Source organism: Pithys albifrons, chromosome 5, assembly GCF_047495875.1.
Source record: "Pithys albifrons albifrons isolate INPA30051 chromosome 5, PitAlb_v1, whole genome shotgun sequence".
Classification (NCBI taxonomy): Eukaryota; Metazoa; Chordata; class Aves; order Passeriformes; family Thamnophilidae; genus Pithys; species Pithys albifrons.
The window spans coordinates 48,730,252-49,005,022 of NC_092462.1; the positions used below are offsets into that span (position 1 = coordinate 48,730,252).

The 274,771-nt window shown below is 39.1% G+C and overlaps 5 protein-coding genes across 17 annotated transcripts; 1 reads left to right on the forward strand and 4 right to left on the reverse strand.

The window, feature by feature from the left end:
• Positions 1 to 8,904: 8,904 nt before the first annotated feature.
• On the reverse strand, positions 8,905 to 27,682 carry OCIAD1 (OCIA domain containing 1). The gene is made up of 8 exons (XM_071556525.1): positions 27,582 to 27,682; positions 26,126 to 26,210; positions 22,329 to 22,382; positions 21,834 to 21,881; positions 17,889 to 18,018; positions 15,540 to 15,748; positions 14,021 to 14,170; positions 8,905 to 9,325 (listed from the first exon to the last, which is right to left on the reverse strand). Exons 1-8 carry the CDS (start codon positions 27,624 to 27,626, stop codon positions 9,288 to 9,290), a joined length of 759 nt encoding a protein of 252 aa, XP_071412626.1. The 5' UTR covers positions 27,627 to 27,682; the 3' UTR covers positions 8,905 to 9,287.
• An 8-nt stretch (positions 27,683 to 27,690) lies between these two features.
• Positions 27,691 to 200,288, forward strand: FRYL (FRY like transcription coactivator). 12 transcript variants are annotated; one of them, XM_071556514.1, is made up of 65 exons: positions 27,691 to 27,765; positions 47,050 to 47,246; positions 59,519 to 59,647; positions 99,681 to 99,880; positions 106,209 to 106,262; positions 112,186 to 112,325; positions 112,771 to 112,867; positions 115,051 to 115,130; positions 115,608 to 115,688; positions 116,147 to 116,315; positions 117,195 to 117,287; positions 120,535 to 120,633; positions 122,019 to 122,120; positions 124,908 to 124,952; positions 127,306 to 127,409; positions 128,012 to 128,120; positions 129,053 to 129,139; positions 129,778 to 129,949; positions 130,675 to 130,807; positions 131,056 to 131,163; positions 132,316 to 132,553; positions 133,170 to 133,355; positions 133,446 to 133,532; positions 134,296 to 134,564; positions 134,992 to 135,187; positions 136,159 to 136,283; positions 138,076 to 138,133; positions 139,414 to 139,505; positions 141,014 to 141,186; positions 141,585 to 141,745; positions 142,276 to 142,386; positions 143,289 to 143,443; positions 143,681 to 143,780; positions 144,891 to 145,059; positions 146,380 to 146,639; positions 147,853 to 147,993; positions 149,523 to 149,691; positions 150,978 to 151,062; positions 152,832 to 152,944; positions 154,171 to 154,321; positions 154,661 to 154,764; positions 155,335 to 155,520; positions 157,157 to 157,361; positions 158,567 to 158,688; positions 159,158 to 159,348; positions 160,046 to 160,140; positions 161,154 to 161,761; positions 162,338 to 162,435; positions 163,408 to 163,578; positions 164,553 to 164,693; positions 166,829 to 167,026; positions 168,246 to 168,407; positions 168,684 to 168,758; positions 170,238 to 170,414; positions 173,037 to 173,240; positions 174,098 to 174,268; positions 178,741 to 178,994; positions 180,801 to 181,008; positions 184,636 to 184,785; positions 187,137 to 187,235; positions 191,785 to 191,853; positions 195,248 to 195,265; positions 196,210 to 196,320; positions 197,687 to 197,883; positions 198,228 to 200,288. In XM_071556514.1, exons 3-65 carry the CDS (start codon positions 59,569 to 59,571, stop codon positions 198,484 to 198,486), a joined length of 9,264 nt encoding a protein of 3,087 aa, XP_071412615.1. In that variant the 5' UTR covers positions 27,691 to 27,765; positions 47,050 to 47,246; positions 59,519 to 59,568; the 3' UTR covers positions 198,487 to 200,288. The 12 variants fall into 12 exon arrangements, with proteins under 12 accessions (XP_071412615.1, XP_071412613.1, XP_071412617.1 ...); XM_071556512.1 differs by lacking the exon at positions 27,691 to 27,765 and adding an exon at positions 33,274 to 33,463; XM_071556516.1 differs by lacking the exon at positions 27,691 to 27,765 and adding an exon at positions 33,274 to 33,463 and having other exon boundaries at positions 157,160 to 157,361.
• A 2,960-nt stretch (positions 200,289 to 203,248) lies between these two features.
• Positions 203,249 to 204,758, reverse strand: ZAR1 (zygote arrest 1). Its single transcript, XM_071556528.1, has 4 exons — positions 203,970 to 204,758; positions 203,798 to 203,890; positions 203,654 to 203,728; positions 203,249 to 203,574 (listed from the first exon to the last, which is right to left on the reverse strand). The coding sequence occupies exons 1-4, from the start codon at positions 204,756 to 204,758 to the stop codon at positions 203,431 to 203,433; spliced, it is 1,101 nt and encodes a 366-aa protein (XP_071412629.1). The 3' UTR covers positions 203,249 to 203,430.
• A 212-nt stretch (positions 204,759 to 204,970) lies between these two features.
• SLC10A4 (solute carrier family 10 member 4) lies at positions 204,971 to 207,713 on the reverse strand. The gene is made up of 3 exons (XM_071555197.1): positions 207,112 to 207,713; positions 206,557 to 206,767; positions 204,971 to 205,930 (listed from the first exon to the last, which is right to left on the reverse strand). The coding sequence occupies exons 1-3, from the start codon at positions 207,495 to 207,497 to the stop codon at positions 205,415 to 205,417; spliced, it is 1,113 nt and encodes a 370-aa protein (XP_071411298.1). The 5' UTR covers positions 207,498 to 207,713; the 3' UTR covers positions 204,971 to 205,414.
• A 17,091-nt stretch (positions 207,714 to 224,804) lies between these two features.
• Positions 224,805 to 259,804, reverse strand: SLAIN2 (SLAIN motif family member 2). Of its 2 annotated transcripts, XM_071556526.1 has the most exons (9): positions 259,394 to 259,804; positions 249,948 to 250,096; positions 244,615 to 244,779; positions 242,986 to 243,147; positions 241,401 to 241,760; positions 239,247 to 239,384; positions 234,268 to 234,345; positions 229,044 to 229,353; positions 224,805 to 227,448 (listed from the first exon to the last, which is right to left on the reverse strand). In XM_071556526.1, exons 1-9 carry the CDS (start codon positions 259,738 to 259,740, stop codon positions 227,382 to 227,384), a joined length of 1,776 nt encoding a protein of 591 aa, XP_071412627.1. In that variant the 5' UTR covers positions 259,741 to 259,804; the 3' UTR covers positions 224,805 to 227,381. The 2 variants fall into 2 exon arrangements, with proteins under 2 accessions (XP_071412627.1, XP_071412628.1); XM_071556527.1 differs by lacking the exon at positions 234,268 to 234,345.
• Positions 259,805 to 274,771: the final 14,967 nt, after the last annotated feature.

Sequence of the window (274,771 nt, forward strand, 5' to 3'; positions counted from 1 at the left end):
GGGCATCCTTACCTGGACACCAAATGATTCTGCAAGCAGAATATATAGTATGGAAAGTACAAAGTAACTATTAATTGGTCACTATGCACAAAGACATTCTGGGTTTAACAAAACAGTTTGACTGAATACTCAACTCCCTGATAAAGCACTTGGATAGTCTTTCCTGGACAAACAGCCACCAGGCAGGAGAAGGATTAGACTGACTAGATTCCCTGTTATTTTTTTCCTATAAGATTTTATACTTTTCTACTTGGTGTCTGGTCTCTTGAATTCTTGAGCTACTAAGAACCCCTCTCTCAACAGGGGCTTTAATTTTACACTTTTTACCTTTGTACAGAATTTTTCCACAGCTCTTTCTCAGCCATCAGTCAGGGATACACAGTGGTGCTGTGTCACAGCTGATGCTGTGTACAGGCAGGTAATCCTTGGAGAGCCTTCCACAGGGGCTCCAGGGAGAAGGGGGTTACACAACCACAGAGAAGCCAACCTCCTTTTTGAAAATAATGTAAGTGTCATGGGTGTTCTGTGATAGCCAGCAAAACTTGTGTGGTGACATGTCTTAGCTACTTTCCCTTCATCTGACATCTGCTGACAAGATAACAGCAAGAAGCTGCACTGAGGTTACTCATGCCTGGGTCATCTGAGGGAAGCCATTCCTCCATCCAGGTGATGCTGAGGAGTGTGATGCACGTGACAGAGGACCTTTCATGTCAGATTCTTGGAGCTTGTTCTTGTGGTCGCTGTTACCTCCTGGGGTTACAAATGAGCTACTTAACTTTGCTTTAATTGTAATCTTGTTTACTTTTTAATTACTTTGCTGTAATAAATATACTGTTGTATAAAATTTTTGTCTCTTATTCTCTAAATTTATTTCCATACTTTGCAAAAGGCAATACTCTGATTAGCTAATTGTATGGATCTAAGTTCATGAGTTACTCTGATACAGGTATGAAAATAGGCAGTTCATGAATCTAAGATATATTAGCACTAAATTTATGTATATCAAAGGAAGAAATGAGCACAGCTAATGGGCAAACTATTCTTTAGAAGGTCTTTAAAGCATTTTTCTGTACCTCAGAGGACTTACAGCAAAATAATTTTTTAAGCCTGCCAGGTGCTTTGCATGATCAACAGTCTAGTCAGGTGTGCAGATGGGCTGTAAGTCTTTATGATGAAGTAGTAATAGTGTTGCATTATTTCTTAAAGATAGCTTAATGTTTTAAAAATAATGTAAAATTTAAGTTAACTGACTGTTCCAAAAGCATGAGCTATAAAAAGACAGGTGAGACTCACAACACATTCTGTACAATATTACTTAATTTCATATAATGGAAGCCAATTGGCTTTCCTCCTCTGACTTTCAGGTGTGTGGGAATTTTCCTAGTGGCTGTATGTGTGTGCTAGGGGTGGAATAAGACTGATGGTGGACTTTTTAGCATTGGATGGTTTATAGGATCTAGTTAAACTTTTAAGCTCCTTAAGATTTGAGAGAAATGTAAAAAAGCGCCTGGTACTTCAGGAGAACCACTATAAGAAGGCAGGTGTTGGGTTGGTAGTCATGCTGCAGGATGCAGAAAGGACCTCTGAGCTGCACACTTGTTACTGTATGCAAAAGGGAGAGAGGTCCCCAGCACAGGAAGGACATCACCCTGCTGGAGTGAGTCCACCAAGATGATTAGAAGGATGAAGCACTTCTCCTACCAGGAAAGGCTGAGAGAATTGGGATTGTTCAGCCTGGAGAAGGGAAGGCTTCGGGGTGACCTAATTGCTGCTGTCCAGTACCGAAAGGGAGACTACAAGAAAGATCGAGAAGGACTTTTTACAAGGGCATATAGTGACAGGATAAGGGGAAATGGATTCAAACTGAAAGAGGGCAGGTTGAAATACTAGAAAAAATTCTTTACTGTGAGGGTGGTGAGGCACTGGTGCAGGTGGCCCAGAGAAGCTGGGGATGCCCTATCCCTGGAAATGCTCAAGGCCAGGTTGGATGGGGCTCTGAGCAACCTGGTCTAGTATAAGGTGTCCTTGCCCATCGCAGAGGGGTTCAAACTAGATCATCTTTAAAGTTCATTCCAACCCAAACTATGATTCTAGAAGCTGGAGAAAACCTTGTGCTCTCATGGCCAGACCCCCGTGATTTTTTTCACTTGGGCGAGAAGCTGATGATGATTAACAAAGAGTGGTTTAAGAATTGTACATTAATACGGCCATTTGGTAGCAATTATGCACAATTTAATGAGTTAACCTTGTTGACTATTACTATTGTGAATTCTGTAGAAGTTGATTAAATAATTTTTTTTAATTGAACAAGAAGTTGAATACAATGAATTTAGAGGTGAGCTATTAAAAAATAGTTAAAGATTTGAGGGAATCAGTTGCTTCTTTAATAAGAAGGGAAGAGATCTCCAGGAGGAAAAACAGCTGACAGTGCAAAGGATCAAGCATTGTTTATGCAGTGCTAAAACTTTTCTTAGTATTTTCTTATAATAAGATGTACATTTCCTTTTGGCAGGAAGATATTACAAGGAAGCTAAAAAATCCAGTGAACTTACACAGCTTCCTATGAATCATTTGTATCTGGAAAGTAGAACTCGCTTTCTTCACCTAGAGAAGAGGGAGTTTAACTGTGTAGGCATATCACAGCTTAGCTGAAGTCCATGTACTTGTTAAAATTGGGAAACAAAATGCATCTTAAGCTGTAATACAGACAAAGTGAGTAGCTGTATGGAAGCCTCAAATGAGCTTTAAGAAATTACGGCTAGAAAAAAGGTCAGAAAGGAAAGCTATGGTTACATTAGCCTCAAACAACTGCAATAGACTTCGTATCTTTGAGAACTTTTGTATTAACTTTTGAAATCATTTTACAAATACGGTATTCACTCCAAATTAAAAAAAAAAAGGTGGTCCTTTAGAAGACAAAGCAATTGTAGGTTGACAACATCACATTCCTGTTTAAATCCTTACTAACTGGACTCCAGGCAAGCTAGCTGGTCTATAAGTCTCTCTTAGAACTGGGAAGGGGAAATGAAAGCTCAGTATCTGAGTTTTTACAAATCCCTGTCAAAAACAAGATCTGGCACTTATTACACTTTGAGAGAAGAAAGAGAATAGGACAGGCTATGCAATGACAGGCAATGGGAGGGGAGAGCACTGGGATGGACTGGTAAGAAGAGAGCAGGCTCTGGGGCAGGATTTCCAACAGGAGCATGCTGGACCAGCCCAAGTGGGAGGTAGGGAGTGGCAGCTGGCTCAGGTGCCACGCTGGTACCTCTGACAGCAATGCTAATTTGGGAGCAGCAGCCTCTTCCTCATAACCATTTCTACTAGTGAAAGAACTGCTGGTAATTTGTCCCACTTGCCCACCTTGTTCTTGGCATCACACACAGAAACTCCATTTGAGAGAGCCAAAAAATGGGATCCAACTTCTGTATTGCAATTCTGGAAACACTAAGGCACTTGTACTTTGGTATGGGTTTGGAGTCTTGGTTTTGTTTTTTTTTCTAGTAATGCCCTCAAGAAAATGAGGTTCTCAGGAAATAAATGAGACTTCTCAAAGGCAGTTTAAAAGGCTTGAGAAGGCTTCTGGGGACAGGCTATAGTCAACATATTAACAGATAATCTGACAGAAGAAAACACAAGTGTTTCTTCTTAACAAAATTACAGTGCTAGGAAAAAAATCTCCATACTGGAAGGCTGACTAATAAGTGCCATAGTCATGGGGAAAAATACTAACTGCATCACACAGATGGTTTTAAATTACTCTGACATTCTCAGTACAGAGAGCTGGAGTTGTTTTGCATAGTTGCAAGACGTAAGATCAGTGGTCTATGACAGCCAAAAGGCAAGTAGAACATTAACAATTCCTGGGGAAAAAAAAATGAGGAAGAGGTAGACTTACAGTACAGAGCAATCTGTGGCATGGCCTCATCTTGACTATTGTGGTGCTTCCAATGTACCTCAGAAAGTGTACAGCAGAGCTGAGATACAGAAAAAGGAGAAATAGAATGATCAGAAAGACAAAGTGGTTTCTTCACAAGGGATGAGCTAAGTCCCTTTCCAGGCTGAAAACATCTCAAGATGAGGATTACAATATCTGTAACAGTGAAAAAGATGAATAGGAACAAGTAATTGCTGGTTTTGTAAAATCAAAACTAGTCATCACTCAGAGAAGTCAGATTTAAAGCAAACAGAAAAGAAACTCTACACAGCACAATTACATTGGGGGGATTCTTGCCACAGGATATGGTAAAAGCAAACAAAGCAGCTCCAAAAGGCACGACCTACACAGAGACTTGGTGGCTGTGAAACATCTGCATTTGCACAGTCCAAACCTTTGTGTAAGGAAACTTAGCTCTGATCAGAGCAAGGCAGGAGGGTGCACTGGTGCAGGATCTCCTTCTAGAAGGATCACTAGCCAGTGTGGGAGATAGAGGTGACTATTATGGTGATTCTCACATTCATACAACTATTGAAAAAACATGTCAAGAGCCTTGCCAATTGAACTAAACAGCTCATATCTAGAAATGGAAACTGAAACGTGCAGAGAGCACAAGCTTCAAGATTCCTGAGAAAACACATCTTTAAATTATTTTAATTACAGTATAGTGACTTTCTTTGCAGATGAAGGGTAAAACAGTTCTAAAGGTGGGAATGGATGCTTTCCCCATTGTCTTTGTCATGCAGACTGAGAACAATGGCACTTCCAACTTGTTTTGTAGAAAAACCCCACTAACCTTTTAAGTGTTGCTTCTCAATTATGTGCATTTTGAGCATTCTGCAGCATTGCTCTGTTGCTCAGGCACATTGGCAAACTCAGGTATTTCAGAGCAAGACACACCTTTCATATTTGCCCCCAGAGGCACATTTTAAACCTGCCTTTCCCTCAATCAGCTGCAGGCTGAGGTTGGACGTGGCTGGACCAGACATGCCCAAACTATGCCGTCCCATCTGTAGTACTTCAAAACACAAATAGGAAACCTTTCCCAGCAGCAAATGCTTGCCATTTACTCACTCCCATTCCCCTAATTAGCTCCACTGACCCAGTAGATCTATTAGTAACCTCAGGAGCTGCCTCTGCCTGCTGTCAGGCACAGGTGGGTTTCACACCACGTTGCTCACAGCTGGCAGCTCCAGTGGGCAGCCGCCACTTGGTCAGACAGCTGCTGCACCAGCTCAGCCTCCTCCCGTTCCACACTCTCCTGGCTCCTGCTGGCACAGTGGGAGCTTGGCAGGCTGAAGGGGTTCCTGGCTCCCTGGCGTGGCGCGTGACCCGTGTCCGCAGCGCAGCCTCAAAGGGGAGGACAGCTGCTCGTTCTTGGCATGCAGAGGGTGAGTGAGGGAACATGAATGCAGCCCTTCATCAAATCCTCAGGGGACCCTGAAAAACACACTGAGCTCTTCAACGCAAACACACAGCCATATACATTGAGTGCATGACACTACACCAGAAACAGTGGTTTCTCCTTAGCATGGCTTATTTAGAAAATTATTTCGACATTGTTAATAATCCACTGATGCTCAGGCATTTGCTGCTGCAACCAATTTCACCCTTACCTGTATCACTTGCACTGTTTTAAAATGCTAATTATCATAAAGTAGTGAAGGTTAGCAATGGTATTAAACTACAGAATTAAGCCAAACAAAATGATTTATGTTGGCATTAGATTTTTACAGAAACTTATTTTAGATTCATAATTAAAAACAAAAATCTAATGCACTGGAAACATGCTTCCTCTATAGGTTAGAGGGGGGAGAAAAGAATGTATAGCATTCCATGTACAGAATTAATTTAAAATATTGGTGTTTAGAAGCTAGTAATGGCAAGATTGCATATCCTGCAAACGGAGTCCTACATCACCACTGAGCAACTGGAAAAAACAGAACATAAAGGTTATACACTATAGATTTTTAAACCTGAATAATTTACTTCCAGCTTTGGCAAAGGAAATCTATCAAACTCTCAATTTCTTCTTCAATTTCAGGTTTTTTTCGCCTTTCAAGGCTAAGTGAAATTTGTATTTGATTATGTTTTATGTGCAGTGTCTGTCTTTGTCATACCTCCTTGTTTTGTTTACTGTGGCATCACATTATGAAAGTAGCTCATACCAGACTCCTGCTTTTTAGCTCTGCAAAGTTATGCTTCTGCTAAACAGAGGACATGACCTTATGTTCAAACTCTGTCTTGCCATTCTGCCATGTATCTTACAATCTCAAGGAACTGAGCTGGATGTGCCTCTTGCGGCCGGACAAGGTGCTCCCGCAGGGCCACACGCTGAAGGGTCCAGCATGAGGAGAACAAACAGGTCTTTTAGCTTCCAGCAAATAGTGGACAAGTCGGGATTTCTTCTTGAATCTCAAGGAGGCAAGAAAGTTGTGGGTTCAGTCTGGAATATTAATGGTTTGTCCAGGATTCTGCAAATCGGCTTAACTTTCATTAAGCAAATCAAATCACTTTCTATTTACACTTTTTTCTTTCATGTAGATGTGTTCCAAACAACTTTAGTAGGAACAAACCTCTGGAAGGGTCATATTGATACTTGCTTGGGGCTTTAAACATGCTTGTTAATATAGGGAAACACAAAAACATTCAGGACCAGGATTTTTAGTAGAGCTTTACCAGCTATAAAAGAGCTGAGACACATTTTTGCAGCCCTCTTTTCTCTCTGCGTGCACATTAGTAAAAACTGACTTGTGGACAAGGCAACCTGCTCCTTTAAACTGGCCTCCTCACTTTGAAGAGTTTTAAGAAATTGTTAAAACTGTTATTTTACGGGGTTTTTTTGTTTTGTTTTTAAGAAGTGTTCATAGTGCAGCATTTGGACTCATTTCCTGGTGTTTGATTTAAGGTAGCTAATTTTTTTATGTAGTTAAAATTTGAGGAAGAAAATTTGCTCAGCTTTACAATAAACATTGAGTTAATTCAGATTTATTGACAAACATACAGGTATGATGGCCCATTGGACAACTTCACGTTTTTTTAATGCCATTGTCTTTATGGCTAGGCCAGATTGTAAAAATATATGATTGGAAATACAAGTTATAATGTAAAGTGAATTCTTACTGTGTTTTTGCAGGGTAGTGAGGGATCTTTATTTGAGTAAAACAGCTGGCCTGTTAAATGAATTAAGAAAAATATGGCATGCATTAGCTGGAAATACATGTAAACAGAAAATGAGAGGATCTGTCATGCTTTCTTCACACATTCTCCCTTCCTGCTAGTTCTTTACATCTTCCAGCAACAATAATCCTGCTATCAGCTCCAAGACACTGGGATTCAGTTAAAAATTCCCCAAAGTCATGGAAATGCAGTATAAGCAAGCTCCTCATTTGTGACTGGGTTGCTGCTATGAAGTCACTGAGACTGTAAAAAACCACTTTGAAACAAGATGGAACTCATGGAATATGTGCAGGAAAAGGGAAGGAAGACTGAATTCCCAAGGCTGTTTAGTTAATCAGGGGCTCAACACACACGTCACAGCAAATGGAACGTGATCCAACTTGGACAGAACAGTAGTTCCCAAAACCCTGTTAAATTACCAGCTACGATTGTGAACTCTCCTGCATTTAATATTAAGGATTTGATGGAGAGTCAAAGCATTTTAAATTGTTTGATGACAAACCAAACTTGTTCCCAAGTATTAAAAAAGCATGTCCTCTGAGAGATATTAACTAAATGCAACAGAATGAAAGCTTTACATTCAATTTAGAAGTCCTATACACAGTGTTACCTCAACATTAATTAGCATGCCTTTTATTTTCTCCTCTAAGGGAAGAAAAAGTCTAATAAAATTTATATAAAATGGTGTGCTTGTCCACCCAAAAATATTAATTTGAGGCAAGATGTTTTGCAGGAAGGCACCATCATAGGAATCTGTTTCACTATGATCATCTAAATCTTCTGCTTCTTGCTACTTGCAGGGTAACTCACAACTAAGAAACTCTAAATATCTTCCTGATAAAGCTAATCAGCTTTGGAATAGCACACTGAAAACCACAGCAATGCAATTCTAGCAGAGTGTGTGTTTTCAGAGTCCACTCATCACAGCCATGAGAAGCATTCTCTACACAGTAAATTTCTGATACAACTTCATTATCCAATTAGCACATTCATTTTTTTAGATCAGCTTTTCTGAAAGCAATCTCCCTGTTTTGATTATTATAAGTAGTATTTGGTTCTTTAAGCATCCTCCTCTTCCCCCCTTTTTTCCTCCTCACTTCAGCCAACTGCTCTGTACACCCCCTGCAATCAATTTATGTTATTAACTTCATCATGGTTTTTGCTCCCTTATAGCCAAAACTCCCAAATAAACACAATGATATGGGATGAAAATGCACAGGTGAGAATACGAGAATTCCTAAGTAAAGGCAACATTTTGACTGAGGCAGGGCAGGTGATGCAAGCGCATCAGGAAATATCCCTCACAGATTTACTAGTGTAGCTCTTTCCTTACAGATCATAGTAACACAGTATTTCATTAGTTGGGATGTTTTTCTCCATAAACATGGGAGTTCTGTCACTACATGCACAAGTTGAGAAATAAGGCTAAAGACACAGAGACTAGTATTAACAGTCAAGATATTGTTCAAACTTTACCAAAGTTTGTCAGGTTCAGCCTTTTGCACTTAAATGTAGCTCTTTTAAATACCGCCATTTTCATTCAATCACTTTCTGTGGAAACGAGTACCTGTAGAAACCCGTTGTGGGCAAGTCAGTGTATTGGTCTGAAAATACAGCTGGCACTATGGAGCAGTTTGGAGAAAACTCACATGGTTACTTCTGTGCCTGGCTCAGCTGCTCGGCCCTTTCCCCCCGAATAGCTCAGTATATTCCTGACATTACAAACCAAGCATGACAACAATTTGAAGTTTCCAGCACATCACTTTCACACAAAACAAAGTCAGAGATGAGTTCTACAGGAGACTTTTAATGCAAGTCTTGAAAATTTGAGAAGATTCTGATATTCTTCCCTTCTCAATACATGTGATTGGATTTATTTACATGTATTTTTACATTCTGCTATACATTCATCCTTTTCATTCTTAAACAACAGCACAAATTCTTTATAGTCATGACACGTCACAATAGCCTCATTTGCCATTTATGCAAAATTAAAAAAAATTAAGCATAAATACTTTTTTTTAATCTTCTGAAAAGTCAGGATTTTCTTCTCATTTATTAATAGCTGTGCCTGGCAGAGCACACCATAGGTGCTGATACTTGTGACTAATCTAGATGAAGTTCAAGTTAGCAGATAGGAGGTAATTTTCTTCGTTTCTTCATTTGTCTCTTACTCATCCCAGGTATCTCCATATTTATTTACTTTAACTATAAAAAGAAAAGAAAAAAAAAGTAGTCACATACAATAGTTTAACTGCAAAGAAGTGCACTGTCATTTGAAGTGGGGAGTGGGGAGAGTGTCACTCAGCATAATAGACATATAATTAAAGCTACTTTTGAATAAATAGGGAGACGAGTTTGTCAATCATTATTCCTTAATTAATTAATTTTCAGTCAGGAGGCCTACTGTGTTAATTCCTGCTCTACAGAATTTGTAATTACTTTTAAACAAATGTAACATGTGGATAAAACAAAGACAATTGGAGGAAACAGGCAAGGAATGTTACAATAAATAATGAGGCTACATAATCTTGTTACGTGTACAGTTGGATGGATTCAGGATAGTTAAAAACATGTTCAAAGACAAACACAGAAATCAGTAATCCCTACTAGGAAACTACTCAGCCATTATTACTTGGCAGCTTCCTTTAGCACAGGAGTGAGTCAGAGAGCGAAAAAATAGGCTTTGTTCAGAAATATGTCACCTGTAACTGAGCGACCAGAAAGTGAAAATGGACTCTCTTAAAAGTGAGCTGCAAAGCAGACTGTAATTGACTGCCATCACTGAAAAGGTTAAGGATGGATCTACAAGATCCAGCAGGAATGCTGACACCAGTCAGGCACCCCTGTATAAATCTACTTGCAAGTTAATGACTAAGCTCACTGTTTATTACTGACTACCAGCAGCAGAACCGGTGGAATAGAATAGAATGCCTGGTCCTTGGCTCAGTGAGCTATCAGCAAACTGATCATAATGTCCTGACAAACCTCTTTGGAGTGACTGATAGTGCAGTGAGGCATAAGGAGCAGCTCTCTCCAAGTATGATTTGACTTCCATTTCTCTTGATCATGGCAGCTGAACAGGCTGCACTCATTCCCTGGAAAATGGGCCAACCTAGCTCAGTGTGCACATGCATGTCTTTGTGCAGCTACAGTGAATGGAGAAGCATCAGCAGACGGAAGTTAGGGATTCTTAAAGCTGGTTTAAACATGGTTTGGTTTCCTTTCTGTCCTTGCAAAGGAGGGCAGAAATCACTGTCTCCTGTTTGCCAGGGACCAGAGAGAAGAGGATGAACCAAGGGGTAGTGACAGGCACACAGCAAGTAACATGTCTAGTGTGACACAAGAAGCTAAATCAGATCTTAGCCCACAGTATCAGTGTGCTCTCCAAACAGTAGATTTAAATGTACTTCCACAAGTAAAGCATTTCTGAATTTCTGTATTCCCTCCTTACTCTTTTACCCTAAAATACAAAGAGGTAATTTAAAAAGTTGATTTAAAAACCTCATGCACTGCTCAGTGTAGTTTTTATTCTCAAAGCCCAAGTACAGCATTCAAATGGAACACAGCAATAAAATAGACAGCATGCATTATTTGATCAACATTTTATAGAGGTGTTATGGGTTTGGCCACATGGGCCTAAATTTAGGTTTTAAAGTTCAGCTAGGCCTGGGATTGTCAGCTGATTTGAGCTGGGCTGAGTTAGCTAACAGCTGACTTCTTCTAGCCAGTAATATTGTATTCCATACCATACTACATCATCTCAAAGGGTGTAAAATCCAGTGTATGGGAGTGGCTTGGTCAGTTCCTTCATGGCTGAAGTAGAAGAAGGACCGCTGCAGCTCTCCTACTATTGCTAGGCCCCTGCTCCTGCTGCCGCTACTTGCCTTTTGTTTGAATTCAGGGAAGTAGAAATATTTTGTTGTTATACCTTCCCTTTCTTGCAGGGTGTCTTTTAGAGTACTTACAGATTTAGAGTAATGGGTTTGTATTAACTGGGGAGTGGGAAGTTATTTCTTGTTATATATAACTTGTGTAAGTGTGTGTTATATTGAAGTTTTAATTTTCTCTTTTCTGTATAAATACATATAGTTAGTTTCAGCATAAACCTGGTTTGAGGGTTTTTTTTCCTCTCCCACTTCTTTTTCCCTTAGCTGGTTGGGGGGAGGAGGAACCCTTTTCACTCTGTCCTGGACAGTTGGCGTTTTGCCAGCTCAAGACAAGAGGCCACAGAATCAACTAGGTTGGAAAAGACCCCTGAGTTCAAATCCAGCCTTTGACTAAACACCACACTGCCTACTAGACCATGGCACTAAGTGCCACATCCAAATCTCTTCTTAAATACCATCTTCTTAAATATGTCCCCTCCAGATACAGTGACTCCACCACCTCCCTGGGCAGCCCATTCCAATGTCTGATCACACACTCTGTAAAGAATTTCTTCCTAATGTCAAACCTAAACCTCCCCTGGCACAGCTTAAGAATGTATCCTCTTGTCCTAAGGCTTGTTGCTTGGGAGAAGAGACCAAGCCCCACCTGGCTACAACCTCCTTTCAGGTGGTTGTAGAGAGAGGTAAGATCCCCCCTGAGCCTCCTCCTCTCCAGGTTGAACAACCTCAGCTCCTTCAGCTGCTCCTCACAGGACTTGTGCTCCAGTCCCTTCATCAGCCTCATTGCCCTTCTCTGAACCCACTCCAGCACCTCAATATCCTTCCTAAATTAAGGGCCCCAGAACTGGACACAGCACTCAAGGTGTGGCCTCACCAGTGCCAAGTATAAAGGAAGAATTTACTTCCCTGGTCCTCCTAGACTGGTATTCCCAGGTCCTCCTGGACACGATTCCTGATACAGGCCAGGATCCCATTGGCTTGCTTGGCCACCTGGGCACACTGCTGGCTCATGTTCAGCTTCCTTTTGATCAGAACCCCCAGGTCCCTTTCTGCCTGGCCTCTGTTCAGCCACTCTGTCCCCAGACTGTAGCGCTGCAGGGGGTTATTGTGGCCAAAGTGCAGAACTTGGCACTCGGTTTTTTTAAACATCATACCACTGGATTCAGCCCATCCATCCATCCATCCAGACTGTCCAGGTCCCTCTGCAGAGCCCTACTGCCTTCCAGCAGATTGACACACCCCCCCAACTTGGTGTCATCTGCAAATTCGCTAAGGGTAGACTCCATCCCCTCATCCTGATCATCAGTAAAGATGTTAAACAGGACTGGACCCAACACAGACCCCTGGGGAACACCACTGGTGACTGGCCGCCAGCTGCATGCAGCTCCGTTCACCAGCACTCTCTGGGCTCGACCCTCCAGCCAGCTCCTAATCCAGCAGAAGGTACACTTGTCCAAGCTGTGGGCTACCAGCTTTTCCAGGAGCATGTTAGGGGAGACAGTGTCAAAGGTCTTGCTGAAGTCCGGATAGACCACATCCACAGCCTTCCCCTCATCCACCAGGTGGTCATAAAAGGAGATCAGGCAGGTCAGGCAGGACCTGCCCCTCCCAAATTTGTGCTGGCTGGGTCTGATCCTCCGTCCGTCCTGTAGGTGCCTTTTACAGGCCTCGAATAACTAAAAATAACAAATTCATATTCTTATTTCACAGCCACAAGATTTGCCATGGAATATGGCAAGGTTTGTAGAATGCTGTTTAACATTTCTGTGTGTAGTTTTCAAGTGACATTTCTAGGCCTTGTGTTTATGGAGAAGTATCTTGAAAAAGAAACATTGTGTAAATCCATGAAGTGCCAGCTGATGGAATTAAAAAGCAATCTGAAACCACAGATTCAGTAATTTTTTCATGTCTCATTTGGCATAGCCCTGTGATAAGACAAAAAGCTTTTTATCCTTGAAATAACAGATTGAAATCATTCCACAGTAATTGTTTATAGGTTTTCTTTCAAAACTGCACATGTCCAAAGACAGATGACCTGGACAAAGTAATTCACAAGCATCAAACGGACACTTCAGCAGCTCTGTTCCAAATCTTAGTATTATTGCTTCAGAACTTTTTACTTTAATGCACTCTTCTGTACTTATCACTCATTATGCCTAATAGGAGATGATGGCTGTTCCTACAAGTCTTGTTTTACCATGGCTGCCAAGACTGGGCACTGCATACAAACCCAAACAATTCAAGGTGACTAGTCCAGCAGTGTGCTCAGTGGGAAAACATTCATCTTGCTAAAATTGTTTTCACAGATGCCACATTAAATTCGAAAAAGTTCTAGAGCAAGCAATTATGAATTGCTTCTGTGTCTCCTTTTCAAAAAATTGAGTAACAAAGTTGTCTGAATGGCATCTTATTCTTCAGGACATTGCATTCTTATTTTGCTCTATAAAGTTTTCTTTTTCCCTGTGAAAACAAATCTCAATATTGCTGCCAAATACAGTTTCCTTCCTTTGGGTTTTAATGTAGAAAACGAGCCTCTAACAAACAATGCCTCTATAGAAATCCAGTAATTCCACATGAAACAATTCATAAAAATAAATACCCTCCCCTTCAAAACCATCAACCATGTGCTCTATTTTGAGAGAACAATGCTATCTAACATACACCCCCCCTCTCATAGCTAAAACTTCAGTACAGCCCTGAGCTCAGAGAATTCTTTGTTGAAAGAGGGTGCTCGATATACTCAATCAAGCAAAAGTTATGAGCTTTTCAGTCTGGCACCAAGCAACATGGCTAGAGAAAGGAATTACGATTTGCTACGGATGTTCAGTATTTCTGAAAAAATATGATTAATTTGAAATAAACTACAGACCAAATCACATATGAGATACCTGAAGATACTGCAGAAATAAATTACTTAAAAGGTATGCAGAATGAAGTCTTGTGTTTGCAACCATTTTTAACATTATGGCTAATATTTGAATTTACTAAGTATTTCTGTAAATCAGTTTATTACCTTCCTTAGCTGGTTTTGCCTCTGAAAACTTGTTTGGAGTTTCTGCCTTTGGTGGTAGCATTACATCATATGTCTCTCTGTGTTTATTCCTTAATTCCTCATATGTGATGCCTTTTTTTTTACGTCCTTCTTCTGGAATTGGAGCAGGTTCTGAAAAGAAAACAAACTTATAGAAATACTAAATATGGCGTCAAACACCACAATTTGGCTACAACATGTTCTAGAATGCCAGTGAATTACTGCTCAATCCCAAATGAAAAGGAGCATGACAGCTGCAATTCTAAATACAACAGAGAATGTATACGGTCTTCAATAAATCCATTCCTTCTATCCTTTAAATTTTGTCAAACTGCTTTGAAGGACTGGCAGTTAATTAATTTCTTAATTTTGTCCAGTGGAAATTCTAACATCCATGTGGTAGTTGATGGATAAAATAGTTCTGGTCACTTTATGTAAAATTTACGATAACCATGTTTGGTATATATATAATTTCTGACCTCGGTGAAGCTCAAGGGTCTGCATTAAAAATTTAAATTGTGCTTTCAAAGAACTAGTATCCATCATCTGTCACCTGATAAACATTTGATCTTTCTGTCTACATTTATAATGCAGAATCTTGGTTCTATAATTAAGGTTTTTCCAACTACTGATATTTGTGATGAAGTGCAATTACAATTTCCTCGACACATTTACATCTAATACTTTCCTATTATTGTAATAAAGTGGCACGAAGGTGCTTTTTTTGTGAAATAAAACATTTTTCGTAAAGGAGTTGACAAAATCCAAACTAATTCAAAGTAACAAACTCTGCATTTGACAGTAACTTCAAGCTTTGTGTATCAGAGACAGTTGAATTCAGGATCCCGTGTTTCCCCTGCAACAGCTGAGCACAGTCCATGCTGGCAGGGAACAGCTGTGCAGGACAGTACCCTAAAACCACCGTGGTTCTCTGTGAGAAAATGAGACTGTTGCTGCACAGAACACAGTATCTATTCAGTTCCCAGGAGACTGAAATATTTGTCACACTATAAAAACAAACAAAAAGTTCAATGTCACAGGGCTATAGCTCTATCCAGTTACAGCACCATGGCTGGTGAAACTGCAATCACCTCAGAAGGGCCAGCAGGCAATTGGTAGGCTGAGGTTTATCCAGTACAGTGAAAGGGTGGTGTGTTCACCCTTCTTGCAATCAAAAAGAACTTCCAGTCAGGCTGAGTTTTTTGCAGGTTTAGTTCTAAAACTGATTACACCTTGTCAGTTAATCAGGATCTTTACTTACAATTAGAGCTACAAAACATGAAAAACTGCTGAATTTAGTTTACAGTTACATAAAATAACACATTTATCTTCTGTGTAAAAACAATTCTGCTAACTTCAAGCTCTTTCATTCACAACCACTGTATTGTACCATGTATATTTGCATGGGATGAAAATACAGAGTTTAATAAGTGCAGTACCTTTTAAAAAGCCAAGAATCTACAAAGTAGTACAAACTGCTGCATGTTAAGATGAAACTCACCTTCAACAGTGTAATCAGTAATTCCTGTAGGTGAAGATTCATTCAGGGAAGCACTGAATGGAACGGGTTCATAACTTGAGAGGGCTCTGTCTGTTGAGCTATAATCATCTGAATAGCTGGAAGAAGGTGGGAATTCAGCTCTTGGAGAAGAAGATTCAGTAAATGACTGAAAAGGTGTGTCTGAAAATTCAGATTTCCGACTGGAACGGCTGGAAAAGAATACAATTAAATACAAAAATACTAAAGTTAAAAATGGAACTGTAAGAGTAACAATATGTGCAATTCAAGAAAATATTCTTTTATTTTAAATGGTTTTGTTTCCAACTGAAAAAGTCTTAAAAAAATGGGATGTTTTGGGTGTTTTTCTTTACATTGCAAAGATCTCCATAGTCCTTTCCCCAATACTCTTCCCTTCCTCACAGAATCTTAACTCATACCTGAAGATCTCTAGAACAGGAGAGAAAAGAGACTAAGCATGTTGCACTTTACAAGACTAAAATGACAACCCCCTCCCCCAAGGAATCTTCAGGAAAAAACCCTGCATCAGACACAAATAGTACAGGGTGTGCCCATGTAACCAGTGGTAGTAGGAACTGGACTTAAAGACCCTTTAGGAAGAATTTGCAATTTAAACCCCTTCATCACCAGAAGCTGCTGTAATTGATCAGTATCGACCAGCAGGAGGAGAATGAACAGCTGTCTTAGGGAAATTAAATTATGAAAGTTTATCAAGTTGCTGAATTCTGCAGAAACATTAATGAATTTTCTCTTGGGATAGAAAGGTAAAATCATATCAAGAATATTCTGGAAACTGGTGCTGGATATTTTAAAGCATTCGCTATTCTCATAGAATGGCTCTGCAAACCAGTACACAACATGTCCCTCTACCAAGAATGCCACCACTTGGTGCCACTAGAACATCTCTAGAGTATTTATCTTTTACTTCTAATTTCTGCTTAGCTTCCTATGAAAAACATTTGCAATTAGTCTTTGTTTTATTCTCAGGACAAACATAAGAAGCAAAGCCATTTTAATGCCTCAATTAGGCTTTTTAAATACATGGAAATACAACTTTAAAGAACTATCTAATCTTTTAGCTCCCTACTAATTTTATCTGCAAATCAAACTACTAAAATACATTACTTAATAGACACATAATAACATGAAAGTGTAATGGTTTCTGTAGCCACCTTAAAAGGGTAGCACATATGGATAATGCAATTGGAATGAATTTGAATTAATCATTCAACCAAGAAAAGGGAATTTATCACTTAAAAAATAAAACTTTACAGATACAAAAGAATAGGCCCTTAAAGTTTAAAGGGACTTATTGGTGCTGCAGATGATGGCACTTAAGTTCTCACACAGAGTAAACACAGTTAATGAATATGACAATTTCATATTAGAAACTGCAGGCGGTAAAGGGACAAGTCCAGCTCCAATTCAGCTGATTCTATACAGTCAGTGTATGAAGAAGTAATTCCTGCAACTATTTTTGGTGCCACAAAACCATAAACATTTCAGAATAAAGGTAAAACTTGCAGACAAAATAAAAATCTGTCATCAATCTGAATTTATAAAGGTTTTAGGAATGTAATCAAATCCTTTTTAAACATTTAACAAATCTTAGCACATACATAGGAGGACTGCTGCTCACTATCCAAACTATCCTCCCAGTTTTCAATCAAGGGTTTAAGTGAGATATTCTGAAAGCAGCTTGCAATTAAAAATCAGTTGAGGGAGAAAACATTCTGGAAGAAAACAGGAAATAGTTTTAAGAACCTGATGAGTTTCTCACATGTACAGCATAATGCTGTTACAGATGTAAAGGATTTGAACAAACAGCAGTAAGTTTGACCGCCATGCTTCTTCCTGCACTGATATTGTTTACTGAGCTCTTTCCTTTGATAAACACTGAAATCATTTCCACCCTTTTCCTACTTGAATCAAACTGAACTATGGGAAAAACTTCCAGAATGTAACACTATTTCTTTTCAGTTAGTTTACTTCTAAACTAAGGAGGCAACTTGTGCTGTCACACTGCTGTGAGGAAATTCCATGGGAAAAACTCTTAATTTACAAGGAATACAGTTTGCTAAGTAACATGTTTCGTTTCCTACTCCTCAAAGCCATTAGTTGCATGCAGAGAGCTCAAAATGCTTGTTTTATGGCTCACCAGCTGATACAGGTACAGCTTCCTGAAAGTGGTAGATTTGGGGTAATGGGGAATGAGGGAAGGTACAGCTCTGGAAGCCTTTGAAAGCTGCAAAACTAGTCTTGATCTGCTAATGTTCAAAATGTCCTATTCAAGAACAAGTTTTAAATTTTAAGAGAGAATTAAATTCTTACTTAGGTGAGCTATGTCTCTGAGCTTGTCGTAGAACATCTCCTATTGGGGAATCCTTCAGTTTCTTAAATTTCTCACTACAGATTGGCAAGTAGGATATCTTTCCAGCCAGGTATCCACACATTCCAGCAACTTTTTAAAAAGAAAAAAATATGGATTTATAAGCCATATCATAATATTCAACATAATTTTAAAACAGTAACTTCAAAGAAATTATACAGTATCTTGAATGAAAGACAATACCCCAACAGTTCAGAACTAAACCGAAAGCATGCAGTAATCATCCCTGCTTCTTCTAGAGACAAAGGGCACTAAACCCAAATGCAACAGCTGAACAGACAGAAAGCAATGATTTAAACATGGCATGAACATCAGATGATTGTAGCTAGTACTTGATGAATAAAAGGTGACAGAAAAAGAAAAGTAGTTGCATCGGGGGTTTTTCCCAAGAACCAGAAATCACAATTAAATATCAAACATGATAAACACAGGAGTAAATAAAGGTAGTCTATTCTGCTAATTTAATCCATCAGAACAGTCAGATCTTGAGAAGGCTTTCACTAGTATGAAGACAGGTCTAAACTTAGCATCAGGTTCAGTATCTTCTGAAGAGGATTCTATGGTTTGGTTGCCAGAGGGTAAACAACTGAATTAATTAAACCCTTGCAATCACTGGGCAAACACCTGCAATTTAGTGCTTGAGCTATTTCCATCTGCGGCTCAGACATGAGACTAAATTATCAAGACAATTGTTTCTGGGCTTAAAACATGATTTCCATCAGCTGGCTCCTTCAAGTTCTGTGAGTGGGTCAAATGGAGTATGAAGGATTCCATGGCAATTAACAGTTTTGTTGTTGACTCTTCTTTCATATGCAATGAGTATTCCCTAAATATAAAGACTAAAGAGTCTCAATCATCTTTAAGGCAAGAAAGAGTTAATTAACACAGAATCTGCAATTCTGACACTGTAGATGACATTGTCTGGGAATCAATGTAAAAGGGGATTTGTCCCTAGCCTGCTGTGCTGGTACTGAAATTGTGATTTATGTTCTAAAGTCTGTATTTTCAAAAGGAGGTTAAAAATGTTTCCAAGGAAAAAGACAACAGCCACAATTATGAGTGACATTTACAAATGAGAAATGTAAGAGTTTAGCTTTTTATCAGGTAAAAAAAAAATAAGAGAAGACACCTTAAATACTATAAATATGGGCAAAGAGAAAAATTACAAGCCCTTAAATGAGCCTAAAAAGAATTCAAACTAAATATTTAGCAAGATAAAGCTAAGCAGAAAAGGTGATTAAACTTTTGCATAAATTACAATGAGAGTCTTTTCTTGAGGCCTTCCAGTCAAAAAAAGTAGAAGCACCTTTGTGGAGGATGTTTCACTCAAAGTAATTATCGGCTAAAATATTTGGTTTCTGTTATTACAGAACAGTCAGATGATTCTATTTTTGAAGTTAGCACAGTAAATTAGGTATTATTTTTCTCTGCTTTTTCCATATTCACTGTGACAAGATCTTAGAGAAGCTGATTAGAGATGGATAAAACAGGCCAGGTCCCACTGCAGACTAACATGAGGTACATGTGGATGTTGCCCTTTTTAGACAAAGATAGATAGAGGGCCAATAGCTCCGTGCCACGTTGAAGATGATGTTGTCAATGTAGCGCATGAGCCATGACTACGTAGAGGTTTCAGTAAATTTTTAAGAGTGCCTAGATTACTGAGGAAAGTGCAGTAATTCCTACAGGCAGAACATCTTGGCCAGTCCATCTGCACCTTATTTTTTTCTGATTTCAAAAAAATTAGTTCTATTAAATAGAGGGACTGTGGCCCGTAACAAGAAATATGTAGGAGTGATCAGGGAAATTACCATTCTATTATTTATTAGAAATGTTTGTGTTATACCATTGTTTGGTGTTCAGAGAAAATAAGCAGAACAGCATAAACAACTGGGAGCCCCAGTCTCTCACATTCATTTATCTGCTTAAACAACACTTCCTTCACCACGAATCATGGGGTTTACCCTCTTCCCACTGAAGTAAACCGGCTGTATCTGGGCAGATTGGCAAGAGGGCAACTTCCTGTTTTACTGTCCTGTATTACATTGAGAAGCTTAATTTATTAATTTATTTTTGATTATACCTAATCCAAAAATCATTCACATGAAATTGCTGTTTTCCTACAATTGTGCATACATAATGTCCAGGGGAAAAAAAGTAATTAAAATAGCTTGAATGGGACATGTGAGATACATGAAAAAAGGCCTCGGAATTAGGAAGGGAGGGGTGGGTGTATTCTGGCAATGGAATTTAAAGTAAGCTGTATTTACAGTGTTTTTATCTTAAAGGATTACATTACATTTATCAAGCAAATTTATGCAAAGCTTATAAACAAAAGTTGTACAAAAGATACAGCAGAAATTCAAAGACTGTGCATAAATCACTGAATCATGAAATGGCTTGGGCTGCAGAGGGACCTTAAAGATCATCCTAGTTCCAAACCTGATGCCATGAGCAGGGATGCCCTTCAGTACACCAAGTAGCTCAGGGCCCATCCAACCTGGCCTTGAACACTTCCAGGGATGGGGCATCCACAGCTTCTCTGAGCAACCTGTCCAGTGCCTCACTCACCACCCTCAGTAAAGAATTTCTTCGTAACATCTAATCTAAATCTCTACTCTTTTAGTTTAAAACCATTGACCCTTGTCCATGTAAAATGTTGCTGTCCCTCTTTTTTATAAGCCTGGTACTGGAAGGCCTCAATGAGATCTCCCTGAAGCCCTCCCTTCTCCTTAGCTCTCTCAGCCTGTCTTCACTGGTGTTCCAGCCCTCTGGTCATCTTCATGGCCTCCTCTGGACCAGCTCTAACAAGTCCATGTCATTCTTGTGCTGAGGACCCCACATCTGGATGCAGCACTCCAGAGCAGAGTAGAGGAGTAGAATCACCTCCCCTTGACCTTCTGGTCCTTCCTCTTTTGATGTAGCCCAGGATGCCATTGGCCTTCTGGGCTGTGAGCACACTGTTGGCTCACACCCACACTTTCACCCATGAGAACCCCGAAGTCCTTCTCTGCAGGCCTACTCTCAATGAGTTCTTCTCCCAGTTGTGTACACAGGTGAGGAATTGCCCTGATCCAGATGCAGCACCTTGGACTTGGACTTGCTGAACCTGATGACTTTCCCAGGAACCCATTTCTGGAGAGCAGCCCTTTGGAAAGAGTCCTGGGTGTTTGGGTTGAGGGAAAGTTGAGCAGCGAGGAGGGCAAACCGTGTCCTGGGGGGCATCAGGCACAGCATCGCCAACCGCCTGAGGGAGGGGATTGTCCTGCTCTGCTCTGCAGTGGGGCGGCTCCACCTCGAGTACTGTGTGCAGTATTGGACGCCTCAATATAAGAACAACATCAAACTCCTGGAATGTGTCCACAGGACAATCACCAACATGGTGAAAGGTCTCAATGACTGGATTTATGAAGAGCAGCTGAGTTCACTTGGTTTGTTTGGCTTGGAGAAGGATGAAGGGTGACCTCATCAGAGTCTACATCTACAACTTCCTCAAGATGGGCAGGAGAGGGGGAGGTGCTTATCTCCTCTGCTGGGTGACCAGCCATAGGTAAGAAGCTGCATCAGGGGAAGTGCAGTTCTTCACTGAGAGGGTTGTCAGTTACTCGAACAGGCTCCCCAGGGAGGTGGTCACAGCACCATGTCTGACAGTTCAAGGAGATCTGGACAACACTCTTAGTCATGTGGTTTAGTTTTAGGTAGTTCTGTGAAGAGCAAGGCATTGGATTCTATGGTTCTCATGGGTCCTCAACAACTTGAGATATTCTAAGATTACTAGAATGGAGCCAGAGTCAGCAGCTGGCGAGTTTCATGGGATTTACATCTGTGTAAGACTCCAGAACATGAGGCATGAATACAAACTGAATTTATATGTAGCTTTTACTTACACGCAACTTTCATAAAAGAGCCAAATCTTGAGCTATCTCTTAGAACACCTGAAAATGAAGATCAAAGCAGTTAATCAGATGTTAAGAATTAAGCTGAAAACCTTCAACTGTAGTTATGTTTGTAGGTTACTTTGTAGCTGTGTTTGTAGGTAGCAGGTTACTCTTTTATACTAACATCTGAATTCCCCATAAATTAAAAAAAATCTAAGAATTATCTCTTTAATCATATTTAATCACAGTATTACTACACACTGTAGAACATATTGTTTCATTATCAGTGAGATATTGCATTTGTCACACAACATAAAAGGCACATGAACTTGATTTTAAGCTCAGCTCCTTCTTTATTTTAAGGAACTGCAAATCACATAGCTGCAGAGTCTGAACTTCCTTAGGTACAAGTAGATTAGACGTTATCACAGTAACTTTACTAACAGCAGAAATATATTTCATCTGAGCAAATCCAACTGAAACCACAGTATTTTTCCACTTTACCTTTTCTAATTAAGAAACTAGTTCCAAGCATGCTTACTGCAGCCAAAGGAAAAGCTGTGAAAAAGAAAAGAAGTTGCTTAAAATACGATTGTCAGTATTTTCAATTACACTTAACAAAATAAGCTATAAAATGCCAGCTGCTGTGCCTTACTAAGCTCACTTGCATAAGAATATAAGGAGATATAGAATAAACAAATTGTATATAAATTATAAAACATTCTCAATTCTAGTTTTTAAGACCTACTATAAATTATGCAGTACTGGTAACCATTGAGTCATAGAATCGATTGGGTTGGAAAAGACCTCCGAGATCATCAAGTCCAACCCTTGGTCCAACTCCAATCATGAATCATCTTGTCTGCATTAGACTTCATGCTTCCTAAAATACAAAAGCCAGTATGAGATGGTATGAAGCTCCACAGACAGGGCTCCAGGTCTGTAGCTGTAGCTACAAATGCTGCAGCATCAAGGTGCAGAACTTTAGAGAGACATAGAGAGTTCTTTAGGACAGAAGGCACTCACATAGTGGCCAGTGCCTTTAAAATTTTTTGATAAGCAGAAGTCTTGACACTGTTTTAACATAAGAATTTTGAAAAAAGTTTAACTCTTCTAGAGCTATAAATCAAATTGTTTAAAAATAGGTAACATGTTTTATTCACCAGCAAACTAAAGAATGGAGCAGCTTTTCTGGAAGCTTGTGGGTCAGCTTGGGGCTGGGGTCAGGAATGCAGAGAAGGCGACAAACACTGAAGATCATCAATGCATTTGCAATCAGCTTAACATATCACATCAATCTCTACCATAGTGAAAGACTTCAGGTGGCAACCAGTATTTGCAGATGGCAAGAAACAACAGGATGCTTATTTCAAGCACTGATAATTAGTATATTGGGAAAATTAACTCTGCAATTATTCATAAAGACCACCATCCCTACACAAGATACAGAGACAATGAAATAACAAATATGACAGAAAACTAAAGTTAATTACATAAAAGATTTAGATATGCCATAATGAAATTTAATTTTATGCAAGTCTGAAAATGTGAAGTTACAAAAAGGCTCAATGACTGTAATTGCCTAGAAGAGAAATTTTTGCAACAGCACTACGTTTTACTAATTAAGTTCATACCTGAAGACAAATGGTATTTGTCACAGTAATAAGGTATACTTTGCAAATTAACAGTTTATTCCCTCACAAATTCGGACAATTCTAAACTAGGTAAGGGGTCCAACCAGCATGTTGAAGTAAATGCGACTAGATGTCACTTTTAAGAAAAAGGTCTTAGTTCCTTGGCTGAAGGCAAGATTAGAGCAACACTTCAAAATAGAAAATAAAATCTTCCAACCTATTAAAAATATCATGCTTTTAAAGATTTCAGACCTAGATTTTCCAAAATCTAGAGTCTAGATTATCTGAGATATAAAATGACAGTGTATTTGAAGCTGAATTGTAAAAGAAAAAAACAAAGAGAGGGAGGGTGTGTTAAGAAAAATGCATTCAAAAGAAAGTATTACAGAGGACCTCAGTCTAACTCTTAAAAGTTTGAAATTATTTATAGGCCCAACACAAATATTCCAGACACCAAAGACAGGTTACACACTTGGAAACAGCCGCTCGCATGTGAGCATTTAAGTGACCTGAAATGAAACTAAGTGAAAATTTCATTCATACATAAAAATTAAGATGAATAATTATGCAATTAGAGGGGAAAAAAATCCAGAACAAACCTAATAAATAAAAAAAATCAGTGCTTTTCACTGCTATGGGCAAAGAGTACTTTTACTGCTTCAGGAACAAAATAGATCTACAGGAAATAATGGGAGGCTGATATATCAATAGTACATAAGGATGGGAATATCAAAATGGTTTTATGGGAAAAAAGTTGTCAGTGTAATTTGATTTTGTTACCAAGATTAAATAAAGTAAACTAAAAATAAACGGCGGAGGAACTGGACTCCACACAATCTATGAGATTCATAGTGAAGAACATTTATTACGCAGAGCACACAGTTTATATAGGGTTAGGACTACAGCTTATTGGCTAAAACACTTACACACCACCACGCTAGAAACTTCAATTGGTCAAAACCTATCTCTCACAAGTCCCATGTTTATATTATTTCATCCTGGCTATTTTCGTGCACCTGCAGAGTCCTGTGAATTCCTACTCTGTGAATTCTTGGGGAGTAAACCTCCTCCCTGTCAGCCAGCAGCAGCTGAGCTCTTTGCTGCTTCTGTCTGATAGCTAAGTCTCACAGGGTCTTCTATAGATCTGAATTGCTCACTTTTGATTTTACTGCAACAACAATTAAAAGTACAAAGGATTGTAGTGTGAATTTTCAACAGTGCTAAAAGTTATATTGCATGACAATATGATTAAAACCTAGTAACTTCAGTATAGCAAATATTAAACTGAATTATGAAATGACTGCCAACAGCAGCTGCCAATAGGAACTATGTCAATACACAGAGGGTTTGTAAGATTGGGTAAAAATTTGCTTCAGCTTGGAATTTGAATAAACAAACTGAAAATACACAAACTGACAGTAACATCAGTGAATAACAAAAACCAATACCATACAAAGTGAGGATTTCAGGGCACACACAGGCAGCCCACAGCTCTTGCAAAGGGAAGTTCAAGCAATATGCATTTAATACAGTCAATACAACAACCTAGAACCTGTACACAGAACTTGGAAACAAAGACAGGAGATCTAGAAAATAGTGATGGGCTTTAGGCAATCACAGCGAGAGAACAGCACAGTACAGTCCCCTCTACCCCCCAAAATATATCTCAGTTGCTCTTGCAGCTCCCTAAAGAGAAACAACTCAAGAAACTAGTCTGTCAAGCAGCAAAACACCCCGGGAACAGCAAACAAATCCCTCCCCTCTTTGTCCCCCAGAACAGATTATCAATAAGCCATAACCAATCATTATCATACCACTAATGGACCTGGCTCTTTTCACTCATAAAAACATAAAGAAAATGGCTATGTTTTAGTAAACATGCTGAAGGTTTCCAAATATTTTGTAAAAAAGCAGGAGAATGCCAAAGCAATGGAGAAAGACTAAGCAGAACTGTAATTCAGAATCACAATTCCTTAGAAGCTGCATCTGAAAGTACTGAATTCCAGGAGAAATCAGAGCCCTAGTGTGCTAAATTTAGCAAATCAGCTGCTAAATTCTTCATCTGACCTGGTTTCTATCAAGCCACCTATCAGGAGTAGCTCACTAATATCAATAAAACAGCAGGTACCAATCACCCCACAAGGTTTGTTCAAACGTCGTGACCAGGTGTACAAGAACAAAGAATGCCTTGAACCCTCTGACTACAGAAACTGTGCCTAAACATCTGGCTATGCAGAGACACAGAAATTTTGTCCAAAAGTTGAGCTGAGGGACTACTTATACACTGTTCTCTTGACAATTCTTCATAAGGATACCAATTAAAAAAAAAAAGTAGAAATAACAAAAAAAAATCAGAAACATAAACAAGAGACTCATTAATTAGATCTATTTTCAGACTTTTTATAAGCACATTAACTTAAAATATGAAAGGATCTTGTTATAAAGCACAAAACGTAGAAATTATGTTGTGCTTTTTATGAAACTCTGCCCTGCAAACTCTTAATAAAGGTAAATACTACATGGATGAGCATTTACTGGGATGCAATTTTAGACCACATGAATGCACCATTGTGATATATTGACTCAGGCCTTCCTTAATGCCTCAGGTAACAGCAAAAGCTGAGGGTGGAAGAAAAGCAAACACGTTTACCAGCAAGTTGAACTTACCTCTATACCGGGCACTTTCTTCAGCACATTCCTTGAGGAGTCTTCTTTCCTCCTCTGTTGGCACATAAGGCTTAGGTACTTCCCTCTTTCATTAGAGAAATAAAGGAGAAAAGAATGAGCAAGAGAAAGATTTGGGGGGGATTTTTCAATCAAAAATTTAATGTCTAACTTTCATACCTTGTAGTTGCTGTGCTTTCACACAGCTACACTTAAACTGGTGGCTTTTGTCCATAAATGTCTCATGAAATACATAATTAAAAAAATCCAATGCTTCTATAAATCACATGAGAGAGCAGAAAACACTTTGTACATAGTCAGATCCCAACTCAGCTCACTCCTCTTCCTCTAGAAAAGCCTGTCTTCCCTGCAGCCAGCCTTCCAAACAGATTAAATCGGAAAGGTGCCTTTTTAAAGTATTTCTCAGGGTTTCAACAAGACAACACATGTTGTTGGTTCATACACGTGTTCACTGAGAGCCGACCAGCTGTTTCACCCCCATATAAGAGGTTTGTGCTGGGGTGTGTGACCCCCTCCCACCGAGAGAGCCTTGTGGTCCTTCCAGACCACCAGCCAGCTGGGAGAGCTGTGAGAAGGCTGCCAGCACTGGGGAAACACAGCCACAGAATCAGTTAGGTTCAAAAAGGCCTCTGAGATCATCGAGTCCAATCTATGGCTCAGCATCAAGTTGTTAACTAGACCATGGCATTAAGTGCCATATCCAGTCTTTCCTTATGCACCTCCAGGGACAGTGACTCCATCACCTCCCTGGGTAGCTCATTCCAATTTCTAATCACCTTTTCCATGAAAAAAATCTTCCTGATGTCCAGCCTAAACCTCCCCTGGCACACCTTGAGTACATTCCTCTTGTCTTGTCACTGGATGCCTGGGAGAAGAGGCTGAGCCCCACTGCCACAACCTCCTTTCGGGCAATTGTAGGGAGTGAAAAGGTCTCCCCTGAGCCTTTTCTCCAGCTTAAACAATCCCAGCTCCCTCAACCCCTCAGCCGCTCCTCACAGGCCTTGTGCTCCAGACCCCTCTCCGGGCACGCTCCAGCACCTTAATGTCCTCCCTGAACTGAGGGATCCAGAACTGGACGCAACATTGGAGGTGCGGCCTCCCCAGTACACTGGGTGGTTACCTCCCTGGTCCTGCTGGCCACACTATCTCTGACCTAGGCACAGCTTTCTCGGCCACCTGGCCACACTGCTGGCTCACGTTCCGACACGAACACCTCCTCACCTACTGCCGCGACCCCCCACCCGGCCCCCGAGGGCCTCAAGGGCACCGTCCCCGCGGACAGCGCAGGGCAGGGGCGCCCGAGCGGCTGCCAGGAGCGCCCTTCCCCGAGCCCGCCGCGCCCCCCCCGCAGGAGCAGGAGCAGCCGCAGCCCCACCGCCCAGCGGGGTACCTGCACCTGTGCTTGTGCCTGTACCTGTACCTATGTCTGTGCCTGTACCTGTGCCGCGTCGCCGCCGGGCCCGGGGCCCTGCCCGGCCTCCATGGCCGCCCCGACCCGGAACTGCGCGCGCCGCGGGCGGGGCGCATGCGCGGGGCGGCGGGGCCGGGCAGGGACGGCGCGGGCGCGGCCTGGGGACGCTCCGGGTGCTCAGACAGACGGCGGTGCCCAGCGCCAACTGTAGGTATGTCATCCACAGGGTTGTTAACTGGGTGCTTAAGATGCAAGGAGGGCGGTCCCGTGGTGTAATGGAGAGCACTCCAGATTCTGCATCCCAAGGTCCTGAGCTCGAGTCTCAGTGGGGACCGTCCCACGCAGTTCAATGCCTCCCTGCCATCTGATCCCGTCAGATCTCAGATGCTCAGCAGGGTCAGCCCCGGTTAGTACCGGGTGCTGTGACAGTCCCGAGGACTTCACTGTCACTGTCCAAGCTCGCTCGGCCGTGGCAGATTGACCTTAGGACTGAAACGGTGGGGCCAGTTCTGTGCACGCTGTGCCTCACCTAAAAGACCCACTGCACAGCTGGAAGGGCACACCCACGTGGGGAAAGCCCTGCCCAAATCTTCCTTCGCGAAGTCTGGCCATACAAAGATGCGTGGCCAGGAGTTCCTAAAAAGAAAGGATCTCTGTTCCTTAAAAAAAAGAGCTTATCTGAGCGGGACCAAGCAACGGCCTGGTGGGCAACTCTGAGCTCGAAAGTGTGGGACACATTGCAGGTCAGGATTGTACTGAAGTGGAAGACCAGGAGGGTGTGTGTTTGCCTCCAGCTGATGCTGGGGAAATGGCAGCTTTGGGGTGCTTGTCTTTATCATAAATCAGGAAAAGCTGAGGGAAAAAATAAAAATATGTTTTTGATAGTGCAGTGTATACACTGGCATTTTCTTGTAATCTTGCTGTACGATGGCTTGAATTCACCGTATCCTGATCTGCCTGTACTTGCCCATGGAATGCACCACTCCCTTTCAGCCTTTCCTAGAGCAAGCCATTGTCTCCTCCCGGTAATTAATTCGATGTTGTCTAATGGCCATACAAAAAAGAGCCCATGTCTGGAGACAGGAGAGAGGAGGTTTTTGAGATTGAAGGTGTCTGAAATTTAAATAGAGAATGCAACTATAAAAGAAACACTGTGGACATGTGAGGAGCTTAGGACAAATGGACTAATGAAAGCTGTAGAGATTGGTTTCTGAGGTTGGATTCTTGAAATAAGCTGGGAGGATAGAACTAGAAACTGTGTAGTGGGGCTCTTAATTGATAGCTCTAATCATATCTAACTACACTTCCAATTTGCATGAGATTGGAAGTAATTGGTGTTATCAGGCAATCTCTGTCTCTGCCTGTCACCTGGGCCCATGCTAATGAAGCACTGTGCAATATGTGACCATCATTATGCACATTATTAATTTGAAGGCAAAAGATTTTGGCCTCATGAGCTCCTGCCTCTTTTATTTATGGGACCACAGCACAGTTATTAAGGCAGTTTATTTCATGATTTTCCCCTTATGTTTCAGTACATTCTGGGTAAAGAGTACAATGGGTTTTTAGAGCTTGCACTTTGGTGGGGTAGGGCACGTTTATGAACTGCACATCCTCTAAACATGGAGCTTCACTGAGGAGGAAATGCCAGTCAGTTTCTTTCACTGAAGAAAATAATGAGTTGCTGTTCTGCTTCTCCACAGTAAAATTAATTGTTTCCATTCGGTTTTTTCACTTCACTATCTTCAAGTCCCTTACACTTCTAATGGGAAAAAATAATTAAAATCATGCAGCAAACTGGTGAGTTTACCAACCTTTCAAAAATCTTACTTAGTATAGCCTGTTTGTGAGATACTTTCACCTGGCTACATGATCCCTTTGTTCACTTAGAACTGCAGCTGCAGGGCCATAACGCAGCATAGATGGTAAAGCATATCCACATCCTTGGCACTTTGCTCTCTATACTCAAACCATTTTTTGGAAGTTCATCCACAGAAAAAAGTGTTAACAAGGACACCCTTTCTGACATCTGCTCTACTTCTACTACTTCCTTTATTCTCCTGCCATCTTTCATGCAGCTATGAGAACATTTAAAATTGGTTGTGGTATTGCCAAGTCCTTCTGATAAACATAAAATGTTCTCTGCCAAAGCTTAAGGCTGGATCTACAAAACAGATGATTTGTTAAAAGCATGAAGCTGTGTGGTTTTTTGACTGCTTTAGGAGTCGAAATTACCTTTTGAAGTATTAAAATTCCTTTATCTATCTCTCTAAGCTTTTTATCTGTTATCACTTAGTATCACCTAAGAATGAAAACTGTATTTGAGATTCAGAATACTGTAATACAGAAACTTGATAGTTCACCTTTGGAAATTGGAGGTTATTTCTTGTGAAGGAGATGCCTAAAAGAAGGAAAAAGGAAAACTTAAGATTTTTTTAAAACAAACTGATTACTTATGATAAATTTTTTTCATCCCCTTGTTAACAGTTAGTGTAAGACTTTATACAGATCCACTGCAAAACCAAGAGGTGGCCTAATATGTTAGTTTAAATGTAAATGAACCCAGCCCAAAAGAGATTATAAGTCAGCGTTACAGTTTAATAAAAATATTACAATAAATACAATGATACAAAAAGAAATTGGTTTTAACCCACAAAACCCAGAAGTGTAACCCAGCACCCTGGGGCACAAATAGAATGGTGTTCCTTAGCCCCTGTGCTGAGCCCCACATGGTTACTCTGAGTCCAAAATAAAAGGAAGGGAAAAACCCTGTTGGTGCAGATGACAGTCACAGTCCTGTCAAGGTTTTGGTCCTCTTCTGGATCCGACAAGCGGTAACAGAAGTCTCCAAACCCCAAGATTATATGCCCTCAGGGTCAGGTGGGAATGTCCAATACTTATCCCAAGGTGGGGAGTTCCACAATGGGTGATGTAGCTCTGTGAGTCATGGGGTATTTTGGAATCGTTGATAGCCCATTAGCAGACACGCCCCCTCAGGCTGGGTGTGAAGGTGCAAACGACTACCCAGAGGAGAGTTATCACAGCTCTTATCTACAGGGTCCTTCAACACCCAGCTCACAGCCTGAGGGGTCAGGTGTGCCCTGGGCAGTCACTGCAAATGGTCCATTGTTAACAGGTCATGAGAAATTACTTAGAGGGTGTAGGGGCTTTGGTTGCACCCACACAGTGATAAACTGGTCCTGGCTGCTGAACTAGGACACCTAACAAATAGTGTGTAAGACATAACTAAAACAAGTAGATGTGTAAAAGAGTTGGGGCAAATGCTGATCTGGTAAGAAAAGCCCCAGAACAAGAACTGAAGATTATATGCTCAAGTACATGGCTGGAATGGTGTTATTTTTTTGTTTTGGTTTGGTTTTGTTGCTTGTTTTTTGCTTGGTGCTCTGGACAATACAGTAAAATGTAACAGCTGAGAGGTTCTGGTTCTTCAGTGGTCGCCAGGAGTTAACAGGACTTTATTTGGAACAATCACTCTCCCCAGTGAGAAAATAACAGCGCCTCATACTAAAAGAAGAGCATTGTTGTAACTACTACAACTGGTGGCAAACAAAGAATCAGTTATTTGCCTGGAGCGTTATGGCACATCAGCTAGAACCAAGAGTGGGTGTCTTTGTGGAGCTGATAGTCAAAGCCTCAATTAGTAAGGACTTTACCCACGTAGATAATAATTGCTATTAATACTAACTGGTACTGTAATGTATTTTGAAAAGTACTTTACATGTTAACTAATCCTTAGGTCTATTTTGTAAAGGCAGTAACAAGAGATTTTGGGTTCTGAAAGCAGCGTGATTAAATGCATCCTGTAAAGTTCAGGTGCTCAGGGTTAAGTATCAGTGGTCTCATTGTCATTGGTGGTGGTGAGGTTCTGCTGCTCATCTCAGTTCTGTGGAGGTATATGCATTTATTGGGAAGATCAGGTTGAGCTTCTAACTCAGGATAATTTCAAAATCAGAAGCATCTTGTGATGTAATTTGCTTCAACCAATTGTCTGAAGTGATGCACAACACCAGTAGCAATGAATCCTATTTTTCATTTTAGGTGCTCTATCATCCAGCATTTAGTCTGTGGTACAATTGTTAAAATACAATAAAAAATACTCCACAAATTTCTTAAATCTATAGGAAAGAGTTAACCTCTTCTCAGCTACCCGTATATCACTATTTTTTTCCTCTTCTGCTTTCCTTTCCTACTGGTTTCTGCAAGTTGATGTACATCATCTGTCTTAAGGATGTGCAGCACATGGACGTAACTACTGGGGCATAAAGGGACCTTTTACTTCAAATAAACTAGAATCATACACAGTGTGTAACAGAACTTTGAACTCCTACCAGAAATTGTTACAGCTGTTGTGCTGGTGCATGTGTTGGTTATAAAAAGCATACTTCTCACTCAGTTCTGGTTTTGTTGGATATAATACAGTACTTGCAAGACAGGCTTATGTGTAACAGTGGGAAAATGGTGACTTCAGGACTCTTTCTGATACTGTTTTGCAGATCTTCTGTTATTTTATCAAGCTTGGCATGTATTTATTTTTCCTTCTTCCCCTGCTTTGTTTTCTTTTCAAGCCTGAAAGCTTTGAGGCAATTCAACAGCAAATATAGTTACTTTTTAACTACTTAAAATGTTAATATTAGTACTGTTTTCCTTAACATTGGCTCCCAAACCCTTTGCATTGTTTAGAAATACATTGTTACATCCAGCCACCAGATTAGTTGTATTCCTGAAATCCTGGCAAGTCCCAGCGCCAGCTGACTTCAGAGGATGATGTGAATTATCTCATTACTGCGCCTTGCTGCCAGTGTCACTCGCGTCCCGATAAGCCGTGCAGCCTGGCTCCTGTGGCAAGTGCGTGGAATCAAAGCGAAGTTCCGATGGCCAGAGCAGCCCCAGCGTTGTCTGTGCTGTGCAGGGGTGGCGGCAGCTTTCCCTTCGCTGCCCCGCAGGCTTCCTGGGAGCCAGGCTGCTCCTGCGGGGGAGCGCGGCGTTCGCGTTGGTGCAACAACGCGAGTAATTCCTGGCAAAAAGGCGGTATCTGAGCATTTGTGGAGCTGGCCGAGACACAAATATTTGCCCTTTTTCGCTTGGGGGAAGGGCGGATTTTCCGACCGCTTCCTGCGGGAGAAAGGAGCGCCCTGACGGCACCTCAGGGCCCCTCCTGCGGGGCCTCAACATCCAGGAAACTTCCCTGATGCTCCCCAGCCACGCCGCTGCTGCGTGCTCGGATGGTGGCTTTATTCCCGGTACCTTGATGATACCGGCCTTCTTAACGGCAGCGGTCGGTGCTGCTCTCGCCGGGGGCGCAGAGGCGTTCTCGGGCCGCCCGCCTGCCACAGGAGCCCGGGGCGCTGCCCGGGCTGGAGCGGGAGCGCGGTCCCGATCCCAGTCCCAATACCGGTCCCGACGGGGCGGCTCGGGGGGGGCGGTGCCCGGAGCGCTCCCGGGGGCGGGACCCGCCGCCGCCTCGGCCTATCGCGGCCACGGGAAGGGGGCGGGCGCGGCCAATGGGAGGCTGGGCTGGGCCGCCGCGGGCTGACGATTGGGCGGGACGGGGGCGGTGCCGCGGGGGCGGGCCGGATCGCGGCAGCCAACGGGGCGGGGGTGCGGGGGCGGGGCCGCGTGAGTGCCGCGCGCCGGCCCCAGTGAGCGGCGCGCCCGGGCGGGGCGGGGCGGTGCGTGCCGATGGGCGGGGCGGGGGGCGGGAGCGCCGCGCCGGGACGTGGGGGCGCCGGACGGGAGCGGCGGCGGCGGGATAAAGCCGGCGGGGGATGCCGGCGGCCAGAGTCGCTCACCCGCTCCCACCAGGGTCGCTCTGAGCGCGGGGGACCACCGTAGCCGCGCTGAGGAGGCGGTGGCGCCCGGGGCTACGGCAGCTTCTACCGGCGGGAGAGGTGAGGAGGCGGCGGCACAGCCGGGACCCGGTCGTGGTTGATCGGGGGGAGGAGAGGGGGGCTCTGCCCCGACGAGAAGGGCGCCTGCGGGCCGTGCTCTGCGGCTCCCGCCGCTGGCCTGGCCCCGGCCCGCGCCGCTTTGTTTACGGAGGGGAGGGAGGGAGGGGAGGGGAAGGGAAGGGAAGGAAGGGAGGGAGGGATGGAGGGAAGGCAGCATGTGGCCGGGCGGCCCAGCCCGCCGCCGCCGCGGGGGACGCGTAGGGCGGAGTGCCCGGCGGTGCTCGCGGCCGCCCCCACCGGGGCTCCGGCCCTTCCGCCCCGGGGCGCGGAGCCTCCCGGGGCCCCTCCGCCGCCCGCGCCCCGTCTCCTCTCGCCCTCTTCCGCCCCTGACTCCCCGGCTGCGGCCCCGCCCGTGCGTGCCCAGCCCGCTCCGCTGCTCCGCCGGCGGCCCCCGCAGCCCCGGGGTGGGCGCGGCGCTCGCACAGCCCCGCGGCCCGAGCGGAAAGCGCCGCCGCCGCAGGGCTCGTCCCGCCCCGCACTCGTCCGGCCGGCCCCGGTATTGGGGCCGCGCAGCCGCCGGGCAGCACCGCCGCGGGGGATGGCGGCGCTGGGAGCCGGCCAGGCCGGCCGGGAATGGCGGGACGGAGCGGGGAGGGTGGCACGGAGCCGGGCTTTGTTCCCGGCCCCGCCCCGCCGGGGGGTGCCGGGGGCTCCGGCGGAGAAACGCGCGTCCCGGCTCCGGGTGGGAAGGGAAGGGCGGTGCGGGCGCACAGCGACGCCCCGGGCGCTGTCCCGCCCCCCGCGCAGCTGGCCCGCTCCTCGCCTTTGGGGGAAACTTGGGAGTTCCGAGCGCGAAGTGAGATACTACGTGTGTGCCCTTCGCTTAGTGTGTAGCGCCTCGCTGAAGGAGTGACTGTAAATTTGGCTTGTATAGCCTCACGTGGACGTACTAGTGTGGCTGTAAGTGTTGTAGGGGCTTAATAGGTTTTTCCCTCTCCATTTCAATATATATGTTTGTAGTATTTTGATTATGTGATAATTTTTCTCACTTAGTGAGCAGTTTAGTTTTTGTTTTGACCAGAAATCACTGGTTTGGCAATCAAGGTAGTTTCACATAAAACATCATGAGGAATCAGGTGGAAAACATAAACCCCAAAAACCAACCAAACCCCATATATTTTGGTCATCACGCGTACTAAGTGACTTGCAAAAGCAATTTGCTGATACAGTTTTAAGGAGTCATAAGACAGTCTGAAGATGAGGTAGCAAGAGTGTAGCCTGGACTTCCTTAAAAATTCCAACTCTGAAATGAACAATAGGAAAGAAATACTTTAAACCAGAAGGCAAGTTCTTTACTCCTGTGTGCACTGCCTATCTCCTAGCTGCAGGCTTCATGGAGTGAGAAACCTTGGATGGGAAGCCACCTTTGTGTAAATGCAGACCTGAAAGAGCAAGGTGTTTGTGTTATTGAGGCAGTAGGTGAAGAGCCACTCACGGGGGCAGAAACAAGCAATATGAAGCACATAGAGAAGGTGATGTGCTCATTGAGTGTTGAGCAGAGTGAAATGAACTGTAGCTTCTTAGGAAGTATTTCCTCAATGTGTTGTTTCCTCAGCAGGGTGTTTCAGTTGCTTTGCTTCTGTGTTGTTGCTGTCATGCTGAGGATATGTGCTGAATACTTCAGAATCTCTATGGAAGATTGTTGACCAAGTGCTATGAAACCACACAGTGATTCTTATCTTGTGACAGTGCTGCCGGAAGGAAACAAACCCCTTGGTAAAAATTGTGTTGCAGGTTTAGTAAGTCACGTATTTGAAGGTGAGAACGACGCTGTGTCAAAAACTTCCTTTATCTGTGGTTTGTAGAGATCCTTAGTGGTATTTGATGGTGGTTGTCAGTAGACAACTGACTTTCTTGGGCAAATTGCTGCTGTGAATGTCTCCTTATTTATATTCCAAAATTGATTTGGTTAAAACCTGTGCTGACTTCTCTGTAAGTGGTTTCCTTGGAGCAGAGGAGCAGTATGTTGCTTTGGGATGTTGTGGAAAACTTGCTGAACTTCATTTCAAAAGAAAAGTTGTTTAATTCTTCTGTGGGGTTAGTTAAGGTAAAATTGGAATATTCAACTAATTCTGTTTTTGTTTGGCTGGCCAAAGTGAACCAAAGCATGGTGATAGCTGGTTCTTGTGTAACAGCATAGTCCCTTTGAGGAGGGAAGCTGAAGGGTTGGAGGGCTCCAAGGCAAAAGGTAGAACTGCTCACTTTTCATGTCACTGTATTAAGGCTTTGTAGAGTGATTCTGCAAGGCTTCAACAGCTCGAGAGTGGTCCTCATATATTTATTTCATTGTGGATGTTTGTCTTTTTAATTTAGGGGGATAAAAAAATTGGTATGCTGAAAGTTTTTGCTAATACAATTGAGAACATGTTGTCTGTATTTACTTTTTCTAAGAAGTTAAGAAGATTATAATTCCCTCCAGTGGCTATGCATCAGGGAAAATAACTTGGAAAAAAGTTCATTCCATATTAAGCAGGAGTTACCTATTTTATATCAAGCTTTGTATTTCCGAGGGCTTTGTCTTTGTCAGCTCACCTAGTGATGACCACGTCATTACTGGACCAAATTATTAAAGGACCAAAAGACAATTCTACTTTTTTATCCTAGTTCTTCAAGAGGCACGTAGGCAAACTTTCAGCTTCAGTGCACTTCCATAATACAGATTATGGGTGTGTAATATGCTCCCTCTAGCTTAGAGTGCCATGAGCTTTTAGCAGGTTTTTCTATATTTAAGCTTTAGTTTAACAGAAGCTATAGATGTCATGTGCAAATAAGGTCAGAGGAAGGAGCACTGTGCACATGTGGGTTATGTGAGTTACTGTGAGAAAAATGAGGATAACAGTTCAGGGTTTGTGCCCCTGTGTATGTAGCCACTGGCCAACCTTACCAGTAGGAAATGCAGCGTAGCTTATCCGTCAGTGGGAGGGCAGCTGGCCTAGCACACAGCCTGGCTGTTGTTTACTGCTTTGTGCTGCTTTGGTGTGCTCGCACCCAAACAACTCTGAACCTTTAGGACTTCTGTATCTGTAATAATCCTCCCAGGAATGACAGCAGGCTGGAGAAGTGTTGCAATGTTAGGAGGTTTTAGGATTCAGCGTTATTCTTGTCTGGTCTTGCTCTAAATCCTGGTACACTTCAGTAACAGATGTTAGCCAGACTGACTCAGCTAGAGTTGCTTCTGCCTTTTTATATTGACTAAAAGAGCAGTTCTTTCTAGTATTTCACTTGCTTATCCTCAGTGTTTGTTAGTTAATTGTCTAAGTATCTGTGTACTGCCATATAGCTCTGTCTCTTCTAAGACTTGTGTTGTCCTTCCTTCCCTCCCCTCCCCCAAATCTATTATAATCCCTAATTCCCTCTGACATGAACACCTCCCAGGAAGAATGACAGAATACAGTCTCAGATAGCAAGTGTCCAATACAGTCACTGGAAGATATCAGAAAGGAAAAATTCCTCTCATGCTGAAGGAACAACAGTGTGTGCTCTGCACATGGCTTTAGTTTTGAGGGATTTTTGTGTTTATCCCTAGTTCTTCCTAGTGATTTATGTTTGCATGCAAAAATAGAAGAGGGATAAATATTAAAAAACAAAACCAAACTTCTAAAGTTGAGTTTGAGGTTCTCTGAAATGTCTCAATGTTTGGTCTGATATAATGGCCCAGTGCCCAAAAGCTGTTGCTGTAAGCTTTGGAGTTTTATTGGTTTATTCTTTACATGGCTGTTCTATGGGTATTCTTGCCCTTGTCGCCAGGTCCGGTGTGAATTGTTTCTTGCAGTTAGTGATGGTCGTCCAAGCTGAGCTGTGTGGAGTTTGCACAGACTGTGATGCAGGAGGACCCACTTTTACCATGGCAGGTGGTCCATACAGGTGTAAGAGAATTGTCCTTTTCAAGAGCTGGGGCTGGGTTGGCCTGAAATAGCTGACTTTGCAGCAGAGTGTGTAGCAGTAGGTTTGAGACTATTGACGTGAGTGGTGCAGTTGGTCACTTCGGAGTTAGTGTGGTGACTTATTTTCTTTGGACCTGTTTTCTAGAGAATGGTAGAAGACTCCTGATTTGGATGTTTTTCTCCCTTCTTTTCTTTATTTTTTTTTAGTTGAAGTTACATGAGATGGTGATGATAATAAAACAAGCTGTATATTTTGTCATTTAACTACTGTAAGGGTGCTTCAAAATTAAGTAGCTGGTACTTGGGGGGGTATTTGTAATTTTCCGGTTGTATGTTAAAGCAGTTTGTCAGTGGCAGTTGTCAACATTGTTTTTCATCTTAGGTAACAATTCTTCCTTTTTATTGTTTGTTTCCCTTCAGTGTGTTTCTAGAGAGAATAGTATAATTTTGCTAAACCAGCTAAACCAGCCTCTCTTATTTGGATGAGATATTTCCTGTTCCCCTAATCCTAAAATCCCATCATTGCTGTTTTTCATATGTGAAAGGTGCATGTTTTTTTGCATGCATTGACTAGATTTGTAAGGAGTGGGATTTTATAAAGGTCTTTTAATACTCTGATGGATATATCTTCCTGGTAAACCTTAGGATTTTGTTTTCTTTCCTTAGTCCTCTCAAGGTTTCTTTGCTTTGTCTTCATAAACTGCAATTTATGACAAAAAATATTGCTGCTCAAGCGTGTTGTGTTAAATGGGAAGAGGCACTGTAGGTTAAATGCAGCATTAGTTAAGTATCCCTGTTTCCAACAGTGCTTGGGTTTACTGTAGTTCTGGTCACAGTAAATGATGTTAGTCAAACTTGTGCAGAAAGTATTCAAGGAGCTCAGAGATGCCCCAGCAGTGTGCAAATAAGCAAGGGAGAAGAGCAGAAAGAAAACCTGGGTGTGCTAAAAAAATCCTTGTGAGATTATGGCTTAGACCTGCAACCCCATTTGTTTAGCCTTTCACAGAAGTTTTACTGCTGTTGATCTTTGACTGCTTGGTTTTTTTTGTGGTAGTCTCATAGACAACAATTATGTAGGTTTTGCCAGCCCTGTGAAGATAGGTTTGTTTGTTTGGAGTAACTGAATATAATGTTGGATATGTTTATAAAACAAGAGCTGGGGAGAGTGGTGAAAACTACAAATACAGATAATTTTGTTGTTCTTGATCCAGAAGATAAGGCTCTAGTAATTCAGTGTGGGAGACTTTAAAGAGAATAAAAAAAGCATAATGAATTAAAAAAGTAAAGGAATATCTATACCATAAGCCTTGAGAATGTTATGATAAAACAAGGGCTCTGGAAATTCACATTTGAAGTTGATATTCCAAATATTGACTTTGTTTCTCCACAGATGTTGTCCAGTTTTGCAAAATGAAGAAGCATCTTCTTTTGCAAACACCATATCCTAAAGAGGACTTGGGAGTTGACAACAGACCTGGGCAAAGGCTGATTCTCTGTCGGGGTGTTAGCATGGAAGATAGGTTGCAGTGTTCCTAGTTGTTTTTATCTGTCTTCGTTATCAACACCACTTCTGTTCTTGTGCTAAATCGGAAGGAACTGTTAGGGTTATGCTTGTGGCAGCTGAACATTTTGACATTGACAGAATTTTCATGATCTTGAACTAATCTAATCTGCCAGTCATACTGATTATGTTAATAAACAGATTGCTGTAAGCAAAAATGCTTAGATTTCTGCCTCTGTAGATATCACAAAATGATGTTGTCCAAAAAGCTGAAGAACTACTGCCTTATACACTGGCTGGCCTGTTTTTAACCTGGGATAAGGTGATGAGGAGTTGCTGGTCCTGTGATAGCAGTTGCAGTGACTTGGGGAGCTCCTGAGGATACCCCACATCAGCTCATAAAGGGAAAGGAGCTGGGAGTGAGTGCACTGACTCTTATGAGGAGTGGCAGTACATGTGGGGCTCCCTGACACCTTCACTTGGATATGGCAAACCTGCTTCTCTTTCTTGACACAGAGGTTATGGAGATCCTGCCCCATTCTCTCTGTTCCTTCAGTTTAGACTTCACCTCTGCCTCCCCATTTGAAACTACCTGGTGGTAGGTGTTGCAGATAAAATTGGGAGATCAGAGAAGTTTCTCGAGATGGGGTTATGTGTGTATATATATTGACATGTACCTACCTGCAGAATTGATAGATGAACAGCTATGCAATAGCTGCTGAGGGTGAGAATTGGTAGATAGCAAGCATGGGAACAGAAAGCTGGGTAAACAGAAGCACAAAATAAGTAGAACAAGCTTTTGGGGCAGGAATCTGCGAGTTTTTATCTACACATTTCTTCAGTGCTTTTGTGTACTTTTGGGCCTTTGCTGTACTAGGGAAAAATTAACCTTATTTAAAAGCATTTAAGTACACTTCTCTTCCTGTATGTCGTGATCAGGCTTTGATGTTATAGTCTGTTACTCAGAAATCTGTAAAGAAACTATAAGTTAGGCAGAGATTATACTTGGCTTTTTGTGGTAGTGAGGTAAATTGTGTGCAACTGATTTGATCCAATTTGAAGCCCAACCTTCTTTCTCCTGGGAGGATATCTAAAGAAGCTACTGGATAGTGCATTCCATGTTATGCTGTAGTGCAAGTTGTTGTTTTCTTGTCTTGCCTTTTTACAATAAGAAAAAATAGTTCTGTTTTCAAGTATTTCCTGGTTTCCATAATTTTCAAGTAGCTTTTATTGCCTGCTCCCATCAAACCATATCTAGCATATAAAACTCTTACCTATAACTATATCGTTTAAAGGCATAAAATCTGTGTGACTAGTGAAGTGATGTAGGTGGTCCCAGTGTATGAATTGGCTTATGTTAGGGAGACAAGTAATTTTGAGTTTAGCAGATGGCTGTTTGAAAATTACTATGCAATTGTTATGGGAAGAGTAGAATGCATAGGAGAGAGAGAGAGAAAACACTGGGGCTTTCATAAGGTTTTGTGCCTAGAAACAAGAAGAATGTTTCAACTGCTTTTCTTTTTATCTTATTGTTATGCTGGAGAATGAAGACTGGCCTTGTTTGAGCTTCTGTTAAAGTAAAACAACAAGTTCCCATCTCTGAGCTTGTGTAAGTTCAGACTCTATGAACTCAGGTTAAATGCTGTTTAAGAAAAAGGAGCGGGTAGAGATGGTCTGCAAGTACGACAACAAGCCCCCATTCTGATTGTTGTATTTAAAAAGCAATTAGCATTACTGTCTTTTATATAGCTTTGGTATTCTGTGTCCAGAGGCCAGAGGTTTTTGCATTAGATTGGGTTTTATTTAAATATGTTTTTCTGCAATTGCTTGAGTAGGTAAGAAATCTAACTGGTGTTATACTTGCTATGTTATACTTTATCAGTGTTCTACTTCTTCATTATCTGGCCAGCATATTTGAAGAACTACTAGTGTTGTATATAAAGGACCTGAGTTTAACCTCTATTGATGATGCTTTGAGGGGGAGGAAGTGGGGAAAACAGCTTCTTGCTTTGTTCAAGGGAGTAAAGTGGTGTGGCTTTTTTTTTGTGTGGGGGAGGGGAGGTGGTTTTTATTTTTATAATCTATATAGACTTTGGTACTGAATATGCATAAAGTTCATGTTGGTTCCTCCTAAGATTATATAATTTTGCCACATTTTTAAGACATTTTTGCTACATTGGTAAGAACAATTTTGCCACATTTTTCTTTGTAGAGACACAGTAACAAAACTGTCAGTGGTTTAGAGGTTTTGGCACTTTTTAAGAAAGAAAGTGAATTTTGAGCTTTAATGGTCTGTTACGGAAGGAAAAATTGTACATAACCTGTTGATTTTTTTTTCATTTAGTAGTTTCAAGTGCTTGAACCCTGCTACATGCTGATCTCCAAAAGCTGATTGAATAAAAAGGGATGTTTGGCTTTGGTTTGAGGTACTTTCAAAAACAGGAAGTTGCCAAAAGCAGATTGAAGGTGTGATACAAGATCCCGTTCTTTGGATTTAACTTGCTTAGTTTCACCCTTATAGGCTGATTTTTAGTTTAGCTGTGCTTGCAATTTATTTTGTAAAAGGGGGAAAAAATGAGTTCAGTTTCTTAAGCCATTTGACATTTTTTTGCATTTTCTCAGTTTTTTACTGTGGTCGTGGGGCAGAGGTCAGAGTGTGAGGCTACCTACCTACCCTGCTCACTCATGGAAGTTCTCACTTTTCCTGTTGCTGCAGTCTTGTTACTGCAGGTGTGGTGAACGGTGGTGTTCAGATCACTGCAAACTCTTTAGGTGCACTGTGGTGTTGTTCTGCTCCAGGCAGCAGTGCATCTGAGGGAGGTGATGGTTGTTCCTCTCCGTTAGGGTTTGCTATTTTCCCTTCCTAGGCACTGGTGATGATAAATGTCTACAGGATGTAAGATTAGGCAAGCTGGAGTCATACGCAATTTTTCCCTTGTGTGCCAGCACAATTTTTTAAATACTATACAGACTTAGTTTTAGCTGTTTTCCTGGTGGGAGCAACATCCCTTTGAGGTAGTCTGAACATCTTGTTTGCTTACACCCTTTGGTGCTAACAGGAGAGAGCTGTAATTTCTTGGTTCTCTGCAGATCACTTGCAGATTGGACACTCCTATTTTGCAGTTTCTTGAAAAGGAGAGAGAAGTACTTTCAGATTGGTGCTTCCAGTTTATAGTTGGTATAATACGAAATGGCTAAGGTCACTTTTTAGTGGGCCCAAAATAATTGGTTTTGTATTACAGCTGAGAAACCATTCCTAAATCAACAGTCAGAAAATAGCAGGGATAAAGGAGTGATCAGAGGGCAGTAGCACTATAAGGGAAGGTGTAACTGCATCACTGGTTTCTAAAGGCAGCGAGTTCCTTGACCTGAGCACTAGTAAAGGCAATTTTTCTTAAGAGACTAATCTGAGAAACTGAAAAGGTCTTAGGCCTAGATGGAAATACCCACTTCTCTCTGGTAAAAATACAGGGTTTTTTGCATATATTTCTAATACTCTGAAATGAGAGTCTAAAAGATAAAAAGTGATAGTACAGATTTAAAGAACAGGCAGGTTTTGTGGCCCTGCCCAATGGACACGATTTGGGATTCACTTACTTTTGTAATTCCTGGGAGCAGAAAGTGTTGAATTAGTAAAACAAAAGTAGTTCTCATGTGCAGGTGGTTGGCTGTATTCTAGAGTTTTGGTGTGACAGAGAAACGCAGTTGCTTCTTTTTTCCCATGGATTCCCCTAGGTCATCTTGATCTGCCTTGTGAGTGTTATCTCATTTCCATATCAGTTATGTAAAAACTGAACCTATATCAATTTGATGCTCATGATCTGTGCATCTTCCAGTTGCAATGTTTGTGTTTAATGAAGTTCTTCCTGCCCAAGCCCCCCCAAAGGCTTGCTTTTTGCATTAGTGACCCCTGTGTCTCTCCTGTTTGACTTCTGTGGTTCCCCATATTTAACTGATCAGCAGCCACCCAGCCTCGCTTGGTTGTGTGGATTGTGGAGCGGAAAACAGGCTGTGTTTCAGTAAGGAGATGGTTGGTGGAATGGGGAGAACACTGCATGACTACTGTGTTCTTGATAGCATCCAGTAACACTCAGTTCATCATGTACCACTTTTAGTTTGTGATGTTGATTATTGTTATATTATTAATATACCTAAAACTGTTATGGAAAGCAAAAGAACCAAATTGTTACTAAAAATCTTGTGTTCAGACAGTGTGCCAAGTTTCAGTAAGGCCAGGGGGGCAGATTTCTTTGTATCAGCAACCTGGAAAGCTTCATCCCCCCTTTTTCTTCTTATGAAATACAGTTTTTGAGAGAATTAGCTTAAAAGCAGCTTCCATAACATTCGGGTGGCCTCAAGCTGTTCTTTTGCTGTTTCTGGTACAGCCACTAATATCCCTTACTTGGGATGACAGCAAGCTGTAATCTCAGTATAGTTTAGTTGTTTAGGCTGTTGCTGAAGATCAGATTTGGAGAATGGAGGAACTGGGCAGCCACTGGAAATCTTTCGGCCTGCTAGTATCATTTCCCAGTGCTGCAGTGGGAAAAATATGCATACTTGGCCTGTAACAGGGAAGTCTTGTATATGGTCACTATGTTGTGTAATAAGTCTAGTTTATAGTTAGTGTTCTTTTTTTTCTTCCACCCCTTGCATGAGGGGTGGTGTAAGTTGTGAGCCCTGGGCTGAAACCTGGTGTTACCCTGCCTTGTTGCCCGATACGTGTCTCTGGTGTATGGGCTCTTGCTGCATCTGCCATCAATTTAGGGAGAGGATGTGGGAGGACAGTGACAGAGGATCAGACCTTACAAGGCGGCGGTGTTATCTTAGGAGTGCTTATGACAGCAGGCTGTATAGCCAGGCTCTGTGAAATGCTGAAGTTACAGGGCAGCCACATGTTTGAGTGACTGTGGTGCCATCTGTAGATGTTTGCCCATAAACTTAAAACTTTTTGTTGTATTTTTAAAATGTCTTAAAAACGAATATAGTTCATCTCTGTCTTTATTCTACCCATGCAGAAGCAAACAGTATATTGAAGCCTGGATAAGGTTTGTAGTATGGAAATACCACTTTAGCAGTTGGCTAAAACTATTAGTATTTTTTTCTTTCTTGTGAAGTATCTTATTAGGTCTTTTGGGCCACTAATTATGAAAAAGGCCCTAATTTAGTGTATTGTACATATCTTAAATGCAGGTGCCTTTGATTTCCTGCAACTTAACGTTTTTGGAAGTGATCTGCTGTACCATCTCTCCTACCCTACCAGTGGCATAAAGTGTTCTGAATTGGAGCATCTAATTGCTGCTCAAAAGGTAGAGTTAAGTTCAGTTTTGAATAGTAGCCAACATTATAGCAGCTACTCTGTGAATATAATGCATCAACTTGAAAGTTAATGACATAAAATTGCTCTTTTAAACACTCACACCCAAAAGTTTATGTCATAGAAGTTATATATGCTGTTGCTTGATCAGGCTGGATTTTTAATTGTGTTTTCCAATTTGGGATGTTAGAGGAGTTCTGAATTTTTTTCAGTATGAAATCTTAGAGGTAGCAACACTGTTTTTTGAACTATTCTTTGAACCTTATGATAGCAGACCTCTTGTACTTTGAACTTTATGTATTTTTTATATTCTGCTTCTTAACTTTTCATAAATCTTACGTAGGAGTGAACCCCAAACACCAAACCTCCATCTGTGTGATACCTTTGACTTCAAGTCTGATAAAGTGTCGTTACATTTTAACATGTTGTCAGCTACAGTTGGGAAATGAAGCCCAATGAGCCAGCAATATGCTGTAATTACTGTAAGCTTCATTCGGGTCTGTTGGAGACTTTTGACCTTATTGCTACCTTTACTGATACCTTATTTTTCCAGTAGATAGAGTTAATCTGATCAAATTGATTCAGTCAGAGAATCATAGAATCGATTGGGTTAGAAAAGACCTCTGAGATCAAGTCCAACTCCAGTCCATTTACTAGATCATGGCACTCAGTGCCACGTCCAGTCTCAGTTTAAAAACCTCCAGGGATGGTGAATCCACCACCTCTCTGGGCAGGCCATTCCAATGCCTGATAACTCTCTCTGGAAAGAATTTTTTTCTGATATCCAACTTAAATTTCCCCTGGCAGAGCCCCCTTGTCCTATTGCTGAGTGCATGGGATACCTCTGTAGGATACCTCTGGTTGTATACAAATACAACTCTAATTGTATTTGGAAGTTCTGGGATGCAGCTGCATTTTAAAATTCATTATTGTTCAGTATATACCACCAAAAATCTTGAGTGCCTCGAAGGGATTCTCATGTGCCTCCCACCCTCTGGACTCTTTCCAAACACTCTGCCAGCTGAACTGAAGCCACAGTGTCTCCCTGAAGCTTGGGCAGCCAAGTCAGTTTTCAGCTGAAGTTTATTCCCTCCCTGCTATTAAGCAGCTGGGCTATTGGGTGGTGTGTTGAGGCAGGAAGGGGAGTCTGAATCTGGTGTGGTGAAGAAGGAAGATCCGTTTGTATATGTTTGCTCTGAAGGCAGCAAGCAGGGAAGCCTCTAAACAGAATGGACTGTGTATCTGGGAATGTTTGTTTTGCTTGAGGTACTGAGCAGCTAAAATGTCAGCAAATGGCAGGGTGGATTTCTGTCTCGGTATTCTTTCAATTTTGTGGAGGGTAATATGGCATGAGTTTGATTTTTTGTTGAAGTGCTGTTCCCAGTGAGTGTAATGGGGAAGGAGGTAAGAGGACAGCTGACCCCACTCTTTCAAACTGGGGTGGATGTAAGGAAGGGTTAACATGAGTTGATTTAAACTACTGCTTACCTTTGGTAAAAAAGCAGCAAAGAGAAGAGAAAAAAAGTGACCGGTACATTTTATTGATGTGGGTGGGATCAAAGGCCATATGTTTCTGCTGCTCAGAAAACTGTTGACTTGCTTGCCCTAATTGTCTGAAGAGGTACAAGTGATGCTGATTTGATGCACTGCACTGTCAGTTGCACAAACTACAGAAAACAGTAGATACTTTTATGAGGGTTGGGAAATTTAACAGGTAAAATTCAGAGTCAGGATTTTATGTCTTGAAATGCTTCTGCTTGTAACTGGTCAAGTCTTTAAAACAAGGTGACTTGCTTTTTAAAGGAATTACATAATGTGTTCCCAATTTATATATAAACATCAGCTTTGTATCCTATTTGCAAAAGTTTGTCTAATTTTTTTGCTTCTCTCAAAGTCCCACTTTTAAGCTTTCTTTTATATCTTAAAATCTTCAGGATGTGGCTTTTTACTTTTAGATTGCACTTATATGGGTCTCTCTTTTGTATTTTTGGAAACACTAATTAAGAAGTAGAACAAACTGTACATAAAAGAATTGATGATGATTGGATGGTTCACATATCCTTAAAGGAAACCAGTACATTTGTGTTGCATCAGAGCACTGATAGTCATGTTGGATGTACAGGCTTTTTTACATACCTGGAATTTTTCAGGCTATGAATTTTCAAAAGAAAACAACAATTTCCCTATACAAACTAGATGATCTGGTGTGGTGGATTGCTGCTGCACGTTGAGGCTTGAGTAGTTAAAAGTGCTTGATCTGCCTTCAGGGTGGAATTAAAAATACTAAAGTGCTTTTGCTGTATAGAATAGCAAAACCAAACTGCTACTTTGGCAAGTTGTGGCAAGTGTGTCAGTTGCATGCAAACTTCTCTTGTGAAGGAAACTCCAGAAGTTTTCAAGGCTTTATTAAGGAGACACAGCTGAAGTATTTGGTTCTTTTTGACACCACATCCTTGTGCTAACTGAGCAGAGGAATAAAACAAATCAGAAAAGAAATAAATAAAAGGACTAACATGAAAAATGAAGAATGACTAGCACTTGAGAGCAATTATAAATATGATTAATAAAAATGTTTGTAATTAAAATGCAACTGAAACTAAAATAAAGAATGGATACATGCAGAATATGCTGATTGTGGGAAACAATGTTATTTTGGTGTCAATTTTAATTTTTCTGTCTTCTTAGCAAAACAGTAATTCTGAGGACACATGTAACAGATTTATATTGTTTGTAACTTCAGTGAAAAATTCAGAGTTCTAAAGCATTTGGAAAATGTTGACTCCTCTGTTAAGTGTCTCAGGTTTGACTGGTTTTTCTTACTTTTCAGAGTTCTGTACTTCATTGTCTCTCCTGTGTTTTGGGACTCTTCTCCAGAATTTGGCTCCATACCTGTCAACTCGTAGCTGTTTACATCTTTGTCTGCTCTCACATCTCCAAGCACACGTGGGGAAATGTCTTGATGGATCCATCCTAAGTGTGATATGCTAACAGCTCTCATCAGTGGTTAACAATGGCTTCGAAGTGGTAAGATCTTTTTCACAATACTGTCATAAATAATTTTTCCCTTTTTGCTTAGGTCTTTGTTATCTTTATTGTACTGTTAACCCAGTTGGAGCTGCTACTACTACAAATACTGATTATCTGAATAGTCCATACTTTAAATCGAGTAAGAACTGATCATGGCCAAAAGTGAGTGTCTTAAGGAAGAGGTTAAGAAGAGGTCAAACAGCTTCCCAGGCACCTGCAGCTCAGAAACTTCCAAAGCCAGATGGCTTCTGTGCATTTAATATTTCTCGAATTGCACATTTAGTAACTATTTTGTATCATTTATGTATATTGAACAGTTCTCTCGAGTTTTCTTTGACAATTCAGTGCTCAGTGCAAATGGAGTTGGTGGGAATACAGCCCTCCCTCGCTGGGAGGTGGCCGCGCTCTGCCCCCCTGTGGGGGACGCCGCGACTGCAGGTCGACAGTGAGGGCAGCCATGGACTCGTGGGGAGGTTTGGGTTGGAAGGGACCTTAAACATCATCCAGTTCCTGAGTCAGTGCCTTATACAGATGCTCTTTTCTTTGCTGCTCTTCACAAAAGGATTTTAGCAGTAGGAAATAGATACACATTGATGTCAAGCACAGGGCAACTATTGTCGATAAAGCACTTTGAGCTGAAATGAGGACTTAAACTGTCCTTCAAAAGTAATGCAATGCACTGCTTTTCTATAGTCTAATAGTAAAGCTGATAGACTGTACTTCCTTTTGGTCTTTGAGAACAGAGAGTATGTTGGTGTGACAGGAGGAAAATTATCAAAGTGCAGTTGGTTATATGGTATTTGCTATGTGGACTTCAGTATTCTAGACACTTTTAAATTAATTATGTATTTTATATTATTATTTTACAGACTGCAATAGAATATTTAATGTTCTATTATTACCTACTTGCCATTAATTATTACACTATTGTATATTCTATAATATTTTCCTATAGCTCTCACTTTTCGTTTTGAATCATTCTATGTATTCTTTAGAGGAGAAGTGTATAATAAAATAGAATTTGAATGTGTGTTAAAATCTGCCATTGGATCATCTCAAATGTATCATATATCCCTATTGTTTGCCTCTGTCACTGATTTTTATTTCTAACTACATAATATGCTGAATTGCGTCACTGTTCTTTGTTATAATTTCATACCATAATTATTTTTATTATGATGTATGCATTCTTTCTCTCACAAGTTAATAAATATGTTCCTGCAGAAGTTTACCTTGGATATCCATATATTTCTATTGCTCAAGGAAGGCCAATACATTTTTTTAGCATTAGATCAGGAACTCCAAATCTGTCTTTTAAATGAAACAGAAAAATGGAGGCAGAGGTTTTGAGGACAGTATAATTTTTTACTTTAACTTGTTCTCTTGTGGGTGCTTATCATGCTTTGAACAACTCTAGTTCTACCTCACTTTAAAAGTTTTGAATGATTATTTATGTTTCTCCATTTCTATATGTTTATATAGAAAATGTGCTCCAATTACAAACATCACCTTTTTCAAGGTTGAGTTGTGTAGGTTTTCCATATTGGGAACAAGGCTGTTCAGTGCTAAATCAAGGTTTTGGAATACTTCTCAGTAATCGTTGTGTTTTCTGACTTACTGCTGGATATTTAAAAGGCAGTGGGTAGTAGGTTTAAAACAAGTATTATTAGCTTTGGGTCCTTAGCTTTCCTATCTATTATCTGTCTTCTGTATTAAAAACCTACTGTGTTCTATGTAGGTAATAAACATGTTTGGGGGGTTTTTGTGTGTGTTTTTTCCCCTCACACTTCAGCGAGAAGTAAAGGCAAATCATCTGTCAGGATGTATTTTCCTGTTGGAGAATGCAGAGTGAGTTTTATCTCAAGTGCTTTCCTTCAAAAGTATGTGTGATAAGGAAAAACAATGGATAGCTGGAAAAATGTGCCAGCTGCCATTCTCCTTCTGTGTTGCTCATTTACTCCCCGGAATCAGTTCCCTGACCAGCCTGGTTGCTCAGGACTTTATCCAACCAGGTCACATGCCTTCTCTGAAAAATTGTCTGGAGCTTCAGTTATGCTGAAAAGCCTGTTTCTGTCTGTAAATGGAATTTCTGAACAGTGTTCAAAACAATTAATGTGGCTGTTAATACTTGACAAGCATTTTGCAAGTGCAGTGCATAAGTTTGGTAATTTATTTCCAGCATAACTGAGCGAATAAAAGACCATCAAGTGGAGAAAAATGTGGTGGTTTTTTTAAGGTATTATAAAAATTTTCTTTTTTTCTTATTGTTTCTTTTTTTTTTTAATTCTCCTTAAATAATAATTTGGGATTAAAGCAGTATTTGGTATAGTCATTGCCCTGTTCAGCGGTTTCAGTAACTATCTGTGCCTGTATAAATTGGAAAATGGATATTGCAAAAATAAATGGAAACATTTAAGTTGTTCTTTTATTGCAAAGTTTCTGTCAGGATGTAGCTCAGTGGGATTCACTGACTTTTACTGAAGCTTTTTGTGGTCTTTTTTCCCCCACCTTCTGCTTGGTTTGAACATGGCTTCTCACTCTGAAGCCTGAGTAGAGAGGGATGTTTCTGCTGAAGAGCTTTGAAGACCATCCCTCATTGTAGTGACAAATGACTTGCAGAATGCCTCAGTCTCAATGCCTCCTTGTTCAAATAGTGTGGAACATCTGAAACACATCTACCAAAAATCCTGCAGAAGATGAAAAAGCTAATAGGGACAGAGAAGAGCTGCTTAATATGTTAAGTGGGAAAGCTGCCAGACTAGAGGAAAAAAAGTGTCATCTTGTAGGATTTACCTTCGCCAGGATTCTGGGGACTTTGTGCTACTTGTGTCCAGAAGGCCAGGCATTTTGTTTTTATTGTTTGTTTGGGGTTTTTCTAGGCAAAATTCAACATCTATAAAATTTCTATTTTCAATGTTTTGTAAAGCTTTTCCTTTTTGAGTTAATTTTTTGGTATTGAAAACAGCTGTGTATCTTGATAATGAAAAATTTTAATCTGACCGATATTTCTTTATGACCATTTTTTTAATGTATTGCACCTGTATATTGAACATAACATACAAAGCACTACCAGTGGTGTTTTTTAACCCCTAAAATGAAATACATTTAGCCTTCAGAGGTGCTAGACCTGTTGTGAATTTCTTTTAGAAGTCTCTATGTGCCTTAGCAGGACGCTGGTGGAGAAATAAACTCTGTATGCTCTAAAATTTTGCTTTTGATTAACATTGCACTGCACAGCTCTTCAGAGACATATTCGTAAATATATATATTTACACACACACAGAGCTATCTGCATGTATCTTCAAGTCTTATTTTTAATGCTCCTTTTGGTCAGACAGCTCTTCCATTGGTTGTGGAGTGGCTGCCGTTCTCCATTTGCAGCCAGCAACTGTTTACCTGAAAGGAATTCACTTGGAGAGGTGCTTAATTCAAAAGAAATAGTGACTTCTTCGTCAAGGTGTAGAGTAACTGCACAAGTTACAAGACTCTATTACAGTTTAAATCTATGATATATAATGGAATGAAACCCAGAACTCTTTAGGGAACTGGACAGTGTTTATCCCTTGGCTGGTAACTAATAAAAACACTGTATGTCTTTAAACAAATATTTCAAAGAGGAGGAGGCAAGAATAGGCATTTTTTTTTCAAAGGTTTGCGTACAGCACAAGCAATGCAGCTACTTCTGATATCTCCTGTGTAGCTGCAGAGCTTTCCTGTGGAAACTGTGAATTCCCCTCCCTTGTGCCTCTGCCCGGCATATCCTGTCTTGATTAGCCCCTCAGGGCACTTTCCACACAGAGTGCACCACTGGTCATGAAGTTCTTGCCTCTGCCTTCCTTAGCTCCTCCTCATTAATGCTCTGGCTCAGAAATGCCTTGTGAAGTGCAGCAAGGCTCTCTTCTGATGCAGACCTGATCCTTCTTTGATTTGAGCCACAGAGTAAAGAATATAAGGATTGAGTCTTAAAATGTACATCAGAGTCAAGGAAGGGATAACAGTGTTGTGCAAAGAAAGGAGCCCTCTTTCTTTAGGTGTACTTAGCTACTTTTCTTAATTTTAACCACATTTCATTGGCTCTTAGTGTGGGTGATGAAAGCTAATCTTGGCATGGACAAAATGACAGTCTTCACACCACTATGTATTTACACTTGTAGACAGTCTCCTGTCTTGAAAGAATTTTACTAGAAGCTGATGTGTGTGTTAAAATGTGCATGTAACTTCAGAGACTTTTTTCCTCTTTAATGCATCATTAACTTGAAAAGAATTGATTTTTTTTAAATTAGTGATTAAGCAATTGAAAGTAGTAGAGTTGACTTTGTGGCCTTTTTCTAAAAGTGGAAGTAATTCCAGATTTTTGAAACATTTTCTGAAAAAGAATTCTCCTGCCTTTCACTACTACAATTATTAGTCTTTTAATAATAAAAGTCACAAGTGAAGAAAGCAATCAGGTCTTTCTATTCTCGTCACATAACTGTAGCATCAAATTTCCTTTAAACAAAGGAATTTTTGCCTTCCTTGGTGAGCATGTTCAGCTAGATCATTAAATTTCAGCGGCTTCTTTCTGCTCTTCAGTGGCAAGTTATTTTTTTCCTTCTTGCTTCTAGTTAGGAACAGGCTTAACCTCTCTTTCAGATTGGTGTAATACAGCAGTTCTCTTCCAAATCTTAATAAGAAATTTTTTCACAAATCTTTTATGATACATGCTAATCTCACATGTGCTTCTTCTGGCATTAGAAATTAGAATAATGCTTTAAATCTGATGATCTGTATAATCATAGAATCAATTGGGTTGAAAGACCTCTGAGATCACCAAGTCCAACCCTTGGTCCAGCTCCAGTCCATTTACTAGATCATGGCACTCAGTGCTACATCCAATCTGCATTTAAAAGCCTCCAGGGATGGTGAATCCACTACCTCTCTGGGCAGCCCATTCCAATGCCTGATTACTCTCTCTGGAAAGAATTTTTTTCTGATATCCAACTTAAGTTTCCTCTGGCAGAGCTTGAGCCCGTGCCCCCTTGTCCTATTGCTGAGTGCCTGGGAGAAGAGACCAATGTACGCCACCACTATTTTGTCTTAATCTGTACTTTTCAAGTTATCATTGGTGTCTGGCTGTTCTGTAGATCCACCTTAATTTGTGGTACTTGGAAGAGCTACTAATACATCAAGATGCTATTTGAGCTTTTGTGTTGCCCGCAGATTGCTCAGAATGCCTGAGCAGTGGAGCTTGTGTGTAGAAGCAATACCTTTGCCTTGATTGCTGTTTTTTAAGGAAAGTGCTTACCTTCTGAAGCTGCACAGTTAGTGTGCTGTGATTTGCTTCTGTTTCTTTTTTAAATTTTATTTCTTTATGGTGGTATTATTTATCTTTCTGCCATTTCATAACCTTTGCTGTGATAATATGGCTGTATTTAGGAAGCAAACCTGCATGGGTGTGCATAAGAACATAAACATTTCATGTAGGATAAAAACAGAAGTTTTTTCTTGGTGGCTCAACAATTTGTTGGGTTAGATTCATTCCTCTTTCTATGTATTTGTTTATTTAATGTCTTTAAACTACTGAGAACTAGTTATTTTAGCAGTGCATTTAGCATTGGTGTTTATTTATTTGCTAATAATCAAAAATTGTTGGGTTTTACACTTTTTTTTTCTCCTGCTTACTAGAAATATTTTGTAGCTTAATTTAATATCTAACTTAGTTGGCCCTGTTTCATCTCAAGTATGCTGTAGCTTTCCAAATAAGAATGGTGAACAAGATTTCATCCAACATCTTACACTGGAAGTTAGTTTCCTCTATTGTGCTCAAAACTCTGTAACCAAAACCTTGCCAAAACCTAAATTGCATCTGTATTCTTTCCTTTATAGAAATTATAAAAGTGCAAATTCCCTGCCTTTTTTTCTCAAGTGTTTGTTTTTTTAACTAGGTTGAGTTTTAATTTTTACTTTCTGTTTTGCCATGTAGATAAAACCTTCTGTAGCCGTGTTTCAAACATTCTGTTAATTTTGGAAGGAAGTAACTAAAATAGCTGAGTGAATGAATGCTATGTAAGCCTAGACAGAACCTGTATAGGTTTTTCATTGGTATTAAAAACTGAGCTTGTGCTATGAACTCGGTAAGCATGGGGTTTTTTTAAATCATAGAAACTGTGGAGAATAGTCACAATGGAACGAGGATAAGGGTAGTTTCCACAGGTCAGTAACATTTTAAACGTGCTTGTCTTGTATAAAATTTTAAGCACTAAACTAAGATTAGGTCAGGCTTGGTAGGAGAAGAAAGATAAAATGTGCTGTATGCACTTTTAGAATTGAAACTAAGGTTGTTTTGAACAGGGCTTTTCTTGGCCATTTGACTTTATGCTTTGGACATGATTTTAAAAGCTGGCCATTCAAATGCGAAGAAATTCTTCTACAGAGTTGTACTTTCAGGTGGCACTAGAGAAACTCTTGACAGAAACAGTGACAGTGGCTGTGAAAACCATCAACTAAATAGCCCAAATGTTTAAGAAATGTTTGCTGAACCGTTGTCCTTGAGTAATTTTGGAAATGTATGTGTGTGCTTGGTCTCTTGTTGTCACTTATTGTCTGTGTTCTGGCGGTTCTTTTTCTGTAAACTAATTAAAAAGCTTTTGAAAAAGGTTTTCAGGTCTCAGTTCCTTAGAGATCCATTTTCATAGCAGTGTTGCCATTGCTGTTCTGCCTTACTGGTACCTGTTTCACAGAACGTTTGATTTTGAAATGTTGTTTATTTTAATGTCCTTTGCATGGAGATAGCAACATCTTGATTGTCATCGTTCACTTTAATAATTTTTTTAGGGGAAAAATCTGTCCGTGTATGTTGTTACAGGATTGTGCAATGATGTCTTTTCTCAGTGTTTCTACTTGGGTTTGGTTCAGGTTACGTACTGCTGCAATTTCTTATTTGCAGAAAAATCTGCCAGTGGAAGAAATTCATAGCTTTGAAAGATCTTGTGCGATACATCAGTGCTTGGAACAATCAGGAGGTTGGGAACAGGAAGCCCAGATCCTTATCCCAACCGAGGATTGTAGAAGCTGTAGGATAGACAATACCTTGATCTTCTCAGGAACTCCTAATGAGTTCAGGAAAGAATTATATTCTTTCATGTGAGTTCAAGATAAGAACAGTTAAAATTTAATACGTAAATGGTAAAAATTTGGGGGCTTTTTTATTAAACAATAATATTGTACTTAGTGAACATAATAGTTGTCTCATGTTCAACTGCTGGTGCATACACTTTGATAGATATTTTATTTCTATTTGTATTTCACTTCTACTAATGCTAAATAATTAAAGCCAAGCTCTAAAAAACTCCAATCACTCCAAAAATCCTCAGTCTTCCAAGGAAAAAGCCCCCACGACTGGCTCAGAAAGGATCTCCAGCCCCCCATACAGAGCAAACACAGCTTAAGTGATTGAAAAAAAAAGTGAAAATTCTTCCCAAGAGCTGACAGTTGTTACTTTCTCAGGAAACAGCTGGGCTTCCTCTAAGATAAGCATGGGGACAACTGAAATTATTTGCACGTTTACCTTAAGAAAAGCAATAAAACAAAACTATAGAAAGATTAAATGGCTTAGTTTTAAGGTATTTTGTGTGCAAAATAGTAGCCATAAGAAGTTTACACTAATATAGAGAGTTTATTGCAAAACTGAATGTTTCTTTGTCCCTGCTTATACTGCTTCTTAGGTTTTTTCTGTGAAATTACATTAATTGGACTGAACCAAGGAAGCCATTAATGCCAGGTAGCTTGGGAATTAACTGTAATGTACAAGTTTAAGTTACATGAAGGATAGCCTCTTACCTTAAATACGTTTTAAAAGTTTGAAACTTTCTGACGTGCAAAGTTAATTCCTTTAAATATGTTAGGTCCTTCCAAGTGGTTAGTGTGTGCTGCTAAAAGGTGAGATGCCTGTGCTTTTTCTGGGTTATGTTGTTTGTTCAATTTTCTGTATTTCAAAGGAAAAGATGTATGTGACTCTTACAGTTAAAAAGCAAAAAGGCTTCTCATTTTAAAAAATGCAGCATTATACAGAAAAAGAAATTGGATCCGTCTTTCCTACCCCAGCAGTGTTTTGTGTGAAACTGTGGTGATGTCCTGCTGATTGGCAAGCAGATATACATGGATGCCCAGTACTCACTACCTTTGATGAGTTTATTGCAGGTGTGTGAATTTATACTTGCAGCCTGGATTGAAGGTTCAGTTTCTAACTTTACTGCTGGCAGAGGAATAGTTTTGGTGCGTTGCTTTCTCCTACCAATGTGGCCCAGTTGCTGAGAACCAGGAAGAAAGCACAGGTTCTGTGTGCCAACAGATGTGCCACACCATAGCAGTGTTTACCTAGAGGGGAGGTGGTAGAGCCCTTCAGGTTAGAAAAGACCTTTACATCATCAGGTTCAGGAGGTTTGCAGCATGAACTTTCCACCTTGCTGGCACAGGAGCATCTCCAGCTGCCTTCTCAGCCAGCGTGTTCATACCAGTGGCTGGTGAGGAACACATTAGGCACAGGCAGCTCAGTGTGCAGCTGCAGGTTCAGCTCAGGGGAGGGGGCAGGAGCCCGAGGCATGAGGTCCTGAACTGCCAACCCTTTGGAGAACAAAGGGCACAGAGACCTGTGGGCCAGCCATGGGACTGGACACTCAGAGACAGCCAGAGCTGAGTGTTCAGCTGGATGACCCCAGACTCTCATGCACTGAGACTGTGATGGTGTAAAATTTCAGGGTTCCTTTGTTCAGGGTCACTCCTCAGAAGCACCCAACTCGAGCTGCTATTTTGTGATTTAGTTATTGCACCATGATTAAATTCTTTTAAGGATCTAGACTCCATAGTCTGAGACTCTGCTATGGAAAACCTGGGGTTGAGCCGGTAAGGAAGCCCGGTCTCTGTGAGTGTGGGATGCGAAGGGGCCTCTGTCCCAGTTTGGGTTGTGTGACGGTCTCAGCCAGAGTAGCTCCTGGATGGTCGAACAGGGAAGTTTCCCTCATGGGCCTGTGTTTTGGAGCACATGTTCACACTGTGCCAGGCTAGCTTGATCTTGGTTTCTGTCCGTGCTGCAGGGGTCTGTGAAGTTGGGCGCGGTTCCCTTCTCTCCTGTGCCAGGGCCATCTGTGCGGCACTGACTGGCACATCCGTGTTGAGTGCAGCTCTGGGGAGCCGCCGGAGGGTGTGGGGTTCCTCCTCAAACATCGTCCTTCCCTTCTGCACAGTGATTCCAGGGAGGGAGGCCAGAGGGCACCACGCTTCCTGCTGGCTGCCAAACCCCCAGGATCTGTCTCGCCATCATACCCATTGGGTGTAAGGGAAGGCTCTGCCCTGTCTCGGGCCCCAGGCAAGTGGGTGGGTGGGTGCGGTACTTCCAGAAACAACCTGGTACAGAACTGTGGGTTGGCAGCGAGGACTTGATCGGGAAGAGATCTGTCAAACTATGCATTGTTTATGGTAGGCTATAGGGAATATAGGTTGTCTTCTGAAATCATACATTCCATTATGTCATCAGGTTTATAATTGTCTTTTGTTACTGCTAATTTTGCGTTTTTTTAAGAATTTGCTAGACATGTGAATTCAAGTAATTTGCAAGTAGTTCTCTCTCATGTGGATCTTTTTTCATTGTCTTCTGTTTTTCATTCTTGGGTTGTTCCTCCATCAGCAGGTTCACCTGCTTCAATGAATTCCCATGGAGGTGCTCTTCCCATGCTCTCCTGTCAAATAGTTTGGTTGTTTGTGTCCTGAATGATCTAACCCAAAGAGAACAGTGAGAAGTGCTGATACCCTGTGATCACTCCTCGGTCTCCCGGTGTGGTATTTCTGCATGTTTCATGATCTTTGTGTCATCTCTTCTGATAACAAGGTCCTAATAATATGGATTCCTTTTAGTGAGAAATGTGGAGCTGAGACATTATGTTGCACAGTAGGTGATATAAACATCAAGAACTGTGGCAAGGGAAGCCTGAATGACCTCAGCAGGCACTTCAGTGCAAAATCAGAGTCATCCTTTGAGTGTAACAGAAGTGGAACACACATGGAAAGACCAAAGGACTTACTGTAATGCGAATAATAATTCTATGTAAGAACAGGTCTCCCATTACTTTTTTTTGTATTTAGAGGTATTTTTAATTCATGTATGTTACATATTGCATAAAAAGTCATACCTTAAGCATTTAATGCAAGTGATGCATTAGGTACTTGCGCTTCACTTGTCAACTCCATCCTGTGTCTGCATGCATAATAAAGCCTCCATAGTATAGTTAAGAGCCCTTTGATATCTAGTTTGAACCTCTGAGAGGGTATTTAAGTTAGGTACAAAGTGAACTATCTGATTACCCCTATCTTGCAAACTGTATTTTGGCAGGTGGGTGGTTGGAAGAATTCTCTGTCTCACAGAAGCATCTGAATTTCTCTCTTGTTCTCAAACATTAGAAACTGAAAATTAGGTTTGTGGCAAGATTTCAAGGCCAAGAAAAGAAATTCCATAGAAAAAATAATGCTATTATGAATAAATGATTGCTTGAGTTTGTAATGACTCATGATCTATTATAATCACAAAATTGTGATATCTTTGTTATTTATTCAGAAAACTCATAAAGCACTTTTCTTCTGTGTAACTTTTTTTGTATTAGAGAAAAATGCTGTGAATGAAATCATTATAGGGAGAATTTTCTGCTTGATCTCTCTGTAGAAAGTAATATTCTAGTAATGTCCTTTTTATGATAAGGTCAGAATTTTGTATCCACGTACAGTTTATTCATTTGCAAGGGGACTGTGGACTCACTTGAACGTTGGGGGTGTTTTAATGCAGGTTTGAATAGAAAAGATACATGTTATCAGTCTAAGTAGAATTCAGAAAATGGCAACTTTAATGAACTTCCAGCTTTTTCAAGTTGTGGCATTCTGAACCATAGACATGTAACAGTACAGTGAGACTGATGATCCAGTTGAGCAGCTCCTTGAGAGCACTGAACTGCTGAAACACTCAGGTCTCAAACAGGTTATTCTGCGTACTGTTCATAGAATTATTTTGTCCTTTTAAGACCTAGAAAACAGTAGCGAATTTCAGATTGAATATCTTCTTTTAAGGACTGTGCAGTACTGTACATGCTTCATGCCTAGCTTGAATGATTATGTTGAATGCTTTCAGCAATGTCTGGGACGCTGAGCTGCTTTCATAAAAATAACAGACAGAAGCATGCAGGTGGCTGCCACTGAGTTGTTCAAAGTGAGTATTGGTGGATTTCCTCTGAGCACTGTGTACAATCTTTCATGACAAATGAAATGGGAATACTGCCTAGTATTGTGTCTCTGGATCTCTGTTCCGAATCTGGTAAATAGAAGAATAGTTTAAATCGAACAATGATACATATTTCTAGTTGCACAAATCCTTAAGAAATACTCTTCTATGCTAATGTACCTTTGCTTTTCTCCTTGAACTTTCTGCTCCATATGCAAGGCATCTTTCTTAGTGGCTTCTTTAAGCTAAACAGAAAACAATGCTTTAACTTCCCCAAATAAAACCAAAAAACTCAGCCAAATCAGGTACATAGGGAGAAGTAGCCCTCAGGGATAAAGTGGATGTTTGGATAAAAAGTGACACGTTATTTCTGTACTTGTAGTTTTCTAGAAGATGGTGTGAGTATTTTAAATGGTAAAAATAGCATCAGAGTCTCTACAAAAGAGAACTTAATGGAAGACAGAGTATCTTTGCAGTTAGTAGTTAAAACTGTGCAAGAATACAAATGGTGATGTTAGATGCTTTGTTTGTAAAGCTGGTGAATAGACGTTCTGAAAGATAAGTGTTATCTTTCAAATACAGATGAACACTCTCTGTGCACTTTGTGAAAATTAAGAGCTATTGAACTCTGTCAGGTAGGAATGTGAAAATGCGTTGTGGATTTTCTGAGTCCTTAAAGTTGTTGCCGTGCTAAATACAGTGTCTTCTGGGCATGCAGAGTTTAGCATACATTGGTTAATGTATAGGCTTGTTGTTGTTTGGTTTTCTTATCAGTCCACACAGTTAAGACGTCTTTAAAATCTGACTGGGAGCAGCTGGCTGGCAGCTGACGTGCTGGGGTTGGCACCACCCAGGTTTAGTGTGACATCATTGGGAGAAGTCCACCTCTGTGCTCAAGGAAGTTGATGTGGGAGCCACGCTCCAACGTGCAGCTGAACTGCTGAATTTAGTAAATGCTAAGAAAGCAGAGGGCATGTAAAAATGGAATTCCTGAAAAAAATTGTTCCCAATGTTGTTTCTGGCGATGCAGTTCCGGATGCTGGGAGTACTGCCCATGAAAGCTCTCCAAGGCTACTGAAGATGAGACGTGTCAGACTGTTTTCGCTGGGACAGACAATAGATGAAGATGAGGAGACACATGTTTTACATCCTGATTACAGTATGTACCCATGGCATCAACCTGGTAAAAACTGATCAATACACTTTTTCTTCTTCAGGTCATGATTATTTTCCTAAATTGACAAACTTGATTAAAGAAGGCCTTTTTTATTAGAGTTCCTCTGATAAAGACGTTTTTGGCTTTAGAATTGTTTTATCATTGTCATGCTGTCATTTGTTAGTGACTTATTTGGAAGCAATTTTACAGGATTTCTAATGTTCCTCATGTCTTTGCATGCCTGTGTGACTTTTTGATTCCTTTTGGGTTTAGAATCTCCGTTTAAGTTTTTCAGCTTTAGTGTAGCTAAGATTAGGCACTAAGAGTTGTCTAGACTGAAGTGTTACACAGATCTGGCTGCAGTGCAGGGTGCAATTTTTGTGTCATCTTTTCTCTCCGTGTTTTTCAAACCCCTAAGTTTTCAAAGGCCTTCCTTTTAAGTGCTTTTTTCATCTGAGAACTGTATATGTTTTCCTTTTTTAGAGTTTTGAAGATAGCATGTTTTGGATAAACATAATACATAAATATGTCCAGTAAAAATATGGACATTGTGTAGAGAATTTTTAACTTAAGTACATGGGTAAGGTTGTTTGTATGAAGTTTTCTATTTTAGTACCTGTTAATGCCTAAATACTATGGTATATTGTGCTAATGAAAAGTAGAATTAGTTCATATTCCTTTTAGTACAACTGGGTGGCAATGGAAAATTCAGTTTTTCTTTCTTTTTTCTTTTTGATTTCAGCTAATATAATGCACTCTTGAACCTTTATGTCTTGGATCATGTTGGCTGTCAGATGCAGTTTTCACCCTTTGCTGTGTAGTTGGCTATTTTCAGGAATTAGTGTGACACTAGATTTTTTTTTCCTTTATGTGTCTACCTGCAAAGGTGGGAGGTGTTAACATTCATCCATCTTACTGGGTGGTGAACTTACAGCCGAAATTATGGAATTACACCTGTGGTGGTGGTGGGAGAAAGGGGTTTCCTTGGAAAGACTTCTCTCAGCCTTTCAGATTGTATTATAAACCACTTTTTTGCAGTATGGCAGGTTGAGTAACATGAGCAGCTGGAGAAGGCAGGGACAGTTCTGTTTTGTTAAACAAGTTGTTCCTGTGCACAGCTAATTAGAACAAGTTAATGTTGTAATGGTGTGGGCTGCTGAACGCTGCTTGCAGAATAGGGTCTAATCAGAAGCTCATGATGTCTGATGGTGAAGGTCTTTTAACCTCATGTCACTGTGATGTCCACAACTTAAATATCTCCACAGGTGTATCTCATCAATTCTGCTTTTATGCTCTCTTGTGGTTTCTTTGTAGCTTTTAATTTTAAATATTTTTCAAATGTTGTAAGTTCAGAAGAAATAGAATAGTCTTTGTGCCAAGTTAAAAGAAAATGCTATAGACTGATTAAAGTTTGTAGACAAAACAGATACCTTCATCTAACTTTGTTCAATGTTTTGTGGATAGTTTGAGCATATGAGGGTAATGAACATAGAATACACCAGTCCTGCTGCTGAAGATGAGTTTTACTGTCTTGGTCATTAAGTATGTGCCAAATGGTGATTATTAGAAATGATTTTGTGGAAATCAGCTATGCCTGACTAGTGTGGCTTAATATTGTGATGTCATCATTTGCAAAATACAGACTTATAGTCTGTTCTGGGATCATGCTTTTACAATAGCAGATAGTAGCTGAATCCTCTTTAAATTATCTGCTTATTTCTATTTTTGTATCTTGGTAATGGAATGAACTGCTCTGCTGGAATAGAGCAAAAGAACTGCTGTGTTTACTGGTTGGGTGTGCTGCAGGAGGCAGGCGCTGACCAAACAGGTAATAAAACAAGAGAATTATTTGAAAAAAAATTTAAACACTTACTTAATGTCAGCAGAAGTGGTATTAATGCACTACAGAATTTAATATAATGAAACTGTTGAAGAACTCAATAGACTTTTAAAGCTAAGGTGGTTTGTGCTGTAAATATGTTTGAATATGAAAGTGGGTGGGGTTCAGTTTTTTCTTTTTTCTCTTCCTTATTGCTGCTGTTTAGGAATGCCTTTGCATTAGCAAAAATTTAGGTGAAATAATGAGTCTGACAAATATTTTTAAAAGTATTTTAGAATGTCTCAAACCAACCAACCGACCAAAAAACCCTGCTCCTGCAACTGAAAGCATAAAACTATTATTTTTATACCACCACCTAGTTGGTTAGGTATATCTGACCTAAAAATGTTGTGTGGAATTCAAGTAATGAGAGGTTTTTTGTTTGCTTGGTTGAGTTTTTTGCTTATTAAAACATTTATTTGATCACCTTTCAAAATGTTAACTCAATTAGTATATACTTTGTTTTAGAGATGAAAATAGGACCTTAGAAATAATGCTCCATAATGTGTCCCTTAAAATACCTAGTTTCTGTCAGAGTGGTTTCAAGTGTATTCTAGAAATCTTTCATAACTGTCTTTTTAGATGTGTAAGATTGTTAGAACTGTAGAAGAAACCCACAACTCACTTGTTGAAGTATTTGCATATTGATTGTATGCATCACAATGCTTAAGTGATGTTAGTGAAAGAACAGGCAATTTTTTTAAAATCCGCAGTAGCATTTAAGAGTTGACATGATTTCTGTTTTAAAAATTTCTGTCTCAAAAAAGCCACAATTCAGATAAACCATGCAAAACTGAGCTTGGAAGATTTGGATTGTAGCATTGAAGAAGGGGAAGGCCGTGGCTGCCCTGTGTGACCTAGCAAATGGCAGCTGTACCTGTGGTGTGTGAAATGTGCACCCCTGTTGCAGTTCTGTGTTTTGCTTGTGTTGTAAGGCAGGGTAGCTAATAATGTGGAACTGAGTGGCCAACTGTAAGTCAAATCTCCAAGAACTGCACAAGAGATGTTAATTTTATCAGTGCTGTGAGTGTTCTCATTGCTCACAGTGTCCACGTTACTTCTGTGTGTGGAAAATGTGCTTCCCTTCAAGTGCTTCTGCTGGGAGAGCAGAACTGAGCCAACAGGAATGTATTCCTTGGTGGTGAAGAAATGAGTACCAGAGCTGTCACTGCCTCGGGCTTAGCAGCAGGGGCTGGATGCACGTTTAATGCCTGTGAGCCCTGTCCCTGTAATACCAGCAGCTCTGCAGGGCATGTTCAACTCTGGGTTGCATCTCTGATCAGCCTTGTACAGCAAAGGATGGCTGGGGGCAGTCTCTATGTGGAATAGAAGTCAATTTCTGTACCCAAATTCAGAGTTTGTTAGAGAAGACTGGGGGGTTGGTGGGCAGCCAAGTACCGTGGCTTCACCCCTTGGTCTCTGCTGCTCACCTGTGTTCAGAGACTGCTCCATAATACTGTTTGGGAGTCAAAATACTATTTACATAAAAATCTCTAACCCTCTCTGCTTGTTTTCTTATCGCTGCAGATAGCATTGTTTTACTTGAGTAATGCCCTAGGAAATTGTTCTGCCTATATTTTCCATAACAAGTAATAAGCAAACCTCTCTTAAGGGCCTTTAGAACCTGCTCTTGAAGCACTTTGAAACAGAAGGGAGGGAAAGAACATTTTGGGTTGATTTGAGTGCAGTTTTACAAGCGGATCAGGCTGATCTAACAGTTTGCTGTCAGTGAAAAGGGCAATCTCACTCCCAGCTGTGCAGCCCTTCCCTATCTCCTGTTGTGTGGCTTGTGTGGCTTTTCCTTGAGCTGATTAATTTCACAAAGCCAGCAGAAAATGTTCTAATGTTTTTGGGGCAGTTTCTTTGAGATGCATTGGCAAGGGGAATTAACTCACTGAGAGGCCCTTTTTTGGGTCAGTAGTGGGGGCAGCATTCGATGACTTACCATCAGCAAAAGTAGCAGTCACCTTCTAGATACCCTCTGCTTTAATTGATTTGTGGAAAATGAACTCTTTAATATTTTAGGTAAATGGAAACACAAGCATCTCTCCTGAGTTTTAAGTGCAGTGATGATGGTTTATTATTAGTGCTTATAGGCAGATAAAATGACTGTTGGGTAAATGTTTTTTAAGTAAGGCATTAGCTTCAAATGGAGTCAATAAAGAACTGAAATAAGGTCCAGCAAGTCTTTCTAAAAGTAAGGCCAAGTGCAAAGAGAGTATGCCTCTGGCTTGTTTATTTTACCATTAATATGGAAAATGGACTGTAGTTATATTTAACTGTTTTTAAAAAAGTTATGGCATGGCTTAGTTCTAAGAGACATCTCAAATATTATTTTTGACCTTATTTTTTTGAGATTGATTTTTTAAAAATTGTATTCTGTACTTGACTGTACGCCTAATATGCTTTTGCTGTTGCTGTCTCAGGGTTTCAACAGAAGAATAAGCAATCAGGAATTTATAATATAGATACTTTGGTCAAGTGGCAAAGTAATTGTAATTTAGTGCTTCTTTCAAGTTGGGTGTCAATACAAATCAAAGGTGGATCTAAAAGGGCCTTTTCTTTATACTTAACAGCTACTCATGTGAAGTGTATGTGTATGAATGTGGGAGGTAGGTCACTTGTTTTCCTCTGAGATATGGTGAAGAGAGCTTACTTTTTTTTTTACTGTTATTGTTCACTTTAATAGATTACCTTTGTATCACAATTGCAGGGTCTCTTTTTATGCATCCTCTGGACTTCAAGCACTTAAAAGGTGTTCTCGTCATAAGTATGTTGGTATAAAGTTTCATATGACAGCTGAGTCGGTGTAATGGCTCGGTGCTGTGAGCAGGAGATTGTGCCCATCCACCTGTACAGTTGTCTTGCATATTGATTTTTGGTGTTCTTGTTGCGTGTCTATTTTTGGTGAGATTATTTATCTTGCTAGAGCAGTAGGAAACCCCTATTCCCATCCAATACCAGTGGATAGGCAGCAAACCGGAACACTGTGAGAAAGAACCAACAGCAAAATTAGGAAGTGAATGTTAATAATCCTGTGGTTTGGCCTTGGTTTTTCTGTTCTCTTTGTCTTTCTACAGTGCAGATTGTAAGATGAAAAGTAAGAAGCAGTGAAAACTCCAGTTTATTAAGGAGAAAAAGAATTAAAGACAAAATGGACCAATATTTAGCTCCAAATGTTCTTTAAAACCTTAGGCTAATTTTTTGAAACAATGTAGATAAAACTTAGTGGGGGATTATAAAACAAATATCTTTTGTCCTTTCCATCCACAGTTACTTTAAGGTAGTTGTGAGAGGGACAAAATAAAGCTTTTATCTTCAAGGAGAGGGGGAGACCAGGAGAAACTTGCTGTGAAAATAATGATAACTGTTACTGTAAAACTTCTTTCAGTGATAAACTGGTAATACAAGGGCATAAAAATATTCTTTTGAATTCCGTGTGTCTAAATTGTCCACAGACCTTTAAAACAACGTTTTGAGAAGGAGAGAAGTTTAGCATGTTGTTACTTTGTGAATACTGTAAATATCTTGCATGTAGAACGGATTTTAAAACTTAATCTGATTTTGAGAACATATGTTAGTGATCCCAAGGTAGAGTATAAGATGCTGGATGGCATGTAAGATAAAAATAGCAGCTTATTTTTAAGGAGTCATTTTGAAGTACAAAATTAATATCTATTAAAACTCATTAAAATTGATCACTATGCTAACAAATCCAAAATAATATCCCCCTAATGCTTACAAAGTATTTGTAAGATCAATATACTGTTTAATGGCAGGCTTAATTCAGCAGTTGCATATGAAAATTCCATGCTAGTGATATCAGCAATTCAGGTTTAAAATACAGAAAGATTATAAGTGGAACACTTTCTTAAACAGTTTTTCACTTTTCAGTTGAAAAGGGAAGAAGTCTGTGTTTCCAATGCCTAAGTTCTAGTTTGTAGGTGATCTGGCTAGTCTTAATCTCCTTTAGGGGTGGTTTTTCTGTTTCTAATGAAAATGTGACTAATACCTGGAAAAGTCAGATATTATGAAATTTGTCAGTAATTTATTATATTTTTGATGACTCTTGGTAGTTTCTGTTGGCTGCATTTGTTAACTGTTTTATGTCTTGATTTATAAACTTTTGTGTTTCTAGCTGCTTTTGTTCTAAGCTCTTCAGTAACAGAATGATTCTTACCATGAGTGCTTAACTTTATATGTGTTCCTTCTAAGAAGTGTTACATGAATCCAAACCAGGGGAAAAAGTAATTTCAACTGCTTCCTCTTAATCAAGGGCTGCTTTGGAAAGCTTTTCCACTTTCAGTAAATGTCATTCTTTGTGTCTCTCTGATTTATCACTGAATAGCCTTTAGTTGCTCTTTGAGTAAAAAAAAAACGTCATGAGTGTTGTCTTCATTTGCAAATATATTCTCTCAGTAAATGCGATTGAAGAACACCTGGGATTTGGGAAGTAATGGCGGTTGTTTTACTTGACATGCATCTTCTTGCTCTTCAGCCAAGTTCTAAAAGGTCCCCTTACGCAAAACCAGGAGGATTCTTGGCTCATGCTTGAAGGTTGTTGATGTTTGTATTTACTTATAAGAGAAGAACTTTGTTATGAGAAATCCAAATGCACTACTGACTTCAAAAAATAGGCAAAACGTTCAGAAAGCCATGTCACTTCAGCAGTGCTACCTTCTGAAGACATTGTTTCTATCAGCAGCAATTTTTCATGAGATGCTCTGGATGTTCAGGACTTGGTGCATCCTCACTTTATAAGCTGTGCAATGCCCTTTAAATAGAATAGAATAGAATCATAGAATTGATTGGTTTGGAAAAGACCTCCGAGATCATCAAGTCCAACCCTTGGTCCAACTCCAGTCCATTTACCAGATCATGGCACTCAGTGCCACGTCCAAGCTCAGTTTAAAAACCTCCAGGGATGGTGAATCCACCACCTCTCTGGGCAGCCCATTCCAGTGCTTGATCACTGTCTCTGTAAAGAATTTCTTTCTGATCTCCAACTTCAATTTCCCCTGGCAGAGCTTAAGCCCATGCCCTCTTTTCCTATTGCTGACTGCCTGGGAGAAGAGACCAACCCCCACCTGGCTATAACTTCCCTTCAGGTAGTTATAGACAGTGATGAGGTCACCTCTGAGCCTCCTCTTCTCCAGGCTGAACACCCCCAGCTCCCTCAGCCTCTCCCCATAGGATTTGTGCTCCAGTCCCTTCACCAGCCTTGTTGTTCTTCTCTGGACCCGCTCCAGCACCTCAATATCCTTTCTGAACTGAGGGGCGCAGAACTGTATTTATTTATTATGCAGTTTTCAGTTACAGTCAGTTTAAAAGTGTTTTTTCTTTATTAGTTGGAGTTTCCATAATCTCCGTTTCATGGAAGAAGCCATGTAGAAGAGAATAGTTTAATTTACCCACATGTTGATGAAGATACACCATATGTGTTTATAGGTACATTGTATGTTTGGACAAATAACATGTTCATGTCAGCTACTGACAGAAATGAAAAGTATGTAAGTGGTCTATCAATAGTTAATGACTGACAAATAGAGAGCAGCCAGTTGCATGAATGGAAAAAGCCAAAGCATGTTCTTCATTTTATGTGACCATGTGTTTACCACCTTCATTAACTAGTCGGGATTGTGTTGGAGTGATGGTGTCCCTTTCTGTTGATCTGCTCTGCCAGGTGCAGGTGTGGTGCCGTGTGTCAGGGGGAAGTGTTGCACTTTGTAGCTGCTGCCCCATGTGCATCTGCTGGCAGAGGCTGTTTTCTAGTCCACCAGATAAGAAACTTCAAAAATTTTATGTTGTGAACTATTTGCACAGCTTCCAGACAAATGCAGCCTTGTTTTGAAGTTTTGGTGTGTTAGGTGTTTGGTATCTTAATTGTTGCATTTAGTTGCCCTTGGGTTTGTTACTACTTCTGGTTCCCTCCCTTTCTGATTTTTCTATCTTGTTTCTTGCTTTTCTTCAATGTAACAGCACACTTGCTCAAGATAAAGGTTCAGGAATTACACTCATATGAATTCTTTTATTTCTGGCTTGCAAAGCAAATGTGTATTTTACTTTTTAATTATCTTTTTTAAGCTTAAAAGTATCTCTATTTTGTACTTACGCCGCAGGTTCCTGAAAGAGTATCTGTTGTTTTACAGAGATGGGAAAGTTGTAAAATTCAGCATTAAAAGCACTTAATGGCTTTAATCCTGGTAACTAAAGCATTAAAAAATGCACTGTAAATATTTGCTGGCTTTAGACTGAAGAAATATGCCAGTTTAGTTCAACTGTGAAGAATGCCATATTAATGTAATTATTCAATGTATTTGTGATAGTAGATGGAAGAGCTCCATATGCTGCTGCCCCTTGTAACTGAAACATCAGGAAAGGCCATTTCAGGAGTTGAGACCTCAAGAGAAAATTGCCTGTCCATGCCTTGCCACTTCTTGCTTTCTTTTTCCTGACTGTAACCACATCTTTCAGAGTGCTTATACCATGTGTGCAGAGCTTGTAAAGCTGCTGCCTACATAGGGATTTAAGCCATGGGGGAATAAGTTGGTAGGCTTGTGATTGTGAGGAGTTTTTGCAGAGACACTTGAAGTAGTTCACACTAGAAAGTGTGCAGGTCCCCATCCCTCTGCCTGCTATTAGCGCTCAGTGGCAGACGTGGCCGAACCAGACATACATTTGCATTGTGTGGGTCTGTGCACCCATTGAATGTATGAACAGGAATGGACTGCAGAGGCTCAGGGGCAAACATTCAACTTTGCTTGTGGTGGAGGGAGGAAAGCAGGAATTCTTCTACTGGCATGGGGCAGCAAATATGCAGGTACCTTGAGCTGCTGTGTGAGTCTGGTGGGAGTCTGCACCCGAGAACATTTCCTACCCAAGTACTACTGCACTCATGAGGCTGAACAGACTGGGACTTCTGTGCTGAGTTTACCCCTACAGGTGATTTTTTAAACTGTTTTTCTTTAAAGTTTTCCTGGATGAATCCTAAACTCTCCGAGGCTGGGGTTTTTTTCCCCCTCAATGATTTTGATAGAGACAGAGTAACTGATTGTCACATAATGCAAATATGATGCTTCCTGTAAAAGCGGCACAGACATTCAGCAGCTTGGGAGGAGCAACAAAAATAGAACCATAACTGATTTGTAGCAGTTGTCTTAAGACCTTGTAGGGTAACAGAGTTAAGCCTTTCCTTACTCTATCCATTTAAACACCCAGCAACTAAGCAGGGATTTTCTGTGTAGCTCTGTAACTATTTCCAGGTTCCATTTAAAAGGCTGGTGAAAACCCAAGAGCTGGTTTCCCAAACCCAGTGCACTGATGTGTTAATGCTGAAGCACAGTGAGGAGACTGCACAGTACAGAATTGGACAGACCTGATCCTCAGAGAGTTATTTCAGGTTGTCTGTCATAGACAGAACCATGCTAATCGGGCTTCATACATATAAGGTTTATTTGTGGTCATTGGAGATTGAAAATGGAGCATTTGAGAGAGAATTACCTGAAATTTAATTACAGGGATGCTTATGAAAGTTGAGAAACTCGGATTTGTCGGGCTTATGACATGTGGTAACAGCTTTAGGTTTGTGTATTGCTTTACCTGTCTCATTTCCTCTTGGCGGGAGGTTGGTTAAATATAATCTCAAAAGTGCTTGTTGCTGTGTTCAATATGTTTCACCTTCTTATTACCTCCTTGTTTCCTTGTTATCTTATGATGTTTGCTGATCTGGAAGGCTAGATTTTCAGGAAGGGCCAGATATCTGATTAGTATAAATCCTTGCCAAGATGGTAAGGTCTTTGTTAAACTACCTTGAAAATGGTTTGATTTTTCAGGATTTAGTTACTTTTTCTTGAAAGTTATGGGCAATTCTTTTTTATTTTTTTCCTTTTAATGTAGGCTTACTGTTTAGTCAAGGAGATGTTAACTTACCGAAAAGTTAAAGATTAACTGTATATCCTCTTTGATCTTATGGAAGTCTGTGTTCTGCCCGAAAGCTGTGCATCTTCAGTGTCCTTCTAGAATTGGCTGGAAAACTCATAATTACTTTAAGTGGGAAATATTATTTCTAGTTCTTTCCCTGAATGCATTTGCTGACAGTCTATATCATCCTGAAGATGAATGTAGTAAAACTGCAAAGAAACTTCTGGAAGCAACAGTGACTCCATGGTTTTTATGTAACTTAAAAGAATGTCTTTAGCTGTGGTTTTTAAATTGAGTGTTTATGCTAGAATGGTTAATGTAAATTGTTTTGTAGAGGGATAAGTGGACAAATCATAATCTGTTATCTTGGCCATCCCAGTAGAAAAGGGCAAAAGCTGCTTTGGGGGTTTGGAAGGGAGGTAATATGATATGTATATACTCCTGGAGAAACAAAACTGTGGTAGAACTGGGGAATAGCACCTCAAATGAAGGGGGAGGGAAGGGAGGGAATGAAGCTAAAAATCTATGATGTTCCCTGTGAAACACAAGTGAATGACCTACAAAATGTTACTTCTCTGTCATTTAAAAGTAAACTTTAAAAAGTTAAATATTGTTCTTGTAAGATAACATATACAGTAATATCTTCAGCCATGAACCCACCCTACCTTTTCAGCCTGTGGAGGTGAAGCTAAAAGAACACTATGGGAACCATATTAAGTTGGTTTGGGGTTTTTTTGGTTTTGTTTTTTGTGGGGGGGTTTGTTTGTTTGTTTTAGTTTTGTCTTGCCTATCAGTGTTTGCCACAGGCCAGAGCTCTGGCAGGTACCAAAGCAGCATTTATTATGCAAATGACACTTACTTTATGTACATTGTTCAGGGTAGTTGTCTGCAATGTCTCTGTGCAGCTCCAGGAAAATGGCGTGATGTTACTTGGATTAAAGAAAAGCTTTACAAACAGCCTTTGCATACACATTTGTAGTAAATGTATTAATCCTACTATGTACAGTGATACTTTTAGAAATATTTTTGTTAAAGACCTAATTCCAGAAATAAAGAAAAGTTCTGTTATCTGTACTATCTACAGCATGATAGTTTCAGGTTTCTTACATTGCTTGAGTCCTCTAACTTGTTAAAACACTCAGGGTGAATCTTACCTGTTGTGTGACTGGGCTTACTGTACATGGTGCTGAATATTCCATCTACAAAGTATGTGTTGAAGTGCTGAGTGGACTCTACTTGTACAGGTCAAGCAGGCTATGGATGAATTGGTACCATGAATGGACAGTCTTACAACTTCCTGAAGCAGCTGGGCTTACGACACTTGAATCTTGTCATGTGTCGGTCTATTTGCAGCCTGAAGTCTGCAGACTTAGATTGCTGAAGCAGCCTGAACAATTTGCTTCTAGCCATCTTCTTTATTAAGAGTTTTTCATTATCTGAGCAAAAGGCATGGTGTGGGCTGGACACTTGCATTAATCGTTTTAGTAGAGTGCAAACAGCTTGTCTGCAGATCCAGCACTTGAGCTTTACTGCACCTACAGTCCTGTTCTTGGCATTTTCTTTTAAGAGCTTACTGGTACTGTTGTGCTCATTCATGCATGCCTCACCTTGCCTTTTGAGAAAGTATCAGAGAGATACATATGTATGGCCAGACCTCGGAAAACAAAGATTTGGGCAGGGCTCTCCCCACGTGGGTGTGCCCTTCCAGCCTGGGCAGTGGATGTTTTAGGTGAGGCACAGTGTGCGCAGAACTGGCCCCACCCTTTAAGTCCTGAGGTCCATCTGCCACGACCGAGCGAGCTTCGACAGTGACAGTGAAGTCCTCCGGACTGTCACAGCACCCGGTACTGACCGGGGCTGACCCTGCTGAGCATCCGAGATCTGACAGTATGGGATGGCAGGGAGGCTTTAACTGCCTGGGGGTGGTCCCCACTGAGACTCGAACTCAGGTCCTTGGGATTCAGAGTCCAGAGTGCTCTCCATTACACCACGGAACCACCCTCAGAGAGATACATTAAGTAGTCAAACTGATAACTTGTCCAGAATGAAGTGTACAAATACTGGAATCAGTATATAAACTACATATTTATTTGAATTGTGTAATGTCCAGCTTACTAATAAAAGTATGCACAAATAATCAACTTCAGAGTTTCTTTTTGGATTTTTTTCTTACATAAACCAGCCCCCAATCAAACCTATTAACTTATATTTAAATGCAAGTGCTTTCTTTTGCATTTTATCTAAAATAGTAAATCTTATGGCAGCCTCCTCTTATAGGTACTCAAAAGTGATAGCCGTTTTTAGTGGTTGTACTTGTTGCTCTCAATGTTAAACACAGTGTACTTTCCAGAACTGAGTTTTGTTTTCCTCTCTGAGAATGAGAAACTGGAAAAGAATCCATACTGTAGATAACATTGTCTAACACAGTTGTAGAAATACATGATGATGGTGTCTTCTAACTCTGCATGATGAGTTTTATTGGGCTCTTCTCAGTGAATTAGCCTTGGTTGTGCGTGGCAAGATTCAGAGGTTTGTAATCCATAGTTTTTCTTTCTTGCTTCTGCTTTTCTATTTTTGATTAAAAATAAAACAGAAGGTTGCATTTATCCTGAAATCTTCTGCTTATTTTAGCATCTGGTAGGTTATTTCATTTACTCATCTAAAAACCAAACCAAACAACAGACCCCAAAAAGTCTGCTATGGCAGTTGTTGTCATCTATACATCTTTGGTTATAAAACAAGTTAAATTGGGCTGTGAGAAGGAAGAAATGTTGGAAAGCTTGTGCACAGTTGTACAATAAGTTAATGTTTATGACTCTGATACTTCTGTGATAGGTCTAAGATAATGACAGATCCATTACTCCACTTGCTAAGTGCACTTGCACTGGGAACTTGGTTTTGCCTTTTTAGGGAGGAGGGGAGGGATGTTGGGTGTATCTGGTTTAAGCCATTCTTAAATCTTGTAAATTAATACCCACTTGTTATGTCTGTGCATGTGTGTATGTAAGCATATGTATTTTGTGTAGTATTAAAAGAACATATTTCTTCTCAGAAATTTGTTGTTCCTATTATTAAATATTCCTGGTCTTCAATACACTACTGAAATTTTTGGAAGGAGAAGCTTATGTCTTTGGTACATACAGTTCACACTTCTTAGAAATTGTTAACGGGCTAATACTTTGTGTTGATCTAAGAGCATTTAAAATTAGTTGCCAGTATCCTTGAGGAAGCCCAATTGATGGTGATCATTAGTTGGTATTATGAATCAATAACAGTGCTACAAAATTCAGATGCCATGGCAGAAGTCCATGTAACTTACTTGGCCAAACACCTCAATATCATAAATAAATGCAAATTTTGCAAAAGATTTCCTAACATTTGTTTAATTTTGAAACACTACTTTACAGAAATACTTACAACTTCTCTGTTGAAAGTTATCTTAACAGGATTCCAGAAGGTGAAACATGGATATTAGTATTTCTGGGAGTTGTTTTAGTGTATCTCCTGGGGTCCCTGGGATGATTGTCTTTTAATAAGTTTCTGGTGCTAATAACTTAAAGAATAAAAGCTGAGGAGGGGGCAAAAGGGCAGCTACCCAAAGTGTATTTTAAAATGTCATTATTTTAGAGGTGCTGAGAGAGTTGGCTCATGGTTTTGGAATGCACACTGTTAACAACGATGCCTTTGAAGAACTCTCTATAGCCCAGTGTTAAAGGCAGCCAGAGACAACCATAGTTAATACAGTCTTTCAAAATAGTGGTGAAATTCATCAGCCAGTTCTAAAATCTGACATTTATATCCTACTCATAGCAAAATACAACCTCTGTTATTTCTTTCTTAGTAAGAGGAAAAAGAAATGTTTGAAGTGCAACTTTGGAGGTATTCATAGAATCATTGATGAAAAGGAATATGAGGTAATACTGCCTACTGCATAAACAGTGCTACCTGAAACAGACTTATCAAAGGAAGTTTGATGCAGTGTCCCAAAGAGTTGCTCTGTGTGGATACACATGCTGTGGCCTGTCTGGGAAGGAAAAAGGACTATTTGAATATAGGTAGAAATTCAGTATCATTTATAGAAAAATATTTTTGTATGGGGAAATTTGAATTATTTTTAATCTGTGAATGCTGAGTGATATTATGAGTCTCTCTTTTAATTAAACCACTCATCTCCTGAATGCCAGCAGCTGTCTTGGTGGTTGAACCAGGCTAGTACAGTGACAGGCTGCTCCCACTCTTTCTCCAGTATCCTGCTGCTGTATTAGACATGTCATTGAGAACCACTTAGTTGACATCAGCTGGTTTATGTTACCTCCCTGTTAGTGGTAATTATGCTGTCTTTTTGGGGTAGGGGATATAGATTAAAAAAGTGCCAAACACATGAAACCATAACCATAAAAATACCTCCAAACTTTAAAAATATTTGATGTCTGCAGTTCTTAAATATTTTCAACAACTTCAGATAATTCGAGTCTTGCCTGAGGGCACAGATATGATTTCTTCCTCATAGCTTGTTTACTTCTAGTACAGGGTGGGCATCAGTTCTGAATTATGTAGATTTTTTTAAAATCACCTTCAGGCAGATTTAGTTAATCAGTCTATGTTGGATCCACATGATTAATTTTTTGGTTCATCTCTATGGTGTGGGTCAAGTTATAATTTAAGTGGACCTAATGACCCAACAGTCATTAGACTAAAGGTTTACTGTTAGCAGTCACTGCCACAGAAATCTCAGTATCCAGTTCTCTGAATTTCTGTATTTGACCCAAGGGTAGTATTTTATTTGCAGTTTGGTGGCAGTTATGGAAACAAGCATTATTTTCTCCAAATCATTTCTTCCTGTCAGTATGTAGAAATATTTCTGAATTTTTTTTAATACATTTAGATTTGCCCAAAAAAATTTTGAGGCACTTTCAGGTATGTTTTTGACCTTTATAAAGATAACACCTCGAGTTGACAGATACCTATCACTTTTTGATTTTCCCTGGTAGTGCGGGCAGAGTGAACGAGATTTATCTCAAACTGCTTTACTTTGTGCTGGAGTGGGAAAATGCTAATGATGGATGGGGTATCGCGCTTTATCCTGAAAGAATGCCCTTAAAGCCTGAGCACTGTCCTAGGCAGCGTTGGATTGCATCCCCAGGAATACAGAAAATTCACACATAAGAGACTTTGCATGGTGGTGTTTGAGATGATACTGAATAGGGTAAATGATCAGAAATACCAAAAAAAGACACTAAGAACCAAACAACCCCCAAACAGCTCCAGTCCTTTAAAAAACACTAAGAAAAAAACCCCAAACCACAAAGCAACTTCAAACAGCTAGTAGAATCACAGAAGGATTTGGGTTGGAATGTGCCAGCCCCCTGCAATGGCAGGGACACCTTTTCATCGACCAGGTTGCTCTGTGCTCTGTCCAGCCTGGCCTTGAACGCTGGCAGGGATGGGCTGTCCAGAGCTGCTCCTGGCTGTCGGTGTCGGAGCTGAATGGTGGTTCTCTCGCAGGCATCCGCCCTGGGAGTACTGCCTATGGCTTTCCTGTCCTCTACTGTGGGTCCGCTTCTCGTATTTGTGATTTTGTTTTTTCCCCTTAGATTTTGCTGATCTTTTAGCGTAGAAGGTTTATGTGCCTTTGGTACTGTGCACAGCGACGCTGGGCAGTTTCTTTAATTCATCGTGATTTTAACAGATCGGTTAGAAGTTACTTAGAACTCGGTAAAGCACGGGCAGACGGCCTTTTATAGTCCCTGTTGGTTGTAATGCAAGTAGTCGGGTGGTTGGGCTGCCGGGGCGGTCGGCCCCGGGGCGGTCCCATTCCCGGCGGGAGGGATCGCAGTGCGCCCGCAGCGCTCCGACGGGGGCGGCCCCGGGGCGGGGCGGCCCCGGCGGCGAGGAGGGGTCGGTCCCGCCAGGAGCCGCCCCCGTCCCGCCGCCCCGGGCTGCGTCACTCCGGCCCCGCACGGCCCTCCCGCGGGCGCTGGCCGAGGCGGCGGCGCGGACGGAGCTCCGCTCCGCCCTGCCCGCACCATGCTCAGCCTGCAGGATTCCCTCGTCTTCGAGATCAGCATCAAGTCTCTGCTGAAATCCTGGAGCGGCAGCAGCAGTGAGTATGTCGCTGCATCCAGAACCACGGCAGCGTAGCAGATATCTTACTTTATTTATGTATTTATTTATTTGATTATTGCGTGCTGCTTTGTGAAATTGCCCTTTAAAAACCGGGTTTTTAGTAGTCCTGTCTGCTGGTGCAATTTGACGTAGCCAGTGTGAGAGGTGAGCTAAGTGCGCTATCTGCTTCTTAGTTCTCATGTAAGATCATATATGTATACATGTATTTTTTGTTTTATTCTCTTAAACTGCAGTTGTTAGAGCGTAATAAAGTTCTTGGCACCCTTTGCTGTCCAGGAGAGCTGACGTGAAGTAGATGCTTGTCTCTGCAGAGTTATCAGATGCTGACACTGTCTTAGTTCAATCAGGCTCCAAATGCTGCTTTGAAGCAAGTCAGTCACCCTCAGACGTGTATTTTACAGGGGGGCAGTGTTTTTGTACCTCAGACCTATGGTTAAAGCTGCAAGAAGTACCCACTTCGATCTTCTAAATGGCTTGAAGCTAGAGTTTATAGGAGGATTCCTTGCTCTAATTGAACCAGCGAAGCAAGGATGCTGCTCTTGGTTCAGACAACCCATCTGTCCTCAGATCACCCGTTCACACACGCCTCAATGCAGGATCTCGTCCCAGGAGCTGCCTTGCACTGTGTAGCTGGCTTTGCTAATGTAAGCACAGCAACTTCATGACAGGTCGCCAGGAGGTGATAAGATGACGTATTCAAACATCAGCTGAGTATTTTATTTTTCTTTTTGGAAAATACAAGAAAATTATGAAATAAGTCAAAAGCTAGAGGTGTCTCAGCTTTATGTTTCATTAATTGCTGCTTGAGGTGTACTGGGATGGAGTTCCCACTCAGCAAAAACTTCATCAAAATACCTCTCGTAGGATTTTTACCCTGTTACTGCAGTGTTTGTTACACGTGTCATGCTTGAAGGAATTAGTAGCAAGTTAGTTATTGTACAGTGTGTCAATCAGTTCTAGGAGAGTATGCAGATACTTAGTTTGTCATAGTAGCTCATTTGGACCTGATATACTGTTTGCACTGCCTGCTGTAATTCATGTTTTGGACTAATAACTTCTAGACTGTTGTCTTAAAAAGCAATTAATATTTCAAAATGGGTATCCTTAAAGGTTTTACTTTTTACTTTTAGTTTGTGTCTTGCAGATTAACTGTATCTGTTAGAAATTATACCTTGTAATTGTAGTTGGTAGTTTCTAATACTCTTGGTGAAGTAAAGATAACCAGAAGGATTTTTCTAATATTTTTACAATAGAAGTTGAAGATGTCTTATGAACATGATTAAAAATCCTTAAAGTTAATTCATGTATGTTGTTCCAAACTAAAGTAAATCATAGGATGAATCAGTTACTATAAATTTTTTACGCAACTGGATAAATAATTCCTGTGTAGGTAAGGAGATAAATTGCAGAATCTAGACTAGATAATTTTCAGCTGTAATAAGATAGAAAGTAATAATAATAAAAAGGGTGTCTGAGGAGAGGTTATACACAATGCTATGTTTTCTCCTTTATGTCCTCTGTTATGTAAGTACAACTGAGTCAGATCTTCCTGTCTCTTTCATCAGAAAGTGATACTTGGATCATCTACCAACAAACCAATTTCTGTGCACACTGATTAGATAGCTGGGGTTTATTTCACTTTTTTCCATGACTGTCACTCCTTTTGTGAAAATAGCCATGATTATGACATAACTACATGTCTGCTTTGTAAGCAAGTGAGAGTCGCGTACTGATGGCTCATTATGCAGACTGGACAGGGCAGACCATTCTGTGCAGCCTGTACCAACTCCAAGTGTTGTGATTCACATGGATACCTTAGTGGGCTGGACTGAAGTGGGCACGTCGCTTGCTTTTTTCCTGAAATGTTTTCTAATCAAGTGATGCAGTGTGTGCAGAGCAAGGAATTATGCAGTATTTATGCTGAGGATATATTTGGAAATTCAGTAAACATTCATATGCTAAGAAATTACTTGAGAAAAGTTTGCTGTGTTTTCATAACATTTTTAGGTGCAAATCCTACTTTTTATGGTTTACATGATAACTGTAGATCTTTGTGTACTAAAGGATGTCAAAAGAGCAGTGTGTATGCTTGCATGCATTTCCATATACATAAAAGGAAGCAACCGCAGAGTTTTTTTAAGTGTGTAAAGACAGCAAAGCTCCATGGCTCTGGTTAAGGTCTTGCAAAGCTGGCATAATGTTGCAGTGCTGGCTGAAGTTTTATTGTAGTTGATCTTTTTTCTTTCAGTAACAACAATGAAGTGACATTCATACGGCCTAGTTTCAGAATGCTATCTCTGTGCCAACAATTTTAGGCATTACTTCTTTTTAAATGGAGTCAGGAATGTTCCTTTAATCCTGCAGTGAAGTGAGGCTGTTCCTGCTTAAGAATCACTTACCTACTGAAGTTGTGGATGCAATGGAGGTTTTATACTGGCTTGTCTTTGGGTTGCTTGGTTCCACAGTATTTAAGGAATCACTGTTGTGATAATGTATCTCAGTGTTCTTGAATTCTGTTGTTTAGTCCATTACAGTTTCAATATGGGGTCTGTTTATTCTGTTGAGGTTTTGATTTTGTAGGGAAAACACTCATTTTTATTGTTTTTTTATATTGAATGTTGTAAGAAAGCTCTTATATTTTGTCCACAAAAACCTTTGTTTAAGGTTAAGGAGATCTGACTGCCATGAGGATTACTTTTAGTAATGTAATATAAGGGTTCAAAAACCAAATGTGCTGCTGCTTACAGTGGAAAACATTATGTAATAAATACCTTTCAGTAAGACTGACACCACTTTTATGAAAACTAGGCATGTGTTTCTGAGGCTTAGAGGCTGGGCAAGAACAACTACTTTCCAGTGAGCACAAGTACAACCCGTTACTACTTCATTCAACGCTCTTCTGTGTTTCCAGCATATACTGTATGAATAGTCATGTCCTGTTTGGAAATAAATAATTATTTATGGATTCTTTTGAAAAAATAAAATTTTCTATTGCTGTGCTGCAGTTGTGCTCTGTCTTCTGGTAAATCAGTTTTGGAAGTGATTCATGAAATTTTTCATACTGTCTTGCTCTGCTCGATTCAGAAATCAGGAATACATTTCAAGAACTCATGCTGTTTAAGGAACAGGGCTGCACTTTGCATCGTGCCTGCCAAAGCCACAGCGAGGTCATTGCCCTTGGCCTTTTTGGTAAGGGTTGAGACAGTGATTTTCAAAGTTACTTAGACTTCTGAGCCTGGGAACAGAGTCCTGCTAGGAAAGTGAGCTGTATCTGCCTGTATTGCAGTTGGTTTTGAAACTGTGTTATAAAATCAGAAAGAAATGGAGCAACTTTAAAAACAAGTGAATTATTGGAGCTGTGTCTGCCAGGTGCTGACAAGCATGTGAAAAATGGGGAGCTGCCTGGCAGATAGTTCTGAATCATTCTTTCTGTGAATGAAAAAAACACTCAGGGTTGAAGACTCACCTTCCCATAGGATTAGTTTGACTGAAGATTACTTCCTCCTTTACCAACCAAAAATGAATTCTTGGCTCTCAAGAGAGATTCTGCTCTGATAATGCAGTATTTAACAAAGTAGATTTAATGGATTCATCTTTATCCTTTGACTTTCATTTTATGACAGCAATGAAGCAATAATTTAGGTAAGAAAGGTGAGATCACTTTGCAGTGCCATAATAGGAATGTATGTGAGAAAGGTCCATATGAAAAATTGTGGAACAAATGTTTTCTGGACAGTTTTGTTCTTTGTGAGGAGATGGGGTGAGGTGAAGTGTGTATAGGGGTGTGCATGGCTTTTTAGCAAAAGCACATTTCGTGCTTCTGTTGGTATTTGCTAGTGGATTATACTTTTTTAAAGTGATAAAAGCACAATTTGTTATTATTTTGGAAATAATTATTGTATGATAAATTTCAACTTGTTTTCTCAGCAACTGTTAAACTGCAAAGGAAAATAAAACTTGAGGAAAAAAATTCATCTGAGATGGGTGATTGCTTTTCCTCCAGATGGTCCTTTGGGCTAAGAGTCAGTGCAGTGTTATAGAGGCTTTTCATATATTTTTTCTATTCCAGTGGAAAAATTAGTATTATTTCACTATCTAGGGAAATGTTATTTTCGTTATATGATTTTTGATGCTTTCTTAAACAATAATAGTAATTAAATAAATTAAATAAGAACAATATCAAGTAGGGTGTTAACTTTATTTCTCTAATGTTAAGCATCCCAAATAATATATTCAGTCTTTTTTGTAGAAAACTTTTCTTGATTGTAACCTTGACTTCAAAGAATCACGTCAGTCAGTAGCCATATGCTGAAACTTGATAGGCTGTTTCCAGAGAATGTAACAGTTTTTCCTTATGATTATGTCTTCCAAAATTGTTTTGACATATTGAAAAGTCAACTTTTTAAATGAAAGATTAATTCAAATTTATGTTAAGTTTTGAAAAAGCTACTAAATTCCACTTTTTTTAAAAAAGGTGCATCTAAGTGTACTTTTTGTAAGTAAATATACTGGCAGGTCCCTGTACTGCTGGAGCAGCAAATTCTGTAGAAGGGACATATGATGACTTCCACAGTCTTTGAGTTGTCATGGGAAAAGCAAGTTTTTGTCAGGAGTTAATCACCCAATAAAATGTGAATGTATCTGTGCATTAATTTATTATGGAGAGTATCCTGAGGCAAGTAAGGCGTCATTGCATTTCCTGACACATGGTGTGCTGCCATATATTCCATTTAATGAAGTGCCAGTAACATTCTGTGTAATAAAATTTGCTCTGGAAGGAGAAGATAGTTTGGGGTTTTTTTCCTTTCCTTCTTTTGTTGTTTCTGGATAGGCTTGGAATGGCAAGATCTATAAATGGATGTAGGCTGGAAGGAGACAAGAAGGCTCTAAATGTATCATCCAAACTAATCAAACCAAAGTGTCACCCCAAAGCTGAATACCCAGGTATACACAAGCAAAAGCTCTCAATTTTTTTGGGTCCTACTCCATTAGTTGTGGGTCGAGCGAGCAAGATTAAGATGAGGGGAGCTTCATAAGATGTCCAAGCTCCTTGTGTTTGCAGGAAGTGGTGGCTTTGTCCCCAGCTGGGCAGCCTTGTCACCTTTTCTCCAGGGAAGGAGGTTGGATGTTGAGGCTGGTGTAAAAGCACCTTTGGGACCACCTGCCCCTTTTGGTGGGTGGGTGTGGGTGTCTCAGCCCAGCTGGGACATTGAATTTTGCTCTTCTTTATATTTGCTCATTTTTCTTCCCTGTGACTGAGGCTCTGTGATTATTTTTTGGGGTGTTTTGGAGTTAGTTGGGGTAGCTTTCAGTACTGCTAAGCGGTCATACCTACATGTATACTTTTTGTCTACCTTACCTGTTTGATGCCTGCAGTCTGTATTATAGCACTTTCTGTGTAGGTTGGGCATTAGGTCGTGGATGCTCATTAGGGAAGTGAATGTATCCAGATTTTTATCAGTCATAATTACCTAAGGATATATGAAGTTTTAAATGTTACTTTGAACTTCTTTGCAAAGAAACATGGAAAATACTGAACTGTGATTTAAAAAAAAATTTTTTTTGAAAGATTGTCATGTGTGAGGTTCTTTGTATTAATTTTTTAATAAGATGCCTGTATTGTTGGAACATTATGTGTTGGGATATACATTGTTGGAACATTATGTGTTGGGATATACATTATTTATCTTCCTCAGGGATAGATGCACTAAAATGAGCTTTCCCTTAGGACATTCTCTCCGTTAAAGTAATGCACTTTTTGCTAAACCCATAGCTAGGTTCTGTAATGATTCAAATTGTAGAAGAGAATGCTTTTGAAAAGAAAAAGTGCACTAAATGCAAACTACTCTGTCAGCTACTGTTGCTGGAATAAACTGCATGCTCTGCATGGGCTTCAGGAAAGCTCCAGATAAACCAATTGCAACAACCCATATCAAATACCCCATTTCTGCTGACTTTTTTTTTTTAAACTCTAGCTCTGGTGCTTTTGTATTTGAAGGGGAAAGGGTTAGACATTAGGGGTTTAATAGCATTCAAGAGATCACTGACACAACAACATTTATTTATTTAGAAAGGTGACTGAAACTGTTGTTTTCTGTACTATATCCTGTGTGCATGAGGGTTTTCTGCTGCAGAGAAAGAAATATTCTTCCTCATTCCTATACACAAAGAGTAATGCTGCTAGTCAAAGGGAGCTGTTAAATTCTGTTAGATACAGTGCTAAATAAAGAGTGAATTTAAACTTAAAGAGGAAAAGGCCATTCTAAATCAAAAAGGACACGTGCAACCTAAAAGAAGCCAGGCCATGCTACTGTAAATATGAATTAAGTGTTTGAACCCTGACATTCCCAGTTGTCTGTGTGAATGCCACAAGCAAAGATTTATATTAGTAGTTCTGGTAGAAACTACATGCTGTGAGAGATTTCAGGGCAGTTAAATATGATTTGTATGATAGACTACCACGCTGCAATAAGAGAAGAAAATAAAATGTTGAGGCGTAGAATTGCTTTGTTTTAATGACTTTCAGTATTAGAGTAGTAATTATTGGAAGATTGAGGTACAGAAAGACACAAACTTTTTGTCATTGAGTTTGCACTGTAACTCTCATTAGACAAATCCAGGAGTTTTTATAAACTGATCTGAAAGCTTTTAAAATATAGTGATGGTCAAAAAGCCAGAGATGGAAAATGTTTCAATACAGTTACAGAATTACTTATTTTATGCTTCTTTGAGTAATTTTCATTTCATTTTAAACTTGATGTCCTAAGTAGGCATAGTTAGAATGAAGAGGAAACACATTATGTGTAGGACAGATTTTACTCAGTTCAGAACAAATTCTACTAATGAATATATAGTGTTTTCAAAGTAGTAGTAGAAAACAACAGGCATTTAAAACATTTTCCTCATTCTTTGCCTTTACTCATTCTTCTAACAATCAAGAATTTGAAAATCCAAAAAAAGAATACTTTTCATATTTACATAGCCTCAGAAATAGACTGCTAAGAGTTTAAAAACCAACCATTTAAAACTTCTGAAATAAAAATTTTAATTTAAAACATTAATATTTTATAGGTTTCCTGCCCAAGAATTGGTTCAAGTTCTAGAAGCAATTAATTTCCTAAAGAGATCTGAGGAAAGCACAGCATAGGAGGTATAAATAACTCCTCTGCTTCAGCCCAGGAGGCAGAGCTGGCATGTGATTGGCGGATATTTTCAACTTTGTTTTTTGAAGTTTGCTTTGCAGACAATTGGTATAGACAAGAATGGTAGTCTAGAAAGATGTATGAATGCCTTAAGCCCTTGCAAGTCAATGCTAACTAATTAATGGATTTTGGAAAGGGTTGTTACATTCATGGAGCTATCAAAGCAGTGTAAGTAGCCTTAGGAGTTGTTGATTTTCTTCCTTTTGCTTCTTTTATCACCCCTCTTTGCTTCCTTTGTTTATGCTGCTGAGCCAGAACTGAAGATCTCCAGGTTGGGAGCAGTGGTGTTTGTGCCAGTGCACCGGGATCACTGCTCAGGAATAGCAGCTCCTAATGCAGCCGCTGTCAGGCTTAGGTAACTGCTTGTCTGACATCTCAGTGGAAACCTGCCTCCTTTTTCTCTCTTAACATCTTGTCTGCTGGCTGTCAGCAGGACACAGCAGTTGGGCCAAGTATCACCAGATTTTTACTGTTCTTTCAGCTACAAATGAGGTCTTGTTCTGGAAAAAGAGCAGCTGGCAACTGGCACTTGATTTTCGTGAGAGCAGAGTGAAGAAGGAAGGAAGCTAACCCAGGTGTACTGAGAAGTTCAAAGGTTTTTTGATAGCTTCTTGAACAGTGTGTCCAGAAACCTGTGACAGACTGATCTGGGAGTCATACATTGTTCTGCTTGTAAGGGTATTCTTATCTTTGAACATCCCTCTCCTCCAGAAATTATTTGGATAGGAAAAGAAGAAGGAGGAATCCAAAACCTAGAAATTACCTAGCAGAAGTGAATGGATAAGAAATTTCTGATTATTTTTCTCTTATTTTTTCTCTTCTTAAATAGTAATTTAAAAAAACTTGAAAAAGTACTTCAAACTATAATTTTCCTCCACAGAAAAAAAACCAACCAGTGTATCAGTAATTCTGCAAGAACTACATTAAGCAAAACAAAACTTGGCAAGCCCGAGTTTCACAAATAGGGCAAAAGGTGACCAAAAGGAAAGTGATTTTGCTTTTAGAAGTTTTCCTAGGATCTGTCACTGTAGTACTGTTCAAAGAATTGTTTGAATAATTTTTGCTTATGTATTTATTTTGAATTTATATTTGTGCCTATCGTTTACATCCCCATCATCCCTAAAGAGGATACTGTAACTGGAAAATTAGAGTGCTTATATTGGAGAGGACAAGGAAAACAAGAAAAATCTTTAATCAAGTAGGGGAGAGAATGGTAGACTAGGGCCTAAGTGGTCCCTAGGAAGGACACAGACATTGGTTCTGTATTTTTGGAAGCAAACATGTGGGATTTCAGTATCTAAAATGTGGTAAAGGATGACAGTGAGGCTGCCACTGGGCATGACAACTTTCTGAAGCATATTAAGGTGAAGTTCAGCGTCACTGAAATTGAATCTCAGTGTGCCAAACTGATGTCTTCCTGAAGATGCAAGTTTTCAGAATAAAAAAATTGTATGCACTGCTTGTTTTTAAGACCTGAAGTGAGGAAGTACTGTTTCCTCAGGTAATTTTAGTTTAGGTACTGTTTTTAGATACATTCTTGCACTTTTGTTGTTCTTTTTATCTCTTCTGTGCTTCCTTACTTCTGCTGAGACCTTAATGTGTTGAGTAAAATGGTCTCAAGTCCTTGAGAATTATTGGCAGTTATGAGACTGAGATTATGAAGACTGCCAGAAAGCAATCGTGAATATTGGATAGCTTTAGCTATTTGGAGACTGGGAGAAGTGACAGGGACCCATGAGGTGCAGAAGAGCAGCTGTGCCATCTTGACAGGATTGTCTCTGCAGGGTTGTGATTCTCAGGAGCCTCAGTGGCACTGGAATGTGTGTGTGCTTTGTGTGTGTCTTTCCTAGAAAAGTCTTGTGACAAGGGGGATGGGATATTTCTAACCATTAAATGTCTCGTTAACTTGCCTGCTACCCTGCAGTCTGTACTGTGACTCCAGTGAGGTGGCAGATCCTCATGAAGGATCACAAGTTTTCATCAGCATTGACAGTTAGGGAAAAACCTGATAGATTTCTCTTGAGTTTTCTTTATTTTCTTCTCTTTGCTTCTTCCCAAGCACAGCTGCTTTAGCACAGCATTGGTAACGTGTTTGTGGAGATTAAACACTGCTCCTCCCCTTGAGTTGTGGCTGTGGAATAGCAGTGCATTCCATCTGAAGAGGAAGGAAACTTGTAATCTCGTTCTTGTATGGGTCTAGCAAATTTATAGTCAGCTCAAAAGGAAAGTGGGCATTTTACAGCATGATTAAAACAGCTTGGTGTTTTAGATTGGTGTTAATATGTGACCATGCAAACTTGAATGCCACATCCTCAAGGAAAAAGATGAGTGATGAGCTCTGGATGTGCAACTCACATTTCTAGGTCACTGGCTGAGAGTGTAACTTGGCAGAGGCCAGAGCCTGTTATCGTTTTGTGGTTTGCATTTGGTCTCCGTCCAGGTGTCAGGACCAGAGCGCTCCCTGCTCGGAGACCCAAACCCCTGACTGAGCTGCACAGTCACTGCACAGTCCCACCGTGGCCAAAGTGCTTCTGTGCTTCTGCCCCTCGCCGAAGTTGTTCAGTTGTTCATCTCACCTGCATTTCATGACTGTAGAATGATTAATGAGATATGTTTTCTTAGGATACATACAGAATTTGCCTGTGCAACTTTGATATCCTGAGGCAGCTTGAGGTCCAAAACCTTGGCCACAGAGGCTGAGATTTCCAGGGTGGGAATAACTGGGCAGCACATAAAATCACTTTTGGTAATAGTCTAACTGACCAAAAATGAAACAAGTATTGCTCCATTCTCAAAATAGTGCTGCTGCTATATTTTTATATTGCACCTTGAAAGGTGGCAGCATTAACCAGCTGTCTGTGCTAGTTCTGTTCAGTAACCTAAGTGACTTTTTTCCTCATGTAGCAGTAGTAGGGAGTGCTATAGATTATTGGACCATTATTTTGTGATATTCTCTACCAGGAAATTCTACCCGCTCTTCCTGAAGAGGGCTGAACATTGGAGAATTTTCAAAGTAGAATCTAAATAGTTTCTTAGATCCTGGTACATTTCTTCTTTTTATATTTGTGATGAACTGTGGAGTCTTCTAAATGTCATGCAAATGGTGCTGTCATTAGTGGACAAGCCATAGTTGGTGCCAGTGCATGTGGTTAGATGCTTAGTTACTTTTCGAGGCTCAAAACCTGGTATTTGAATGATTGCAGTTCTAAATGTAGTTGTTACACTGTTGTCTCACCTCCTTACAGGCTGCTCTCTGTAAAATATCATCTTATGTATAAAGATGTTTTTATTCCTGTCCATCAGCATGGAGTTCAGAATAGATTTTACCATACTTCATTTTGTAGGTGAGCATTTCTATTACTTTGCTGATAGACTGTGGATATTTTCCATGTCTGTCTACCAAAATATGAAACCTACTATTTAATTTTTACCAGAAAACAGTGTAGGACATGCTGTGGCAATATTGTGTAAATCACACTGAGTGTAAATGTGAGACCTTATAAGAAGGAAAGCAGATGTTATTTAAAATAAGAACTGAGAGGAGAAAGGTTGTGTGTCCAAGGTCTATCCAGCAGCCTTGCACCAGGTCAGGGGTGTTCAAGGGATCTGTCCAGCAAAAAGGCACCACAATGCTTGGGTTAAGTTTTCACATCTGGAATCCATGGCCATGGTATGGGAGCCAAGAATGCCGGGTGGTGCCACATTCTCCTCATGTCCCAGTTGCCTCTTCAGTTGCCAGCAGATTTTGGAGATGTGTTTTTGGAGCTGTCAGTGTTCAGTGTCTCCATCCTGTTCTTTGAGTCCTTACATGGTTCTCCGTCTCCGGATCTTGGTGTGTCGTGGAGCTGCAGGTCATTGCAGCAGGATGTCTGCAGGCCCTGCTCACACGGGGGTTGTTCACGCAGGCCATGCTGAGAGCCCCATTCCCCTGGTACCTCCACAGCCAGACCTGCCATTCATACCAGCCTGAAGTCCTCGGTTACAGCTCTCTGTAATGCTTTTCAGAACTTACAACAATGTATTGAAACCAGGTAAAGGTTCTTACTGTAGAGACACCAAACTACTTTTTGAAGTAAATTAGAATCAGATAAAAAATTCAAATGAAAGTTGAGGAAGATAGGAGAGATTTCCTACCTATATTTCCTTATAATACCAAGATATACAACTCAAATATTTTAAATAACCAACTTATCTTTGTATTTCAGAGTTCCATGGACAAGCATATGACAACCTATTTTTATTTCAGATATGCCTAGTCTCCTCCCTTGGAGCTGAGAAAGAAGCTGTTAGCTCTGAAACTTTGGTGTGTTTGTGGTGGCTGAGAATATCTCTGCATGGCACTTAGTATTGTCTTCTTACAGAAGCCCAGTTCGAGCGCTGGCTATGTCTGCATGCCGTGTGGGATTTTTTTGGACAGGTTTGTGCTGTGCCCTTGTGCTTCATCCGAAGACTTAAAGCTCCGAAGGCTGTCATCGTTGTCCTAAGGAGTTGCACAGCTTCGAATCCTTGCTAATTAAGTTTACTTTTGTTTGCAGTAAGCATAGATACATTCATTCAGAAGTCTGGTTAGAAATACAAGTGTCTCATGCTTGTTATGAAAAAAATATTGCTAACTAGGGTTTCACATGAACCTTTTACTGTTAAAGACTTAAAGAGTGCTGAGAAGCCTCAAAATACAATATCCGCACTAACCATAGAAACAAAACACATCTGGATAAGTGAGTTAGTGAAGAATCTCAAATTTTCTACGTATCTGTTAAATTTTATATTCATCAAACTTTTTTCTCCAAGAAAAATTGAAGATACGACGTCCAAGACCATCAATAAATTAAACAGCTGACATTGCTGTTTTTCTTTAGAATCTGATGAATGAAAGGACTTGGGTCAGAAGAGTACATTTGATAGACAGAAAAACACAGACAACTAACTACACCTGATTTAAAAACAGAATTTATAACCATATTTTAAGATATGTGTATGTCAATACAAGAACATTTATGCTTTAGTTGAAAAATAATTGGCCTCTTCTATGTGCTTATAACACTTTGGTTGCTTCTACTGGGAACTGAAACCCAGCGGAGTTGAATTTTCGGAGAACTGATGCCCTCAGTGCAGGGCAGAAACCTTCACTCAGGGAAATGTTCAGATAAGTTTTTTTCTTATAGTTAAAATTACTTAGTTACCTAGATTTGCAAAAAATTTGAGTTTTGTTTCTTTTTCTTGTTCGTTTGCTTTATTCCTCAGCAAAATTACTGTAAGAATATGCTTTTCAAAATAATGATTTTTTCTGGTTTTCCCTCCTTGACATGTTTGTGTTAAATATGACAGATTGAGTTAGTCTAGTTTATTATCTTTTTCAGCTCATATGTTCATATGGAGGATTACTAGGCAAAACTGACAGAATCTGAGCATAGAACAGTTGTTCTTTTCTGAAATTGATATTTAATGCATGGACATGTTCTCTCCCTGATCTGTGTATGCTTGAGCATATTCCAATGCTGAGTTGTATCTGTTTGTTTCTTTTTTTTCTTTTTTTTAATCTTTGTGTCTATCCTTATTCTAACACTTCAATTTTCAAACCATACCTTGATATCAGAAATATTGTTATAATATTTCTGAGTACTTCACTAGGCAGTTATTTACAAAGATGTGAAAATGCTCTGTAGATGGACCCAGCCTGAGCTTTAACTTGTAGAAGTATTTCCCATCTGAAATACTGGTGGAGCATATTGAAGTAAATTCTGTTGGTTTCATTAAAGGTTTTTTTAAAACAAGTTATTTTGTTTTGGTTTGTTTGGGGGTTTTTTTGTGTTTTTTAATAATACATAGTTTGGAGTTCTTGGTTACTTTATAACTGATGTTCCAGAGTCCTTTTCTAAAATACACTTTTACAGCAAAACTGCCAGCATTCATTACTTTTGTGCATTTGCTCAGGAAAGGTATCAGTTTGACATTAATGAAGATAATTGAGGATAATGAGCATAATGAGGATAATGAGGAAAAGTATTTTCCTCTTTCAGCTGGAAGCTGGAATTGCCCTCTTCTCACAAGGAAAGAATAAGCAGACAGCGAGGGGAGGGAAGGTTAAACAAACTCCCTTGGGTTGTGCTCTCCAAAAGAAATTTTTGCAAAACCTGTTGCCTTCTGACACAATCTTTTTGGAAATAATACCAAACATAAATTTGTTCAGCATTTTGACATTGTTTTTTCTTTCAATACAGTGCATAAATAGGGGGGTTTGTATCCTCAAGTCTTCAAACTGAGGATGTGGTGTTTTGTTTTTCCAGAGAAATGTGATGTAGGGAAGATGAGATAAGGTGTTTAAATTTCTTCTGTTTGCTGGTTAACAAAGCCTGTGGTCATTTTGACCTTGTTACATGATGCATTTTTCATTGAAAGGAAGTAAAACATCATCACAGATTATATGTTTGCAGTGACAAATGTTAAAATGAAATCGTCTGTGGAGCCTGTAAGTGTATTCCTTTGCTGTTATGTTCTTGCCTTAGTTTTAGTTTTTAAATACTACTTAAAACTTCAGGTTTAGAGTTTAGTTTGTGTTGTTCTTTCTCTTTGCATAATTAGCATACCATGGAAATGGAAGTCTTTAATCAGAGTAAGTTCTCTTCATTGCTGTGGAAATAACATACAGAACAGTGTATATGGAAATCTGGAAGAAACACTAGAAGATACAATTCTCTTTCTACTCTTTTACTTCCCAGGCCTCGTTGGTGTATCTTTCCATTGCTGCCTTTGCCTCCCTTCTGCTTTTTAGTTTAACATCACTTAGCATTGATATAATTTTATTGCCTTTGTTAGTTCATGCTTCTCACAGAATTTGGAGCATCAGTGTGTTTCCAGACTGGTGCAGTCTTCAATTTGATAGCCTTGGAAGGCAAAAATGGATTTATCTCTCAGCAGGAAATGTCCTGTGCTGTGCTTCCTCCCCCCACTATGGGCTGAGCAGTAACCTTCCGACAGGAGTCAGAAAGGCTGTGGGGGAGAAAGTGTAAATGCAACCAGGACACTTACCTGTTGCTTGGGAAGTTGTTCTGTGGCTCTCAAACTGGAGTCCATTAGCCAGGAGAGGGAATGAAGAGAAAACAAATGCCCCCAGAAAGCTTGAATTTGCTCAGTAGGAATCTGCATCCCCGTTGGAAATTTCTCCTAAAAAAATAGAGAACTCCAGGAGTTGGACCTGAAGGAAAGCTGTGTAGTGCTCTCATGGATTCTGGCCTTTTGGCTGTTACATGAATGCACAGCACCATTTGAAAACACAACTCTGACTATATGGTGATGACCCTGATGGGTTGTGTTCTAGATGGTGGACAGATGAGGCTTATCCTTTACATTCTTTTAAGCTCATCTTGCATGAGAAGAGCTTTCTGACAGTGAAGCAAAGTATGTTAAGTATATTAGTAGTTTGGAAGCATGCTATTAAATAAATCTCACTTCTAAGTAAAGGTTTCTGTGAAATGCAAAATACGATTTTTAATTAAATATTATATCTGAAGAGGCTTTTTAGTCTGCCAATTGTTCTAGAAAAGGAATTATATAAACTACATTTTTAATGGTCTGACACTTTAATGGTCAGGATTTCCTGGTGGCATGCCGTAATCAAGAGTGACTGGGCAGGACTTGAGACAACTGAGTTCAAGCTGATTTCCTTTTCCCCCTCCAATTTTTGTGCTGTATCACATTGTTTTCCAGTGTTTATGGTTTGGTCTTTTGGCATGTTGTGCTATCAAAATTATGTCTTAATATTTCTTTTTTTCCTGTCTGATAATAATCTACATACATGGTCTACCATAGAAGGCTCTGTAAAGTGAGTCACGTAATGAGTTGTACTTCTTGCTCATAACAATTTCTGCCATATTTCCATATATGTCCAAGCTGTTTAGTTGTTAAGGATTTTTTAAAATCTGACTATGTAAAATTTGTCTTAACTTGATCTTCATGGGGTTTGGTTTGGTTTGGTTTGGGTTGAGTTTTTTGTGGTTTTTGGTTGGTTGGTTGGTTGTTTTTTTTTTACTTTTAAATTTCTTGTTTGCCATGGTAGTTGCTTGCCCCATAGCTGGGACATTCTGCCCTGCCATCACATATTAAGTTAGAATTACATAGCACTAGAGGTCAGATGAGCTTTGGCACTATCTTTGCGACTGTAGCTTCTAACAGCCTTTGCTGCTGTCAAATCCAGCATTCTCAGTAGACAGAAGGAGCCCAGTAATGACTAATAATCTTTTTCTGACTGACTGCCCTGCATATCCTGACACTATCCTGAATGTCAGAGCTGAGTTCTTTTCCAACCATTAAATTTCTTAATAACGGTATTTGTGTGTTCTGCCTCTGTAAACATAAGATACTCACCCATCTGATTTAGATGATTGTACATTATGGATGTGACTGTTGTTTCTCTGGTTCAGTGCCAGTTCTGTACAGAAGCAGGTTCTCTATGTAGAGTATGAGGATGGAAGTTTAGAAAGAACATTTTGTGGCATTGCTACTTCCTATCTATGAATAAAGATAAGAGAAATGACTACCATATCCATAGTGGCAAAGCCAGTATGACTTACTTGGAGAAATTCATAGCTCAGTTTCTCTCTTCTCATATGTCTTGAGTTCAGGCAAAATAAGTATTTTAAATATTTTCCATATTTTAGCTCTGTGATTTATTTTATTTTTCTGTCTTTTCTGGAGTTTCAGGAAGGAAATTATATACCTATTTTATTTTTAGACTTTTCAAAGAAGGGAAGGGAGTACAAGAGATGAAGTCCCATACAGGAACTGGAGTACTTGCTGGTTAGACTTTGCTCAGCCACTGAAGCAGCTAGACTAGAAAGTCGTGTTCTTTTCACAATACTTCCTCAAAGAGCATCTGAACATTAGTATGAAAAAAGGGAAAAGATGCAGTGTGGCAGTGAATATAGCAAAAAGTCTCCAGAAGATTATGGTGATGGGGACTTTAGAAGGGAAATATCTTTCAAGGACTTTTTGCTTTTGGCACAAAGGAAACTCAATTCATACATCTCTGGCAACGTTCACAGATACGGAAAAGATGGAGGAGAAAAATTTTTCTAAAGTTAAATGTTTGGGATTTGTAGGTTTGTTTTTGTTTTGTCAGTAATAAAAACATGACTTGTGGGTTTGATGCAATATTACTGAACATACTTCTCTTTGGTTTTTCCCTTGTCGGAGACTGGTTACATTTCTAGAAAACATTATCCCATGTGAAAATATAAAAATTACAGTTTAAAAGTGAAATTATCAGAGTTATTAACAGCAGTGGAAAAAAAAGACTACTGATTATTTGGAAGGACATAAGTCCCTAGTTAGAAGGCAGAGCTTTAAATTTGAGGATCATCTTAGCAGCGGGACTGCTGAGGGATTGTAATCTGGCCCAGATACCAAGAAAACTGGATAATGGTAGGTAAGATTTTATGCCTTGAAATTTCTGCTATATCTTTTTGGCAGAAGGAAATGTTTCTATTACTGTTCTTGCCTGTGTTTCCAGAAGCTTTGAAAGCATAAAAAAGCTTCATGTGAGTGCCTGTACTAGACGATTTAGCAGCTGCTTTCTGGGTTGAGTCAACTTTCCATAAAGAAAGGATATTCATGTTTGTTGGTGCAGAAAAATAATCTTTATGATAAAACTTAGAAGATTCTGTGAAGTTTTTGGGTTTGTTTAGTCCAAATGAAAGCTCAGACGTTGTAGTACCGGTTGCTGCAATAAACCCAAAAAGACTTTCTGTACTCTTACAGGGTGTCCTTCATGTTACAGCCATGTGATTAATTAGCTACTTGTTGAAATAAATGTCTTCTGTTTATTGATGCAGCATTCATTTATGTTTCTTTGTTCCAGAGTTCAGCTAAAATGAATATAAACATATCTGAAGCTCCTTAGATAAATCTTCAATAGGGAAATGTCTCTACTGCAGAAGTAAAAGTTAAGTTCCGATTCAGACATGGAGGGGAAGATATCAATACACATATAACTTCCTCTCACTGAAAGGTTTGAGTTGACTTTACAAACATCACACTGAACCATACCACTGAACTAAGGCAGTTGTAAGCCTGTTTCTGCTTCACAGGTAGGCTATCCATTCATCTAACTAACATGTAGCATATCATAAATGCATGGCAGTAGTACCAGCTACTATTGCTGGTTATTTAGTTATTTTCAATAAAATCAGTAGAGAGACGTGAGTAAGGATTTGCAGTCTGGGCTTAGTCCATGTGGCCTGTTAATGACATAATAGTTCTTTGCCTGTTCATGTCGTGTAATTGGACACATGTGAAGCCATAATCTTTATTAAATGTCTTGCAAAGAAAATTCACTGTATACAGCAGAGAGAAGGAAGAGAGAATTCCATTGCTCATGTAGTTGGATAAATGAGTCATGTAGTCTGTATAGGATGTTTGTTCATCAGAAACTATGTATCCACACTGAGGTATGAGAAACAGGGAAGAAAGAACAGGTTTGTTTTCTTGGTCATGTTTATTCTAATATGTTTGGACTGATCTCAGTTTCTACTGCTGTGTTTGTATTTGTGGTGTTAACAATCAGTAGGTTTGTACTATGTAAAGCAAAGGAATATCTAGGTATCACACTCTATGAAAATGTGTCATCAGTGGCCCTTAGTAGGTACTTAATTCCACTGGCAGTGGCTGTGGATTTTATTCACATTATTTGGGTTATCTTGTAAAGTGACATGGCTGTGGTGTCAGGAGGCTGCTGTGCATGTCCCTTAACTTTTGTTTTTTCATAGCAATATCAAGATTAAAATTCTTATCAAGTATATCTTTTTTCTTTAAGCGCCTCCTAAGAACGTCTCAAAAAATTATATTGAGCAGAAACTCATTATCCTGGTCCATCTAAGTACATTATTGAGGATATTTTACAAAACTGAAAAAAAATCAGAATGGCATTTGGATATAACTCGATATGCTTAAAATGAGTATATGTTTTACAAGTTCACAATTTCTTCTCTTTTACTGTAATCTATTAGCACAGTTTCAGATTAGTAACATCTTGCTGGTAAATGAGTGTTAATGAAATAAAGGGGAAAAATCCAGACAAATGGAGTGTAATGCAGAAATGTCCACCATCTCTGCAACACTTGATGACTCCAGCACTTGTGTAATGTTGGCAAATGAAGAAATCAGCCAGAGCCACGTGTGCCACAGTGCTGCATGTGCATGGGATCACAGGGATTCGGTACAGCCAGAGCTAGTGGGGCAGCCATGGATCCAGCTGTGCATGGGATCACAGGGATTCTGTACAGCCAGAGCTAGTGGGGCAGCCATGGATCCAGCTGTGCATGGGATCACAGGGATTCAGTACAGCCGGGGCTAGTGGGGCAGCCACGGATCCATCTTATGGACAGGCTTCATGCAATGTCAGTAGTGTGTCAGAGTTCAGACAAAACCAGCAAAGCGGACCTGGCTGGTCTCCTGTGCTGTCTCCTGCTTCAGCAACCCAGTAAACTGGTTGGATCAGTGAATAGCAGCTGCATCATCCCATCGCTTCTCTGAAAGCAAATCCAAAGATCTAAGTGAAGAATGGCTCTTTTATTATATTTGTCGTTAGGTTGGAGGTTAAGATCTGCAATGTGCACCCATTACTAGAGTAGTATATGTTGGAGTTCATTGTGGTCATAAAGCCGTTCACCATTTCTTTCATTCAAGGCATAAGATTTGTTTTCACTGGTAGGAGTAGGGGGGCTTTAGAAACGGAAAATCTGATGATTGACAGGAATTTTAGAACAGTGAAATAATGATAAAGTTATTGAAGAAGTTGTCTGCTCTAGAAAACAGACTGCTGATCAGAACACAGGAAACCGAGACTTAACATTTGTGCTCTACTCGTAATTTGTTGGGATGATTCTGAATAGGTTGCCATCTCTTTTGAGCACTGACATCCTTGTTAGCAAAAAAATATTCTTTTGGTAAAATAACTGAAGGTTTGTTGTTATGAAACACTAACAATCGCTACAGATATGTTTCCATGTACATTAATATCACTTCTGTGAGGCAGGATAAAATTTTCTAGATGTTATCAGAGTAGAAGACAAGGACCTTAATTAAAACTCCTTTAAGTAATAACACATAATATTTTTAGTCTTTGGAAATTTGTTGTATTGTCAGTTGGATGTGCAAACCCTAATCTGCAACACGTATCTCAGGAAATATAAAGTACCTGTGAAAATACTTGTGTTGCAAAAATAATAGTAGAAAGCTTAATCATTAAAGGTGAGTTGTGTAAAGTTATCTATTACTTTTTTAGTGAACTAAAAATAGCAACCAAGAAAATAATCAGTTTGATGAAAACTGTGGAGGTCCATGCAAAGTGTTTTGAGTTTGCTTATTTTAGAGTTGGATACTTTATTTTAAAAAATCCATAAAGTAATTCCAGATGTATTTTCACATATTGAAAGAAGGAGGGGAGATACCTGGTAAAAGTTTTGCTTCAGTCTGATCATTTAAACTTCCTGAGAAGCAACAGCAGCAACTGAAAGCAATTTTCATTTGAAGCAAAAAAAACCATTAAAAACTTAGAAAGTACTATTTTAAGCACATGTGAAGTGCCAACACTCAACTAAGTGCAAAGTAGTACCCAAAAAATGTACGAATGCTAAAAAACATTGTTTTGTGTTAGCTGTGAAGTAAAATGGACTCATCAGTTGTCACAGGCTGGGGCGTGTTTGTTACCTTTTGGTACCTGCTTTGTGTGTTTGCATCCTGAAAAGTCTCCTTGATAAATAGGAGGCTACTTATTATCTCAAATACTTTATGCATTTGGGCTGTGCAGAGTGAACCTAAATAACATTCTTTAATATCAACTTGGGTATCAAATAACTTTTCCTGATTCTGGACACTTGTGTTTAACATGAAATAACTTTGTTTCTCATTTAGCATACAGCAGGGTGTGTTGCCTTTTGACCTAGGAGTGTGTTGTCTGTCTAATTATCCTTTGTATTGTTTTACTGTTCCATGCAACTATCCAAACAATTTGGTGTGGCCCTGGCAACTGAACAATACTGTTTAACAAAGATTTCCTTGCTGCACTTGCTCCCAGATTTCCCACGTAGCAGTAGCTCACATCAGAGCAAACAAACAGGATATTGTTTCAACTGAGTAATGTTCACTGTTTTCAAGAGATTCATGAAAATAGTTTTTCAGTTTTGAACTGTTGCAAGTGGTATGGGTTCTGGTTCCAGATTTCATCTGAAGTTCTGTAGAATGGTCCATGTTGTGAAGTTTCAAAGCAATATTTGAGACTTACATTTTCTCTGGCAGTGAAGAGTAAAGAATGGCTTATGCTTTGATGGCAAAGAACAGCAGAAAGAAATTATTTAATCCTGTCTTGTAATGAGATTTTTCCCCCCATTAAACATACTTAAAATCCACATAAACCCTTTCTACGATGTTATCAATTGCAACTTCATGAGTAAATAAATCCCACTGAACATAATTATACAAGATAATAATGTTGTTTGACCTAGTTAAGAAATCTGATAATAGATTTTGGCTTTTCTTTAAGGAACTGTTGTATATCTTCTTAAACACAGTCAAGCTTCCTCTCCTTTTCCCCTCCTACGTATTTGTTTTCTATGTGTGCTTAACTAACTTGCTAGTTTTACGAAGCAAATAAAATCATGAACATTGTCATATGCAAGGCAAGAGTCACTAATGTGAACCATTGGTGCTGTCATGAATTAGAGTCCACAGCAAGTTCATAGATGGAAATAAATCCCAGAAATTTTTTCTGCCTTTTGCATACTCTGACATTTTAGCAGAACTATATTTATAGTGCTCTCATGGCAGTGTTTATAATTGCTTCAGTTTGGGAGTTTTCTGGTTTTCTCTTGGGTTTTTTTGTGGGTGGGGAGGTTTGTTACCACCTGAAGAGTTTGTGCATGTGAACACAGAGATTGGTAACACATAGGACTGTAGGATAGCCTTTACTCTGCTTTGCTTCTGGAAGAATAAAGAAGGCAAGTCGTGTCCCTGCACTGGCCCTCCTCTCTGCTGGCATACACGTATGTGCAGTGTGTGCATCGTACGACTGTGTCAAAATTACAGTGGGAAAAAGAAGAATGTGCCTGCTGCTTTTCCAGTTCAGTCCATTGCACAGCTGCACTCCTGTGTTTGCTTGTGCAGGAGGAGGTGGTACAGGGAAGCAGCTGGTTGGGAGGGTACTGAAGGTATCTGTGAAACCATAGCCAAGGAGTGGGGTCTGTGGCATTGCTGGTGGATGTGAGGCTGTCCTGGCACCACATCTGCTTGGCTTCATGGTCATGCCCTCTGCCTTGCAATGAAATTTCTGCAGCACTTACAGGAGCTGGTTGAGTTGTAGTCCAGTTGCTTCCTTTTTTCTTGCCGGCATTAAATTTTTGCCGAGTTTACCCCTTTCTTATGATGTCTCCTGAGCCTGGGGAGAGGATTTGCCTGGGTTTAGATCAGTCTAGACAGCCTTGGGGTTTCATTCTTACTGAGAGAAGCTGTTTATAGCTTTGAAAGTTAACACACTAAGATGGTCCCTCACTGAAGATTTTTTTACTAACATGAAGATAGTACCTCAAAGATCATCAGCTCTCAGTGTTTTCCTAATTCTTAAATGACAGCAGTTTTTTGAAGGTGGTATTTTGAAAACTGCTGATAGAATTGTATTGTGTAAATACACTATTAAGACTTACCTACATAATGTAAATCTAAATATAGTTTTGGATTAGGAAGCACAATAGTCTTTCTTAGTATTTCTGTAGAAAGAAAAGAACTGGTTGAGCACCAGATTTTCACTCTTCAGGAGCGGGAATTGTACTGGAGCTCTGGCATATTCCCTTCAGTACAGGTTTTGTGAGGATTGTGGTGTACTCCAGTAGGTAGTCTAGAACAAGCTCAAGCAGCTGCTTTGCTCAATTTCTTCTGACCAGACATAGCTAATGATGTTCAGAAGGAGATTTAAACCCTCTAATTTCTTTCCAGTCTGTTTGCTTCAATTTGTCATTTAAAATCAGAGAATCCAGTTTGTTGAGCAGAACAAAGCTTTTACCTTTTTTAGAAACTCTCACATTTGGGATAGAAGCAACTTCTACCATAGGGATCTAGATCATAGCAGTGTCTGTGATGCCCCATTGCCTGGGCTGTGTGGGATGTGCTTTTCTATGTCTTTTAGGGCCTCTGGTAATGAGATCAAAGTGCCAGATTGAAGTGTTAGAGGGTGTTCAGAAATGTTTTATGACATACATGGTGTGTGCACGTTGTTTTGGTGTTACCTCTGGTTCCTGGGACCTTGGCAAGTCCTTCCAGCCTCGAAAAAGGCATACTGCAGTTTATGTGCAGCAAAAAATAGACATTGCTCCAGCTAAGCAGCACATTTGAACATTAACACAGAGCAAAAAACAGGTCATGTATAGTGCTCACAACATTATACAAGGTAACCTTCCGTTTTGATTAGAAGTGAAGGTGTTTGGGGCCATTCAGTTTGTCACTCCTGTGGAATTGCTCCATATCACATCATTGATAAATGGTACATCTCAGTGGAAGCTGAGGAAGTCTGTGTTATGTAACATAAAATGTGACTTTCTGAATTGAGAGAAGAAGTGAATGGCAGAGACTCCAACTTGAGCAGATGTGAAGTACCAAAGGTTGGGTCTCCATGGCAACCAGTATGTTCATAAATGAGTTGAACACTGAAATTAATGTTTGAGTAAAAGTTGTGGATAAAATTTAGCTAATAAGGTTTGCACATGTAAAAACTGAGAACACATAAAAAAATGTGTTCAGCAAAAAACCCCCAAGTGCATCTCCTCACACTTCACCTGCCAAAACCCTTAAAAAAGCTTAACTGAACAAATTGGGAGATACGATAAAATAGACTGAACACAGGCTCAGCTATAACTGTCTTAACAAAATAAAATCTTGATATCAATAGATAGGTATTGTTAATATCAATTCCTAATATCAGGTAAAAAATAATCTCTGCCATCATGGAATATGCTGGGGAAGTAACAGACTCTCTGGGTACATCTGGGTGATCCTTAAGAGATGTCAACAATTATTTTCCCTTATAGTGTAGAAGATAAGAATTGTAATTATTTACTCTAATTGTTATGTGTGTTAAATTCATGTGTGAGTTCTGAAACATGGTTTTCAGTACTGCAATTCACATTGCTGGCAGCTTTGATAATAAATGTTTTTAAGTGCTTGAGGAGAAAAATAAAAATAAAAATGTATGTTTTGCATATGACAATTCCAGTATAAAGGTGAAAGCGGTAATTCTTAGTAAATGAGACTAAAATAACTGTAGTTATTTATATAGATTAATTAATTAGTATTTCTTACACAGAGCAAGTATTTAACATTTGTGACTAGTGAGTGTAAGAAGATTAGTTAGCATGACATGGCTGGAAAGGGTTTGTGTTCTTGTTAGGAAAATCACCTTACTGACAAAAAGTACCATGGAAATACTTCTCTAGAAGATATTTGAACACCAAGGAGAAACCTGAACTTCATGAATGATCTGTAAAAATGGAATCAAGCAGATGGCTCTCACAATATAGGGGAATAACCCTTTACATTGAACCTTTTGATTTTTAGTCATCCTTGAACTAGAGTTTAAACCGTATGTTTAAAGCTGTAATCTTTGTCATGGTCATCATAGAGCATTTTGTCAGTAACAAAAATGAGCTATATTGTAAACCCTTATGCAACTTAAGAGTAGAAATTCCCACATAATTAAAACAAACCAAAAATTCTTCTTGTATGTTAGAGCTAGTTATCTCTTCCTCCTGATTTAGAGAATATACTGCGTGAAAATGTGTATGTAATGGACAGGAAGGTAACAAGTACAAGGACTGTGTTGAGAAGCTCTGCTTAATAGCTGTGTTTTTCTTCTCTTTTTTTTCTGCAGCCTCTGCACCACCCAGCAGAGTAAATAAACGTAGAGTTTCTCCTAGTGTTATTTCCACCTGGGAGAAGAGAGGCGGCATCATGTCTAATATTACTATTGATCCAGATGTCAAACCTGGCGAGTATGTCATCAAAAGCCTCTTTGCAGAATTTGCTGTTCAAGCTGAAAAGAAAATTGAACTTGTAATGGCGGAACCTTTGGTGAGTCCTTTTTTTCCTAGTATCCCTTGAAATGGTCCTTATTTTTCTAAAATAGGCTGGTTACTGAAAAAAAATCCCCAGATATTGTTGACTTTTGCAGGGGATTACTTGAAGAATAAAGAGGCTTCTGCAAACATGGTTGCTACCTGCTTGTGCTTTATTGACTTGTGTTAAAGCTGTTATGCAGTAGTTACTGGAAACAAGACCTCTTAGTATTCATAAGTCTTGTGAAGTTATAAAAGGAAACAGCAGCAACAAAAAGTGTTCCTTCACTAATACTGTGAAGTGTGTTTCCTGTCAATGTTTCTTTGAAGTAATACTTGGACAATATACTTTCAAGAGAAGATACATTTGGGTTGTTTCCTGAAGTAATGATATTAACACCTGGAATAATGTAGTAGGTAGCATATATTGCAGATTAGGCAAAAATGGAAAATTCTGTTGGTGATCCAGACTGTATGATCTTGAAATAAATGGATTTCTTTTAATGTGGAAATTTCTGTGGGGAAAAAAGCCACAACAAACAAAACCAACTTCTTTTTTTTTCTTCTTTTTTTAAAACTTGGAAGTCTGCTGAGCACGTGGGATGCTGTGGCTTGCAGAAGGCCAGTGGACAGAAGGCTTCTGTTTGACACTGCTGCCTGCTGAAGTGTTCATGTGCAGAAGGTCACACGTTAGCACTTGAGCCCCTGTTTTGAAACTTCAGGAAAAAATGTTATTAAAAGGCAGTCCAAAAGAACACCAAAATGGGGCTAAACATATTTTGTGAGGTCACTCGTGGAATTATCTTCACCTACAGCCACTGGCAGATAAAAAGCTGAAGGAAGTGAAACATGTCTTTTTACGCACTGACGTAGGTATACGTTACACATATGTTTTCGTGCACCAGGCAAGCCTACAGCTTAAACCTAAACTTGCCTCCCTGCTTAGAGACATCCAAAAGAGTCAGGTCTTCAGGAGAGTTTCATAAAAAAGCGCAGAAACTTTGTAGCAACAGAGGCACACAGGTGGTGAAGGGTGCCTGGCTAAGCAAGGAGAGGAGAGCGGGAAGGGGAGGGAAGGCAGGGAGCTCTGCTGCCCCTCTGTATGCCCAGTGCTGCTCTCTCAGGCCCTTTCCATTCAGCTGCTGAGCATGTGGGCAGTGACACAGACTGTCTGTAACTGAGGTGAGCTGAAGAGGCCTTTCCTGTAGACATAGCTAGTTCGGAGTTAAGTCTCCTAAGCAGAATACTGGTAGCAAGGCAATTATAATACCCCTAGAGTTCACTTGTGCTGCAAACCTTGTCCCCTGACCAGATTAAATAAATCCTCTGACAACAATACCAGGCTGTGTCTCCTTGTCACACTGTTGACTGTTAATTAAACAAATGTTTTTAAATCTGGTAATCATACAAAATCAAAACATCTCAGTGGATTAAAAATTAGAAACCCCATGAAAATACTGAAATAATACTCTTTTCAAAGAAGAGTGATTCCCTGCTCTGTTATCTGGTGAGGTTTTATAGTGATTGCATAAAGTCCACCTTAGTCAGGATCTTATTAGTAAAAGATTCTGAAATTACTATTTTATGTGTATAAAATGTGTATAAAATTCTTTGGGGTAAAATAAGAAATCGTAAATATTTCTAGAATAGTCATTTGTGAAGGTTTTAAACAGTTCTGTCAGGGTTCATTTGCTAAGCTGAATCCTCTAAACAAAATGTATTTTAATGAAATCAAGTGTAATTGACATGCATAGTCAGCTTTCCTTATTTTATATTTGTGGAAAGGAAGGACTATAGAAAACCAGCAAATTAAAAGAGCTGCAAAAAGCTGCGGAAAAGTGAAACAACCTGAGCCTTTGTAACATAAAGAGGTAGAAAGGAATCCTTTGGTGTCTCACTGAAAGGAAATACTGAAACTACTGAAGCAGGTCTATTTTTTATTTAAGTACTGAATATTGAGTTCTAGTGTATGCAATTTAGTAAGAAAGATAAAAGGCTGAAGGGGCACTGGAAAGACACTGTGATTGGAGAAAAAGCTTTAATGGAAGAGAGGAAAGCCCTTTATCATTTAGTGTGATCTAATTGTGTGGAATGACTTGGCTACAAACAAAAATGTGGAGAATATATATAGTGTTACATAAATCCTTAGTATGTTAGATTAGGCAAGGCTGTTGGATGAAGCTGATGGAAAGAATCTGAAGCCAGACCAATTAAAGTTTGGACCTAGACAGTTTTTAAAACTTGAAGATGAACATGCCAGTGGAAGACCAAAAATGAACTAAAAAATAAATGAAGTAAAAAAGTAACTGCAGATCAAGACAGCACCTGGAGGTGGGGGAACAGTATAATTTTGGCTAGCTGTATGGGTTTCCTTTAGAAATAACTGACTTGTGATTTTTAAAAGTAACCAAATGGTTTCTCTGGCTGTAAATTTACTTACATACTTTCCTTTTACTAATTTAATTAAGACTTTTCTCCTTGCAAAATTGTAATACCTCAGAGTTTCCAAAGTTAGAGAGTATTTATCAGCAAATGCTTAAAATAAACTATTCTAGTAGCAAATGTGATGACAGGAAGGAAGATTATCCTTTTAGTGACTTTTTTTAATCAATTATTCTCTATCTTTTGCAGTAGTATATAGTTTTAAAGGAAGAAGGGCTTAAACACAGTTTGTTGTTGCTTGAAAGATACTCTTTCTCATCTGAGAAGGATGACACTGAGGACTGACACCAGCCTTCCCCAAATGTGGCAACAACTACCAGTGAAGATTAGTGATAAACTCAGTTATTTGTATTTTGTCAGCTGTATGTAAATATGGATGGTTAGAATTTAAGCAGAGTTCGACACGGTGCCACCAAGTTTCTAAGGTGCTATCTCACTGAACTGTAGTTGTCTCATGTTTAAGTCAAAACTAGGGAAAGTATGTAAACCTGTTGGCAACACAAGTGATTTTAGTCCATCATGAAAATACTAAACATGACTCTGTACACTTCTGCAAGTCTTCTCTGGGTCCTTTCAAAAGCTTGTCTGAAGCAACTGAGCACAGTGCAGGCTTCAGCGTGGTGCTTCTTGTGCTCTGCCCTGGCCCGGGTCAAGGGGCAGGCACTGCCCAGCCATGGGCTGCAGGAGGCAAGGCAGCATCTCGGGTCTGGTTTCTTTCCTGCAGCTTGGAGGACAGAACAAAGTACTACACTGGTTTGCTGTGCACATCTGAGCCACCCTGCTGAGGTGTGCCAGCCACCCGAGGAGGGTGCCAGGGAATACTGGAGAGGGGCCAACAGGTGGTACCTTTTTTCCATGGGTGCAGCTGTTTGCACAGCACACACACCTCTGTCTACATCCTGATCTTCCTGATCTCTGCTGCCTGCCCATATGTTGACATTTCTCCTTTACACAATGGATGCAAACTGCTCTTTGGTTAATGCAATAGTGGTTTGTTTGGGTTTTTTTTCATTTCACTTGTAAAAGATAAATGTAGACCTATTATTTTCATCTCACTCTGAACTTCAGGAAGCCAGGAAAATAAATCTTAAGTTATTAATTCAGTTACATTTTACAACCTTTACTTTATACTGTTGGATAAATTTTTATAAGTCATGTGAGATGACTGGAGCCATGACAAAGCAGAGGCTGAAGGAGGCATTAAACAAAAATAAATTTTAAAGCCATGCAAATAATTGAAAGGCCTTGATAAACCTGTGACTGGGTTCAATAGTATTATTTGGTTATGTCGCCTTTCTTTGGTTGATGTTACGTTAACTACAATGATATTTACCTTTTAACTGCTAAGATCTTAATGCTGAGGAAACATAATAGGGAGGGTTATGAACTTGTAAGGTCTGAAGGACCTCATTTAGTATAGATTATGGGAGGCAGGCTAAACTTTCAGAACTATCTTAAAAATAGTTTGCTATCTATTGACATGGTTTTCATCTTCTTTGTGTGAAGACTTACAGATTATTAGTTTGCTTCTCTCTGATCAGTTATTCTTTTCTTGAACAATTCTTGAGTTTAGACACATGCAGTGGGTATAATAAACCCACTGTTTCTTCATTCGTATAATAGTTTTGTAGTATTATGGTGGAAACATGGTGTGTCCTAAGGAGATGTAAGGAATTTGACTTTTCCTGGGAAAATCACTTCTCCATCTTCTCAGGAAATAGTTTACTAGTTATTCTCCTTCAGCTCATTTAGCAATGATACAATGTTTGTCTAGAGTGAAACATTTCTTGTGCTTCTGCTTTGTAGATAATTATTTGTGCAGTTTATCTAAAAACACAATACAAATAACAGGAATTCTCCTGCAATAGGTATTCCCTTATTAAAAAAGAGAGGAGTGCTTGTTAAAAGTTGCTTTGCAAGTGGCCTCTAGAGCTTTTACTATCTGCTTTGAAATGTCAGTTCTTATAACAGGATTTTGAACAGATTTTATATGTAAAGTTATGTGAATTTGAAAGAATCAAGAAAGTGAAACCTTTCCCCCCTTGCTTTTGAATACACAGTGAAAGGACATTGACTAACACATGAGTTGATCAACAAATAGAGCTATTTCAGAATATTAAATGCATTTTCCTGAAACCACCTTCTTCTTAAATTTTTTTTTTTATTTAAGCATACTGGAAGCATACATAAATGGTAATGTTTCCCTAAATAATTAAGTGGATTCCCTTGGATTATAGAAAGTGAAGATGGCTTGTGAATTGGTATCTGTATTATTTCAAATTATACTTTCAGAGTAGGCAAATGCTTTTTCCTGGGCAATGTTGAATTCAAGTTTTCAGAGGCTGCAATAGTTGCCAGATACTGTGTCCTTTTGAGGATCGAATACAGCTGCACTCATAGCAGAAAATGTCAGATATTGTGTCATGTTTTCAAGATTACAACTAGGACAAGCAAAAATAAGCTGCCAGTTTGAATCTTTGATCTGGTACATGCAATATGGATTTTTATCTGTTTAACATACAGCCTGTTTCTTGCAGCCTCCAAGTGTTAATCACCAAGCAATGTTGACTTTCTAAGCTTTTGTCAACAATCCGACAGCCTGGGTGTTCTCATACTGAACTACTGAGCAGTTGCTTTGTACTAACAGAGGCACAACCTGCTGAGAGCAGTACAGGCTATCAGTATTGCTGATACCTCCTTTTATATCTCACAGCAGGCAAGTTAACAGCTTTTCCAGCTTACTACTGGATTTACCCTGCTCCATAAAACTTCTTTGTTTGCTTACTGCAATCTCATGTGAGCTTTTAACTTCTTACCCTGAGTATTTTTTCTACTTTCCTTGTCAAAGATAACATTTTGGACTCGTTTATAATATCATAGTAGTTTCAAATTTGTTAAAATAACAAGAGATGCTCATCAGATCTTTATATATCTTGCTGTTTTGTAGTGTGTCCTTAAAGCCCTTACTACAGCTCTTGGCTTACTGTGATTGACTGATACTCAGAGCCAGCGCGTGGGACTCAGTGTTCTTTTGTTTTCCTTTTTTTTCCTTCACTTTGTTGTTGTTTTCTTTTTTTCTTTCTTCTTTTCCTCATCCTTTTTCCCTTTCTGGATTATCTTGGTAAGGTATAGACCTTTAATTTCTTATAAGCGTGTAACTTGGTACTCTACACAGTGATCTGTAAGGATTGCTATTTACTGTTACAGTTCATGAGTATTTTGTTTCTTTAATGCTTTATACCTCACTAAATTATTTTGCCAAGAATATAACTTAATTTTGCTTTTAATAGAGTAGTATGTCTTGTGGTACTGGTAGCAATAAATATTGTCATACTGAAATTCTGGTAATACTGTTTCTTTTCTGTACCATACAAATTCATTTCAAATGTAAAGCAAGTGATTAACATTCCCCTTTTCCTGGACTACGTTTTCTACTTATTTTTCATTGCCGTTCAGAGAAAGAGCAGATTGGAAATGCATTGAACAATTGTCTCTGCCTTTGTGAAGGCATTTTGAAATTTATTATTGTAACTTAGAAGAACTGGCATATATGAACATGAATACACTTGTTAATTCAGGTGGGAAGGGCTTTCACTCTGAGTTTTACACATGGCACCCACCACCAGCTATCCCTATTGAGCAAACTGCTGTAGGCCCTGCTGTTTGGGAGAGGCCTTTAACATACTCTGTTTTTCAGTCTTTAATGTTATTACTGTTCAGTTACCAAATGAATTTTTGTGAGCATACTTCATATCTTCAGAAATAGGTCTAGCTGAAAAATAATGCAAACATTTACATTAAGTGTTACTTCTTTGTTCTGTAATATAACTGAGAAAGAAGGAATCTGTCTTTGGTAACAGTCAATTTAATTGTGAAATTTATGTTTATTTTTCTGTTAACAGGAAAAGCTTTTGTCCAGATCTCTTCAAAGAGGTGAAGATCTTCAGTTTGATCAGGTAGGAGACATATAAGTGAAGGCAACATTTTTGGATTAATGTGGGCTCTGTTTTTGCCGGATAGTGGTTCCACTGTTGTCATAACTTGGAACATCCACCTCTGAATCTGTGTCAGGAGATTTAGACCTTCACTGTCAGACTTTATTTTACATTGAATGTTATGATAGTAGGTAAGAAACAGCTAGAACAGATTACCTATTTGAAGGTGGCAGTGAAAGCTGGTGGAGGAAAGAGACTGAAATCTGGTGGCTGACAAACTGTCTTAATTTATGTCTACTATCACTTATTTTTTTGGTGTTTGGGATTCTGTTTTTATAAACAAATAGTGTTAATTTAATGTCAGTAACCCGGCTTTTACTGAGGGCTTTTTGATTCTATGGCAGAAGGTGTAAATTAGATTCAAAATGATGCTTTGTCCTTGCTGAGAATAGAGACACCCTGTGAGGCAATTCTGTTTCTCTTACTGTAAGTAAAGTGAACTGTATCTGGAGTGACTCTCTGCCCAGTTTCTTGATGTTTGTTCTCTGTATTTCTAATTCTTCAGTAATACAGGCATGATTTTGTCCCTTAAGTACTTCCTTGCAATGGAAAGACAGCATTCAGATGAAGCCACGTTCATTGTCTATTCCTATTCTTCACTGTTACTGAATAACATCTACTGTATGAGGTTTAGTGTTCTGCCCATATCTTCTCTAACTGAATTTTTGTTTCATGCTTTCTCGGGTATAGATATTAGACATTGAAGTGAAACCTGTGGCCCTGCCTCTACTTTTCAATGAATAGCCATCCATGCACCTCTTTTCCCTCCTCCTAAAAGAGAATCAAATAGTAGCATGTGGTATTTAATGTATAATTTTATTTTCAAACTGAAACAAAAATAAATTCATTGTCATAAACCTCACATAGCCTTTTAATATCTTCATCTAACCTGCTGCCATTATTTCCTAATTGCAAGTTTACTCATAAGCAAGGGAAATGGTTAAAGGTGAAGGGTACATTATATTCTTTTTAAAATGACCTAAAGCTAAATAATATGCATGATGGGAATGATTTAAGGAACTACATAAGTCAGCACTGTTTCTAGTTTTACTAGTAGCTCTGGCTCCCCTTCCTACTGTCATGTTTTTCCTCAGTTAATGATGTTGTTTACAAATCACCAGTAGTCATGTATTAAACTGCACAGAGGGTCTAAAAGTATACTTAGTAAAGAGAAGTTAAAAAAGAAATCGTGTAACTTTCAAAATCTTGTATTAATGAAATAAAATAGTTTTCCTGAAAATTGGTTTTGATTGTGTCTGAATACATGTGTGTGTCTATGTGTATAAGTTCTTATTTTATTCTTTGGTTATTTGTAATCTACTTTGCATTTATCAAGATCTGAATTTTAATGCTACTCAATAACTGCTTCAGAGAGTTAGAGCCAAATGGCTGCCCTTTGGTGACAGGGATTGTGAATTTTAATAGGGAATTAAGATTGGCCAAAGGAATTAAGATTGCTTCTCTCTTCATTGCTCAATGTATGAAACCTTTATTAAGAGCAATTGTCTAGCAGTGCATAAGATTACAGAATAAAAAAGAGATTGACAGAGTTTGGGAGTGAAGAGGATCCAGAGTTAATCCAGCAGAGAAGTTTGAGCTGTTGCTGGGCCAACCTTGTTCACCCAGAGGTCTTCCTGGAGCTTGGAATTCAAGTCCAAAAAGTGGCCTTACTGATACAGTGTCTAACTAGTAAGTGTACTTTGTACAAAGAGAGCAAGATTGGAGCACAGGAGTGACTCCGGGACTCTGATCAACACTTACTCTCTCAGCTCAGTAAATGATGAGAAGAGGGATGGAGGAGAAAGGCAAGTAGTCTTGCCTGTTCCTGTAAATAAAATGTAAAATAGCATTTTAATGGGATTATAAGTAATTTTTGTTGGAAACATAACCAGACCAAAAGGGCTGCTATTAAAATCAAGTGTGCATAATCAATAGTTTTTAATTTTCAAACGGTGCAATTCTTCTATTTGTCATTTGAGGTCTTAATTGGACCAAACCAATACATTTAGCTCAAAGAAATGAAATTTTCATAGAGTCATAGAATCACTTGGGTTGGAAAAGACCTCCAAGATCATCAAGTCCAACCCTTGGTCCAACTCCAGTCCCTTTACCAGATCATGACACTCATTGCCACGTCCAATCTCAGTTTAAAAACCTCCAGGGATGGTGAATCCACCACCTCTCTCTGGGCAGGCCATTCCAATGCCTGATTACTCTCTCTGTAAAGAAAATGAGAAGGAAATTTGTATGTTTGTTCACTTGTAAACTGTTAATTTTTTTGCATTTTAGTACCAGAGCTTTCCCTTTATCATTCCTAGCACATCAAGAAGCTACCGGGCAGGAATTTTTTGGTAGAGCATATATTGCAGTTCTTAAAATATTTTTGCTTGTACAGCTTGAAACTGAAATAGCTTGTATTTTTTTTTTGTTTGTTGCAGGAATCATACTTGGCAATTTCCTACCCTTGTCCTAAGACTCTAAAACTTTATGATCAAGCAGAAGCCTGTCTCGGCCATCTTAGTAACTGAAAGCAGATGTGCCTGAGGTTCAGGCTTGTTCATGTCTAGGCACAACTTGAGCAATGTTAGGATCAGAATTTTGGCCGTAGCTGGACTTTGGGCTCTAGCATCTTACTGTAATTTTGCGTCTCTCTCTTATTACCTATCACTGTGCTGTTGGGTATGTTATGTGCAGCAATTAACAATGTGTTGTGGCATTTAAGATTTGAGCAGGATTTGCTGTTTCATTCTGAGGAGTTGAAATGTATGTCATGATGACCAGCGCAGCCCTGTCCTCTTGGGTATTACAGGAGCTCTCTGTCTGGATTGCTGCTTTTAACCTAGGCATAATGTAATGCTAAAATAAAAGGGTTTTCTTATATAAGAAATATCAAAGAAACATGTATTTCTTATATAAGAAATGATTTGTTTTTATAAAAGATGATCTTGAATTTAGTATCCAAGCCATATGGTAATTATTTTAAATAAAAAATAGCTTTTGTTCTGCTTAGCAGCTGTGTAATCTGAGCAAAGATATCGTCTTCCTGATAATTCCAGTGTCTTCATTAGAATGCTAAGAATGCAAAACCTGGCAGAAAATAAGTAATTATTGTGTAAAACTGACTTTTCATTTGAAGAGGAAAATGTATTATAATGTTAGTAGCTTCTGGGCTTAGCACTTTACCAATGACATTTTTTACTGCATGTGATACAGCTTGTTTCTGTGGAAGACAACATTAATTGCTTAACTACTGGAACATCTATGAATGATAATACTATTAGTAAACTGTGTAAACTTGCAGCAAAACCCAAGAGAAGAGTTTAGTAAAGCCTCAAATGCAGCTTACTTCTTTTTCTTCTGCTAGTAAACCCATCAGTTCAGAAGGAGAGCAGGAGAGTTAGAATTGCTTTGGAGAGTCATTTTCCATTGACAGCACAGGGTAACTTAAGTGTTCGTTTAATCTATTCCTGTCCTCTTGTGTGTAGCTGCTGTATGAACGTAGCTTTGTGCAATGTATTGGATGTATCATTATTTTTAGAGAAAGAGAATTCCTTAGTTTTAGAGAAACTGATGTATTACCCAGTGTCTAGGTTATTTGGGAGATGAGAATTGACAGTAAATTCTGAAGGCAAAGCACATTTTGGCTTGCTGTGGTTGCGGCAAAGCAGTTCATCAAATTTAGCTTTCGTTCTAAGAATTACCAGTTACATTTATGGTTTTATGCTGCAACTAATACCAGTTTAGTAACTGATGAGAGGGGTTTGTACTTTTGTTTTCTGAATCAATTTTTCCCTTAAGTATATTAATGCTTGTAACTTGTGATTGCTGCTCATGACTAGAGTGGGGTCAACAGAGATGTTTGAGTACCCCAAGCTGATGTGAACAGCTGCCATTTCTTGCACATGAAGTCTCTGTGAAGATATTTTGAAGATTTATGAGTACAAATGAGTCATTAAAGTTCAGTTTTTCTGATACTCCTCTTCTGAAGTGTAAGGGGTTTAATAGCAGCCCAGAAGTGTCTCAAATTTGGGGTTTTTCCCCTCTTCTCCTTCTTTACACGTTTTTGCTATTGTTTTTCACCAACCGAAGTTTGTCAGACCCCTGCCACATCAAAAAATTCTCTTGAGCAACATTGTAATTTTTCCTCATTCATTATGACCACATGCTGATTTATTTCAGATCACAGTATATTTTTAAGTGGTAACATTGGGCTGGTTTTTACTGTCTACTTCTAGAAGTCTGATGCATATTGATGGATTGACTGGGTATGGATGTCAGTGCAAATGGAACAGGCTTAGGACACAGTTTACAAAGCAGCCATAAAGATTGCAACATGTATTAGTATAGGAATGAAGGTGTTCCTAAAATTTAGCCTTTGTTCTGAGGCATTATAATAATCCTGCAGCGTATTTCTACCTTCTGTTCCTTTTCTATGTTAGAAAGACTTCCTATGGTTTTGTGTTGCCTGCAATAACTGCCTTCATCTTTTTGTACAGTTAGCTCAGCATGTGTTCCCCTCCTCCAGCAGGCATGCCTGGTTTTTCTATTGAATCTTTTTCTAGTGAGTGTCGTGTTGACAAGCAATAATAATAGGGGAAAAAATTCTTAACATTCTAGTAAAAACTTCTTAATGAAACCTGATTCCTGTTCCGATCTTGATCAAATTTAGTTTGTGTTATATACTGGGATTTAAAATTTTGTGAATTTACAGAATAAGACTATAATTTTACTTTTGAGGAAGTTTCTCCATTTATTTATAATTAAAGGATTTTTCAGAGAGTCAAGAGTACTGTTTAATTCTTGTGACTTAACTAGCTGACTGGTTAACAAGCTGAGTAAAGTATTCAGAAGGTTGAAAGAGGTCCTCCTGAGGTTTCTCTGAAGTTAGCTTGTTTCCATCCCTTCCTCAAGCCTGAAGACCCAAGATGTTTTAAATGTGGGCAAAGAAATAATGGCATTGTTGTTATATTGGTTTTCTGGAATAGTGAATAATAGATAAGTTATGGGATGAGGATGGATTCCACTGAAACCTCTTATTTGAAAGATACAATAGGTAATTAATACATGGATTCAGTTAGTAACATGGTAACTCTCCTTTTCCAGCCTGTGTTTTGGGGATGGGGCTGCTCTGCTTCCTCCTGGAACGGAGTTTATAAGTGTGTTATGCTGTCTTCAGTCAGTCTTCTCCTTTCCAAACTTGGCCATATACAAGTGCAGTTAAAGTTGTTAGTTAGAGGAAGCCTAGAGAATTTAAGTTTCACAACATCTTAAAGTCTTCCTTGTATAATGATTTCTATTGCCACATTTGTTTCACAGAAGTTTACTAGTCATATGGGTTTTCTGAAAGAAAGCAAGAAGATAGGGGAGTTATGCTGAAAGTAAATGTAACTTTAGATCTAGATCAGTCAAATGTATTAAGAGTAGTGTAGAATATATGAAAGGTTCTCCTTGCTTTTATAATAACTAAAGAAACAGGCTTTTGAAGGTTACATACTCCTCAGTTTAGAAGGGTTACCTTTTGCCTGTCCTTTGTAATGTGAAGATACACACACCTCAGAGATGCATATGGCAACATTTAGGGGCATCCTAAAACCTCTACTGTGTTCTCAATGGTTTTATACAGGTTATGATTTTATACAGGTTATAATTTGTTGTTCTGTAATCCCTTTGAGCTTCAGAACTCTTTGCCTAAGTTTATTATAATACTGGACTCAGTGTGATTATAATATTTGCAGTAATTGTCCTGGGTGAAAATGAACATAAAGTTGCCACTTTGTAAAGCTACATCATACATGGTTTTTAACATTAAAACCCATTTGAAAGCATAACTCCAGGATTTTTATTGCTTTGTCATGCTAAAGTATTTTTCTTACTTTTTTCCCAGTTGATAAGCTCTATGAGCTCAGTAGCAGAGCACTGTCTCCCCTCCTTACTACGCACCTTGTTTGACTGGTATAGGCGTCAGAATGGAACAGAAGATGAATCTTACGAGTACAGACCTCGATCAAGCACAAAATCAAAGGGGTAAGAGTTTTCTTGCCAAAAGTCTGTTCGATTTTTGTGTGCTTTCTCAAGAAAAAGTGTGGTTTGTATTTTGTGTATGTTGTATTTGGATCTGTCATTATCTAAATCTGTGTAGAAAAAGCACAGACTTCTTTGAAATAGCATATTAGTGTGAATGGTATGCATAAAGTGACTTAATGGTTCTGGTGTGGATTTACAGAAGAAAGTTGGATGCTGGTAATTCCAAGATAGTTTGTGCCTTTTCAAATTGTTTTGGTTGTTGGCAGGTCCTTTCAGGAGAAGGGGGCAAGATGTCACTGCTGCACCAGAACCCAAAGTGTTTCTGGTTATCCATTTTGTATACATGTGCAGCAGTGATTACATGAAAGGCACTGCAGTCATTGTCTCTGCAATATTTGTGTTCAGTCTTGTGTATGATACCTGTGTTTTTGGTTTCTTATTTTAGGGATGAGCAGCAACGTGAAAGAGATTATCTACTTGAAAGGAGGGACTTAGCTGTAGATTTCATTTTTTGTTTAGTTTTAATAGAGGTTCTAAAACAGGTAAGCTCTTTTGCTCTGGCAAATTGATTTTAATATTTTGTTTTTAATGTTGGTGTTTATTATCTCCTTTAAATTTTTGTACTGATGTACTGCAAAAAGAAAAACTGTAAAAAATATGTTCAAGACCTTTTGTCTGCTTAAGCATTTTTGAAATACAATGTGAAATCATTGAATGACAAGATTAAAATATCACATCAAAAAAAATTAGAAAGGGTAGGTAATTTTGCTTGGCTTTATAGTATAGTGTTAGATAATGTCACAAACATTTTCTCTTAATTTATCATTTGCATTGGTGTATGGACAAGAGAATAGGATTTGGCTTCAAGTAGCAGCATAAAGTGGACTTGAGCAAATTCATATTTCAAATATTTAAGTAGTTTATGTCTTCTAAGTATAGGTAAATGAAAGTTAAATGGCTTTTTCTATACTAAGTAAAGCAAGGAATGTTTTAGTTTGCAAATAATTTGTAGGAGATTTATGTTTCTGTGGTTGTGTATGGTATGTTTGTCTTATAGGGGGAAATGAAAACATTGAAACAAAAGAGTTGCCTATCCTTCTCTGAGTCACTGACTAATCATCCAGAATAATGTTCCTATACTGCATGCACAGCTATGCAGAGAACAGGAGTAAAACCATCAAACTCTTATGTGTTAGTGTTTTACAGAAAATCTTTACTTCATGCTCTCTCCCTGCCCAAATTTTTTATCAGTGCAAAAGAAAAGGGGAAATGGAACAGATGTGTAGGATTGCAGGGTTGTATGGGTGGCTTCTGTATTTTGAACAGGTACTAGTGTTTCTTTTGAGTAGAGCACATGTTGCCAGTGATTCAGATATCAGGAGAGGTGCCAAAGTTTTGGTTTGAAGATGTGCTTGGTGACTCTCTCCTGCAGGTACTCCAGGCAGGACAGATGTTTTTCTGATAAGGGTATTTCTGATTAAGGATAAGGACCTGCAATGGGCCATTACACATAGATACACCATTTAAGAGAATCTTTTGGTCGATTTAGTATTGAAAGTTATCTAGAGGAGGGTTTGTATGTTCTTCCTATAATGTGAATCTGCAATCAGGCAGTCAAACAGCACAGAAAAGATGGCTTTTTATCAATAAACACATTGACATTATCTCCATCTTCCACTCCTCATGGAAGTCCTGTTACTCTTTGATACTTAAGAATTGGTTTTAGAGGATGCAAAGAGTATGTTCCAGCCCTTTCTATAATAAGCACAGAGCCGCTGGTAAGAGGGTGACAGACATGATCTATGTAGGAACAAAAATATTTTGTTTAAATTGCATGTTGTTCGTTGTATGAATATGCATGTAAATAGCCAGTTCCAATAAGTAGAAATTCTTGAACAAAAAGTGTTCTTGATGCAGAAGAGTATGAAATTCTCAATCAGTGAGTGCTTAATTTTTTTATAGACAAGATAATATTTTAATATATTTTAGTGAAAATCTTAAAACACTAAAGCAATAATGTGCAGTAGGGTTATCCTAGTCCCTACCTAAATTGCTTTGAAGTTTTCAAGATACTATGACTTGATAATCATGTATAGTGCTTTTTTTACAGACTATATTTGCTTTTAAAAGAAGTGTTTACTTTTGAACCTCAGAAAGGTGGTGATGTCAAAGAGAACCTCAGGAAAAAAAAGGGCCTTCTAATCAGTGCTTGGTTATGGTTCTCACCAAATTGTTATTACTTATTTCTAGGAAGATTTTTATATGTTTTGCCTGCTTTCATCTGCAGGAAATGTAAAATTAAGATGCTCATCAGTTCCATATTCTTTTTTCATTTTATTTTCTTCCTTTATATCAAGATGAATTGCATTTTGATGTTAAATCTACAGTAGTAACACCACACAAAGTAGAAAGTGTGAAAATATGCATGGTTAACCTAGTCTGATAAGTTTTGATGACAAATTAATAGTATTTACTTAACTGTGGTTTATTTTGTTATTTTAATCCCTAAGAATCATGCAAAATAATTTAGGAGAATGCCAATACAGATTGTGTAAACGCTCATGTATTGCAGAATTAACTTTATCATATGTCAGCTAAAGATGTGTCCTTTGACACTGTGGGATAGATTTCTGTAGGGCACCTCTCAGTACTGCTTGTTTGCTTTATACATGCATGTATATACTCATGCATAGCTGCATATATATAAATGATATCTTCATTTCAGATACCTGTTCATCCAGTGCCAGATCCTTTAGTACATGAAGTTCTAAACTTGGCTTTTAAGCACTTTAAACATAAGGAAGGGTAAGTTTCACTTGTGTACTTTAAAATATTTAGTGTGTATTACCAGCCTGTGCTTGATTGTTGTGATTGTTCTCCTTTGCCTCACTTGTAACATGTTGGTGAGAGTACTGTACATGGACACTGGTTCATGTCTTTAAATTGAAAACATACATTGAAAGAACGCAGCTGTGTTCAGTGTAATGCTGAGTTTATTTTACTCAGAATGTACAGAATGATTTACATAGCCAGACAGAGTAAGAAAAGTCTGAATTTGGGTAACTTCCTATCCAGAGTATGTTTCTTATGAAGTGAGAAATGAAACTACATCACTTTATATGTCACCCATTTTAGGTTTGATTTTCATTGTTTTTATGGTAATAATCTACCTTGCTATGGAACAAACTTTTTGTTTGTAATTGAGAACTTGCTTGAGGCTTAGAAGAGCAAAGTTGTATTGAACATTTTTTTCCCCTTTTGTTGTTTTTTTTTTCTCTTTAGGTATTCAGGAACCAACACTGGGAATGTGCATATTATTGCAGACTTATATGCAGAAGTGACAGGGGTTCTTGCTCAATCAAAGTAAGTTCAGTCTCTGACTCTTCTTGTGTTTGGGGAAAAGGCAATCTAGACTTAAAGACTGTTTAATATAGTGGCTTTTATAATGTCCCCTTATCTCCTGTAAGTGTCAAGTGTAGTTGGATGTAGTCTGATTTGTCTGTCTCATGTTCCAGCATAATAAATTTGAACAAATCAAGAAATAATCTTTAATATACTTGCTTTGCAGTCAGCTTGTAGGTGCAGGGAAAGGAGGTCTTGTATCAGTCAATCATTGTTCTTTAGTTAACAGGTATATTCTGATGTGCTGATCATAACAGGCACTCTTTAAATGCCTAGATTTTAGGTATAGGGTTCATTTTGTGTGTCTTTCGCTGTCTGTGCTGCTATTATTACAGACTAAAGGAAATAGTTCAAAATTACGGACCTCATATAAAAGTAACTAAGAATGCAAATAATTGTCATCTATATCCCTTATTCAGGTTTCAAGCTGTTAGGAAGAAATTTGTTACTGAATTAAAGGAACTGCGACAAAAAGAACAGAGTCCTCATATAGTACAAAGTATCATCAGTTTGATTATGGGAATGAAGTTCTTTCGAGTTAAAATGTATCCTGTGGAGGATTTTGAAGCATCATTCCAGTTCATGCAGGTAAGTGAATAGTACAGAAAACTGAAACGAGCATGATTTTGATTGTTTAACTCGTGAAGCTACAATGACACTTGGTGTGATCAGTCCCTCACTCTGCTTGTGGCCATCCTTCATCCCTTTCTGTTCACCTCAGAAGTTTTCAGAGGTGTGAGTCATTGGTTTCTCTGCAGTTCATGAGTACCCAGCACCAGGAGAAACCTTTCACAATTGTCTTAGTAGCGTGGCAAACCTGTAATACATAAACTTATTTAAGACTGAATGAAAATGGGTAGCAATCAAATAATTTTCTTTCTTTGTGAAAGTAATGTCTTAAAGAAAAAAATTACTTGATTTATCTTTTTTTAGCAGCTGAGATGCCAAGACATACTTTTCTTTAAAAGCATTTCAGTAAATTTTCAGAGACTGCATGTTCAAACTTGTGTATGGGTTATTTATGGTGTCTGGAATGCTTAACTCTGTGAACACTGTCTTTTTATCAAAGTCATATTGAAAAAGAAATTAGTATATAAGAATAAAGTTTAATTTTCTAATAATTTTAATAGAGATAAGGTTTGATTTTTTAAAAGCTTCAGAATAATAGAATGAAAAATGTGTATATATTCTACTATATTCTGAATACTCTTTATATTCTGAGTAGAAGGTAAATAGCTATCTGGTATTACAAATATTCTTTCAATTTCTTGAAGTGAATTGCTGGGGAAACAGGTTTTAAAGTTTCTAATGTTTTGTAAAGTTGATATTGTCAGAAAACATAAAACTTAAACAAATTGCTTGTTTTAAATTCAAACAGGCAACTGATGGTATACACCTAGTGATTTTATGGCATAGTTACATTTGTATTCTTTTTTCTAATTATTTTTCTGATGTTTTCTTACAAAGGAGTGTGCTCAATATTTCCTGGAAGTAAAAGATAAAGATATAAAACATGCCCTTGCTGGTTTGTTTGTGGAAATTCTCATTCCTGTCGCTGCTGTAAGTATTTTAATCTCATCCTACCCAACCATTCCTTCCACTTTCAGTTGGGCTGCCATTGTTAAAATCACATCAATTAATCCTCATTAATGCAATTTTATAGATTCCAAAGGACTTAAAGTACCTAAAGAGATGCCCCATCTCTAAAGGTGTTCAAGGCCAGGTTGGATGGGGCCCTGAGCGATCTGTTGTAGTGGAAGGTGTTGTTGGAACTAGATTATCTTTGAGGTCCCTTCCAACCCAAATCATTCGCAGATTCTGTGTCTGTTAAGTATATTACAAGCACCTACACAGTCTTAAAGGGAAATGTGTCTTTTTGTATGTTAGTTGGTTTACAGTCTATTTTCAGAATATTTTAAATGGTCTACCTTTATCACCAGGCCACTGTGTGATTTTATACATACTCTAAAAAATTTGAAATTTCCTTGGTTTAATATTTGTTTGCTTAAGGGTCCTCTTGACTTTTCTTTATTAGCTGAAACCTCTTAAGTTCTTACTAGAATAAACTGAGATCTTTAACATTTTTACAATCTGATAAGGAGTGTGATCTCCTGTGCAAGAAGGAAGAACGTAAGTTTTGGCTAATTAAATAAAAATCTTTCACAGAGGTAAATGTCCACTCTTTCAAGCAGAAGAGCAGTCAGTCATCTCCTAGGAGTGTTTTAAAGCTAAAAATAGGAGTTCCACTCAGCAGCCCAGAACACTCGATATAGCACAGTGTTAGATGTACAGTGTGTGTAATGCTGCTTGTGAAAATGCTTTCAGTCAGGACAGGCTCTTCTTCTTCCTTCTAGCCTGCTTTGCTCAGTTGTGTGAAGCTTTTTCAACAAGTCAGTGAGAAATTATGGTAACTCAGTATACATGCCTCAAGTTGACCATTTACCACAAGCTCTTCATCATAGTAGATTGATACTTGCTGTGATTGTTGTCTAAAATTTTAGTTATATTAGCAAATGGTAGGCCACAGTGTGTTGCGCATGGTGTCCCAAAGAATGGCAGGTCATGGCTCCATGTGGTGACTGATTATAGCGGCATATCTTGCTATATATGGAGAATTGGGACATGTAGGTCTTGTTTTGTAGAATGGGATCTACAAAGACTAGCACACTTTGTGGAGATCCCCTCTGAGCAAGCTCATGGGAAAAGAAAGATAAATCTCTCAACTCCACATCCTCTTTCAAATTGTTTGCCTTGCCCTGTGCTGTAGGAAAGTGCTTTTCCACCTTCCCTGGTCTCAGTATCTGGGGGTTTTCTTGTCATTGTTGTTAGGTTTTTGTTTTGATGGTTGGGGTTTTTTTTGTGTGTGTGCATGTAGTTTTGTTTGGGTTTTTTTATTTATTAGAAAGGAGACAATCTTTCTTCATAAGATAAAACTACAAAGCGTTGCTGTTGGTAGTAGCTGTTTATTGGATGACGTTTTGGTCTTACCAGGACATACTTATGTCTTGTATAGAAGAATTTCTTAGCTCAGTTGGTTAAAACTTGGTTGTAATAAAGCCAAGGTCATAGCTTAAGAGCTGGACTCGGTGATCCTTGTGGATCCCTTCCAACTCAGAATAGTCTGTGATTCTGTGTGATTCTTGTTCTGTCAAAGAGTGAACTCATTTTGTTGTTTTGAACTCCATAGTTGGTGGCAGTTGGAGATGCAGAGTGAAAGTACTTAGCATTTAGATAAATGCAAATACTAGTTTGCAGAATCATAAATACAGTGAAAGCCGTGCATACAGTGATGAGGTGTAGGCAGTATTTGCGGTTGGGGACTGCGGTGCAGGCGCGCAGGGCACACACAGCAGCTGTGCCGGGCGCATGACGGGGGTGTGCTTTGCTTCCAACCACCACAGCCCAAGTCAGCACTTTAACAGTTGGTGAGGGAGGCTTGATCTTTCCTTCTGACTCACTGAGTCTCTAATCATTTCATACAAATGGAGCTTCTTAAACAGAAGGGAGGAGCCCCATCCCAGACTGAGATGGGATTGAGCAGGTTCATCATTCTCTTGGAAGACGTGAGATGCAAGTTGGAATGTTTTTGAAGCAGCAGAAGGAATTGAATGTAGATTTTTCAGTATCTTGGATATAGAAAATTGCTTAAGAGAGGAAGCTGTTTAGGTTGCACCACTGAGACTTCTTTACTGTCATTCTCTTTGAATAGTCATTCAGGCATTTTAAAAAACCTGACCTGATTTGGACCCTGCAGGTGTGACGAGTCACAGCGATTTTTACAGCAGGGAAGTGAGGGCTGACCTGAAAGCCTAAGGTCTAACGGCTGACTGATTTCTCATGGGACTACCAGGGTACCAATCAATTTATAGCTTAAGAATAGCAAAAATTAAATAATTTGATACTTAGGAAGTTATTTATATCATAACTACTTTCTCAGCTCTTTCTTTTTGGATTTGCTCACTTTACAGAGATACACACTATTTTCATGTTTCCCTATCATGAATGTTTTCAGAGTGTTCTTAGCAAGATGGACGGGATACATAATGTTCATACATATAGTTATAATGTTTATATAATATCAGTAACTTTAAATAATAAAAATAACAAAAAATTACCTAATACTGTAGGCAAATTGTAAGTGCAGAGGATCACTCCCAAAAAAAGCCGGTTCCATCTCTAACACCTCACCCCTCAATTTGATAAATAAAGGAGAAATACAGTATAAAACAGTAGGTTTAGAATAAGGTTTAAATGAATCATCATAGTTATCCAGAGAGAAACCTAAGAGACTTGCAGAGGGTTTGATAAAGAAGATAGGTGTCTGGCTTGTGGGAGGAAAACTGTGCAAGGACAGAGTGGGTAAAAAAGATGCAGAGCTCTATGTGTTTGTTTCATTAATCCTGAAAGCTGAGCAAACACTACTTGCATGGTTGGTTGACTGGTAATCGTGTGGGTAATTTTTAAGTTTTCATTTGTCAGCACTGGAGGACATAAAAGAAAAGGGCAGCAGTGAAGAGGGGAACAGTGTAAAAGTTATGGATGTTTATTTTTTAAATATTTGAAATTATGCTTATTATGTTTTGTTGAAGTGAGGTTTATTGTTTAATTGTTATTTTAACTGTGTAGTTGTAGCGTATGGCATGATTTCACTGCTTCTGTTTATATTTCAGATAGATAAACTCAAATACTTACCTAATGTGAGCTTTAACTTCGGAATGGTCTTGAATTCAGGGACATCTTAATGTATATTTAAATTGCCTTCTGTATAAATTCTTAAACCCATTAATGTGTGTATTTTTTTTAATAGGCTGTTAAAAATGAAGTGAATGTGCCATGTTTGAAAAATTTTGTGGAGATGCTTTATCAGACTACCTTTGAACTGAGTTCAAGAAAGAAGCATTCACTGGTATTTTAAAGAAATATTTCAACTTCTCCATTTTGCTCATCTTTGGCTCTTAAGCTTGCACATTTTGTGAGGAAAAGCTAACAGCTGTGTTTATTTAAATCTTAATGTCTCAGTTCAAGTATAATTAAATTCCCATAGTGTATGTGCATTTGTTCTAATTTTGCCTTGTTTCTTCGTGCAGATATGTGCTCTTGTTATCCCACTCACGAGATTTGTCTTGAAATCAGTGCTTGTTCTTGATTATTTTAGTGGGTTCTAGCACAGACTTAGTTAAGCTAATGTCCCTTCTATAACGAACTTGAATTCAGGGAGTCCGTATATTTAAATCATGTTTAATTAAAAGATGGAAGTGTCTGACAAGACCTTCCCAGCAAAATAGCAGCCTCTTAATTGCCTTGCTCTGCCTGTTTTCTCTTCCCACATTTTGTTTTTCTTTTTTCAACTTTTTTATTATCTCTTAATAATGCACTATTGGTAGTTCTTGATGACTATGGCAGCCACTTTTCAAGTCAATTCACTTCACTTTGCTGGAAATGTAGAGCTAAATTTTGCATTCCAGTTGGTATATTCAGCAAATGCAAGTGAATTCAAAATATTTTATTCTCACTTTCATGTTAGGGACAAATACTACTTTCTGGTATTCTGCACATATAAAGCATATATCATTGTATGTGGATAAACTCCTTATGTAGGAGCAACATAAAACACTCGATGTTAGTATTCAAAATGTTCATTTATTTATGAAGACAGAAATGTTGTATGAAGGTTAGTTTATCTATTCATCCTCATTCTATAATTTTGCACCGTAACAAGATGATCTGCAGTCACATTTGGTATGAATCACCACTGTGTATTAAATTATTAAATCTTATGTTACTGAAGCAAAGTAATGCTCTGCATATTCACAGAACTTGATTAAATGAAATTATATTTTGCTTCGTTTTTCACTAAAAGTAGATCTTGAGCAGAATCAACATTTCTGACAACCCAAAATGGGCCTCAGTTTTTACTGAGTTGATACTGTTCCTCAATATTTCTAGAGGCAGTTCACTCACCCAGCATATAGGACTCCATGAATTGAATTTTGTGGTTGCAGGCAAAGAGTGAATGTTGTATAAAGGGTGAGACCTGCTCTCAGTCCTTCCTTAAGATCAGGCCTTGTTAGGGGTGAGCTTCGCCTTGGTCCTACTGCCACAGTCTCTCACCATGAGCTCTTCCAGCACAGGGTTGTGCCCAGGGCACTCTGCCTGGCACACATGCCAGTCCAGGGGAAAAGCTGTGAGAGTGAGAGGCAAGAACCACCTGTGTGTCTCATTCTCAATGTACAAGACTTAGGAGGTCTTCAAAGAGCAATTTGATCAATTCTTTTTCCCCCCTACTCATAGGCTTTGTATCCATTGATCACCTGCCTGTTGTGTGTCAGTCAGAAACAGTTTTTTTTAAATAACTGGCACGTTTTCCTGCAGAACTGTTTGTCACATCTAAAGGTAAGAACCCTTTTCAATTCAGGAATTGTTGCAAATCACTAGTATTTATTCCACTATGTTTCTAACATTCACATGCCAAATAAACAATGAATATTTGGCTGTTTAAAAGGACACTGAAATATTTTTCTAAAAAAAAAAAAGAACCAATTATATGTTTCAAGTCTCCATTTGTATCAAACTGTGTAATAAGTTTTTGTAATGCTGTGTCATGTTGAAAATAGGTGTGGTCCCCTTGGGGTCTATCCTTTTATTGAGTAATATCTACAGAAGTTTCTGCTAATAAGGACTATTCATGCCAGAGAAAGTACAAAATGTAATTCTTCATGTGAAAATTATATGTGAGAAAATAAGTGACTATAGGAAGTACAAAACTTCTCTTGTTCACTAACTGAATGAATAGAAAATGAATTGCAGGACCATAAAAGACATTATTTCTACAGCCTGTGATATATATTAAAAAAACCCCAATTACAGTGTCCCTTTAACTCATGACTTCCATTGATAGTATTCTAAACATCAATTGGTTGATAAAGACATCAAGATACTTAGAAATTTGTGATTTTTTTAAAGTGACTTTCTTGTAGCATTAATTGTTTTACATGCTCTTTCCTTAATTATGTTTAACATAATTCATGATTTTGCCTAATGAGTTGATTTTGAAAATGTTAATAAATTCTTTGATCTTTCTTGACAATACTGATTCTGGTTAGATATGAGAGACAATTCTGAAGCTTTTTAGTAAAATATTTAAACCAGCATGAATTCAGAAGGATACTGGTTTAGCTGCTTGGATTATTTTTAAGGATCATTTTGTTCTCACAGCATCTTTCACACCTTTCTGTTGCTTGTTGGGTTTTGTATATTTTTCATCTAACATTGCAGTTCTTTTCCAATACTTGCCTTGATTTTGGTTTTGTGGTTTACTTTGCTTATGGAGGCTGCTTGTACTTTTATTTTTAAAGCTTTTAAAAAAACTCTTACCGTATAGGAGTCACCTTTTTCTGGCATAATGTCCATTGCTGATAATGGATGTATTAAAACTATAAATGCCAGTGAGTTTAACTGGTAGTTGCTGAGCATGCATTTTATATTTTACCTAATTTTGTTAACCACTAACAGCTTAACACAATTACTGTAAGGCTCTATTCAGCAGAAATTCCACATATGGATTTCTGCAATTCAGAATTTGCAGTGTTATGATGCTTTGCCATCAGTGAGTTATTAAGGGTATTTTATGGCTTGGTTTAATTTGGCACACCAAGTACTATTGATTTTTTGGGGTCCCTTCCTTGTTCAGAAACGTTTTTGAGTTTAATCTGAAAAAATACATCACCACTGTCCTCATGTGTCTTATGAATTAATGTGTTCCTTTGCTTCTGAAGCTAATTAAATGCATGCACTCTGTAATAAGTAATCTCATTAATTTATAAATTTGAATTTCACAGCAGTTTAGTCTTTCAGATTTCCCCTTCCCCATTTTATTTCCTAATTTCCCATCTCCTTATTTTATTTGCAGTTACTTAAATCTGTAAAATTAATTAAGGAATGCCAAATTCATTGTCTCTAGTGTCTTTGTTATTTAATGAAGTAATTTTGAGAGTTCCTGGGCAATACTTAGAGCACTGAAAAGGTTCATCTACCCCTTCTGTATTTGTTGCAATTAACAAATTGGCAGTAGAAATAATGACAAGACTTAGATGCTGTCACAGGGATGTTCTGTGAAGAGCACAGTCACGCTAGCGAGTCACCAAGAGGTACAGTGGTTCATGGATTCATGGTGCTCACTTTATTCCCTGGTGACTGCCCAGTGTAAACTGTGTTCTTACCTAGCCATGAACACAGTGTCGCACTTTGGTGGCAGAAATAGCAGTTTCCCCTTTCTCCTGGTGTGAAAGCTCACATGTTCCCAGATGCTCCATAGTACCTGATGTGTAGTGTGTTCAGACCCTGCCTTACTTTGTGCTGCTGTGCTGTACTTGGTAATGCACCCCAGAGTGCTCTGAATCCTAATCCCAGTGACACTTGTCACCCTTTTAAACGCTTTGTGCTGGGTTTCAGTGCACGTTGCATTTAGTTATCCTCAAAGCAGGCTCAGTGTATGCGGAAAACACCCTAGCCTTGCTGAAAGGAGGAAACCTAGGGGTCTGGGCCGGTGCAAATAAGAGATGAGTTGTAAGAGTCTGTTTAGACCAGGAGGGTACCAAAGGGTGTATTTTGGTATATGTATATCTGGCTCTGTCCCACAGCTGGGATGCTGTTTCAGCATTGAGCGTAGCAGGCATTTTTTTACACACTGTGGTGTAGGCAAAATTGTGAATTTGTTCAGCAGACACTATGTGTTACAGTACTGGAGCAGTATTGTAAAACATTTTGCTTACTTTTTGACCAGTATTTACACAGACTAATCCTAGTAAGTTTGTAAGAAAGTTGATAAATTCTTGGATGAAGCTGAGTTGTTGTGGTAGCTTTACCACCTCTTCTGGGCAGAGGAAGGAACATTTAAGAAAGCTGCTGAAATGAGAGAGAGCAGTGTCTATCATTCTGCACCACTGTTGTGTGGAAAAAGAATATTTTTTTCTCACACTTCAACCATGAAGTCTGTTACCACAAAACCTTAAAAGCTGAAGGAACATTTTGTGCCACTATAAGCACAACCTTTTTTTTTCTACTGAATAGAGTCCTTGCTAGACAGCTGTCTGTTGGTTTTGTGCTTTTTTTCATCTAACATGCATGTGCCTTCCATTCTCATGTTTGTTATGTTTTGCTGTCTCACATTGCTTTATTTAGATGCCATCTAACAACAGTATCAGAAAACAAATAGAAACACTGCAGGTGAGTTAATATGTTGTTGTAACTCAGTGAAATGTTGCTCTGTCTCATATAAATATTTTTGATTTGTTTGGGGTTTTTTAATGCTTTTTGTTGTATTTTGTGCTTTCCTTTGTTTGTAAAATTGCTGCTACTACTGTTAAGAAGCAACAGACTAAGAATAGCTAATGTTTCAAAGATCTGTTTTTCTTGCCAGGGAGTAAAGGAGAAAGATCAGAGAATTATCTAATAACAATTTTTCCTTGGGGGTTAAAATGTGGCTGAGATTGATTATCAGTATCACAGCTGGTGTTCCTGAACAGCAGTGCATGTTTCTGCTGGAAGTAAACTACCTATTAAGATGTATGGGGTTTTCTGTTAATTCATTTCAAAAAGTGTCTTGCATGCAAGCAAACTGAAAACGTTTTCACAATAAAAAAAATGTGAAACTGATTTACTATAACAACTTGCAGTGCACTAACTTGAAAGACTTTTACACTGTTGGTTTTGCAGGTTTTAAAAAGTAGGAATTGTTTAGTTCAGAACAGAAGAAAAGTTTAACATCAGTATTAAAAAGTACTTTCTTCAGTAAGTGACTACATTTGACTAACATGGAAAAAATGCTATTTTGTTTCTTGCCATCATTGAGATTTGTTTCATTGACTCATTTTAATGTGTCATGTAAAACCACTGTAGATTTGCTGTTACTTTTTTGGCTTTGTAACAGAGATACTGTTGTTGACAGCTGATTTCATAGTCTGCTGATATCATAATTTATGTTAAAAGTTTTACAATTTTAAATAAAGCTGTGTTATAAAACCCCAACAGGTAGCATGCTTTAAAATCTGAGACATATCAGCTAAAAAATACTAAAATTCAGCCAGGCTGTTGAATTACATACCCATATATACCTTATTCTAGTTGCTGTAATGTCAAAGAGAAAAGGAAATACTAACATAATTAACTCCCAGTGTACAAGAAGTGTGCCATAGATCATACCAAAAAGCGATTTTCTTCTAGAGTATTTGTTTAGTTCCTCATTATAGGAAGAGATAATGAAAATTTTCAATGCTGCCGATATTAAAATTACTCTTGGATCTATTTTTTAACTCTTTTTAAAAAGTGAATGCCTCCTTGTACCTTCCTCTTTTTTTTTTCATTATTAACAAGTAAGCAAGTTGGGCTTTCTTACTTCAGCGGGAGCATTGAGGTTGTGGAGGAGAGGACCAAGGATGAGACCCTCTCTTTTTTAGCAGTAGGGTCTTATGTCCACTTACACCCTTTGTGAAAGGACAAAGTCATCCTCTAATCTGACTCACTGGCTTCTGGTAGAGTCCACAGACTGTGAAATTAATTAGGTTCAAGTCAACATATAGATATATCTTGAAACAGAGAGACTTCACTGGAGGATATGATGGGGAAGGTGTGGGTTTGGGTTTCTTTTGTTGTTTTTGTTTGGTTTGTTAGTTTGAATTGAGGCAATGCCTAAAAAGTTTACAACTGGGAATCATTATATTCAGGAGTTTATACTTATGACCAAGTCCAGGAATCTTACTTGACACTTCTGAATTAAAAATACACCAAGAATCCCTAGTTGGAAAGGAGATTTCTGGAGCTGGTACAAAGAATATTAGTTAGTTACTGTTTTGCAGTTTAAGAGCTCAGAGGAGCCAAGCCAAACTTCTAGTAGCAGCTTTAAGGCAAAAACTGATTCTCATCCAGTGCATAATTTAAACTGAATTATGCTGCAGGATTTTATATTAATTCGGGGAAAGGAAAGGTAGCTTAATTGTTACAACAAAAATTCATTGGAAGTTGGCAAACACTAACACAGCCTGCAGGAAATGGCTAAGTTGTGTGAATCCACACACAGAGCTGCATCCTTGTGTGCCTGCCCTGTTTTGCATTCTTTTCTTCTGTACCTACTCCTGTCTGCTGTCACAAACTGAGTGATGGAATTACACTTTGTGCCTGATCCAGAGCAGCTACTCCAATATTTTAGGCAAACTATAAATTAGTGTGCTATGAAGTTGGTATTCATTAGCAAGGGCTTTCTGAGAAAGGCTTCTGGAACCAATACACTTGTGGTGTTCCTCAAGAGGAGTATCTGATTTGTAGTTATTCCTCTGCCCTCAAAGTAAGAGATGTGTAAAATGAGCTGGAATTACTAGCCAAAATCTAGGTAGTACTGAAAATATGCAATACAGGGTTGTTTTAATGAAAAAATATTATAAACTTGTACTCACTATTAAACACATTAGATTTCATTCTTTAAAAAAAAAGAAAATATTTTCGAAAGTATAAGAAAGAAGTCAGAATTTTCTCAGTGTCTCACCAACAATGGTAAAACTGTATTTTTTTTTCATTTATTTTGCAGAATAAAGATCCCAAAATGTCCCGAGTTGCACTGGAATCTTTATATAGGTTATTGTGGGTTTATGTTATTAGAATAAAATGTGAAAGCAACACTGTAACTCAGAGGTAAGTTCATTTTGCAAAGGATTTTAAACTACTCATTGTTGCTGACTTTTTTCCACCTAGCGATATCAGCAGAGATCTTGAGGCCAGCTCAGGGATGATTTAGTCAAGTAAACGGGGGACCAAAGATTTTGTCTTAATGGAGAAAACAAAAAGAACTTGATTATTTTGATGAAGAGAAGGAATAGAGTCTAGAATTGTTTTTGCAGGGATAGAAGAAGGACATTTCTTAAAAGGCACTAATTGTAACAGAACCAACAGGGTATGAAGTAGCCATCACTTAGCATGGGCTGGAAATGAAAACGTTTTGTTTTTGAATGTGCATAATGAGACTTGGGAAGAGCCATTAAGAGTTTGCCTCTTCTCCTGCCTATTTAGTAACTAGTTTAGAACAGGATCTTGTTTCAGTATCATGAACTCATGATACTGTTGCCTGTGACAGCTGGGGCTGTACTGCCTATGGTGGTCCTACCTGTCGGAAGCTTCTGTGTTATTCTGTAGTGGCCCAACACACACACCTCTGGATTTGAACTGTAACATATATACTGTTATAAGGGGTTACTTTTAAAAGACTTTTTTTACTTTTTTTTCCTAAATTCTCATAGCCGTCTCATGAGCATCGTATCAGCACTTTTCCCAAAAGGATCGCGTAGTGTGGTCCCACGAGACACACCTCTGAATATATTTGTGAAGATTATTCAGTTCATTGCTCAGGTAAGAATACATCTAGTTAGAGCTATAATAATAGAATAAACATTATTTGGAAGAAATGTAAGTTTAAGGTTAGTTTTAGAATTTTCCCAAATACGTGTAACAACTGAAATGAGTCATGTGTTTTTAATAGTGGCAAAATTATTCTATTTAAACTGCAGTAACTTATGTATGAACATTATGATGGTTAGTATTTACATTTGCATTTTACTGTTATATTTTGATTTTTTTGTAAGGAACAAAGCAATAGAACAGTAACATCCACTTATATTTAACCTGAGGACTGGCCTCTATAGATAGAAAAAGTATACAATGAATGCAGTAGTATCTAGTTAGTATTACATTATGATTTATACTGTTTTAGGTGCATCTTTTATCCTAATATCACAATGCAGGGTACAATCTCACAAGATAAACTCTCATTCATCTATAATCTTATAGATTAGAGACATGTTTCCCTGTCTTAGAAATAGCTTGTCTGTGCTTCAGCTGCCAAAATTATTTGCTTTTGGTCATACAGAGATGAGGCAGGACACACAACACTTCACTGTTTATTTTTTTATATGTATTGTATTTGTATTTTAGGTGGGTTTTTTTGTTTCCCAGGGCTTCTCTTTGTCCCTAATTTTTAGTTTTCTATAACAGTTCAGCTTATTTATAGAAGTGTGTTTGACCTGAGCAGAATTGTCTGGGAAGTTTTTCAGGAGAAATGGTTCAACTGCATCAGGGAAGAAGCTGTTGAATAGTATTGTATTATTAAAAACCCCATAAGGATAAATAGGAATTAATAAGAATAGATACGAAAAAAGGAATATTTTTAAAACTTGTTTATTTTTTTAATTTTTAAGACAGGACACCCAGAATCTGTGCAAAGCCAAGAAATTATGCATATTAACAGAAAAGAAATGATCATACCAATCTATTTTACTTTATAGGAACGTTTGGATTTTGCAATGAAAGAAATAATATTTGATCTTCTTAGTGTTGGAAAATCACCTAAAACCTTCACTATTAATCCAGAGGTAAAAAAAAGCTTATTACTTGCATGCCACAAGAATGGCATTGGGGGAATTTGGGGAGAAAGTAGTTAACTATTTCTGAGCCAAGATAAAGGCAGATTAATGAATATTTGAAGGGGCATTCTGTTTAAAGTCAAGAAGTAATTGTAGTCATGCACAATTGCTGTTTAATTTCTGATGAGTAAGCTGGCAGCAATTCTACAGTTCAGGCTTGTTTCAGAAGTGTGGGGGTTTGTTACAGTGTAACTGTAAAACTTTCCTGCAGGGAACTCATAGCCAGCCCTTATGCTTCAAGACCCAGTCTAACAGATGAGATGTTGAAGCAATGTCAGTCTTCAGTGTGTTACTGTAGCGATTCATCAACTCCTTTAGTGCTCAGTACTATAAAATATTCAGTATCTTAGCATCAGCCAAGTCAGTTTACTTGAATCAGAGTTGTGGCGAGGCGTGGAAAGTTTAAACTTTATTCTTGTTGCTTTCATTACTGTAATACGTAGCATTAAAATAATACTTGTCCTACTGGAACTGTATTGTGTGTAAAAGAGAGGAAAGATGCAATTTGTATTTTGTGTCATGTTACTTCAATGTTATAATTTCTTCTGTTTTATCTTTCATTTTTTGTCCCTTTTTTGCCCTTGAAGAGGATGAATATTGGCCTCCGAGTCTTCCTTGTTATAGCAGATAGCCTGCAGCAGAAAGATGGTGAACCACCAATGCCAACAACAGGAGTTGTTCTTCCTTCAGGAAATACTCTGCGTGTGAAGAAAATTTTTCTTAATAAAACACTGACAGATGAGGAAGCAAAAGTTATAGGTATGTTGTATTCTTTTTTAAGTTGGCATTCCAATATGCTTGTTTGTATTCTCAACTATTTGCAAGCAGTACATTTATATAACTTTATTTACTATTTATTTTAATTGTTAATGAGAATCTAATGAGAGTCTGTTTTAACAGAATTGCTTTTATTCTTTAGGGAGGGCTGCAATACAATATTGACCCTTTAGTGTCTGAGACAAAATGCATGGCTTTTCTTGAAGTGTTTTGTATTGTTGAATTAAGCAGAAAGAAGCCTGAGTGCAATTAGTGTGGTAAATGGCATGGCAAGTTTTGTTCCCTTGATGTCAGTCTGAAACATCTCAGGTGTCTCACTGCTGAGTGGAGTAAGGCAATTTTGATCCCTGTGCTTTACTGATATTCTGTATATGAGGTAGTAATCTCTAAAAGGCTGTTTGAACTTATAAAATTTAAACTAGAACTGAAAAGCTCAGAAATGAGAAAACAGAGAAACAATGGTTGCTTCAGTATTTGTTCTTTCTGAAATAAACTTCTGTTTTCACATAAAACCTCATATTCATATATTTGTATATATGTTTTATACATACATGCATTTCCTTTTACAGTTAAAGTATTTGTTTCCTTTCATCTGTTGTACAATAAGAAATTTGTCCTAAGCTGAATTAGTAACAAATATTTTCATATAAATGTGAAAATTAAATAAGAACAAATGAAAGAGGTGATGGAACTCTTTGACTTTTCAGGAATGTCCATATACTATCCTCAAGTCAGAAAAGCGCTGGATAGCATTCTTAGGCATTTGGACAAAGAAGTTGGGAGGCCCATGTGCATGACTAGTGTGCAGATGTCCAATAAAGAACCAGAAGACATGATTACGTATGTACTGAGTTCCAATATTTTCACTGCCACAGTAGCATCATACTATTTTTATGCTGTAATGTTGCAGATGCCATCATTAATGCATTACAATAGTGGGGTTTTTCTTGACTATTACTTGAATGTTAATTTAATTAAGTAATGAAAAAATGTTATCTCCTTAGATTTAATGTGAAATTGAAAACAAATATATATGGTGCTGAAGTTGATTTTCTTATTGTTCTGTTGGTTATACACTGTTTTTGTAGGGGTGAGAGGAAACCTAAGATAGATTTGTTCAGAACTTGCATTGCTGCTATCCCAAGATTGATTCCAGATGGCATGAGTAGGACTGACCTCATTGAATTGCTTGCAAGGTAAGAGAAACGATGTTCTGCTCTTAGTGGATGTTATTTTTGAATGCTGCATGTGCACATTTGTCGGTGCCCTCACTCCAGTGTGAGTCCACTGCACAGAGTCTGTCCTTCCTGCTCCTGCCTACCTTCTGCAGCTGGGCAAGTTTTACTGGCTGTAGTAGCAGGAGGTAAACTTATCCTGCAGATCTTGAACTTATTTTTAGAGATGATTTTTTGAGAACAAGGAATTTCTGTTGCTTTGGGGTTTTTAACTTGTTTTATCTTTTTGTTACCGCTATCATACATTTTCCTTTTTTTTCTCTTCCTATTGCTAATACTATAAATTTTATAAGTCATTCTTGTTTGATGTTACCAAAATGTGAGACTTAAGGGAAACTTTATTCTTTTTCTATACTAATCCTGCTATACTAATCCAACATGGTCCATACTCTTCCATCTCTTTTCTCAGTTTAAATTGAATGTACCTTATCAGTACTGATAAGTAAAGACAATTCTTTTATTTTTAATGTGAGAATGGTCTTGGCACAGAAATACAGGATAGCTTTTAGCTTTGGTGTCATAAGTTTATTTTCACATAATATATTGAGTTACGTATACAAAAAGTTAGTAATGTTGTGAGAGAATAAGATTTTTCTATCACTTTTTCTTCCGTGTTAAAAGGCATATCAAAGACATGAAGTATTAAGTAATAATACAGTACTGGGATAAGTTTCTTCTACCATTGCAGGCTGAGAACATATTTTAAATATAAATACAAAGTGATTTTTTGTGAGTTTCTTCTAATATCTAAAGTAAAGCTGCTTTACCTGCAAAAATAATCTGTTCAGTTTTAATTTGAAGAAAATAACCTGTACATCACATCTACTGAGCTCTGAGGTGGTTGCTTAGATGCGTGCAAAGGTGTACCTGTGTGAATGACTTGACAGTCTCTCCTGAAAATTGTTTGTATTAAGTTATGTGAAACCTTGCAATCTTTTTGCACCTTCTGTCAGTAGCCAGTTTCAGGTCTGTTCGGTGCTGAAAATATATCTGTGTGAAAGTGTTATACATTGTATGGTAAAGAAGGAAGAGTTAACACTGAACTTTCAATTATAAAACCTGGTTAAGAGTATACCTATCTAGGGTGATGATACCACTGTTTTTTCTAAACAGGCTGACAATTCATATGGATGAAGAACTTCGTGCCTTGGCTTTCAATACTCTCCAAGCATTAATGCTTGATTTTCCAGATTGGCGGGAAGATGTTCTTTCAGGATTTGTATATTTTATTGTGCGTGAAGTGACTGATGTCCATCCAACACTTCTTGACAATGCTGTAAAAATGTTAGTGCAGCTCATCAATCAGTGGAAACAAGCAGCCCAAATGCACAATAAAACACAAGATGCTCAGGTATATCTATATACGGTTCTTTGATGTTAGAACATGGTTTGAGTTTACATTCAATTTTATTAATGAGCTTTATTGTTTAGTATAGTAATCAAAGTTCAGCTATCCTTCTTACAGCACTTGAAGACTTTTAATTCTAGTATTATAAATCAGCATTTTTGAAAAAAAAAATTAGTTTCAAAACCACTAATTCATTACTACGTTTTTACTTACATCAAAACTTATCATGTGTAACTGGAAATAAGTAGGAGTTACAAAAGAGTAGAACTAGGAAAAACCCACCTTTTTATTAGCCAACAGAAAGGGTTCAAGTAATTTAATTTTATACAATCTTTTGCATAAGAGTATTGCTTTTTTTTAGCTTTGCCCTCACTGCATCATTCTTGTGAGAAAGTGAAATAAAGATGTTCTTGTAGTATTTGTTTGGACCAAATTTAGAGAGATAATAGAAAACCAAAGTGGCTGATACTATGTTGTTCTCATGATGCAAATTTGAGTAGTAGCCAAACAAGACCTAAATATTTTATGACTAATTCTGCCATCACCAGTAATGGAACTGTATCTTAGTTGTGTTTACTTTTTTCCTTCCTTTGCTTAACTTCTGTGATTTATTTCTTAGCGTGGTGTATCCAATGGGGCTGCCCATACCCTTCCCCTGGAGAGGACTCTTTATTCCAGTGTATTTCATGTGGTGGAAGGCTTTGCTTTGGTCATCCTTTGCAGCACCAGGCCTGCCACCAGGCGATTAGCTGTCAGCGTTCTCAGAGAAATAAGGGCCTTGTTCATGCTTTTAGAAATTTCCAAGGTAAGAGGTGATGACCCATTCTTATGACTGCTTAATGAAACTGATTTTATTTTGACTTCCTTTGAGCTTTTTATGCTTTGTGTGTTGTAGAGTGATGATGAGTTGGCTATAGATGTAATGGACAGACTAAGTGCTACTATCCTGGAGAGCTTCATACATCTCACTGGGGCTGACCAGGTAGGACAGGTTTTATAATAAGTTGGTTGTAAAATGAGGTAATGCTGCAAAACTGTCCCAAATAAATTGTATATATTTTAAATAATTGTGTCACTATGTTCATGATAACTTTATCAGCAATTTATCACCACAAACAAAGAGGAAAAGGCAAAAATCTTGGGGAATGTTTGAGGCTGACACCACCGTTGTACACTTTCTGACCAAGGGTGTTTTGTTATCACCACCATGTAAACACTGACACCTCTATCCTTATCTGGTTTTTCTCATCTTGCTCACAGATTGCATTTTTTTTTGAAGCAAAGGGCACCGCCTTTTTCTGTGGCAATACAGTTTCATAATGGTCAATGTGTCCTTTATCCATGACAAAAGCTGTGATAACTGTCAATGAATAGCAACTGAATTCCATACTTAACGTAATCTTTGAAGTATCAAGGAAACTTTTCTGATTTTAGGTTTAAGATACAAGTTGGAATCCAGTAGTAAGACTTTTAGAGTAAAAATATTTTGGAAGAATTAAATCTTCTAATGAAAGGGCCTTTTTCTAGATTTTGCTACTTCCTAATATCCGGTTCCATCCCTAACAGCATGTTTATATAACTCTTCATATTAAGACCTTCTGTAAAAAACCCCCATAAATTATGTGTTTTATCTGTTCGAGATATGGTTTTCACTGATATTTTATAAGATATTTAACAATGAAGAGATTGTTACTTAATATACATGGATATTAAGTATTGCCTTGTTCTCTTTTCTATGCACACAGACTACTTTACTGTATTGTCCCAGTTCAATAGATTTACAAACTCTGGCTGACTGGAATTCCTCCCCAATCAGCCACCAGTTTGATGTGGTCAGTCCCTCACATATATGGATATTTGCACATGTGACTCAAGGCCAAGATCCATGGATTATAAGCCTCTCGAGTTTCATGAAACAGGAAAATCTTCCAAAACACTGCCCAACAGCTGTAAGCTATGCTTGGACATTTGCTTATACTAGACTCCAACTGCTGTCTCCACAAGTGGATATCAAGTAAGTTGATTTCTAAAGTAAATACAGTATATTATATGGGATATTCTTTCAAGATTTGTCATCAATGTAATGTCATTATTGTTTCAGTGGGGTAACATGTGGGCTGTTGATATTTTCAGTGGGTTTAATTCAGCTTTATATAACAAAAAGTTAAAGCATATTTATCTGGATAAAAGGTTATCTTCCATTAAAAATTAGTTCATTCATGCCTTTGGCCATATTGTAGTTCAACAGATTTGAATATAAAAGCATACATTATTGATGTACATGTTTGTTCTGAAAAACTTGTTCAGAGTTAAACATGTTAACAATTTTGGAAGCAATGGCATATACATAATTGAAAAACAAATGCAGTAGAAAACCAAAGTGAAATGTGGTAAGCTTCATTTATTCTACTAAGCTCTTCTTTTTTTTTTCCCCCCAATAGCAGCCCTATCAATGCAAAGAAAGTGAATACTACTAGCAGCAGTGACTCCTATATTGGGCTCTGGAGAAACTACCTGATTCTTTGCTGCAGTGCAGCATCTTCTTCAAACTCCTCCACTTCCACAGGCTCTGTCAGATGTTCCCCACCTGAGACGCTGGCGTCTACTCCTGACAGTGGTTATAGCATTGATTCAAGAGTAGGTTCTTCTGATGCTGATGTAAATAAGTCTACAAGTTATTAGAAACAGAAACACCAGAGGCTATAATAACTATCATGACTAGAAACTGGTATAGTTTATCTGAACATATTTTTAGTATGCATTAGTTTTTAATTTGTATAGAATAGTGTTTTAGCTCGCTTTTCCCAGTCCGTGCTATACAGGCTTTTCTGCTTATGTCTTCAAGGCAAGTCTTAGTGTGTAATGAAAACAGTTACCCAATCTCAAAGTCTTATCTAGCAGTAACAAGGAAATGTTTTGTTCACTGTTAAAAGGGGTTTTTTTGCTGTCAGTAGACTTCTGCAATTCTGAGCAAATAGTCTCTCACTTCAGTAACTGAAACAGCAGTCTATTCAGGTGTGATGTACCTTTTTATATTTTCCCAACCACACACAGTTTTCTGTCTGCCTTGCTTCATATCACCTACAGATTATTTATTTTCCCCCTTTTTTGCTGCTTTTTGTTCATCTCTTTTTCGACTTCCTGTGAAAGGTACAGTAGACATGAAGATAATTCATGGACTGTGCAGCAGATTTTTCACAGAAGCAGCCTGTTCCACTTGTTTGTTATCAAGATCCTTTCCCTAAATCTGAAAAACTGTGGATTGAAGGCTGTGTTCTCTTTGAGAGCTAAAGGGAGCCTAAGGAGTTGGACACCAGAAATCTACTTTCTTTCCCCAAGGAGGGCAGATACACTAAACATGCAAAGCATCTGTGTATCATGTTGAGTCATTCATTGTCATCTGACAATGAAAATTCAGTAGCGCAAGAAATAGTTAATTCTACTTTACTATTTTAGAAGATCCTTTTCCATATCAAAGATAAATGTCATTTTTATGGTTTTGAGTCACTGATCCAGCATGAGAAGACTGAGAAGTTACAGCAGGTATTTTCTTGTCACCATCTGTTTGATAACAACTTAATTCTGTCTTATTCTGGTTTCCTTTTTAGATTATTGGCATTCCATCCCCTTCCTCCCTCTTTAAGCACATAGTTCCAATGATGCGCTCTGAGAGCATGGAAATTACAGAATCCCTTGTCCTGGGACTTGGCAGGACCAACCCAGGAGCTTTTAGGTAACTGTAGTGTTTCATCTGTTTTTATGCTAATTGATTAGAAAGTTGGGGAATCACAGCTCATAGAAAAAGGGTCACTTTTTTAAAAATTTATTTTAAGAATTTTTAAAAAGCTGTGACAACTGGTTATCATTGTCTTTTCTAGGATTTAGAGGCATGATACACATTGTTAGAGGTTGAAAGAATTTTATGTGGAGGTCATACCTGCATAAAGAAAAGGAAGTTAGTTGAAACAATAAACAGCTGTCTTTTATTGATATTAAAAACTGCCCTTGTATTAAAGAACATACTGTGTGAAATAATAACATTTGAAATGTTGATTATAATCAAGTCTGTAAGAGTTGATAAACTCTCCTTATTGTTACTGCCAATTGCTCTGTATGGAGGATGGACAGAGAGTGAGAACTTCTGAGGGGAGGAAGACCTGGAAGGCCATCAGATGTTCAGTGACAGCAGCCAACCTCTTACAGTGACAGTTCTGAAGTTGTACTATGCACAGCAACCAGCTCTGCTTCTGCAGAAGGAACCAGGGATTGCTTATACTGTTGGTTTTGAATGAGATGGTGTTTGTCTCCAGTCATTTGTGACCTGTATTATCACAGATAAGGAGCCAATATTGAAACTGTAATACCAAGTCTTCAGTTATCGTATTCTGATTTATATCCCTTGATAATCTTATAATTTTATGTAATATCTGACTTTATCCTCCTACCAGGAGTAAATCAACACTTAGTCTCACGACCCTGAAGATCTGCTTAACACTTTAAATTGTAATTGCCTGAAAGTCTAGAAAATGCTTTCAGAGTTAATTTCACCATAAATCCTAATTTTCTAAATTAAACAAACTCATTCAGCAAATTAAAAACAATCTGTTTCTCATCAGTCTTATCATTTCTGTATATAGAATGTGTTTTGTTTCTGCTGGCCATCTTCTTTCTTTGTCCAGTGTGTGTACTTTCATCAGATGCTGGCTGTAACCCACCCTTCATCCCTGCTGCTCTGCACTCATTTGTTTAGCTTTTGTTTTTTTAGGCACTGTTCCTCCCCACTTTCTGTGTTTACTCAGGAACTTTTTTCATCATAGATTATATGTGTACTCAATCCACTTAAACTTACTAGAAGTGATTTTTGTTTTGTGTAACTGATCACACGAACTGGTCTAGGTATCTCTTGATTTCCTTTATAAGTAAAACCAATATATTTTTACCTTAGTATTTTGGCTGGATAGGTTGTAATTACCGTCCTCCTTCTTTCCCTTCTGGAAATCTTAAGAGAGTCTTAGTTTGGCAGTAGTAATAAAGACTATGGAGCTTCAGAATAAATGAGGAATGGAAGCACAGTGTCAAACCTGTTTCAATTTTCAAAGAGACTGGTCTGATTTCTCTCAGTGTAGTGTTACAGAACTTAAAGGAACAATCTTTCTAAATGCATCATGACAGCTGGAAGAGCATTGTATGATAAGCTGCCAACATTTTTTTTTCCTCCTAATAACATCAGTTTGCACCATATGTCTTTGTTAAACCCTTATTATAAAAGTAAATAAAGATCATTTGTGATAGAAATAAGCCATAATACTTGGAGAATGCAAATTTAGGGGTAATTATTGAGGCATCCATTTAGTAATCCACTTTAAACTAGGAAGATGTCTTTCTAGGAAACTTATCCTTTAAAAGCTACAGGTAAAGAAGGAAAACCGAGGGTGTTCTAGCTTGTGTTGTAACACTACTTGCTGAGAAACACTTTTCAGTTGAGATGTCAACTAATGTTTATCCTTTTAATTATTTTAATTCAGGGAACTAATAGAAGAATTACATCCTATAATTAAGGAAGCACTTGAAAGAAGGCCAGAGGTAATTAGATAATTTCCATTACATTGAATAGAGTTTTAACTGTCTTCTCACAAAGAAGAAATGTTAGTTATGTTCTTAAGTTTTTGCGTGTAAAAACTGTCAATATACCAGATAAAAAGGTGAAATGTTGCTTTTTTAAGTGATTGTGTTTACATTAGAAGAGATTTGTGTTTGTTTTGATCTCTGTATTATTCCTAAATACTAAAAAATTTCCAATGGAGACCTTGTTTTACAGGAAAGTTTAGAAGTATCACAGAAATTGTAATCTCAGTAAAAACAAACTCAGAGATGATTACTCAGTATTTTTTGTGGTAACTGTAATATTCTTGTAAATAATAAGAACATAATTACAGATGATGAGAAGAAACAGAACATCTGTTTCAAAAGGTTACTGAACTGAAGTGTGTTTTGTCAGTCTTACATGCAAATCATAAGATCATAGAATAGTTTGGGTTTGAAGGGACCTTTAAATGTCATATACTCCATCCTCACTGAAATATGCAGGAACATCTTCAACTCCATGAGGTTGCTTAGAGCCCCATCCAACCTGACGTTTCCAGGGATGGGGCAACCACTGCTTCTCTGGACAACCTGCTCAGTATTTCACCACCCTCATTCCAAAAAATTTCTATATCAAGTCTAAATCTATCCTCTTGTAGTTTAAAACCATTGCCCCTTGTAATATCACATGCCCTGCTAAAAAGTTTGTCCCATCTTTCCTAAAAGCCCTTTTTAAACACTAAAAGGCCACAATGAGGTCTCCTCGTAGCCTTCTCGGCTGCAGGCTGAACAGCCCCACAAGAGTGGTGCTCCAGCCCTCTGATAATTTTTTACGACCGTCCTTTGGAGCCACTCCAATATGCGCATGTCTTTCCTGTGCTTGAGGACCCCAGAGCTGAACACAGTGCTCCAGGTGGGGTCTCGCGAGAGTGGAGCTGAAGGACAGAATCACCTCACTCAAAATAATGTAGAAAGACTGCCATTTGTAGTTCATTGTTTTCTATGTTGTGGTTTGTGAGAGGAGACTGACAAAAGCCATTATTTTGATAATATGTGTAATAGCAAACCTAGTGTATCTTAGAATTGCAACAGGGAAAAATTTTGTTCATTGTCTGGTTCATGAAGATTGCTGACAATTTTGGTAACTCATCTTAAAAGGTTGGCACTTCTGATAATTGATGCCAGTTGTAGTAAAGATATATAGCTTTTATATTCCACGCTGGTTTTATACTTAGTTTTTCCTCTGCTTCATTTCATTTCGTGTCTCCTCCTTTGAACAGAACATGAAACGACGCAGGCGTCGAGATATTTTACGAGTACAACTAGTACGAATATTTGAACTGTTGGCAGATGCTGGTGTCATTAGTCACAGGTAGGGGCAGCACTGATGAGAAGTTGTTTATGTTTGTGAATTGTCACTAGTATTCTTATGACCCAGTGTAACAAGCTTTCAAAATTCATCAGTGAGTTTATAAAATTTGGCATTTTGCTGGCTTTCTAATCCCTCCCTCTCCCATGCTCTTTGTCACTGTGTTCTGTGTTTTATTTAAAATGCTACTGTTCTTCAGGACATTACTTTGAACAGACAGTGTGTCATGTACCTTCTAGTTTGTGTGTGCTCAAACATTGCACCAGTTGTGCAAATCATAGCTATTCTGTGATCAGTCAGGTGAGTTCTCCCTCACCAGGAGGGCTGATATTAGTCAGCACATCCTATGCAGAGAAGGCTACTGCTCATTAGTATTGGACCTTTAACTGGGTTATTGAGGTTTTTTTCTTGGTTTAGTTGTGTAGGGACTCTGTGAAAAAAGAGATTCTGGCATATGTTTTACAAGTCTCTCGGAAACTTTGTGTGGGTGGAATGGTGTAAGAGCAAGTAGGCTAGGAGATGATTAGGCTAGCTCCTCCCATTCTGTTAAAGAGTGGTACTTTAACATACATTTGTCAACCTTAATGATATAATCAGTGTGAAATTCTCAATCTTTAGGCAAGCTGCTACACTATATTTCAGAATGTTGCCTCTGAAGCAATGCTAAAATGTCTTCTGGCACAGTCAAATTTAGGAGTCAAGACAATAAAATAACACTTTCCTATCCTATCTTTTAAGGTTCTCTCTGGTGTTTAATCAGGATATATAAAACATGCCCTAACCATGGTCTGCACCCTAAAACTTGATCAGCCTCTCTCTCTTAGGCCAGTCTGACTCTGTGGTGGAAGCTAACAGTTAAGGGATCATCTTGCCTTTGGGGTGCAAGAAAGGCTTTTTACATGTCTTTTGTGCAAATATATAAAGGCAGTGAAGGGAACTGAGGGGAAAGGAATCACCCTTCTAACAGTTGTTTTTCAGAGTAGGGCAGGTTTGAATCCTATATTATTATCCTATGTTATTCTCCTTATTCAGTTTAGTACAAACATCTCATCAAATGCGAAAACCATGAAGATGGGAAATGAATATATAAAATGAATAATTTGCTTTCATCTGCTAGCCATCAATAGCTTGTACAAAGCACTGAGCACCTTGACTGACTTCCAAAAATCCATATGAGACACAGATGTCTATAGTCAAACAGTAGTAATTATTTTTTTTTTAGTTTAAAAATTGTGTGGGTTTGGAGGAGCCAATGGGCTTTTTCTTTGAAGGTTTTTAGTATTAGTTTTAATGTCCCCTGTATAAAAATAGTTCTGTGGAAGGATAAGTGACTTCTCATAGGTTTGATTATTAGTTTGCTTTCACTGGAGTTTTTTTATTTTAACACTGAAATAGAAGCTGGATGAAGAAATTACTTTAAAATAAATATTTGCAGTGATGAGATTGTAAAAAAATATAGTTTTCAAAACTTGTACGTAATTGTCATGCTACTTGGTTTTTTTGCATTTAAGTGCAAGCGGTGGCCTTGATAATGAAACACATTCCCTCAACAACACTTTGCTTGAGTATGTTGATCTAACAAGACAACTCCTAGAAGCAGAAAATGAAAAGGATTCTGATACATTGAAAGATATCCGATGCCATTTTAGTGCCTTAGTGGCAAATATCATACAAAACGTCCCAGGTATGTAAAAATGGTATAGTATCTTCTGATGACTGTATTTAATAGGAAGTACATTAAAAACAAGAAAACCTACCAAACAGAAACTAAGCAAAAAGGCACTTTTTATCTGAAGTTTCAGAATACTTTCATTAAAATAATTTATGACACCAGTTTTTAATGTAACTTGAGCAGCATGATTTTTAAGAGATTTTTGGTACTATTTGAATTCTATAGCCTAATTAATTCTTGTACACTAGTGGCATTAAACAAGACAATAGTAAACCTACATCCAACTAGTATGAGTGTGCCCTTAGGTGGATTTTTCCTTTTATATTCGTTGTTTGGGTCTGTTTCTGTGTTATGTAATTTATTTTAAAGAGTGAAAGAGGACTGTGCCTAACTTTGGGCTTTTCTTGCAGTACACCAGAGAAGAAGTGTCTTTCCACAGCAGAGTCTGCGCCACAGTCTATTTATGTTGTTCAGTCATTGGGCAGGTCCTTTTAGTATCATGTTTACTCCCCTGGACAGATACAGTGATAGAAACATGCGAATAAACAGACACCAATACTGTGCATTAAAGGTATTTTAGCAGTTTCTGAATTTTGGAAATAGGTTGTTATGTTAATCTTTCTAATGCATATTTAACATTTCGGCTTTTTAGATGTGGTTTTCACATCCATGTTGCCGCTCATGACTTAGTGGGTTTTTTTCTCTTCTGCTTATGTGTGTATTTATGACAGTTCAGCTTTTTTGTATGCTGTGATCTACTGCACTTATTATAGGACTTTCTTAATTACTATGTTCGGTTTCTGTGACTTTAGTCCTTAGTTGCCTAAGGTGAAAGGCTTTCATGTAAATGTACATTAACGGTGAAACTGGCGTATTAACTCTTCAGTATGTCAGCATTTCAGTATTGACCCTCTCCTGTATTTGGCAGTTGAGAAAACCATGATTTCGTAATTTCTTGAATATAATGTTAAGTAGATTTTATTAGCTTTGGTCCTCCTCTCTTGACAGATTAGAATTTAGTTTTCTGATATTTTAATGAACTTAGAGCACCTCCTGTACCTGAGTTATTAAAATGTGGTGGTTTTCCCTTGCTTTCCAAAGGCTATGTCTGCTGTACTGTGTTGTGGCCCTGTTGCAGACAATGTCGGGCTCTCATCTGATGGCTATTTGTACAAATGGCTGGATAATATTTTGGATTCTCAAGACAAAAAGGTAACACAGACAATGTCAACATTGTTTTGCAGCTATCAGTGCCTTCAAATACTTAGGCTTTACTGAGCTTGCAGTCAGATTTGCCTAAATGCACTAGCCTGGCGTAAACTCAGAGCTGTTGTAGTAGTGCGTAGTTTTGCACTGCCCTTCATGTGTATTCACCCTTTTGAGGAAGGCAGTTCCTAATCACAGGCTAAGAACGAACAGACGCACAGAATGGAAGAGGAAGGGACACGGGGTGTATCATTCATAAACTAATCAGCTAGTGAAATCATAGTAATAAGCAGGTGTTTCAGAAGCTTAAAGGAGACGATGTTTTGAACCTCAGCTAAGACTGCAGAGTCCATTGGGGTCCTGCAAAGTTAGGAAGACCAAGATTTCATCTAAATAGTAAGGCAAGCTTTAGATTTAAAAGGTATGGCCTCTATTGCCCTATAATGCTCAGATGACATAAAAATACAGCTCCAGTGGGCTACTTGGATTCAAGAGCAGGTTCAAGTCTCCCTGCACATCTATTCCTTGTATCCCACTGGAATTCCTGCATGTGTTTAAGTGCTTTTCTGGACCTAATGCTTTCAGGTCAGTGTTCAGGGTAAGACATGAAAATAGTAAATAACTCAAGCTAGCATGGGAACTGATGGGGGAAAAAGGTCATCAGAGCTCTCTAGTTATTTGTGTCAATAATTTATGACTGTGTGCAAGTTGAACATTAAACAGTGTAATAGAATTATCTGTTCTTACTCTAAACTGTGATGTCATTGTTTTGGGATGGAAAAATTTCATGTTTCAAAAGGTTTTGATTTTATTAAATACATATTTCCCTACTTTTTGTAAGCCATTTTATAAGTTGGTCTCTTTTTATAAAATTTTTAAATACATATTGACTCTTTCCTGGAATGCAGGTTCACCAGCTAGGCTGTGAGGCAGTCATGCTGCTCTTGGAACTCAACCCTGACCAGAGTAACCTCATGTACTGGGCCGTAGACCGGTGTTACACAGGCTCCAAGCGTGTAGCATCTGGCTGTTTTAAAGCCATAGCCAGCGTGTTCCAAAACAGGTACTACAGCATTTTTCAAACCTTTAAAACTTTTATTTAAAAGCATGCTTTCATATAGAGCTATGTTTTTTCCTGAGCTAGAGAGAAAAGATCACTCTGTGTGTGTGTTACTAGAGAAACTTTTCAAAATGCTGTGCTATCCCATACCATATGCCTTGTAAATTAAACTTAAATAAATTCAAATTTTAGAAAGACAAATGTAATTTTACTTTTTTCACACTTGCAATTTATCCCTAGGGATTACCAGTGTGATACAGTGACCCTCCTGAATCTGATACTGTTTAAAGCAGCTGATTCTACTAGGGCTATCTATGAAGTTGCTATGCAACTATTACAGGTTTGTAAGCTAATTCTGATTATTTTTTTTCTTTTAAAATAAGAATTGCCCTGTACAACTAAAAAAAAAATCTTTTATTGTTTTCTTGTCTTTAGTAATGAAATACAATGTATTTTTTTTCCTTCTCTATTTCTGTACATAGTTAGACCAGACCCTTACCTGGCGCAGATAGACTTCAGTGGAAGTGTGTCTGTTCCAGGAACTAGGCACTTAAGACCTGCATTTTCATAATACCTGCTTTTTCATAAAACCAAAACCTAAATCAATACTCTATTCATTTGGCCCTGAAACAGTTATATAGCTCCATTTGTCCAAACCAACTTCAGAGAGAAGCATATTGCTTCTCAAGCCTTCACTCTCTCTGCTGATATAGCAGTCAGTTTTCTGATTTTGGCATTACAACCAAACAATTTTCATCTGTTTGTGTAGAGAGATGACAGTGAGAATCTTGTTAGTCATATAATATACTTTTGTGTATTCCTTTCCAAGGTCATTTAGGGGTAAGCTTAATCTTACAGGCAGCATTAGTGTTTAAAAATAAATAAATCTCTGCTGCTTGTGACTCAGACCATAAGTCTTGGAGGTTTTTTCAGAGGTTTTTGTTGTCAGCTAAATTCGACAGTGAAGACCCCACTGAAGTCACGTCCCTGTTGATATGTCAGCTCCGTCTTTCTTCTCAAGTAGACACCACTGCTTAAGATGAGCCCAAATTGATTTTAAAGTATCAGAGGGGTTTAGCCTCCTGCTGCATCTCTGCCACATGAAAGATTTTGTTGTTCCAATGCATGTCTCATAAATAAGCCAAAATTGGTATTCTCTGGAAACACAAGTGTTAAATAGTATTTCACATTTTGTCATAGATAAATTTATAATTAATATAGTATTTTGTGAAAGCAGATTTTTGAACTTTATTGCTGGAAACTCATTAAGTGGAGTGTATCTTAGCTAAGCTTCATGAAATTACCAGTGTTAGCAATTACTTTAGGTGTATCTGCATAGATAAGAAACATGAAATGAAAGTAGATAGATGAATTTAAGAAGTAATTTTTATATAAAGATTTCCATAGTAGCTCTATATTAAGCTTCAAATTCTGAACATCACTGTTGTAGATCTTGGAACCAAAGATGTTCCGTTATGCTCACAAACTGGAAGTTCAGCAGACGGATGGGGTTTTGGGTCAGCCTTCTCCTTTGCCACATTTGTATTCTATGTCATATTATCAACTGTCAGAAGAACTGGCAAGGACGTATCCGGAACTGACACTTGCTATCTTCTCAGGTACAATTTTAAAACAAAACGAAAAACTTCATCAAGTCAGAAGCACTGTACAAAGTGTGTAATTCTTATTTTTCAATAAAATTTATATGTAATTGACTAAAATCAGGACAACATCATCATAGTGAATGGGACAATAGACCTTACTGAGTTATTGTTTTCATTCATTTGTGTTTGAAGTAGATTCAAGGGGAAAAAAAATGAGTCAAAAATATTTTTACTAATTGCTTTCTAACAACCACGAAAAATCACATTAAAGAAATAATTTGCAGTTGTTTTTTTTAAGTAATTCTTTCATTGTTCTCTCTAGTGCGTTCTTGTTTACTCCTTAAATACATTATTTCATAGCATTTTTAAATGTTGCAGAATAATAACCTCTTGCATCAATTAAAAAACCCCCACTACCAGGACTAATGAAGGAAGAAAAAATTTTAAGTTCTTTTTTGCCAAAGTTGGTATGGTTTTTTTATGCTGTAGGTTTTCAGTTCCCTCCTCCAATGACAGGAATTTGCATAATAGCGTGGCCAGCAGGACCAGGGCAGTGATCCTTCCCCTGTACTCTGCGTTGGTGAGGCCACACCTTGGGTATTGTGGTCAGTTCTGGGCCCCTCAGTTCAGAAAGGATATTGAGGTGCTGGAGCGAGTCCAGAGAAGAGCAGCAAGGCTGGTGAAGGGACTGGAGCACAAGCCCTGTGGGGAGAGGCTGAGGGAGCTGGGGTTGTTTAGCCTGGAGAAGAGGAGGCTCAGAGGTGACCTCATCACTGTCTATAACTACCTGAAGGGAAGCTATAACCAGGTGGGGGCTGGTCTCTTCTCCCCGGCACTCAGCAATAGGACAAGGGGGCACGGGCTTAAGCTCTGCCAGGGGAAATTTAAGTTGGATATCAGAAAAAAATTCTTTGCAGAGAGAGTAATCAGGCATTGGAATGGGCTGCCCAGAGAGGTGGTGGATTCACCATCCCTGGAGATTTTTAAACGCAGATTGGACGTGGCGCTGAGTGCCATGATCCAGTAAATGGACTGGAGTTGGACCAAGGGTTGGACTCAATGATCTTGGAGGTCTTTTCCAACCCGATCGATTCTATGATTCTATGATTCTATATACATGCATACTAATGTGTTTCTTCAACATGCTGTTTGTCAGCAGTGTCTTCAGTTAGCTCATTATGAAATGGCACTAGTCATGTAAGCAAAAAAATCGCATCTGTATCACCATTACATTTTATATCAGTAGGGTATGCTGGGCTCATGGTTGTTGTTATTACCAAACCAATTCTAGTTACTGATTTGCAATTCATGTATGTACCTGATTTTTGATGGCAGAAGTAAGTCAGAGAATCCAGACAGCTCACCCAGCTGGGAGACAGGTGATGCTGCATTATCTGCTGCCATGGATGAACAATATTGAGCTGGTAGACTTGAAACCTTTGCCAACCATACGTCGGCAAGATGAAGATGAAGAAGATTCTTTGAAAGACAGAGAAATGATGGTGAACAGTAGACGATGGCTGCGAGGAGAAGGCTGGGGATCACCACAGGCTACAGCCATGGTTCTGAACAATCTGATGTACATGACTGCAAAGGTAAAATTATTTACTTAAGTGCTTCATCTTGTTCCAGTGGATTGTTTGTTTTAGGATGCAAGAAAATACTTTGCAGAGATGCTTTGTCACCAACCTTTCACGATTTATTGTTCATATTTGTTGAGTTGCTTATATATATCCAAACTACACTATTTAGTTTTGAGGTATTCTGAGAAATATGTAATATATGTGTTATAGTAATTGTTATGTATAGTAACAGTATATAACTGATGTTTTGCAATATGGACATTTAGCTGAGTAGTGAATATCGAGTTGCATGTATACCTGTGATCTCAAAGTGAAATTTTGGAACCAATCTTGTTACCAGAGGCTGACTGATTCTTCTTCCCGTCATAGCTACTTCCAACAGAAAAGTATTGGTCACATGCAATACTGTGGCCAATTTTTATCACACTGTGTTATATTTGAATCCTACTGATGAGAGATCGTGTTTTGAGCTATAAACTAAAAACTCTTGTCAGTCTGTGGTCTGTGGAGTTTTATTCAGGATTGTCAGCAACTGGGAGAATGGCCCTTTGCTAAATTTCACAGAATCACAGAATTGTTAGAGTTGGATGGGAGCTCTGGAGATCCTCTAATTGACCCTCCCTGCCAAGACAAGGTCACGTAAGAGCAAGTTACACAGAAATGTGTCCAGGTGGTTTGGAATGTCTTCAGAGAGGTAGATGCCACAACCTCCCTGGGCAGCCTCTTCAGTGCTCTGCCACCCTCAACATAAAGTTATTCATGGTATTCTGGTGGAACTTCTCGTGTTTTAGTTTATGGACATTGCTCCTTGTCCTATCGCTGCACACACTGAAAAGAGTCTGACACCACCCTCTTGTCACCCGCCTTTGAGATACTTATATGCCTTAGTGAGATCCCCTCTCAGTCTTCTCTTCTCTAGACTAAACATGTCCAGCTCCCACAGTCTGATGTATTGATATCAATAAAATAATATAGTATGTAGACATATCTTTAGATATATTTTTTTACATTTATATCTATAAAAGAAAATGGTTGTTTCCAGAATGTGTTCATAAATTTGAATGAAAATGAAAGCATCATTCTGGAACGTAAAAAAGGCAACAGTTTTGTACATGATTTATGTCCCCTTTTTCTAGAGCCTGTCCCACTTGGTCAGTGCAGATCACTTCTGAGTGCAGTGTTTTCTGATGGTGTTTTCAGGAGATATATTTATTTTGTTTTCTAGTATGGTGATGAAGTGGCTTGGTCAGAGATAGAAAATGTCTGGACTACTTTGGCAGACAGCTGGCCAAAGAATCTGAAAATAATTTTGCACTTCTTGATCAGTATCTGTGGAGTGAACAGTGAACCCAGCCTTTTGCCTTACGTGAGTATGTGATATGTCTCTCCTTGGTGCTTATTGATATTTTAAAAATTAGTTGTGTATCTAGCAGTAAAGATCACCAAACAAAAACGTGAGGTAAGATTTCTAGTGTCAAAATCAACTCTGTATTTTCTGACCAGTAAATACTATGAACAAATCAAATTCAGTTATTTTGTTTGAGTTACCTTGGACATCTGTGTCAAGATTTCAGTATCAATATTTCAGTATCAATTTTAGGTAAACTCAAAAACATCATAAAAACATCATAAAAACATCATAAAAATGGAAAATACTTATTCAATTGTCTACATGTCTTAGATTTTTTTTTCTTTTGTCATAAAAAGGAAACTTGAGAGGTTGATAGCTAAGTTTTGATTATTAAGAGTATACACTGAACAGCTCCTTTCCATTATAAAACACCAATTGACTGCAGCAGTGCGTATCTGTTCCTTAGGAAGAATTTAGTATCACAAGTAATATTTTCATTAGAAGATTATTATTGGTTTTGCTAATAATAAAAAACCCCAATCAGGATCTACAATTCTATTAAGTTCTTACTTAGGACAGCTGAAGTTCTTCATAGGTTGACAGTTGTTTTCATCAGGAAGTCTGGCTTAGTGTTTGGAGCCCAAAATCTTTGCTTCTATGGATTGAACAAGGTGACAAAAGAATCTCTGAGTCAAACATTCTGATCACTTGCTTACCATTGATTTTGAATTTTCACAGAAGGATGGAAATAAATCATTGAGCAGGAATAACTCAAGAAATGCTAGTAGAAGAAATACGATTTCTAGAGTAGTTACTGACTAGTAGCAGTCTGCTGCTGCTTAGCAGCGACCCGGTTTATTTTGCTGAAATAAGATGTAGTGAAGAATCTTTAATTGCTATAAGGTTGATAAAATACTGCTATACTTAGGTGTTTATTCTTATCAGACTATATAAAGGTCTTAAGTGTTTGAGGAATTAAATGTTTTTCCCATGCTATAATTTAGGATATTACTAAAATCGGATAGATAATACAGTAAAGCACCTGTTACGCCATGTAGGGTGTCATTCTCACATGACAAGTATTACACCAAAACCAGCCCGCGACCATCCCAAGCCCCCTGAACACCAATTTTATTTTTTGTCAAAATGTATGAGAGAGCACTTCAGGATAGCCTGAGGAAAAATAGGATAACCGCAAGAAAGGAAATAGTGTAGAACAGAACTGCAAAGTATTGAAAAGAAATTACATCAGAATACATTAATTCATGTGTTGTTCTCAGATGTTGCTAAAACCTTAGTAAGAAAATATTTTGCTTCTTAAATAATTTTCAGAAGACTTACTTTCAGACTTCATTTTCAGACTTTCTTACTCTTGTGATGTTTCCAGTGATTTTGCTGTTGACAGCTGGAAAAGGAATTTTGTTTGCTTTTAGAACTAGAGTAAGTTTCAGGTATCTTTACTTGCAGTGCAAGTAGATACTGATTTTAACAAGTTGTGATATTTAAGTCTCTTTTTATAGATACATATAATTTTCTTTAAACAGGTAAAGAAAGTTATTGTTTATTTGGGTAGAGATAAAACAATGCAGCTTCTAGAAGAGCTGGTGAGTGAACTTCAGCTTACAGATCCTGTCAGTTCAGGAGTCACCCATATGGATAATCCTCCATATTACCGCATTACATCCAGTTACAAAATCCCGTCTGTCACTTCAGGTAAGAATTTACTAACTTAACTAACTGAAACTGGTATTATTGTCAATTATAAACATGCTGCTATCAATCAATTACACTATCAGAGTTCATCTGTAAATAATCAATAGGAGTGCAATGTTCTGTTTCTAAAAATAAATTAAGGTGAAAATTTTGTTTACAAGATCTGAGTTCTTACTAAAGAGTGGCTGATAGGTTGACGTGGAACTGATTTGTCTTAATTTATGTGTCAAACTTTGTCTATATACACATCTTGCACTGTTAACCCTCACTGTATGACTTTTATATCTGTTCAGTCAAACAACTGGGAAAATGTATATATCTTTAAATCCATCTAAGGTGTTACATTTCAAGTTCTTTTACAGACACAAGCTGCACCCATGGGAATTGTTTCAAGGGGATTTAAATATACTTACTTAGGAGAATTTATTTAGAAATAATTGACAATTAACAATAGATCAGTCATCAAACCCCCTGAAAATACCAAAAGTGTCTACTTCATGCTTCAATCCAAGAACATACTGAGAAATAGAGGGAAAAGCTGTTTTGTTTAGGTGCAGAACCTTTCAAAGTGACATGAACAAAAGACATGAATGTGGGGAGGGTATCTATGCAAGGATTTAACTTTTGTGCTTCAAACTGTCAGTATTATGAAGCAGCCTGGACCTATCGCATGGAGATTGTTTGGATCACAAGGTGAATGCATTGGCACTTGTTCTTGAAAGTCTTTACAAAATATGGTAAAAATTCTGAGGCTCTTGCACAATGTAATTTGGAATAGCAAAGGCTGTGAAGGGGGTGCAAAAATTGTTTCCAATTGTGGTCAACAATTCATTGTGATGATTGTAAATTTCTTTTAAAAGAAAATTGATAAAAGCTTTACTGCAGGCTATTAAGTTTTTATCCTTAATCAGTTTGTGGTTTGAATTAACTGCATACCCAAAGTCCAACTACATTTTACAGATTACTATGAGGTGTAGCATACAGGAAAGAAACAGGTCTCTAGATTCTGCTTCAAAAACTGACCTTTCTACTTACTTTAAATTGAAGACTCTGAGAGTCCTGGAATGGATTTTTTTTTTCCAGTTAGTGAGATTATGGTAGCAGCTCACAATCTCTTACTGCACGTGGAAGTAAATGGTACAGCTCAGTTTGTATTTGTGCCAGTCACTGTAGAGTAACCTGATCAGGGCTTTTGGCAAGGACAAGTAAATAAAGGTCATTGTGTAGTGCATAAGACTGCTTTTCCTTTTTATCAACCCACTTCTTTCTTTGTCCATAATTCACAGGTACCACTTCCAGTAGCAATACAATGGTAGCTCCCACAGATGGCAACCCTGACAGTAAACACATAAAGGACAACATCGAAGAGAAGTAAGTGTCTCCTCAAAAAGCAGTTATTAGTTGAATTGCAGGAATTCCTGGGAGGTACAATACTTGCATCTCAGTGGCTCCAGGGATGTCTACATTGCAGGAATTACTTGTTGGTTTTAAAACAGAAATGCAATACTATTCGGGATTAACAGTAGCCACCTCAAATGTAGTTTAAACTCAAAAAGCTGTAGAGGAAACGGAATAAATTATGGGACCCAGTTCAGGTCAGGCATTGTATTGCTACAGCTATGTTGTTGTTGATGCTTAAATTAGCTACTATTACACTGGAGTGTGTGTTTACATAAGATTAATTATACTGTAAGGTGAGCATGGTGAGGCACTGGCACAGATTGCCCAGAGAAGTGGATGCCCCATCTCTGGAAGTTTTCAAAGTCAGGCAGGATAGGGCTCTGACCAGCCTGGTCTGGTTGTCCCTGCCCACAGCAGGGGGTTTGGATCTAGATGATCTTCCAACCCAAGCCATTCTATGAATCTGTGATAATGTCGCAAATTTGCAAATTGGTTTATGCCTCACTAGAAATGAGCAGTGCCCATATGTTTAAAGTTAGTTTATTTCCCTAACTGGGGGATTTGTATCCTTGGTGTCTGTGTCAAGATGCCTTCCAGCTAACTCTAAAACAGATTTCTCCCTCCCTTATTCTTGAACTATTTAAGAAAAATCTTCTGGAGAAATTTGCCAGACTGGTACTGGTGTGAAGGTGGTGGAAAGCAAACACCTGATGTAGACTTAGACAGGGTGAGGACTTGGAGCTCAACAGTAACTGTAGGCATGCTCTCATTTTGTATTAAATGTGAATAGTTAACCTTAAAGCAAAAAGGAAGAGCAGACTCTGTAATGGGAATGAACAAAGTATGTGCACACGTGCCATTACTGTAGAGTAGCTACTATGCAGTAAATTCACAATTATTTTGTGACTGCTTGTTTGGGAGCTTTTAATAATTACATTTCTAATATAATTTCCCAATTGGACAATTTTTTCCTTGTCCGAGGTAATTTTGTCAGTATAATAAGAATAGTGAATATATTGATAGAGTCTTCCCCAATACTTAAATTAAATTGCAGTGAGCTGTGTAAAAGTAAATCACAGAAGACTCAGAGGTGTCATTCAGAATTCAGCCTAGCAAGGCACAGAGAAGAATTTGGCCGCTGGGGGGGCTGGAGCTGAAGAAACTTGTAACAAAGGCAGTTTTGAAAGGCTCTGCAAGTTTGGCATATACTGTGAGGTTGTCTGAAACCTCCCCATGATACATTCTTCTTGATAAGATATACTTTGTACATCTTGAACTGACCAAGAGGAGAGAATTGTAGAAACTTATGTAGAAACAGCTCAGAAGTTGTGCTTTTAGCACTCTCATTTCTTTATAATTTATCAGATTAGTGAGGTACTATCTTGGACACTGTGTGTGCACATATGGATATGTCTGCCAGATCACGTACATATTTCATTGTTTTGGTCAAGGGTGAGAAGAATTTATGTGTAAGGGTAACAAATATTTTAATGTACTTAAATGTTAATAAAAATGATCGAACAGAAATACAATTTACAGTGGATACTCTCCCTGAATCCCCTTATCTAATGTTGCTAGAGGAGGTGTGTCTTACACAGGTGAGATGATTTGCTGACTGTCCTTGTAAGATGAATTATTTCTTGCATAACATTTTTTCTGAAATACAGTTTTACTGCATACCCTGACTGATGTTTGTCACAGAATGTCACTTACTAGAGCTGCTTTATTTGTACCCACAGTTATGTGCATCTGGACATCTACAGCGGGTTGAACAGTAACTTAAACCGCCAGCATCACAGACTGGAATCTCGCTACAGCAGCAGCTCTGGAGGATCATATGAGGAAGAAAAAAGTAATATTTTTTATTTTAAAATACTTCTATGAATAGAAAACAAATTTTTTTTCAAGTTAATACTTACGCTGAAGGTTGTGCAACATTAGGAAATGGTCATTATTAGTGTGTTTTGCATAAGCCTGTTAACAAAGAGGAGTTTTTTACATTCCTCCATTTTCCTAGTGCTGTTGCAGTCTAGCATACATTTGATTCCAGCAAAGTGTACAAGGAAGATAATATGCTTTCCTCCTTCTCTTGTCCTCTGGAATGAGTTGTGAACATCTTCCCAAATGAAATTATTTTACTTCATTTCGTTTGATAGTTAGGCAGGTGAAACCAGGAGAGATTAGCCAGGAGGAGGATGAGATTACAAAAAAGGTGATGGAAAAGAAGTTTAAAAAAAAGAATTTAGAAGCAATTATTCTTTTAAATAATAGTATTCCTTGACCTATTTGAAAAAAAAGGGTACAAAACTTTATTAGAAGCCACAGCAAATGAGAACATAGCAGGGAAAAGGGGTCTCATTATGTACATCTGATTTTCAAGCTTGTTTTGAAAATGTGTTTTGGGTTATTTTTTGTGATCTCTGTTTTGTTTTTTCAGAGATGTAGAGGTAAGGAAGGAGGTAAAATTTTCTCCTGAAACTCCACTGAACTTTTGGAGATATTTCTTTAACAGGCTTATTATTATTATTAACTGCAGCTACTTTTGTACCACTGCCCAAGATACAAAATCATCATGACAATGGTAGGGAAAGCTAAACAGGTCAAAGAGGCAAAAATGAGGACAGTGATCAAGCAGTGGGTTCTGTATACTTTGTCAGAGTAGTTGTTTGACTGAAACTCTGGTTTTGGCTACCAGATTGTTAGTAATTAAAATGTCTTTGTACTTTAACCCTGAATGAGTTTATCAGATCTATTTCAGTGTGATCCAGATCATTATAGTGTTCCCACAGACTGTCTTCTTAGGTTTCATTCAGTTTTTATTGACAGTTGATTTTTCTACCAGTTAAGTTGTTTGGGTGTGTTACAGTACATGGTACAGCACTGCCTTTTCCTTACTTTTCTTGTGCTACTGAACAACAGGATGCAAATTTCTGTTTTGAGCTACTGTTTCCAGCTGATTTCCCTCCTTCTGTCCTAGATGTCAGTTTTTCAATAATTTAAAAATATTTCTTCAGAAGACTATATGATACAGAAATGTATATTTTATATATGTTTCTGGTTTAATTTTTGTTGTGTTAGGTGATTCAATGCCTCTGTATTCAAACTGGCGATTGAAGGTGATGGAGCACAACCAAGGAGAGCCTCTACCTTTCCCACCTTCTGGAGGTTGCTGGTCACCACTGGTGGATTATTTGCCTGAAACTTCTCCTCCGGGCATGTCACTTCACAGGTAACTGTTTTGGCAATACTGATGGCAATTTATTATGTTTTAATTTGTGTTATACAAATACAGTAAGTGAAGAGAGCAGATTAAAAGACAGTAGATGGTACATTTGCTTTTTGTGGGTTTACTCACAGGTTTAACAGTTTAAGATTACTCAACTTTTTAATTTGAATGGCTAAAGTTTTTCCGTCTTAATTATGAGTGTTAATATTTTCCCTTATAACACAACTTCATGAGTATTTATAGAGTTAAGAAAGAACACAGGCTAGAAGCATATGAAGCTCTTTGCAGCTGTTCATAAAGTTCATGTTACATTCACCTAACAAATTATGTTTTTTGTTTTAGATGCAATGTAGCAGTGATTCTTTTGACTGACCTGATAGTTGACCACAGTGTAAAGGTGGAATGGGGAGGATACTTGCATCTTTTGCTTCATGCAATTTTTATAGGTAACTAACTTCTTACAGAAATATGCACAGTAACTTAGGAATTCATAGCTCTTCTTTTTGATATTTAAATGAATGTCTGCCATTGTATTGAAACCCCATTGATTTGATAATATTTACAGTATTTTTAAAAATTCAATTAAATATCTTTCAGTGTGATTAGTATGAATGTAATTAAGATTTTTTTGGAATTGTTTGAAGGCACTTTCTGTTGAATTCACTTTTACTTCTTTCTTCTTGTAGATGCAGTAAAAATCAATTTTTTTCTTTCTGTTTCCATGTGTAGTAATTTTCATACAGAGCACAGATTAAATTCTTACTTAAAATTACTTTGTATTTTAACCCTGCATAGGATTCTCATATATTTTTCAGTCTGATCAGCTTACGGTTTGTTAAATTGAACGCCCTTGTTTCTATATTGAAGCACTGAAAAAACATTGTTTAGTGAATTATATATCCGTTATTTGTAAAGTATAACAGTCCAGTTTGAATACTGCAATTTTTAAAATAATGTAATTCACTGTGTCTTTTCAATATATATGATCAAGCCTTGCCATTTTCCTTTTGTGTTAGGTTTTGACCACTGTCACCCTGAAGTCTATGAGCATTGTAAACGACTACTTTTGCATCTACTGATAGTGATGGGATCTGGCAGTAATGTCCAGTCTGTTGCTTCTGTCCTGCTCCGAAACAGAGAGTTCAATGAGTCCAGGGTGCTTACTGTCAAGCAAACTACCCATTTAGATTATACTTTTACAGGTATGCTTTTGATTTATGTCTTGCTTGTTCAAATGACATGGGAAGTTATCTCTTCTTCCAGGCATTATTAAAATTTCTGTTATTTGTAATATTTTCCTGAGTCCTTGCCATGAATATGTATTTCTTTGGATTTTAATGAAGTCAAAGTGATTACAGTTCACGTTAACACTTTGTGCCCAGTCATCAAAGTAGGGAGCACAGCTGAAGGGTTAAATAGTTGTGGAAACCAAAGAGGGAGCTCTGTGTTTTGAATCTGTAATACAGTGGGTTTTATAATGCCCTTGAAAATAGAAACCAAGAAAATATATTTCTTACTTGGTTATAGTAACTTTTACTGTTTTATTTTTGTTAGCTGTAATTGCATTGTTTATTGGCTATTAGAATACTTTTTTGAGATACTACCTTTAATATTTGCCTTAACATTACAATATTGTAATTATACAGGACACTGTATATCTTCTATGTATCTCTTTAGAAGGTAATATTTTGATGGGGAGACCATATTTTAGTTTCTAAAGGAACTAAAATAGTTCATTTTTTTAAAATGTAGTATTTTATATTATTTCAGTAGGTGGCAGCATATTGCCATACAAGTGTTCATTCCTTTGTTCACATCAGAAGTGGTTTTATTACTAACCAAAAATATTTATCTGATTTCTGAATTTGGTTTTTTAGCAATGAGTAATTAAAAGGTGTGCATAGTAGAAGAACTTTCTTATGTGAATCTATCTGGCCAAAATTTATTGGTGCATGTATACAGTGATGTATACAAACCATTCCCTTCCTAATCTTCATGGGCTTGGGTAAAACTGTCTAAACATGACACAGTATTCTGCTATTATTAAAACAAAAACATTGGGCAGAAACTAGAATAAGGTAAGCATCAAACATTTCCAGCTGGAGATTAAGGTAAGGTGTAACAGTTATGCATGCCTAGCACAAGACAAGCTGAGTTTAAATTTTATTTGAGCTAGCTAATACCACAGTCCAAACTCTGTGGTTCTGTAGAGTGAAATTTGTGGTGCATGTCAGGGAGTCTTAAGCTTATGTACAGTTGTTAACAACTAAAAGCTCTGCTAGTGTTCCTTGCTGGTTGACTTTCTCTCAGCACTTCACAATGGATAGAGGTGTAATGTGAGGAGTCGCTGCAGTTGTATTTTATTGCCACATGATTCTTGACAGGGAAGAGAAAAATCTTAAGTTTCTCTTAAGCTACCTTTAGAGAAACTTTGTGCAGTCAGATGGGCTGTACTTGGAGTCCATTGACTAGCTCATATTTAGTGTGCACTGATTTGAAGTGCTGTCAGTTACACCAAGACTGGGTTTTAACAAAAAAAATTGTCTGCTCATTATTAGGAATTAGGTTTGTATGGTTTGTTTAAACTTACTGAGATGCCCCAAAGCTGATGAACTGTCATATTACTAAAACAAAATTAAACATAATGCAGTGATTTTAAAAGGGATCTAGCAGTTCCCATGTAAAGACTTCACATATGTCAGAGTTGTTGATTTCATTGAAAGTATTGCACCATTAATTTATTCTCTTTAAATTAGTCTCATTACATTTGCTAAGTTCTGGGTTTTTTAATATTAACTGTCAGCTTAAAAGATGGTAATCATCTTGTTTTTATTTCAGCAGGTGTTCATGATTTTATACCTGATTACCAGCCCTCCCCAATGACAGACTCAGGGCTTAGTTCAAGTTCTACCTCTTCTAGCATCAGTTTAGGAAATACAAGTGCTGCCGTTTCTCAACTGCACACCACAATCCTCAATGAGGTTGACATTTCAGTAGAGCAGGATGAAAAAGTTAAAACTCTTATAGAATTTATTACCTCAAGGTAAGATTTCACTTTTCATCTTTTTCAATACGTGTATTTTCTGGAAAAATGGCAAAACCCATAGTATTTAGCATCATTTTCTAGTTCTGTCTCTGTTTTGTTACCAGTAAGTGGTTTTGTGTGATACAGCCTATGAACAGCTCTGACTTTCCATCACTTTCAGCGAATTTTGACCACCTTTCATGTCCTGAGTGTTTAAGTGTTTTGCAATGTTCTGTTCAGGTCTGTTATCTTTGCTTGCCACACAGTGTATAGCATTCACTTTTCCATCTAAAGGACTAGGGCAGGAATACACTGAGATAATGGACAGTTGGCGTTTTGCCAGCTCAACCCAGGACAGAGTACAGGACTACAATATAACACGCACTTACACAAGTTACATATATATAACAAGGAATAATTCCCCACTCCCCAATTAATACAAAGACGATTACTCTAAATTCATAAGCACTCCAAAAGACACACAGCAAGAAAGAGAAAGTATAACAACAAAATATTTCTACTTCCCTGAATGCAAACGAAATGCAAGCACAGGCAACAGGAGCAGGGCCTAGCATAGGAGAGGAGCTGCTAGATGTCCTCCTCTTAGTGCAGCCATGATGGAACTGACTAAGCCACTCCCACACACTGGATTTTACCCCCTTTGAGATGATGTAGTATGGTATGGAATACAATATTATTGGCTGGAAGAAGTCAGCTGTTAGCTAGCTCAGCCCAGCTCACGTCATCTGACAATTTCAGGCCTAATTTGAACTTTAAAGCCTAACTTCTTGGCCTACTTGGCTAAACCCATAACAGGGAGCTACAAGATTTATGTGGAGTTTATGGATTACCCAGTAGTACAGAGCTGATTATTCAAAAATCAGGAATTTGTTGTAAAGAAAATCTCTAAAACCACCAACACTTCTGCAGTTTGTGTGATAGTTTGTATGAAGCTTTCAAGATGGTTGTTAGCTAATAGAAAACATCTCTTCCTAAATTTACCTTCTATTTCAGTTGGATCTGATACATTTCTTTTCACCTTGTCTTAACTTCTTATATATTTGTACAATATTGGGCAGTTGTTAAACTTCTTTCCAATTCATTGTTTCTTTTATGTGGCAGGTAGGACATTCTTTTGCAGTTACTCTTAAGGTTCAAATATAATTTAAATACTGTTGATGACAAAGGTTATGTTTTATACTCTGTTTACTCTCTGTTTTCAGGAGAAGAGGCCCGCTGTGGAATCATGAAGATGTTTCAGCCAAGAATCCTAATATAAAGAGTGCTGAACAGTTAACTGTGTTCTTAAAGCATGTGGTTTCTTTATTTAAACAGTCTATCTCAGGTGTGTTGGAGAACAAGTCAATGCGTGATAAAATGTTCAAGTGTGCAAACTAAATAAATATTTTTAATGCACCTGATTGTACAGGTTATCTATAAAATCACTCTAGGTAATTGCTTACACCTTCTAAATAATGGATTTTTCTTGTATTGCACACTCCAGTTCATGTTTCTGTTATGACAGATTTAAATATAATCTTTAGGAATGACAAAATATTAATTTGTTGTGAATATTTAATATTCAGGGTATAAATGTTTATTCTCTGCAAGTCTCTCCAGCATTAAGTGTACAAGTTTATATTCCTGTAAAGATTTTGAGACTAATACTCATAAAATATATTTTGAGAGAAATGTAGAGGATGTGAGGGTATTTTAACGTTAGGAATGACTTTGGCAATTTATTCCTCAGTAAATTGGAGTGGATTTGTTTTTTTATAAAGCAGTGTTGCTTGAGCATTTATTTGCTTTTATAGGAGGATATCAATTAGAACACCGTCTCAGTGAAGTTGCTTTGCAAACTGCGCTTTCGTGCTCCTCTCGACATTATGCTGGGAGGTCCTTCCAGATTTTCAGGGCTCTAAAGCAGCCTCTCACTCCATCTATGCTGTCTGATGTTCTCTCCAGACTAGTAGAAACTGTTGGTGATGCAGGAGAAGAAGCTCAGGTATTTGAAATTTTCACCCCACTTTATCAGAAACCTAAGTCTGCCTAAATGATGTACTTGCATTATTAGTTTAATGACAGCAAAATCTAAAAGCATTGTTTTATTTAGTTGCTCTTTTTTCTTTAAAATATATCAAATATCAAACCAGTTTTAAGCATGACACTGTCTGAATTTTCACCTAGTTAACTGATGAAAAAATAAGTTGTGCACATACTCTCTTACAGAAAGAGCACCTTTCAGAGAATTTGTTAAATCTCTTTCCTGCAAACACCTTCTCTTTCATTGCTGGAGAATACTGAGATCAGTCATATAGAAAATAATTTAGGTTTTCTTTTATTAAGAACTTAACCTGATAAAGTGTTAGCAATCATTCAGCTTAGTGTTACTGTACGTCTAAAGAGTGGATCTAATCTTCTAGTACTGCATAATGAGTGTCTAAACAACTCCATCCTTCAGGGCATCCTTGAAAATAATGCAAACCAGAATGAATTTGTTGAATACTTGGAAGTTAATTGAAGTTTTTCCTTGTCTTGAAGCTGTACTGCTAATTTGAGTCTCACCAGGATTGTGTTCTAATTGAAGCATAAAATAATTTAGTTACTGATACTGGGTTTTAGTTTTTATATTACTACTCAGATTTTGTGTGATATTTCTTGTGCATATTCCATAATTTATAATGGCCTGTGGCTTTCCCCAGGGTTTTGTCATAGAGCTGCTTTTGACTTTAGAGTCTGCTATTGATACCTTGGCTGAAACCATGAAGCATTATGATCTGCTTTCTGCCCTTTCTCAGTAAGTTCTTTTATTAGTCAAGCTACAATACGCAAATTTATGCATTTGAATTATTGAAAATCTGTATTAAAAACGTAATTAAATGTTTTCTTGTTTTCTTTGCAGACTAGTTGTATCCATATATAGCAAAATTGCTTGCTCTTACATGTTTTTATCATTCTGCCCCAAGCAAAACTTGCAGATTTCCTGAAAAGGATCCTGTGCTACCTTTCCAATCTACCCTCTTGGGTCCAATTTAATTTTATAGAATAGGTGTTCAAGGTGTTCCTTACAGCTCAGTTCTTAAATTCAGTCAATTCATCTTAAACTTCTCAGAAAGGGACTGCAAATGCTAGTCTGTCTTAGACCTTGGGTTTGTTGTCCATATATGAGAAGTGTAATTGAACAGTCTGAGTCATTTGTGTGTCTCATCACAGTTTCGATGGTTAGCTCAATGTCTCTTTAGCAAACTGAAAATAAAATCCCTAAATGTACAGACATCTCTTTGACTTCCTCACAAAGTTTTTGAAAATGTGGAGATTTCTAGGAGTATATTCAGTTTCTCAGTATCAACTGGAACGTGTTGATTTTCCTAGGTCAGATACTTCACACAAATACATGATAATAAGCAAATAATTTTATTAAATCATTCATTTCTCTTCTTTTATCATAAGTAAGTTGGGATGCTAGCTCATCGCTTGCAGATAATTTTTTACATGCTATAGGCTAATTTTTTTGATTTAGCTGAATTTTGCTGTAATTTCTTTTGTATTCTGGTATTGTAACATAGATTTGATAGAAGAGATAACAGGATGCTGCAGTCTTGTCCTTATGCTGTAAGGATATTTTAAGAATAGATCTAGAAGTTTTGTATTTACATATATTTTAATTTTCCTATCGTAATCAAGTGACATATTCACTGCATGTGTGTATGTAGTTATTGTAACATCTTTTTTCTTTCTTCCTTGTTTCTAACCTGTATGTTATTAAAGTGTTTCACATGGAATAATATGTAATATTGATTTTTATTTTAGAACCTCATACCACGATTCCGTAATGGGAAACAAGTATGCAGCTAATAGGAAAAGCACTGGACAGATAAATCTAAGCACAAGTCCCATTAGTAGTGGCAGTTGTTTAGGATACTACAGCAATACAAGGAGTAATTCCTTGAGACTGAATTTAATGAGTGAACGGAGAGGTGACCGGCGACGGAGCAACACACTGGATATAATGGATGGAAGGATAAATCATGGTGGAAGTTTGGCCAGGACTAGAAGCCTTTCCTCCCTGAGAGAGGGAGGGATGTATGATGTGCAGCCCACTACTGACCCTGTCAACTTGATGGCCACTATATTTTGGATTGCAGCTTCGTTGCTGGAGTCAGATTATGAGTATGAATACCTTTTGGCTCTCAAGCTACTCAACAAGCTTCTTATTCACATGCCTCTGGATAAATCAGAGAGTCGGGAAAAGATAGAAAAGGTGCAGAATAAACTGAAATGGAATAACTTTCCAGGCCTTCAACAGCTTTTCCTGAAAGGCTTCACTTCAGCTTCTACACAAGAAATGACAGTTCATCTCCTCAGTAAACTCATCACAATTTCCCGGCATGCTTTGGTGGACCCTTCTCAGTTAGCAGGTATCTTTAGTAAATATGTAATTAAAATGTATTTTATCATCAAATTAAGTGGAATCAAAATCAGCAGTAATTACGCATTTGCCTTAAAGAAAGACTTCTATTAAATGTTTTTGGAGTTGTCAATATTAGCACTGCTAGATAGTGGGAATACATTACAGACTGTGATTATCTGACAAGGAAGATTGCATGTAAACTTTGTGTGTTGACTGTTGCTTACAAGAGAGTTTTAAGTGCAGTGTGTTATTTTTCATGATCTTGTGCTAACTATCTCACTTAGTATTATTTACACGTTTTTAGGGACAATGTACCTGTACTGCCTAAAACTGTCCTGTTTAATGATAGTGTTGCTTAATTAATCCAGTGATGAGTTTATTTTTATCTACACATTTTTATACCTAACACAGACACATTTATATACATTCTTCATGCGTACACACTTAGGTACATGTGTATATAACATATATCTTTGTGAATGTATGTGTTGTGCTGTAAGGGCTTTAAATACCAGATAACTCCACATTAAGTCATATTGAAAATCTTCAGAGCTCATATAATGGTGTTTATGTATGTGTTTAGGATTTCCCCTAAACATCTTGTGCCTGCTGCCTCATCTGATACAACATTTTGATAACCCAACTCAGTTTTGTAAAGAAACAGCTGACAGGATAGCAAAGGTATGTAATATGATGCTTGGAGAGGTATCCAGGAGATTATACCAGCATTGTTTCTGGGTTGGTTTTTTTGGCGTCCTTTTGTAATACTTCTACAGGATTGTAATAGTAATATAAATAAGTATAGACACTTGTATTTTAAAGATGTGATCCATCTTAATTTATATATCTGGACCTCATCTCAATAGCTGAGTTTGTGTTTGTCAATGAAAAATCACATTTAGTTATTCTATGAAATCTAGATTTCAAGAACAAATTTTTTTACTAATGATATCAGTTACTTTTCTCACTTGCCTGATTTTTCCATTTGTAATTTTAAATGTTAACATAATCATATCTTAAGCATTAATTTATTTCCTAATTAACTTATGAGAAGGAAGTGATCTGCCCCTTTCAGATTAGTAAGCAGGAAAGAAAAGGTTGTATGTTCTTTCTGTGACTTATACACAGTGATTAACTCTGAAATATTTCTGAATTGTAGTGGCTGTTAAAGCAGTGCATGGTACACACCAGCACTTGCCAGCCAGGAGGGTGTTGCCCTGGCCTGACAGTCTGCTTTTTGAGGAGGAATGTGGAAAGGGAAATAGGAAGGTGCTGTCTGGCACAGGAGATGCAGCCATGGTCCTCTGGCTGCCCAGACTGTGATATGGGAACCATTAAACTGTGCACAGGCCAGCTCAGAGGAGTATGTGCCTGATGCAAATCCCGACATTGCTGCTGTCCCCGAAATACTTCCATTACTAGTCCTAGGGATACTAGTTGAGATACATTTGGTATGATTCATAGATCAACTTGGAACATGAATGCCACAGTACCAAAATTTAATAGAAGTGGTAGGTCATGCTTGTATGATTAGTTCAATTTCAGTAATTAGAAAATGGATTGAAATGTGGGAGAAGTGCATAGTGATTTGTGAATGCTTGGATTAAAAAAGGTATCATTTCTAATATAATTAAGTACGGTTTTGCTTTTCAGGTTTGTGCAGAGGAGAAGTCACCAACTCTTGCCAATCTGGCTCATATGATGAGTTTATACAGTACACACAGTTATTCCAGAGACTGTTCTAACTGGATTAACGTAGTGTGTAGATATTTGCATGACTCTTTCTCAGATGCCACATTTAACCTCATAACTTACCTTGCAGAGGTAAATTTTTAATAAAAGCAGATCTTATGTTGCCAGTTCCTTGCTAATTCCTTATTTTTCATGATTCTGAATATTGAGGGGAATAAAGAACATCTTCTGTAATGGGAAAATAGTACTGAAATGTTCTAGGATGGAAAAGGGATGACTACTGTTACTTTGGAGTGCAGTAATTTAATTGTACCTTGAAATGATAATCTGTCTAACGAAAGATCTCCTTTTGAGATAGTAATGTTTGGTAGTATTCATGTTCTGTACTACGTGAATATACACTGTCTTGGCTCTAGCAAAGTATGCTTGGTGCAAATTTTAAGAGATCTTTTATAGCCAAGTGCGCATTTAAAGATGTTATCGCAAGTTAAAGGAAAAATTGCAAATTTCAATATTAAGTATTGCATAATATATAAAAGGTAATTTAAATTATTTACATCACTATATGATTCTGCTAGCTATTCATACAGGAAAGCTGTTACTACCTTTAAAAAACTACCTTGTGTGAAAAACTTGTAGAGCTTGTCCTTAAAGTGTATCTCCTCAAACTGATGGAGATATTTTTTAAAATATTTGTTCATTCTAATGAATGACTTTATCTGTACTTATTTTGTTTGTAAAACTGCTTTTGCCAGCCTTCTTTAAGGCATAGCTGTAATTGTTTTTCTTACAGTTTTAAGATTTTGACTTTTTATGAACAGTTTTGATTTAGTGAAAAGTGGTTTATTGTGAGATGCTTTAGATCTGTGCTAACAACTGTCAGAATTCAGCGGAAAAAATTAAGTAGTACAAAAACTATTGTTCTATTGTATTACTGGTTTTTAATGCAAAAACAAATGTTTCAAAAACAGGAAATGGTACATTTAAGTTTTTTGAAGGGGAAAATAAATGTGTGTGACAGTTACGTAGAGTTTAACGTTTGCTTTCACTTTTTACTACCATTAAAGGCCCTAATTAAATTCTGTGTTTTATAAAACTTTTTTTAGCTGTTAGAGAAAGGATTATCCAGTATGCAACAGTCCTTGCTGCAGATCATTTACAGTCTTTTGAGTCATATTGACCTATCCACAGCACCAGTGAAGCAGTTTAATTTGGAAATCATTAAAGTTATTGGTAAATATGTTCAGGTAGGTACTCTGAAGAACTGTAAAAGCCTTTTTGCTTATTGTCCAAGTGCTATCAAAATTAGACTTGAATTTGGAGCAGAATTTATTTCGGATATAAAAGTAGTTGTTTGAAGTCGGGTTCTGTAGGGTTTGCTTTTTCCTATGTAGTTAATTCACTGAATGCTTACGTATTGTCTAATGTGATTTTCATCTTGTGGGACAAAGTTGTGTGGGTGAATGTGCATCTCTTCACAGGTACAGGCAACTCTTCATGTGCAGTCTAAGGAGATGATCCTTCAACTATTAAAAAATAAGGAAATGTTTACTGCTAAGCTGCACAAATGTTTTATTTACATGTATATGTTCTAAAAAGAAAGTTTTCTGGTTAAATGCATATTTAAATCACTTGCAGTAATAAATCTATGAGAAACATTAAAGTGCACCTTAACAAAATTGAGTGCATTTTTATTAAAGAAAGTCCCCAAAAGGAGAACCACAGTGTTTTGCCCAAGGTAATTTGAGCTTTTGTACTTGGAACACAAATTTACTGAAAATCTGTTTCATGGAAGAAAGTCAGTCATCTTGCTGAAAGATTTTATAAAAATGCCTGGAGCATAAAACCATTTCACTGCACAACATTCTCTCTTTTTTTTCCCCCTCCTTTTCTTTTTTCTCTGAATTCCATTATTGCCAAATGTATTTCAGTCAAATGGTTTAATCATAATTAACCAGGAAAAGCAGTAGTTCCCTGGATGTTTTGTTACTGATGGATATGTACTTTAGATATTGTGCTCCTGTCAGAGTGCATTAGGCAAAATGGAATGATTAGCATTAACTATAGTTTTTATGGCCTGGCAGCTGCTTGCTTCACCTCTAACCTTTATCTGAGCTTTCTATACAAGCCCACACTACCATGGAATGTAATCTTAATTAGAAAATGTAAGCTGTCGAAAGAATGGCACTAGCAAAAAAATATTTCAGACAAGTCTAATGTATTTTTGATATGATAAAATGTGTTACTATAAGTGAGAAAAGAAAAAAATTAAATTGGCGTCATGTTCAAATGTGGTGCTACTAAGCTGATTTTTTTTTTACTCCTCTGCAATCACAGTGATCTTAATAAATTTAAGTTGCCACAGGATGATTCCAGTTTGAAGCTCCTTTTTTATATTTATGATGCACAGAAATTCAGGAGATTATTGAAGACTAGTTATCCACAAGGAAATGTAAAGCATATACTACTTAGAGCCTTGACAGTTGTGTTTATTCTTTTAATGCAATAAAAAATATTTTAACAAACGTGGTCTCCTAATTGAAAGGAAAAAAGCAGGCATCCTGCTAATTTAAAAAATTGGCAGATTTAAGTTTCAGGCAGAATCCTTATATTTTTGGGAGTGTAAATCTTAACCTTCACACAAAGCTGCTTTTATTTTAGTTCTCTTCTGATTCACTCTGAGGTATGTGTAGTTGAAACCACTCAATTATTTATATTGCCTTAATCATCTTTTTAAAGAGAATGCACTTAACACAGGTTCTGTCTCCTATATTCTCATGCTTTTCCCCTGTCTTTTTTTAAGCACTCTATTAGTTTGATGCTATATAAAAAAACTTCATTAATGCTTTCACTTCTTTTTTTAAGGTCTTTTATATTTCCTCAAGATTTCAAGCACAAAACTCTTTTGGTTGTTTCAAATTCAGTTTACTCTGTCCATAGCTGTAAAATAATTAATGATATCAAGAAGTGGCAGTTTTTAATTACTATCAGTTACTGTAGTTAATTGATAGTTAAATACTATCAGCTTTTATCTCCTGGTGCATGAAGGGCAGATACTGCAGACAGAGGTAAAAAAACCACAGTGTAACTGAACTACAGGGAATGAGAGTCATGAAAGAGTGTCTGGTGTGGCTGGCACGGTGATCTGGAGCTAGTGAACCTGCCTGGCTAGACCCGACCACCCACCATGGCATGGCCTAACACCTTCCCACTGCTTTCCTGGCCCTTCAGCGTCCAGAGCTTCCCATCTGTGCTACACCTTCAGCCACATGTGACAGATCATAGATTTTGGATTTGGGATTCTCACCAAAATCCTACTGTACATGAAAGTTGCTGTCTTGGTTGAAGTGGTTGTTTTGTGATTTGTGTATGTTCTCTTTAGAGTCCGTATTGGAAGGAAGCCCTTAATATTTTGAAACTGGTGGTGTCTCGATCAGCAAGCCTTGTTGTGCCTAACGATATTCCGAAGTCTTATGGAGGTGACATAGGTTCTCCTGAAATCTCTTTCACGAAAATTTTTAATAATGTCTCCAAGGAGCTACCTGGGAAGACCTTAGATTTTCATTTTGATATATCAGAGGTAATTATTGCATGTAAATAACAATGCAGTAATAACTTGCTGTTGCAAACTCAGGTGTTATTTTCTGTTAGCCTTCTACATTTGTGTTTTAAAATGAGTGTAATTTATAAGAACAGCAGAGATTGAAGTTTTACATACTTGTAATTAGAGTCATACTAGGAGATAAACTTCAAATTCTTTTATGCTGTGTTTTTGCCTTTTCCCCCTTTTGAATGTCTGGAGAGTTAATTACTAGAAGTTGGTAAGATGATTCTCAAGGGTATTTCAGCTGTGTCAGAGAGAGCAGACTAATGCACCTGGCTGCTACTTGGAGCTGAACATTCCAGGCTTTTAAAAGATGAAGGGTTGTTCATTCAAGGGCTGAGAGGATTAAAACCCTGTACTGCAGTTTTGGAATGGGGAGGAAATACAGAGGAGAGAGTAGGATACAAAATACAAGAAATTCAGTGTGGGAGGGACACAACTGGAGAAAAACCTCCTGTGGTTAAAAACATCACCCTTACCCCTCGTTAGGGTTCAGCAGAACTGAGAAAAATACAGCTGATACTTATTCTATTTCTGAAAAGGGGAGTGTCGCCAAGTGGCTGCAGTGTAATGTAGAGATGTGAAAATTGTAGAAACTTTAGAAGTGATTGGAAGTAAGAGCTCCTGGTTGAAACTAACCCTAGATAATGATTGGAGATGTAGATGTCTTAGGAGCATTACTTACATTGGTAAGTGAGGTCACTGCTGGAAGTTTCAGTGTGTACAGATAATTGAGAGACAAGATGAATTCCCACAGAGTTCATTGGATTATCATTTTCTGTCAAAAGAGCTGGATTTGATCTTTGCTTTTTCAGACGTGTGCATGTGTTTGTGATGTTGCTGGTCTGTGAAACAATTTTTTCATGGCAGGGAACGATTGTATAGAGAACCTTTGCATCTTTTAAACTTTGAACACAGTTGATTTTAAACTGTGCTTAAAAATATAATTTGATTGTCAGCATAAAGTGTGCATAATTCAAAAATACACAAGTGGGCAGAATGACAACTTGCTGCTTAGGGTACAAGTATTCAGCTTTGTATTTCCTAGTGTACTGAGGCTCAGTGCATTAGATATGGGCTTTACAAACAGGACAAACCCTGCTACATTTTATATAACGCTAAATTCTAAAATCAAATATGTAGTCTTTACTAATATAGATTGGAATTTTAAGAACATATTTGTTGGCTTTGCTAGACACCAATTATTGGGAATAAGTATGGTGATCAACACAGTGCAGCTGGTAGAAACGGGAAGCCAAAAGTCATTGCTGTCACCCGGAGCACTTCTTCAACTTCTTCAGGCTCCAATTCAAATGCACTAGTTCCTGTCAGCTGGAAGAGACCACAGCTATCTCAGGTACATTGTGTCTCAAACACTTTATTACATATATTAGAGACAGTGTTTATGAATGTATGAAGAAACCTTTTTTTAAGTGTAATATTGTGTCTTAGCAAACCAGTAAATGAATACAGCATAAACTATAAGCTAATACTGGTGAAGGATTGTGAGATTGATTCTTTTTAGAGGATGTGAGCATGCAATATGACTAGTTGAAAATGCAGATGTTTTATATTTTTACCTGGACCTCCAGCAGCCCCCATGCTATGTGATTTCTTTTGGTATATTTTTCAGAGAAGGACTAGGGAGAAGCTAATGAATGTGCTTTCTCTGTGTGGTCCAGAATCTGGTCTTCCCAAGAATCCTTCAGTAAGTGGTGATGGTGGTTTATTTTGGTTTTTAAATTCAAGAAGTGGAATGCTATTTTATCTGTATTGGTGAAGTTATGAACAGCAGGTTTTGATAAAGTAGTTTTGGTTCAGCAATTTACTAACCCAGCTGAAGAATTAAAAAGAGAATCGCAAGTAACAAATTACTGTTATTCCCCAAGAAGTCCAGTAGGCATGGTTTTTTATTAGCCAGGCTTCAAAACAGTATTTAAATTCAGCTAAAACTAATGCTGTTGTCTCAGTGACTTTACATCAGTCTTCTTGGGGAAGGACTGTATGTTTTAAAGCAAAGATGAATGACTGTGACGAATTCTTAATTTTTTAACTTCTGTGGTTATCAAAACAAGATTTTTTTTATAGTCTTTGGCCTTTTTTCTCTTCAGCTTAAATTAGTTGACTACTAAGGAGCTCCACTGATCAGACTAATCCTTAACACTTCTTCACAAAAGAGCAGGACTACACTGCCACTCCAGAATAATGCGTTATATGTTTGAAGCTGTACATACGAATTTCAATTGTCTTGGCTAGAAAAAAGGATTGAACTAGGTCTCCCCTGTTCTGACTAAATCTCTGTCTAGTCCATTTTAAATAATACGGGCTTTTGAGATAAGAGGCAGCAGTGGCTTGAGGGTGTTGATTCTGTATTGAGAATATCAGAGGATCCATTGAAAATAACCAGTGAATCATATACCTTCAAACTAATGTGGATATTGGTGGGAACAGTAGTCCTAACTGTTAAGTAAAAGTAGGTCAATGGTGTTACTTCTGTGTAGAGCAATGTAAAGAACCCCACAGGCATACTATGCTTGATGGTGATGATATTGAGGGCTTTTAAAATAAAGTGAGTAGGCTACATTGGTTATCATCTAGAACACATTTTTTTATTGTGTCATAGAAGTTCTTAGCTGAGGAAAAACATTGGTGGGAGCCGGATCTTTAATCTAGTTGAGGAAGTTAAATAAAATTAGATTAATGAAAGCTGAAACTAAAGAGATTTTAAAACATTGCATGGAAATAAACAGGAAATTTTCACTTGTGAAGATTATGATCACTGGAGGCCAGCACTGGATCCTTCCTAAAGGTGTACAGTCCTTTCACAGAAATTTGTAGGTGTAAACAGTATGATCTGTGTCATGTGGACAATTATTATGATGGATTTTTTTGTTCTTAAATTCGTCTGATATTGTGAGCTGAAGGTTAGGGGATATATTTTTCTCTGTATTTATACTTTGTAACTCTTAACGTTAAGGAGAGAATCATACTAGTAGTTTAAAGATGCAGTTTAAAATCCAGCTGGCCTTGAAGTAAATTGCAGTCTGCACTTGCCCTGGTATTATCAGTATAGTGGTACTCACAGTGGCTGCCAGTAATGCTATGAAGGTACAGGAAGCAGGATAGCTGATTTTAGGAGTTACAGAAACTGGAAGGTTTTATTTCTCTTTTCATCTTATATCTGCAGGTTGTGTTTTCTTCTAATGAAGACTTGGAAGCTGGAGATCAACAAACTAGTCTCATTTCAGCAACAGAAGAAGTGATTCAAGAGGAGGAAATGGCTGTAGAAGACAATACCAGTGAGCAGCAATTTGGAGTTTTTAAAGACTTTGACTTTTTAGATGTTGAATTGGAAGATGCAGAGGTGAGACCTTGGGGTTTCTTCTGTGTATTTCCATTTGAGAACATTTTAAAAATAAGGTTGTGTTGGTGTAATTCTAAGGAATTGGCAAGTCTTCTTACTAGTCCAATTCAGAAGAATTTATGATGTGATTGAGCTTAACCAGATAAAGAACCCCATGTCACAAAGTTTGCAGCATTAAGCAGCTACAAATTGTTGAGCAGTTTTGGGGGGAAGAGGTGAGATTTTTGGGGGGCAGTGAAGTGAAAGAAAGTGAAGTGATGAGAGTATAAGCTGGTTACAGCATGAACACTTGGATATCATGCAGTAGAGAACTTAATTATGGAACAATATGTTAAGAAAATGGCATAATCTTTGTTTCTGATGTGTTTCTGGATTATGAAAACATGAGAAAAGGCTTTCAAAGTGACAAACTGTATGATACACTATCTCATCTTATATGATTGACTTGCTCTCTATAATTGCTTGCATTGAGTTTTAGATTTATCTGGTTTATTGCAGTTCTTACATTTTCTCCATTTCTCCTGTCAAAAAGAGAGAGGGGAAGTAAAACAGAATTAAGTATTGAGAAATAGTAAATACTCTGTTAACAATTGTTACTTGTTTGGGATAAATAAAAGGCTTCAGACCAGAATTTGCTGAAGCTTAAAAATATCACTGTAAAAGGACTGGGGAAGAAAAAGTCAAATGCTTTGTAGCTTCTCCCAGTGGTTTTGTTACAGTCTATGGAAAATACTGAATTAACGGAGACCCTTGCTGGTCATGAGTCCACAAGATACTAAGAATATCTGCCTATCTATTTTCCTCCTCATTTATCTAGCCCTTTTTACAAAATCCCATTTTCCCCCTAATACTTTAGTTTTATCTCGCTTTCCTCCTGCTTCCTGTGTGTTGCTTCACTTTGGCTAATATTTGCACCTTGTAGGAAAAGTACAGGCTCATTATGGTCTATTGCATAACTGTAACCACACACTATACAAACACTTTCCTGTATTTAATACAAGTAGTCAAAACAGTTCAGAATTGATGCTCATTAGTGCTAAAACATTATTTTAACACTAGATGGGACTTTGCAGTAGGAGGCCAAAAGCTGTACTCTTACCAAACCAAGTTGACCTTAAACTTCATTTTCTGTGTTATTTCAATAGTAAATCATAATTAAGAAAAAACAGGTTTTTTCTTGTTACTTACCTGAATGCCACATGTAGTGCTATACTCAAAAAAATTTGAAAGCACAGATTGCACACAACTTAAGGTTTTACATGTAAATTGTGTACTTGATATAAGAGCTTTGCCTAGTTTTGCACCAAAAATATAGAGTGTTCTTTATTGCTAATAATTAAATGTCAACAGTAGTATGAACTCAGGCTTTTGCATTAAAATCTGAGTAATATTCAGACTAAACTTAAGTGTTTCAGCTCACAGTACCTTTATTGTAGCTACAATTCTTTTGCATTGCCAAAACTTTTCATCTTTTTTTTGAGCAAAAGAAATAGTTTAGTTTTTGTTGCTTATTTAATGCATCATGATGATCTCTTAAGTCACCAGGAAATACTCCTAGGGCAGTTTTGGAGCCATGTTTAAGTCTGGATGTGGTGTTTTAGTAACTGAAGTGAACTTCACTGGGTCTTCTGTATTACTTAGATGAATTGTTGAAGATTGACAAAATGAGTGAGAAAATCAAAGATTATTATTTTACTTGTGAATTAAAACAACAGTGTCTTTAAGATACAGATTTCACTTAGAGTGGTGGTTATTTGAAACACAGCTTTAAAAAGTGCAAAGAGAATGAAACCAGCTGTTGGTGTTCAGGGTGCACTTGATAAAACTGATGCAGAGTAGCTGGTAAAACAGTTAATGACAACATTGTCTTTTTTACACCCTGTATATTTAATGTTGGTGGTGCTTTGTCAGTTGGATGTGGTCGGTATAGATTCATGTGTGTTAGTTAAAGAATTTTATCAATGTTTGTTGGAACAGTTGCTTTACATGTTACGCTATAGAAAATGTATCATGAGCATGCTGGTTTTAGTGTTTTGTGTCAGTTTGTTTATTTTTTTAATCAATCTCTCATCAGAAAGAGGCATTATTTTAAATACTAGCTTTTTGACTAAAGCTTTTTTTCAGAGCTTGAATCAGTCTTTTACTGTTGGCAAATCTTATGTAATAAAACATTTTTCCCTGGTTCTAGAGTATCTTTAAGTGTTTGTCCTCGTTCTTTCTAATTATATGTGTTTTCCTTTTTGCTAACCAGGAGCTGCAGGTAAGTTGCAGCCTGGTGCCCTGGCTTGTTCATCTGTTGTTGTCTGTGATGTGTTTGTACTTTCTAGTCAGATTATAAAATCAATACTGATCTAGTTCTAGATTACATATTGAGTTACTTTCCAAGAAGATATTCAAAAGATTTCTACTTTATTTGCCATATATTTTTAATTTATTTACAAATATTTAACAAGGTATTTAAAATTTTAATAAAATTAAAGGGCTGATTGAAACTCTGTTCATAGCGCATTCAGTACTTGTGTTTTCCCTGTTGCATTTGTGTATTAATTTAACTATGTTGAAATTTGTACATATTTATACAAATTTAACTATGTTGAAATTTGTACATATTGTTTATTACAGGGTGAAAGCATGGACAACTTCAACTGGGGCGTTCGTAGGCGCTCTCTTGACAGTATTGACAAAGGAGACACCCCATCCCTTCAGGAGTGTCAGTACTCTGGTAGCACACCGAGCCTGAACTTGACCAACCAGGAAGATACGGATGAGTCTTCAGAAGAAGAAGCAGCACTGACTGCAAGTCAGATCCTGTCTCGTTCGCAGATGGTAAGTTACTTTTCTATGAAAGGCACCTTTTCCTTGCCCCTTTAATGTGTAAGGGTGGCTCACTCTTTCAGCCTAAGTGACATAATGAGGAACTAAATTAATGTGGCTAAGCTGCTTTTTCGTAACATCATCAGTGAAGGAAAGAAGTTACATTACCACACTGGTGGTACACAACAAATTTAAAATTCTAGTACAATATTAATTTTTTTAGTGTCTTTAGACTTATTATTTTTGCTTAAATATAAGCACAAAATTACATGTGTTATATAATGAGTGTGTGTCTTTGTGGATTCCTAGCTCGAAAAGCCCCAAAATGCTAATAAGTTCAAGAGTATTAAGTGGCCACGTGGAGGTCTAAGTTGTGGTTAACCACAGAGATTGCTAATTTAATTATGGATTTTGAACCCTGTGTATGTGTAGCTGAGGAAAATCGAGAATGTTGGATACTCAGAAGTCTCCTGCATTACCTAAATGAATTTAGGAAAAAATTGACTTGATGGAGAGCAGCTTGATGGGTATGTTGCTCTTCAGACTTTAGGCAAAGTTTGTATTAATGTTGCCCCCAATAAAATGTCCTCCTTTTCAGTGGTTTGGGTCTAGCATTTAACCAGTGGCAAAAACGTTTAAGAACAAGCAAGGAAGTAATTTTACTTAGAGGTAAAACTTCATTTCAAAGTTAAATAATACAGAAATGCATGTGATGTTTGTAATGGTTTTAGTGTAAAGCTGTTAAATTCCTAATATGTAAATAAATTCAGAGCTAATGATACTGAAACAGCCTATTTCAAAACTAATGCATTTTCCCCTGTAATTATTATGTTTACTGTAACAAATATTGTGTTTCTTTCTTCTCTTAGTTAATCAGCGATTCCGCTATAGATGAGGCAGCATCAGATCATGCTGGTTTATCACTTCAGTCTCAAGATTCCACTAGCAGTGTGGGAACAGAAGAGGTGCTTCAAATCAGAACTGAGACCCCAAGTTTGGAGGCTTCTTCTCTAGATAACTCTAGCAACCAGCTGCCTGAGGTGGGGAGAAATGTGGGCTGGTGCATGGCTGATTTGGGCTCCTTCTAGTTTTAGTAGCAACTTCGGCTTTCTTTTCAACTGAATTCTCATCTGTTACACTGATTAGTTGATTTGCTTTTAATATTTCTAACCTGTTGGCATATTCCTACAAAATGTTCCCTCAGTATGAGGACTGCTTGGATGGACTGAGGGAACTTACCACAGGTTAAAAATATTCTTGAAGGGCTGATCATGATCATTTTATGGTGCAGAATGAAATAGGCTAATGTTCAAGATGCTTTTACTTGATATGGTTGAAATCCTTCTTGAGCCACATTTTCTTTCAAATACTTTTTATTTCCCTTCCCCCATCCCCGCTTTTTTTTTTTTTGCTTTCTTTGGGTTAATGTGATTGGTGCTATATGGGAATAAAACCTCAGGCCAGCTGTGTTAGCAGTTGGTTCCATTGAATAATCCTTTAAAAAGGACCACAGGTGCTAGTGGTATAGTTTTTTGGAAAGGCCCATGTGGACTGAGACAGTTTTCAAGCTAATGGCGGCCTGCAAATCTGTGAGTACTTCAGTTTATTGTTCTTAAAACTTGTGAATAATTTAAAAAAACACCCCTAATTTAAAACAAAACTCTCATCTGCTACAATTTTTCTTGAAGTGGCTTTGTTTAGATGGACTTCCTATCTCTTCTGTTAAAATTATTTATACTACTGGCAATCATATTTGTATTTGGGTAAGCATTGCTAATCCCATCTTTAACAATACATGCAATTTGATTGAGTTTTCCAGAAAAATTAAGCCATTCCTGTGTGTAGTTGACTAACCAGTCAACCAGTTTACACTTAATAATCAGCCTTCAGCTAACCTGGTGTAAACAGTCTACTGACTAGTTGAGGCGACTGGGGTTTCTAAACAAAGGCTCTTGTTTACCTGTTTGCTACCTAGAAAAATCACTTACTAATATGCAGACAACAGATGCAGCTAATATTTAAAGAAAATTGTAAAAACAGAAAGACGTACTTAGAGTACAATGAAGGGAAAGTGGCAGGTTTCCTGTGATAAAATCCTCAGCTTTTAAAGGTGTAATATTGTGACTTTTTTCCCCTACATATTTTTTCATATTTTTTCTTTATCATCTATATGCTTTTTTTAAAAAAAGGTATTACATTGCAGTTGATAAATTGTCTCAGTTGTTGTAGAACACCTGTGCTTATGTTAAACCAATTGTCACTTCATATACTTGTCTACAACATACATTGTTGATCCAGTAGAATTTGGGGTGCAGAAGAACACTTATTCTGGATGAATTTTTTTCCACATAGAACAGATATTTTAGTTTAACATTTCAAAAGCAAGAAGCAATATATAAGGTGGAATTTTATAGAACAAATTTCACCACAATAGAACTTTTGTCTTCTCCATCATTTGCTTGTGGTATTTTCTCAGCTGTAACTCATTTTTACATTTTCATAGTTCTTTCCAAGACTGCCCTTAGGCTTCATTGTTCTTCTGCAGCTACTTTTATAAAATCACTATATTTCTATAAACCAGGTGAAAATATTCACACAAAAGAAGAACCACTGTCATTAAAAAAATACTGAAAACATTTAAACTGGGCTGTAGGTTAATCCCTTTGTAGCTCAGTTGGTTAAAAACTTGGTTGTAATAATGCCAAGGTCATGAGTTCAATCCCCTGTATGGGCCATTGACTTAAGAGTTGGACTCGATCCTTATGGGTCCCTCCCAACTCAGAATAGTCTGTGATTCTGTGAAAACAAAATAATTTCATGACTAAGCAGCATTCATAAAAAATTGATGTATATGTAAAAACAGAATACTGCAAGTGCATACAAATGTATTCACTAGATGTGATGTGTGATCCAGGTTTATTTTGTGCTTGTTAGAATATGGGATTCAGGAAAAAAAAATAGAGGTTTTCTTGAAGCACCGTTCAAACACTCAAGGTGTTTGCTAACTCTCTACAAGAGTTAGCTGCCTGGTTGGATTTTGTTCCTAAAAGAGTGACCTGACTTTATGCCTCTTAACATAGTGAGTTTGAAAATATGGACACTACCAACTCACTTTGAAATATATTGACACCAGTAAAATGGATTCGGTTGTAAATTCTTATACTGCACAACTCATAGCATAGTGCAGTTGTTTTTTCTTCTGCTCCTATACTTTATATATAAACTCTTTCAACACAAGCCGTATGTATGCCAAGTGTCAGTTATTAAATGGTTTTAATATAAACAATATATATGAAAATTTATCTAAGACAGTATGAGAAAAATTGAAGCCATCATTTAAAAACAAGAATGTGCTGGTTAGATGCAGTTGAATTCCTTGTTTCTCTTGTAGGGATGCTGAAGAGTTAAGGAAATAGTTTACTTAAATGTATTTAACTGATTGCTAGTAATAGTGTGTAACTTTGCAAAAAGATGTTTCACATTCCAGTTGAGAATTTACAGTCTAGCTTAGAAGAATATTTTTAATTTTGGACAGTAAGTTTTACAAGCTTAAGTATATGAAAGTGTTTTACTGAAATGATTCTCTGTTTTAGTCACTTGTGCATTTATGAGGGAATGGTTTACTTGAGGTAATTTTCCTAAGGTTGTGTGGCCTTGTTAACTATGTAACTGGATGAATCACACTTTTTAAGATACTTTAAGAACACTGATGTTGGTCAGTTACTGATCAGGAAAGTCATGTCTGATGATACACAGAAAACTTCAGAAATCAGGCATCTTGAAGACTAACTTGGCAGTAAATTTATTAAATAGGAATTTGCGTATTTTGAAAAAGTGTATCCCTCATATGTACATCTGCCAGTCACAATCAGTGCAGGTCTAGATCATATGTTAACATCTATAAGAGAAATGGACCATTTGTTCAATCCAAATTATTTTACTGTGGGTTTGTAAAATTCTCGTATGCCTTAGCTGCTCAGGAGGCTAAAATGGCTGTTCTGTGCAGTAACATTTCAGATTTAATTTTAACAAAAGAGGCGTTACAGGTGACATCACTGGCTGTGTCAAGTGACAGCAGTGTCACACCTTGGAGTACCACAGTCAAAGTGAGATAGGGTTAGGATCACTGTGCAAGAAAATGATAGGGTTCTGTTTAAAGCTGAATTGTCTTTTCTAATACATGTACAGTTATTTAATCTGTCAGAGGATCTGCTTGGACAGATGAAAGCAACAAAGTGATGTCTATGCTTAGAGGCTGTCCAAGGGCTTGTTGAACAGCCTTGGATGTACCAGTAAAGGAAGACCAGCACACTAAGAATGAAAATATGTGATAATTTGTGCCTTTAGGAAGTAGCAAGTGTTATTTTTATTCCGCAAACAAATTCAATAAAGGGTTTCAGATGAATTAATCATAAATTAACTAAATCTGAATTCCTCTGTTTAACATGGTGATGCTAATGAATATAATAATGCTAATGGAAGAAAAGGGAAGGGAGAAAAGGTTATTCTGATACTACTTACCTAAGTTTAGTCATCCTTTCTCTGTAATTGCTAGTGATTGAAAGCCCACATTTAGAGATTCATGGTTAAACCCTTAAGCTGCCCATATTAGCAGTAATGCAAAAATAATATAAACAGTGGAGTGTCCCTTTTACATTGTTCATCTGTTATGCTGTTTCTCAGTAGTTATGCTTTAGAAACTTGCTAAAAATGGAGAGTGGAAAGGACAAGAAATGTTCTTGACCCCAAAGGCAAGCACAAGGCAGATCCTTACCTAGAAAAGTAAAATACAAAAGGCTTGGTTGTTTGATCTCAGTATGTTTGAGACTGTTTGCATATTTTTCTGTCAGTATTCTCTTAACAGATTTAATTGAGTGTATTTGAGAGATTGTATTTGCTCTAAATAAGTCACAATCTAGGATATTAATGTTTACCAGAAGTTACAAGTATTACAAATAGACTGCCTTTGCTGAACTAAAGCTGTGTGAACAAGGCAACCAACAGTAGGACAAGAGGGCATAGGCTTAAGCTCTGCCAGGGAAGGTTTAGGTTGGATATCAAGAAGAAGTTTTTTACAGAGAGAGTGGTCAGGCATTGGAATGGCCTGCCCAGGGAAGTGATGGATTCTCCAACCATGGAGGTTTTTAATGTGAGACTGGATGTGGCACTGAGTGCCATGATCTAGCAATCCAAAGGGTTAGATTAAGGGTTTGACTTGATGATCTCAGAGTGCTCTTCCAACCCAGCTGATTCTATGATTCTAAGGCAAAGAGCTGAATAATTAAAGTACAAACCCTGAGATGAGCTCAGTTGGTTAGAGCATGGTGCCAGTAACACCAGGGTTATCAGTTTGATCCCTGTATGGGCCATTCACTTCAGAGTTGGACTCAATGATCCTTCTGAGGGTCCCTTCCAACTCAGAATATTCTGTGATAAATGGATATTTGCAAACAATGTTTAAGAGTATATAAGCCCTGACAATAAAAGTAATAAAAGTATGTGTGATTCACAGGAAGGCAGTTCAGCAGTGAGGGATGAACGGGTTAGCAGTGCTAGTGAAGACACTGGGTCGTATCTACTACACGAGCAACAAGACTGTCTGGTCTGTCACGAATCTCTGGAACTGGACGAGCCCCCAGAACTGGTAGAGACAGCAGCTCCTGAAAGTTATTCTGAATCTGTCTGTGAAGAGGATGTCACTCTTGCTTTGAAAGAGCTGGATGAGAGATGTGAAGAAGAAGAAGCTGATTTCTCTGGTTTGTCTAGGTAAGATTAATATTGGTTATAAGTAACAGAAATTACATGTTACTGGTGCATGAATCAAATAAAATAGGCTTTCTTATGGTGTGGAGTTTTTCATTAATCTCGGTAATACAAGAATATAAAATGACGGTTTGTATGTCCAAAATAATTGGTTGATTCTTTTTGCCTGCTGTAACAATTAAACTCAATTCTTTGCTCAACAGTTGTTTCTGGTACAGGTAGAACAGCTGTGCAGGAAAATACAAGAATCCGTGAATAAAAAAAAGTAGCAATTTCATCATGATCAAGAGGATAGAAATGTGAAAAGAGGTCCAAGGGTGTTTTGAAGTATTTTCTGTGCAGGCAGTAGCTGCAAGCATTATAACATGGAAAAGCCCTTGAACTGCTCTGAATTATAACACCACCCAAACCCAAGAAAAAACAGGGAAAAATGTAAATTTTCCTTTTTTTTTTTTCTTTTTAATCAAAGCGCCTGTTGAAGTCAGGTCACTTTGAATTTGCCCAAGGTTTATTTTTATTGTTAAGATTAATTGGTCTCTTGTATATTTCTAAAACATGTTAAAGTAAAGTAACATTTTTTCATTTTATTATGGAGACGTAAAGTTAAAATTAGTCCTAGCTGATTGAGTCATGGTGAAACTCTAAGTCCCTTGAAGGTAACAGTCTAAGAAGGAAGGAAAACAAATAAGAAATCCCAGGCAAACAAAAACCACAAACAAAAACTGCAAACCAAAATAAAAAACATCCAATTTGTTCTTAGGCTTGTTCATACTTAAAATTTGTTCAGAAGTTCAGATTGAATAATACAGAGGCTTGGTGTATATAGGAACATAGACTTAGCAAATATTCTGTGAGAGATTTGTGCTACTAAAATGAATGGATCTAAAAACAGCACCCACACTTCTTAAGACATGTTTAAGTCTTGTTCAAATCATGTTGTATCTTGTTCACTACTTACTGCAGTGAATGAGGCAGTTGTTACAGAGAAAAACTATGTGTTGAAAAAAACATTTTTAATGAACTATAGAATAGTTATATACTTAGTATACTTAGAATACTCCTACACATTTTTGCTGCAAGAGTTCAATTATATAAGAAGAAATGTCAAAATATATCATACCTTGTAATACCGAAAATTTTAAGTTAATCACTAGGTTAATCATTGTAAGTATTAGCATTGATTAATTTATAATTGAATTGGATGTTTGATGCCTGATGGAAAGTATGACAGCAGAATGCTCCTTGAACAAAGGCCCATTAAATTGATTGACCATAAAAATGAAAGTGTTTCAATATATCCCCATTTGCTTATGTTACTTAAGGAAGTTATAAAATAATATTACATTGCTAAATGAGCTCTTGTGTTTCCCTTAAGGAAGGCTAAAATTTGTTACAGATATTGGTGGACCATCTGTTCAGATGAATAAAAATTTGAAGAATTCAATGTTAATTCAGTTATTTGGGGCAAGGAAAAAAATGCCAGTTTCTGAGTGGTGTGTATATATAGTGCTATATATAGCTATATATAACCTACAGATACCCCTTGGTCTGTAGATATGCTTAGAACGGGCATTTTTTAATAAACTTCAGAGATATTAGAGAGTATGTGCAATTTTTTTATATTGCAGCAGCAAAATATTTTGACCATTACCCCTTTTCGTGGTTCATAGTTACCTTAGTTGATCCATTATTTATTTTACAAAATGCCAATCTGAATCCAAAATTCTTATATTTCTTCTTACCTAAATGAAGGGTTTTTTCTCCTAAAAACTTGCTGAGGAGTTAATTTATGCTGTTCATTATTTGTAGCCAAGATGAAGAGGAACAGGATGGTTTCCCAGAAGTACAAACGTCCCCACCTCCTTCACCATTTCTTTCTGCCATATTGGCAGCTTTCCAGCCAGTGCCATATGATGATGAAGAGCAAGCCTGGCGCTGCCACGTCAATCAAATGCTGTCAGATACAGATGGATCTTGTGCTGTCTATACATTTCATGTCTTCTCAAGATTATTTCAGGTCAGTGAATTGCCACTGCATGATTGCTTAGCTGAAATCCTTTCCTCCTACCTTTAAAACTTTCTTCCCTCTGTAACTGCAAAAGCCACAAGATTATGGTATCAAGAAGCCTTAGAAAAGAAATGAAAAGCAAACCAAAAACCACAGTGCTAGAGGAATGTTATATTGTCAAACGCTATTTTTCCATGTGATATCAAATGTATTCATTGTCTAGGAGTGATTCTGCTCAGGAAATAAAAAAACAGGCTCAAAAAACCAGTTCAGTGTTTCTTGTAATCTCTTAGTTCAGGTTGTGTCCCTTCTTTTATTTTCTGAATGTCACTCACGTTCTGTGCTTTTTACAGAATTAATGTCTTCCTCCTGTTTTTTTTTGTGGGAGTCATTATTATGGGATCACAGCATGACAAACATTAATGAATTTGTCTTGCGTCTGTCTTGTGAGAAAAGATTTTTTCTGCACAGAAGAAACACCAGGAGATCCACTAAAGCTGGATGTTTCAAATGCCTCTCTAACTATAGAAAGTGCCTAGGGCTTAATTTTTCTGGTTCCCTCCTCTTGAGGGTGGGTTTTTTACATTTATAAAGTAATGATTCTTTGCAAATTCCTATGGGATAGGAAAAGCATAATCAATCCATTTTATTTACAGGCAATGTTTCAAATGGGCTATAAGCATATTCAGGACTATAAACCAAGACCTTATGACTCTAACCCTTCAATCTCTAGAATAAATTTTGGCTGCTGTTTGGTATATCATAATAAATGAAAGTCCCACATGAGCACATATTTTATCTTATATGTATGGACAGAGTACTGTCGCAGGTTTGGCCTAGCTGTTGCCAACCCTGGACTGGCCCCCCTTTCCCCTCCCAGAACCTTCCCAGCAAAGGAAAGAAAAACAACTGAAAAGAAACGCACTCTAGAGAAACTGAACTGAATAAAAAGAATAAATTATATTTTCTAACATTCACAAACCACACTGTATACACAATACATAGGATCCCACCCCCCAGGGGAGAGGGGAAGGGAGAAAAGGGGATTGATTAGCCGGAAAATAGGGAAGACACCAACCCAACCTAAAGAAACCGAATGAATCAAAACAAACACAATTAAAAACCTCAAGGAAGGGGAACAAGAATGAAACAATCTCACCCAGGACAGGAGAACCACCAGGGACTGGAGGGACCAGACTCCAACCACCTCCCACCAGCTCCTCGGCAAAGGAAGGGAAGGGCGGAACCAAACACTCCCCCCCCCCCCCCCCTCCCCCCCCCCCCCCCCGCTACGTGGAAGACACGTGTGGAATACTTGTAACTTCCTTAGATACAATGGTTACTGAGGAAGCCATGGGTCAAACTATTACATTCTCCACCCCTTATTCCACACTGGTCTTTCCACGCAATCCTTGTATTCTTGCATTTGCTTGTATCCCGCACACACACACACACACACACACACACACATATATATATATATATATATATATATATATATATAGTCCATATGCAGTCCTTCGAGGCAGATGTCTTGACATCAAGGATCAATGCCAGCATCAGTTCAGCTTTGGTCCTTTGCCTTTTGGTTGAAGTCACAGTTCCAAGTTCAGGACTGGTTCATGGGTTAGGGCTGCCATATTGTTGGACATCATGGGATACCAGTACCGGCTTTGTTTGGGTCTTTCTCATCTAGTGTCTGGTTTCCTGCAAAACACAACTCAAAGCACATAATTAGTTTTTCCCCAAGGCTAGATTGCCTTGGGACACACACTGGATCTCACCATCTTTCCTCATTACCCACCAGGTGTTTCCGGACCCTTGGGCAAAAACAATCCCACGAATGGGTTTGTCTTGGCCTGAGGGAGGAGTAATCCAAACAGATTTCCCTAGCATGCCTCTCAAATGAATCACTGGAACTTTGTCTCCATCTACCGTGTGGAGGGATTCTGCTTGGGCAGGACCAGCTCGATTGACAGAGCCTCTGGTGTTAACCAACCAGGTGGCCTTGGCTAAATGCTTATCCCAGTTCTTGAAGGTTCCTCCACCTAGTGCCTTCAGAGTTGTTTTTAACAGTCCATTGCACCTTTCAACCTTTCCAGCAGCAGGTGCATGATATGGGATGTGATATACCCATTCAATACCATGCTCCCGTGCCCAGGTGGCCAATAGATTGTTCTTGAAATGAGTCCTGAAACAATCTCACCCCCAATTAATACAAAGCAAAGTCTATTACACTAGATCTGTAAGCACTCTAAGAGACACATAGCAAGAAACAGAAAGAGTAACAACAAAAATGTTTCTACTTCCCTGAATGCAAACAAAATGCATGCAGAGGTAGCAGGAGCAAGGCCTGCTCCGAGACAAAAATTGGATCACGTCCGGCTTGTACCTCGGCCATGGCAGAACTAACTAAGCCACTCCCACACACTGGATCTTACACCCTTTGAGATGTTGTAGTATGGTATGGAATACAATACTATTGGCTAGAAGAAGTCAGCTGACAATTTCAGGCCTGGTTTGAACTTTAAAGCCTAACTTCTTGGCCTACTTGGTTAAACCCATAACAAGTACCATGAAGTAACTTAAATGTGAAGAATTCATAGTCTACCATATCCATGGAATAACTTGTTTGTGCATCTATACCCCTTTTTTAGTTGAACTAAGTATTTTGCCACAGCACGATGAAATTCCTGTTGCTGATTGTACATTGTCTTTTTGCTTCATCTAGACACCAGGGATTTGGTTTCGCTGTATTATACGAAAGCTTAGCTGGAGTTGCTTTTCATACAGTAATTACTTTCCTGAAATTAGTAAAACCAGAGTTGTTATTCTCTTGTGTTCATTGAAGAGGGAGCCAGGAAGAAAGGGGTGAAACATTCCGTGTCTTGATGGGATAGCCCCCAGTCAGCTGGAAAGGTGAATACTCTGGAAAAAGGTGCAATAGCAATCCAGGGTTCAAGCATGGGCCAAGAAGCATCCCTGAGGAGTTTTTCCTGGGTACAAAGGAGGGTTAAAATGATTCAGTGACAATCTGGAGGCCTTGTTTGAATGGACCTTTCCATTTTGCCTTCTGGCTCCTACACTGTATTAAACTTTGCATCTGTAAATATAACCTTTGTGTAGTTTTATTTATAGTATGTAACTTCTGGAATTTATGAAATATTTAGCAGTGCATAGTGTTACCTTAGGCCAAGCTGACAGTCTGCAAAATCAAGGACTGATTTTTGAAGAGGGTAGAAACCCTGCAGTGGCAGTTGTGAACACAGATTGTGCTACACAGGTCATATGTTGACTCATAAAACTGTATAATTTTCATAAACACGTTAAAATTAATTGAACTATCTGTATTGCATAAAGACAAATAGTCATCCTGAGGCTCCAGTCATACTGAGGCTAAAGGCCTAGATGTGAAAGGAGAAATTGTCTTTAGAGATACAGGATGGTTTTATTGATTGGTAGCATTTTCTGGAGCTAGTTGTCATAAATATTCGGAGCAAATGACGTATTTTTTTGTTATTTAATGATAAAACCACGTGCTGTCATGATGGAAATTTGCTCTGAAATTTTTCATCTAAAAAGTTAGAGGAGTTGTAAAATACAATGTAAAATAACTTTTTCTGATTTGATTTCTAGACCATTCAAAGGAAGTTTGTATCTATAACAAATGATTCAGTCAGCTTTCTTGGGCAAAGTCTACAGCGCATTGGAACAAAATTTAAAAGTTCTCTGGAAGTGATGATGTTATGTTCCGAATGTCCAACAGTCTTTGTGGATGCAGAAACGGTAAGGATCTCAAACCTACATGATGGAATAAATGTGCATGAACATTTTTATGTAACATACAAAATGATTTTTTAACATTGGAAAAAAGAGAAATTTTATAATTGAAATCAGAAAGTAATTAAAATGTTAACTAGCCATAATGTATCATGAACATAGTGAAAACACAAGTGAGAAATGCATTTGTTCAAAAAATAACCTTCAGCTGTAACAGTGAACAGTGAGGGAACTTAGTGAAAGTAGATATCACTGAAATTCCCTTCCTATTCTTCTTTACCTTCCCTGCTTGTTCATATTTATTCTATATTCTCTGCACAGATAAGAAGAATGAAGGCTACTTATCTAGCAGCAATTTGCCTTTTTGTATTGTGTTGTTTATGTATATATTCAGTGATGCATGAGAAACATTCTTGCTACAAATATCCAATGAAGACATGGAATTGTTTGTTGTCATGCCAGTTGAAATCTTGGTTATAATAAATATTAATGCAAGAAGTCAGCTCAGTGTTCAGTAGCAGTAAAAAAAAAAGCTATGCTAGAATTATTAAGAAAACAGACAGCAAAAAAGGAAACATCATTGAGTAATGTACATATTTCCAATATGTACATCCCAAACGTACATCCTGAATTTCAGGGCAAGTTCTGGTCCCCTGATCTCAGATGAAATGCAATTGCACTGGGAAAAATACAAGAAAGATCACAAGAATTTCAAAATATTTGGAATGGCTTCCATCTAATATGAGTATGCAGGATAGGATTTTTCAGCCCTTCAGAAATCTGTCCATAGATGTCTTGGTTATCTTGGATGAGAGATAGAAATTATTTTATTATTGTCTTAATTCATGTTAAGCGTGATCAAATTAGCTAGCAATGACTTACAAAACATACAGAACCATGATCCTTCATGTGGTACATAATCAAACTGTGAAATGCTGTCATTTTTTACAATGTCTGTTCATGTTTTCAAAAAGCAACAAAGGAAATGCATGGAAGAAACAGTCCTGGATAGATTTTCTGAATATGTACAACAACACATTGAGAGACTAAGAAAAGCATTCTGGGCTGGGTGGATCACCACATGCTTGCCCTTCTTTAGGCAGCTGCGAGCCTGACATAAATGGATCTTTTGGCCTTGACCCCAGTGTGGGAGTCTTCTCCTGACCTGTTTTTTTATTTTGGTGATAAGGGACAGCTCTGTTCTTATGCTTCCACTTAAGAATGTGAGGACTAAAAAAGCATGATACAGAGAGCGTGTTTCAAGGGTATCACATGTTAAATGGTTTTTGTTTAACTTAGACCACTTTAAAAGCAGTAGAAATTAACCAAAAAAAGAAATTTATTTGGGATAAGAAGCCACAAGAAGAGTTACTATCTGTCTAGAACAGTATGTGTGTTTGAAAAAGTAAATAAGTAAATACATATATATAAATACAAATATAAAAAGGAGTAATAAATACATGCACACAAGTATATAGACTTATGTGTGTGCTTATGTGCACACATGTGTACATGTATGTATGTATTCATGTACACACATTAGTGTTTTTACATTGGCAAATACTGTGTAAATACATCTTTTCTCTCCAGATAATTTAATTGAAATGAACCTGCTTGTCAGATTACTTCTCACTGATAAAGTACAGAGCTCCTAATGTGTGTAAGGGATGACCAGTGTGAGGGAGGAAGCATCATGTTAGAGGCATGTTTATTACAGAAAGTGGCAGGAGAAGAATTAATAAGAAAACCCTAAGTGAAAATAAAACTACAGGGAGAAATGTGGAACAAAGCTGAGGTAGCAGGCCCTGAGGGAAACAGATTTTTGAAACCACGTTGAAAAAGGCAAAGTCATTAATGGTAGAAAATTCTTCAAATATCCAGCAGTTCTTGCTTTGACAGTTCCTGGTTCCTATAGACAGAAGAAACCTTTCCTGGTAGTATAGTTGGTATACTGAAAAGGGCAAGCAACCCTCAGTGGATACTCCTTAGGTTGCTACAGGAGCAATCCAGCAGCAGTACCTTTTTATCCTGCTACAGACTGCTCTGTGTACGCTAGTAGTGTGTGTATAAAATTTTCTTCTTTATGAAAGATCTAAAATCACTTAGAAATCTTTCAGCTGTTAACTAGATACTGCTCTTCTTATTTTGGAATCAAAACTGTTGTTCAGTCGCTTAACAAATACAGCCACTTACGTTAGTTCACTTACTCAAAGGTGTCACAAATGATGTGTACCCAGTTAATTCTAATTTGCTTTGAAAGATGTGGATTTGGGATTTTGTATTGTGTAATTTATTAAACTATATGGATTATAGTCAGGTGTTACATGACTGTAGAGCTGATTGCTTTTATCTTCCAGCTACTGTCATGTGGACTGCTAGAAACATTGAAGTTCAGTGTTTTAGAGCTCCAAGAACACTTGGATACCTATAATGTCAAAAGAGAGGCAGCAGAACAGGTGAGTCTCTTACATTTAAAAACAAAAATACAAGAACCTACTCATCAAGAAAATGTTACAGGTCCTTATCTCTGAACATGGGTATCTAAAAGTAAACCATGGGAAAACATTTCTGAAATAAAGTCCTGTTTCCTTTCTTACTGTTATTCTGTGTGTATAATCTGAACCTGAGGGGGTTTTGTTATGCTGTAACTCATTTTTGTTGCACGTATTTCTGAAACTGACTTTGAATATATAACATTGCACTAACAGTGGGAAAAGTGCATTCCTAATTTAAACGTCCTCTTTTAAAAATATTCAAAGATTTTTAACATGAATATCAATAAATAATTGTATTTTTTCTTTATGAATGTTCTGGCTTATTTTATTAGATGAGAAGGGTGGGATTCACCTCCAGATTAAGACATTTACAGTTAATTATCTATATGGGAATTAAGTGCCTTGACACCCGTAGTATTCAAGGGTCATGTAAAAGGAATCAAGAAAGCAATGCATTTTATCCTAATGTAGATACTGATGTGTTGCTCAGCTGAAAACTCCTTAGGCTTCCTCTTGATGCCTGGATCTCCACTGACAGTAAGGAGGGCTTAAACAGCTGTGTCATACTTGGATGCATAAATTGAGGGCTCTCATTGAAGCGCATGTTAATGTTAGTTGCCTAGAATAATACAGGTTAGTTTTCAGGTATATGTCAGTGATTGTACATTTTTTTCCAAAGAAACACAAAGTTGTAAAGTTGAAGATTTCTGCACCAAGGGTCCGTATATCTGTTTTTGTGAACCTTTGTGTGAAGTTCAGAAAGTAAGATGCTAGCTAACAGAAAAGTGAAACGGGTAAGATTTCTGTTTCAAGAGCCAAGAGTAAACAAACATGAATGTCTGATCAATTTTGCAAACAGAGAGAGAGAATATATGAACTTGTGTTGTAGAGAGATGATCATTCCTAGGAAAACTGAACATGCTGCATTTTACCCATCTCAGCAGCCTGTGAGGCCCTGACAATGGCTGTATAGGCAAGTCTGAATGATGCAAACCAGAACCAGTATTCAAACTATCATATCTTGGCAGAGCTGCATTTTGCAGCACGAGCAGCCGCATGCGTCTTGATCATGCTGAGTTTATTAGGAAATTATGGCCTCTGCCTTGCAAAGATTGCTGACAGCTCATCTGTGGAATAGACTAGGCATCCACTTCTTTGTGGAAAGGATCTCAAAAGAAACAGTTTCCTTGAAACCCATGCTACAGTATGCCTCATAGCACTGTTAGTGTAGATAAATTGTTTCTAGGATCCAGGCCAGCATTTCTGCTGAAGAGTTGTGGCATTTTTTGGTCTTGGTTGTGGTAATAAAAATTTATTTGATCCAATATAATGAGGTGCATTTTGTCATGTAGGCGTAATCAGAAACAAAGTGCTCATCTAATGACTAAGATTATTTTACTTGATGTAATATTTAATGTCTGGCAATCTCCAGTGTGTAATGCTGTCAGCATTCCAAAGAGAAAATAATGTACTTTATTCCTCATTTTAGAGAGCAGCACTGAGGCACAGAGAGGCTAATGATTTGCCCCAATGTCAGATGTGAAGATTTGAGGCAGGGTAAAAAGGACCTTGTGTGTGTACTTAGAATTATAACTGAGCATGGAGGAATTTTACATCAACTCCCCACTTAACCTAATTTATCATAACAATAACAAATAGTATTGTGTGGTTAATTCCTTCCCTTTCAGATCACCATGAATTCACTAAATTCATTTGTAGCTAAATTTGCACTGCCATGTGTCATATTGATATAAATCCATACTGGATATTAAGAACTTCTTTGCATTTTATTTTACCAGGTAAACAAATAAAAGTATCAGTTTGATGGCCTCTGTCATTATATCATAACAAGAAGTGTTATTTTTCTGTAGTAGTGCTGTCAAAAGGGAGTTCAGTAACATGCTTCTTGTGTTCAGCTTGTCTTCTGCCGCAGGATTTGTGAGTGACTGGAGCAGGAAGAAGGTTCACAGGGTGAAAGGAGTTGTTCTTAAATAACTGAGAACATTTTGTCAGGGGTTTATATTTATTCAATAATGTATAAATAAAAAGAAGTGGTACTGAGGAAGAAGAAACTTTAAGCTTTGACCAGTCCTCTGACTCTTGATAGTGTGTCATTTAGATAATTTAGTGCATTATTTACCTGTTTATTGAACATTACATTTCTAAAACTTTTTTAGAAGTATTTTTTAGCTGCTGGTCCTCTTTTTTTGGTGTTTGTATTCTATAGTGTATGTAGACTAAGAATCTTCCAAAGCTTCTCCTTAGATTTTATTGGTTTTCTTACTCTGTCCTCTTAAACAGACTATAGGGAATGATTCAACACGATATCCCCAAGTAAAATCTGAATTTGTGCTATGTCTCCTATTCAGTCTGAAAGTATTAAGGCAAAAATGCTTAATGAGCTTAATTGCAGATCCTTGCTTTTTTTACAGAAACATGCAGAAAAATTATCAAACTAAGTGGTTGGGCTATCCATTATATTTATTGTATGATAAAGTAAATAAAAACTAACAGATAGTTAAAAAACGTAATTTTTCATGTTAATCTGGTATCCTGTAGAATCAACCACTAGAAAATTCTGTATGTTAACTTCTTTAATGAAAAGCTCTTGTTTAAAGGTTTACCCTAATAATGATGTTCGTCACTGTCAGTGCTGTGTGATGTACTGGCATTCACATGAGTCAGATTAAAAAGTAAGAGGCTTGGGCTGCTTAAAACTCTTACCTATGCACCAAGACAGAAGGGTACCTATTGTGTAGGGCATGGTTTAGGGGTTAGTCTGGCCAACCAACCTGTGCTGTGCTCAAGACCAGTCCCAGACTTCTCTATCTTATGCTTTCAGCAACACTTCACCCCTTATCTTTGTAGAACTTATGTGGAGAAAACATAAATTGATGTAAGGCAAACATATAAAGAAGGTTATTTTGTCACACAATCTACTACTGTTTCGAAAGAAAAAATATAGGTTTTTCTACCATGCTGAACATATATTCTGTAAAAATTCTTAGCAGATTTATTTTGTCACCTTTTTGGAGCTATTCTATTTTCTTGCAAGGGAACTGCTTTGACTTCATTAGGGACAAACATAATGAATCACATAAATGTAATAAGAAATATAAGGTTATATGCATATTATAGCATTCTAGGCACACCCTTTATTCAAACTGGTTTTAAGATTTAAAAAAAAAGATCATAAAAGGGCAGTGTGTGAAAATAAATACTAACTTCCCAGTTGCTGATGCTGTTTGTTCCAGTGCAAGCCTATTCCCTTGTTATCGATGGATGCAGTCTGATAAAGAAAAACGAGATTTGCTGTGTATGTCCATGGCACTAATTGAAACTGACACCCCTGTATTTAGAGAATTCCATGTCTCCTCTGGATAAGCACACAGGCCTAGTTAATTCACTAAGTAACCTTTATTAAATTGAGCAGATGGGAAATCACATTTTTCTTGCATCAGACAAAGGTTAGAAAAAGGTCACTTAAGATTTCCTCTGAGACTCAAGATATCAAACATGCAGTATGCTAATTTATTCTTCCTGTTCTTCATTTCAGAAGATATTTTGCCCTTTATCTCAACATGATACATTCCCATTTCAGTAATACCCAAATTACCTCAAGCTTGCAGTTGTTTACGCTGTACAGAAGAATATGCTGGGCACTGTGTCAATGAGGTGATCAGGTTGTATTGTCCAAGAACATACCTGATTCTGTAAATGCTTTATAGTAACATGATACTCGTGTGAATGCCAGTACATGTGGAGGTTAATTTTTGAGATGATTTTTTAATGAGTGGTTAAAGGTAGATAAGATTGCCCACGGAAATTAATAAACTTCTTGTCTGCTATAGGAACTGGGTTAAATACAGCCCTGAGTGGCATCTGTGAGTTTGCATTGTGTAATCAGAAAATACTTCATTTCCTTGGTTTGTATGAACTGGAGGTAGATGCTAAACTCACACGGGAGAATTAATGGTTTTTCTTTCCATCCAGTAAACCTGCACTTGCACCTACTTTCACAGGACTGCTCTATTTCCTTCTGTTTCTAAAGTAGTCCCAAGATATGGAACAGGCTTACTCCATAATGTGAATTATTGCTAAATTTTAAATGCTGATAAATGTTGGTGTCAACCTTGTACAGCAAGTAAAAAGAAAATGTGATCTCATTTCATGAATGGGATGATTCTGCCTCCACTCTCACATCTCACTGCAACAGTATCCAAATGCAATCACGGATTAGTGTTTATGCTGAAGTATATACTATCCCTGCCTTGGGTAATGAAGGCTACAGGAAATTTACAACAGAAGGGACACAATAAAAAGTACAGAGTGATATATCAGAGTGGATATATTTCATTACTGAAAACAACATTGGTAAACAGTTGATTTCATATCACATTTTTTTTAACATAATCCAAGAATCTGCCAAACTTTATGCAATGTCTTACACAGTTTAAGCACAGTCTTCAGTTGACTCTGTTTCAGAAGTTTAATCTTGTTTATTTTGCAGTGGCTAGAAGACTGCAAAAGAACATTTGGTGCAGACGATGGTATTCATGGCACTAACACAGATGCCCAGGTAGGTGTATGTCATTTGTGAGTCTCAGGATATGAGATTTAAAAGCATCTTTATTGCACATAAATTCCAATATTTGTAGAGAGATTAAAAATCCATGAAAGGCTTTTCATTTCCGTTATCATCCTATCTTTTCTAAACTCAGAGTCTTATGAAGTGTTAGTCTAATAAAAACTTGTCTTTTTCATAAAAGTTGCAGCCTATCTTGGGTTCTAGACTTAATAACACTGAGTAGATAAGCAGACTAGATACCATCTGTGTACCAGCAAGTCTGCTTTTCTGCTGCTGTTTCTAGAAGAAAAAAAGGTTAGCATTCTGGTTATATGTTAAGATACACAGTCTACCCAAAAACCTCTACTGAATTTAATATAATTAGTACTACTTAAATACATCTGACCTTTTTGGAGCCATTAATTGGATAAGAAGGAACAGGCAGCAAAGTAACAGTATGGGAAAAGCTCATAAAACACCTCCCGTCAAAATATCATCTAACAATAGGTGCAGTAACCTGTTAATATTAGTTGAATATTTTGTATGTATTTGCATGGCAGTCATCCATGTTTAATATTACTAATTGCTATAGTAAGTGATGTCTTTTCCCCAAGTGGACTAGGACTGTTTTTTTAATACAGAATAGATGCATAATATTGACACTTTGGATAAAAAACCAAATCCAGAAACTGACATTAGTAGGTACAAGGAATCTGCCATATAAAGTCCTGTAATAAGAACAGTGAAAGATGTAAGAAAGTAGAATTGCAGATACCAGATGAACAATGACATTTTGAGAAAAATCTCAAATCCAAGATGAAAAAGGAGGAATTATACTTCTTTTATTCAACTGTACTCTAGTCATTGGAACACTTTGGTCATGTTTCTGCTGCTGAAAATGTAGTCTTCAGCAACAGAAATTTGTGCTAAGTCCTTGAACTATTTCTTCTTTTATACAGTTTTCCTGTTTGTTTTTTTTAATTCAATCACAAAATGCAACTAAATTTTAGAGTAGTGAAACATGTGATAAAATACTATTGATTTTTTTATCACATTGAAGTTGCACATTTAAAAACAAATTGATGCAGATCAGCATAGGTAATACAAAACCAGCAAAATAATTCCCTACCATTTGCAAGGATTTTTGTCTTGCCTATGAACACATAGCTTAGTGTATTTTACACTTGGTTTACATCTTCATATACTGATCAGTACGTGTTTAGAAATAGGTAACAACATTTACAATACAGTAAATGTTCTATATATTAATAAAAAAGCAGCATTTATATATATCAGTCTGTATTTATAATGTTGTTTATATACACCAAACATCCAGCTGTTAGAATAAAACCATTCTCACCATGAAGGTAGATGTTACTGTTCCCACTGTACAGCTAGGGAAACGAAGAAATGAAAGAAAAGGAACATGCTGGCTTTTAAATATCTTGTGCAGAGAGAATCCAGGATTCCAAGTGAAGCAGTGTTGCCTATTCTTCCCTGTTTCTGCCGGGTTTGAAGATAGCCTCTGAAAAGGAATTTATGTGACCATGATTATTTGTGGGAACCTGTTTTCATTTCGGTTTTCAATCCTAGCCTGAGAGGCATGCTGGTAGTTCTTTATGTGCTCCTTGTACTCACAGGTTCAGTTAAAATCATTTTAATATACAGTATTTATTGAGAAGGCAGAGTCCTCTTATCCTGCTTCATAAATATACACTATTTACAGACGTTCTAAATTTATTCACAGAAGCTTATAGTGACTTAAAGGAGATTGAGAAGCTACCAAGTGTAAGGTCATTGTTTCAAAAGTCCTTGTAAATGGAGTGTGGGGCTGGTAAGTCTAGTCAGTCAATCAGTTAATGCTAAAAATGTGTAAGTTTTGTCTTGCTCAGGAGAACAGATAGTTTTCATTCACTAACACAAATAAGATTTTCCTACTAATTTTTATCACTGTGGTCCAGACGGCTAAGAAATAGTGAGACTAATTCTGTTCTGCTTGTGCATTGCCAGCAGACTTGCAAGTACATCTGATTATTCCATTCTTGCTATTAATACACACTAGCCTGAAAGAATGCACCTGAACACTGGCTAGGCTGTTTCTACAGGACAGGCAGGTAGAAAAATCAGGTTATTTCTCAAGTAAGCACATACGTGAAAGACACTGAGCAGCACAAAGACATTTTTAAAGGAAAACCTCTCTTGAGTTTTTAAGAAGTAGCTATCAGGGTGTTGAGGAAAGGGATTAATTATGGCTTACAGTAATAATGAGACTTGGCTTTAAGAACACTGGAACTTAGTGACTAAAATTATTAGTCAGCCCTACCATTTCTCAACTCTGATTCTCTGTGCTTCATTAAAGTGAGTCATCAAATTCATGTTGACTTCAGCAGTTCAAGACCTTAAATGTTTGTGCATCAGAAGATTTTGTTTATATAATAATTGTGCTGTGTGTATACAGTAGCACAGAGTGCAGAACAAAAGCATGCAGTGTAACAAAAACATGCCATGTTATAGCCTGTTAAGCACAAAGTATATAACTCATTATACACATCATATACATCCATGTGCTTATTAAAGCTCAACTGCTTCTGTCTGTTGGAATCAGACATCAGTTGCCTCTCTGTATGTTTTGCTCTCAGGCACATGGTGTCAATCCAATGGGGCTGTCCCCTGTGCAGAGCCAGGAGCTGAACTTGATCCTTGTGGGTTCCTTCCAACTCAGGATATTCTGTGATTAAGTTTGCTATGACCACTGTATATGCTTAAATGCCATCAACATGCTTAGCGTGGTACAAAGCATAGAAGTGACATTCATATCCCTAAGTCTTGACAAATAAATTTTCTGACCATTTCTCTCCCTGTCCCTCTTTCCCAAACGGTTTTCTGAAATAGCTTTTAAAAACCAAGTGCAATTACATTACAGAAATCTGAGGTGTTGTGAATTGAATTTAGCAAAGCCAAGAATTTTCTGAACAGATTCAGAATCCAAATTAACATTGTATCTCAAATTTTAAAAGGCATTGTTTGTGATTAAACTATAGTGGTAGAGAACAAGTAAGCAGCATTGTACAGATGTTCAGATCTAAGTGTCCTTGATTTTGATTATCTTAAATTTGTGACCTTTCACACTACTCAATGTATGAAGACCAGACAGGGTTGTGTGTTACTCATGTTGTGGGACAATAAAGTCAATGCTGTCTATCTTTAGTTATAGCAGCAAGTAATTTCATGTCAAATTCAGTCTGTTAACTTTTTACATTCTGGGTATATTTGGAGCATGTTACTTGTATTTCTTCCTCCATTTTACCTGGGACATCTTTTACCCTAATTAAAATTATTTCCTACACTAATTCTTGCTCTTTTTTCTTTCTTTGTATTTTTGTGACCTGCTCATCTTCTTGCTTAGCAAATGGAAATTCTAGCAGTAAGTGATGGTTCTTAATTTATCAAATACTTAACCATGCCAGTCACCAAACTGGTCTCCATCTGTTTGTGTCTTGTTATAGACTATTACAGAAATGCTGTGTGCTTCCATTTTGCATCATCTAACCCATTGAACTGATGGTCTTTTGTAGATAATGCAATCCTGTAGATAGTAGAACATTATAAAGATTATTCCATTATCACTAGCTTTTATGTCTGTATGTAAAGCAGTATTAACGCTGTCTGCACTTCTGACTAATATTTTAGATGCATAAAAATGGAAGCAAGAGAAGTGTATAAGTTAATGCTGCTATTTCATTTCCTTAAGAATATATCACATGGTATTTCCTAAAATAGAATAAAGGGTACCTTTTAAAAGGGAAACATTATTCCTGCCTCCAGGAATGGAATTATTCTCTTCTTACTCATCAGGCAGTGTAAGCTAAGGGCCAGGTTATATACTGTGCTTACAATATAAATACTCGTGATTATGAAAGATTCCATACTTACAGACCATAACTGATTATTTTGGATATTAAATCTTGAATTTAAAACAGTAAAATATCAACAATAAAAGGCAGTGATCTATGAAACACTGTCTTGTTTTCAAGACATGAAATCTTGAAATGTTCCAGACATTTCAAAATGCGTTTTGAATCACTTCATGTCCCACCCCACCCTTCCTGGAAATGTAACTTACTAAAAAATAAACTTTATATCTATGTGAGAGGGGCTACCTGTAAATCTAGGACTGAATGAAACTTTCACCTGTTTTTCATTAGCTTCTTGCTATGTTAGCTTCTAAATATTTTGGCATTTTCTTTAGTAATGAAGTAACTACTTTTAATTTTGCACATATGCTGAAGAAGTTGTGACTTACTGTCTCTTGTATTAGATAGTAGAAGTTTTTCACTTCCTCAATAACACTGTTGCTTGAATTTGTAGGAGCTGGAGTTGTGTCGGAGGCTATACAAGTTGCACTTCCAGTTGCTACTTCTGTTCCAAGCCTATTGCAAACTCATCAGTCAAGTAAAAACAATCAAAAAAGAAGCAGAGGTAATGAAAACCATGCCATTTAGCTTGTAATTGTTGACATTTTAAAGTCAAACAATTTAAAATACACTTTAATAACATTTTCATCAGTGGGACATGTTTTTAGAAACTGGAGAAGGGTACCAGCTGTTTTACAGCCAATTATTAATTATTAAGAGATTTAAGCAGACCTTACAAGAATTTTCTGAGATGTTTAATTATAACCTGTATTGATTTTTCTACACCTTGAAAGCTCTTAAAAAAACAGGAATGCAGGGAGTCCAGTGATGAGGATTTTAAATATTTCAGCAGTGTTCCTGGTGTGTTCTAATCAAGCTACAATCAAGGCATAAGAACTCCACTCAGCAGAGTTCTGTGATGAAGCCTCTTTCCATCACCCCTGTGTTTCGTACTGCAAACACCATCACTTGCTACCAACTGATTTTATGTAACTGTGTCACTTCAGCCACAATACAATCCTCTGAAACCTTAGTTCCCATCCTAAGCACAGTTAGTAGCACGTTCTAGACACCTTATGCCTGATTTTTATTTGTAGTAACTTCAGAAGTAAAAGGTGTCCTTCATTTATGTATGTGGTACATATGTGAAGCTAATTATCTGTATACATTATGCTATTAATAATGTCTTCTGAAAGTTCTCCCCTGGGTCTTGGAATGCAGTAAATGGAGGTAGCAGGAAAAAAAGACATGCTTGGTTTTGCTTGATATAGTAGAGAGGAAAATGAAAAAAGCTGGGTGAAAGCCTTTGGTTTATGAGTAGCTTAGGAAAAAAAACAATGCACATTCCTCGCTTGTATTTCCAGATTTTTGTAGAGGCTACAAATAAGTTTGTTTCTGCTTGAAGAACATTGTGGAAGGTTGGCATCCCATCAGTCCTACTTCTTTCCTAAGTCAGTCAGATGCAGATTCATATTCTGAGAGATGGCTTTGTGTTTTACTCTTGCATTGGAGCTAAAGCCAAAGATAGCACTAGATACACTGGCTGCATTACAGTTCCTTTGCTGGGTTATGAGTCTTCTAGATTTTTTTCTTCATATTTAAGCTGTCCTCAAAATAACACCATTGCTGTACTTTTCTGAAGTGCTTAATTATTATTGTCAGTTTAATTGTTACTAAGTAATGCTGGGAGAAAAGAAATGTGTTTTTTGAAATAAATTTTAAAAACTAAGATGGAAACTTTATCGGGGAAAGCCCAAATACCTGACATGCATGCTTGAGTCATTACATTAACTGCATACTTATGCAACTGCAGCAAATATTTGGTGTACTTCTTGTTTCTCATTTATTAGTTATTGTAAAGAGGAGGAAACATGTAAATCTGATCTGCTGAGTATTAATTTAGCTGAAAAGGTAACTTACACTTGTTACAGGTCATAAACATGTCTGAAGAACTTGCTCTTTTGGAGATCTCCCTCAAAGAGGCTGAGGCTGCATCTGACAGTGGTATTGAAGAAATTGAAATTGCAGAGGCTTCCCAAGCTAGCACAGAAACGGCTATTCACTCCCTCATTGAAACCCTGAGAAACAAGGAGTTTGTGTCAGCTGTAGCACAAGTCAAAGCTTTCAGGTAAGTGCTTAAGGATGGCTTTCAGATGTTTCTTAATGGACCTTTTTAAATTCAAAAGAGGAATAGGCACTATTCCAGGTTTTTTTCAGCTCTTGCTGGATGTCCTTATTGAAAAGGACAAGCACTATTACTTCATTACAGCTTTTGCACTTAAAAAAAAAGGCCATTCTAGTAGTACTTGCTCTTTAGAATTTTCTTCTGATAAATTATATTATCAGGACTCTATGGAAGAAACATTTCTCTTGTATTTTTCAATGTGTTCTGTTCAAATGTCTGTTTAAAGAACAAGCATATTTAAACATTTAAGGTTTTTTAATGTTTAAATCCAAATTCTGTGTTTACAGATCTATTTGGCCCCATGACATCTTTGGCAGTCCTGAAGATGACCCAGTTCAAACACTGTTGCACATATATTTCCGTCACCAGACACTTGGCCAGACTGGTAGCTTCGCAGTAGTGGGCTCCAACCAAGACATGTCTGAGGCCAGCTCAAAGCTGATGGAACTTAATCTAGAAATTCGAGAGTCTCTACGCATGGTGCAATCCTATCAGCTTCTGGGGAAGATCAAACCAGGAATAAATCTTGTGAGCACTGGATTCTGAACAGCTGTCACTGAGAAAAGAACTGATGATGAAAACGCTTCAGACTATTACCGAGCACCTTTCATGAAAAACATAAAAACAAACCTCCAGCAACCCTGACAACCAACACAATTTTATCACAGCAAGAAACTGTTTCATCAGAAGTAAAAATCTGAAAACTGAAGTGAACATCCTACTTCACTGCTCTTTCTAAACAGCAGCCTGTGTGGCAGTAGTATTTTTTATTAAATTTACATATAAAAACTACATGAAAGGAAAAGGGCTTACATGTAATGCACACATTTGCATTATTTTCTGTTGTAACAGAACTATAAATGATATTTGCAGTAACAGCCTCTTCAGGTTGAATCTGTATTGCAGGTGGGATGAGGCTAAAATCAAGGCTGGTTTATTTTGGCTGAAGACCTGCAAGGCTTCCTGGCTTTCCAGCAGTAGTAGATATAATCATCAACTAATACCTAATGAGACACTTTGCAATGTCATGAAGAATGTGCAGTCAAACATAAGTAGAATGACTTATGACTGCAAAAACTATTGACTTCTCAGTGTTTTATTTGCTTTTGTTGTCTGTAATAAGGAAATTATGTGTGCGAGTTAGAGTGTATGCCTATGTGACAGTTGTTTTTTGAGGGTATGGATGATTGTTAAATAAGGTCTCAGAGCATGCTTAAAAGAGCTGCAAGATTATTTTTGAAGAAATTTTATTTTATTAGATCTAATCCTCCTAGTGTGTAAATGTTAGGACATTTAATAATATTTTCAACTGGGATTTCCCAGTGTTTCTAAAAGAAATAATATATGTTAACTTTATTGGAATGCTGCTCAGTTCTCTGACCAGTGCTTATGTTACAAATATTGGTAACAACTAACCAAAAAGTAGCTGCCTGCAGAGACTTTAAAATGTATATTAAAGATATATGCTGCCCATCAGCAATTCTCATTAGAAGTTAACTTATTTTATTCTGTATATATTCTAGAAACTGTATAGTGCAAAACCAGTATTTTTCTTGTAAATTCGTGCAATGCACTGTTAAAGCAGTAGGTGTATAAAGCTGTGAGGGGAAGGAGGGGTTCCCTCGCGGTAGTCACACACAGTACTTGCAGTCTGAGTAGTCTGCAGGGTTTGAATGCACGTATATGCATCTTCATGACTCAACTGCAGCCTAAGGAATTGGGACTATATGAAAAAAAAATAAAAAATTCCTGACTACCAAAACATGCAAACAGGCAATATACTCGTATTTCAGTGTCAAAGTGTAGCATAAAACAAACTGGATTCTGTTGAAACCAATAGCTTTTTGTAGGAAAAAAAAAAAGGAAAAAAAAAAGAGAAAACGAATGTAGTCCCACAATTCCTATGATTTGAAAGGAACACCCAGTATTTTTTATACATCTCTTACCCACTGTGATTTTTTTAATGGGCTCTAATTCCAGAGTTTAGAATGTAGATTGAAATTCTTAGCTCTGCCTTTCTGGGGAAATTAGACCCCACTAGAAATGTAATTATGCTGAAATGCATTAATGGAAGGCACTGTGCACACTGTTGGACTGCTGACAGTAGCTATGTTATCCTAACAAGTTCTGTAACTGGTCAAGGCACATCCATATTCACTGTATTTTTTTTTCCCTGTCCCTGATAAAATTGAATTATTTTGATGGTTTGTGGTACTGTAGATGGTGTTCTTAATTATTTAATTAGTATTTACCAGGGATAAGTAGTTTTGTTTAGGGGCACATTACACTTTTATTTACATCATCTTTTACCAGCCTTTTTTTGTAAAAATAAAAGACATTGTATGTGTCATTCTGTGTATTTTTTACAAGCTAGAGTTTAAATACTTTAGCTAAACACTGAAAACAAAGGCCTGGGTGCCCTAAAGTCATGGGTTTTCCTTAATGTCCTGTCATTGCAGCACCATCTTCCTAGGCATGTTAATGGATTTCTCATGGAACTCAACCCTGGATTCATATACATCATTCCTTATGCTTTACATCTTCCTCCCATTATAATGGCTAGTGGAACCTGTCCTGTGGAACAGAAGCACACTAGCTGACTGTCTGTGATACTGCTTTAACTCTACTAAGCTTTTCAAAACTTACTCAACTACTGCATAAGCTGTCCCCCTGCATTACCTGGTGCCAGGTCTGTGCCAGATCTGAAGCTATGGTAAAGATGTCTAGAAAAAAGTAAAACATCAGACAGGTCCTGTAAGATGCAGCAAATACAGCACTGACTGAGCTAACACATGCAAAAGAATATGGAAAAGCTGTACAGGGCAAGTTCAAGAAAGCTTTGAAGAACTGACAGCACAAAGGCTGTTCCTTTCCACTTCGCATAATCACACAGGTAAGGCGTTGCTTTCCTTCTTTCTGCTGAGTCTAGAAACCAGTGCCCATGACACAGTGTGTGCCATTAAGGACAGGACATGACAGTAAAGAGTTGAAAAGCAACTACAGAAATATAGAAGTCTTTGGCATTGAGCAGTAAAAGCATTGAATATATTTATTTAAGAGGGATGACATGTAAAGCTACTATGAAACTGAGGAATGCCACAGGATAAAGGAAAGCTTGTTTAATTTGGCTGTCCACTCCACTCTACTCCTCCAAGCCACAAGACCCTTGCAGTAGCTAATGAAAGCAGGGTGGCTCTTTGCTGCCCCATGTGAGCCTTCATGATCTGCTCACTTGGACCAGTTGCTGCTGAAGCATAACATATAGTTCACATCAGCTAGGCTGTTCTACACCTTACCAAGTGGAACCAACTGCTGCTCTGACTGTAGTTAGTGGGGATGACAACCCTTAAGTTGTATGTACTAAATTTCACTTTGGGCTATGGCTAATAATCATGTGAGAGTTACCATATCCACATCAAGTGATCCTCAAAGCAACACTTGTGAGGATACCTGTATAAATAAGCAGCACTCAACTTGCTCATATTGCCATCAGTTACCATATGACTTCATACTGATGCACAGCTTCAGTTCTCAGACTCTGCCAAGGTGCACAGACTTATCACAGTCTCTCACTGCATCCATCAGGAACAGACTATATAGCCATTAGAACAGGGAAGGCAAACAGGGAAACTTAATGAAGACATCCTTAGAGGGAATATGCTTGCAAATAAGACATCCCAGATCAGAGCTGCAACTGCAAGCTGAGGCAGTGTGGCTGGATGGCTGCAGAGAGTCCCAGCCACATTCCTCCTCAAGCTGGTGATGTGCCACTGCTCATTACAGCAACCACAGATGAATGCAAGGCATATACATCTACAGAGAACTGCCCAACTGGATATGTACTTCTCCAGTTAAACAGGGCAAGGACAGAACTCTTGAAAAAGCCTGAGTGAGCTGGTAAAGCAAAGGGTATTTCCTTTTACTGTGATACAGGGAAAAACACTTCAGGTAGAAGCATGAAATTAAACGGTACTCTGCTCTGGAGGGGATGGGCCTACTTGTTCCCAGAATGCCTCATGCTGCTATTATAATGAATGCAGCAAAAATAAATAAAATTATTTGGCAATAAATTGGCACTGAGGCATTAAGCCTTAGTCACTGCAGCAGATTCAAGGGGCATATTGAAATAAAGCAGGAATTCATAGCAAGATGAGTTAAGCCTACAGAATTAATATTCACTGCCCCTCAAAACATGGCTGAGTGGTTCTACCTTTAGTCTTTAACAGACTGATCTCACAATGGGTACAAGTTTATTATATCCAAGATAAATCACTTTTTGAAAAGAGAAGCTACTTTAAGAGTTCTGTAAAAGGCTTTGTGTGTTATTATGTTTAATTTCAGTGGTCAGTAGCATTCTCAGGTATGTTTTCCTCTAAGTTTACTCAGCTACTTAGCTAAGGGGTAGACTGGAGGTGGGGTGTAGGTTTTACTAGATTGTCAATCTGCTCAGATAGTGACACTGTAGTTAATCCCAGAGTCAGCTTGTAACACTTTGCTGAAGCACAGTGTCCCTACAGAGGGCATCATCTGGCAGCGAACAGTGCCAATTGTGCCATTACTACCCAACACCAGAAGCAGAATTCCTAGTAGCCAACCCAACTCCACCCCTGAAGGGTGTGGGAGTTTGATCCTTCCCTGATGGCAGGCACCTAAACCATAGCTAGATCAAACTTGGTAAATGTAATCCACTAAGTACACAGACCTTGATTCATCTGCAAGTTGAAGAGGAACCCAGGCAGATGCAGTATTGTACCTTGAGCCTCTGAAGTGTCACTTCTATTGATAACTTTGCACAAGAAAGATGAGCAACACATTTACCAAGGGACCATAGCATTAGTGACTACCTTGCTCAGCATTTTATGAGAACCATCTCTGAAGAGCTTTCTTTAGCTTTAGTCTACAGATAAGAACACCAACTTAGCTAAATGCAGACCAGCTGCACCAGTAGAAGTTCTTACACAGCTGTTTGCAATCATTTTCTAGTGATGAAAAACAGATGCTGGATACTTTCTACATGGACTAGAGGTGGGTACAATAAGTGAATACTATTACAGGTTTACTTCATGAATTATCCTCTACTACCTACCATGGATTGTCAATTTGATATTAACTTCAAGTGTCTGATTAGTTCAAGAGTAGGGGGAGTAACAGAAACCCTTTCCACATGAAATTCTACAAGGTCCTGACTCAGTTGCTTCCAAGACCATCACTAGTTTACAAAACACTTGTAGGCTCTTCTCCTATGCATGTTATGGGATTTGCAATATGCACTCTCTGAGCTGAGCACAAACTCACCGGATCATTTGAGTATGCTTTGCAATACTTTTATTTTCATACTTTCCTAGCTACACCTCACCAAGGACCTTCAACACTACCAACAACAAAAAAGGTCTGCTCTGCTTGCAGTTTTCTAGAAGAGCCCTAAACAAAGGCAAAAAAAAATGAACCGCCAAACCAAAAAATCCACAAAAACCCCCCTCTCTATCCCACTCAGATGATGTATTTGAAACTGAATGTACTATCGCAGGAGAGACGTTTCCCTTTGCATCTCCCACAGAGGTCCTGGCGGTGGGGCCTCTTGGGATCCACGTGGCGCATCTTCACAGGGCAGGTGCATCGCGTCTGCTTGCAGGTCTGAGGGAGAAGGCGGCGGTCGGCGGGGATGGCCGGGCCCAGGAGCCGCCCGGCCCGCGGCGGGGACGGGGTCCCTTACCTGGCAGGTGATGTCCTCCACACGGTACGGGTTGTAGGATTTCTGGCAGGTCCGGCAGAACTGCCGGAAATAGACCTGGGGAGAGGCCGAAGTCAGCAGGGGGACGGCGACGAGGGGGCCGCGCCGGGGCGATCCGAGCCCTACCTTGTTGGTGCCCTGGACGCACCAGACGTAGGCGCTCTCCCAGCGGATGTTGCAGGCCTTGCAGTGATAGTACCCGTACTTCTGCTCCAGGAACTGCGGGTACATCGGTTACTCGACGGCGCGGGCACCTCCTGGGCCAGCCCGGCCCCGCAACCCCCCGGCCACCCCTCACCTGGAAGCGCAGGCGGGTCTTGCCCGCCGACGGCTCCTGCTTCTGGGGCGCGGTCGGCGGCTCTGCCTGTGCTCCCTCTGTCACCTCCTCCCCGTCCTGGCTACCCTCGGTCTCTGCCGGCAGCTCGGGGGTGGTGGCCGGGCACTGCCCCAGCGGCTCGGCACCTCCCTCGGGGGACTTCTCCCAGCTTGCCCGCACAGCGGCCACCTCTGCCTCCCGCTGCTCCCTCAGCGCAGCCGGCTCCTCCTCGACGGCCGCTGCCTTGTCCTGCTGCTGCTGCGGCGGCTGCCGCTCCGGTTCCGGCCTCGGCTCCTCCGGGAAGGTGGTGAGTCTGCGGGATGCCATGGGAGAGTAGACGGCGACGGTGCGGGGGAAGCGCACGGCGCGGGTGCTGGTGGTGGCAGGGCTGCCCAGCTCCTGCTCCGCCTCGCGGGGCCGCGACGCGACGGGGCCGGGACGGCGGCGCAGCAGCGTGCGGGGCCCGAGCGAGCACTGCACAGAGGCATCCTGCCGCGGGTTCACCTGCACGCCCACCTCCTTGGTGTTGGCCTTGCGGAGTCGCGGCGTCAGGTTGGGGTTGACCTGGGAGAGGATGGCCTTCAGCTGCGCCCGCTGGTAGTTGTCGAAGCACTCAGCGGCCGCCGTCGCCTCTCCGTAGCCCGAGAAGTAGCCGCTGCCCCGCGGCCGCCAAGCACCTACCGCTCCGCCTTTGCCCTTGGGCGGCGGGAAGCGGTAGGAGTAGGGGTGGTAGGCGGTGTACAGATAGCTCGCCATTGCCTCCTCCGCCATTGCACTGTACCCGGAGTAGCCCCCCTAGGGGGCAGCCTTAAATACCCCCGGGGCGGGGCCGGGCTGCCCCCGCCCCCGACGGGCACCGCCCTTGCGGCCCCTTACCGTCCCCAGCTGGTGCGGGGCCGTGGGCAATCCCCCATCCCACACACAGCGACGCGGCAGCGCACCTCTAAATTGCTCCCGTGGGATTAAACATTGGAGAACGCAAGTTTGGTTTGGCTTTGCCATGTATTTGTGGTGAGAACTACGAGCACAATGCTTTTACAACAGGTAGAAGGTACAGAGATACACACAAGGTGGTTTTTCCCTTCATTCATACTGGCACTGGGTTGGCTTTGCTTCTGTAAAACACCATCTTCTTCCTCCTACCCATTCCTGCTGCACTCAACCAGGCAGCAGCCTCCTTGCATGAAGTTTTACAGCTACTGGTCTGCATTACAGTTATACTTTTTCCTCTTTTTTTTCTTCCCACATTTATTTTTTGAGGAAGTAGAACTGTCATGGTAATAAACACACATCACCTTGTACAATGGGAGCAGCTGGAGAAACAATGGAGGCCAGACAGCTCCGCTTGCCCAGCAGCGAGCACAGCCCCAGCCTGGTTGCAAGCTCAACACACATCCACATCCAACAGAATCACTTCTTTATTTTGCTTAAAGTGCCGTCTGTGTCGGCTCCATCTGAATGGAGTTATGCTCCTCTGTGGTCACAGTGCCATATGAAGTATCGGCTATTTCCTCTTCCTTCAGTTTCTTGTAGGAAATATCTGTGTCTTCCTCTTCACCAAGTGTTTCTTGCTTGTAGCTGTCTCTTCCGTACATCTTGTATACCAGCACAAAGAGTCCTGCTTCTGCTGACTGAAAAAGCGCATAAAGCAAGGGAAACATGTACATGCCCCCTATGAGCTCCGGGGGGAAGGTGAGTTTTAGGATGGCAGTGCAGAGCTGGACGTTTTGGCATCCTGTTTCCAGAGACACTGTTCTCCTGCAGTGTGGAGGCATTTTAAAGACTGTGGCTAAGCCATATCCCAAGGCATACCCAGCTAGAGGCATCAGCACTGCAATGGCGTAGACAGATGCAGGAATGTGTGCCAACAGATCTGGGCCCAGCATGGTCCCAGTCAGGATGAACAGGATCACCAGAGTCACCAAGAGGGACCACAAAGAAATCTGGCAACAGATACAAACACTGATAAATAACACAAGGCTTATTTAAAAAGAGGCTTGCTAAGAGAGTCTAAACTGCAAAACATGGTTGTGTTGTCCTTCCCATGTCTGCGTGGGATTTTGGTGGTGGTTGATCATATACCAGGAGAGGAAGGGGCTGGGGTCACCCTCCATCATTTTGCTTTCAGACGACTTGCTGGTAAACAGCAGAGTCGGGGCTTGTGTTTCACTCTTCCTTTCACAATTAAGCTAATATAGTTCCATATTTTAAGGAAGCATGGCCATGCCTGGGTGCAGTAGGTGTGGGGAGAAAGGGGGATGCTAGGGAATGCCTGTGCTACAGGGTCCAGGATGACTCCTCGGGTGCAGCACCACGCTGCCCTCCTTCCCGTGCACTGTGACAGGGTGTAACCCGCCCTTTCCCTCGCTTTCAGTCTCTGTCCCAGCGTTTTATTTCACCGTTGTAAGTCCTTGTAGCCTACCTAAGCAGCTGAATATACCTGTGTGAAGCTACCACTGGGTTTGGAGGGACCAGAATTGTTACTATCGTCGGACTCCCCTTCCCGGTGCCGCCCGCGGGCATCCCCCGCAGCTCGGCTGCCCACCTCTCCTCCGGGGGCCGCGCCTACCTTGACCAGGAGGTCGGCGGCGCGGGGGTGCCGGTACCGGACGAGCACACCCAGGCTGATGGGCAACAGGGTGCTGCCCAACGTCAGGCTCACCGCCCCCAGGGGCAGCAGCTGCACCACGGCCGTGTTGATCCAGTGGCGGCTGTAGATCCAGAGGCAGAGGGGCATCAGGAAAAGGGCCAGCAGCGTGGAGGAGGCCGTCATGATAATGCTGCGCCGGGGGAATCAAAGAGACACTGGATCACCGCCCGCCCGGCCAGAGAGCAGCCCCCTCGGTAAGAAGGCTCTGCAGCCGTCCGAGCGCTTCTCAGGGCAAGAACTCCCTCCTTCCCTGCCCCGGCTGGGGCGCGGGCTTTTAAGGGAGGAGGCGTGTGTCGGGGTCTGCATGAGATCTGCCCCGGGAGAGGCAGGAGAGCGGTGCTGCGGGTTCCCACCGCGCAGTGCCCGCCCGTCCGTCCCGGCTCCACCGGCGGGCAGGTGCCCAGCGAACTCTCCCCGCGTCCCGGGGCCGCCGCAGCCCGGCCGGCTGGGGCCGAAGGAAAGCGGGGCGCCTACCTGAGATTCATGTCCCCGTCGACGAGCACCGACATGAGGTTGGAGAGGTTGCCTCCGGGGCAGCAGCCGCACAGCAGCACGGCCACGGCCGCCACCTCGTCCAGGGCGAAGATGAGGGCGAGGAGGAAGGCCACCAGCGGCATGGCCACGAATTGCCCCAGCAGCGCCAGCAGCAGCCCTACGGGCCGCCGCAGCTGCTGCCCCAGCTGCCCCAGCTCCACGGCGCAGCCAAGCCCCAGCATGGTCACGCAGAGTCCCAGCCCCACCAGCACGCTCAGGCCCTGGCTGAGGGAGCGGTCCCCGAAGGCCTCGCCGTCCCCCGCCAGCGACCCGCCGTCGGGGCCGCCGCCCCTCTCCGGCTCCGGGGGCTGCGCGGAGCTGGCCATGGGCTGCGCGGCGCGGGGGAGCCGCCGGCTCCCCGCCGAGCCCCGGAGGAGTGAGCGGGCGGCGAGGGGATCGTCAGTGCGGGACGCGGGGACGGCTCACCCCGGCGGCCGGCGGAGCCCGCATCCCGTCCCGACCCCGCTCGGCTGTCCAGGCGCTGCTGATGCGCTGCGGCCGCGGTCCCTCGCCGGCTCTGCTGCAGGCGCCGCCCGCGCGTCCCATCCCCACACGGGGCCACCCCCGGCGTGGGCGGTGTCTCACTGCCACCTCGACGGCGCGCACGCTCGGCCGCCAGCGCCGCCCGGCCCGGCGGAGAGAAGCACAGGCGGCGGGGGGGTCACGGCCTAGAACCATCCCCGGCAGCCCGCTTCTGGAGCCGGCACAGCCACCTGCAGCTTCCCGAGGGACGAGGCAGGGCCCGGCTTTTCCAGCGGCGAAACTGAGGTATCAAGGCGTTTAGTTTGGCATGGATATTAAACGGTCAATTAGCGTCCCTACCCGATGTGGGGAGCAGAACTAGACCCCTACTGAGGGATAGCCAAGCGCATTTCCCCTCCAGGCAAATTGCCATCTGATGTAACTGCTTCGGGAATGCGTGAGGAAGGACGGAAAGCCCTTTTAGAAGGTCGAGGAGGCAGCACTTTATGTTGGTGGGGTCCCAGAAGCTTGTAAGAAGTGTTATCTTTTAAAGGGCAGTCAGTACAGGTGGAGGAAGCAGGAAAGCTCACAGGCACACAAGTATTCAAACCAAGGTAAGAAATGTAGTCCATCACCAAAAAATCACATCCAACGGTGATTATACTGTTTTCAGTCATATTGTGCTTACAGAATTTACTTTTCATTTAATAATTGTGTGTCACCCTGTTCCTTCAAAAGTAAAGTGCTGTATAGGATGCTAAACTGAACTCTTTTGAGAAGGGCAGGAACTTTTGAGAGAGGAGGGCAGCCTCCAAAAGCAGGACAGATATCGATGACTCTCACTCTTGGCACCACCACTGACTCTCTCAGAAGTGTAACTATCTTTCTCTTTCATTCAGAGGATTTACAGGGGTCACAGCCATGACTTCACACTACCACTCCTGGATGGGTGTAGCTGACTCAGGATGGAGCATTCCCAGGGACTTCCCCTTGGCTTCTGCACCTAGCATGCAGCTCTGCTCTGTAATAAACATTTTGGGTCACAGCTCAAGGGAGACACCCTGAATTTAAAGAGAGAGCCTGTAGGAGCTGCCCTGACCAGCTGCTTGCCTTAAACTCCATCAGATAGCAAGTTTCTGAAAAATTTATTTGGGTGAAATTTTAGGCTGTCCCAGGATTTGAGTAAAAGTTATTTGTGGCTTGTTTGTTTATTAAACTGTTAATTCTTACTTGGGGCACAGGTGGCACAAAAAGTGCAAGTAGTACCTAGTGATAAAATCCTGTGTACACAACTTTGCCAGGATGATGCCAAGTTCAATACTGTTCTTCCTGTATTTGTTTCCTTGTCATTAACCTGGAGCTCAGGGAAGATGAGTCATCAGAGCTGAATGACCAAATAGGATCCAGATTGCATTAGTTCATTCATATTTTTGGACTCTGTGTGGCACTGGAAGAGGGGAGCACAGGATCTGTTTGGCTTTTTGAGCCAACAGCATTCTCTGGACTTAATTTTGAGGTTTGCATATGCAGAAAAGAGCTTGCAGAGTATTATTGTGCTTCATAAAGTCTTACTACTGTTATATCGTATTCTGTCCTTCATGTAGCCAATATTTGGCATCACAACATGCAGGTCATTTGCTTCTCATACCCTCCCTGGTTTGGGAGTAAAGCCTGTGCAGTTCCCTGCGGTGCAGCCACGCTTCGGTCACCGTGGGTAAGCCCAGGCTGGATCCACCGTGCAGAGCACAAAGCAGCCACTTATCAAGCAGGTGTGAAGGGTGCAGGCCAATCCTTCTGCTTTATCTCCGAGTCTCACTCCCCAAACTCCCCACGGGAGCAGGGCTGGTCATGGGAAGATATTTTTGGTTCATAATGTGTGACATCTGTCATACAGGCAGTTACAGGAGGAGTCCAATACCCCTGGATACAATGAAGCAGACACATGCTCTTTCAGAGCACACCCAGTCAGCATAACCTTCAGTTTCAAGGGGCACTGAACTGTAGCATTTATAGTGAGAAAATGTCATGAATTCATCGCAACAAATCAAGACCTCTTGAGATTTGTCTCATAATTTAGCAACTAAAATTAAAGTTCAGCTCTTGGTTTAAACAACAGCAGTGATGCTCTCTTCAGGGAAAGCTAAGTCTGAACTCAAATGCTTTGCTGATTTTCGATCCTGAGAGTACCATGACCTCAGGTGGCAGCTGGATTTTCACATCCAGCACATGGACTGAAAAGATGTTATATCTGCTGCTGAGCATGGTTCTTGTCTCTTGCTGAAGGCTTTCTCAATATGTCATCATTAAAATACATCCTGGAGTCTGGAGTAATGCTAAATAGTTTTGCAGCATCTGGCTGCGAGGCAGCCAGCCCACACATAGTGAACACCTCAGTATATCTAAACCCATGGCTGATTCCTTCTCTGTTTTCTGTTGTGGAGGGCAGGAAAAAGGATACTGCCAACCCTGCTATTACTGGAAGCCATAAATTGAATATTTGAATATAAAAAGACTTGACAAATTAAGCTGATCATTTATCATTCTCAAGTTATTCCTTATTAGTCCTTCTGTTGAAAAATGGATGAGAGGATAAGAGTTAGCAAGAAAAGAGGAGGGAGGGAAAGGACTCACTGAAATACGAACTTGTTGCAGTTTGTAACTTCTATAAATAAGAGTGCCTTGCATTTTTTTTTAGGAGGGGTTGATTTCCATAGAAATGTGTTCTATAAACCAGTCTGGAGAGGCAGAATTTCCTCAAACACTAGGAATTTTGTGTGCTCTCTTAGGATTTTGTGCCTTTCCATTATTTAACTGGAATCCAAGGTGAAAAATAAAGGATAATCTTGTGTGGAATTTTGATAGTGCTATAAGAAAGGAACAAAGCAACCTTGCTCTTTGCTCAGCTGATGACTGCTCAGGCATGTTGTATGGAGATGTTATTGGAATCACTTGTTTCTCCTGACAGAGATTAAAAGCATCGGGCATAGCCCAGGACTACTGCAAAATTACAATAATTGCATCTATGCAGTGAGGTCCCCTTGGTGTCCCCCAGGGGAACTCAACTGAGAGTGTTGTTCACTGAGCTGAATTTGGGCAGCAAGAGGAGGTTCCATTTGTGCAGTTGTTATGACTGTCACTCCACATGCTCAACAGCTTCAAGCAAGAAGAATTGATTTGCAAATCTCAAGCAGGTTATGGATGAATCAGAGGCTTGGACTTGTCTAGATCCTGAGCACATTGCACTTCAGATGTGTGTGTGCTGCAATTAGCAGCACTAAGTAAAAGCAGACAATGGCATAGGGTGGGAAAGCAAAGGGTGGTCACCTTCTCTTTTTCCACTTTTCCAATTTCAGTCTGATATCCATTTCAGCTCCCTGCTCCTCCCACCTTGGCTCTGTGTGCTGTGCCTGGATCTGCAGGAAGCAGTGGTTCTGAGCTGCTGCGGGTGGAGTCACCCACCCATAACTCATGCTCTGCCTCTCTCCATGTCCATGCCAGCTGATTTGTGGAGCTGCACTGAGCATTTGCAGAGCAAGAGAGGCCTCCGAAGGATAGTTCTGGGGAATGGAAAGCTTTTGGTCAGCACCTTTAAGGAGTGGTGCTACTAATGAGGCTGGGACAAAATACTGCTGTGAAAGTGATGTGCAGGTGAGACCTGTAATAGGTAGTCTCTGATTTTCATGGGATGTGCAGTCCCTTCATTTCTCCTTTACTTGCTATGCACTTAGGTTATGGGTAGAAATAAAATTAAATTAAAGGTTTAGTAGGAGAGTAATCATTTTCTATGGGAAAGAGAGAAGTCTTTGCTGTTGTTGTTTTGAATTAAAATATTCCTTATGGTGTATTGTGTGATCCTCTACATGCAGTTTGGGGTGGTCTTGTGGTAAACTCCATGAAATGTATATGCTTGTTCTTCTTTATGATGTAGATCCAGAGCAGTTATTTTTATAGCTTAGGAGAGTTAGGAGTTGGAGTCTAATTGTGCAGAGATACTGGTGCTTTTGGTTGCTCTTCTATGGTTATCTTTCTGCTAGGAAGGATGCATGAGGTGGTCCTTTGCTGTAGTAGGTCCCTCTTTGATATCTGTCTCCTGCTCCCTCTCTCAAGAGCAGCACACAGGAGGGGACTGCATGAATTGACGACCCATAACCCACCTCCACTGAGCCAGCAACTCTAAGATCTTAGCAGAAAAATTACTTTTTCATCTTTTAAAAATTTTATATTGTTTGGGAGCTGGGTCACTAAACAGGCAAGGAAATACATTTTTGGAATAAGATGAAGCATTGAGATCTGTGCAATTAAGTTTTTCCTAAGAAACCTCTACAGCCAGACACAGACAGAAACTGTTTTGGTGAGAACGTACCAATGGACCAATGTTGCTTTTGCCCCAAACCTCTTGTGTTTCACTCAAATCAAAGTGCAGTTGAACAATGTAGATGGAGAACACACGAGCCACAAGTTTCCTGTTAGTTCATTGCTCTCATAGATGTCTGTAGAGCAGAAGGACTGGGACAGACCTGCCTTCCCTGCTTCCCAGGCCTCTCTGCTACCCTTCAGTGTGACACTTGGCCCCATCATGGCCCTGTTATGCCTCATCCCATGCTTGCTTATCTAAAACTCACCTCTGTCCTGTCCTTAGCGTGGTGCCACTGCTCAGCCCTGATTGGTAAATATCCACAATAATCAGCGTCTTTTATCCCATGACCAATACCCTTGACTAGACCCAGGGTTTAAATTTTGGGGTGCAGAAAATGAGATAAATGTTCTTTCCTCTCCTCCTCAGTGGGAGTCATCACTGCATCTGTTGTCTCCTCTTACTGGTGGGATCCCATCAAGTCATCCTTGCCTTCTCCTTGGCTCCAGTGGCAAAGGCATCCAGGCACCCTTTTCCTCCTCCTCCCTCCTCTGCTGTGCTGTGTCTGCCTCTACTTTTCCCTGCTGCCTTTGTGATTTCTCAGTTTGTGGGAGTTCTGTCCACTTCTCTCATGGATTCCTCTTCCAAATGATGCATGTTTCAGTCCAGCCTTACTCTGTGTTTATTCCTCCCTTGGGAACAGTGCTCTCTGCAACTCATACCCTCTGAGATTTTATTACATTGAAGTGCTGTGAGGGAGCCTCAGCTGTGCTGTCTCATTTGTGTCCCCACTATCTGTTCGGTCTCTGAGCAGCTGGGAACAGATCCTTTCACTAAAGCTATGGGTTAGCAGTCAAGGGCAGAAATTAATATAATAAAATCCTCCTGTTACAGCTGGTGTTCCCCCATGTTTATTTTTAAGATTTCTGAAGACCATTAATCAACCAGTAAGTGCGTGATGCCTCAGGTCGCAATGTTCCAAAAATTCATAATTGGAACTAAGTGTTTAAGACTGCGTGGTCTGCATTTTAGAAGCAAGATGGAAAGGTCTTCTGCCAACCATCCCATTAGAAAAAGACTTCTGGGACATGAAAAGAGATTAAATCAGGGGATCACTGAAGAATAATTTTGTAAATCGACTGCTAACAGTAGTTGTTGAGGCAGTTGTACCCCTAAAACTGTACAACCGTTACTAGCAGCAAGTCTTTCTTTAAGCAAATATATGCCTTCATGTGAGATACCTTTATCCAAATTCAAATAAGAAAGGATTCTTTCAGTGCCTCAGACACTGTTCCATTTTGTTGTCAGTTGATCTTTTTCTGTAGTTGGAGTATTATCAGGATTAAGATGAAAAGTCATAATAAAATAAATGAGCTGATGACTAATGCATGCCTGGGTCCAGAAGAGACAAAAATAGCAATCTGCCCAATCAGTCAGGGAGAGGAGGTGAGATGAGGATGACTCTGAAAGCACTGGATTTAGTTAGCAAAATGGTATTTTGCAGTGCAGGCGCAGGTATTGCTTTGCACAGGTTCTCACAGGCAGATGGTCTTCGGACTTTAGGGATAGGCATATCTTGGATATCACAGCCCTGATTTACCCCCTTGTGAGTGTCACAAACAGCCTGTTCAGCATCTTCAGCAGAGGGGACCATGATGGTTGTGAAGGGACAGTGGTGTCATCAAGGTCAGAGGGCACGCTGACAATGGCATGTACACAACCTAGTAAATGGTGGGGCTTTAAGACGGATATGCAGCTGCGGGTCCAGGTCCAGCTGGGTTTACTTGACATGCATTGCTCACTGAGGCTCCCAGCCAGCTCTACATTTCCTATGCAGGAACCTGGTGTTAGGGACATAAATCAAGGGAGGTAATATGGAGGTAGATCACACAAATGTGGCTTTGTGCCTGCAAAATCTGTATTTTGGGCTTTGCAAAAAAATGCCAGATTAAAGGACACCAAGACATTGTCCCACAGAATAGTTTGTCAATTTAATCATTTACAGCAGCAGTTGCTTCATAGAGTATTCATTTAACTGAAGAAAGACACTCAAAAGAAAGATTACATCCCTCATCCACCAAAGCTTTCTCCATATTAAAAGGGATGTTAATGGTGAGCCCCATGGGAGCAATGAGTTAATTGCATCAATATTCTGTATCTCAGGTTACATGAAAATAAGTCTTTGCACTCAGTTGCCATTTGTATCCTGGTACTGAAGGTGCCTGGATATGGACTAAGGCTGTTTTGTATTAGTAACTGCAAAGACATAGAATAAAAATGCTTCTTGTCGTCCTGCCAGATTTTTACCAAATAATGAAAATGTGTATCTATAATGCTGATCAGCAAATAAGAAGACCTTCAAAATAGGTGTACCATTACCTATATTAAATCTCAAGCTGTCTAGAAGAAATCTCAGGCAAATGGGAAGAAATAAATCTCAAACATAATAGGAATCTCTTAATACTTCTCTTAGCTAATGATGTATATTAATCCTATGAAAATAGCCCTGACACAATGTTATGTGCACTTTTAGAACTGTGATGACGTAGAACCTTTTTAATAACCTATGGTATCAGTAGAACTTGTATGTCAGTACAGCTGAGGCAGGGTTTTGTATCCCTGTTCATTTGCCAGGGAGATGAAAGTGTGAATGTCTTCATCAACAAGATCTTTTATTTCATTTTGGTGGTGCCTAGGCAGAAACGCTGGGTATGAATCCAGGGGAATATTTGTTGTTGGAGTGTCACTCCCATTAGTTGAGAGTAAGTCTCTTGACAGTAACCTCACAAGTCCCCAGAAATACAATGGGTTTAAGCTGCTGTAAAAGAGATTCAGATTAGATACTGATGAGGCAAATAAAAGAATGGTGCTGAAGGCTGGATGGTCTGGGCAGGCAGGAGCAATCTCCCAGGAAAGGTCAGGCAAACATGTCTGTAGCAGGGTGAGCTGCAGCTGATGACTTTGCTTTGGGGTGGCATGGCAAGACCAGGTGACCTCGCAAAGATCCTCCTGGCCCCTGGTTATCTGGTTCTCTGGTACTTTGTGCAAATGCTCTTTGTCCTCTGCTGTGACACCTGCCAGTATCAATGAAACTTCATGTCTCTCCATGGTGTAACTGTGCTTGTGGTTGTAGCTGCTGGCAGCTCAGTGGGTATCAGAGGGGTCTGGCCAAGCTGAAAATGTCAGGTGTGGTTCACAGCCCAGAAGTCTGTGTTGTGAACTGCTTGCAAATTTTATTAAGCTGGCAGCATCTTGCATCCTGCCTGCCAGAGAATGGGCCTTGGACAGAGCTGTTTCAGATTTGACAGTCAGAGAAAGGAATAAAAATCCATTAGCCTTTTATTTTAGGGTGAAAAAAAACTGAAGAGGAATGAAGCATATTACAAAAGGGCCACCTTAAGAGTGCCTTTCCTGCTCTCAGTCCATTATAACATCAGAAAACAAAATACTAGATATTTAGTAAATTTATATTAATATATTAAAATATACCAAATTATTAAGATAACAGTCAAAATAATATACACAGTTAAATATATAACATTTATTACATATAGACTGTTTAAAGTATATAATTTCTAAAGACAATATTGAAGCCCATATTTTACCCATATATACATGGGTAGCATATGTGCCAAATAAGTATCAGTAGTAAAGTCTTGCTGCTGAAGCCAATGCCAGCTGGGACCAAAGGAGTAGCTGCTCAAAGGGGTCTGTAAGGTATCAGTGCTAAGTGTTTTCACCCAGGTGTGAGTGGTACTGTGCAGTAACCCCAGGCCCTGAAGGAAAGTCCACCCAAAGAAACCCTGCCCAAACCCCTCCAGGTAGGGGAGCCCTATGCAGGACAGGTACTGAGCTTGGTCAGGGGGATAATGGAGTCACCACTTCCCATGAAAATACAGAAACTCATTCTCACAAAGCAAGTTATACATGGGAGTAATTAATTTGCTTAAGATCACACTGGAAATAGTGACAAAGCTGCACACTGGTGACAAGTATGCTAAGCTCCAGCAGGTACTGTACTTCTGAGGAAGCATGTATAGTGTGATCTCTTATCACAAAAGAATCTGTTTCTCTATCACTGCTAAACATCCACAGAATCAAATTTCACTTGCAGCTTCTTCAAGTGTTTGAGTGGCATTGCTGAGACTCTCCGTAGGACATGCCATAAGCAATGATCAATCACCTTCAGTCTCTACAGACACACAGTGAATTCTGCTCCCAGAGGGACTCCAGAGGGAGGATGACTTTCTAGGCTCCTCCAGCAAACAGCAATGACTAAGCATGGGGATTTCATTAAGGACTTCTTTAAACCCTTTCATTCAGTGGCAGAGTAAAGATGTCAGCAGCGAGGCAGCACCAGTGGTGACTGGGAGAAGGTTCTGGGGTGAGGCTGAGCTATGCAGGGAGTTCCCAAGTCCAGGAACACTCAAACAGCAGCTTCATGAGGATCCAGAAGCCCTCGGCAGTCAGCCAGGTGAGGAGGAGAGAGTGCTGAGAGCAATTGAGGGAGAGGTTTAACTCAGATAGTAGAAAGGAGTTCTTCACTCAGAGGATGGTTAGGTATTGGAACAAGCTTCCCAGGGAAGTGGTCACAGCACCAAGCCTGACAGAGTTCAAGAAGCATTTGGACAATGCTCTTGGGCACATGGTGTGACTCTTGGGGATGGTCCTGTGCAAGGCCCAGAGTTGGACTTGATCCTTGTGGGTCCCTTCCAACTCAGCATATTCTATGATCTGATTTCACAGGGCATGTGCATATATCTGCCTGTAGAGCAAAGCAGAGTGATTGAGATGGCACACTTTAATCACATTAGCACCATGCTCTGCAAGTGTTCATCTGTCCTGATTGTCTCTGGAAATAGTCAATCTCTCTCTTGCTCATTTGCTCAAATACCACTAAGCCTGTTGACTTCCTCCTGTAGCTCCTTCACCTGGTGCTGCAGCTCTTCAACCACAGCACACCTTTTGCAAAGTAACTGTTTGTCTGCCCCAGCCTCACAAAACCTGTGACCTGGAGAACTGCATCTGCCATCAGCAGGTCTGTCTGTCTGGAGGCCTGTGACACAGCTGGTTCAGTGACTCCTGCAGTTACAGGGCATTGAGCTTTATGGTGAGTAAACACCACAGCTGAGGAAGCTTAAACTAATATGTTAATAAGACTGGGGCTGAAAGGATGTTTTTGCTCTTCCTTACCAACCACTGAGTCTATTTGCAGCCTCTACCTGCTGGTCCTGGATGGTCAGAAAGGAGTCCTTCCTGCTCACCCTGCCTACGTGAACTGCTCTGCAAACTGCTGTGCTACAGTCTCAGAACTCTCAGGAGTCTCAAACCTCCACTGTAGTGGAGAAGCAGGTAACCCACTTCACTGATCAAGGGAAGCCAGTTGATGTCATCTTTTTGAGTTTCAGAAAAGTTTTTGATACCATCTCTCACAGTATCCTTCTGGACAAACTGTCCAGCACAGCTGGATAAAAGCATCATGGGGTGGGTGAGCAACTGGTGGTTCACAGGTTGAGCACAGAGGGTAATAGTGAATGTGGTGGGCATCAGACTGGTGACCTGTCACCAGTGGGGTTCCATCTTAGGCCCTGTGCTCTTCGACATCTTCATAAATGACTTGGATGCAGGACTGGAAGGGATACTGAACAAGTTTGTAGATGACGCAAAACTGGGAGGAGCTGCTGGTGCCCTCAAAGGCAGGGAGGCCCTGCAGAAACACAGGCAAATCAGAGGACTGGGCAATCACCAACCATATGAAGTTGAACAAGGGAAATGCAGCAACCCTGGATGTATGTACAGACTGGGGAATGAGATCCTGGAAAGCAGTGCCACTTACAGGGACCTGGGAGTCCTGGTCAATGGCAAGTTGAATATGCCCTGGCAGCCAGGAGGGCCAACCATGTCCTGGGGGGCATCAGGCACAGCATCACCAGCCGGTCGAGGGAGGGAGTTGTCCCACTCTGCTCTGCACCGGGGTGGCCTCACCTTGAATATTCTGTGCAGTTTTGGGCAGCACAATATAAGAAAGATATTAAGCCATTAGAGAGTGTCCAAAGGAGGACAGCAAAGAAGATGCAGGACCTTGAGGGGAAGCTGCATGAGGAGTGGCTGAGGGCACTTGGTCTGTTCAGCCTGGAGAAGAGGAGACTGAGGGGAGACCTTGCTGCAGTCTGCAACTTCCTTTTGAGGGGAAGAGGAGGGGCAGGCACTGATCTCTTCTCTGTGGTGATCAATGACATGGCCTGAGGGAATGGCCTAAAGTTGTGTTGGGGGGAGGTTTAGGTTGGAGATTAGGAAAAGATTCTTCACCCAGAGGGTGGTTGCGCACTGAACAGGCTCCCTAGGGAAAAGTGGTCACAGCACCAAGCCTGACAGAGTTCAAGAAGCATTTGGGTGATACTCTAAGGCACATGGTGTGACTCTTGGGGATGGTCCTTTGCAGGCTAGGAGTTGGCCTCCATGATCCTTGGGGGTCCCTTCCAACTCAGCATATTCTGTGATTACGTGTCCAGCACTTTTGTCTCTTCAAGTGGAGAGGCTGCCTCACAGCTCATAGCTGCTCCCTGTGCCTAGAACATGACAGCACTCACTGTTAGCATCCCAGGCCTTTTTACACTCAAGACATTTTGGGCAGTGATCTTAGCCTTTATTGGATAATGACAGATATTATCCGAGAACTAAGAAGCAGATTTTAGAAAGACCTTAAGTAACCAAAAAATTAATTTTGAGGGTATAATGAGCAGTAAAAGCAGTTGGCCAACCAGAGTACCGAGCACTAATACAGCAATGCAAATTCCAGTGTTGCTGGTGTGAAATCCCAGGTCACAGCTGAGCTCCTCCCAGGATTTTTCCTGGATCAGATGCCCAGATCTGGAAGCCCTGAAAAGCCAGGCTCTGCAGGAAAGGAAACTGGCCCATCCTCCCTCTTGCAGAGCAGTAACAGCATCAGTTTGCAGTCACTGCTGTTGCCCCATAGCTGAAGCAGTCCTGGTGCAATACAGGCTTCCAACCTCTCCAGTATTTCACAGCTGTGCCAATGGGAATTGGTGGGTCAATGCTTCACGTGGGTTGATCAGAGGAGCTGCTCTGTGAATAGGCTATACTTGAGTGCTGTGCTAACTGCAATGGAGAGGAGTGTATGTCTTCTGTAATCCATGCCATCTGTGAGGAGCTCAGTAAAAGCCTTTTTACATCCCACAGTCTGGAGATGATGTGTGTGGTACACATTTAGTTGGAAAAACTAAAAAAATATTTCTGAAATCTTAAAAAATTGCAGGAGGTTTAAATCCACCTGACTGACTAAAAAGTCTAAGGGGTGTATTTCAGAATCCACAAGGGGAGGTTTTTACAGCCAGCTGTGCATGGCTTCATCTTCCCTCAGACCAGGACTTTTCTGGCCTAACTGCAGCTATTAACTACATTCAGGCCCTTGTGGACAATTCAGTGCAGCATCGGGCATGATGTGATGAATTGAAGCTGAACTGGACTGAACATTGGATAGAAAAGCACAGAGAAAGCAAGACCTCCCCTTAGTATCTGGAGAATCCTGGGCAGGAAGCAATGAGCAAAAAGAAAACCCAGCAATATTTATCAGAGTGAAAATGGCACAAAAGACTGTAAAATAGAAGAGCTAAAAAGAGCACCTAAAAGGGCTATAAATGTAACCCATCAGTTGTTTTGAATCTTGAAACAATTCAGTGATTTGCTTCGGTAATTAATGTCAGTTCACAGAATCACAGAATATGCTGAGTTGGAAGGGACCCTCATGGGTCATCAAGTCCAACTCCTGTCCCTGCACAGGCCCATTCCCAAGAGTCACAGCATGTGCCCAAGATTGTCATCCAAACACTTGAACTCTGTCAGGCCCAATTATCTTTACAATGAGGAGGATGCAGAAAGTGGGAGCGTGCAGATAGAATATGCTAATGCAAACAGGTGAGAGACTTCAGGGTGGAGGGCACCACTGAAAAATGGCCTGGACAAGGAGTGGGGGAGATGAGCTGAGTCAGGGCCTTTCTTAGGATATGTGGTTAAAGATCCTTAACAAGAACCACCTATTTTTTGTACTTCAGTTCTGCCATTGAGGCACTTGGGCCAGTGAAAGGAGCCCTAAGTTGATGTGGCTCCTCTGTGAAGGTGGGAAAATAAGGTTCAAAATCAGTAGAGTCTCCTATGCAGTATCAGGCCTTGAGAAGTAGGTTACAAGGTGGTTTTGGAATTGGAATTTTCCATTCTTCTGCTGACAGTGGGCTGCTGGGCAGGAGAGCTGGCATAAGAGGTGGGTGCAGGGGCCTGCAGAGGACTGTATTGCATTGCCCTGGGCAAATTTTCATGTGGGGATAAATTGTAAAGATGAGAAGTCCACCATATATCAATTAAATCTGTGAGTTCTGATCTGGAAAAAGTAGCCTGAATTTACCGGCCCTTATCAGAGCCTTGTGTTGCCAAAAGCTGCTTTACTGCTGAAAAAGACTGAGCTTGGCTTGGATGCTTTACCAGATCCATGATTTTGAGCAAGTCCCTTTAATATTCCTTCAGTATGTTTGTGCACCTGGGCAGTACCATTCATGCTGAACCTGTGTGAATGGCAGCTTAAATACAGTCACTAAATCTCTGTTGATGTTCTTCTAAAGGGAAAAGAAAAATCCCTTGACTCTGACATTTACAACAGACATTATTTGCTCTCTGGCATTTGGGCTCATAAACCAAGGTCAACCAAATTTCTCTTCTTAACTTACCCCACTGTATCAGACTAGATATGAACTGACTGTCCAACCCTTTCTCTAACTAGCAGCGCACCTGCCCCTCACTCCCAGCATGTGAGTAAGGAAGATTGGTAGTTATTTCAGTGATGATGAACTGAGCAGCAAGAAAATAAATGAGGCATCCTCAAAAGTGTATGGCAAAGCACAGAACTGACAGGGTCAGTTTTGCACCATAATGAACTTGGTTTTTTTGATCACACAGGCATTCAAGAGGTCTGTGTGCACTGAATCAACAGTCCTGGCTCTGCTCCAGCTGTGCATGGTGTTAGCAATGGCTGCTGCGGCCTCACAGTTGCACCCTCAGCAAGGAGTTTTGGGGAGGGGCTGTGCCAGTGCTGCATGTGCAGGCAGGGGCATTGTGTGACTTGGACATTGCGGGCTCCTGGCAGCAAGGATGGAGGGTGATGTTCTGGGCTGCTTTCCTGAGGCTCTGTGGTGGTGTTGATGCCACGCTGCTGTCACTGACATCCAGGCACAGCTTTAAAAGGATGAGAATCAGGACAAGGTTTTCATAACTCTTGAAAACAGACCACTTGAAGCTGCAGTGACAATGGTTTTATGTGTCTCCATTAGCCCGGTGGAGAATGGATGAACAGAAACAATGTAACTCTGCTCTGGGCTCAGTAGTTGGGTGAGTAAATGTAGGGGTAAATGGATGACTGTAGAGCTGAAAAATCTGATGTAGACCATGAAATGTAAAGGGTTTTCCTGATCCCCCCCCCAGTCGCCGTTTCATTGAGAGGGGGACTCAAAATGGCAGCATGTGATTCAATGTTTATTTCTAAAGGAGCAGAGTGACAAAGCCATATTCACGGTGGCATAAGATACTCCTGTGCTGCTGATGTTAAGACGAACAGGTTCAAGAAAGCTTACACAGTGTTCCTTTAACTTGACATGTGCCAGGTTCTGTCAGCCAGAAGCACAGCTGGTCCCACCCTTGGCCCTGAGCAGGGTGCAAACCAAACTCCTTGTAATCCAGAACCTGGTCCAGTATCACTTTCTCCTGCCAGCATTTTGGCACCCACGTGCAGCACAGAGAGAGTAGCAGCAGCTGAAATTCACATAGCAGCATTAAGTTACTGAGTGAAAAAGAGGTAAGGATCAGTTGGATAACTGAGCTTTTGTTAGCAGGTTGTTCAGATTTGTTTGCTGATAATGTCTGAAGGGAAACAAATAACTTAGGAAGAGCACCCTGAGACAAACAGAGGAGCCTGCTATGAGTTACAGTGTGGTGATGCTGGTGTTAGTGCAGAGGCACCCAGTCCAGCCCAGCAGCTGATCTCTGTCCATGGCAAAGGTGGGGATGCCTGGGAAGAGCAGAAGGTTGGGGAAAGCCCAGCATGCCCATCCCTCTACCCTGACCTCCTCCACCCCCAGCACATTCTGAGCCAGCTATTTCTTGATCACTTTTGTGGCTTTAAGCTGCTAAGGCTACAGAGGGTCCCAAGTCAAGCCAGTGATTACTTACTCCCATATTTAATACGCACCTTTATCTCTTGGGCAGGTCAGAGGCAGGGAACAAAACAGAACACATGTCCTTATTCTCTTTCGTGTTACTATGTAGAGAGCTTCCATGACAAAACCCCCAGCCTTGGTGATGGAGGAGTATGGTGTAGCTGGTGTCAGGCTTCCAGAGGTCATGTGCTGTGTGGGTGGGGAGGGAGTAGTTTGTCTGTCATTGGATCACGCTGTTGGTACTAGTAAGGTTTTTAATAAGGCTCTCATAGCAGGGATGTGAAAAGTTGCAATTTTGGCTACAGTCTCCAGAAAATCACGGGAAAGAGAAGGGAAAAGAACAGAATGTAAAAGAATATACAATCAGAATTGCGGGCATTGTGCATGATAACCAGCAGTCAAGTTGCACTGGGGGTGGACCATGCAGTCACCTTCTCAGTAATGGATATACCACTCCCCCCAACAGGGTTTTTTTTTTGAATCTCCTTTGCTGTAGCTGCCAATGGAAATAATTGTTCAGGGATAATTTAAAAGCAGCAAGGAGAGCTGAACATGCTGGAGGAGAAGGCATCATATGCCATTCTCTTTTAAGCTTTATCAAGTGATTATTTTCAAAAGAAAATGGATTTACATGATGGCCTACACTTATGCTGATGATAGGAGCTCAGATTACGATGGAAGAATCTTCTTTTGTTTAGTCTTAGTCTAGTAAAAGATATAATCCATTTTTTCTCATGTGGGAGTGCTTTCCAGCCTTCAAAAATCACTTTACTGGCAAGGAGTCATTTTAGCTACCTGCTCCTTTAAATCCTGCTGAGGAGCTACAAATTGGCTTAATCACTACAATTATGTCCTGTGACCTTCTAAGATCTTAACGTGGTCCCAACAGAGTTTATCAGTTAGTGCAAAGAGGACAGTGACACACAGCACAACTTTATGTGGTGTCACAGCTGAAAACACTGTTGTAAAAGATCTTGTAGAATGTGACTCTGGTGGAATTTGCTCCTCTCAGTTCTTAATTCTTTGAGCTGAGAGAATCTTCTTCCCTAGGAAGTTGTGTGTAAAATACGGATGCTCTTGAGAGCACCTGAATCCCAGCCTTGCCGTCCCAAAGCAGAATGACTACAGAAAGGCTGCCTGTAGGTGTCAGACTGCACAGCTACATAAATGCAAGTTGAGACCAGGTGGGGGTTGTGCTTTGTTTTATTATAAATCAAACCAACCTCACATTTCACCTGCTATACTTAAAAAGTAAAAATTGTATCTCAAATTTGCTCTTGTTCTTACCAATCAACAGAGGGAGAGCTACAGACATATCTATTCCTGTCACATTTGTTTCCCACACCTGTTTTTCTTTCTCAGATGTATTTGCATTAAAAGGTGTTAAACTGTGTGCTCTCTACCATCACTTCAAGACCAGCAGCATAAGCATTTTCAGCCTTCTGCCTCCTTCATTGCACATTTTTCTTCACCACTGCAATAGTCTGCTAGAATTATACACTATCAAATATAACAGGACCTCACAAACCCAAATGAGTTCCAAACCTTCCCTCAGAATAAGAGACCCAAAAAATAGTGTTTCTAATCTTGAGCCTTCCATATGGTGATGATGATGCTAATTATAAATTACTGTTTAATATAGAAGAGTTTGTTACAGAAACCTACTAAAAGAGAAGGGCAAAAGGCTATTAATTACCAGAGATTTTGACACTGCTCTATTTTCCAGAAGGAGTGTGAGGCAAACGGCACTTGACTGCACAACTAGTAAGTGACAAAAGCAAGGTAGTGAATACCTTTTAGAAGTAATAGGTGTGGATCCAGCTTTCCATAAATAGGTGAGTGGACTAGGGGGAAATATTTTTAACCTACTGGCTTAATTAATAAATAGGGGCCTATGCTGGGATAAACAATTAATTACCAGCTTCATGGGTTAAATTTTGTGAAACAAATTTAACTGGCTACCAAATAGAATTAAACCTGCCTTACCTTTATTAATAACAAGATGGCATTCCCATTACTACTGCATACATTGCTCTGCAGCAAAATGCAGTTACCAAGTTGAAAACAAACTTCTTGCTCTTATGTGAGCCCAAGATGGAGGTATTCATGGAGGAGCTAGATAAAATGTGTACTTAGCAATTCCAAGAGGGCTTACTACGTACACTTTTACATTGCTCAGTATTATGCATAAATTCCAGAATTTTCAAAATTAAAAGTTTCATGTGGTGGTCTGAAGTGATCATGTATCCTGCAAAAATGGAAGGCAGTTTGTATACTTAGGACTGCACATACAAATCACTGTGTATGGAAATTCAGAATAGCATTTTTCATGTAACTCTGAACTGTGAACTGTCTTTCCAGAGCAGAGGCACAAGTCCACCTATGTCTGTCAATGAAATCACAGATTTTACCCAAATACAACGTTGTACTTAATTCATGAATTACAGGGGGCAGAAGCCGATGCTGGCAACCTCAGGAAAAGTGAATACCGTTCTTGAAAAATAACCCGATCGACCCTCCAAAAAAGTCATAATATCGTCTAAGTTTCTAAAAACTTTAAAAAACACTTTGTTGTTAAAATAATGATCCAGGAAGTATACTGTGGTAAGAATATTTTTTATATATTTTTTTTACACTTTTAACACTTACAAAAAAACATTCAAACACAGGAAAAAAATTAAATAACTTTGGGAGCAGAACAAATCCTTCTGCCTACACACATACATCAATTCCAAGCTGTTGGCACAAAAAGTAATCCACATTCATAAAACCCTTACTACTATATCAAACATAAGTTAAGTAAATCATAGGCACTATTTTATCAAATCCATGTCTCCACAATTCTGCAATAAGTCTCTAAACACAGAGCCCCATAATTTCCTGATATCAATAAACTGGTAATGCACAAAGGCTTTCTAATAAACAGACAGTCTGTTTTCTCAGGAAGTCATTTGCTGTATTTTGGGGGGAGCAGCAGAGAAAAAAATCCCTACAAAACTTAAGCTGAATTTACCCAAGCAATGAATTACTTAACAATTTGATGCAGCCATGGTAAAACCCCCAATATCGTCATCTAAACTGACTTTAAAAATTTAGATGTCAATCAACTGTTTGATAAAAACCACCCATTAAAATTCACCTTTCTTCAATGAAGACTGCAGCATTGCTTTGTAAAATGCCGAAACATTAAGACTGGGGCTCTAGTGAGAATAAGCACATTTGATCTAGTCCTCTCTCTTGCTGAACAGTGACATGAGATACTGCCATCCACTGCCTGTACCAGCAGGTGGCTCAAGGCTAGATTAGTGGTACGCACTGCTCTATACTGGTGCAAGGTAGTTTCTGCTGAAATCTGACTCAATTACAGTATATTTGATACTCCAACTTTGAAGTCTTAGCGCAGATCTTGGTCTGAGGTGTGAAGTCATCTATCAACCCAGTCTGCTTGAGTGGTTAGAGCTGCAAATTTAGTCTCCACTCCCTTCTATTTGGTTTCTCCCAAGTCAAGTACTATTGCATGGCTTTTCATCCAGGAATATGTTAATGATGTTAAATTCAAGTGCTAGAATTTCAGGATTAGTTATCCTCCTAGTGGTGGGAGTCAAAATACAACAGCAGTCCCAAACTCGGATAACTAATGGGGTTGAAGGCTACCTACCGTCCAATCCAACTTGTAGTGTTTGTCAGTCATTGCACAAAGGATATACCATTCACATTCTCATACTTCATCAACTGTACACCCAAAATACTGAAAAAGCTTCAAACAAAAATCCCTTCCATTTAACTAATCCCATCCAATGTGACTTTAGTTACAGATGTTTGCATGATGTCTTTCAAAACAGAAAACAATGGTTCAAATGCTAAATATATCAGTTGTTCTGAGCAAAATGTGTTAGAGTAAGTCAGAGCCACCAGAGGAATTTAATAGCTTGTAAACAGACATAGCAGGTTTCATACTCTGTTACCAGTAATGTAAGATACACATATGTAAGGCAAAGTACATATTTAAACACACTTACATGGGCAATATCTTCTGTAAAAATATTTACAATTTAAAATAAACCAATTTAAGAAATGGATGAAAGTAAAAAAATAGGATACAGAAAACTCCCTCATACCATGAAACATCACCTAAATGAATATCATTTGGCATCAAGAGTCAACTAATTTCCTTAAAATTTGTATGTTACAAGTGCATAGTTGTGTTTCCTTCTCCTTAACTATCAGCATTTACAGTTGCTGCAGGCTGCAAGCATAGCAGTATGGTATTAGAACAAATTAACATTCTCACTTGCTCTTTCCTTTGTAAGGAAACCTGCTATTAAAAAAGTTTTTCCCCAAATAGCGAGCCTTGTGTTAAAAATGTGGCTACAGTAGTGAAGGCCATTTTTCCTGAGCCAGGAACTTTAAGGTTCGAAAGACTGTACAACTGATATTAAGCCCTTTTGGCAATCAAACATGTAAGAGCATGTAAAGCCAATAAATCAACATAGGAAAGATGCAATCTATACTATTGCATTTGTGTGTTTCTGCTACATTCAAACCTTTTAACGTGATAAAAGCCATGGCTATGACCCACTGTTCTGCCTAATCCTCTGGAGTAACTGCTGATTCTTCCTGAAGGATTTATGTACCACTTTCCCCAATTGGAATCTCATATAATTGTTAAAAGCAGCATTTCCCTAGCACTGTAGCAATCTGTAATCAGGACACTAGCTCTGATTAACGTAGCCTTGCTTCAATAGTACATATTCACCAATCTTTCTGCTGAATTAAATCAGGCTGAAAATGAAGTTTTGGACAATGTATGTTGACAGCTATCCTTGCTGTCTTTCAAGATGGGCATTTCTTTGGCATTCGTTCAGTTTTTGCCCAGACATTGGCCACTCTCATAAATGCTCATATTGATACATTTTTAGCAAGCAAGAAAAAAACCCCGGAACTGATAGCCATTTAATGTAGAAGTGATTGTATGACCACCAAACATCTGATGTTAGATGTCATTAAAGTGCTGCTTTATAATCTCTGCCAGTTTGTGCTAATTAGAGACAGAGAGGTTTGGAATTTCTATAAATCCCAAGAGTCAAATCTGAACAGTTTGTTTAATCAAGCTGTCTTTTAGCCTGGTGAGGAAGCATCCATGAGCACTGGAACTTTGCATTAAGCTTTGCAGGTCAGTAGCAGCCATCTTTCCAACTCTCATCTTTCACGTTGCTATAGGTTTTGGGAGCAGGTAAGGATCTAAAATGAAATGAGATATTTTTCAGTTTCATATATAACTGATGAAGTCTCCATCTACAATACATATGAACTTAAACATTTTATAAATAACTGAAATACACACTTCACTCATTTAATTCTCTGAAATACAGTTTACTTAAGGTAAACTCCAAAGTATTTTCAGTTTCAGGTTGTATGTGTTGTACCTTGGCAACTGCCATGTCAGAAAAAAAGATTGAATAAATAGGCAGAAAACTTACTGCTGTTTTACTCTGTGAAAATGCAAATTTAATCTGCTGACATCTAAAATAGGCCATTTTTTCAGTGATGTATATAAACAGGGAAATCCTTGGTTAGAATATTACATTTTGCTTACATCACATTCTTGACATTCATGGATATTTCAGTTTTGCATTGTGAACAGATTCTGCATTATAGAATCATAGAATTGCTTAGGTTGAAAAAGACCTTTAAGATCATTGAGTCCAACCCTTAACCCAGCACTGCCAAGTCCACCACTAAATCATGTCCCCAGGTGCCACATCTACACATCTTTTAAATACCTCCAAGGATGGGACTCCACCACTTCCCTGAGCAGCCTGTTTCAATGCCTGACAACCCTTCCAGTGAAGAACTGTTCCTAATATCCAATTCAAACCTCCCCTAGTGAAACCTGGGGCTGTTTCTTTTTTTTGGACACTCACAGTTCACTACTATTAACAGCTCCCTCGCCAAACAACTGCGTTTTATTACGTGAAGTTCCATACTGCTCACAGTGCAGACTCCAACTGCAAAATAGTCAATACATACAGAACACAACTCTTCCACTTCACTATTTACCACTGTTTCACCTTTTTGCAATACCAGAGACCAATTGTTTTTCCTTTCTGTTTAGGGAGTTTCTTAATATTTCTCATAAATGACTTTCTTTATGTCAGCTTCTGCTTGACACCAGTGAAAATCCACATTCACAGTTAACAGGCAGTCTCTCTTGCAGTTGCTTTCAGAAAGATGCTGACATCTAACCACTCCTGCATCTGGGTGTCAGCACAATTACCTTTAAGCTGAAAATTCTGCTTTGTCCTGTGGGTTAACTGCATTGATTTTTACTTTAAGTTTAGCAAATGCTATGGATGTCTCCTCTGTCCTCATGCATCTTCCTTCTGGAATTTTCTAGCTGCCCCAGGTGAGAAAGTGTTCTCATCATGGTACCACTAATTGAGTTATGGAGGCAAATAGTTCTGACTTCAGAATGTGTCACTCAGTGACACAAGTTAATTTTCATGTGCCAGCTATATTTTGATAACATTTTACCACATGCAGACAAATTCTTGCTGCCTTCTCAGCCCAGACTAAGACTTTATTACTTACTTCAATATCTTTTATTATTAATTTCACTTTCACTCCTTCACCTTCACATCCTCAACTCAAGATCTTTTTTCTCAGTTTGGATTCAAAACTATAGTGGAAACACATGAAAATACTTCACATGGAGGTTTTTCTGTATCTGTTCTGAAGACCTTGAGATCAAAATATCAGTTTCAGGAGGGCGCAGCACAAATACATGATGTATAAAATTCACTATGAAAACTTAAGACCACCTGTCTCAGACTCACCTGCGAACAGGCTGTGCAAGTTTGCTGCGAGGCACTGGGATGCCCCCCGTGGAAGGGGCACTGGGTCTGGGCAAACCACTCCTCATCCCTGCTGGTCTGGTAAGAGTAGTACTGTTAATACTGCTGGCAGGGCTTGGCAAGCCTGAGCTCTGGGCTGCAAGAGGCCCTGGTGAGGAACTACTGTGTGTCAGCTGTGTGACTTCTGGAGAGGCAACAGAACCGGGTCCATGGTTACTAAATGCTTTCACTGGTTGTCGGAGAGCCAGGGGAGATGGTGCCGCAGGTGAGCGGAATTTACTTGAAGAAGGTACTGGAAATAAAATTCAGAAATTACTTTCAGCTTAAGTTACAGTATAACTGAAATTAAAAACTGGAAATTACTTTATGTGATTATACAAACAATATGGAATGTATAATGGAATACAGCCAATCAAGCAGCAATGAGAAACAGGAATTCAGATGTTTTTGATATAACTCTAATGCTGCATTTGCTTACTACAAGTATTTATTTACCTCAATTTGTAAGTAATCCTAAAAAGGCTGTAACTGTTATATCAGTCAAATCAAAAGAAACAGAGGAGAAGGTACTGGCTAAGAAGAAATTTAACTGCTTCAGAAACATGTGAACCTAATTCCCATTTCTGAAAGAATATGTTACAGAATACAGTATTCTTGTGTGAGACAGTCTTTAAATAGATTCAAAATGTATATTAGCCTTCAAAGATGAAATTTTAAGTGCAGAGCATCCTACTATTTCTTTTATGCTGTTCTTTTTAAACACTGAATTAGAATTCATCTAAAGAGATGGTCACATCCCAAATTTTCTGGCAGATGGAGGCAAAAAAGTTATGAGTCAGCTGTCCTGGCTTCAGCCGGGATAGAGTTCATGTTCTTCTAGTAACTGGTACAGTGCTGTGTCTTGGATTAAGGGTGACATTGGCCAACCCCCAACACCAAAGAGGTTAAGGTGCCGCTATGGAACTTAAACCAGACAACTGTAACAATGTATAGCCTTCTTCTTACATAATCTAAATGATTACTATAACTAACACAACACATGTTTTCAAATACTTTGTATCTGAGTAAGTATGCAAGGTCTTGATATCAAGTACTTTTGTGAAAGGTTAATAAACCAGAATATTCAACGGTCCTTTGATAATGCCAAACCTTAAGCATAGTTCTTCAAAAAAATGAGAAATATTTTCAAATTACACATACTGATCACTATACAGAAAGTTAATTAACATAGTCTTAATAATTTACCAGTTTTTCAAACTGATTAAGGTGGGTCAGTAAGAGTAAACATAGGTCAATCAAATCAATCATGGAACTAAAACAAAATCATGTTTACATTTAGTAAATTTGCATGAACTGTTCTTTTCCCAACTAAACAAATGTTTCATTCTGAGGCCAAATGCATCCTCTTTGACAGATGTTGTACATAAGGAAGCTGGTCCTTAACATAGCTTTAATTATATTTTCAAGATAGATCCACCACGAACGTGAGGAGTGAGAAGAAACAAGTAATGACAGGAATGTGTCATCCCAAATGGGCTATAGAGGAAGTGGTAGTTTTCAGGTTATATTCCAAAGCCTTTTCTTATAAGGGATATCTAGGAAGATTGGTATGTGCCTCATTACAGATGTGAACTTGATTTGATTACTTTCTGCATTATCCAAGAGGGCCTTTCCACTGATCAAACACAGCACAAAGCTGCTCACGGGAAAAGCTGACAAAAAAGGTGGCAGAGGGGTCAAAAATACATGACAGTTGCTAAGCAGCAAGGAGAATAAGGAAAAACCTTAAAGTAAAAGCACTGGCATCAAGCCAGAGGATGGATTAGGGAAAGCATTAACAACAGAATGACTGGACAAGACCAGCAGCAAAGTGCTTCTAGGACTAAGACAGATTATGTATTAGAAGTTTTTAAAACCTGACCTTGCCTGTAACATTGGTGCAATCAAATCTGCAGAATTTCCAAGTGACTCTGGAGTGTAAATATAGGGAGCTTTTATCACTGAACTTCTCATTACAACACTTACTTGGAACAGAAACACAGCACCACATTAGCAACTACTAGCAGAGCAATGGCAGTATATAAAAACTGAATACAGCTTTGGGCCTCTTAGAGGCACAACAGGGAAAAGGATTTTAGGTACAGAACATACAAAACAAAAAGTTGTAACTGCAGAAAGCTTGTCACATTCTCAGTGAAAATAAGCATCCAGTACATTAGTCCTCTCCATTCTCTCTAACTTTCTGCTGACCATATTTTACCATGCTGCCAACTTGAGCTGTCAATTCATAAAACATTTCCTGTCAGCACAGCATTGGAGACATTGCTGAGAGCTGTATTCATTCTGGTACATAAAGAAATGAATTGTCTTCCAGAGCAGTCCACATGATGCAGTCTGGCAAACTGCCTAAAAATTCTGTTCTAAAGAATTTTGTCTTAGAGCAGTTTTGGATATTTATTAAACTCAGTTTGGCCTATTTGTTAGACAGGGTCACAAAGAGCAAGGTGCTGCCTCAGTCAAAGACTATTTGATAATTGTGTATCCATGTGCAGTATTGAGCTAATCCATGTTTTATAAAAACATGTAAACATGTTAAAGGTATTAAGCACTACCCTTAGCCAATTCCAACTCCTTAGAAAGTAAACTAGAACCAACTACAATTAAAACATCTGGCAACAAAACCAAACAAACAAACCCATCCAACAAAACCCCACCAAAACAAAAAAAAAACCCAAGCAAAACAACAACCAAACCCCCCCCCCCCCTCAAAATCCCCCACTAAAACAAAATAAAACAATCAAAACCCCAAAAATGCCTAAAACAACCAAAAAATAAATAAACCCAAAAGGCACTGTGAACTCCTGACATTTAGATTTCCTACCCTCTCTGGATTCTGTCCTGGATTGTGGGCAGCAAGCACGAGGTCTCCGTATGGGAAAGTAGGATGCTGAGAAGCTACAACTTATGTGGCTTCCACTCCAAGGCCAGCTGCTCCACAACGACTTGAAAGCACATGCAATTCTAATTCTAAATTCTACATCACAACCATCATGATGAGATGATTCAGACCAACATGAAAGGACAGTTGAGGTAAAACTATGGGAATCAATAAACTGATCTGTAATCTCAGTACAGGAAAGATGTGTTGGTACCTGTTGGAGCAGGTAGTGGATGGATGAGTACCCTTCCTTTGAAAAAAAGCTGAGAGCTGGGGGTGCTCAGCCTCAAGAAAGTCCTGAGGAGACCTTATCATGGCCTTTCAGTACTTAAAGGGGACTTAGAAGAAAGATGAGGACAAACAGTTTAGTGGGGCTTGTAGAAATAGGACATGGGTTAATAGTGTTAAACTAAAAGAGCATAGATTTAAATAGATAGAAGGAAGAAATTACTTTGTGTGAGGGTGGTGAGGCACAGGAACAGGTTGCCCAGAGAGGTGGTGGCTCATTGGACGTGTTCAGTGCCGGGCTGGATGGGACTTTGAACAACCTCGTCCAGTTGAAGATGTCCTGGCTCATTGCAGGGGGAGGTGGTTTGATTAGCTGACCTAAATTGTTCTGATTCTATGACCTGACTTACACTGGACTGCTGTATAAACCTTAACAAACCTGTTACTGTGAGGCAAGAGTAAGTTATCTGAATGTATTTTGAATTCTTTTACACAAAATGGTAAAAAAGCACCAGTGTCTGTGCGTGTGAAAGGCGTCAAGTTGTATTATGAACAGTATTTTAAGAAACTAAAAAAATCAATTCTTGCTCAGCTGTTCATTCTTTGGAAACAAGAGTCTTGCTTCATTACTGCTCAATACTTCTGTACTCATGAGGATCTCAGATCAGAAAAAAGAAAATCAACACATCAAGGATGATAAAATACCAAATAACTGAAAAGAAAATAAAGCAATTAACTGAAAGGGTCCTCATCTGCAGTAAGGAATGACAGCAGCTATAAATGGGAATATGTAACTGGCAGCACAGCATGCCCTGTTACTCATCCTCTAAGGTTTAATAAATTTTTACAAATAATATAAACTCAAAGAGAAGTTAATTTTCTGTACATTCCCAGTTTCAGACTAGGCCGTTGACCTAATAAGTGTTCCAGACATCCAGATGAAGGCATGGCCAACAGGAAAGAGAGACACAAAGCTTTGCAGAGAAATCAAGATGGTAGTCTTATGCTAAAGCAGAACATTGTGAGAACTTCTGTCTGTTTGGTATGAAGAATTATGAAAACCGTAAAGACTTCCTATAAGCCACATGAATCTGTTTCATGGTCATACTTTGCTAAAAGGATCTGCATGGAATGAAGGTGACTTAAAGAAGTCAGCATTGTTACAGCACTGAGAGAAACACACACATTGTCAGTGACCCTCATGTCTGCACTAAGGACTCCTACAAAGTTTAAAGGATTCTAGCATCTACAGAGCTTATGAATCACTCTCAAGCGAAATATGATCTTTAAAATGAGATCTTCTATACTGTTAACAGACAACAGACTAACTATGCTTAAAATCAAAATAATTAACTTGTTTTATCTTAATTGTGAAACTGAGGCAGTGTCACATAATGGCTGCCAGATTTGATTAAAAATCAGATAAAACATGTCTAATTGGATTAGAGACTCAATATACTTCATTTTCTTAAAAAAAAATCAAGTTCAGCCATTTGCAAACTGAAATATTACATACAAGACTCTCCAATTCCTTGAGAAAAAGAGAATCTAATTACTGTACGTTGGGGTTAACCTTCCAGTTTGGTGAGGAAAAGAGCACAAGCATACACAGAATAAGCTGATATTCTATGCTCATCTTTTTGAAGATCAACTTGTTAGCTTTTGTTTTTAGCACAAAGGATTGTATGCATATTTTCAAAAGTTTTGCTTTAAAAACTGTATTTTGCAATTAAAAATATTCCTATCTAAATATAGCCCTAATGAATATGTATTTAGGAGTCTACTTTTCTAATCTAGATTTCCTGATTAATTCTATAAAGTCACCAATCCTTGGATTTTTTTCTCAAAATACACTCTCCTCTATAACACAGTTTATTTTTAATATTTAGACCAAAAAATTAACTTTCATATAGCAAGGACCACTTGGTTAATCTCAATATGCAACAGCAATTTTATTAATCTAGAACATGTGAGATTTAATGCAGGCAAACGATTAGCTGAGATTTGCTGGAGCTTGATAAGAGGTTGTAAGTTAATTACCTCCTTTTGCAGATGGAGTTTGAAGGAACTGTTTGGTTTTGAAGGCAGCACGAGGCAAATTTTTCTGCCTTTGCAGAGCTGTTGAAAGACAAGAAGTGTTATATTTGTCTAAGAAGATAAGGAAACTAAATTTACTGGGAATTTCAGAATTGCATCCACTTGTGAAGCATCAAGGAACAGAGTGAGTAAAACACTCAAAAAGCTGTTATGACTCTGGAAGTGATGGGGTTTTGTGAATGGTGCTTGCTCATAATGGCAAAGAGTTACAGAGGAGTGTGCCAGAAATTCTGCAGTGCAAATGCGCAGATTCTTGAAGGGTAAAGCTTCTTGCAGGGCAAATAGCCCAAAAATGCAAAAAAAAATTAATACACCAAAGGGAGAACAAGCCGCCTAGCAAACATGCTACAGCAATATGAGTGCAAGATTAGATACAAAGATGAAAATTAAACTGTCATATTTGACTAGCAAGACTAAACTTTTCATTTTTATAAGTGTTTTCAAAAATATTCTAACACTATATAGAAGCATAAATCTCTGTCTAATGTGATCATCATATAAACAAATTGTGTTTTCCAGTCTCCTTTTTCCCCCCCTCTTCAAAAGGGTATGGAAGAGGACTCAAACTTAAAATGAAGACTTAACACTAAGAATTATCAGCTGCCAGCATGACAAACTATTTTTATTGCTTCTTTGCTCCTGTGTCCTGCTTTTTCTCCAGTAATATTCAAGGGCTGGTACTGCTTTGAAATGACCTCACTACCTACCAGTTACCAAGAGAGAAGCCAACGTTCCAAGAGCTGCACAATCTTGGCATGGAGAGAATTACCTATTGCCAGAAGGAACGCATTGACTCAGCATATTTTGACCGCAGCATATTTAAGGGAGGAAGGAGGAAAGCAGTCAAGGAAATAAAGCTTTGCCTACACATAGGCTTTGTAAAATGATAATGTATGAATAAACATCTTTGCTCACCACAGTGTATGGAGTTTTATACCAGCATAAAACTGATTGCACTAGCAAGGTTTATTTCCATAGCAAGAAGGAAGAAAGATGGGGGAAGAACTGTGTATAAAGATCCGATCCTGAGTAAGGCAGCTCAATAATTCTATGCACAATTAGTGAATAAAGAAGGAAGAGTAACTAGAATCCTAATAATATTAGTTAAACTCTTTCTAAACTTGGTAGTATATAGTAATTGCCATCACCTTTCCTATCCTTTAGTCAGTGCAAAACTCACAGTATTTTATGAACTACGAAAGTTCCTCATGTGTTTTAATGTGCTGAAAATATACCTAAGGGATCTATTCAGTTTAATCTTAATAACTAACTAAAACTGTCATTTCCACAAACAGAAAAAAGGAATTAAAGTGTTCATAAACATAGTAAAATGTTCATAAACACAGTAAAATGCTGCCTGTGTCTATTAAGACTAAAACCCTTATTCCTTCTACCAACTAGAATCTAATGCAAAATAGCATGGGGCAATATGCAATTCTTATTCAACTTCTAGCACATGGTCTTCCAAGAAACTTTTAAGGCATACAATCAGCAGCCAATTAAGCACAGTATGATCTTTAAAAATGAGCACAATTCCTAGAAATTTACTGAGGCAGACCAGTGACCAATGTGTTTCAGTCCTCAAGTATCCCACTATACCAATTTTTTACTGAATCAGTGTTTTAGTTACACCACACAAAATTAAAAACAGCTTCTTCCTTCATATTTTGAATTTGTTTTGCCCTAATTCACTCAGATTTAAATATGCTACTGCACATGGCAGTTTTTTTCCCCATCATTATTCACACTTCTGGCAAGTCAGAGATGTGGGATGATAAGGAAAGCATTTTAAATACCTATATATCAAATTACTTCCTTCTCAATGGAGACTCTGGGAAACAGACACTCAGTAGCTAAACATTTCTGTGTACTGAACCACAGTCCATTTTGGGCAATGCTGAGGAAAGATGCAGTTTGGAGTGCATGCTTCTCCACAGTATTTGCTGCTCTTGAAGTGCTCCGTATCCTGTGACCTGTCACAAAAGGGGGTGTGCTGCATACATGTAGTTACATTTACTTCTGATCAACTGAACTAGAATATTTAGTTTCCTCAAAACTTCCTCTTCATCCTGTTACTCTGAACATGAAAGCAGCTGACTCTTGGCAAGAAAACTTGTCACTTTATGGACAGTTTGAACAATCTACAGCTCTTTGGGAAAGCATATTTATCTCTGCCTAAAGATTTAACATCCATGTGCTCATAGTGCCACTAAGCACAAAAGCATCACACACAGTCCAGTAGAATGCAGGGAGCTCCTACACGGAAGCCACACTACAAGTGCTATAGCTTTGCACACTCTATGTGGTGCAAAGACTTCCCCTCATTAACACTTTAGGTAATTCCTATTCCTTGGTGAACACAGCACAAATATTATCATATTTTCCAGTGTTTTAAGGTGACGTATTTACTAACTTTCATATAAAAAAGTACTTTCTGCATAATGCCATGGAGAATCAGATGTAAATGAAGATTCGAATTGTTACAACCGTTATTGAATTCAATCAATCTCTTTTCAAAACCAATTTGGATTGTTCATCACATTGCATCTAAAACTTTAAATGTCCAATGCTTTCATATATTACTCCTGCACTTCTAAACATATAATACGTGTCTTCCCTCTCCTCTGTAAGCAAGTGTGTACAATTTGTCTATATAACCATAAGAGGAATTATCTTTTCAGAAACTTACTGGATTCCTAGCTCATTTTTGAATGCCAGCAACCATAGCAAGTTCAGTATTGCAGCCAGAGCAAATGTGCAAGTAAATTATGAATTGCAAATCCTTGACAAGGAGAGAAGGAGTGCCCTTGGGTGCCAAGCCAGCATCCTTGTGAAAGTAAGCTCATGCAAAACTAGCAGCTGTATGAGGAAGCTCGAAAACCCAAGACCCAGAAATCATTGCCAAGGGAAAACAAAAATTTGCTGCAATTTAACAGTGCTTTGTGCAAAGTGACAAATACAAAACCAGTAAAACAAAAAGTATACAATAAAAAGGACACAATTCTGGAAATTTTTATACAATGTACAGTTTTGCAGAAAAATTTTTAATCCAGACTAAGCAAAAATACTTACTCATTGACTTCATACACAAACCGTTTTACGATTGTCAATAGCAAGACTCTGACAAACATCTGTAAGAGCAGGGAAACTGTAAAAGCTAGAAATCTGGGCTTCATTAATGATACTTTGCTTACATTTAAATGTAAGTTGGTCTAGAGTGGATCACATTTGGGGAAATATTCCATGAAAGGCAAACAAATTTACCTAATCACTTCTCTGATTCTTAATGCATTCACAAGTTGAAAAAAACCCAAACATATAACCACAGTCAACCCACTTTGGTTCCTGCAATGAAGTACTTGCCTAAATATCGAATACTGAGACTTCTGTTGTCTGATCTATACATGAAGGTTCACCGCAAATGTATTTTTAATTCTGGAAACAGTCCTCTAGCTAACTAAACTGCCCTCTGTGTTCTTGCCTTTCCAGTTCACTCTATTTTAAAACACCAAATAAAATCTGTACAGATTTTTACTACAAATAGCTTTCCTTTGGTTTCTTTCAGGTAATTTTGATTATTCTATCACAGAACTAGCACAGCTGGAGAGCTGCTGTCCAACTGCTCCAAGTGCTTTATAGTTTGATAAGCCTGACTAACAGCTAACAATTCTGCATTTGAACTAGACACACGCCCTTTCAGTTGGAAATCCCACATTCTGAAGAGTTTGTGAAGGGTGAAAGGAGGAGGACAAGGTAAAAAGACACTGGGGTAACCTGTATGAACAATCATAATGTCACAGTAACTTCTTTGACTACACAGTCCCTGGGACTGACTGTCCACACAACTCTTGCATCTGGTCTGAGTCACTACAAAGATAGAACTCACGTAGCAACTGGCATGGTTTATATTCCTTATTCTGTATTTACCTGCATGGTAATGGAGTTTGACTGCTACTGGTAGCATTCACACACTTTTGCAAGTTTGAAGAAGACCAGTTAGGTTTATCAGTATGCCTTCACTGTTCAATGGGTTAAAAAACCCCTAGTTTAATTCACAAATATTATTTTACATTTCCTGTCAAATATTTAGATTACTGATGACTTATCATGGAACTTTTATAGTTCAAAGCTTTACATATAATAATATTCATAATGTATTCTTCCCTTGAAAATGTCACACAAGGTTATTAAATTCAGAAACTTGTTTTAAAATAAAATGGTCAGGAAATATTTAAACAACAGGAACTGGCAATATTGACATATAAAGAAACACTGAATATTGAAGTTTCATTTGCTTTGACTTCTTTAAGGTCACCATTTGCAGAGAGATTAGCAGCATTCTTGTATCAGCAGTTCACTTTTGGACAAAACAGCAGACAGTAGTCCAGCAATGGGCCAATTTGTTTCATGAGACACAGGCTCATCCAAACCTTTTCTAGGAAGTAACTGACACTAAAAAGTAAATAAAAATGGCAACTGAATACGTAACTTCCAGGTGCCAAAAAACCCCCAAAACACACAAACTGCTGAGAAGGGTTAAACTTAAATGAACATTTTCAGATCAGGTTTCACAAGTTAAAAAACCAAAACCAATAAACAGCATACAGGTGTTTATTCAGAGCCTAGTAAAAAACCAGTATCTGATACATCCAACTACTTTATTTGTACTCTGTATATTACTTCTACATATACTTTTAGGAAATTATGAATGACACGTCAGTAAGAAATCAGACTTTTTTTAATATAACCAGTACCAGATTTTGTGTACCAAAAAAAGCAGATTCACACAGGTCTGATTAAAAATCAAGATTAGCATCTCCCATGTAGCATGCAATGTTTCACTTTGCCATGAAATTGGAAGATGGCCAAGTGCCATCACTTAATTCTGAAATGTACACTGAAGTGGCACTAAAAGTACTTACTGGCTGAGGCTTGAGGTTGAATGCGAGGTATTCCTCCATTTGGCACTTGAAAGTTTGAGTCGCTTCTGCTGTTTTTCACAGACTCAGCTTGGATGTTAGATGTCCTGGACAGGTTTGGAAGACTACGCCTTAGCTTTTCTGTACGAAATAATACAAAGATACCACAACATGTAGTCTGATACTGGACCAAGGTCAGGTTACGAGCCTGTAGCTGAACCCCAAATCTAACTAATGTAAATGTTAGCCACATAAAACTAGACTGCAATTTAAAAGCTTATTTTGTTACATTGATGCTTCTCAGATTATTACCTACAAAATATTTATCTAAAAAAGCAAGAATGTACATTTTTCACCTGTCGTGAAAAAAGTCAAGCATATTGTCTTTTGAAATTGAAACATAACTGGATTATGATTGTCTGAGCTTTGGAAAACTGAACAGACAAACCTAATTTGCAGTTCTGCTAATTTTCAAATTATTTACCTAGAAAGTGATTTATAACATAATGCTTGCTTGAAGAGTAAAACCATAGTTACTTGAGTAAATTTTTGAGACTGCTTAGTCCCATATCAGCTCATTATACAACAAATAACAGCCACCCACTTGGAAAGAACCTCTTTATACGCAGCTTTCAAAATTATTGAAGTGTCCAGTTATATTTCATCTTTCACATATGACTTGACTATCTACTCAGCTAATACTGATTCTTCAAGGGCCTTCTAACATTTGTACCATTGCTCACAGAATACGAAAAGATGCCACTAAGTATTTCTCAAGTCTAAAGACAATCTGCATAGCTCTAACCCATGCAGAGCTTGGTTGTTGACATACTTTGGACAGAAGACTGCAGATGCCTTGACAGGATGAGTGGCCAACCTGATTCTGCAGAGGGATGCAGGGAAGAAGTATGTTAACCATGCACAAGCACTAAAGATGAAAACAAACCTAAATCTTCATTGATCGAATAGTCCTACAAGTGTACTTTTGCACTTAGCAGTTTGCACTGGTTTTTCACTGTTGAACCCTATTTACCCAATCTCCAACCATTCTAGACAAAAAACCCAAAAAAAATAAAGAAAAAAACCAAGAAGATGAAAAGCTGAACAACTTTTTTTGGCTGCTGCTGTATCAACCCTGAACATCCGGGCAACATTCAACTCCACAAAAACCACTGCAAGAGAATTCCTTGGAAGTGTTTCAGAAACACATGATCACCCTGTCTCTCATGGGGTACTTTTGTTGCCGCTCATATAGCATTCATAAAGACTTTCAGGAAATCCCAGAAAAGAATGGGAAAGGAATTCTCAACTAAGTCACAGTAAAACTGATTAGCTTTTGTGCTGTGGATATCTAAAATTTCCCTGAGCTGGTATTAATAATAAGGGGAATTCTTACTATCTGTATTTATGTCCTTTCTAAATTTAAGACTTGATTTGGCATGTAAAAACTACATTTTCTGAAATGGGAATACATTTGTGAAATTTCTGCCCAGTTAAAGGAGTTGTTGCTAGATTGCTACCAGTAAAAAAAACATACATTCAAGAAGGAAAATCATATCAGAATTATGCTATTTTGTTCTATGCCAATATAATACAATTGCACTGAGTTTATGCAAGCTTTATTTTTTATCACACAGCAGTTTACACAGCTTTGACATATCTAAAATATCCATCAAATGCATGAGTTAAGTACTAATAGTTTTAAGGCCATGTTCATGGTGAAAAAAATTCAGAGCCCTGTGCTGGCAGAAGAAAGCATTCAGCTGTTTCACAGGGTACAAAAGCATGGCTAAATTGACATGTTACTCTTATTTGACCACAGTTACTTTCCTCTGCATTTTATTCTTTCATCTGCAAGGCCTAACGGTAGTGAGGAATGATAGTTTCCCTGCTTTATTTTTGTGCATTTGCCTGCCAAAAGTAGACCTTGGTCACCATGAAACTCAATTATACTCAGTGACTAGATAACATCTAAAATAAATCTATCAAATCATATGACTGTAAGGGTTTCCCAGCAAAACTCAGGCTCTGCTTGCTCTGCTTCTTCAACAATTCACAGATTAAACCATGTTGTTACACAAGCATATAGTTTTAGAACTGCACACTGAGCAGAAACTACACAACTACTTGTGTGATGAATTTGAGAGAGTTTTTTACCTTCACTTTTGACATTACTAGTCTGTAGGTCTGTAGGATGTCCTTGAAGCGACAGACGAGGCTGCTGTAAACGGCTGATCATAGGCTGTGGTGACGCTCGACTGTACTCTATGCTTCGAGCAGGTGAACGGGAGCGGGGTGAGTTTCTTGGAGATTGTTTTGGTGAAGGCCAGGGAGAACTGCGAGGTGATGGTGAGAACCTGCTAACAGCAGGGTGCACTGTGTGATGTGTGCCATCCTCCTCATCTTCTAAGCTCTGTGCATCCAGCTCCTGATCACTGAACGTGCCTCGCCTTGTAGAATTGCAAGAGGAACCAGAACTACGCCGAGAAGCAGTTGCTGCGTACTCTTGCCGGAGGCCTAGCAACAACAGAACATTGTTTACTTGCTTCCAGCCCACAAAGGGTTCCAGCTACAGAAAGTGCATACAAATAGCTAACCAGTTTCCCAACTCAGATTTGGCTCACCTTAACTCCTGTTATTTGAGGCATTAAATGGATTCAGGTTAGTACTAAAAAGTTATCTACCAACTAATAATGACTTGAAATAAGGAAACGAGTTAATTCCTTTTCCTAGTACAGCAATCATCAGTATAGGTGTGTTGTGTACTTGTTCCTTTCTGCTCGAAGGCTAGATACCAGGAACACAGGCTACACCTTCATTTTGGTATGGTACAACATCCTACAACAATTATAGCAGCCACAATGAAATGTCTCTTGCAATATGTTAGTTAATGTAACCAAAAGAGCAACATGATAAGCTACCCCTAGAGAAACTTGAGTTGCTACATAAGTGGTCTTCAAAGTGTGGTGTTCACACCCCCAGAGATACGCAAAACAATCCACTGGTGTACAGGAAAAAAATTGTTAACCCAGTATTTTGAAACAGCATTTACTTTGTCTTTATTGCATATTTTTTTAATTTATAATTTTGTGTATATTCGCATATTTTCGTGTACCTAATAAATTAGAGTAGTACATGTATATAACTTACTAAATAAATATATATTGGGCATTGGTTTTGTTTTTTCCACTGATAAAGATACACAGTAAAACAGCCTGGAGACCACCCAGTTAGACAACTGAAATTATTACCACTTTTGGCAAACTCAGAGGAATGAAAAGACAGTCTCAATTAAAACTATAAAGAGAGACATCTACATAGGTGCTTTTCTTAACTATTTTTCACCATGGGGGCTTTACATTTTGGTGATTTAAATTATGCTTTAAGCACTGATGTCAACAAGACAGGATTACATCAGGAAGGCATATACCTCCTGAGAAGAATGGTGACAAGCAATAGTTCACTCTAACAACCATCCTTTTAGCAAATACTCTCTGTCTCACAAATTCATACTCTCCAGCAAGTTCTGTCCATTGTTGCTAAAGAACATTTCTGCACAGTAACTTCCTTTCCTTAGCCTGGAGGCTGAAGTCCTCAACCAGCTTTCTCACATGATCTACATTTGTACATCCATAGTAGAACATCCATCCCTTTTCCATTCCTGCTAAGCAAGCCCTACTGCAGTTATTCAATTAAAAAAACCCCAATGGCTTCACTTCGTTTTCAGAAAAAAACAACTTACTTTCTTCCTGCATTCGTGCTAAAATTTGCACATCTGTAACATCATTTAACTTGTAATTAGATCCAATAGAGTCTTCATCCATCTCCGATGCACTTAATTCACTGTCCAGAGAGGACTGCGGACTTAGCGGAGGATTTCTATCTCCTGAACTTTTAAGATGACCTGGGGAAAGAAAATAAAGTAAGAGGAAATGTTATTTAAAAAAAAGGAGCGGGGGGAGGGGCCGAAAAAGATAAGCTTCATTTCCTATCCTAGTAAAAGAAACACCAATCTGACAACACATTATTACTGAGATGTTGAGTCTAACAGAGCATTTGAAACATTTCACTGCTAACCTAGGATGAAAATATAATTTACAAAAGCAGAGCTTAGCCATTATCTTCTAAACTTTATAAATTTTATAAAATAATTGAAATGGTATTCAGACAAATAGTAGCATATAATCTGGTCTATCATACCATGTTTCAACTGCTATGAAGTTTGCACACTTTACAACAAAAGCAACTGCCATACCTGGTTCCATTTGTGCTTTCATTCTCATCTCTGCTTACCACCTTTTAAGATCTAAGTTTGAATATAACTTTCTTAATGATAAGGACATGCTGATCCAATGAGTACTGCTTCAGTTTGGAATGCCTAAACCACAGTTTATCTGAAAATACTACCTGTTCCACACACACACTCCTTTGCTAAACTATAACATGGAAACTATAACAAGGAAAAAACTTCCCCTTTGCTGTCTTATGGCTGACATCCCATTGCCTGTCACATCTCTGTCCCCCAGGCAGATACACCATTGTAGCACACAATGCAGATCAGAGCTAGAGAGATTAAAACCAAACCTGGGGAATGGCTCTGGTGCAGTGCAGGCTTCCCTACAAGTCCACAGTGAACTACAGATGGGATTGTCAACGCAGTGTTTTTTCACCTTCCCTTGTAAGCAAACTTGAGCTAAAGTATATACAATAAGCCAATAGTATGACTTCAGAGCAGAGATATGTTCCACGCATCAATTTTTCTCATGCAAACAAAGTGTCTACAGTACAGAATAAAGGCAGAAAACATGACCAGAATTTAGCGTTTACACTGATGGCTGCAAAGCCTCAGTGAATGCTGTAAATTAAAACACCTGCTTCTTCCTTAGAGTATACTGTTCACATCTCAGCGGTACTGATGGATACATTGCATACCAAATGTTTCAGTTAGTAAACCCATTGCTTACTATCTCTTGCAACTGTAGTTCCAAAGACTTCACAACTAGCAACCCCTAAGGTCTGAACAACTACATAGAAATAAATAACATCCCAGTCAATTACATGGTCAATTCCAGAAGCTACTTACTTATCTTGGGACTCCACAGAACTAATGTGTTTAGTCTAACTTCCAGTATACATCAGTGATTTCTGGGACACGGACATCCAAAGAAAATATTTCAAAAGTATCTCATGTCAGAAACTCTGCAAAAAGCCTTTGCTAAAAAGCTTAAATATTCCTTTATGCAAATATCCTACAAAAGACTGACAAATTATTGGTGTTTTTCTTATTCTAGTTCAATGCAAAGGTCATCTACTTGAGCATGTTTTTGAAAGGAAGAGGAAGAGAGCGACAGACAGACACACACTCACTCACCTGAGGTACCAGGAGGTATGAGCTGTTTCACTAAAGCAGATTTCACTGGTGTTGAGGACGGAGAGTTGAAACCACTGCTGTAGGGGCTACCAGTATTTGGGCTATAGGAGCTCGTGTAACTGACTGCACTGAAAGGGCTGCTGTACAAACTCTGCCTCTTGAGAGCTGTAGGAAAGAGGAGAAAACTGATAAATTATACTGAAGGAACCAATGAAAAATTAATACAACACTATATGATATCTTCAGTGTGTTTAAGTACTATACAGTTCAAGTAGAAAATCTCAGTCACCAACAAGTTTTTCAACTGATTTCTTCACCCTCTAGATATAACCATATCATGAAAGGACTGGGAAAAGAGGACAAGACAAGATAGTGATGAGTATTTTCATTGCAGACACCAAACCACTACAACTGATCTCTTCAAGATATCCTGTATAGGTGTTGGGAAGCAGGAGGACAGTAGTAGCTAATTTACACTAACATACATCCTATGTAGGGCAGTCCTGTGGTGTAAAGGAGAGCACTCTGGACTCTGAATCCCAAAGACCTGAGTTCAAGTCTCAGTGGGGACCAACCCCCAGGCAGTTCAATGCCTCCCTGCCATTCAATCCCGTCAGATCTCAGATGCTCAGTAGGGTCAGCTCTGGTTAGTATCGGGTGCTGTGACAGTCCCAAAGACTTCACTGGCACTGTCTAAGCTCGCTCAGCCATAGCAGATGAACCTCAGGACTTAAACGGTGGGGCCAGTTCTGCGCATGCTGTGCCTCACCTAAAACATCCACTGCGCAGGCTGGAAGGGCGCACCCAGGTGGGAAGAGCCCTTCCCAAATCTTTCTTCGCTAAGTCTGGCCATACATACACATCCTATGTACAACTGCATACAAATCAGAGCACACCACGAAGTCAAGTTCTCCAGAACTCACAGACCTGTCCTGTCTACACAATACAGCACTTCCACAGAACTAAGCAATGTCACCTATAAAATTTCCCTAAGCATATGCTAAAATCAAAAAGCATTAAGCCAGGAAAATGCTTCTGTTTATTTCTGACTGTGATGATCCTCTGAGGCTAAACCAAATTGACTGTAGGGATTATTCCCTTTTGTTCTAACATCTTGGGACTTTTTGTCCACAGGCTTCAATCTCATATATAAGAACTAAATTTGGTACTTCCCCCAGCCATTTATTGTAAATATTTCAATGCTAAAGTATTTTCAAATAAGTTTTAACCATTGGTGAACATTGTCAGTGTGAGACTGCAATTTCCCCCTCATTGCCAGGTGTATGATTTGCATAGTTACTTAATTGACTGTTTTGTTCAAAACTTTACATTTTTTTTAATGTAACAGAAAATGGAATTTCAACAGGGGAAGTGGGTACCAAGGAAAATTTGAGCACTTCTGGTTAAAATCACTTCCTTCATCACTGAAAGCATATTTATACAGAAGTTTATAAAAGAACAGATTAAATCACAAAATATTAAGCTGAAAACTAGAGATCCAAACTTCATGGTATGTAAATCTAGATTAGATTAAGTTGCAACACACCTAGCTGCAGAAAGCAAGTTATTTAAAGAATATTGTGTGACATTTCTACTAGTGAAAATAGACTTCAATGAGCAAGGTAACAAACAATTAGGTTACTGATGGTCATGGGCAAAAAAGAAAAAAAATCATTAATGCTTTGACCTTACAAGAAGCCAAGAGACTACCATTGCATGTAATGCTTTCAGCAGCAAAGCCTGCTTTGGCTTCTCCTCCCAGCCCCTGTGCTCTTGATCACCACACCTCCTCAATTGTCTAGTACAAACAATGGTGGGGCTGCACCATTATCTGGTCTACTAAAGCAGATTTAAATTAAAAATACCTGGAGTATTTTAACTGATTGCATCACTGAGTGAGTTTTCAGTAGTGCCCTAAAAACTCATGCCATCCAACCATGCTGATGGCAGAATGCAGCACAGAGGCAAAACCAGCAGAAATTAATGCTGACTGCAGCAAATTCCTAAAATTGCAACTTTTGCAAAGATCCTTTCTAAAACAGCTAATATTACCAGTTTTAGTTAAAGTGAAAAGACAGTTACAGATGAAGGATGGAAAGTTCATATTCCAGCTTTCACTGCAAGTCTGAAATGATATGCATTACTTTCAGCAACCAGTGAACTCAATGAACTCTAGTAAGTACGCTTGAGGTACTTCCACTTTATTTTGAGTGTCAGAAGGGAAATCTCCATTTTATTCCACAGCTCAGTTAACCAAACCAGTAATTACAAGTCATTGTATTCAGGATGACTTATAATGAGGTCACTCCTTTGATAGCAAGTTCTTCTGGCATTCACATAGGAACCCCAAAGCACCTATTCCACCTGAATCTTTTTTCTCACAACAACAAAAAAATCATCTCTTGCAGGAAATGTCAGTAAAAAACCTCTAAGTCTGCACAACAGTTCTTTTGTACTTATTATACAGACAAGTATTTTAAAACACTAACCACAAATTAGAAAACAATTGTACTACTGTATAACCTTCAAAACAGGCTCTATGTACATACCCATAATGATACAAAATATTTGATCACACAGAGACTTCTTTAGATGAATGTCAGAATTCTTTTGCTACATATAAAACGTTTGCTCTGGTACATGATGAGACGTGATACGTACAGTACTTTTCATCCTAACAAATGTGAACTTCTACTTTCCTCAGCACTGTTCATTTTCCCAGAAAAAAAAAAAGCTGGATTTAAACCATTTTCCTGGTCCAAAACTCCTAAAGATTTTCCAGCAGGGATTTCAGTAACTCAGGAAGACACTGCTGTTTTATAGATAGAGATGTGTTCTTTATTAGGAGCATCAGACAAAATTGGTAAGACAGATAACGCATTTTAACATTAAAACAACCCTATATTGGATAAAACTAGCTTACAAAAGATTATACATCAACTTTCAAAACACAAGAGGGGAGGGTTCATGACCAACAATTTCATTTTAATATAAATTTTCTTTTGTAACATTCAGAAACAGTATGTAGCAAGTAATTCCTTTCAGTTAACATTTTATTAAAACTGTCATGAATCTCTCTTGCTGTAGAAAACAGGAAAAATTTAATCCAGAATATACCTAAGGTTCCCCCTAGTCTGAACATGCTTCCAACACTGAGCAGAACTTGCTCTGCAATTGTAAGCCTGAACTAACCAGTGACAAGGCCCTGTGCATCAGGAACTGCTCACAGCAGCTCAGAGTTGAGCGCTGCTCTGCCCTCCTTTATTACTATGCAGTGGAAAACAGGATGGAATAAGAGAACGTGAAATGCAAGACTGCCTTTGGGACTGAGAAACAGCAAAAAGGTATTATATGAGAAAGGCATAACAACAGCAACTGACAATATTAAAAGAGTCAATGCAAAAGGAACATCAACAAGGAATCAGGAAAGAAAGTAACAGCCGTGTGGAAAGCCTTACGGATAGACTGGAACCAAAATTGATAAACTGAAGCAGTGAGCAGTAATAGGTTAAGTGATGGGTCCATGAGAAGTACGTGCTATGTAAAATGCAAGAGACAAGATGTTCCTGAAGTTGTGGGGTAGGAAATACATACAAGGTTACAAGCAGCACTGCTCATCTCCTCCCGTGAGGCTTCCTGATACCTTGTATCTGTAAAACACTGGTTTCTCTGAAGGACAATTTTCTATTTTATTACAAATTAATTTTTCTATGCAATCTGCTCCAACCAGCAACATTAGTTCCTTTCTCTTCTATGATTAGTATTTTCCCCTATTAGTACTTTAGATGAATTGTGGTATTCTTGCAAGTACCACTGCCAGAGGCAGATTCTCAGGTCTAGGGAGGAAAAAAAAATGAGGTCAAGTTACCTAGACACATCATTTGAATGATCAAACTTTCAAATTTGCCCATTTCATAGGGAAGCTTCCTGCCATTCAGCTTCAAGTATGAATTTTTAAAGATACCCTGAGGGTAACAAAATTTGTGGTACTTCTGGAAGACTTCTACTTAGTTACAAAAGGAAGTTAAACCATCAACAGAATTAGATCAAGCAACTGCTATCCAGCTGTATTCAAATTCCCAAACTAGTATCATCAGTCATAAATCCCTGTCATCTCGGTACTTTTCATTGTTTAGAATTTTGTCTTTGCCTGCAGCAAGCCATATATCATGTTAACTGTTCAGGAAAATTGTTAATAGACATTTGTCCAAGCAGAATTAAAAATGCACAAGAAACAGAGGAAGATCAAAGGTGACTCATACTGAAAGCACTTTCAGCACTATGCCCATGATTTTTGTAAGAATAAAAAAATTGGATTCAGATTTTATTAAGAATAATTTTAGTACAAACCAGAATAAAAACTGAATTGCTTCAGAAAGGGATCCAAGGGAAAAAAAGTTACAGTCAAATTGAGGACAAAGTTTAGGTATAACCACATAAAGAAGGTGGCGGTTGGGAACACTCCTGGAACTGTGTGTTCACTTTCTCTTAGCTCAATTCCAGCCATTCTGCAAATTACTGAAGATAACAGTTAAAAACACAGCAGACTGCAAAAAGATGGAAATACAAGAAGAGAGTAGATACCAATAGCAAGAAAGTTAAAGTAAGTTGTCTCAGGAGAATTTTAAAATAATTAAAAATAGGTTTCAACAAAGAAATTAAAACAAGAAACTAAATGGGCAGAGAACTCTAATCAGATCTTCAGCACTTTGCTGCTGGTTTGACATAAAAAAGGCTGGTAATAGAAGGATGGTTAATGTAGGCTTTCATCCTCACACGGTCAAACACTCTCCAGTTTTGAATATAACCAACTACTTTGTATCAAGGAAGAATCTTGAACTCTGGATTTTTTTAGTCTGACTTTAACAAGATCTTAAGTTACTGGGGATGGAAGGAAAAGAAATCAGTATTACCTCCTCCAAGTATTCAAAAACTCAAGCCTCTATTTCCTTAGATGAAATGAAATAGATAATCTAGCAGAAAACCATGTCAACACACTGTCAAGCACCTAACAATTATGGTAGTTTAATACAGGCTTCTATTTTAAAATAAAACAAGAAAACTTCCAAGTTAAAAACACTGTTTCATCCTGAAAACATCTGACCAAACTATGCAGGTAGTATAAAACTCTGACATTATGACTCATAATCTAAAGCCCCTTTTCAGTTCGTTCATATAGTTCAGAAAATGAGTAGAATTAACTACTCTTTTTAAACATAACAAAAATTTAAGGTACAAGTAATTGCTGCCTGTCTTATCTCACACCTATCAGCTGATTTTGACTGTCAGAATAAATACATAAACCCCAATGGTTTTAGTGTGCAGGAACTCACCTGACATTGTTTGTTCCAGCCGGTGGATCAGTGACTTTTTAGCACATTCAACATCAGGACTTGGGTAATCCAATACCTGCCTGCACCAAACTAATGGACTGACACATTTTTGCACTGGAGTCAGTTTCTTCTTTGGGGATGTATATAACCTGGAAAAGAGAGAGAGAGAAAGAAAAAAAGATCTATGAGGACAAAAAAAAAAGGCATAAGATCAGACATGCAACAAAATATCATACACTATGCTATTTCTATTTTTATAGTCTATCTATACAATAATTCAATCCCAAAAGATAAAGAAAGCACAAATTTTACCTTAAAATTAACTTTTTTTGGATACAGCATGAAAGCGATAATATATGGCTTACTCAAGAAACTGATGCCTATCTTGCTATACCAGGATATGTTGACTGATATGCCAGGAAATAAAAAAAAAGGTCTTTTCAGACACTTTAGGTATATGGACAATTTCATTATGTCACATAAATACACAATCAGGGCATCTTTTCAGATTTAAGTAGCCTTCACCTGAAAGAAGGAAATAAAGCACTGTGCAATAGGGAACTCTTGTTTTCCTAACCAAAGATGGTAGCAAGCAATTGGCATCTTAACAGCCAAGGGGCAGTGCTAAAGTGCACAAAACACAACTACTATTTCAGTAGCCTTGAACAATGAACATTTCATTTTTATTTACTATTTGTATCCTAACACCTGATCCTTTAATTTTCTTTGAACAGAGAACAAAGGGTCTACCTCCATCCTAAGGGGTATACAGCCAAGCAGCAGAAACAAGGAGGAACAGATAATGCACACAGGAAAGTAGAGAGATACAATGAGGTCATATTATTCTGCAGGACATGCTGAAGCCTTTGTCCAGCAGCATCTCCACTCACTTATTTTAACATCAATATTCCATGACTGAAGAAAGTAGTATTCCAGTTTAAAGGCTCTAAAAATGTAGCTGAAAAGTCTCTTATTTCAACAGACTAGAGGAAAAGTAATAAGCAATCATACCCTCAAAATAGGGATGTTTAAGCCTTACTTTGGACTAGAATCAAACTTGGAAATGTACTTCAGCAAAAAAGAACAGTGAATGGCAAGATGTACAGCTGTAACTAGAGCTTACGCATATGCAAGAACAGCTAAATGAGTGTTTCTTCTAGGAATAATGACAGACTTCATATTCCAAGTGAGTATGACTGTATGCCACACACTGTAACTTAGGAACATTTGACAGTCTCATCAGATATGCTTCCATACAAAACAGACAGCAAATGTTTCCTTTAAGCCAATGACATCGGCAACACAGAAGTTATTTCCCACAACTTTCGTCTTTACAAGATTAGCTGATCTTTCCTCTGTAATTCTAGAATTTGAATTATTTCTTTACAGTAGCTTTTAAAGGTTAATTCTTTTAGTTGCCACCATTAAGTTCACTTCTTAAGTTCAGAAAAACTCCCCAAGAAGCACGCTTATAAAACCACCATGGGTATCTTGCCCAAAACTCTGATCTTTTCTTAAGGCACACTCTGAAACTTTTCCTTCAAACACTGAGATTAGCAAACTATGCTTGCAAATGCAGGAGAGGAGATTTTTATTAGTAGCCAGGTTTTCAAACAAAAAAGGAAAATGTAACAATGCAAACAGCCACTGCCACAAACTACAGTTCAAGGGGTTTACGCTCTGGCCAGCATCATGCTGGCTGGTAAAACTGATTTTGTAGAAATCCTTAAAATCTTCACAGGCATTCTGCCCACAAGAAATGCTAAAGGCCCACCACATACTTATAGCCCTGAAGATCCTTGAAAAGAATAAGAATCACTCAGCTTTTACAGTTCTGTATAAACAATCACACAATTTTCTGTACTTGCCTCCATCCAGTTAACAATCCCTTTAACAATCTGAGTTTACTGTCTTTTTAGCATTTATTGCTATGTTTATACAATACAAAGAAGTGTTAAAGGCAACAAAGCGAACTTTGGTCCTGTACAGGCCACGCTCACTTCCAGCTCTCTGGAGAGCTGACATGCCTTGCTGTGTTTGAGAAGTTCCATGCACCTTTGGAGTGCTTACAGTAATGGCCAGTACAAAAAGCAGTAAAGTGCAAAAGGACACACAAAAGGGGTACCTTCAACAAATCTACAAGATTACCCTAATGAAAATTGCACCTGGTATTTTAAGTTTCAACACATTCTTTGCTGCAATTTCCAATAATTGAATTTGTTTCACAAGTAGTTTATTTACTGAAGCAATCCAGGCTCACACAGCTCCCACTTCTCCATCTTTTTCTCTAACCAAACAAATACTGCATATTCTCCCACCTCTTTCCAGTCAACTGGTTTTCCTTTAGCAGCCTTTGTTTCATAACTTACACTTCAAGAAAGGACAGAACATACCTATTTCATGCAACTCCACTACCTCATGACACAAACATATACACTGATGTGGTAACAAAACAGTTCTTTCAGGGCAGTTTCTTGCACATCATGCATTCATGAAGTCTCATAAAGCAGTGACCTTAATTTCCCATCTGAGAAAGAACAGACAATCTCAAGTTTTGAGACGGACTTAATTCTACTTGCTTCACCTAATTTGTTTTAAAAAACCCCAAAAGAACGAAGGACAAGGCTAAGAATCAGAGTGATGCCTCTACCACTTCTTCCTCTCTTCCTGACAGCAGGAAGGGAAAAAGAACACAGACTGTGAAGCATCTGCAAATAACTTCATACTGCTAAGGGATCTTCTTTGTCAAACTACTGCTTGACCCCAAAGATGCAGGTCCTCCTTACCTAAAGAGCTTTCCAAAAGGGATCTCTTTTGTACCCGTTAACGCATTCCACAGCAATGCCACAGCATGGATTGACAGCACAGCAACTTTGAGTCTGAATATAACCATAATAACTTCATACATCTTTAACCACTATAAATCACTTTCTCAAAAGGAAGTTGAAAACTATTGAGGAAGCTGAAAGCTCACAGTTACTCCTGTACTACAAATGTTAACACACCAGAAACCTACACTCCAATTTCTCTACAGGAGAGCGAAGACTCTACAGTTCAGTGACATAAGGTCAAGTAAAAGAAAACAGTATATAAAAAGAACTCAGGAGCTTTGATCTATTTTGAAACAGCATTAAGAAGCCCAGACACTATGATTCTGCTGCACACACTAATACTTCCTTCCTTTGGCTGTCACTAGTCAGCTCTGCCACAGCAGCACCAACCTGAAGCTGAAAGCAGCCAAGGGCTCTACCGATTAATTCCAGCAAGACGCAGCACAGAAAAGGGCAAAGCTTTGCAGAAAGATGGTCACTATAAGCACATATGACCATGTCAGCCAAAGAGGGCAGGCTGTAGCATGTTGTACTGGGACACTGCTGAATCGGAAAATGGAAAAAGGCTTTGAAGAAAGAGGACATGACACAGAGGTAGGAGTGGAACATTTGTGTGAACATTACCTCACCTGAGAACACCTCCCAGTGCATTAAATTACAAGAGGCCAGTTGCCACAGGCATAAAACCAGAAGCCAAGAATCTAATCGGGAAGAGTCTTTTGTAGCAAAATCCTTCCACTGCTCTGTAAAAGAGTGAGGGGTAAACAAGCAGATGAACATGAAGCCACAGATCTGAATTAGAAAGAAGGCGGCAATTGGAAGGAACTTGAGTTAGAGCTCCTTTATTTTAGCTGCTTTAGCTTTAAGCAATGACAGGTACAACAGATGCAATGAAATGAGAGCAGACAAAACATGATGCAGGCAAAAGCAAGATGAAAAACCTGAAGACATGATGAGGAAAAAAAGTTGAAATCTAAGGACAGAACAGTAAGAAATTTAAAATACAAGAAGGTGATTGCACAATGAAAAGCTAGTGAAAATAAATAAATCAGGAGATAATAATACTGGACAGTCGTGGAAACAGGTAATTTTGAACACAACAGTGTCAACTGAAACTCTTTTAGATCAATCTAAAACTTTCAGGAAACCTTATCTGAAGCAATTTAAGTAACTAAATTTTAAGATGGATTTTGAATGAACAACGTAAAGAGATCTGAAGAGAATCGCTGGTTGAAAGAAAAACCAATCCAAAAATTAAGTGACGTTCCTGCACATATCTAGTACACAGATTTCCTCTTTCCTTCTCTGCCAGACCACGAAGTTCCTACCCTACAGTTATAACTGACTGAGATACACATTGCTTGGTCTGTAATTACCAGTTTTCAGCTGCTCCTCACAGAATGCTTCTAGTTCCAAGAGATGCAAGACTTACAGTAAACTCCAGGTCCATATAAACTTCAGGATATGAACACTACCAAAATGCTTTGACAATCTCATTAAATCTGCATATTAAAGCAGCACATCTCAGCTACACAATGCGCTTTTTAAGTAGAATTAGGAATATTTGAGAGGCCGCAAAGTGCAATTTGGAACACATCTACCCTTCTGTGTCCAGCAATAAAAGATAGTTAGCTATGCCATGGCTACTTATAGGAAATTATAGCCATTATTAATTTTCTAATCCAAAAGAACATGTAGATGTCTGAAAGGGATGTTGCAGAACAGGAAATGGGGCCTTCAAAAACACTATCTCATAGCTCCCCTGGAACTGTCACACGAACTGTCCACTGTTTGAGAAGCTATTCATAAGGAATTTATTAGAGCACTCGTGCTCTAATGTGGCATTGTTGATACTTATATGGAATACGGGAAAGTTGAGAGGTTCTGTATCCTATTAAATGTGTTCCAAAGTAAAATTCTGCTTAATGACTGGGCTTGAGAGTTCTAAAAACATCTACAAGTAGTAGAAACGTGAATTATGCCTAAACAAGACATTACAAAGTAAATTCCAGGAACGTCATTAAGACAGTAAAAGAAACTTGTATCAAAGCTTCCCTTACACCTAAATATCAAGAATATTTAAAAGTTATAAATATCACACAAGAAGCTAGAAATGGAAAAAAGTTCTTTCTCAGGATTCTTCCTCCAGTCCTCAAATATCTGTTTCCCAACAAACATGGATATCTCAAAGACATTAGTCAACTCAAATATTATTTGATGTTACCAGTTGTTTCACTTGATAAAACTGGCAACTTCTGTAATCCTTGGTTTTCATACATGCTTCTTTTCATACTATCTTCCTAGTTTGTGAAGACACTGTCTGAATTTGGTTAAACCACAACAACTTTAAATCAAATTGACATTTAAAGTGCCACAAAATCAAAAGCACCAATTTGTCTTTTACTTACACCATGGGACAGATATTGATTAGAACCTGCCCAACTTCCAAGAGGCCTAAACCACATTAATACAGTGAAATTTAGTGATTGGACAGGAAATGCTGCAATGTAGTTTCAGCAATGGGACATTGTTCAGGTGGAGCTCTATCCTAAAATACTCATGCTCGCTGTGGCAAACTAGGATTCCAAAACAATGACAGCACTTAAGGGACATCGGGCAATAGGAGATGGAAGACAATCGTTACAGATGACAATCACGTATCTCAAAACAGCCACTCAGCCAACTAACAACAATGGATTGCTAGAACAGAAACATAAACTATTACAAATAGGTGCAAATTAGCTGTTGAATGAGAGTAAGTATAATAGTGAAAGTATGTGCCTTCCACTTTAACTAGTCAGGATATACAACCAATCTGAGGTCCTAAAAAGCACTGAAACTATTACTTTGAACTACTAAGTTAATATAAACAACTCACCAATAATCTCACTTTAAACACAAAATAACTACCTTTTGTTTGTAAACAAACTCAGTCAACTGGCAGCTATTTCAGCCCTACCAAGGAGACTTCAGATTAGGCTGACATGGAAACACTGGTAAGTGCTAGGCTAGTTTTTATAGCACTGTCATTTAAAGAAGACACAACTGCCCGGACGTTTACTGAGCAATTACACATACGAAACAGGTACACAGCAAACTCTACACTTTTATGCACGTGCTGCAAGTAAATTTTTACGAAAAGCACTGCATGTTTTGCTCACATTTAAAAGAAAACATCTCAGAAAGCTTAGATGAGTGACTACAAAGCAAGTTACAGTGGATTCACAGCACATAAACTAATCTACAGTAATTGCCCACGTGTCCCCGCTTATCCTGCAATAAACTTGAGACAGCTCTCCTGCACTGCTGCCCAGGTGTCTCCAACGTGCCACACGTTCACACTCAACCTTACCCAGCAAGTCAGGCAAGGAGCTGCATACCACTTCTCAGAAGATTTCTCCCCTCTGGTCCCCACTCCTGGCCCTTTGTCTTTTTAATTAATTAATACGGAAAAAGACTGTTCGGATCGAAATGTGAAAAAAAAAAGTTTGATCCAATCTGGTTCAAAAACAGCTAAATAGGAACACCCATAGAATAGATTTTGTAGTCAACAATAACTTGAGGAAATAGTTGGCAGGTCTAAAGCAAAGTCTCCCTGGGACTGGGTACAGCTCAGTACTGTGTGCAGGTGCAGATGTGACCATTTGCAGCCTTAGGTACCCCACCAAGAGGAAAGTTTCAGCACATTAATCATGGTTCAGAAGCATATGGACAAGAAACTCAAGCTAAATTCACTGAAATATTTTTAATAATTTACCATATAGTTTGAAGATTGTCTGATATGCTAAAATGTTTAAAACTTAAAGCATATCTGGATTTAACTAACCACAGTGAAGAAAAACAAACAATATAAACAGTCCTGAAGTCCAATTAGCTAATGCTGTTACTAATGCAGCAGCATCACAGTTCCTTTTCTTGTTAGCTAGTTCTACCTTCTTCTTTTTCACTTCACACTTCTGTCCTGTGGAGATTTATCTAAATGCATTTAAAGAAATAAAAGCTAAATATGAGCCAATCAACTCCAAAATGTAGATTTTAAAAAAGTCACATTCCAATATCAATTTCAGTCACGGTATCAAGTGTTCCATGTTAAATTCACACCCACTAATCTCATGTGTGCAATAAATGTCAAACAATGTAATTTCAGCAGGGAAGAAAACTATTTCTTCTGCCATTAGAAGGCTGAAGACAATTTCATAATGGGTATGAAAATGTCTGTATTATACAAAACAGAGAAAAGAACTGAGATAACCAGCACCCTTTATCATCTATTACTGCCCACAGCAAGTTCCTTCTGATATCAAAAGTAAAGACAAATCCAAGCTTCTCTATGTAGACAAGCGAAATAGGCAAGGTAAATCAATTTCTTATGCACAAACTATTTACATTTAGTTTGTTTCCACAAGAGATTCCCTCAGTTCCTAAGTGATCTTGGACTTTTACAGTGTATAATCCATATTTTAAACAGTATTTTGGGCTAAACAGTAGTGAACCAAATCCATTTGAACCTGAAAGAGTTCACATGAGGTTTAAATTTCAGTGAGTACATCCACCCTTTCAGTTGATTCAATTACTTTTTGAGAGACCTTGCATAACCAAGGCCTTAAGAGCAGGATCCTAATGGTAACAGTTTAAGTGAAATCCACTTACTCACATCATCCCTCCTACCTTCACAGGCTCCTTTTTGATTGCTCCACTAGGCCTCTAAAAATTTCAAACTTCATTTAGAACAATCACCTCCATTCATATCCATGCAAATACAAAATCATCCTGCCTTTATAAGAAAAAAATGGGTTTGAAGTATTCAGTGCCTCAACAGTTGACTTCCATTTTTATTGAGCAGTTAAGAACAAAAAATCATCAGTCAATCTAGCCCAACCACATTAATCATCAACTGCATATAAACTAGAGTAGGAAAAGACATTTTTTAATTACAAATTCCTATTTCCTGATGTGTGAAACAGTCAGTAAAATTTAACAATTGCTCTTTTCTAGGTGTACATGTGTCACTTAGTGTCCCATGTCTGAGGCCGAAAATTAGTTGCTAAAATATATTTTAGCATTATAGTTTCCAAAACGTTAGTAAAGGAGTGAGGACCTGCGAAAGACTTCATTTGTGTGTTACCATCTTTCGAGGACTAGAACTCGCACACTGCCACAAGAACTGGCAACGTGGGTAATGTGCCAAACACCTGACACCAGGAACAGCAGTGCTCAGCAAATCGTGTGGCTGCCCTGCCAGCACCCAGAACCATATCAACAAAAACAGCACTTATGCCACCACTGTCACCATACACTCTGTTGTGACATTAACTTTCACTGAAGAGATGCACGATATTACCCGTGATTTAGGATTAATATATAGAACTGTAACATAAATTGTCACCATAACTCATGATTTTCACAAACTTGGCCATTCCACTCCAAACTTACCGTGCTAATTTACTACTTTTTTATTTCTATCAAGGGCTATAAGCCAGTAGATTACAAGGCATACAGTGAGAAATAAGAGTAGTTTCGCACAGACTCATCATTTGGGAGATGATGCCTTGTGTTAATTTAGCATTGGATGAGAATAAACTTATGCTCTCATACTCTCCAGTGGATCAGGCTGGAAGTCAGGCAAATGACTTCTCCAAGGAAGTGCATTCAGTCTCTTCCCTGAGCAACAAAAACATTGCTCATGCATGAAATCATTCCAGCATAAGGCATTTCTAAATCTGAAAGACATCTTTGTTTGTTTTTTAAATTTGTCTGCACATTTGCTTCCAAAGACCTTTGTAGATCAATCTACAACCAGTTCTGCCCCAAGTCAGATTCCTGGTGTTACACTTTTCCTCCCTGTACATGCTTCCCTGGAATTTCCCTGTTGACTCTATGCTCCTCCCCACTATTTCTCCTGCATCCCTAAGGCTGCTCCTCAACAACTGTCATAGGAAACTTCAAAACGACAGCTGGAGAACAGCGTGATGTTTAGAGAGAGCAAACCTTGATTCTCAGTGGAAGCTCATCCAAGTGTAATAATGACAAGGCGAACAGTCACCTGCAGGTGTTTCTGCTCGAGCAGCAGGGCAAGCAGTCCATTTAAAACGAGGAACCACCTAAGGAAAACCGTGGTCCTACATTATTAGCAACAAACGAGAACACCTAAGGGAAGCACGTTTATAACATGAAAAAGTGTGTTACGTTTGCTGCCTTCACAACGGAAAGCAGCCAAGGCATAAAACACGCCTGATGTACGTTTGAAGTGTAACAGTACCTGTGGGTTAATTCTGAACTACCTCAGAAACTTCCCACAAGTTTCCCAACGCCTTCTCCACACCTTCTGAACTCTCGGAAACACTGACGGCGGGTCCTGTGGCAGCACTGGGCGCCTCGCTGGAGCTCCCACCGCGGCCGAGCTGGAGCCGCGGCGCGATGTGCAGAGACAAAACACCCTTCCCCGGCAGGCTACAGTAGGTCTCGCAGGCCTAATTAATCCCCTCACCCAGCGCAGAGGGCGAGGCTGCTCCGCACACAAAGCCCCGAGACCCCTCCATGCCCAGGCACGCGACTGGAGCGGCCCCTTCCCCCGGGCACGGCGCAGCCCCACCCGCACCGCGGCCGCCTCCTCACCAGCCGGTCTCGTCCTCATCGCAGCCAGCCAGCCGCTCCAGCTCCTCCGGCCTCAGCACCGCCGCCTCGTCCAGCAGGCCGCTGCCACCCTCGCCGCCGGGCTCCTCGGGGGGAGAGCGCCGGGCGGCGGCGCGGGGGCTGAGGCAGCGGCCGTCGGGCGCCGGGGAGGCGCCGGGGGGTGGCGGGGAGGGCCCGGCGCTCGGCAGGCGCTTGGGGCTGGCGGGAGCGGCGGGCAGGGCGCCGTGGCGGCTGCGGAGCTGCTCGTTCTGCTTCTCCAGCTTCTTCACCAGCTCCTGCAGCTTCCGCACCTCCGCGTCCGCGTTCACGCCCGAGCCGACGTCCTCCATGGCGCCCGCCGGCACAGCGGCGGCTGCGCGGGCTCAGGCGGCCGCGCCGCCCCGTCTACGCGGCTGGGCTCCGGCGGGGCGGGCCGGGGCGGGGCGGGGCGCGGGACGCACATCCGGCCGCTGCCGCCGCCATCGGCACCGCCCCCGTGCGGCGACCACGAACCGCCGCTTCCCGAACCGGCTCTCCCGGGACGGAACGCGGCGGTGGTTTGGGGTTCCGGCAGGACAGGCTGTGCGTCGGCCCCTCCTGGCGCCGTCTGAGGAGCTCCTCCAGCAGCCGCGCTCCTGCGGGAACGGCCTGGCCTGGCCTGGCCTGCCGTGCTTTGGGGTTGCGAATTCCAGACAGGAGTTGTACGGGAGGCCCCGGGATACCTTCTCAAAGTGTTCAAAGCCTCTAAAGGATACGAGATGTGTGCCCTGTCCAAGGCTTTGGTGGTGGTGTTGGGTCTGTACTGAGGCAGACATATGAACTGAATATCCTTTGAGCCTCTCATGTTGTGTAAAGAAAGGCAAATTGATCTAAAAATTGTCATCACCGTGCCATCTATAGCAACACACTTACACCTTTGGGTTTAAGGAATTAGGGAGTCTGAGAGATTTGTCACAGAGTTAAAGAATAGGTAGTGTGGAAAGGGACCACAGTGGGTCATCAGGTCCAAGCTCTCTGCTCAAGCAGGGCCAACCTGGAGCACATGGCACAGCATTGCATCCAGACAGTGCCTGAATGTGAGTCCACAACCTCTCCAGGCAATCTGTGCCAGTGCATGCCCACTCACACAGTAAAGAAGTCCTTCCTCGTGTTCAGGTGGAACTTCTGTGCATCAATTTCTGCCCACTGCCTCTTCTCCATTTGCCTGGGGCATCTTTGTGCCTTGGGATATGCTGTCTTTCCAAGCTTCATCTGCAGGCATTGTGGGAATGCTCTGTGTCCCACTTCCAGATGCCACTGAAAGACAGTGCCCTTAGTGATATCCTTTCACATTTTTTTTCTCTTCCCAAGCTCTGCCTCCTGAATGGCTTAATTTTGGAGTCTGCACTTGCTGGCAAGAGGAAGAAATCATCGAGGGGGCCAAAGAAGGGCTGGAGTCTGCAGGGGATAACACTGCAGTGAGTTGCATTTACCAGGCTCAAGAAGGAAAAAAAGGAAACGAGATGGAGGCACTCAGACCTGTGAGATGTGCTGAGAAGGTGCAAAGCTTTGGGACAGTAAATGTCACATGATTTGTGTTGTGTTAGGTATGGTGCACAGACTGTTGGAGTGTTGAAGCTGCCAGGCTTGAGTCTACAGCATCCTTATGTATGGGGACAAGGCTGGGATCACTTCCTTGCCTTATGCAATACTCTTCCCTTATACATTCAAAGATTACATTCTCTGTATGTACAGCATTATTAGAGAGGTTATGCTGTGGTGGTTATCCACTGTTACTGTTAGGTCGTCACCAGAATCCAGGCCTTTGATTCATAAGTACAATTTATGTCATTGTTTCCCCAAACTAATATCACCTTAAATATTTGACTGTATTAAAATACTGCTGGGCTGGTATCTTTTTATAAAGCAATTTAAATTAACTCTTACGGTAATCTGTCTTCATTATCTGCAAGCAAAACAAACCTTTTAATCAGCAGCAGACTTTGCCACAGATTTTGTGTAATTCTCACAGCTGTAAAACTACTAAACAGTTTTGATCCATAAGCTGAGACCTTTGGTACTCTGCTCACTGACACCACATTAATAACCATGAATAGCAACTCTGGAAGACTGGTCTGTAAATCCAGCTCATTCTTTTTTAGGTCTGTATAATTTGGTACAGGGTAAAGTGCCTTAAAGGGAATTCAGATATATTCTGTGAGCACAGTTACTTTATTAACACAACTTAGAGTCGTCCAGAAGGCAAGCAAAACATTATGAAGGTTTCAGACAATAAGGATCTTCTGTGACAACGACACTTTCAGTGATACTGCTGACAATTCAGTGGTTAGTGCATCTTAACCTTTGCAGGGAAGTTTATTCCAAATTAGAACATTTATAGCAGAGCCATACAATATAGTTTTCTTATTCTTCTTTATTCTTTCTCAGACCAAAAGTCAATAGCACAATAAACCTTCATGCACTTGCAGTAATCATGCTCTTATAGTAGCAATAGGAGTTTAATCCTTTCTGTCCTGCAGCTGTTGGGATCAGGATAGGACTGGTGGCTGAAGTTGGGAGTGTGACAGAGTGTGAAGTGGGGCTGTGTCAAAGGGCTCTGCCAGGAGACATACATATGCAGTGTGGAGAAGGACAGGACAGAAACAGCCCCAGGCTCCTGGGAGCTGCTGCCAAACTGCAGCTGTTTGTGGTGATTATGTCATGTTTAAGGGTCTCTTCTGTGATGTCATGGGGGCAGCTCTGAGAGCTCTCAGTGGTCAGTGGGCTGCCTGCATCTTTCCTCTCCTTTTTCTTCCTTCTCCCTTCTTCTTTTCCCAGTCCATTTTATGGTCTGTCTGTCCCCCAGATTCCCTACTCCAACTTTTTGCCCCCTGCTGACACCATTACTTTGCTGCCAGCAGCTCTAGCAATTTTTTCTCCGTACTAGATACACTCCCCGTAGGTGTGTGCCTGAGGAGGGAGGAACGTGAAACGGCTGAATCATCTGCTGTTTCTACAAAGAATAAGGACAATTGAGATGGGCAAAGGAAGTCACTGCTTAATAGTCACCATAGTCTGTGCTTAAATAGCAAGGACCATGATCCTACTTTCTCATTCATTCTTGTGCTGCAAATGTCCTTCTCATGTTCTGGGAACTGAGGAGCAGCAAGGCTTGGGCCAGAAGCTTCCTATTAAATATCAGGTCAATAACAGGCTCCCATGAGCTTCTCAGTCATCAGATTCCAAGCTTGCACTGGCCAGATGTGAGAGACCACACCCAAGCAGAGGCCCCCTGGGTGTCTATACACAAATAACATTAATTGATTGTAATGCCACAAAAATGAAACCTTTTCACTGTGTCACAAGAGCAAGAGAAATACCTCTGCATATGAAATTAGATCTGTTGCAGATTTTCTTTTTGAACAGTTGCAATTTGCACCCATACTGTCTTTTCCACACACAAACACAGGGAAGGGAAAAACAGCCTTTCTTCAGCATTTTCCAGTTCTCAGGACCTGCATGTGTGCTTCTCTTCTCCGACTCAAGGCAGAGAACTAAGGCAGGTTCTTAACTCATGTGGTGAGAGGAAATGAGGACCATTCCCTCCAAAGGAAAAGAAGCCTAAGCAAGGCTTCCATATCACTCAAATAATTCAGCATCCATACCTCTGACAAGTGATGCCTAGAAAAAGGCCACTAGAAGCCTTGTTTTGATGGCCTTTGAGCTTTCCAGCGCAGACAGCCCTGTGGTTAGTTTCGAATGGCAGAGATTTGCTGAATTGTCTTTACATCTGGCAACACTTTCTGACTTTGAAACTTTTATTTCACTTATCACCTGGGAGAATGATCCCTCAGGGTGAATAGTATATGCAGATGGGCAGATGAATGGTGAGAAGTTAACATTTGTAGCAAATACTTCAGGACTGGAAAACTAGACTGTTTTTTAAGCAGCTTTGTTTATTCTCCTGTAGAAGGGTTGTTGCCTGCCAGACTTCTCAGAGGAGGTGTTCAGCAGGCCCACACATGTTTGTGTTAGGCAGCGTTTATCTAAACCTTTGACAGAATAGAAAGTATCATTTGTCATTTTACTGTATAGTATGTGCAGACATTGAATACAGCGTGGAAGAAGTATGCCCCTGTCATAATATGTCCTTATCAGGATTAATGTCAAAACTGTTTGTCTGGTTCTACTAAAAAGATCAACATTGTAACTTCAGTTATTTGTAAAAGATATCTTTGAGTATATCTGGCCTCATCAGTCATGAGACAACACATTTAGCCCTTTAGATTTGACTTTGGTTGTTTGGAAACTCAAAAATACAGTCAGTGTCTCTGCACATATCTTCAATACCTCTCTTCTAGAAACTGCAAACAGCAGTGAGCTGTAGAAAGGCATCTGTGCATAAGTACACTTAAAAGTATTTACAAAAAATTTTAAAGGGTATTTACTGTTGACAGTATCATGGATGAGAGACCCACAATCAGTACATTGGTTTTCTTACCAAATTACAAGCCTACCTGAAGGGCAGGCAAAATTCCAGGTAAGTTCTACTGTTGAAAGTACCTCTATCTTTGGTATCATCTAGTATAAAATGTAGCTTTCTGGCATGAATTTTTATGCCTGTTCTTCAGAAAGAAAAGATGTTAACATTTTGACCACTACCTTCTTAAAACCTGAATTTTATGCTCTGGAGCCAGAGCAGTTCTAGAATACTTTACAGATTGCTAAGGACACTGGTATTCATGCCATACCACGTGGCTAGAAAATGTATGAACATGTATGTACTTCAACCTTTATAATTTTTATAATTAATTTACTGATGATTCTTTTGAAATGTTATCATTGTAATAAATATTTCCTATCACAGAATCACAGACTGGCTGAGGTTGGAAGGGACGTCTGAAGGTCATCTGGTTCAAGCCTCCTGCTCAAGCAAAGCCTAGTCTACCACGTCCAGTCAGCTTCTGAGTATCTCCAAGGATGGAGACTCCACAACCTTGCTGGGCATCCTGTGTCTGTGCTCAGTCATCCTCACAGTAAAAAAAAAATTGTTTCCTGATGTTCAAGTGAAGCCTCCTGTATTTCAGTTTGTTCCCACTTCCTCTTGTCTTGTCACTTGGCACTGCTGGAAGTAGCCTGTCTCTCTCCTCTTTGCACCCTCCCTTCAGGCATTTATATATACTGGTAAGATCCACCCTCTGTACCTTCTCTTCTCTAGGCTAAATGGTCTCGGCTCTCAGGTTTTCCTCACAGGTGGAAGGCTCCAGGCCCTTCATCTCTGTGGCTGGACTGTCTCTGGTATGTCCAGGTCTCTTCAACTGGGGAGCCCAGAACTGCACACAGGACTCCAGGTGTGGCCTCTCATCTGGGCTTCTGAGTAGGAGAGAATAATCACCACCCTTAGCGGGCTGACAATACTTTGTCTAACACAGACCAGGATACCAATGGCCTTCTTCACGGCAAGGACTTGCTGCTGGCTCTTCTTCAACTTGGTTTTCACCCCAGGACCCTCAGTCCCTTTTCTGCCAATCTGCTTTCCAGCTGGGTGGCTCCCAGCATATACTAGTACAGGGAGTTGTTCCTCCCAAGCTGCAGGACTTCTTCTGATTTGCACTTCTCCTGATTGAAGTTTTCGAGGTTCTCCAGCCAGTCAAGGTCCCTCTGGATGACCCTCTGGTGTATCAGCCACTCCTCCCAGTTTGGTGTCATCAGCATACTTGCTGAAGGCACTCTGCCCCATCATCCATGTCATTAATGGAGACATTGAACAGGATGAGACCCAGTATTGACCCCTGGGTACAGCACTAGTCACCAACCTCCAACTAGATTTCAGGCTACTGACCACCACCTTCTGGGCCATGATCACTGCAAACACCCCACATAACACTTGAATAGTCACAGTAAGCTCACCACAATGGTATCTGAGTACCTTCCACAGGTTTAGCATCTTTTGCTCCTTCCATTTTTTTTGCATATCTGCATGTATAGTTCATTAAACATTGCTAGGTCAGTTTTGTCATGGAGTTGGATACTAGTATTTCATGTTTAACAATCACTTGGACGTAGCTTAGTTGCTCTTTAGAAAACTGCTGAGCTCAACATAGTTAAAATGCTGTGTTGAAACTGAAGTGTCTCAGAACATTGGGAAAGGATATTTTGTTGTCAAGAAGATTCATGATTTATGCTAATTTGCAGAGTGCAGTGATTTCATTCACTTGGGTAACATGAGTGAAACCTTATATGTCTCCACCTGTATGAAGTAATCTTCTCTTCTATCATTCAAAAAAGTGTTTCTAAATTTGCTGAGAACTCTTTCAACATGCCTTTACTAACAAACCAACACTGGAAGGAAAAAGACTTTATTGCACTCAAGTTCTTAAGACAGTTTTCCCTCTGCACCTTTTTAAGCAGGAAAAAGCACTGAATCCTCTTCAGAATGCAAAGTAATTAAAAAGTCAGCAATTTATTAATGGCTTGTGTTTAACAAGACTGCTTTTATCTGACGACAATATGCTAATACTGACAAAAGTAATTAAGGTTTGCAATCCAGAAAGGAAGATGTGTGATCATTTTTAAAGGTGGTTGGAGTAATAGAACTACTGTATGCAAACAAAGGAATTACCAAAAAAATCTGTGCTATTACCTTGGTACTTGAATCTGGAGAAAAACGGGAGTATATGATTTGAGAAGTACCGTATCACTGTATTGTTAAAAACTACATCGTAATGCAACTTTAGCTCTTTTTTTCCCCCTTCCTTTCCCTGTTCTCTGTTTGGGGAAAGCATTTGGCTGTTCTGCACAGTACCGAAGGCATCCATCGCCATCTAGTGACAACACGTTGTGTCTGCGTCGTAATCAAGCACATCCAAAGAGCCTTCCCACGGTGGTGCACCAGGGTTCTTGCCAGCCTCTTCCAGACGACTTGAGGTCAAAAGAGCTCGGTCACCGTTCTGGTGGCCCAGGGCTCACTCCTGAGGAGGTGTCTCAGAGAGGGTACAAATGTGTACAGAGAGTTCCTAGTAGGACAGCTCTTGCTGTACCTGTGCAGTGGGGAGATAGCACAAGCACGTGCACGCTCTGACCTCTGCACTGACAGCTTCCTGCCCAGATTTTGGTCATTCCACGGTGGAAGAAGTTCTTTGTATTTGGAGAATGCTGTGAAGTAAATCATATGGTGCAACCAGTCCCATCACTTACTGATCTGCTTTCTTCAAGACCAATACTATTTGTTGTCTGAGTGTCATATTTTCTTCTGGATTCTTGCATGGTAATTTTTTTAATATATAAGATGAGGGCTGATTTTACCCTACAGTGGTAAAATGATAAATAATGCATAGAACTGAATAAAATGGTCCCTCTGTGGTCTCCTGCTCAAAGAATCCAACTAACCCCAGGGAGGAATTGAATTAGCCACTGTGGCCTCTGTCAGGAAGGCTAAGCAAAAGGAAAGACCCTGCAGGGAAACCAAAAGAAAATTAAAATTAATTTGTTTCCTCGAGCATGTTTCTCAGTGTCCAATTAGGCACATACCTTTTAGCTAAAGTCCAGAAGAACCACCATCATTAGGTTTCCCAGTGCAATATTACAGGGTATGTGAATGAGAGGCAAATTGGGAAAATATTGTTTAGAAACCACAATGGATTATAAGAGCAAGCTATGCAGGAAGTAGTCAGGAAAACCCTGGAAGGGGTTGCAGACAAATAGCCTTCTCATGAAGGGTCTCAGCAAAGTCAAAGGAAAATACTCTGATCTTGAAATGACAGGTCACTCACTACAAGTCAGTAGGCTGGATGCAGAGATTCACCCCCTCTAGCTGTAGGTGGATCTTGATGAACTGTTTGGTGTAAAACAATTCAGAACAAATTTATTCCATTATTTCCCTATTAAATTCTTTGCTTACCTCCTAATATTATCACAACAAAGCAGACTGTGTTTTTTTTCTTTTCAATAATGACTGCAACAGCAAAGAAATTCAGGCAAATAGTAAAAGGTACCTTGGCCATATAAACAAAAAAAAAAGTAGATACCTTATAAATCACAGATGTGGTTGCAATTAAAGGTAATCTAGGCCCCACCCCAAACTACCTGATTATTTGGCTCAGCATGAGTAATGATAATGTTGCAGCACACACAGGTGAAACCAAAGATGTTCATGAGAATGGGTGTGGAAAGAAATTGTTGTGTGCAAGGTGGAACTGAAGGGCAAAAAGCTCAGCTCTCAAGGAGAAATAATAAATGCAGTGGTAAGAGTTTTAATGCATTTACTAAGACAGTAATACTATATAATTAAAGGAATGAAAAATGAAGTAGTAGTATTTAAGGAAAAAAGTGATGCACGGAAATGTACTAGGATGATTTCAACTGTCTACAAGGACTCAACATTTTGTGAAAGAAATAGAAATATGAAAATAGATAAAAATTGTAGATATAGTTACCAAAGATAGATTGTGCCAAATAAACTTACTATTTTTCTTTGCTAAAATACACAATGTTTTTAGAGAATGAAATTGCAGTAAAGCAAATACATACAGATTTCAGTAAAGTGACTGGCATGTTGTTATGTAGAAATCAGTGTGATGATGCAGGAAAATCAGAGGGTAAAAACCAGCTGAAGAGCAACAGCAATGGCTGTACTTACATGATAGCACTCAAGCAATAGGGGATGATTTCTGTAACTGTGGATTAGGTACTGGCTGCATTTGTCATTTCTGTTATTGATTATATCCAAAGAAAATAAATAATTAATCAAATGCACTGGTGACAGAAAGAAGATATCTAGCATGCACAGTAGGACTGAACTGCCATTAAAAAAGGTCTCAATTAACAGGAGTCTAAGGCAGTAAAGACAAGGGCCTTAAGAGACTAGGAAGAATTTCTTTAGTAACTACACATTCATCAGCTACTGAATAAACAGGAAGAGAAAAGCCTGGCTGGAAACATTTATGCAACTGTCTAAGCTGAGACCTTATGGAAAGTACTCAGAACAAGTCTGTCACAGTGAAGAAAGATTATACATGCTCAGAGAAAGTTCAGGGAAAAGAGCCTTAAAATGACCAAGGAAATATCAATAGTTTCAGTATAGGCCAGAAAGTGTCTTATTTAGCTCAACCAGATGAAATTAGATGTGGTTTCACAGAGCAACAATGGTTAACACTGGGATGGAAGAACTACGAAAGTCAAAGAACACTGCCCCACAAAGAAATTTTCTAGCTTCCTCTACATTTAAGTTGCAAATCTACACCATCTGAACATTCCCAGTGCAAGCAATACATTAACAAGCAATACATTAGTGCTATGCTATAACCAAAAACTTATCTCATACTCCCTATTTACTCCTGTTAGCAGTGGGAATTAAAAGCTTGCAGCATCAGGATTCATCAGGTCCCTCTGTAATTCAGGTAAGTTGCAAACTTATAAGATTGAGTGTTGGGTTTTGTTCATGCATGCAATAATTAGGAGTGTGCCAGTAAATATACCACATTGCAAATGTCCATTTCTCATATATATATATATATATATATATATATATATATGTATGTATGTATGAATTTGACTTCAATCAAAATGCTAAGCTGAGGTATTAGAATATGGTAGGTAACATAGCAATAGAACCATTCTACCTTGTTGCCAGGTAGAATACCAAATTTATAACACTTTTAAACATCTGTATTTCTCTACCAAAATTAAAATGAAGAACTAAAATCTGAAAAAGCAGTTACCGTCATGGAAAATCTCTTTATTGAGGGCTTGACAATAACAAGAACAGCACAAGTTGCCTTCTGTACGAATCCTTCTCTGTAAATATCCCTGGTCCCTTGCAGTATTGTACTTTGTACATGTGCAATTTAACCAATTTTATAATTTTCAGCTTGAAACAATCTTTGGAGTGTACCAGGGAGCTGTGAACTTCTAAATGCCTTTGTTGCTTGGTGGAAAGGCTGAGTCATTCATTGTGAGGAATTTGTGGAGGATGCAAAATCAAAATATATGGGACAGATTCAGCCCAGGTGTGGCTGCAATCAGTGGTGCTCTAGAGCTAAATATGAACCACAATTATGCTTCCTCCAGGAGAAGGGAGCTGTCTTGGGTTGAGGCATCTTGCCCACCTCACAACCAAGCCCTATTTTAGGGCATGGCAAGACACTGGTATCTGGTTCAATAAGACATATTTTGCACTTCTTTTATTAGCAGGTCTGAACCTGTTCCACTGCTGCACAATTCTTTAAGTACAGAAAGCCTCACATAAAAGCTAAGCTATATTCAGACCTCAAAAGATGTGCCAAAATGACAAAAGTCAACTCATGCTGGAAAGTTCATACTAGAGAGAAAATTCAAAGGCCTCTTATTTTTAACCAAGAATGTAGCAGTTTGTCTCAATTTCCCATCTCAAACAATGTGTCAGGCTGGTGAGAGTGAAATATTTTCTATGGGCTCAGTTCCTAGTATTGTTTGCAAGCCAAATGTGAGGCTAGATAGTAATGTGTCAGCCCACTTACGGTCATGGCACTGGCATCTCTTACTGTGACATTAGAACAAAGAAACACGTGATGGCAAGAGACTTACAGACTTCTTCCCTTCTCATAAGCATTTTGGCAAGAAAATTTTGAGGAAAACATTAAGGTTTTTTCAAAGAATGTCGTTGTTATTATTATTTTTTTAAATATGCCTTTAGTGCTCTTCACAATTGATTTTTTTCTAGGAATTAAGCATCTGAGCAGTGATAGCTACACAGTTCTCTGAAAATACTGAATTTACGATGAAATCCAATGAAGCATAGAGGGGTACTAATTTGGGAAGGGTAGGATTATTGTCTTTGTTCATATAGCCATGTTTCTGCAGTTCAAAGTGATGAGTCATATTGCACTGTTTTAACTTGTCTTTCATTAGATGCATAACAAATTGAGTGCACATACATACACCTATTAAACACCATATTTGCAGACCACGTTGAACCTGAAAAATTGTTAGAATGCTGGCCTTCAGCTTCAGGAGATTTCAAGGAAACAGGAATGAATTATGAAGGGGAACTTCCCTCTTTATATTACTTGAGCCTCCCTAATTGTCCCTATGCTTCAATATTAAGAGCTTTTAGAGTCAATGAAGACAATTGTTTTCAGCAAGACCATAGTTGTGGATATGACATTGCAAAGGATGCAACATTCATCTCCACTCAACTTTGGTCACAGCAAAGAAAATTCACAGGGGTTGAATTAGGGAAAAAAAAAAGTTGTATTTTCTGTCTGTACTTTATTTGATTGGTAAATATAACTTGAGAAGTGATAATCAGTTAAATAATACCTTTTAACATGAAGCTACTAATTATTTAATAACAAAACATATGCTACTTGCTGCAATTCTCCGTTTTGAAAGTTTGTGACATTAATGTCTGTCAATGAAGACTGAAAAAATGGGGTTTAGGGTGAGTGTAGGATGTCAAGTTCACTCTAAAATAAGTTCATGTAGGCGATTATCATAGTACATTTAGAATTATCACTACTAAGGTGCAAGCCTGATAAGGGCATAAGTTGAGGTCGTGTGGCAAAATGCTTGGCCTGAAGGCTGCTGTCATGCTACTGATTGCATTTGTTGAAGTGGGCTTACATAATCAACTAGATGCATGATATGTTTTATTTTGCAATTGTGTAAGGGAATCCCAAATACACTAAAAGTTCATAAGCAAAGCCCTCATCTGGCCTATGTGTAAATTCAGAATAATTTAACTAGGAATGTATCTACACTAATGTTGCCACAATCAGAATCTGAACTCTTGGAGATTAGGGTTTTGTCATAGCAGTCTTCCAATCAGTGAAATTCAGATACTTTTTCTAATGAAATCAGTGTAACATGGTTATGTAACACACAAACCTCTCGGAAATGGAGGAATATTTTTGCTTTGTGTTCTAACCTTACACAGTCTTAACATGATGCTTTACATACAAGCTAAAATTGCACATTGACACCTACTTTTCCATAGTATGTTCTAGCTAAATAGACCACATCCTGACACAAAACCTTCTTTAAGTGTTTTTGCTATAAATTTGGTGTAACTCCACTAAAGTCAGATGTAAAATTCCAGTTTTGCTGAGTTCAGATTCTGTTCACTGTAACACCCAAACCCAGTATACAGCTTACCACCTGTATCTGAAGGCTAAACTTGCTTTTGAACCCTAAGAACTCTCTCTTCAAGCAGGCTTGCTGTTTCCTTAGCAGCAGCACATGCGGCTTCTAAACCACACATGCTATCACAGTCTCTGAGGCTGCGCTGCAGTGTCACCTAGCCACAATTTTTGCCCATGGCTCCTGGTAGCTGAATGCTGCAGATAATCCACTCTGCCTCCACGAGCTGACAGCGCTGTGGTTTTCCGATCTTAAGATCCTTAGTGAGTGAATCCTACTGAATTAAGTGTAGTCCTTCTTGGTTACCTCTTGTGGGTCCTTTGAGAAGTATCTAGAGGCCCAGGGATCACAAGCCGAAGACCACCAGACTTGAGCAACCCAACAACCTAGTCTACATCCTTGCCTTTTTAGATAGCTATTCTTTGTACCAGTATGGGCAAAGAACTTCAATGTCCTCTTGTCCTCTCACTTGTTGCCTGGGAGAAGAGACTGATACCCACCTTGCTACAACCGCCTTTCAGATAGTTGTAGAGAGTAGTAAGGTCCCCCCTGAGCCTTCTTTTCTCCAGGCTAAATAACCCCAGGTCCCTCAGCTGCTCCTCATAGGATTTAACCTCCAGACCCTTCACCTGCTCCGTTGCCCTTCTCTGGACTTGCTCCAACACCTCAATGTCCTTTTTGAAGTAAGGGGCCCAGACACAGAACTTGAGGCGCAGCCTCAGCAGTTCTGAGTACAGCAGAACAATCATTTCTCTGGTCCTGCTGGGCACACTGTTTGTGATATAGGCCAGGATGCCCCATTGGCCTTCTTGGTGTCCTAGTTACAGTGGCTAAGACCAGCTTATCGCTGTGTGGGTGAAACCAAAACTGTGTATTCTACACCCTCTGTGTAATTTCTCATGAACTGTTAACAATGGACCATTTGCAGCAGCTGCCCACGGCACACCTGACCCCTCAGGCTCAAGCTGGGTGTTAAAGGACCCTGTGAGATAGGGAAGTGTTCCTGTCTGTACACTGATGGCTCAGCTACGATAACTCCCCTCCGGTGCATTAGCACCTTAGCACCCAGTCTGAGGGGGCATGTCTGCTAATGGGGCATCAAAGATTCCAAAAATATCCCATGACTCACAGAGTTAAATCACCCCTGAATGTTAACATGTATAATCCTGGGGTTTTGGGTACCACTCGTTGGACCCAGAGGAAATCCGGAGCCCAAACAGGGCTGAACTGCCTCTCTTGACCAGACTGCGACCGTCATCCTACCATGTGGTGCTCAGCACAGGGGCTAATGAATACCATTCTGCTTGTGCCCCCAGGTGCTCTGGGTACATCTGGGTTTTATGAGTTGAAACCAATTTTTTCTCTGTGTCATTATATTTATTCTAATCTTTTCATTGAATTGTAACTCTGACTCGTAATCTCTTTTTGAGTTGGGTTCATTTCTCCTACTGGTTTACTTTTAAACCAGCACATCTTTTGGTGCCCAACGTGAGGCAGAGAGAGAAGTCAGAACTGCAATTTAATTTTGTGCATTTGAATACAGAAACTCCCTGATCACCATGCTGCTTGATGTATTCATGTGGATGTTGTATCTGGGCCTGTTCATATTTTGACTTTGTGACCACTGGGTCCTCAGAGCATGATGGGATGAAAAAATTAAACAAAAATATCCCCTCAAAGACTAGGCCAGATGACATATGTCCTTGTCTTTTTGATGATCATGAAGATGGAACTTGCCAGTGAAAAATTACAGTACTTCTTATGTTTCTAGTTTTCACTTCTGGACCAGGCTGGTAATCATATATCCTGAAGCAGAGCTGTATTAGAGATTTATGCACAGACTCATTGAAACACGACAGTTACAAGTTTTTGTATTTGGCACTGGAAAATACATCCCTCTCTGTATAGGAAATGTGTATTCCCTCAAAGATATGCAGTGCCTCTTAAATGTCACAGCTGAGTCGGGGCCTTGGTGGAAGATCCAGCTGCTTTTATCTCACTCTCAACTTTTAATGAATTTCAACCTATTTCAGCAGTAAAAGCTTTGGAGGAACCGAGAAGGCTGATTGCCCTTAGTGGATAGGCTGTGCAAGGTGCAGATTAATTGATGGTAGAGAAAGTGCTAAGATGATCTTGTGATGGCTTGTGGACATGAAATAAATATTGCTGCAATAATTCACAGGTCTGTTCTAAAATTGCATTTATCTTTTTATATCTGTGAAAGGTAGGATCCATCCAGCCCAGCATCCTGCCTTCTATAGTGAGCACAGATGGATGACAAGGATAAAGCAAGAACAGGGCAAGCCTTTATGACACCTTCACACAAGGATTCCTTAAGGCTCTGTGTCAGAAGGCTTCCCAGGTCTGTTGCATCTGTCTTGTTATTCTCTAGATCCATCTTCCAAGTGTCTATCTTGAAACCTATCTGATCTGCTTCATCTATAACAAACTTAAAAAATTAAAAAGTTCCTCACATCTTTCAGCTGCTTCATGGTGAACCATGTCCTTTTGTTTGATTTCAATCTAGTTCTTACCAGCTTCACTGGATAACCTCTAGGTCTTGAAACAGAAGAGACAGCGAAGAGCAGATTCACCCTTTGTAGTCCATTCAAGATTTCATAGACCTTTATAGTACACTCTTTGCACCATCTCTCTCATAAGCTGGGGATAATCCATTCCACTCATTTGTAGTGATAGATGCCACAGAAAGTCCTATTAATATATCAAATATTACCTCAAACTAAGCTCCAAAAAATACACAGAAAAAGAAAGTGTAGGGGTGCCTTTGAAATATGTAAAGGAGAAGACTGAAGAATTGATAATTTCATAAAGTTCATCCTTTGTGAATGAGGAAGTAGATGAGTGGGGAAGGAAGCAGAGGAAACACTGTGATTGTGTAATGAAATATGACATCAGGATGCGCCCACTCAATGCTCCCAGTTAAAATTTCCCCAAAACATGCTCAAATTGTCCACTAGAAATCCACAGCTCCCTTTGCTAGCTGGGCTGCCAGAGAGCCCATGACTTCTCTGGTACCTGCTTTCTCTTGTCCTAATCAAATTATATTCAAATACTGTCCCTGTGGTTTTCAGTTATGTCGCTGGCTTTCCATCCACTTTCAAGACAATATTGACTACAAGAAAGAATATTTTATGGTGGATCTGTATTGCAGTCCACTGTTTAGAGTTACTTTCAGCACTCCCAAAATCTCTCAAAACTGGTACAAAGTTCTGGGGAAAGGAAAACCAGCACATTTGTGGATAGGTAAACCAGACAATGAAGAAT

Coding starts and splice junctions, on each gene's coding strand:
- OCIAD1 (XM_071556525.1), bottom strand. CDS start 27,626: ATGGAGGCCGGGCAGGGCCCCGGGCCCGGCGGCGACGCGGCACAG. Junction 22,383..26,125: donor AGAAAGTGCCCGGTATAGAG/GTAAGTTCAACT, acceptor TCTTTTTCACAG/CTTTTCCTTTGGCTGCAGTA. Junction 14,171..15,539: donor TACTGATTACACTGTTGAAG/GTGAGTTTCATC, acceptor TTTTCTTTTCAG/AACCTGCTCCAATTCCAGAA.
- FRYL (XM_071556514.1), top strand. CDS start 59,569: ATGAGACGTGTCAGACTGTTTTCGCTGGGACAGACAATAGATGAAGAT. Junction 187,236..191,784: donor AAAGAGAGGCAGCAGAACAG/GTGAGTCTCTTA, acceptor TTTATTTTGCAG/TGGCTAGAAGACTGCAAAAG. Junction 197,884..198,227: donor GCACAAGTCAAAGCTTTCAG/GTAAGTGCTTAA, acceptor CTGTGTTTACAG/ATCTATTTGGCCCCATGACA.
- ZAR1 (XM_071556528.1), bottom strand. CDS start 204,758: ATGGCGGAGGAGGCAATGGCGAGCTATCTGTACACCGCCTACCACCCC. Junction 203,729..203,797: donor GCGTCCAGGGCACCAACAAG/GTAGGGCTCGGA, acceptor GCCTCTCCCCAG/GTCTATTTCCGGCAGTTCTG. Junction 203,575..203,653: donor TGGAGGACATCACCTGCCAG/GTAAGGGACCCC, acceptor CTTCTCCCTCAG/ACCTGCAAGCAGACGCGATG.
- SLC10A4 (XM_071555197.1), bottom strand. CDS start 207,497: ATGGCCAGCTCCGCGCAGCCCCCGGAGCCGGAGAGGGGCGGCGGCCCC. Junction 206,768..207,111: donor GACGGGGACATGAATCTCAG/GTAGGCGCCCCG, acceptor CCCCCGGCGCAG/CATTATCATGACGGCCTCCT. Junction 205,931..206,556: donor CCGCCGACCTCCTGGTCAAG/GTAGGCGCGGCC, acceptor ATCTGTTGCCAG/ATTTCTTTGTGGTCCCTCTT.
- SLAIN2 (XM_071556526.1), bottom strand. CDS start 259,740: ATGGAGGACGTCGGCTCGGGCGTGAACGCGGACGCGGAGGTGCGGAAG. Junction 241,761..242,985: donor AGCACGAATGCAGGAAGAAA/GTAAGTTGTTTT, acceptor TGTTGTTGCTAG/GCCTCCGGCAAGAGTACGCA. Junction 234,346..239,246: donor TCAACCTCAAGCCTCAGCCA/GTAAGTACTTTT, acceptor GTCTTTCAACAG/CTCTGCAAAGGCAGAAAAAT.